Raw genomic sequence first — 288,358 nt, 5'->3', positions numbered from 1 at the left:
GGAAGAAGCTTGCAATATCTTGCTCACTTTTGCTTTTAGTATGGTTATTAAATCCATCTACCTCTGCATCACTTGCTGTGGAACAGGCTTCTAGAACTTACCCCAAGTCAGCTTCCTATTTTTGCTGGGTATGAAAAGACTGAGAATTCTAGGTAGTCCTCAATTCTCAAAGCAACATTAAGAAGCTGTTAGTTTCATCTCCATTTTACACATGAAGAGACTGTGATGTCAACATAAGAACTTGTTTCTGGTCACCAGTTGGTTCGTGGAGCTGACATTCAAACAAAAGCAGTACAGTTTCCAAGCACACATCCTTAAGCACCCATCTACTGTCTATTGATCTTTCTTTAAAAATTAATTTATCAGATTTTTTCAGTCTCCTGTTGTATTCCACAAACTTGTTCATGATTTTAATCCTGCTAAGATTATGTTGGTTAAAAACACTGTAGAGTAATGGTATGGGGTAGGCAGGTTGTGAATGGCAAGGAATCTGTTCTAACAGGAGGGGAATTTAGCTTTTAATGCAGGATATCATTAGGATATCATTGGAAACTCCACCTCCTTAAATATTGCTACTGGACCTATCAAACTCTCAAGTAAAAAACTAATCAGACATCTGATTTAAAGGGAAATAATAACTTTAAGTATATATATATCTGACAAAATGACCATTTAATTGATGATCATCTTTCTTAACTCCCCTTGGATCATTTCTTTACACTTAATCACCTTGTAAAATACACTAAGGAAGGGAGTACAAGTTCAGTTAAGCAGTGGGCTGTTAGAGATGATCTGAGCCTGGCATCTCCTGCTTAATATTATACTATCATTGCCTGTCACATTTTACCTTTGGATTCCTGAATTTATGAACAGATCTTTTTCTGCACCATTTCTATTTTCAGCTCAGATTCCATGCTTATTGAATCATGAGGGATGTTTAAAGGAGATATTTATGTCTAGCTAATCTGACATCTGACTCTTTCAGGAATTCTTACTTGTTTCAAAACCTCCTAACCAGTTTCCCTGATTCTATTCTTGATTCCCTCTATCCATTCTCCTAACAGCATCCAAAGTGATTCAAAAAATGACACACAAGCACATAAGTAAATAAATTAGATCATGTCATTTTCCACTTAAATCCCTTTCATGGCTTTCCTTTGCATTTAAAATAAAATTCTAACTCCTCGTTATAGTTTTCAAAGCTCTGCTTTGTCTGGTTAAGGCTATCTCACAATTGAAGACACACTATAAAGCTACATTAATCAAGATACTATTGTATTGGCAAAAGAATGAACAAATAAATAGATGGAACAGAAAATGGAGCCTATAAATAGACCTGTGGAAATATTTCCAACTGATCTTTGACCAGAAAGCAAATGCAGTTCAATGGAGAAAGGACAGCTTTTTCAATAGATGATGCTTCATATATGTATACACGCAAAATCATAAATGTAAACACAGTCATTACACCTTATGCCAAAAAAGTAGATTATAGACAGAAATGCAAAACACACACACACAAAAACAAACTCTTAGAAGCTATAGGAAAGAACAAAAATGCCCTTAGATTTAGATACAACCAGAAGTACTACGAAAAAAAACAAAAGAAAACTTGAACCTCATTGAAATAAAACACTTTCGCTCTGTGAAAGACACTTTAAAGAGAATTAAAAGAAAAGTGACACACTGGGAGAAAATATCTGAAAAAAACACATCTGATAAAAGGACTGATGAACTATATGAAGGACTCAAAACCTAGCAGGAAGAATATAAACAACTCAATAAATTACAGAAAATACCAAAGTAAGCATCTTGCCAAAGAAGATATATGGATGACAAAGAAGCAAATGAAAATATATTAAACATTTAAAATCATTAAAGAACAGCAAATTAAAACAGTAATGAGATACCACTACACACCTGTTATTAATAGAATATCTAAAATACAAAACTGAAAATACAAAACAAAAATGCTGGTGAAGACATAGAACAGTGGGAACTCATTTTTGCTGGTGAAAATGCAAGATAGATAGTATTCATTTTGCAGGACAGTCTTGTAGCTTCTTAGAAAGTTAAACAGAACCTTAGCATAGAGTCCAGCAATTGTATTTTTACCCAAAGGAGCTAAAAAATTTACATGCATACAAAAAGCTTTACCAAATGTTTATAGCAGCAGTATTCATAACTGTCATAACTTCAAAGCAGCCAAGATATCTTTCAGTAGGTAAACAGATAAACTGTGACCCATCTATGCAATAGAATGTTATTCAGTGTTGAAAAGACAGGGAGAAATCTCCAATGCATATTATTAAGCAAAATAAGTCAGTCTGAAAATCCTACATACTATTATTCCAACTATAATGACATTCTGTTTAAGTCAATGGTTGCTAGGGCTTGGATGGAGAGAGGAAGGGATGAATACTGGGTATCTGAGGGATTTTTAGCTTAGTGAAACTATTCTACATTGTAATGGTAGACATACGACTTTATGCATTTATCAAGACTCATGGATCTACGCAACAGTAAGTGTGAATACTTAATAGAAACTATGGGCTTTAGTTAATAATAATGTATCAATATTAGTACATCAACTATAACAAATGTAATACATAAATGTAAGATATTAATAATGGGGGGAAATTACTCTGAAAATTCAAGGTTATTAATACAAATATGTATATGGCTGATTCATTTTTCTGTAAAGTAGAAACTAATTCAACATTCTAAAACAACCATACTCAATTAAAATTAATTTTTAAAAAAGGTAAAATATATCTATATGACATATAGCTAAATAATAATATACCTGATAACTGCCATTGGAGGTCAGAGAAAGAGGTAACCTTATAGTTACCATAAAGTAACAGAGGTTATGTTACTTTAACTGAAGATATGAAATATCTGTCCAGTGATAAAGGTGCGAACTGAGATTTTGATAACATCTTCAAGTTGCTTAGAATGGAGAGTGGTAAAAGAGAGAAAATAGAACATTCCATATGAGGGGGGCAAATACAGCAGAAGCTAGTGGGAAATTCTTTGAACTGTTATATAAGCTAGCAAAATGACCACTGAGGACAGACTGCTACTATGGTCTGAAGGTTTGTGTCTCCCCAAATTCGTATGCTGAAATCTGGCCTGATGTGATGGTATTAGGAAGGGGGGCTTTTGGACTCTGTACTCATGAATGGAATTAGTGCTTTCATATGAGGCCTGCCACATAGCTTTCTAGCCCTTTTCACCATGTGAAGTTACAAGCAGAAGTCTGCGACCTGGAAAAGAGCCTTCACCTAACCAGGCATTGCAAACTTCCAGCCTCCAGGAATATGAGAAATAAATTTGTCCTTTATAAGCCACTCAGCGGAGAAGGCAATGGCACCCCACTCCAGTACTCTTGCCTGGAAAATCCCATGGGTGGAGGAGCCTGGTGGGTTGCAGTCCATGGGGTCGCTAAGGGTTGGACACGACTGAGCCACTTCCCTTTCACTTTTCACTTTCATGCATTGGAGAAGGACATGGCAACCCACTCCAGTGTTCTTGCCTGGAGAATCCCAGGGATGGCGGAGCCTGGTGGGCTGCCATCTATGGGGTCGCACAGAGTCGGACACGACTGAAGCGCCTTAGCAGCAGCAGCAAGCCACTCAGTCTGTGGTGTTTTGTTATAGCAGCCTGAATGGAATAAAACACCTGCCTTTTCAAAACACAACATTAGTGTTTGTCAAGATCTGTTTTCAGAAACAAGATGAGCTTTTTGTTTCCAAAGTACTTGAACATGGGCTGATGTATTCATTCAGTTAAACACCAAGGGACCAGCCAACTGGTCTAATGGGTGACTGAAACTGGTCCTGAGTTGTATTCTCTCTGGAAACTACAGCCAACCCTGTCACTATGAAGGAACCATTTGACTACCACCAGAAGGAATGAGTACAGTTAAAATAAAAGACTGACAACATTTTCAGCATGACTGCAGATATTTCTGTTCCCTCTCCCACAATGTCCCAGTCACTAAACCATGACTCCCAGGGGCACAGTCTCTTAATTTGTATTCTCTGAAACAACCACACCTAGGAACTCTTCCCAATCAGCTCCCACTTTGACCCCATGGTAACTTATAACCAAGTCACTTAAATCTTCTCCTTATTAAGAAAAGACATTATAATACATAGGTCAATAAAATGACCACAAAATTCTCAAGCTTAAAAGTCAGAAAGCTTCTGGCAACTGGATTATTGGTCTTTTCGAAATAATTCTTGGTCTCCTTGCCCTGCAGTGGATCTAGCCTGGATTCCCTGCCTTCAATTTCCCCGCCCTGGAAATCCACAAACCCGCCCCAACTTCTCTTTGGAGATCACACAGATTTCCTTAGCAGCCCGCCCTCAGACTTTTAACGTTGTTTTCCTGGGCTCCTGGGCCAGACACTAATTTGTTCATTCTTTACAGGGAGGAATATGTGAAAAACAAAACAAAACAAAAACTAGGTGCATTTATTACCATGATATCATTTAAGCACTCATGCTCCAGATCCAGTGACTAAATGGTGATTAGTTTTTTAATTCTCATTAAAAACAAACAAAAGAACAACAAAAAAACTTCGTGAAGTAGGTATTAGTATTACCTTCGCATCCCAGAGATTGAAAGTACAGAAGGGTTAAATCATTTAACCAGTCCTAATTAGCAAGGAAGGTTTCAACGCAGGCCATATGAGCTGACCGCACTTTTACCCCTTTGCGCGGATGGTGATGGCCATTCAGGGGATGAAGGCCCGCTGGGTGGGAGGCTTGCGGAGACACTGGCACCTGGCTGACTGGGGAAGAGCCTTGAGACCAGGAGCCTTGGAGGGTGGGGCCGCACCCGTCCCCACGGCCCGCGGTGGGCACGTGCCTGACTTCGTGCCAGACAATGACCCTGCGTGTCCCACATGCACTTGCTGGGGCCTCCACGTGCCGCCAGCCCCTTTGCGCCCTAGAGTCACGTGTGCCCCAGCCCAACGTGCGCCTGTGCAGGCCCCACGTGTCACCTAGCTCTGGCTCCACGTGCTCCTGTCCCGGCCTCCACGTTTGAACCGCTGGGGGCGGGGCGGGGCCTTGTCTGAGCCCCACCCGGGGAACCGGTTAATTGTCCGCATAGATGGAGCATTAACTTTGCAGGGTTTAGAAGCTGGTGTTGGGCAGCCGCAGCCCTGACAGCTCTGCAGGAGCTGGGGCCCCTCTGAATCTCTCAGTTCTTCCCGGGACTCCGTGACCCAGTGCAGAGGCGTGCGGGTAGGTGCTTGGTGGGGATGGAGAAGCGGGAAAGGGGCACCTGCGCGGGACAGGCGGGAAGCGGAGAGCAGGGCGCGCCCGCAGTGAGTGCTCAGTGAACAGGCGGTTCTGAGACTTCTGGAATCCGGCACAGCCAGGCCCCTTGTTCGGTGTTTACACAGTGTAGGCGGATGGAGTTCCTTTCTGGCTGGTGGGTTGCTCTCAGCACAGCTTATGTTACTTTAACTGATCTTCATGGTGCCTTTGTGTGCAGTGTGCCGGGCACTCGAATAGTTTGCGCATCACTTCTTGTGCCAAGTACGCGGATTTCTGAAATTTGTAGAGCTCTTTACTCCCGTCTCAGCCTTTATCCTTGGCTTCCTCCCCAACGTGACTAGAGACCCGTTGTGGTTCTTACCCACCTTGTTTTCCAGGCTGATAGGACTCTGGTGTCAGGTTTTTCTCCCCAGACTCTTCCTGGGAGAGACCTAAGTTCTCTTCACAGTTGCTTGGCATTAAATGTTACTTGCACTTCCTCTGGATAAGCGATATTTCAATGTACTGTAGAAGTTTTTGACTTTTAATACTAACAATATTCGGAGAGAAGTTGGTAGATTTCATCAACCAACTAAATATTATCTTTGGGGACATTTTATTCGGGAGTTTGGTTTCTTCAAATGTGCAAATTAGTGAATTCAGTCAGATGAACTGTTTTAAAAATCTTAGTTCTGGCATATCCATAACTCAGTAAATGGATGTGATTCATGTGACTGTTAGGATGCCCAGATAACAGTTGACTCTTTTTTTCTTTTAGGTAAATTATGACTCTTTCTCTTTCTGAAGCTACAGTTTGGGGTAATCTAGGAACTGTGTTCTCCATTTGACAAAAGGCTTTATTTTGCAGAATACCTATCAGTAAAACTGTCTTTTTCAAGGCAACAATGATAGTGGCCTAGGTCAGGTAGATGCATCCCAGTCTTGCATTTGAGTTACTAATTTTCCTGTAAATCTTCAAAATGCTAATAATAAATGGAAAGAAAATCACTTTTCATTTGTACTGATTTAAGAAAGACCTTAATATTGGCATTACTCTTCTTACATGTGAAAGCTTCATATAAGTACTTGATGGCAGAATTCTGAATTTTACCTTATTTTGCATTGTGGAATAAGTTTAATTCAATATTTAAGAATTTTCAACTTCTTCAAAAGATAGTTGCAAACAGTTGAGAAATCTTCAGGTTTACTGAGTGAAGAAAATCATCAGACTTCATTTAATGGAGAACATGGCACCTGTTCTCTCTTTAACAGCAGAAGTACTAAATCTGGGTTACAGGTATTTGTGAATAGGATCCTAGATGCTATTCTTAAGGGAATATTTGCTCAGTAGTCAAACTGATGGCTCTACAGGGGAGGAGTAGAAGTGGGAATAAGTGGATTTGAACTCAAAGAAAAGACTACTCTCCCCTTCACACCAAGTAGAGTGGGCAGGGAGGGCTTACTATAATTTCTCACCTGTTCTGCTTGCTACAGTTAGACTCACTACCTGCTGGCATTTGCTTAGCCCTCTGCTATATTTGGCTGCTTGTCACAGTCCTAGTGACACAATAGTGAAAGCCAATATTTCTGAGTTCCTTACTGTGTTAGTTTCCTAGGGCTGATATAATAAGGTGCCATAAACTTGGTATCTTAAAACAACAGATTTGTTGTCTCCCAGTGTTGGCAGCTAGGAATCCATAATGGAGGAGTCAGCAGGCCTCAGCTTCCCTGACGGCTCTAGGGGAGAATCATTCCTTGCTTCTTCTCGCCTTCTGGTTGTTTTCAGCAGTCCTTGGTATTCCTTCCCTTGAAGATGTCATGACAGTCTTTGCCTCTGTCATTTTGTTGCCTTCTCCCTGTGTGTCTTTTCTCTTATGCTGCCGTCTCCGGGGTCGCACAGAGTCGGACACGACTGAAGCGACTTAGCAGCAGCAGCAGCAGTAGCAGTACCCTTAGGTTAGGGATGAGTGTAATGACTTAATTGATTACTTCTGCAAAGATCGTATTAACAGATAACATCACATTCACAGTCACCTAGGTTAGGACTTCACCTAATTTTAGGCAGATGTGATTCAAGTCAAAATTCTTACTGCTCCTTTTCTGTGTGCTGTGTCAAGTGGCTTTGCACTTTCAATTCTCTTGTTTGTAACTCTTCTGTACCCCTAAAGGGGCTGTAAAAACCAGGGGCATGGATTAGGTAAAAACAAAAACAAAAACAAAAAAAGCCCTGTACAGCGCAGGGAACTCAACTCAGTGTTGTGTGGTGACCTAGAGAGTGGGATGAGGGGTGGGGTAGAAGGGACCGCCAAGAGGGAGGGGATGTATGTATACATATAATTAATTCGCTTTGTTGTACAACATTGTAAAACAATGATACCTCAATTTTTTAAAAAGGTTTTTAAAAAAGGTCTTCATTAAACTTCAACCAATGTTTCAAAGTCACTTGATACTTTTTTAAAAAAATGTGGACAGATACAACCAAAAAATGTTATGTTGTTTTGTTATTCCTTTGCACTGTAACTGAATTCTTCTGTTGCCTGGAATCACTTTTTTAGAGAGCTCAAAGTAATCCCATATACTCTCATTAAGTTGTTTGATTTAAACAGGGGCCAGTACTTTTGTTTATTAGCACTTACTTATTTTTGTTAGTAGAGATTTACTTTACTTATTTTAACCATCTGCAGCCTTTACCTGTTTTCAGAGGCGATCTCAGTCTTCAGCATGAAATCTAATACCACCTAGAAGGATAGGTAAACTTTGAATTAACAGAAACAATATTCAGTAAATTTGCTGTAATCTTGATCACAGATAAGAAGGTTTTTCTACTCAGGGCACCCAGTTTTGACACCCATATCACTTTTTACTTTCGTTTTCATGAGTTTCTGCTTACTATTCAATCAATGTATTTCTTTTGTCTTGACAATCCTGTAATATTAAAAGAGTGAAGTCACTCAGTCGTGTCTGACTCTTTTCAACCCCGTAGACTGTAGCCCACCAGACTTCTCACCATGGGATTTTCCAGGCATGAATACTGGAGTGGGTTGCCATTTCCTTCTCTAGGGGATCTTCCTGACCCAGGGATCGAACCCAGGTCTCCTGCATTGTTTAGGCAGACGCTTTACCATCTGTGCTACCAGGGAAGCCTGGTGTAATGTTAAAGCTCTTTTGGAAAAATTCTTAGAACTCTTGTATCCTAAATGTTTTAGGACTAAACATATGTTCTGATAGAGTTAAACCCTATGCCTTGCCACATCTAGCCTCCAGTGTCCTGATAGTCTTTAGCAGACTGAATACTGTTTGGAGGTGGATACCACCATCTATCCAGGTGGTTAGAGCAGGTAAAAGGAAAATCCATTTAGTGAGGACCATGCAGATGAGTTCTAAGGAAGGAAGAAGCATAGAAATACCTCTTTTAATAAATTTATGTTAGAATAGGTTTAAACTTATAAAAGTCATGAAGTTAGTACATTTCTTTATATCTTACATCCAGATTTTCACTAATGTTTTACATCAATATGATGTGTGTGATAAGTAATGAGCAATATTGAAATATGATTATTAACTTAAAGTCCATAACTTATTTAGATTTCCTTAGATTTTACCTGATATTCATTTTCTGTTCCAGGATCCCATCCATTATATGGTATTACATTTAGTTGTCATGTTTCTTTAGGTTTCTCTGTGATGGCACATTCCCAAATTTTTAATTCTACCTCCATTGATTTCTGGTCACTTTTCTGGCCACTTTGCTGATCCATCTCATTTGCTCCTCAGAATAACTGAGAGAAGTATAATTAGTTCTGTATTGGAACAGAACAGTTGGGCAGTTTGTCCAAGGTTGCATTATTAGAAAATGTTGAGTCTGAAGTTTGAACCCAGGCTCCTGGAACTCCAAAATTCATGCTTTTCTTCTTTGAGTTTTAGCAGTTACTACTGTGTCTGCTGTATTAGCACAGATTTCCATCTGAACATAATTTGGTAATTTAAGTCAGCTTAACTTGGTAAGCTAAGTTTTCTTAGCTTTAGCAGTGTTGGCGTTTTTTATTGTGGAGGGGGCTGTTGTCTGCATTGTAAGATGTTTAAAAGCATCCCTTCTCTTCTCTCTTTGCACTAGATGCAGGTAACATACCTGCCTTCTCACGCTCCTCCAGACACATAGTATGACAACCAAAAATGTCTCCACATGTTGCTCTTTTTCCTATGGGGTGTTCAGTCACATACTGAGAATCAGTGGGTTAACACTTCCTTTAAAAATGCTCTGAGTTGATGGCCATGATCTGTAACATGTATTGAATAAACTAGAGCACTCTGCGGAGAAGGCAATAGCACCCCACTCCAGTACTCTTGCCTGGGAAATCCCATGGGCGGAGGAGCCTGGAAGGCTGCAGTCCATGGGGTCGCGAAGAGTCAGACACGACTGAGCGACTTCACTTTCACTTTTTACTTTCATGCACTGGAGAAGGAAATGGCAACCCACTCCAGTGTTCTTCCCTGGAGAATCCCAGGGACGGGGGAGCCTGGTGGGCTACTGTCTATGGGATCGCACAGAGTCGGACACGACTGAAGTGATTTAGCAGCAGCAGCAGAGCACTCTGAGGCAATTTGAGCTTCTAAAAACTGTAAGTACGTTTTAAAGAAATAATGCATGGCTCACACTTAGTGTTGTGGGAAAACGTGGGTTGTATTTTTTTTGTTGTAGTTTAGTCTGAAGTCTGAGAATGAAACTCAAATGGTTACATTTTCATCTAGAGTTTGTTCAGTTACCCTGTATGTTTGCCTTACATTGGGGTCCATTTTTATAATGTGTGTATTGTTCTACATTTAAGGATTTTAATATAATCTCACAATTTGATATGATATGGATTTTTTTTTTTTGCCCTTAAGTAGTTTTCACAGCAGGACCATAATCAGTGCTGACTGTGTGGATCATGGCTGATGCTGATTATCCCCATGTAACTTTTGAGTAAATGTAATTTATAATAGCTTGATGTGTCTGCTTTATGACTAGATTTTTTTAAGGAATTATAATTATTTAATGTGCATTCTTACCAAAGATGAGTCTCAGTAGTATCACAAATGTTATCACTTTTTAATAAAAGGATTAAACTTCTGAAACAATATTCAACTTTTTATTTTTTTTTGTGAGAAAGTGAAGGTGTTATAAAAGTGTTAGTTGCTCAGTAGTGTCTGACTCTTTGCAACCCGTTTGTAGCCCTGCAGGCTTCTCTGTCCACAGAATTCTCCAGACAGGAATACCAGAGTGGGTAGCCCCATTCCTTTCACCAGAGGATCTTCCTGACCCAGGAATGGAACTGGGTCTTCTGCATTGCAGACAGATTCTTTACAATCTGAGCCATAAGGGAAGCCCTAAACTTTTTTGGTTAATCTCAAAGCATAAGAAGAATAAATCCCTCCCTAATAGCTATTTTTTCAAGCAAATAGGAGATTGCTTGAAAATGTTACCTACCTTGGATTTATTTAGTGCCTACGAGCATGTGAGCATGCTAGTTTAAAGCAACTTCTGAGCCTCCTTGTTCAGCCTTCTAAAAGCTTATATCTGACAGGGTCAGATTTGTTCCTGTGCTTCGTTTCATAGTTATAGGTCTGTCCTGGTCTGTTTGGCATTCAGTGTTCATATATAAATGGAGGGTGGTACATTTTTGATCTCTAAACTCCTAGGATTACATATAATCCAAAACTGACCTTAGTGTTCAACCCTTGAATCGGTAGTTGAAGAATCCAACCTACAAAGATTAAATCTCTTCTTCAGTATTATTTAAATGAGTCACTAGACTTCTTGATTTCTTTCATCATGGTGCTTTTAGAAAATCCTTGACCAGATGTGAATAAGGAAGCATCAAGATGTATGATGATGGTGAACTTTAAAGACTTGTCCAAGTCATATTCAAGGCTTCCCATACAGCTCAGTTCATAAAGGATCTGCCTGCAATGTGGGAGACCTAGGTTCAATCCCTGGCTTGGGAAAATCCCTTGGAGGAGGGCATGGCAACCCACTCTGGTATTCCTGCCTGGAGAGGAGGTTGGTAGGCTACCCTATGTGGTTGCAAAGATTGAGTGACTAAGCACACATCTCATATGCAAATAAGGCTTGAGGACAAGCTGAAGCTTAAATTCTGGTTGCTAGACTTCACAAAATGTTCACCGTATCCTTTTCTAGTCTCTTGAATCCTGTTTAAACATAAAAATAGCCCATCCTACTGGGCTGATGGTCTGCTATAGCAATATTCATTTCAACTCTTATTTTAACTTAGATGAAAAATATGTAGGTTTCATTCGGCATGCAGTGAATATTATTTGGTAAAGTCAGCATTAAAAACAGGTCCACCTGATGTAGGTTTGGGGATGTTTACTTGTCAAGACCAGTGCCTATAGTGTGTTAAATTACTTGTCTGAACCTGATCTAGTTTGTGTCTATGAGTGATCAATGCTCGAGGGGAAGGTGATAATGCTGGAGATGCTGTGCTGTATCATGCCTGGAGGAATCAGGAAGCAGTTTGTGGTTCGCAGGTGTATATTCTCCTCTTCTAAGCTGTTTAGTCTCTTATATGGTCTTATCAATCTGCGAAAAATCTTCGATTCCCCATGTTCAAGCAGCAGGCTAATATGGGCAAACTCACTCTTTACCTCTTAATTACCCTAGGAAGATTATCCTTTTGGTGTCATTGAGGCTTATATTTCCTGTCTCTTCACAACTTTTATCCTCTTCAGTTGTCTTATTGATCTCAAATTGATAAATGACTCAGCCCTACATTTTAGAATTTGTAGGCTAACATACTTACAGCCCAACTATTTGGATTTATGTTTTATCTTGAATCTCTAGTCCGGAAGTCTGTTTGGGATTTAAAATACAGTCTGATTTGTGCAAGTTTGACTCTTGATTGAATTACTTTCCTGTATTACCTCTTACATTTCTGCATTATGTATAGCATTTATCATAGAAATTTATTATACCCTACTTTATTTTAGGAAAAGTGACTGGTAAATGTATTATGGTAATTTGGCTCAAGATCTACAATTCTTTTCCGCCCCCCCATCTAATGTCTGTGGCTCTCTTAAAGATATCTCATTTACTCTCAGTCTCTAATGAAATATTAACACTAAAATTATTTGGTAACTGATTTTTAATGTTTAAGTGTTTTGAAAAGGTATAAATTTACTGGCAGTGTAACTGAGGTGTTATGGACTGAATGTTGGTGACCCTACAAAATTCATATGTTGACATCCTAGTCCCCATGTAGCTGTATTCAGTGATGGGATCTCCAAAAAAGAACTGTGGTTTAATAAGGTCATAGGGTAGAACCCTGATTCACCGATTTAGTGTTCTTAGGGAAGGAGACACTGGAGAGCTCTGTCCGTTCACCAACATGAACACGTTCTACCCAAAAGGCCATGTGAAGGCATATTGAGAAGGCAGACTTCTTTAAGCCAAGAAGTGAGTTTTCACCAAGAACCAAACTGATCAGAACCTGGATCCAGCACTTGTAGCCTCCAGAACCAGAACACATTTCTATTATCTTAGTCACCCAATCTTTGGTTGTTTTTGTTAGGAGAGCCTGGCCAGAACAATACATGAAGGCAAGTTGGCTGAACTTGGCTTTGATTTCCTCAAGGTAAGATTTAGTTAGGAGGAGTTAATTAGGAGTTAATTAGGAAGAAAAGAGAAGGAAGAGACTTAACACATTGAAGTACTCAAATAATAATAAAATACCTGAAGATTTTGAAAAAAAAAAATTAGAAAGTAGTTATGGCATTCATTTGACTTCCCTCATAGCTCAGTTGGTAAAGAATCTGCCTACAGTGTGGGAGTCCTGGGTTCAATCCCTGGGTTGGGGAGATCCCCTGGAAAAGAAAAAAGCTACCCGCTACAGTATTCTGGCCTGGAGAATTCCATGGACTGTATAGACCATGATGTCACAAAGCGTCGGACACAACTGAGTGAATTTCTCTTTCATGGTATTCATTTAAATGCCCTTTATAATTTCTAATATTTTAGAAAGTTAAGTGTTGCCAGCACTCATTTTATTTGGACGTGGTGGATGAAGGTAGTACTGCTGCTCGTGGGTTCTAGACAACAGGTGTGACCTGGGCTTATTTTGAGGTTCCATCAAAAGCCTGCTTCTGGTTCTTTCCAGTAGAGATTAAATCTTATTACCAGTGGTAAATCTAGTTCCAGCTTGATTTATCTAGTTAATTCTCCATAATTCAATTCTTGAAACTGCTTGCACGCTATCTGGAAGACTGGCAACATTTACTTTCCTTGTTAATACTTGCTTGTGAAGTCTCTAAGTGTTTTGAAAATTAAAAACAATCTTGTTGATTGTTTTAAACTAAGAACATATTAATGAGCAAGCTGTAAATCACTCCTTTTTGCTATTGGGAATATACAAATATAGTAATGGCTTTATATGTATGTATATTAGAAACTTTTCATGGTAAGTTTTAAAAATAGCTAGTAACTATGTAATGGTTATGCTATGAGTGAACAAGGTGTAGTGGTTCACTGCACTCCTTATATTTATTACAACACAAAAGATGAATTCCGAATGATCCACTTAAAACTTATGACTAGTACATTAAATGGAATTTTAATATCCTTCAGGAACTTATGCTTTCATTTTACACATTTATTTTATCTGAAAAGGTAGGGAGGCAATTTTTAGCAGTTTCTCTAGTAGTTTTAATTCCCCTTAATGCCTTACTATTTTATTGGTGCATATTGCTTTCCTTTTAAGAATATTTAAGGTGAATAGTAGTTCCTCAAATTTTATGACAAAATATCTGCATGCCCCCCCCTCAAAAAATAAGGGATATGCTCAACACAAATGGCAGTCCAAAAATTAGCACCACTAACTTCAGAGGCTTGCTATAAAGTGTAACATAAAGAGCAAGTCTGGTCATGACTGACTCAGTTCCATTGACTTACTAAAACCATGGAGTCCATCTTGGTTCTCCTCTATGATTTTTTCTTGTTGTTCAGTCTCCCAAGTTGTGTCTGACTCTTCGCAACCCTGTGGACTGCAGCTCCCCAGACTTCTCTGTCCCTCACCATCTCCTGGAGTTTGCCCAAGTTCATGTCCAGTGAATCAGCATTGTCATTCAACCATCTCATCCGCTGTCACCCTCTTCTCCTGCCTTCAATCTTTTCCAGCATCAGGGTCTTTTCCAGTGAGTCACCTGTTCGCATCAGGTGGCCAAATTATTGAAGCTTCATCATCAGTCCTTCTGAAGAGTATTCAGGGATGATTTCCTTTAACACTGACTGGTTTGATCTCCTTGCTTTCCAAGGGACTCACAAGAGTTTTCTCCAGCACCACAGTTTGAAAGCATCAATTCATCAGTGCTCCACCTTCTTTATTGTCCAGATCTCTTAGAGTTTTACTAAATATCAATTAATACAGTGGAGAATGTGATAGGAAAACATTGCAACCTTGTTTTCTTTTTTATTTGACTAAAATCTTCATTTCTGGGCCCACCTTATCTTTGCAATAGGTCTTAAATTCCTATTAAGAAACGAAATGACTTATTTTCAGTTTAAAAAGTACTTAAAAGCCAAGATAATTTGTTGTTTTACTTGCTAAGTCATATCTGACTCTTTTGCGACCCCACAGATTATAGCTCTCCAGGCTCCTCTGTCCATGGGATTATCCAGGCAAGAATACTGTAGTGGGTTGCCATTTCCTTCTCCAGGGGATCTACTTAACCCAGGGATTGAACCTGCATCTCCTACGTTGGCAGGCAGATTCTTTACCACTGAGCCACCAGGAAAGCCCTGAAGCCTACGTAAGATGCTTAAAATATTAATATTAGTCCATTCCTGAAAATATTTTTAAATACATATCTAAAATACATAGATCTAGCTGGTTATATAGACCAGTGGTCCCCAATCTTTCGGCGCCAGAAACTGGTTTCTTGAAACACAATTTTTCCATAGACCAGGGCAGATGTGTGTGATACGAGCAGCAGTAAATACGAATGAAGCTTTGCTTGCTTAACCAGGTCCTAACTGGGGTTTGGGGAACCCTGATGCATACCATGAGTACCAATCTCACTACTACCTTTTATACAATTTGTAACTTATGTTTAACCTAAATCTGTTTTCTTTTTCTCAACTTACCCCCTAGGGTTACTGTGAATATGAGAAATTTTGAAAGGAGTGAATATAACTGATAACTGCTCTTAAGTCCTATCTGAACTCTCCCAACACTTACCACAAACCCCAGCTCCACTCCCTGTGATTTCACTCCTCTTCTCTGACTTGCTTGTGCCACTCAGGCCTAGCTGACCCCACTCCTGTTCTAGCGGAGCACACGTCCACTCAGCCCCTGCTGTCTCTGCTCTTTCCCTAGACTTGTTCACTGCTGTATCCTGGTGTACAGAACATAATTTGCTTTGTAGTAGGTAGTATATTTTAAAAATAAATTTATATTAAATCTTTTGAAAAGGCAAACTATCTGCATTTGAAGATAGTAGATTGACGAGAATATCATAGCAAGACAATTAGACCAAGAGAACAAATATATTCTCCTTCCAGGTTATTATATAAGATTATTTTAGAATATATTGGCAAGATCATTTCCTACATTTTATGAAACACTGACTGACTTTGTTATTTTCTAAACAGTAAATTAGGCCAGGCTTTATATTATCATCCTGCTTATTTAACTTATATGTAGAGTATATCATGCAAAATCCCAGGCTTGATGAAGCACAAGGCGGAATCAAGGTTGCCAGGAAAAATATCAATAACCTCAGATATGCAAATGATACAACCGTTATGGCAGAAAGCAAAGACAAACTAAAGAGCCTCTTGATGAAACTAAAAAAGGAGAGTGAAAAAGCTGGATTAAAACTCAACATTCAGAAAACTAAGTTCCAGTAATCTGGCCCCATCACTTCATGGCAAATCAATGGGAAAACAATGGAAACAGTGACAGACTATTTTTTGGGGATCTAAAATCACTGCAGATGGTGACTGTAGCTAGGAAATTAAAAGATCCTTGCTCTTTGGAAGAAAAGCTATGACCAACCTAGATAGCATATTAAAAATTAGAGACATTACTTTACCAACAAAGTCTATCTAGTCAAAACTATGGTTTTTCCAGTAGTCATGTATGGATGTGAGAGTTGGACTATAAAGAAAGCTGAGTGCTGAAGAATTGTTGCTTTGAAGTGTGGTATAGAAGACTCTTGAGAGTCCCTTGCACTGCAAGGAGATCCAATCAGTCAACCCTAAAGGAGATCAGTTCTGAATATTGATGGGAAGAACTGATGCTGAAGCTGAAACTCCAATACTTTGGCCACCTAATGCGAAGAACCCACTCATTGGAAAAGACCGTGATGCTGGGAAAGATTGAAGGCAGGAGGAGAAGATGACAGAGGATGAGATGGTTGGATGGCATCACCGATGCAATGGACATGTGTTTGAGTAGGCTGCTGGAGTTGGTGATGGACAGGGAAGCCTGATATGCTGCAGTCCATGGGGTTGCAGAAAGACAGACATGAATGAGCAACTGAACTGAACTAAAACAGTAAGGCCAAAATCTGAATTCATGGGAAATTTATAAATACAGTTATCTTCTGTTAACTTTACTAGTTATATCCTGTGGCTCTTTTTTATTCATATATTTAACAAAGAATTAACAATCCTTGCTTCAAGTTACATTTCAGTTCAGTTCAGTCACTCAGTCGTGTCCTACTCTTTGCGACCCCATGAATCGCAGCTCGCCATGCCTCCCTGTCCATCACCAACTCCCAGAGTTCACTCAGAGTCACGTCCATTGAGTCAGTGATGCCATCCAGCCATCTCATCCTCTGTCGTCCCCTTCTCCTCCTGCCCCCAACCCCTCCCAGCATCACAGTTGTTTCCAATGACTCAACTCTTCGCATGAGGTAGCCAAAGTATTGGAATTTCAGCTTTAGCATCATTCCTTCCAAAGAAATCCCACGGCTGATCTCCTTCAGAATGGACTGGTTGGATCTCCTTGGAGTCCAAGGGACTCTCAACAGTCTTCTCCAACATCACAGTTCAAAAGCATCAGTTCTTCGGTGCTCAGCCTTCTTCACAGTCCAACCCTCACATCCATACATGACCACAGGAAAAACCATAGCCTTGACTAGATGGACCTTCGTCGGCAAAGTAATGTCTCTGCTTTTGAATATGCTATCTAGGTTGGTCATAACTTTTCTTGCAAGGAGTAAGCGTCTTTTAATTTCATGGCTGCAATCACCATCTGCAGTGATTTTGGAGCCCCCCAAAATAAAGTCTGATACTGTTTCCACTGTTTCCCCATCTATTTCCCATGAAGTGATGGGACCGAATGCCATGATCTTCATTTTCTGAATGTTGAGCTTTAAGCCAACTTTTTCAGTCTCCTCTTTCATCAAGAGGCTTTTTAGTTCCTCTTCACTTTGTGCCATAAGGGTGGTGTCATCTGCATATCTGAGGTTATTGATATTTCTCCCGGCAATCTTGATTCCAGCTTGTGAAGACCATATGAAACGAGCAAGGTAAAGAGAGATGGTAAAGATGGTAAAGGTGGGGGACAGAATGCAATGTACTTCATGCTACATACTAAGGGGGTTTGGACTTGATCCTACAAGTGTTGAGGCCACAGAAAGATTTTAAGCATGACATTTTCTTCAAAAGGTCATCCCAGCCACTTCATGGAAAGACTGTTGGGGAAAGTTAGAGTCTGCTGCATTACTGCAATCTGTAGAAGATGAGGGTTGAACTAATCAACATAATCAAGACTATAATTGGAAGATTATTCCATAATTAATCATGTTTTTACAATGAAATGTAACAAATTATTTAATTACCTAAATATTACTATACAGAATCAATTTTGTGCTGTAAGTTTCCTTAAAAATCATCTAACCACCTGTCATGCACTTGATAAAGCTGATGGCCAGAGACATGCAGTGGCCTAGTCAAGATAACACCTCTGGGTCATGGCAGACTTACTATTCTATGACAGTGGATTTGTAGTCACCAGATAAAGTAACAGTTTAGAAAGTTAACCATTTATTTCTTGAAACCTTCTTCTGAAGCTACCCAGATGGCATTTTACTAGAAATTATGTTTAATATATAATTATCTTGGAACTTGTTTCCTTCTATTCTTTTGTAGCCAAAATGAGATGATAGATCTTACAGACAGCTTTTAAATAAGCAACAATTTTGTTGAAAAGATGATTTATGACTTGAATCTGAACTGTAGCTATGGTTGTGACCTGAGCAAGTAAATTAGTTTGATTCTCCATTCTGAATTTTAAAGAGGAGATTTTGATTTTGATGTCTTTTTCAGAATTTGAATAGCTTTTGTTTATAGCTTAAAACATTAAACTGAACTCATCATTGATAATTAACTCAGTTATACATTATAAAGCTTTACACAGATAAATGTGTAGATATTTTAGTTGGTTGCAGACATGAAAAGCTAGTAAATTAGATAGTGTGTTTTATTTTTTTCTTTGCTTTTTTTTTTTAATAACTGTTCAATAGGGAAGATGAGTACCTTTCTGTAGCAGTGGACTTCTTGGAACACCCCTTCTACCAGATGGTACTGGACACGAGCAGACATTTACAGAGGCAATCAGATAGAACTAACTTAGTGAGAGAACTCCTGTTTGATGCCTTAGCAAATGTTAAAGTATTAGGCAACCTCTGTCGGATCACTTGACTGAAGTTCATAGTGCAATTTGAGAGCTCTTAGGTAAGCTGTTACTGGATAATAGAGCTTGTCTTCTGTGGAAACAGAAAGATGTTGTTTCAACATTAATCAAAAAAATTGGATTACTCTTGTGTATCATCAAACATGCAGTGGTCAAATTCTAATCTCAAATGGTCAACAGTTTTTTTGTGTTTGTGTGTGTGTGTGTGTGTGTGTGTGTGTGTTTTAATGAGGATTCAAATATAGTCCATAAATTGCAGTTGGTAAATTTGCTCCTTGAGTCTTTCTCAGGATCTATAGATCTTTACTCTCCTCTTTATTTTATTGTTGTTTGTGAAACCCATTGGTTGTCCTTGAGTTTACTATGGTATAGATTTTACTGACTGAAAGCCCCTTTATCAAATATTCCTCTGTGTCCTATATCTATTGTAAACTGGTCATTAAAGGCCAAAGTCTTTAACAACTTTTTAATAACATCAACAGTTATTTTGGAACTACTGCATTGTCAAAATGCATTTAGTAAACGCACTTGTACAATTTACCAAATATTACAATTGCAATAGAATTTTACTTCTTTATTATTGTAAAGATGAACTATTTGAAATCAAATGGTTAAAAAGAGACTATGCTTGATCTTTTTTAAACTTTGACTGTAATGAGGTGTGAAAACTTAAGTGATGCATCAGTATGCTAGTATGTCATAATCTTTCTCTATAATCTGATAACTTACACTGGCTGGTCTTTAAATGGAAGGTTGAGGATTTGCATTTACAATATAATCTACAGTGCTAATGAAGCAAGAAATAACTTGTTATAAAAAGTTAGAAGGACTTGTGCAACTTATTGAGTACTATAGATAAGAGAATACAATTCTTAACAACAAGGTGAAGGATTGTTCATAATTTGACAATGAGAAAGTCTTTCAGAAATTAGCTTCTGAAACTCTTGTAAAAGAGCTGGCAGAGCAATTCTGTACTATTGACTTGAAACCTGTTTTGCACATCATTAAATATCATGAGTACTTCACAAAAATAACCTGTGCCTTTAATGGGAAGGCAGAAATAACTGCTTAGTTATATTCATGATCCTGGAAGCACCATTCTCATAAACATGATGCGTTCATGGAACACATTCTGGTAAAGCTAGTTTTACTAGTTAAAGTTGGTCATGTTTACTGTAAGAATTGCTAAAGTTTAGAACTGAACATCCAGTGATACCCTAAATGCCTTGTACTATCTCCCCTGTTTTTATTAGATCTGTCAGTCATGTTGCTGTCTGCATCCTTCTGGATTGCCTTCTAGGGGAACCTCTCCTGCTCATCCAGGTGGAGACTAGGTGACTTGTGAGGGCTTCCACTGCCCTAGCTGAGTTGCCTTAGCTGAGTGGTGCTGAGCACCTGAGCCAAGAGTAGCCTGTCTGTAGGCTAATGAGACTGACCTAGCACAGAATCGACTTCGCCAATCAAAATATATATGGCAATAGCAACTGAGTCACTAGAGAAAGCAGTGTGTAGTATAGAGAGGAGTAGAGAAGGCTTCAGTAAGAAGCAGCTATGATGAGGGAGATCTTGCGTGGTCTGGAGTGGTGACAGTAGAAGCTGCGTTTTAAGGAAGCTGCCACCTCTTTCTTCCAGGCCCTATGTAGTATTTTTTGTTGTTCACTTTTTTTTTTTTTTTCCTCTTGATGCAACTTGAGTCTACAATCCTGGTGGCCATAGATCAAACTGCAATGTGTTAGTGTTTTAAGATCCACCAAATGCAGATACACCATTCCAAATAAAAAGAAATATTGTCACAATGTTCTCTTGACAGATGAAAGCTTTACACTGATCCCTCAGGGAAGGTAGTGGACTTCACAGGAGGTAGAAAGTGGGGGGTTAAAACTCAGATGTGGTTCTAGCCTAGATCACATTAGAATCACATTACTTGGCATCAGATCCAGATATCTCACATGGTAGTGTTAGAACCTAATCCCCCAGTTCAGTCACTCAGTCACATCCATCTCCATGTGACCGCATGGACTGCAGCACACTAAGCTTCCCTGTCCATTGCCAACTCCCGGAGTTTGCTTGAATTCATGTCCATTGAGTTGGTGATGCCATCCAACCATCTCATCCTCTGTCATCCGCTTTTCCTCCTGCCTTGAATCTTTCCCAGCATCAGGGTCTTTTCAAATGAGTCAGCTCTTCTCATCAGGTGGCCAAGGTATCTATCGGAGCTTCAGCTTCAGCATCAGTCCTTCCAGTGAATATTCAGGACTGATTTCCTTTAGGATTGACTGGTTTGATTTCCTTACAGCCTAAGGGACTCTTAACAGTCTTCTCCAACACCACAGTTCAAAAGCATCAATTCTTCGGCTCTCAGATTTCTTTATGGTCCAACTCTCACATCCATACATGACTACTGCAAAAACCATAGGTTTGACTAGACGGACCTTTGTTGGCAAAGTAATATCTCTGCTTTTAAATATGCTGTCTAAGTTCCTCATAGCTTTTCTTCCAAGGAGCAAGGGTCTTTTAATTTCATGACTGTAGTCACAATCTGCAGTGATTTTATAGCCCCCCAAAATAAAATCTGTCACTGTTTTAATCATTTTACCGTCTATTTGTCATGAACTGATGGGGCCTCCAGGAGGCTCCAAAATGTTGGGTTGAAGACTGCTGATCTAGTTTTATGGTACTTAAGTTTGGACACAAAGTGATAACTTGTGAATCTTAATTCTAATTAGTTAATATCTTAAGGATTCTTTTTCTTCTACAGTGGATCACCATCTGGTAACTTATTTTTTTTTATTTTTTAAAATATATAAATACTTGATTTAATGTACTAATTAGTAAATGGTTTGAAGGTACTGAATTGCACTCAGCCTTCAGTGTTTTAAGGATCAGTGCCTAGATGTGATCTATGTAGAAGTAATGTTTGACACTATGTTTTATTCTAGTTAATTTTTAACAAGTTTTCTAGACTGGGTGTTAGAGACGTTATATAATGTGAACTCTATGTTATTAAAGCATTTTATAAGTAAAAAGTTTAGAATTTTAATGCTTCAAGCACAGCAATAACCACCACTTAATTTTACTATAAAATGGTTTTTGTGTATGTATCAAGGTTTGTATGTGTTCTTGGGAAATGGTTGAATGGGAGAAAGAAGCAGATGACCCATGTTGCTTGATGACATGTGTATATCCATGTATACCTGGCTTATGTTCCCTAATAGGTACTGAACATCAAATATCTTAAAATGTTTATAACTGCCTAGTATTTAAATAAAGCATATGCTTGCATTTTTATTAGTATTGAAATTATTGCCAATTTTCTTTATCGTAATCTTTTAGATACTTGTTGTAAATTGTGAACCTCTACTTTCCATAAACTATGGATATTTAAGGCTCTTGATGTATGTTTTCTCTTGTGTTTATTAACAGTTATTTTGGAGAGTCTAATAGAATATATATTTGAATATTTAAAAGGATAGTACATATAGCTCAGAGTAGACTATTCATTTTGTCTATTTATTAAATAACCAGAAAAAAATTCTCACCTAAGAATCAATACACTCAAACTAGAGACTTTACAGAAGTAGTAGTTGATAGACAATGCTTTGATTTCCCAGTTTATTTTTAGATCTAACCAAAGGATTCTAGAACTCTCTAGTAGTTTGTCATTCTTGTATATTTCTCCTTCAAAATATTTTCATCAGTTCTTTAAATAGATTCTGAATATTTTGCAACAAAATGTTTATTACCTAATTTCTATTGACATTAAATTGACTATTTATTGACTATTTATTATAGTTCTTTTGCATTAGGAAAGATATTGCTGCTTGTAATTTTACAAATACATTATTGCCTGTCTTAATCCACTGATTCCTTTATGTTTTATGTATATAAAATATTATCTGCAGATAATTTGCCTTTTCACCCTAATATCTTTTTGCCTAATTATTTTTAATGCTTTGATATTCTTTCTCTGTATCACTGTGTTAAATCAGAAAAATAACGGAACACATCCTATTATCCTTGAAGCTAAGAGATATGCTTCTGGTCTTTAACCTGTTTTTTAAAGGTGAATATTTGTGAATATGTGTACACTTTCAACTATCTGTGTGAATATAATACTTTTCATATTGAACATGAAAACAAAGTGCTTTGAAGTGACGTCAACCAGGTCTGAGACATGAAATGGTTCTAAAACTCAATTTTTCACAAAATTATCTTGGTCTCACTCTTTAAATCAGAGTGTCTGTTGATCATCGGGTCATTCTGATAAGACGAATATATGCCAGAATAGCCCTTTTCCTTTGAGATTTTATATCTGCACTCTGGAAGCTCTCCTTATGAATATTTGCCAGATTGCTATTTTAGACCTTGACATTGATCACCTGTATATACCGGAATTTAAAACTTCTCAAAGTATGTAAAACACTGATTTTTCATCAGTAAAAATACCAAATCAGGCAATAATTCTTAGCTTATGCTAGCATGAATTACAGATATATATTAACACATTGATTTGTAGAAATCAGGCATGCGTAGGAGACTTGCCATTATACCAATGTTGTAGTCTATTCAGCTTTTCATTTCTGAGTGTCATTTTTGTCCTTAATGTGTATCACAGAAAAACCAGTGTTACTGAACACATGATTTTTACTTTTACATGACTTAAATCATATGGTGGGGAGGCTAGATTCTTCTAAAATTAGCTACACCCTAATGAAATCAGTAATTGTAAAGGTGTACATAACTTTATGTATCTACCAAGAAAAACCTGTATAATTATGTATAGAGTATAACTTTTTAAACTTAAAATAATTCAACTGAAACATTACTTTTGTGGTTATTTGATGCTCTTTGGTAAAAAGATCAATAACATATAACTCTTTTCCACTAGTATCTCAATTTTCTGTTGTAGTTTTTGGTGTATATTATTATAAATACCTTCCGGTAGGGTTCCTGCAGCTGAGTTAGAGATAAAATATTTGCATTTGAAGGTCTGTAATAAGTAAAATTTCTTCATTCAAAATCTTTATTTTAGCCTTGCTGTATATTCCACTTATGCTGCTCCTCGTGTATCAAAATCATGGTACTTGGTCTCCAACTTATCAGAGAAATTAGAGTTATTTCTGTAAATTAGAGCTCAATAATGTTCTGGCTGTAGTGTTGTCATGTATCCCTTTTTACAAGTGTACCTGACATTTTATGTAAACAATCTTATATATGCTTTAAAATATATAGACATGTATATCCAGCATTTAATGTTTACCTTTACTGTTAAATATTATATAGAAATACTTTTGTTAGTAATATGTATCTGTGTATACAGTTTCTTAAGAGTCATTGAATAGCAACCCACCTTTGAAGAAGGCTTTTAAGTCAGTTATTTCATTTGATTAAATATTTAATAATATTAACATGGCTTCTAAATTCTAATAGTTGAATATGTTAACTGTCTTAACCCATCACTTCCAATATTTCAAAGCAAAACTGAATTCCACTCTGTTAGTTAATTCCTTTATTTCTGTTCCTTTTTAAAAAAATGTCTTTAATATTACAGTTTCCTTATTCTTGTTAGCACTTTTTCAGATGCTGATACAATGAGAGCATTTATGCTTTGACTTTTCTGAGAGAATGAATTTTAGAGGAAAAAAAGAAATTAGCAAAAGTGATTCTTAACACTTTTGGGAAATTGGTGATGTCATATGGTCAAAGTGATTGAAGAGAGTCTTGCAAAGACTACAGAATTTTCCTTAGCATTCATTATAACTTGCTGTGTTCCCAGAAAGATAATGTATCTAATATAGGATTTTATTAGTAAGATAATGAAAAACATATTAAAAAGTGATGTTTATAATATGTAAAATCATAACTGTCCTGGAAATGTAAGTATTCAGGCATGAGTTCAGAAATTCAAATATTAAACTATAGCCCTTAGGCTCCTCTGTCCATGGAATTCTATAGGCAAGAATACTTGAGTGATTTAGGGTATGTTTGATTTAGAAGGATTTTATTAAATTCTATAATATTTGTCTACCATTCTGTGTATGTTAAATATAAAATCAGTGTAAAATCTTTTAATATACCTTCTGTTCATTACTATAATAGCACCTGTAACAGGTTATCAAGTGGAGGCACTGTTTGTTCTTCGAAGAAAAGAACACTAGATATCAACAGGTTAATTGAAGATTTCAGGATACTAAGAACAAAATATTTATGGTGAAAGGTATTACTGTATTTCTAAACTGGATGCCTCTCAAAGCATAATTCAATCAGGAGAGATTAACACACTTCTCTTTTAGGGAATCTTATAGGACAGCATATAGTAAAATAACATATTTGAATATATATAGTAAATTATTCACTGCTGGAAATGGATTCTTCTGAACTTCCTTAATGTTTAAGGAAACTAGTCTTTTCATTCATTAATAATGTAAATCAGTGCGGACTTAGAATTTCAGGTCATCTCATTTGCACCCAGATAGGTGTATCTAATTTTTTGCATCACCTAACAGATTAACACCACTCACCTGAATGTTCACTCAGTGAGAATGTTAAGCAGTCTTCTACAAATTGGAATACTTTAGAAGTGCTTTTCAGATTTTCTCTGTGCTAACTGGGCACTTGAGAAGCATTTTTAGTGTTTCTCAAATTCCCTTGACTATATGTCAATCAGACCTGGAAAATCGTTTTCTAAGTCACTTTTTGTTCTATCTGATGTTCCTTTTAAAAATGCTATCTTAATCCATAAATATAATAATCAATGTATATGGAAGATGGTTCTTAAAATTTTGGTTTTTGCCTTCTCAATCTTCTTTAAAACCAACACTTAAAACATAATCTTATAAAATTCTTATTTTTTCCTTTGTCTCTTATTGTTAGTTACATTTCATGTTACATATTCTTAAATGATTCATTAAAGATGAAGCACAACAGTGTTCGTTAGCTTTATTAAATAACTGGAATATCTAAAATTCTTCTGAATACTCTATATTCAGTAGTTTAAACTCTTAATTGTGGTTAACTTCAAACCAGTGCTTTTAGTTATCCTCCGTTCCAGTCTCTAAAACATAGATGGAAAACATGACTTAGAAGTTAAATGACTGATCCAAATTCTTTAGCTAAAATTTGAACCAGATCTCTGGTTTACCAGTTTGTGAACACTTTATTGGTTCATGGTTATGAATATAACCTCTCTGAGAATCCATAGCAACAATTAATATAAAAGTTAAACTGCAGAAGAACATACCTACACACTCAAACGTGTGTACCCACACATTTTTTGTTTTCCTAATATTTAAAGTGAAAACTGTCCTTTCTAAAAGTTCATGATGAAGCATAGATAACTGGTGAATTAAAAAAAAAAACATGTTTAATAGTGGCACAGAGGCATATGGCCTTATGAGCTCAGGTTGCAAAAGGGAAGTTACTTATTATCTAAGCACAGTCAACTATAAGCAAAGCAAAGCCAAGTTCACTGCGAGGGCATTTCTGGGTATCTTGAATGTGAGTGTCTAGTTTTTATGGACTGTAGCTATAAAAGAATAAACCCTCATCTATAACTTAGTATGGATGCAGCGATTGCAGTGGTCTTTATATGGACTTTCCTAGTGACTCAGTTCGGAGAAGGCAAAGGCACCCCACTCCAGTACTCTTGCTTGGAAAATCCCATGGACGGAGGAGTCTGGTGGGCTGCAGTCCATGGGGTCGCGACTGAGCAACTTCACTTTCACTTTTCACTTTCATGCATTGGAGAAGGAAATGGCAACCCACTCCAGTGTTCTTGCCTGGAGAATCCCAGGGACGGGGGAGCCTGGTGGGCTGCCGTCTATGGGGTCGCACAGAGTCTGACACGACTGAAGCGACTTAGCAGCAGCAGTGACTCAGTTGGTAAAAAAATCTGCCTTCAATCCAGAAGATGTGGGTTCAGTCCCTGGGTTGGGAAAATCTCCTGGAGGAGGAAATGCCAACCCATTCCAGTACTTTTGCCTAGAGAATCCCATGGACAAAGAAGCCTGAAAGGCAACAGTCCTTGGGGTCGCAAGAGTCAGACACAACTTAGCAACTAAACCACCAAGAAAATATTAACTGCAAGTTCTTAGTCTAAACCTTCACAAAAGTGTTTGGAACATAGCCCAGAATAGATCAAGATTATCATGATTACAGAAGATTAGTAAGGCTATGAGAAGAAATATTAGCCTGAATAAAGAAAGATTAGCTCCTTAGCTAAGGTTTGATTTTTTTCACCAGTTCTTAGTGAGGACATCTAGTTGCCTTACTACCTAGGATTCTTTGTTTCAAAAGCCAGAAAATCACTCTGGCTAACTTGGGCGAAAAATGATTTTTTTTTTTTTTGGTAATATATTAGCTACCCCCAGATGCTATGGGAAGTCTTAGAAACCAAACATGGGAAAAGAAAGCCAAGGCAGCAAGAAATAGCTCAAGTCCTGTCAGTATACCTCTCATGATTAAAGCTGCTGCTGAGTCTTCCCATCACAGGAAACTTAATCTGCATGTAGGAAATTCAGGGAAATCAAAGAATGATCAATTTAGAAAGAGGTGGTAAAATAATACTCAAATTACATGATGCATGAGCACATAGCAATGACATTTACAATTTAATGCTCAGTAGGGAAAATTCATTTCCTCTTTTCTGAGAATATTTTTATTTTCAAGTAACTAAAGATACACTGAAGTTTCTTTCTTCCTCGTCATTGTTCTAGTATAAGGGTGAGTTTTATGCAAAGAACAACCAAACCTTTCACCAAAGAGTGGAGTGAGTGAGTGAGGAGTGACTATGGTGGCATGTGAAGGAATATGTAGTTCTATATTTTGAAAACAAAGGTTTAATTCAGTCACTCAGTCATATCTTTGTGACCCCATGGACTGCGGCACACGAGGCTTCCCTATCAGCAGCTCCAAGACTGTGCTCAAACTCATGTCCATCAGGTCGGTGATGGCATCCAACCATCTCATCCTTTGTTGTCCCCTTCTCCTCTTGTCTTCAATCTTTCCCAGCATCAGAGTCTTTTCCAGCGAGTCAGTTCTTTGCATCAGGTGGCCAAAGTATTGGAGCTTCAGCTTCAGCATCAGTCCTTCCAATGAATATTCAGAACTGATTTCCTTTAGGATGGACTGGTTGGATCTCCTTGCAGTCCAAGGGACTCTCCAAGAGTCTTCCCCAATATCACAGTTCAAAAGCATCTATTTTTCAGCACTTAGCTTTCTTTACAGTCCAACTCTCACATCCATACATGACTACTGGAGAAACCATAGCTCTGATGAGACAGACCTTTGTTGGCAAAGTAATGTCTCTGCTTTTTAATATACTGTCTAGGTTGGTCATAGCTGTTCTTCTAAGGAGCAAGTGTCTTTTAATTTCATGGTTGTAGTCATGAAAACAAAGGTATGTAAATAAATGCAACACTTTTAATTTAAAAGACATAGTCTAGTTTCAGTTTCACATGTGCATATTCAAACCTAAGAAATTTTTAAAAATATACTGTTATTCAAAAGATTTGGGATATTAATTAGGTTGTAAAATTTTCAAATTATAGTATAAATACATACTGCATTTACAATGAAATACCCCACAAGTCAGTGACCTAAACAGTAAGCCGTCATTACTATTCATGATTCTAAATCTCATTGTCTGTGCCAAGGTTACTCATCTGTCTGTCATGTGTCTGCAGCCTGCTGTGTGTTGGGCAGACGGATCCCCAGCTTTGGCTGGATGCCTCTACATGTATGAGTTAGCTGACCAGTAGGCCGATCTAGGATAGCCTTGGTCTGGGGCAGCTGAGCTTTCTGTCATGTGACTTCTTCACTCTTTGTGGGCTCCTTCAAGTTTGTTCATATGACAATAGCAGATTCCAAAAGTACTGCTCAAGAATCTTGAAGCCACACTAGGCTCAAAAGTGCCAAACTGTCTTCCCAATGAGACGCTGAATGTAACTTTCAGACAGAGGCCAGATTATATATAAAAATGGAATTCTGACCCACAGTCTGCAGCACCCAATCCAGGAAGTCAATCCATTATCTGTAGTGACCAGTCCAGCAAACAAAGTGCTTTCTCTGTCAACCAAACCAGGAGGGCAAACAATAGCCCTGTAACCATCATCCCTGAGTGGCTAGGACTTGATTAGTATTATAACTGACAACTTCCCTAATTTTTATCCCTACTTCCAACTTCAAACCTACTGGAGAAAGCCAAATTATGCACCTGTCACCAATCACATAGGATATCTCACTTTTAGTTAGCCTGCCTAAGGCTTCCTTATCTCAGCAGTCACCTATCAGGACATATCTGAAACCATCCCCTTTTTTGCCCACTGTAAAGCTTTTCCTAAAAAGCCTCCTGATGAAAGTGAAAGAGGAGAGTGAAAACGTTGGCTTAAAGCTCAACATTCAGAAAAATAAGATCATGGCATCTGGTCCCATCACTTCATGGCAAATAGATGGGGAAACAGTGGAAACAGTAGCTGACTATATTTTTCTGGGCTCCAAAATCACTGCAGATGGTGATTGCAGCCATGAAATTAAAAGACGCTTACTCCTTGGAAAGAAAGATGACCAACCTAAACAGCATATTAAAAAGCAGAGACATTACTTTGTCAACAAAGGTCCATCTAATCAAAGCTATGGTTTTCCCCGTAGTCATGTATGGATGTGAGAGTTGGACTATAAAGAAAGCTGAGTGCAGAAGAATTGATGCTTTTGAAGTGTGGTGTTGGAGAAGACTCTTGAGACTACCTTGGACTGCAAGGAGATCCAACCAGTCCATTCTAAAGGAGATCAGTCCTGGGTGTTCATTGGAAGGACTGATGTTGAAGCAGAAACTCCAGTACTTTGGCCACCTGATGCGAAGGGCTGACTCATTTAAGAAGACCCTGATGATGAGAAAGATTGAGGGCAGGAGGAGAAGGGGACAACATAGGATGAGATGGTTGGATGGCATCACCAACTCAGTGGACATGAGTTTGGGTAATCTCCGGAAGTTGGTGATGAATAGGGAGGCCTGGTGTTCATGGGGTCGCAGAGTCGGACAAGACTGAGCAACTGAACTGAAACCTTTCCACTGTTGTTCATTGGAAGCATCAGTGCCTGACTCCCTTGCTATAGCAAACTCTGATTAAATAGCTTTTGCTTGTTCTCATTTAGATGGTCTTCATTTATTTTTCACAGCATCTTTTTCTTTTTTTTCTCTTTTGGCCAGAGTCGTAAGATCATCCAGATTCAAGGAGTGGGGAAAGAGGTTCTACCTTTTTATGGAAGGAACTACATTTAAAAAAAAAAAAAAAAACATGGATACAAAGAGCGTGTATTTTTGCAAGAATCTACCATGCCTACCTCTGTGGATAATATATCTTTCAAATAATACTGAACTCCTGATGTTCTGTTTTAATCTACCAATCAAAGGAACACAAAGGAAATAGCTACTTATAATTTTAATATTTTAAGAATTTCACTTTAAAGACTCAGTAAATTTTATAATGGCCCCCTCTTTTTCCTGAGTAGGTCTCTTATGTTGACTGATTTTGATTTTCTGCAAAACTCAATCTGAACTGCACTTAAAGTAGCAAAAGGCATGCATTAAGTAGTGCCGGATATTAACGCTTACTCAAGAGGTTTTTTCCCACTTAAACTTCATTTCAGCACCTTCTATATTCCCCAATAGACTGCCCTTTTCTGTTTGTTAACACAGGTTTTCATACCATTGAATTGACAACATCTTATAATGAACTTTGATTCTGAGTTTTGGAAGAAAAATAACAAGAACTAAAATCTTCACTGAGCAATTTGCTTACTGGGTAACACGCAGCACTTACTGCCAGGACCAGGGAGACAATTTTCTGACTGATTTGAAAAGCTATGAGAAAGAAAAAATCTGAAGAAACAGCACATCTGCACAGATTCTTCCTTAATTGTCTGTGTACAGTTAAACTTCAATAAAATAACTGTGACTCTCTCAAAATTGTATGCCTCAGTGGAGACATTAGTCCATTTCTCTCTGGCAAAGGCTGTTTGTCCAAATTCACCAAAAAATGTTTTATATATAGGACACCATCAGGGTACTCACAGAAGACTCCTACAGTTTCTGACAATTTGGTTAAAATAGTAATAGACAGTAGACACTTCATGCATACGTAAAGTATTTTTTCTCTGGGGGAGGATCAGAGAGTTTAAAACTTAATCATTCTGTAAGCCAAAAGTATATGAAACACATAGTTGTTGAAATTAAAGTCTAGATTCCAAGACTTGAGTTTAGTGTGTTGTAAACTTCACATTTGATTATATTATGAAGAAATGAGGCAATTACCTTAACCTCTTACCTCTTTATTAAGCAGATTTTCCTATGACTTATGATATTTCAGCATATTAAAAACTTAAAATCCTACAAATATTGAAATATTTCTATATCAAAGGTAAAGTGTTATTTTTAAGAAACAGAATATGTGGAAAATAAACTACAAATGCAATTTAAACATCCCCTGAAACTACAGCCGAGATAAGAGAACAGATAAGAAAACTATCTCATTGTGCTTTGATTTCCATTTTCCTGATGAGTAATGTAAATCCTCTTCTTGAGTTTCGTTGACCACCTGTGTATCTTTGGAAAAACATCTACTCAATTCCTCTGCCCATTTTTTCAATCAACTTGTTTTTTCATGTGTTGTACTAGTTCTTTGTGTATTTGGGATATTAACTACTTACTGGCTGTATTATTTATTTCCCATTCAGTAGGCTAACTTTTTGTTTTACTGATCATTTCCTTCACTGCACAAAAGCTTTTTAGTTAGCAGTCTCATTCATTTTTTGATTTTGTTTCCCTTGTTGGAAGAGATAGGTTGAAAAAATTTTACTAAGACTGGGGTCAGTGTTCTGCCTATTTTTTCTAAAAATTCTGTGGTTTTAGGTATTACATTTAATTTTTTACCACATTTTGAGTTTCTTTTTGTACTTGGTATGAGATAGTGGTCTGGTTTGAGTCTTCCGCACATAGCCATCCAGTTATCCTAATACCAATTACTGTAGTGGTTGTCTTTTCTATATCATACATTTTGGTCATCTTTGCTGTGGATTGATTGACCATATAAGTGTGTGTTTACTTCTGGGCTCTCCGCTTCATTGTTCTGTGTGTCTGTTTTTATGCTAGTCAATACTGTTTTGATTATCATAGCCTTTGTAGTCTTGATTGAAATCAGGAAGCGTGATAAATCTAGCTTAAAGATTGCTTTGGCTATTTGGGGTCTTTTGTGGTTCTGTTCAAATTTTAGGATTTTTATGTATTGTCTCTTTATCTTGCAACTTTACTGAGTTTACTTGTTCTAACCATTTTGGGTGAGGTCTTTTAGGGCTTTCTGTGTATAATGTCATTTGTTGCAATGAGCCCTTTATATAAAATACATTTAACATTTTTATCATAATCATTGTGAATATTTTACTTCTTAAATGTACTCATCTACTAAATTGGATAAACATTTTTAAATCTGAAGAAACTACACATATCCAGCTCGTTTTAACTGCTATGATACTTTGGAATACAAATCAGTGAATGGCCCAAACCCGGGTCTTGCAGATAGAAGATTCTTTCATGGTTTTTTTTTTCCTGTTTTTTCCTCATTAGACCACATACCTATTGTAAAAGAAAAGCAATTTCAGGTCTCACTATGCTCAAAGGCTTGTGTTCTGTGGTGTACATGAGCACAATATATTGGAAGGAGGTTGTCAGCCTCCAATAAACTGGTGAACTGCTCCTTATCCATAGATGGGATGTTCTCATGTTTGGACAGTTACATTTGGGACCTACAGAATTTTACATAGTGTATTAAAATTATCGACAGCCTACTGCTTTTTGATTTATACAGAAAAGAAAAATAGTGTCTGGGATTGTCACTTCCACCAACAATGAGTTGTATTCTCCAGCTGAAATGTTTTACATGCTTCAAAATGTGCATGTGTCAAGCCCTGGAATTCCTGGATGCCTGTATCCTGGAAGTGTTTGATGAGGACCGTGGTGTAGCCCTTATCAGTCTTCCATAAAGTACTTGCGATTCACAGAAAGTGAAAGAGTTGTATGCTATGAAACTCCTAGTCTCTTCTCTGTTCACAGCAGTGTTTGATAGTCATTTTCCCAATATCCATAAAATTGGTCTCATTATAGTGTCTAGAATACTTTCTCAGCCCTGAGTATTAAAAAAAAAAAGTCAACTTAAACTTCACTGGGCATTTCATTCAAGAGAGGTAGAGAGCTTTGAGGTAGACCACTGAATTCAAATCCAAATCCCACAGTTGTTGCCTTGGGCAAATCATCTAATTTTTCTCATTGGTGAAATGGTGATTATAATGTTGTAATGACTATTATGTGTCTTGACAGTAGAACAGATGAAAATTCCCTGTACCGTTTAGGGCATTAATAAACAGTAGTTTCTAGGAACCTATTGTATAAGTAGGCAATAATCTAGTAAAGAAAAAAAAAAAAACCAACAAGACAGCTTTAAGGTGAAAGATCCTGAAAGAATTGTAGCAGCGAAAAAGTGGCCATTATCTTGCAATGGCACGCTTCTCTTGGATTTAGCACTTGTAGGTCCCATTACCTGGGAATATTTTCCCTGATATTGTTGCATAGTACTTCCTTTATTTGGGCTTCCCTGGTAGCTTAGTAATAAACAATCTGCCTTTAGTGCAGAAGATGTAGATTCAGTCCCTGGGCTGGGAATATCCCTTGAAAAAAGAAATGGCTACCCACTCCAGTATTCTTGCCTGGTGAATCCTATAGACAGAGGAGCCTGGCAGGCTACAGTCCAAAGAGTTGCAGAAGAGTCAGACACAACTTTGATACTATAAAGTGCAACACTTGTTTTATTCAGGTCTTTGCTCAAATATCACCGCACAGGAGCTCCTCCATCATTCTTATTTCCCTTACTGTGCTCTATTTTTTTTTTCTCACTATAGGATATTATCTTGAATGTTTACGTTACCTATAGAATGTGAATCTCTGAATACAGGCACCATGTTTCTAAATTGAAAATATTGTAATTATCCTCATGACCTTTTTTGACTCATACACTATGCCTCACTATAATCCTAAGTTTTTGCTTTAAACTTATAATTGCAGTTTTCAAATCAGAGCATTTAAAAATCAACTCCTTGCATACATGGTAGTATTCATACCTTTACTAAAAATCATTGCTGCTCATTGATGTATTCTTCTACCACTTTTATTTCCAAATGTTCTTGTTGTTCTAGCAAATAGCATTTTTTAATGTGGTTAACATATCAAGAGTCTAACTGGACTTTGGAGGAAAAAGAATGAAATGGAGGCATGTGTTAACAATAGAGCATTTTACTAGGATGACTTTTCTACCAGTCTCTTCTGATGATCCTTCATTGAAGGTTATCATTCTGTGCAAACCCATCAATTATTTCATATTTTCTCTATTACAAATACTCAGGTGCATGTCTTACCTCTCAGTGAGCCTATAAACTAATTGAAGGCAAAATCAAAGATTATTATTGTTTTTTTCTAATTAGTTTCATACACTGTGCTGTTTATAGAATAACTATTCAAAATGTGCTGAATAAATGAATGAACAAGTAAGCATATTTTAATAAGTAAAGATGGTTATCTGATATGACATTGACTTAAATGCTGCCTGCACAACTTATTACCCCTGTGATTTTAGGTAAGTTACTTTAATTTCCTGTGTCTTAGGTTATTTTTATAAAGGGGCAGAAATATTTTGTTGAGAGAACTTTTTTGAGGCCTAAATAAAGATGCCCCCAATGGATATGTAATAAGTATTGGTTCATTTTTCTCTCTAGGCCCAAGATCTAGTCTCTGGGAAATTGTTTCCTCGCCACTGTCTTCCTAACAGTATTGGAAGTGGGCAAAGGAATTATGCCTTCCCTGGGGACTGTATTTCATTGACTGTTCAAGGATTATTGGAGGCCTAAGAGTCATTTTAAGTCTTTAACCATCAGAGTGGCTTTTTTTCTCTTTTTTATTTTTAATTGAAGGATACTTGCAATATTGTGTTGGTTTCTGCCATATATTAACATGGATCAGTCATAAGCATACATATGTCCCCTCCTTCATGAGATTCCCTTCCATCTCCTACCACATCCCACCCTTCTAGGTTGTCACAGAACCCTGGTTTGAGTTCCCTGAGTCATGCAGCAAATTTCACTGGCTATCTTACATATGTTAGTATATATGTTTCCATGCTATTCTCTCCATTCTAAAAAAGCCAAGTTTATTGTTGCTTTTTGGCTGCTTATGTATCTAAAACCTGCTATATTGTTTATTTTATAGCAATCAGCTCTATGGATGAATAGCCATTAACATTTGTAAGACATATTTGCAAAACAGCTACATGTATATTTGATTTCTCAGCTGGTTTTCTTCTCTTGTTTCTCTAAATGTGTGGTTCTCATGGTTTTTGACCTATAGAATCCTTTTCCCCCTTAATCTTTGGAAATTCTGAAGTTGCTATTTGAGTTATGTCTATCTATATTATTTAGAAACTAAAAATGGTAAATATTACTAGTTATTTAAGTTTAAAAAGATTGTCAATTGCATATTAACATTTTTTAAGAATATAACTATCTTCCAAAATAACGAATAGTTTGTTTTGCAAGAGTCTCTAACACCAGGCATAAGGGAGCACAGCTGGGTTTTCATGTTTGCTTTTGCTGTAGACTCTTGTAACATGCTGTATTTTTAAACTTAAAAAAAAAATTATTTTTTACAGTAGGTCTTTGTTGGTTATGTTTTAAGTATAACAGTGTTCATGTCGGTCCCAAACTCCCAGTCTATCCCTGAGCCCCCATCCTTCCTCCTTGGTAATTGTAAGTTCCTCCTGTCTCAAAGTGTAAAGAAGATTCAGCCTCAAAAAACACATAATTGAAAGAGGGAGGAGTATGTGTGATTGTTGTTATTGTTATTCAGTCACTAAGTTGTGTCCAACCCTTTGCAACTCCATGGACTGCAGCACACCAGGCTTCCCTGTTCTTAACCGTCTCCCAGATTTTGCTCAGACTCATGTCCATTGAGTCAGTGATGCCATCCAACTATCTCATCCTCTCTTGCCCCCTTCTCCTCCTGCCCCAAATATCCCAGAATCAGGGTCTTTTCCAGTGAGTCAGCTCTTCACATCAGGTGGCCAGAGTGATTGTTGAATTATACTGAAAAGGAGTTATTTCTTAACATTTAGATGCGATGTGAAATTTCAACTGCATAAGTAATCTGTTTGAATTATTTTAAAATCCACTGGATTATCTTGCTTTGTGAATGGGTCTTTTTGCCCATAATTTTATAACATCATATATTGGTCATTTGGAAACTATGAGTTCACAGAGTTAAGCAGTTCTTTTCAGTGTCAACATATTTTATCACATAACATCAAAATATTTATCAATCAATCAATAAATATTTATTATCACTGGTATCAGCTGTTATAAGCCTTTAAATGTTACATCCGGCGTATGATAGGAAATACAAGTTTTGAGTAAAAGCTTGAATTATATCATTGGCAACAGGTACTCAGTTATTTCCTGATAATAAGCTGATAGTTTGCCCATCAAATATGTATTTAAGTATAAACTGCAATATAAACCTCAAGATAGAGTGACATCCTTGAGTGTAATATATAAACAAAAACATTACCGGTTGATTGAAGTTCTAATGAGAGCTGTCACTTCCTAAGAAGTAATAAGGTACTCTCTAGGAACTTTGACTAAGGCTCACTCCATACAGGTTAATAATTCTGAAAGTGCTGTGCTTGTATACTGGTATTGATTGAATGGATAATTGAAAGAATAGAAAGATGGTAGGAACCAGGATTCTCATTATGAAGGAGGAAGTTACAGATAAGAAATGGAAGGCTAGAATAAATCAAATGTCAATGAATTAGAGGAATACACATCCATATGAACTCATATTTAACACAGACTAGATACAGATGGATATGGATAAACAATTATGTTTCTGTATATGGGTTAATGTCAGTCAGTCATTCAGTCAGTTTAGTCGCTCAGCTGTGTCCCACTCTTTGCGACCCTATGAATCACAGCATGCCACGCCTCCCTGTCCATTACCAACTCCCGGAGTTCACTCAGACTTACGTCCATTGAGTCAGTATCCAGCCATCTCATCCTCTGTTGTCCCCTTCTCCTCCTGCCCTCAGTCCCTCCCAGCATCAGAGTCTTTTCCAATGAGTCATCTCTTCGCATGAGGTAGCCAAAGTACTGGAGTTTCAGCTTTAGCATAATTCCTTCCAAAGAAATCCCAGGGCTGATCTCCTTCAGAATGGACTGGTTGGATCTCCTTGCAGTCCAAGGGACTCTCAAGAGTCTTCTCCAACACCACACTTCAAAAGCATCAATTCTTCAGCACTTAGCTTTCTTCACAGTCCAACTCTCACATCCATACATGACCACTTGAAAAACCATAGCCTTGACTAGACGGACTTTTGTTGGCAAAGTAATGTCTCTGCTTTTCAACATGCTATCTAGCTTGGTCATAACTTTTCTTCCAAGAAGTAAGAGTCTTTAATTTCATGGCTGCAGTCACCATCTGCAGTGATTTTGGAGCCCCCCAAAATAAAGTCTGCCGCTGTTTCCACTGTTTCCCCATCCATTTCCCATGAAGTGATCGGACCAGATGCCATGATGTTCGTTTTCTGAATGTTGAGCTTTAAGCCAACTTTTTCGCTCTCCTCTTTCACTTTCATCAAGAGGCTTTTTAGCTCCTCTTCACTTTCTGCCATAAGGGTGGTGTCATCTGCATATCTGAGGTTATTGATATTTCTCCCGGCAATCTTGATTCCAGCTTATGCTTCTTCCAGCCCGGCATTTCTCATGATGTACTCTGCATACAAGTTAAATAAGCAGGGTCATAATATACAGCCTTGACATACTCCTTTTCCTATTTGGAACCAGTCTGTTGTTCCATGTCAAGTTCTAACGTTGCTTCCTGACCTGCATATTGGTTTCTCAAGCGGCAGGTCAGGTGGTCTGGTATTCCTGTCTCTTTCAGATTTTTCACTGTCAAATCGAGAAGTAGAATAATTAAACCCACCAAATCAAGGTAGATTTTAGTGCGAATTGATTACATGTGCATATATGCATAAAACAACAGTTGGCAGACTGGGAATTCTAAAACCAACAGTAGAATGAGACTCAGAGGTATATTATAAGACAGCTTAGACAGTAAAAATGCAGAGACTCTACATTATTTCTAATGAGTGATTACAGGATTAGTTTACCTAGTGAACAGTGATTGGTTAAAAGTGGTTGCCTCATGCCAATTTGTGGTAACAGATTAGACTTAATTTATGATTTTCAGAGGTGCTTGCAATAAGTGGCCCAAGTTTATTTTTCCTTGTTTTGCAGAATAGGGTGAATTAAGTTTTATTTATATGGCTTAAATGGTATTTTCTGCTCAGGGAGTTCTCATGGCTAGTCTCCATTTTGTATTTTACTTTGTGCATGTTATATACATATATATACCCCTGTAGGAGGGCATGGCAACCCACTCCAGTATACAATATAGGTATATGTAGTTACAGAATTAACTTTCTAGTTCTGTTCATAGAAAGACTTGGCTGAAAAAATGTTACACTGGCAGTGCACACAATCTGCATCTGGATCTTGGTTTCTAATACCATCCTTGGAGAAATGGATGATACTATATGATGCTAGTATCGTCCATTATATGAAATATATGAGATGAACTTTAAGCATCTTGTTGTCCCAGAAAGTAAAATGCCAGAAACAGCTCCATCAAACAATGATGGAGGTATGTCAAATGGAAATAGGAAACAACTGAAAGAGCCTGCTGGCGTCTAAAACTGGGAAAAAATGAGAGAGAAAATGTACTATTAGATCATGACTTGAAGAATGTAATGGAGACTTATTGAGTTCATATTGATATAAACAACTGAACATAGGAAATAGGGGAGAAGTGAAAAATTTCCTGTATGAAAGAATTTCACAGAGTTTATATAGATACGCCCGCCCCCTTAAAGAATGGGAACCTAACTCTTCATCCCAAAAGAGTAGCCTGTGATTAGTGACTTGCATTCAGGAATTGCAGTAAAGAAAGGAAGGTGGAGACATTATGGTGCAAAAACCTGGGAACACTCTCTCAGCCAGATAGTCATGGCTAACATCAGTGGTAGGTTAAGTTATATTAACAGTTAATCTTATGTAATGATGATGGTTCTTAACTTTGGGGGTCATGCTCCAAAACCCTGTAATTGCCTTCTTACTGTCAGCTTAATATACACCATGGATATATTTTGCAATATATTATGTTATTATTTTACAGTATATCCTGTTGTTATGAAAAAAATCACAAACTCAAATTGAGGTTATATTCTGCAGAATACCTCATCTGTAATCCTTAAACATGTCTACCCTTATGGCAGAAAGTGAAGAACTTTGAGCCTCTTGATGAAAGTGAAAGAGGAGAGTGAAAAAGTTGGATTAAAGCTCAACATTCAGAAAACTAAGATCATGGCATCTGGTCCCATCACTTCCTGGGAAATAGATGGGGAAATAGTGGAAACAGTGTCAGACTTTATTTTTCTGGGCTCCCAAATCACTGCAGATGGTGACTGCAGCCATGAAATTAAAAGACGCTTACTCCTTGGAAGGAAAGCTATGACCAACCTAGATAGCATATTCAAAAGCAGAGACATGACTTTTCCAACAGAGGTCTGTCTAGTCAAGTTTTTCAAGTGGGCATGTATGGATGTGAAAGTTGGACTGTGAAGAAGGCTGAGTGCTGAAGAATTGATGCTTTTGAAGTGTGGTGTTGGAGAAGACTCTAGAGAGTCCCTTGGACTGCAAGGAGATCCAACCGGTCCATTCTAAAGGAGGTCAGTCCTGGGTGTTCATTGGAAGAACTGATGTTGAAGCTGAAATTCCATTACTTTGGCCACCTGATGCAAAGAGCTGACTCATTGGAAAAGACCCAGATGCTGGGAAAGATTGAGGGCAGGAGGAGAAGGGGATGACAGAGGCTGAGATGGTTGAATGGCAACACTGACTCCATGGACATGGGTTTGGGTGGACTCCAGGAGTTGGTGATGGACAGGGAGGATTAGTGTGCTGTGGTTCATGGGGTTGCAGAGTCGGACATGACTGAGCGACTGAACTGAACTGAATCCTTAACATTGTCAAAGTCATCAAAAAAGGGAAACTTTCTGAGAAACAACATAGCTCATGAGAGCCTAAGACAGGGTGTTTTAATGCAGTGTTATGTCCTGAATATGAATTTGAAACAGGAGAAAAGGGATATAACAGAAAAAAATTAACCAATGCCTAATAAATAGTACCCCCACACAGACATCAAAAAATACTAAAAATGGCCATAAGTAGTATGGCTCCCTTAGAGGTGAGAGAAGTTCGCGTATCCTTAGATCTATTTCTTTGATGGGACCATGTAGTTTATATCACTGAAGTCTTAAAACTCTTCAACTGTGATCTTTCCTGAGATAGCCTCACTAGGGTTAATTATTACTTTTTAGTCGTTTCTGTTTTGTAGTTATTCCTATTTATAAAATCACATTAAATTTAAAATTAGATTTTGAAAGTATGCATCTTCATTTCTCTTAATGTGCTTTTATTTTTAAAAAAAGAGGTGATTAGCTGTTTCCACCTAATAAGGCATTTTGACATACCAGGATTGTAGAGCTGCCAAAAAACAGAAGATAGAATTTGAAATTCTAGAGCTTATTGTTAAAAAAATAAGCATGGTAGTGTTTAAAGCACTTTTGTGAATCAACTAAGTTGGCAAAGAGAATTATGTCAAGTTTTATGATCTACTTTTTGGTTATCTTATGGCTTTCCATAGTTATGATTCTCAGGCTCCATTGATATATGTTTCTACTTAGTCATTGAAAAAAAAAAACCTGGTTAACAGTAGCTTTTCAAATGATTTTTAAATTATCAGATTCTTACATTTTATTCTTTGGCAGTTTATCATTCAGGAAAAATGTATTAAAATATGCTGAAACCAAAGGCAATGAAAACTAAAGTTTCTTAATATGAAAAAAAATAAGATTAGTATCGGTTATGTATCTTATTCAGGGCTATATTATCTAGCTGATGAACCATTCTTTGGCTCAAATTTTGCCCAGATATATACCTGATCATAAGGCTGTGCTACCAAAATGAGTTGGGAAATGACATCCTTAAACTCCAGTATATTTTTATTCCTTTTACATTACCTTTTGAATAACTTATCCTTCAAACCACATTACCAAACAAACTATTTACTTTTTCTCTGTATTACAGTGTTAGGGGTGACAGCTTATTTCTTATTTTTATCCCATACTCCTTAGTAATAGAAACATTTTCATTGAGTGTAATGTTTTTGTCATTTCACGAGCACCTCTATAGCCTACATAGAATAAATACGTACAGCTTAGCCAGTATTTTATATAAATGGCAATTTTGATAAATATCATACAATGATGCTTAATTTAGACATCTGTTTATTTTGTCAGATGGAGAGTTCTAATCCATCTTGTTTCCTCCCACTTCCAATAAATAGCTTAGTGCAGAATGTAAACGGAGTTCAAGGACTCGTATTTTTACATAGAATTAAGAGGTTAAAACACAATAGTCAGTGATATAAAAATGCAAAGTATAGTTAAGTTTTTGTGGCTTAAAATTGTACTTTGGGTATGTTTTTGGTGTTAATGAAGGGGCACAATTTCCATAATTTTAAATTGCATTTAAAATCATCTGTGTAAGATTCTGAAATACTGAAATTGAACAAGTCTTGCTGTCTCCTTCCTGTTCTTATGGACTGCTGAAACTTCATTAGGGCCAGGCCCTTTTAGAACATGAGTTGCACAGGTTTAGTTACACAGACTCATGACTACATCCATTCCTAGGTTTCTGGAGGAGGCGTTGATTAGCAGTGATTTTAAGCTGGCTGGAAGAATGCTGTCGGGGGTTGGGGGTGGTGGTGTAGATGTAGATAAATTTAAGCATAAGATCTGGAGCAGGGACCAAGTCTGCAGATATTCCCCATTCCCTGGGTGTATGGGAGAGAAGGGGCATCAGACTGGGAATTTTCTTGTAAGACCAGCTAGCCTTACTGAGTCCCAGAAGCCCCAGGTTAGTGTCTGTCTCCTTCCCCTGCTTAGCACTCATCTCTGTTAGGCTTCATGGCAGAGGGGCTGTCAAGTTAGTGACTGGTGCTCCATCTAACTAATGGACTGCTGAGCTTTTTAGCCACAAGAGGTTGCTTTTGTTCAAGGTGCTTTTAAGCTGGACCTGAACTCTTTTGAGCAAGCAAAAGAAGAAAGTTTCCAAGGTAACTTGGCAAGAGCAAATAGGAAAAGTGTGTCAACCACAGAAATTGGTCCCAATAAATATGAGAATATAATACATATAGTTCAGTTCAATGGTGAAAGGACATAATAGTTTATAAACACTGGAACCTACTGAACATCCATTTGAAAAGAAAGAGACTTAACAACTTAAATAACAGAACATAACAGTTCAGATTTCTTAGAGTTAGATGGTAAAAGTGAAAAATAGAAATCTAGGAAAAAATACATAGGAGAATACCTATATAACAAGGTTGGCAGTGAATTTTTTAAAAAGCTAATGCATTAGATGCTTGAAAAAATAAATAGGTAAACTTATTATGTACCAGTTTAATGTTTTTGGAAGTGAAATCATAAAAATCAATATCTAGATGGCAGAACAAAAATATTTAAAATTTAGATGAGTTTATATCCATAATATAAGTAAAATTTTTATAAATTGATGTTATAAAAAATGACAAATATCTGTGACCAAATTCACATTAACTTGTAAATGAAGTATAAATTAGATATTAAGGTTTCCCCCCAAATTGACATTATATTGTTCCACAGTTAACTGTTTGTTTAAAAAACAAACAAACAAACAACATACACACACCAAAAAAACCCTGTACTTTCCTTACCTTAGTGCCTCTCTAAAATATATGGTTATATATATGAGTCTAATTCTTGACTGCTGTTCTGGTCTTCTTATCTAGGTTTCTTTGTTTATATCATTATCACACTGTTTTGATAAGTAGATTTGGAGTTTTGTTATTATAAGGTAAAAGCCATTAACCTTGATTTATGTTTGAAATTGATTGACTATATTAGCTCACTTAATTTTCAAAACAAATTTTACATTTATTCAGTTTAGAAAGATGTAGTCTTTATTTTGGAGAAGGCAATGGCACCCCACTCCAGTACTCTTGCTTGGAAAATCCCATGGACAGAGGAGCCTGGTAGGCTGCAGTCCATGGGGTCGCTAAGAGTCGGACATGACTGAGCGACTTCACTTTCACTTATCACTTTCATGCATTGGAGAAGGAAATGGCAACCCGCTCCAGTGTTCTTACCTGGAGAATCCCAGGGATGGTGGAGCCTGGTGGGTTGCTGTCTATGGGGTCTCACAGAGTCGGACACGACTGGAGTGACTTAGCAGCAGCAGCAGCAGTCTTTATTTAGATCTTTCATTTCTCTCAGAATTTTTTCTGTTTTTCTTTAATTTAAATTTATTTATTTTAATTGGAGGCTAATTACTTTACAATATTATATTGGTTTTGCCATACATCAACATGAGTCTGCCATGGGTGTACAGGTGTTCCCCATTCTGAACCCCCCTCTTCCACCTTCCTCCCCGTATTGCATCTATTTATCCTTCTATAGTATCTTTAAAGTTTAGACTTTAGTTTGCTTTCTAGGTATTCAGTGCTGTTTGATGGCATGAGCATATGAGAAATGTACACATTTGCATGTAGCCCCTTTGTGTCGCATTGCTCTTCTAAACTCATCAGTATAGTGGCTTTTTCTGTGATTTATGATTCAAGACTTTTTTTAGTAAAAAAAAAATATATATATATATATATTGTTATTACAGCTTTCATTCTTGTTGCCCTGCTGTCCAGGATATGCAAAATAATATTGAATAGGTGTTGAGAGTGGACATCTTTTTCTTGATCTCAGAGTGAAAGCAGATAGAAATATTTAAATTTTCAACAGTGATTATAATATTACACAGGTTTTGTGTATGTTCTTTTCAGATTAAATTCCCTCCTATGCCAAGTTGACTAGTTTTTACATTCTTTTAAATAATGAATGAGTGTTGAAGTTGTCAGTATTTTTCTCCAAATATTGAGACGGTCATGATCTTGTCAATACTGTTGTTTATATTGATTCCTTTGCACAGCTAATTCAGAGTTCCTTTCTGGGGTAAATCCACCCTGGTTTATTTTTATATATCATTGGATTTTATCTAAAATTAAGATTTGTTGTATCAAATTGATAATGAATATGGGCTAGTAGTTGTGATCTTTTGTTTTCTTAATCAGCATGTGCTGGCTTCAAAAAATTATATGGAAAGTGTCCTCCTCCAAGAGTTTTTGAAGAATTAGCATAATTTCTTCCTTAAATCTTAGTTAAATTTTACTAGTGAAGTCAACTGGGCTTTCATTCTTTTATTATGAAGAAGTTTCTAATACTTCAGATGCAGAATATAGATTTTGTCTCAAGTAAGCACTAGTAGTTCTTCTGAAGAATCCATTTCATCAAAATTGTCGAACACAATGAAATAGAGCACTCCATATTATTCCCTTTGTTATTCTTTTAACGTCTGTAGTAGTAGTCAATAGGATTTCCAGTTTTTCATTCTTAATATTGGTATTCTGTGACTTAGTTATCTTGTGTGTGTCTCACCTGTGACCCTGCCCTTTGGCCTCATTAGGAGTTTTTTTTTTTTTTAATTTTTATTTTTTTACTATGTTGTTCCTCTAAAGAAGACATAACTTTGGTTCAATTGAATTTTTAAATCTATTTTTTTTTCCATTTACTATATTTTTTATTAGTTTCATTTAACTTCTTTTTATTCTACTGCTTTCTTTATGTGTTTTTAAACTCACTATATATATATATATATATATATGTATGTATGTGTGTATGTGTGTATGTTCAGTGTTGTTGTCCCTTATTATGAAATCTTCCTCTATTTCTGACAATGATTTTTATCCAGAAGTTTGTGTACTTTCTTGTGTTATTTTTGATAATGTTTGCATGGTATGGTCATTAATCCTCCTCTTTTATAACCCATCTGTATCTTATTCATAATGAAAGTGGGTTCTTATTAAAAAAAAAAAAAAGGGTGTATACTCGAATCTTTTTCATCCAGTCTAAACATTTTTATCTTTGCTTGGAATGTAAACTCATTTACTAGTACTTTCAGATTTAAACCCACCACCTTTTCTATTTTGTCCCATCTGATTTTCAAAAAAAAAAAAAAAAACTTGATTTCTTTTGAAATAAAACTTCTGGGTATTCTGTTTTATCTTTATTATCTTTTATTAACTGTATGTCTTTTATATTCAAAAACATCGTTTCTAAGCCTGGTATGATTTTGCACCATGGTACATTTGTCAATGTCTGGAGATATTTTCTTTTGTTATATTTGGAGGAGATATGTGTGTGTGCACTGACTGAATTTTGGAAAAATAGCTGGTTTCTAACCACTAAACCTTCTATAATACACAAGAGTCTCACACAGCAAAGAATTGTTTAGTCATTAAATCACGTCTGACTCTGTCCATGGGATTGCTCAGGCAAGAATATTGAAGTGGGTTTCCATTTCCTTCTCCAGGGATCTTCCCTTCTCAAGGACTGAACCTGCTCACCTGCATTGACAGGCAGTTTCTTTAGCATTGAGCCACCAGGGAAGCCCCCTGCAAAGAATTATCTAACCCCAATGTCATTAGTGCTGAGATATATATAACATACTGTTAATTTTTGTAGCAGTTCTTTTGGACTGTAAGAGTTTTAAATTAGTGTATTTCTGTTTCTTCCTTCCCATCATGTATACTATTCAATGTATTTTACTTCTGCATGTATTATATTCCTCAAAAAATGCTGGCCATAACTGTTTTAACCAACTGTTCTAGTGTGACCCACTAACTGCCTTTTGTGTAGACATTTCCTTGATATATCATTTCATTTTATCTCTTGCCAGTACATTTTCTCATTCTGAGAGTTTTGTCTTGCCTTTATTTTATATACTTTCATTGTATAGACTTGAGTATTTTTCTTTAATATTTTCAAATCTAGATTTTTCTTAGTCTTGAAACAGTTACCAACCAAGTTGGCTATTACTGTTGTCATTGTTCCTTTCTGTTTTTTTTCTGAGTATTAAGGTTTTCTCTTTATTTTACTCAGCAGTTTTATTATGATGTGCCTTGGTATGATTTTCTTTGTTATGCTTGAGACTCATTAAACTTCTTTGATCTGTAAGCTCAGTTTTCAACAAATTTAGAGAGTTCTGAGATTCTTCAATGGGCTCCCCAGGTGGTGCTAGTGGTAAAGAACCCACCTGTCAATGAGGGAGATTTAGAGATTTGAGTTCAGTCCCTGGGTGGGAAAGATCCCCTGGAGAAGGGTGTGACAGTCCACTCTGGTGTTCTTGCCTGGAGAATCCCGTGGACAGAGGAACCTGGTGGGCTACAGTCCATAGGGTCACAAAGAGTCAGACATGACTGAAGTGACTTAGCATGCATGCAGAAGATTCTTCAATATTTTTTCTCTTCACCCCTGTACTTCTGCCCAGGATTGTAATTCTGATTATATGTTTAAGATTACTAGGTTTTGTCCCCCAGGTTCCTGAGGCTCTGATTTTTTTTTTTTTTTTTTAAGATCTCTGTGTACTTCAGTTTGGATAGTTTATGTTCTGTCTTCAAGTTCACTGATGTTATCTTCAGCAGTACATAATCTACTATAATATCTTCCAATGTAGCAATAATTTAGATATTTTAATATTATTTTATTATCAGTATATAATTATTACTATGACAAACACTAGTTTATTATTAGTAAGTTGTTGTTTATAGTAAGTTATTTAAGATCAGCTTGCTTGTCAGTTCTGATAAAGGCAGTATGCTGCTGCTGCTGCTGCTAAGTCACTTCAGTCATCTCCAATTCTGTGCGACCCCATAGACGGCAGCCCACCAGACTCCCCGGTCCCTGGGACTTTCCAGGCAAAAACACTGGAGGGGTTGCCATTTCCTTCTCCAATGCATGAAAGTGAAAAGTGAAAGTGAAGTCGCTCAGTTGTGTCTGCCTCTTCACGACCCCATGGATTGCAGTCTACAGGCTCCTCCATCCATGGGATTTTCCAGGCAAGAGTACTGGAGTGGGGTGCCATTGCCTTCTCCGAAAGGCAGGTATAGACCTGCCCATTCTCTCATGCTAATAGAGCACCACTACTGAAACATAGGTCATACTATGGATTTTCTCTGGTGCCCTGTGTATTAAGCAGTCTCTAAATTGTGGGTAGTGAGAATGTGGATAGGCCTGGGTTGACTTCATGATTTTTTAGTGGAATGCTTGCCCTTTTTTTTTTTTTTTAAACTTCTTTACTTTTGAAGGTTTGCCCTATACATGTACAGATCAATACTCTGCCAGAGACTCAAGAGGAAGGTATTCTAGCAGTCTTAAAAATACTTTTCTCTGTGTAGCTCCCTTAACTTCAATATTCTGCTATGAGACCTGTAGCCAGCTTAGCCTTTCTGAACTCTAATATCTGTCCCTTCAACTCTGCAAGCATGTTGGATCATGATTTTATACAGCCTTTGCTGAGGCTTGGAGTCTCTTTCACTAATCTGAGGTAACTATAAGATTTACATTTTAACCTTAGTTATCACAGTCTCGTAACACCTTTTGTCTGGTATCAGGAAACAACCTTTTCATATATTTTGTTCAGGTTTTCTGTATGTGGTAGAATTACAGTTTGAGTGAAGCTGTTACAAGCAGCTCTGTTAATTTAAGATCAACTGGAATATTTTCTGAACATTTAAAGAAATAACTATTGTTTACACTTCTGGATATTTTATGAAAATTTGGTTCTCAATGTTTTATTAAAATGGTATTTATTCTCTTTGATTAAATATGAAGTTCATGCCCCTCAATTTGTCTACCCTCTGCCACAAACACATAACTCCCCATACTCACACCCATGCATATGACATGCGCAGTGCAGACACAGGCAATTAAGTGACCTCTGTGGGAAGTCAGCAGTGACATTTCTATTTCTGTATCATTTGAGTTAGAGATAGCATTTGATGGTGGTAATTATTCCTTGACTTTCATTTTGCTTTTAGAATACCAGTGTCTCTTAATTTCTTCTTTTATCGACTAAGTCTACTCAGATTTCATTCCTGTTTCATCATTTTTCCTCATAGTTGTGCTCTGGGGTTTAATATTGGCCCTGTGATTTTCTCTATATACACTTACACCTTGGTGATCTTATCCAATTCCATGTATCATTTATAAGACAACAACTACAAAATTTATCTCCAGTCAAACCTTTTATCTGAATTCACACAGCTAAATATTTGCTAAACATTTCTACTTAAATTTCCACTAAATATATATGTTATAGCATATGAAACTGAACTTTTATTTTAACCAAAACTGGCTCCACTTTCACTCCCTCGTATCTAAGTTGATACCTTCCACCTGCTTTTCCTTAGTTCTTTACACCTTTGATTTGTTTTCAGTCATTAAGTCATGTCCAGCTCTTTGTGACCCCATGCCAGGCTCCTTTATCCTCCACTATCTCCCAGAATTTCTCAGATTCATGTCCATTGAGTTGGTGATGCTATCTAACCACCTCATCCTTTGCCACACCTTCATCAGGCTCTTTTCCAGTGTGTCAGCTCTTTGCATCAGGTGGCCAAAGTATTGAAGCTTCAGCCTTGACATCAGTCCTTCCAATGAATATTCAGGGCTGATTTCCTTTAGGGTTGACTGGTTTGATCTCTGTGTAGCCCAATGGACTCTCAAGAGTCTTCTCTAGCACCACAATTCAAAAGCATCAGTTCTTCAGCGCTCAGCCTTCTTTATGGTCCAATTCTCACATCCAAACATGACTACTGGAAATACTGTGACTTTTACTATATGGACCTTTTGCCAACAAAGTGGTGTCTCTGCTTTTTAATATGCTGTCTAGGTGTGTCATAACTTTCCTTCCAAGGAGCAAGTGGCTTATTTTTTTAACTTTTATTTTTTAATTAATTTATTTTAATTGGAGGCTAATTACTTTATAATATTGTAGTGGTTCATGGCTGCAGTCATTATCTGCTTTGATTTTGAAGCCCAAGAAAATGAAATCTGTCACTGCATTCACTCCCCTCCCCCCTCTATTAGCTATGAAGTGATGGGATCAGATGCCATGATCTTCATTTTGGGAATGTTGAGTTTCAAGCCAGCTTTTTCACTCTCCTCTTTCACCCTCATCAAGAGACTCTTTAGTTCCTCTTCATTTCTGCCATTAGAGTGGTATCATCTGCATATCTGAGCCTGTGAATTTTCTCTTGGCAGTCTTGATTTCAGGTTGTGATTCACCCAGCCCAACACTTTGCATGATGTAATCTGCATATATATCAAAGATGTTATGTATATTTATTTATAAACTTTGATACCAATGTGTAAAGTGTCATGAGTTATGTTTTGAAGATGTTGCCTTCAGACTTTATTCAGAGTCCAGTTACTACTCCCTGCCTCTATTGCTGCTACCACATACTGCAAAACCACCATAATTCATTATACAGTATATAGTTAAATAAATATAGAAATTCCAAGCATCGGCACTTGAGTAATATTTGATGAATGTGTATTATAAGTTGTATACTGATACAATCTATACTTTGGGTGTTATTAGTCACAGTTTCATTGCAAGAGAAAATTAAACTCTTAAATAACCATGATGATAAAAGTGGTGATTATTTTGGAAATATTTTGATGTATTCTAGAAGTAAGTAAACAAGGAAGTGACAAGCCAGGAGATAGACCATCTTTTCCATTGTTATAGGATATTCTGCCTTATTCCTTGTTGACATAATATCCTTTACTGTAACTTGATCCCCTAGCTCCTGCTGTAGATGATCTCTCAGGTTCAGAACACTTACTATCTGTTAAATTCAATACATGATTGCTCAAGACCTGTATGGATTATTTCCAGTTGGCATTTTCATGTTTATTATACTCACTGGCTTAGGTTTCCTTCCGTAACGTCACAGAATATAAAGATGAGTCTTTCAGGCCTATCATGGTATGATGGTTCTAAGAATGTTTTAAAGGTTTATAGAGATTTGAAGGGAATTAATAAGTCATTTTACACAGTGTATTCCTAAGAACTAAAGCAAACTCCTTACACTTTTAACGCTCATGATTGCACATATTATCATTTGTGAACTATCACTTCACATAAAACTGTCTTTAGAAAAATTACTATCATAACCCAGTAGTGACAGGTTATGCTTGCCTCATGGGATGATTAGATTAGTTTTTCAGCTTTTATTTAAGTTATGGAACAGTATGTGTTAGTTTTTTAAAATAAGATTTAGTTAAGTTTTTAACTCACTCAAGCTAACTTAAGTGATTAATTAAATTCATATAATAGATCTATATAGATACACATATAATCTGTCAGTTTTATTGCAGATAATTTTAAACTATCTTATGGATTTACTAATATAAATCCGCAATATTAGTGAGAGACTTCTGACACCCCTTTGTGAAATTGATAGAGTGAGGGTTTACTAAGTAAATGAGCTCACAGAATTAATTGAATGATTATAATGTGCATAAATTCAGAAAAGTATAATATATTCTCAAAATATCAGTTAATAAAATTGACTCAGTGCAGTTTTAGCCCGGTTGTGGTAAAATATTTATAATAGTAAATACAGTTTTGTACCCAAATAAAGCACCTATGTATATTGTAAAAATAAACATCTTGATATCCATATTGAAGAATACCTTAAGTAATACTTTAAAGATCTTTACAAATACATCAGTGAGCTTAGAAAAGGAGAAAATAATCCAAAGAGGTAACAACAGGCTTAAACTGGTAGGTGACTTACAGATATTAATAGAATCTGTATATTTGCATAATATTTATAATATACTATCAATAAAAACAAACAATTATGAGTAAATATATTTTATTTCAATCAAAAAAGTTAAACAGTCACATCCTTTCTGAAAACAAGAATGAGAAACTTTATCAGCTTTTCTACTTCACTCATTCCTGTGCTGTCACCTATAAAATGGTAGTGTTTTGTCCAATGGTTTATGTATTAACTATTTTTTACCTGTCAATTCCCTTTAACATATTCCCCTGTTTTAATTTCTCAAATACTTCCTTGAACAATTGATCAGAGTAACCTTTTTCTCATGGTATCTAGTCCTATCACTTCATGGCAAATAGAAGGGGAAACAATGAGAGACTTTATTCTTTTTTGGGCTCCAAAATCACTGCAAATGGTGACTGCAGCCATGAAATTAAAAGATGCTTGCTCCTTGGAAGAAAAGCTATGACCAGCGTAGAGAGCATATTAAAAAGCAGAGACATTTGGCAACAAAGGCCTGTCTAGTCAAAGCTATGGTTTTCCCAGTAGTCATGTATGAATGTAAGAGTTGGACCATAAAGAATGCTGAGTGCTGAAGAATTAATGCTTTTGAACTGTGGTGTTGGAAAAGACTCTTGAGAGTCCCTTGGACTGCAAGGAGATCCAACCAGTCCATCCTAAAGGAGATCAGTCCTGGATGTTCATTGAAGGACTGATGCTGAAGCTGAAACCAATAATTTGGCCACCTGATGGCAAAGGTAGGAGGAGAAGGGGATGACAGAGGTGAGATGGTTGGATGGCATCACTGAGTCGATGGATGTGAGTTTGGATAAACTCCAGGAGTTGGTGATGGACAAGGAGGCCTGGTGTGTGGCAGTCCGTGGGGTCAACAGAGTCAGACACGACTGAGTGACTGAATTGAACCTTTTCCTATTGATTTGTTGCATATTCTAATGTATATACTGGAGAAGGAAATGGCAACCCACTCCAGTATTCTTGCCTAGAGAATCCTGTGGACAGAGGACCCTGGTGGGCTGCTGTCCATAGGGTTGCACAGAGTCAGACACGACTGAAGCGACTTAGCATGCATGCATGCATTGGAGAAGGAAATGGCAACACACTCCAGTATTCTTGCCTGGAGAATCCCAGGGACAGAGGAGCCTGGTGGGCTGCCATCTATGGAGTCACACAGAGTCGGACACGACTGAAGCAACTTAGCAACAGCAGCAGCAATCTCTATACATCTTATTTGTTTGAAAATTTATATACTCACTTCTTAGGAGAAGGCAATGGCACCCCACTCCAGTACTCTTGCCTGGAAAATCCCATGGATGGAGGAGCCTGGTGGGCTGCAGTCCATGTGGTCGCTAAGAGTTGGATACGACTGAGCGACTTCACTTTCATGCATTGGAGATGGAAATGGCAACCCACTGCAGTGTTCTTGCCTGGAGAATCCCAGGGAAGAGGGGCTGCCGTCTATGGGGTCACACAGAGTCGGACACGACTGAAGTGACTTAGCAGTAGCAGTAGGATACTCACTTCTTTTCCAATACAGGGATTTCAGCCTAGACATTTTTTCCAGTTTGTGTGCTCATTTAATTCGCTACTTGCTTCTTCTTTCCTGGATCATTCATTAGCAACTCAAGACAATTACTTACCTAATGAACTCTATCTGTCTTCCCCTCACCATCAGTGTTTTTAATATGTTTATTTATTTTAATTAAAGGTTAATTACAATATTGTATTGGTTTTGCCATACATCAACATGAATCTGCCACAGGTATACACATGTTCCCCATCCTGAACCCCCCTCCCTTCTCCCTCCCCATCCCTCTGGGTCATCTCAATGCACCAGCCCCAAGCATCCAGTATCATGCATCGAACCTGGACTGGCGATTCATTTCATATCTGATATTATACATGTTTCAATGCCATTCTCCCAAATCATCCCATCCTCGCCCTCTCCCACAGAGTCCAAAAGACTGTTCTATACATCTGTGTCTCTTTTGCTGTCTCGCATACAGGGTGATCATTACCATCTTTCTAAATTCCATATATATGTGTTAGTATACTGTATTGGTGTTTTTCTTTCTGGCTTACTTCACTCTGTATAATAGACTCCAGTTTCATCCACTTCATTGGAACTATTCAGTTGTGTCCCCGTTATAGTTTACAGCACCACATTTTGACCACGTTCACCAGAAATTTGATAATTGTTATTCATAGCTCATTTTCTCTTAGCATCTTCATCTCAGATACCATCAAGCTCTGTTCCTTCAAATATGTACCTTTCATATCTATCTTAATCTTGTGTGCAAGTCCACTACAGTTTGAATCCCAAGGAAAATATTTTAGGTGCTGAAATAGCAACTTAAGTGAATTTTCCATTTCTCATCTTGCTCTTACACTATTCTTCATCAAATAGCCGCAGAGTACCTTTAAAAAGAAAAATCTTATCATAGTTGTATGATTTACCATTTTGTTTAGAGAAAAAAAAGGAAACTTACGGTCTAGGTGTCCTTTTGTGTTCTCTGTCTCTCACTAACTCCTGCAACCTTATCTTGAATCTCTCTCCTTAGGCTTCTTTTGTTTCTGAAACCAATGTCTTTTCTATCTCCAGTACTTTTCAGTTTGTTTTCTCTTTCAAGAAACCTTAACCTTCTTTACACTCTTAAAATTACCAACTTAGTGTCCTTTATCATAGAAAACTTCTCCAATATCTAAAGTGCCTCCAAGTTTTACTTACTGTCACTGTACTCTATCTTTTTTTCCCAGTGGATCTATTTTCATCTGTAATTAGTTCTTACTTTATTTATATAGCTTTTGATCTTATCCACTAAACTAAGACCTAGGAGTCCAGAACTACATATGTTCATCTTCTTCTTTGCTACTTCCTCAGTGCGAATTGTATAATCAGTAATATTTTGAATATATTTCTAAATAGGTATCATCTGATGACTAAATTCTTTAAAATATATTATCTGTGAGTTTTGGTCAATTTCAAGTATTTTTGCCTTCAGGGAAAACATCATGGGAAATAGAACCAGTTTCTAACTACCTATAGAAAATTAAAGTTAGGAACTTATTTCAGCGTTTCCATGTTAAGTAATTTCCTACAAACATTTGGTTGACTAGTTGCCATCTTTCAAATAAATAGTAATCTGTAACCAAAGATACAATGATAAGAGCAACATGAATCTGTACTAGTTGATTTGCTCTTTTTTGTCATCTCTCTGCATAATATTTTAGAGAGACTTAAGCCTCATAGTTCAAAATCAGTTGGAGAGATTCTTATAAAGAATTCTGATTAGCAAGGATTGGTTTGCTTTATTTTTGGAAACCATCCTTCTGCCCATGAAGATGAAGTGAAATAATTGCAAGTCTCATCTAGAGCCAAAAGTTTGGAGTGAAGCAGGAGCAGTTGCCCAAACAGAGGATGTAGATTCTTGGGCAAAAGAGGGAAGAAAGACATTGCTCAGTCAAAAACTTTTCATTATAAAATATTATGCATTATCCCTTCCAAGTGCTGAGGCTATTCAGAATAGGAAATGAAACATATCTACCAAAACAGCAGTGTTGTTATCTACATTTCAACAGAGATTTGCCAAAATCTCTTATTACATTTTTACAGAAAGATGAAGGAATAATAGCTCAAAAATAATTAGATGTATTCATAGCTGACAGGGACTCCTAATTACAAATTGTTAGTAAAGATTTCTAGTGAAGTGTCAGAGGGCTCTACCTTTGGCTCTTAAGCGTTCCTTCAAGTATGAATGATAACCTTACTAGGTATTCTTGGCTGTAGGTTTGTTATTGTTAAATAAATCATGCCACTCCCTTCTGGCCTGCAGAATTTCTTCTGCAAATTTAGCTGATAGTCTCATGGGAGTTCTCTTGAATGTAACTGGTTGTTTTTCTCTTGCTGCTCTTAAAATTCTCAATGTTACCAATTTAATGATTGTCTTTGTTTGGACCTATTTAGGTGATCTTATTTGGGATTCTGCTTCTTGGACCTGGATGTGTTCTCTTTTCCAGGTTAGGGAATTTTTCAGCTATTATTTCTTCAAATAATTTTTTCTGCTGTTTGTTTTGTCTCCTTCTAACATACATATCAGTTCAGTTCAGCTCAGTTGCTCAGTCATGTCTGGTGTTTTGCAACCCCATAGACTGCAGCAAGCCAGGCTTCCCTGTACAACGCAAAGTCCCGGAGCTTGTTCAAACTCATGTCCATTGAGTCAGTGATGGCATCCAAACATCTCATCCTCTGTCGTCCCCTTCTCCTCCTCCCTTCAATCTTTCCCAGCATCAGGGTCTTTTCCAAGGTGTCAATTTTCATATCAGGTGGCCAAAGTATTGGAGTTTCCACTTCAGCATCAGTCTTTCCAATGAATATTCAGGATTGATTTCCTTTAGGATTGACTGGCTTGATCTCCATGTAGTCCAAGGTACTCTCAAGAGTCTTCTCTAACACCACAGTGAAAAAGCATCAGTTCTTCAGCACTTATCATTCTTTATAGTCCAACAGTCACATCCATATGGGACTACAGGAAAAATCACAGTTTTGAAAAGTGGACTTTGTTGGCAAAGTAATGTTTCTGCTTTTTAATATGCTATCTAGGTTGCTCATAGCTTTTCTTTCAAGGAGCAAGTGTCTTTTAATTTCATGGCTGCAGTCACCACCTGCAGTGAGTTTGGAGCCCAAGAAAAGAAAGTCTGTCACTGTTTCCATTGTTTTTTCATCAATTGGCCATGAAGTGATGGGAACAGATGCCATAGTCTTAGTGTTCTGAATGTTGAGTTTTAAGCCAGTTTTTTCACTCTTCATCTTTCACTTTCATCAAGAGGCTCTTTAGTTTCTCTTCACTTTCTGCCGTCAGGGTGGTGTCATCTACGTCTCTGAGGTTATTGATATATCTCTCAGCCATCTTGATTCCAGCTTGTGCTATATCCTGCCCAAAATTTCTCATGATGTACTCTGCATATAAGTTAAACAAGCAGGGTGACAATATAAAATCTTGACGTACTCCTTTCCCGATTTGAAACCAGTCTGCTGTTCTGTGTCTGGTTGTAATTGTTGCTTGTTGACCTGCACACAGATTTCTCAGGAAGTATCTATAATATGAATATCAATATGCTTGATGTTCCAGAAGTCTCAGACTATACCCACTTGTAATTTTTTTTTCCAGCTTGGATTATTTCTACTACTTTGTCTCAGTGGTCTTTAATTAAAATGATTGAATTCTAGTGTTTGATATCAAATTACTAAGAGATACTTTGACAATAGACTCCAGTGTCTTTAAAATATCTTCGTCGTTAATTGATCAAATCACTTTAATGAAAGCCAGAAGTAAACACTTATTCCAAAGTAGGTACTTTTGATTATTTTCTGGTATTTTTAATATAAATTTTTAGTCTAATTTGCATTTTCTGTCTTCAGAGTGAAAATTTGAGACCCATTGTAGAATAAGTAGCAGAGTTTTTTTTGTTTGTTTAAGAAAAACCAGAGATATGCCAGGAATTTTTAAATACATATGCTTATCCATGAAATAGATGAATTTTGTGCAACATATTATATGCAGGCTGCTGATGAACTAAACTTTATTCAAAAGCGGGTAAGGTAACTGTCACGAGTTCCAGAGATTTGCATGTAACAACCCAAGTTCTCATTCTAGAAATGGGAGGTTTTAGGGATATGTGAGAGTCCTGGGCTTCCCAGGTGGCTCAGTGTGTAAAAAATCCTAACCCAGTGTAGGAAACACAGGAGACACATATTTGATCCCTGGGTCAGGAAGATCCCCTGGAGGAGGAAATGGCAGCTCACTCCAGTATTCTTGTCTGGAGAATCCCATGAACATAAGGGCCTGGTAGACTACAGTTCACGGGGTTGTGAAGAGTTGGACATGGCTGAGGTGACTGAGCACATCATATCTGAAAATCTCCTTTGTGGAAGAGGCCATAGTGTTACCAAACCAAGTTCATTTGTGAGACACGCAGTAAAGCCAATTGCTGGAACTCTGAGTGTTGCAGCAAAGAGTTTATTTACAAAGGCAGCCAAGTGAGGAGATGAGGGGGTATCAAGTCTCTGATTCCAACCTGCAAAAGTGGGAAGCTTAGGATTTTTATGGGTGAAGAGTATAAGATGATCATAGGTGAGAAGACAGAAGACAGGAGGTAGGAAAAAGTGAGGTACTCTGTGTTCTGTGCAGGTGTATCTGAGACACATGCTGTTTCTTGGGATGCATGTTCAGAAATGGTGGCATTTCGCTGTGAGGGTGGAGTTTTTGGCCCTCCAGTGTCAGAAGGTCATTCATTTGACACTTGTGCAAGCCTAGTTCTGTGATCCCAACTAGTCCTGTCCAGTGCAAATTGGACAAGAGCAGACTTCAAGCTTCCTGAAAAAGAACTTAAGCCCCGCCCTGCCATTGCCATAGTTATCATACCTCAGATGTTATCTACACTACCTGTGAAGTTTGGAGGACATTAAATTTGCAAAATAATAAACATGAGCTTGCTCAGTGAAGGCAGGCTATAAGCAGAGTGTTTTCTAAGAGGCTGTTCCTTTATCTGCTGGTCTGTAAAAGACACTCAAAAGATGTGTTAGTCACCAATTTCTGTTACCCTTTTGGAGCACTGTTTCAAGTTATTTATTTATTTATTTTTAACCCTATTGAGGATGTTTTCAATGAGTTTTCAGCACCATTTTAACTGTCACTTTAAGTGGGAAAAAATAGTGTACATTTCAGGTGGAGCGAGATGTAACAGCATCACTAAAAGAGTTTTTATATAATAATTAGGACAGTTAAGAGTTGGTGAGTATTCCACAGGGGGACCTTGATAGTCAGCAGCATTTAAGTGCTGATTTTTTGGATATTGTACTATATATTCTTAATACTCAGTTCTCTGCAATTCTATGACTAGTCCTAGTATATGCTGGAAAAAATGTAAATGAAACAAAGAAATGATTAATGTATAGATCATTTCAGCCAGACACGCAGTTCCTCATTGATTAAAGCTTTGTTGTCACCATCTAGAAACAGGTCAACTCATCATTGAAAATTACCTATCCTAAGTTATCTCTTCTTGATTTTCAACCATCCATCTCTAATTGACCTTTTTAAAAATTTATTATTATTATTATTATTTTGCTTTATAATATTGTATTGGTTTTGCCACACATCAACATGAATCCACCACGGGTATACATGTGTTCCCAATCTCGAACTTCTTAGCCCCTTGGTTCTAATAAACTGTGGTACAACTATTGAGAATCCTGGCTCATTCCAGTTACCAGCTGAGTGATCTTGGATAAGTAACTTAATATCAGTAATTTCAATTAGAGAAATTGAGGAAATAGTGGGTTCATAGTCTTAGGATTGTTGTGAAAATGAGTATGATATATCTGTATGTAAAGATTACAGTGCCTGAATTCTTTAAAACATAGTTAATATTCCAAAGAGATTAATCTAGCATCTGTGTAACCTGGTAAACTAATATCTGTTAAGTTAGACTTATCAATGTTATAAGGATACATATGTATAGCATGTTTTTTTAGTAACATATTGTTATCTGATAATTCAGAATTATCACAAAGTGATAACTTCAAGTGTTTGAATGCTGAGTGTCACAGAAGATACCACACATGCCATGTTTTGGAGTGTGTGTGGGGTGCTTTCAGTATTTTCAAAAGCAATACGTTATCTTTGTAGTCTCAACATTGCTTGTGATAATACTAGTTATAAGTACAATTAGCTAGGTTTGTTTTACAGTCCTAAAATCAATTTTGAAATCATTCCAGTTGGTTCATGGTATAAATTCCACAAAATTTTGACTTGAGCTGTCTGAATATACTCGTTATAAATGTTATATAAATCAATATACATATTTATATATATATAAAATTGGAAATGTTTACTACTGCCATATTTCTATAGTGTCTTATTGTATAAATCTAAAACAAGTCAGCAAAAATGAACAAGAAGACAAAAATATAGTGCTGTTCATTACCTCAGTAAAACATCTTTTCCTGGTTTCTTTTTTTTTAATGTAAATTTATTTATTTTAATTGAAGGTTAATTACTTTACAATATTGTATTGGTTTTGCCATACATCAACATGAATCCACCACAGGTATACACGTGTTCCCCATCCTGGACCCCCCCTCCCTCCTCCATCCCCGTACCATCCCTCTGGTTTGTCTCAGTGCACCAGCCCCAAGCATCCAGTATCATGCATAGAACCTGGACTGGCATTTTGTTTCATATGTGATATTATACATGTTTCAATGCCATTCTCCCAAATCATCCCACCCTTTCCCTCTCCCACAGAGTCCAAAAGACTGTTCTATACATCTGTGTCTCTTTTGCTGTCTCACATACAGGGTTATTGTTACCATCTTTCTAAATTCCATATATATGCATTAGTATACTGTATTGGTGTTTTTCTTTCTGGCTCCTGGTTCCTTAAGTCTGCAAAAATAGCTCGATCCTACCATTGATAGCCACTCAACCTGTAACTTATCTTCAGGAATACTGTATCACTCTTTATTACCCAATACGCTGCTGCTTTCATATGGAACTTGTTAGACTGGTAGAGAATGAGTTAATATGCATCGTATTTCTGCTCTAGTCTCTATGCTAATTCCTATGCAAAATTTAAAAATAAAAACTTTAAACATTTTTGAAATTCTGAACAATAGGTGATGTTCCCACTTTGCAGATGGATATAATAATCAGAGAAAAGATAATTGAGATCACCTTAATGAGGGTCAGAGAGGTTTTGGAAAAAGGTCTTTCTGATGTTAATGTCCTCCTTTTCTTACCACTTTCCTATAGCCCGATGATGTTTCAAGTAGTACAGTCATCAGTGCTTCACATTTGGAAATTGCATCCCTAAAAACTTAAATGAATAAAGCCCCATTTAAAGGGAGCCCCTAATGATTGTGAGCTCCCCAATTGGCGCTAGTGTAATGAACCCTCCTGCCGATGCAGGAGACGTAAGAGGCTTGGTTTTGATCCCTGGGTTGGTAAGATCCCCTGGAGGATGGCATGTCTATGCACTCAAGTATTCTTGCTTGAAGAATCTCAGGGACAGAGGAACTTGGCAGGTTATAGTCCATAGGGTTGCAAAGAGTCCAACATGACTGAAGCGACCTAGCATGCATGTACCGTGTTTGTACCGGCACTCCTGTGGAATATTATTCTACCATCCTATAAACTATTACTCTAAAACACTACCAAATAGTATTGATGTTATATACATTTCACTTCATGTTATACATGATCTGCTGCAGTCATGTATGTTCATGACTAACTCTCATTGTAGAAAATGTGTTTACATGTATTAAATCATGAAAGTGAAGTCGCTCAGTTGTGTCCAACTCTTTGCGACCCGTGGGCTGTAGCCTACACCAAACTCCTCCGTCCATGGGATTCTCCAGGCAAGAACACTGGAGTGGGTTGCCATTTCCTTCTCCAGGGGATCTTCCCGACCCAGGGATCGAACCCAGGTCTCCCATATTGCAAGTAGACACTTTAACCTCTGTACCACCAGGGAAGCCCATATTAAATCATGGGGGCAACTAAAATAACCTTGAACATAGCCAATGCATGATTAATTTTTTATTGCATTTTAAAATTTTTGTTCCTTCTGATTTATGGTCGGAACTTTTAGACTTCATACTTTCCCATTCCATATTTGGGCTAGCCATTATTGGATTAAATGAAAAGCAAAATACGATAGCTCTGGAATAACACATTTTTATACAAAATTATATCTTGTGTTCATGAAAACATATTGTGATGAGTAATTATCCTAGAAGTTTCATGAACTCAAAAATCAAGATATTTATTGAAACATTAACTATTCTCTGTGTTTCCAAGGACAACTAGTAAGCATCAGCAGTTATTTGTACATGTTGTCTTTCACAGAAGTTAGAATTGATTCACAGCCATTGCTTGGAAAACTAGAAAATAGATATTCAGCATAAACAGAATGAGTTTCCAGAGGGTTTTTAATCTGTATTTTTTTCTAATTGTATGATTCTACCTTATTGAAAACAAAAGAAAGCCCTCTTAAATGTGTCATATTTTAGTGTTTCAGGGAATAAATAAATCTGTAGCTTATCTTTTGACCCTCTAGTAGCTTTTTTGAGGCATAATGACATACCATCAGTTTCAGGTATAAAACATTGATTTAATATTGGTATATATTGTGAAATGATCACCACAATAAGTCCAGATACATCCATCACTATAGTTACAAAAATTTTCTTCCTATGATGAGAGCTTTTAAGATTTACTCATAACAACTTACAAATATGCAATTTATTATTAGTTATAGTAATCATGCTGTACATTATACCCCCCATGACTTTATTTTATACCTAGAAATAAAGTCTATATCTATTTACCTTCCTCACCCATTTCTCCACCTTCCACCCTTCACCACACCCTCTAGCAACCAACAATCTGTCATCTGTAAACTTGGCTTTGGTTTTTATATTTTGGAATCCACATGTAAGTAAGATAAATATATATATATATATTTTTATGTCTGACTTATTTCTCTTAGCATAGTGCCTTCAGGGTCCATCTGTGTTTTCACAAATAGCAGATTTTCAGTCTTCTTTATGAACATAATTTTCCATTGTATCTATACTACATTTTCTCTATTTACTCATGGGCATTTGGGTTTGTTTCCATATCTTGGCTATTGTAAAGTTGCAGTGAACATGGGGGTGCAGAAATCTTTTTGAGTTACTGTTTTCATTTCCTTTGATTAAATATCTACAAGCGGAATTAGTAAATCATATAGTAGTTATATTTTTGGCTCTTTGAGGAGCCAAAGGTGTTGTTACTCCTAGTGACTTCACCAAGTTACATTCCTTCCAACAGCACACAAGGGTGTTTCCTTTTCTCTACATTCTCACCAACATTTTTTATCCCTTGCTTTTTAATAATAGCCATTCAGAGAAGTGTGACATGATATCTCGTGGTGATTTTTGACTTGTGCTTCCCTGATTAGTGATGCAGAGAATCTTTCATGTGTCTGTTGGCCATCTGTATATCTTTGGGCATATGTATTCAGATCCTCAAAAAATCAATACCAAGATGGCAGAGTAGAAGTATAGGCACTCATCTTTTCTTGTGAGATGCCCACAACTAGCTGCTGAACAGCCATTAACAAGAGAATGTTGGAACCCACCAAAAAAAGATACCCACGTCCACAGAAAAAGGAGAAACTGCAACGAGATCGTAAAAGGGGCACAGTCAGTTGAAATTGAGCCTCATACCCGCCACAGACTCTGGGAAGGTACAAACAAAACGTTATGTGCGCTAGGACCCAGGAAAAGGGACAGTGACCCCCATAAGAAACTGAGCCAGACCTGACTGTGAGTGTTTGAGGGTCTCCTATAAAAGCACGGGTCAGCAGTGGTCTGCCACAGAGACGGGGCACTGGCAGCAGCAGTCCTGGGAGGCCCAGTGTGTGGCATAAGCCCTCTTGGAGGAGGTCTCCATTAGCCCTACCACAGAACTGCCAGGTGGATGATCCACAAACTGGAGAATAATTATACCAAAGAAGTTCTTTCACTGTTGTGAAGGTTCTAATTCCCGCAACAGACCTCTGCCCATTTTTAATCAGATTGCTTGGATTTTTGTGTGTTATTTATTATATTAGTCCTTGATGTATTTTGGATATTAACTCATTATTAGATATCATTTGCAAATATTTTCTTTGATTCAGTTTGTTGCCATTGTATGATTTTCTTTTCTGTGCACAAATCTTTTTATTTGGCATTTATTTATTTATTTATTTTGCTTGTGTTGCCTTTGCATTTGGGGTCAGACCCATCCTTTGCATTTCTAGAAATGGTTCACTGCAAACAATCATCTTCTCCTATGACTTAGATAAGATTCATGGATGCCCTCCTGTATGCTTATGAGATGACCTTCAGTTTGTATTCTCTGCCTCATAACTATTTAGCTGAACTGCTTGTCCTCACTGATCAATAGGAATAGAATGCTTGTCAGCCAAGTTTGGTTAATATTCTCTCCTTCTTCTAGGATCCTGAACTTCAGCTCATTCACTTAGCATGAGCCAAAAAAATAACCTTTCTGAAAATTGGCTGGCCTTAGGGGAAAACATTCTCTGATTTGAGGGACTACCCTTTCATCTCACTTCTCCACACTGAGTTTTTTCTAGCTTTGCTTACTGCTTGCTTTTGATAATTTGGAACCGTGATGCTGGAGAAGACTCTTGAGAGTCCCTTGAACTGGAAGAGATCAAACCAGTCATTTGATCTTCATTTTTGGCCATGAAGTGAGACCATTTTTTTCAGTCATCTAATTCACATTTCCTAATGAAAATCAACCATGAATATGCATTGCAAGGAATGTTGCTGAAGCTGAAGCTATAATACTTTGGCCACCTGATGGGAATAGCCGACTCATGGGAAAAGATTCTGATGCAAGGAAAGATTGAATATAGAGCAGATGGAGGAGAAAGGGTCGACAGAGAATGAGATGGTTGGATGGCATCATCAACACAATGGACAGGAGTTTGAGCAAACTATGAGAGATAGTGAAGGACAGGGAAACCTGTAGAGCTTCTGTCCATATGGGCACAAAGAGCAGGACACGGCTTAGCAACTGAACAATGACAACAACAGAAAACCTAGGAAAATACCACCAGATAATTGGGCATCTCTATGTCAGTTAACTTTACTTAAGGAGACTGATTTCCGCAATAATTGAAGGCTTTGTCTCACCACAAGGTCATAAGGGTTTATTATGAAATTCCCTTCAATTAATGGAATCATACATAATTTTATTTTATCTTAACTTTGGATTTAGAATAGTGATGTAATTGTGCTTTTAGGATCTCTTTAAATACATTTTAGGTAATGTGATACTTTTCTATAAATTTTTTTCAGCTTTTCTAAATATTTTTCTTGGTTTATAGATTTTTGTATGCCCTAAATACCAGTTCTTTATTTCAAGACATAGCAAATGTATTCTTTATTGCCTGGCCTATATCATCTTTTAATATAATTCTTAATTTTGAAGTAATCAAATCTAACAAAGACCCCACATCTTTTGTACATTTTAGGAATTTTAAAAGAATTTCACTGTGATGCAAAGATGATTTTCAGCTTTGCCTATTAGGCCACAATATATCCTTTTTGTATTTAAGTCTATAAACTTCAAGCTCACTTGTATTATGTGGGAAAACACAGGAACTTCATTTTTGACCATGTAGTGAGACCATCCAGTCATCTAATTTTTCCAGTCATCTAATTTACATTTCTTATCATGCTAATTATGTTTCCATGTATATCAGTTCAGTTGAGTTGCTCAGTCGTGTCCGACACTTTGCAACCCCATGAACCGCAGCACGCCAGGCCTACCTGTCCATCACCAGCTTCTGGCCCACATCCATGTCCATCGAGTCAATGATGCCATCCAACCATCTCATCTTCTGTAGTCCCCTTCTTCTCCTGCTCTCAGTCTTTCCCAGCTTCAGGGTCTTTTCCAATGACTCAGCTCTTGGCATCAGATGGCCAAAATATTGGAGTTTCAGCCTCAACATCAGTCCATCCAAAGAACACCAAGGACAGATCTCCTTTAGGATGGACTGGTTGGATTTCCCTGCAGTCTAAGGGACTCTCAAATGTCTTCTCCAACACCACAGTTCAAAAGCATCAATTCTTCAGCACTCAGCTCTCTTTATAGTCCAACTCTCACATCCATACATGACCACTGGAAAAACAATAGCCTTGACTTTAGCGACCTTTGCTGGCAAAGTAATGTCTATGCTTTTTAATATGCTGTCTAGGTTGGTCATAACTTTCCTTCCAAGGAGTAAGTGTCTTTTAATTTCATTGCTGCAGTTGCCATCTGCAGTGATTTTGGAGCCCAGAAAAATAAAGTCAGCCACTGTTTCCACTGTTTCCCCATCTATCTGCCATGAAGTGATGGGACCAATGCCATGATCTTCGTTTTCTGAATGTTGAGCTTTAAGTCAACTTTTTCGCTCTCCTCTTTCACTTTCATTAAGAGGCTCTTTAGTTCTTCACTTTCTGCCATAAGGGTAGGTGTCATCTGCATATCTGAGGTTATTGATATTTCTTCTGACAATCTTGATTCCAGTTAGTGCTTCCTCCAGCCCAGTGTTTCTCATGATGTACTCTGCATATAAGTTAAATAAGCAGGGTGACAATATACAGCCCTGAGGTACTCCTTTTCCTATTTGGAACCAATCTGTTGTTCCATGTCCAGTTCTAACTTGCTTCCTGACCTGCATACAGGTTTCTCAAGAGGCAGGTCAGGTGGTCAGGTATTCCCATCTCTTTCAGAATTTTCCATAGTGTATTGTGATCCACACAGTCAAAGGCTTTGGCATAGTCAAGAAAGCAGATATAGCTGTTTATATATTATGTTTTAAACCTTCTATTTCATTAGAAATATATATATTAGGAATATTTTAGAAAAAATAGTGATTATTTCTATCTAATCCAAAACTATAGTGTTTACATAGCATCATCTTTTAGAATGTCACAATACATGGATGGTCCCAAACTGCTTTCCTTGCCGCCTTTTTGAAAGTACAGTTATTCTTTGACTTTACTGTATAGATTTTTAACATTAAGTTTCTCAGATTACCAAATTATAATGTCATGCAGGTTAATTTATACATTCAGTGAGAATTGACAAAAAGAACATCATACATTAATCAGAACCAAGAAAACCATACTTTTCCTTTTATAATCTGCTTTTTAGCTTATAATAGATTATTTAAAATTTTCCCTTTAATTTCTGTTACATTGTTTTTCTTTCCAAGAAAATATTATTTCATTCTCACAATGGATTAATCATTACAATATTTCCCTGAAACAAACTTTCCTACATCAATATTCATGGATCTCTTGTATAACAATTTAAAAATATTTTTGTGGAATTTGTCATGTTACAGAATAACAGTGCTTATCAAACTAAATATGAAATTAGAGAAAAGGACAAGAATCACTTATACTATCCCTGAAAGCCACTTTTAATATTTAAATTTCATTTCCATCATTTTTTTTTCTTCTGTACATTTTCCAGTGATTTAGAAGGTGCATTTCTTATATTTTTCCTGAGTTTTACATCTTTAAAACTTTCAAATTCTGTAATCTGTATTTGTTTTATTATCAAGACAAAGATAACGTCTTTTCAGGTTTCACATGCTTAAATTATAAAAAGTGCTGTCTCTGAAGTGAATAGATATATGACTATTTATATTCTACATATTTTCTGAAGTAGAGTTCTGATAAACAAGATGAACAGCCTCAGATTATGTTGAAAGGAAATAGTTAATGTATTAAAATATTCAAAGTCTCCTCTCTGGGGCACAGTTTATCATTGTTTTTATTAATTTAATGTGGAAAATGGAAATTGTTAAGAGAAGCTTATTTTTTCTCTTCCTTGTACCCATAAAAGCATTGCATTCAAACCAGTGCAAATCCTCTCATATGGATAAGAGATTATCTGATTATGTTATTTGCAGTGGATCAAATAGCATTAAGAAAAGACAGTTTATCTCTTTGATTTTAGTAGGCAAATTATATTTATTCATGTATGTATATATATATGAAAATTGATAGGGGAGAATTATGAGAGATTTGTTGCCAATCTCAGTCAGTAAAGTTTTCTCTATCTTCCCACAAAATAAATTGATCTGTTTATGTTAGTGTAATGGAATTCTTACAGAGTACTGTTTTCTCACTTTCCTTTATTTTGTAATACGTTTAAAGTTTTTATTCACCTATTTATGCATTGAAAGTGCAATCTGGGGAAATTAGGCCAGTAACCTGAATGGAGTTGTAATTTAATTTAATATGAACATCTTATGTCTGACACACTTTGTGAAACTAACCTGTGGTTTCCAAGAAATCAACAGTACTAAATCAAAATCTTCAAGCACAAAAATTGTTTTATTAATTCTCCTTTACTACTATTGCAAACAATAAAGTTTTCAAGTATTTTCTTCTCCAGCTCTCATTTTCTATTTCTATGCTATAACAAAAGAAAGTCTGAGAGAGACATCATGAAAACATGCATAGGAATTCTAATAATTATGTAGTATTTTATCAGGTTAAGTGTTACTTATCTGAGTCCTATCGTGTTGTGGGTTGAACTGTACCCCCTCGATTAAAAAGGAAAAAGTCACGTTTTGGAAGTTCTCATTCCCACTACCTAGTAATGTGACCTTATTTAGAAATAGAGTCATTACAGATACCATTAAGAAGGGGTCATGCTGGAGTCGAGTGGGGACCTAATCCACTGTGACTGGCGTCTTTATAAAGAAAGAGGACCTTTGGAATGAACACACATGGGGAGAATATCAGATGAAGATTGGAGTTATAATCCACAAGCTAAGGAACTACCAGAAACTAGGAGGGAGGACTAAAACTAATGCCTTCACAGGTGACATGGCTGTGCTGATGCTGTGAGTTTTGAAATTTAAGTCTCTAGAACTATGAGACAATAAATTTCTGTTGTCTTAGCCACCAAGTTTGTCATGCGTTGTTACCTGAGCCCTAGCAAATTAATACAGATTTTGGTATTAGAGATTAGGGAGGTGGTCCCCAACCTTTTTGGCCCCAGGGCCTAGTTTCATGGAAGATGTTCTTTCCACTGACTTCGGCCCTGGGGTGTGGAGGGAGGTGATTCAGGAGGATTCAAGCACTTTACATTTATTGTACACTTTATCTCTACCACCTAAGATCAGAAGGCACTAGATCCCAGAGCGTGGGGACCCCAGAATTAGGGAACTATTCTAACAAATATCTAAATGCTGGCTTTGGATTTGGGTAATGGGTAGAGGCTAGAAGGATTTTAAGGTACACGGCAGAAAAATCTTAAATTTCCTTGAAGAGATGGATGCTACAAAGAGGAATGTCAGAGATGCCTCTGTTAAGGTCTCAGACAAGAATGAGAAATGTTTCTGGAAATGTTCTTTTTTGTAAAGTGGAAGAGAACTTGGCTAAATTGTTTTCTCCCATTTGATGCAAAGTGTATCTGATGGTGAAATGGTTTCTCATTACCGCTCACAGTCAAATAAGTGAGGAGAGAATAAAAATGGAATTGTTAAACAAAGAAACAGAACGTGAAGATCTGGAAAATTCTCAGCCTATACATACTGCAAAAGAAAGAAAGCATGATTTGGAGAGACAGGCAAGGGTATAGTTTGATGAGGTCCTGAAGACAGTAGGCTTTTGACACGTGGATCCATTCAGCCATCTCAGGAGAGACAATATTGGCTTAGAATGAAGGAGATACCTATAGGATGACATGCAAGAGCAGTGTGGGACCTCTGGGAGTTTTGACCCATGAAATGGACCCTTCCTTGTGGCTCAGCTGGTAGAGAGTCCGCCTGCAATGTGGGAGACCTGGGTTAGATCTCTGGGTTGGGAGGATGCCCTGGAGAAGGGAATGGCTCCCCACTCCAGTATTCTGGCCTGGAGAATTCCATGGACTGTAAGAGTTCATGGGGTCGCACAGAGTTGGACATGACTGAGCGACTTTCACTTTAGGGCTCTCCATCTGTGAATTTGTGTTGACCTTTAAGAAAAGGAGGAACAATGCAAAGGAGACTCCTTCTTGGTTACCAAAAGTGGGGCTTCCTGGTTGGCTCCAGTGGACAGAGCCAGGACTGACATGATGTGAACAAACTAATTGCAAAAGTTTATAAACTCTCATTATCTCAGGATACTCCTTTTTAAGAAATACCATTCAGGGTACTTTTTATTCAGAGTACTGGGTGCCTTTGTATTAGATATAGGTTAGGAGGAAATGTTTTGGTCTCTTGCGCAGGTACTTCCTCTATCAGCAGATGGGAAATAGCTTTTCAAAACCTACAGCTAGGATTATTCTAGATAGCAGTAGGAGAAAACAGTTAATAGTTAATCTTGAGATGACTCAAGTTAATATACTGAACAAAAGGATTTTGAGTGTATGAACAATGACAGTGTAGAGCTAGAAATATTCGATATCAAAACTATTTTTAAGGTTGGGGTGAAATGAAGATTTTAAGCATTGAATGCAACAATAAACTTAATTGGGAACAGAAGTTTGGGAACAGAAGTTTTGCTTAAACCTGAGAGAGGAAATGCTTCCCTTGGGAAGTCTGTGTTTGTCACAGTTATTTTTGTCTGAGGTATGCACAAGAAATACACACTATAAATTAAAATGCTGGGGAACTTTCAACTGAGTATTAAACCTCATTTTAAGGTGACATTTAAAGCTCATACAGCACAAATTAGAAAGGAGATAGCACAGATGGCTATTCAAAAAATAAATGTAAAATATAGTTAAAATATCTGACATTACTGTGTGTTGTTATATCACTGAGTAACTTTAAAATAAAAGCTCAAGAGCAATACTTTGATTTGCTGGCTAAACCAAAAAAAAAAAATACCATTTTTCTTCGAGTCTAAAATATAATAATTAACAAAAGTTTGTTCCAATTAAACACGTAGAAAAGACTACACTAAATATATATAGCAATATCCGATGCAGTGTCAGTCTGTGGACTAAATTTTGGATTGAAGATCCATGAGGAGTCAAGGAATGTTCTATGGTATAAAACTTAGAATAAAATTTTGCAGTGTACTGAGGAATTCCTCAGGATTCATCACTAAATTTTCACAGAGCATCATGAATTTATCTAGCTAATAGGGTATGTCTGAATATTTTAACAACTCTTTTGAGGGGCAGTTTCTAAGGATTGTGGATCTGTGTAACTTTAATTCTAGAGTGAAGCTTAATCTTTTCTTCTGAAGGACTTTTATGATATTTAAAGGGACCATCATCTGACAAATACATAGTTTTACAGTACTCTTGTCTATATTACTCACATGCTTATCACTGTAAGTTAACCCTTCAAAGCTGATAGACAGTATCAGATCAGTTCAGTTCAGTTCAGTCGTTCCAGTCATGTCCGATTCTTTGCGACCCCATGAATGGCAGCACGCCAGGCCTCCCTGTCCATCACCAAATTTTGGAGTTCACCAAAACTCACGTCCATCCAGTCGGTGATGACATCCAGCCATCTCATCCTCTGTCATCCCCTTTTCCTCCTTCCCCCAGTCCCTCCCAGCGTCAGAGTCTTTTCCAATGAGTCAACTCTTCTCATGAGGTGGCCAAAGTACTGGAGTTTCAGCTTTAGCATCATTCCTTCCAAAGAAATCCCAGGACTGATCTCCTTCAGAATGGACTGGTTGGATCTCCTTGCAGTCCAAGGGACTCGCAAGAGTCTTCTCCAACACCACAGTTCAAAAGCATCAATTCTTCGGCTCTCAGCTTTCTTCACAGTCCAACTCTTACATCCGTACATGACCACTGGAAAAACCATAGCCTTGACTAGACGAACCTTTGTTGGTAAAGTAATATCTCTGCTTTTGAATATGCTATCTAGGTTGGTCATGACTTTTCTTCCAAGGAGTAAGCGTCTTTCAATTTCATAGCTGCAGTCACCATCTGCAGTGATTTTGGAGCCCAGAAAAATAAAGTCTGACACAGTTTCCACTGTTTCCCCATCTATTTCTCAGGAAGTGATGGGACCAGATGCCATGATGTTCATTTTCTGAATGTTGAGCTTTAAGCCAAGTTTTTCACTCTCCTCTTTCACTTTCATCAAGAGGTTTTTTAGTTCCTCTTCACTTTCTGCCATAAGGGTGGTGTCATTTGCATATCTGAGGTTATTGATATTTCTCCTGGCAATCTTGATTCCAGCTTGTGCTTCTTCCAACCCAGAGTTTCTCATGATGTACTCTGCATATAAGTCAAATAAGCAGGGTGACAATATACAGCCGTGACGTACTCCTTTTCCTATTTGGAACCAATCTGTTGTTCCATGTCCAGTTCTAACTGTTGCTTCCTGACCTACATACAGATTTCTCAAGAGGCAGGTCAGGTGGTCTGGTATTCCCTTCTCTTTCAGAATTTTCCACAGATTCTTGTGATCCACACAGTCAAAGGCTTTGGCATAGTCAAAGACTTTGGATAGACAGTATGACTCATGCCAAATGTTTTTTAGGCAAAAATTTTGTAAAATGCTAACGTGATTTAGCTAATTTACCAAAGGCCTTGGGAGCTTTTATTCATTCTGCCTCTGTTGTGAGGATACTAATTAAATGTGTCTTATTTCAGTAGGTTTAATTGCGATAAATTCCTACTTCAAAATTAATCTTTTGTCTTGGTTTCATCCTTGTTTTCTTTTTAAATTGTACCATTACTTTCCAGTTTTAAAAATGTCATTCTAATTAAGACACTAGCCTAAATAGAATACATACTATTTGTTCAATAAGTAAGATATATATACGTATGTTAAAAAGTTGAACAAGGAAATTATTGTCCTATATATTTGGATAATTGCTTGCATAAATAATCTTTGACAGCTTACTGGTGGAAAATAATCATGATATAGCTGGGTATTAACTTGTTGATTTTAATACTTTTAATTTGAGTCATTAACAGTAAAATACTAAAAGTATATATCCTAATATTTTTAAAGGTTTTCAAACTTTTTGGAGATGATAAAAATATTTCAACAAAATTCTATTTTCCTCTTAATGTGTAAACATTATCTATCACTATACATATCTCACATAGTCCTGCATTTTAAAGATACCCTATACTTCATGATTGTTGCTGACATAAAGACTTAACTATGATGTTCTGTGTTGCAATTGAACCAATTAACTTCTTGCTAAAGAAAATTTGAGATATCATTTGTATCTATTAAAAATTATTCTGGTTTTGTGGGTCTCTTAAGGACATTAGAAGTTTTCATTAGTAATACAGTCAGATTTCCAAAGTTACTTAAAGACTTAAAATTTTCAATTCATGAATGTTTCACAACTAAACTAAATATTCATTGACATACTCTATCTTTCAGTATCAAATGTAGCCTTTTATTTAAAATATTGACACTGTTTTCAAATAGTTTTGAAATTTTAAGCTAAAATGAAAATCTCCAGGATTTCTAGGTATGAATTGAACTATTTGACCACTGGAAAAAAATCAAATTAATCAATTTTATCATGTGTATTATAGTTTTTAGTGATTAATAGCATTTTTGTTAAATTATTAACTACATTAGCTGTCTCATTTTGCTATTAATTATCTTCCTGACAGAGTTTAATTTGGCTAAACTTTTCTGCAAAGAACCAGATAGTAAATATTTAATTTTTTGGACACATGTTCTGTCATATCATTAACTCTGCTGCTGTGTAAAAGAAGCCACAGAGAGTACACAGATAACTGAATGTAGCTGAGATGCAGCAACCTTTATTTACCAAACATCAACCTGGTTTGACCATGTGGGGCCATTTGCTGATACCTGATTGATAGTGTTTTAAGTGTGTAATATATATTTTCAGCTTCCTAATACCTATATTACTTCTTTTCAATATGTCTAAAACTGAGATTCTTTTTTTTTTGTCCTTTTTTTTCTACTTTAACCATCATCATTGTCCGAGTACAATAAAAAACATTCTAAGTCAATTTATCTTTTTTTCTCAAGCATACTCATTCAATAAAGCATATTGAATATTACTGTAACTCCAATTCATAGCTTCATTTTTCTCTTGAACCCTCTCTAATCAGGGTTCTGTCTACCCATTCTACAAATTGCTTTCATTCTGGTCAACAGTACTCACTGAATTCATAAATCCTGTGGTCATTTTCAGGTCTCCATAAACTTGATCATTTGGTATTTGATGGAGTACCCTGCTCATTCATTCATTCTTTCTTGAAACACTGTCTTCCTTTGACTTTCAGCATCTTGAACTTCTTTGGTTTTATCCCAATATCACTGCTGCTCTTCTTGACCTCTTTTCCCTGACTTATTAATGTTGGAATTTCCCCAGAGCCAAGACATTCTGTATTCAATGAAAGTCTGTATTTTTTTTTTTCTTTCATAGTATGGAATGCTTAACTGCTGTCTTTCCCTTTTTGTGTAATATCTGACCCACTTAAATGTTTTAAATGATACTGAAAGTTAATTTTTTGTGGAAAATAGGGAATTTTGATAAAAGCAAATAATTTATTATATATTTAATAAGAGATTTCAATATTATACACTAGAAAAGTTGCTTTCACAATAGGTAGCAGTAAAACTTTAAGTTGAGCTTTTGAAGCTATTCTGCTAGTTGCCAATTTTAAGATTTTTAATGTTAATCATATTGTTGGTAAAAATATGCAATCTTCCTTAAATCTAATAAATTACTTTGACAATTATTATTTCCAGAAAAATTAAAAGATATGATTATATCAGTGTTATGATTTTTTAGAAACCATGGCAAGGTCTATAGGTGAAATTTTGAAAATTACATATTTAATGGTATGGCACATAATTTATAAAAAACGACTATCAAGTTATTTCCATATATGTTAAATCTGTTCCCTACCCTTATATCTGGGAAGAGCCTACTTTGAGACCAATAGAATGGGGCAGAAGTGAAACTCTCAGATACGGACTTCAACCTTAAAATTAACACCTGGTAGCATCCACTTACTCTCTTGGAATCCTGAGGCACCATGGTGAAGAGGTCCAGCAACATCCTGCTGGAGAAACCACTTGGAAAGAGAGTTGTCTGGGCCTCAACTGGCACCTCAACGCTGGATACTTGATGGGAGACTTTTCAGATTCTTTGATCCTGTTAGAGCCTCTGGAGGACTGCAGACCAATGAGACACCATAGTGAACCAGAACAACTAGCTAGCTGAGACCAGACTGCAGAATAATATGTAAATATTGTATAGACTATGACATTTTTGACAGGCTGTGATGGAGCAATAGATAAGATGATAGAATTGATATCTGATACAAATGAGTGACCTTTACTAGAATACTTCTGAGTCTTTAATCTGTCAAATAGCATGTTGATTTCTTAGAATGAGATGTTCACAGCAAATGCTCTCGTCAGTGTGAAACAAGCTCTCTAGTGTGTTAAAAACATTAAGTATTTTCTGAATATTTCTAAAGTTTAAAAGCTGTACCGGTAGAAATATGAGTCAGATACATTTAAACAATTACTAATAGTCATATTTTAAAAGCTAAGAGTGGGTAAAATTGATCTTAGAATATAACTTAACCAAATAGATTAAAATTTTAAGAAGTAATCAAGAAACTCAGAGATATTTTGCATATTTGTCTCATTTTAACTTAGGACCTTTAAAGAGGTGATTATATCCTGGTTATGTAATGTGCCATCCCATTCTGAGGTACTGGGAATTATAGCTTCAGTGGAAGAATTTCAGAGACACAGCTCAGCCCATAATATTACTTTAAAGATGATTCATCCTGATGTATCCCACCTTAATCCATCACCTCATAGATCATTCTTTCTTTGCTTTTAATTAACCTCCCACTGCAAAAGCAATAAATGTAGCCCTCTGTGATTCACTCAGTTGTTCGATTCCTATACATGTATAAGAATATTAGAATTGTTAACCTATATCTCTGTGTGAAACACTTTATCAATTAAGTATGCTTATGTACAATATCTTTTGCTTTAAGCCTCACAAACTGTACATTCTGAAGTTACTTAGACCAGCGTCTTTTCCCCATCCTCTTCAGAGAGGCTATTTCATCACTTGTACCCTTAGATTCTTACAGTTTGAATTTCACTGTCACTTCCCCTGATTTCCTGAATATCCTTTACAATTTGCATGCATTAAAAATTACTCTCTATGCTGTGAAGTTCTGAGCTTTGACTTAAGCAGTAGTGTCATGTTTCCATCATGGTAGCATATGGAATTTTTTTCACTATCCTAAAAATTACCTTGTGTTTCACATATTAGACCTTTCCTAAACCTCTGGAAATCACTTTTTCTCATTGCTGTTGCTATAATTTTACATTTTCCAGAAAGCCAGATAAATGGAATAATACCATGTAATATTTCCAAGATGGTTTATTTCACTTAGTAATATGCATTTAAGAACCATCCTTGATTTTGCATAGCTTGATAGCTCATTTGCTTTTATCAATAAATAGTTTTCCACTGGGTTGGTTTTAGGGCTCTAGTACAGTTATTCTGTGTGATTCTTGTTTGGTGCTTTTAATCCTTTTTTGTATGCTTAACTCAGTTGAACTAGAGGAGAGTTATGAATCAGGATATTCTTATTGACTCCAACTCTGAGTTTTATAAGTGATATATAGTACAGAAGAAATATGGCATCTTTATACAGAAAATGCTTTTGGTAAACACAGACTATATTGAATAGCTAATTGACCAACATTATGCTAGAAAAATAATAGTTAATAAAATCTTGGCCCTCATTGCCTTACACTTAGGTTTAGTATTTTAGCTCACTTTATCATAATCCTATACAATATTCATGGCACCCTACTCCAATACTCCTGCGTGGAAAATCTCATGGACGGAGGAGCCTGGTGCGCTGCAGTCCATAGGGTCGCTAAGAGTTGGACACGAATGAGCGACTTCACTTTCACTTTTCACTTTCATGTATTGGAGAAGGAAATGGCAACCCACTCCAGTGTTCTTGCCTGGAGAATCCCAGGGACAGGGGAGCCTGGTGGACTGCATAGTCCAGTCTATGGGATTGCATAGAGTCGGACACAACTGAAGCAACTTAGCAGCAGCAGCAGCAGCATACAGTATTCAAGAACATTGTGATCTAGTGTAATATTTTACTTCCTTTTCATCTCCTCCTTTCTAAAAGCAGGTGCCAGGCCCTCTCAGTCTATGTTGTCCTTCAGTCCCTTTGTTGCTCCTAAACATACCCAGAGCTCTATCATTTTCACCTCTATTATATCTCTCATCACAGTCTTATTTTTTAAAATGTCACTAAGATTGCAAAGAACTGACACATTGAAAACGACCCTGATGCTGGGAAAGATTGAAGGCAGGAGGAGAAGGGGATGGCACAAGATGAGATGGTTGAATGGCATCACTGACTCGATGGACATGAGTATGAGCAGGCTCTGTGAGTTGCTGATGGATAGGGAGGCCTGGTGTGCTGCAGTCCATGGGGTCGCAAAGAGTCAGACACGACTGAGCGACTGAACTGAAGATTGTTAATATCAGAAACTGGAGAAGAGAGATACCATGAAGTGTAGTTTTTTGGAAAATTCCTTAGAGATGGCAATATCATTTGGGCCTTTAAGAGTGATTAATTTTGTGGTAAACAAACTGGATAGGAGGTGGGTATTGTCAATAACATTCCAAATTAGGATAGATATACACATAGTACTAATTATATGCTCATGTTGAGAGTAAATAAATCAACTTTCATGTATAGGAACTTCATGTCGGAAATGAAAAGGTTTATGAGTTAAATGATGCTGATATCAGTTGCAATAGCCAAGTTCCAATATCAGTCACTACTAAACCTGAGAGAGAGTGGGGCCTCCCTCAGATCCTCAAATAGTAAATCCAGTCTCAATAATCAGCTAAACAGAAAATTATCTCAGTCTATTTTTAAAGGGATACTGTTTCTAGCACTTATAGCTTGTTATATACGAAAGTTCCTTATTCACCTCTTGTTAGCTTTTCTGCTGCTGCTGCTAAGTCACTTCAGTTGTGTCCGACTCTATGCGACCCCATAGACGGAAGCCCACCAGGCTCCCCCGTCCCTGGGATTCTCCAGGCAAGAACACTGGAGTGGGTTGCCATTTCCTTCTCCAATGCATGAAAGTGAAAAGTGAAAGTGAAGTCACTCAGTCGTGTCCCTCTCTTCATGACCCCATGGATTGCCGCCTACCAGTCTCCTCCGCCCATGGGATTTTCCAGGCAAGAGTACTGGAGTGGGTTGCTATTGCCTTCTCAGGTTAGCCTTTCTAAATTTTGACAGTTTAAGACTTAATTTTCTTATCAAAGAGGAAGAGCACAGGGTGAGCTTGGAAAGGCGGCAGCCCGCTCGCCCATTAAGCACCGAACATTAGTAGACGACCTGCTTCTGGGTCAAGGTTTCATACATAGCAGAGCAGCTCCCTCACTGCGATCTATTGAAAGTCAGCCCTCAACACAAGGGTTTGTAGAGAAATAAAAATGTAAAAAGGAGGGATAAATCTGAAATAAACAAATACATTATATAAGAAAAAAAGAACCAAAAAAATTTAAAAAGATAAAAAAGAGGAAGAGCGAAACTGAGATCAGAGCCAATGAGTGTTTTACAGTTGACTTTCTATTTGATTGTGTGTTGCTTCCAGTGTTTATAAGTCCTCTTCCATTCCGAATTGGTGGCAGACAGCTGGGTCTACTTTGGGGCACGAGCATTATGCTGAACAACCACATATAATTCTATGTTGTGTTAGGTATCCAGAGTATTTGAGACATAAGAATGATGATGATAATAATGATTATTTTTATGTAAATGCTTTAGCATTAAATTTGCATATAATAATCTCTCTTTTATTCTCATCTAATTATAGACCTTTGATCAACTGGTCTCTGGCAGTGGAAATTATCTTCTCTAATTGGCTCCAAATTCACACTGCCTACATATGTTGCCTTTTTGTCTCCTCTCACAGTCTACTTTATATATTTTGTCAGGGTTCTTTGTCAGGGAAAAACAAATATTTTAAAATATGTAAAGAATCATTTGAATATATCAGCAGAGTGGCCAAATTTTACATATCTGCATTTATGAAGATTCACTCAGAATGAAATATTACTAGCTATAAGTTGTTGTTAAAGGTTATACTATATGTATTAGAGTTCTCCAGAGAAAAGGAACCCATAGGTGGAGGCCTGTGTGAATATATAGATATATCAAAACATTTATACGAACATGCATTTATGAATATAAATACATATGGAGATTTAGTATAAAAAATTAGCTCATTTTTGAAGGTTGACAAGTCCCAAGATCTTGCAGGCTAAGTCTGCAAGTTGGAGACTATACACTGTAAACTTATACAGTGTTATATGTAAGTCATATTTATAAAACTGGAAGGAAAAGGAGAAGAGAAGAGAGGTATTGAGAGGATTAGAGTTCCCACATATCTTTACAAAAGAAACCCCTGGATTAAATACACAATAAAATTAATTACAGCAAGGGGGAAATTAGTTTATCATTCTCTTTGGCTTTGCAGGAATATCTCTTACACTTTATTTTCTGTGGGACCTTATCCTATTTATTTTTCAGACAGTAACTTGAAATAAGACTCAGATCTTTTTAAACTATTCTTATGTTTAAGAAAAGCTATTTTTTCCCATTGTAATCAGAAAGAAGAACATACATCAGGGTGACTCCAAAATTACCTCATAATTACTGAAATCTGCCTGCTGTCTTCACTTTATTTTAGTTCAAACTTCTTTCCAGTTCTCTCATTTTTTAGGCCTTCTTTATGTGAATTTCCATCCAGAAGTTTGTCCTCAGACTCAAGCTTTGTCAAAGAGAGAAGATTTCATTAGCTGTTTCCATTAGTTTGTATATCTCAGATAACACCTGTACTGCCAGATCATTTAAAGGTTCTTTTGTAGCTGTAACTTAATTGGAGCTCACACATGCATCACACTCCCATTTTTCTGCAGAATTCAGACTGGCCACTTGTTTTCCAGTTGACAGTTAGGATGTTTTACAACTCTCAGGAAGTTTCTTCCAATTCTGTGGAAGTTTCTTTGTGTTTTCTGTTTCTTCTCTTACTGTTGCTACTACCGTACAGGTTTTGTGTGTGCTTGGATTTCTTCCTCATCTATTACAGTCTTGACTCTAATATAAAGTGGAAATCTTATGCTTTAAGTTTGTTTTATATGTTGTATTTAAGTTTTTTTTTTTTTAACCTGTTATCCCAGTTGCTCTGTTTGTTCTGTGGAAGTGTATGTGAAGACTCAAAATCTACAGAATTTCTCATCATAGAATCTTAAGATTTTTAAATTTGTATGAAATAGATTAATGTTTACTGACTGAATATTTCATGGCCGGGATTATGGCATATAATAAGCATAGAAACTTGTTGTCCTCTTATGATGATAGACAATAGCGATTATGGTGTTTGGTTATGGTAGGAAACAATGCACATAAGACAGACACCGATTCAGACTGGGGTCTTTGTGTGCAAACTTATAAGCGGCATTACTCAGGGAGGAAGTATCTTAACCAGATTCTAAAGGAAGGAAATATGTAAATTAATGGTATAGAAAGGTAGTTGTGCAAAAGCCTTAAGAGTAAAATTACATCTTGTAGTAATTATAGTTCAATGTGATGGATGTATGCCAACTGAAGTGTTTATATTTATCTGAAGAGAAATGAAAGGCTACTTAAAAATGTTTAGCAGAAGTGTAATAATATTTTAAAACTATTATCTTGAAGTATGGCAGTCTGAATATAAAGCTTTTATTGAATCTCTTGTGGGGATAATAGGTAAGCGGTTTGTGTATGTGCATGGTAAGTTACGTCAGTCGTGTCTGACTCTGCAACACTGTGGACTCTAGCCTGCCATGCTCCTCTGACCTTGGGATTCTGTAGGCAAGAATACTGGAGTGGGTTGCCATGCCCTCTTCCAGGGAATCTTCCCAATCCAGGAATGGAACCAGCTTCTCTTATGTCTCCTGAACTGGCAGGCAGGTTCATTCCTAGTGCCATCTGGGAAGCCGAGGCCTGTGGTTTACTCAAATGTGTTTAATAATCTAAAATAAGCATGACCCTAAACAAGATGCTTTCGCATTAAAAGAAAAATACTCCAAGGAAATTCCCCTGTATGATCTATCCATCAGGCAAACGTAATGTAAATAGCATGAGCAAAGTTAAAACAGAAATAAAGTTCATTAATTGTAATGAGCAAACAGTCCTTTATGCAGTAGCTGACACAAAAATTAAACACATACTAAATGCTTACATTTTAATTCCTATCTTAGAAATTTTGCTGATGGATGCATTACAGAAAATATCTCTCAGAATTTTGATGCTTTTTCTAAAATATTAAGGCATTTTTTAATGTACCTACATGTCACTTGCATATTTTGACTTCTTTATTTACCATTTTATTCATAAAGATTGTTTTGAATCTATAAGCAACTTTTGTTTCTACAAACTAGATTCATAGAAAATTATTTTTATTTCTCAGTTTATCTACTAAGCTTAACGTGAAACTAAGTCCTATAAATCTTGTTTACTATAAATTCTTGTTATCACTTGGTTAATTTCACCCTTGCCATACTGACTGTCACCTTAGTTTAGATCTTAGCATCCTTTTATGTTAGGGCCCCTACCCATATTTTCAGTTCTCTTCTGCTAATAATACCTTTCATCCAATGCCTATCTTCCAACTTCTAGTCCAAGAAGATGACTTTCCATAGTCATTATAAAATGAGCCTTTTTTTTACTTCCCTGGTGGTCCGCTGGCTAAGACTCCATACTCAATACACGGACCCAGGTTCGTTTTCTAGTTAGAGAACTAGATTCCACATGCTGCAACTAAGACCCAGAAGAGCCAAATAAATACTTTTTTAAAAAATGGGTTTTTTCCTCTTAAGTGTTTTGCTTCCAAGGGGAAAAGATAGCAGATATTACAAAACGGTATTATACTCATTTCTGTTTAAGCAACTGAAAAAGAGTAAAGAGTGATGTACTGAACATCAAATCCTGTTGAATTTTAACTTCCAGTGTAACCAGTTGTGTTTAATTTCACTGAGCTTCTGATTTTATTTGAAAAGTAAATAGCATTTTCAAGGTCACTTGGTATAAAATAGTGAATGTAAGACTAAAAACTTGATTACAGAACCCAGACACAAACTCAAAATGTATTCTAAGTCAACTGCACTGAACCCAACAAGATTTAGTTTTCCTACCATGGATAAGCTGACCATATATAGCTGCAAGAATGCTTTATTTCTGGCTTTCATCATATTAGGAATTTTAGGATACAGCAAATAGAGGTTAATTCTGGCTTTTCAGTTGTAAAACTATAATCTTGACAAAACTGTTAATGTCTCTAACCTGGTTTCCTAGTATACAGTAATTGTGACACTAAGATTTATCATGAAAGAAGAAATATAAATTGTTTAACAATTGCCTAGCATACTGCTTGGCTCATATATTTGAAGATAATTAAGTTTTGTCTTTGCAGTTCCCTTAAAATTTCAAACAAGAACTCAGATTATTCCAGTTCTAAAATAAGAGCATATAGTCAGTCAATCAGTTCCCTGTTTTAACACACATAAAAATGTATGCTATGAAAAATTGTGGATAGGCAGTTTTGGGTTTTGAGTTGAGGAAATGTGGCATGAGTGCCCGTTAACTGAGGAAGAAAGTGGCCAGATTCCCTCCTCCTCTTCTTTCTCTTATCTTAGTTTATAGTAACTTTATTGTCAATATTTTATGCTGTTGGTTTCTGTGTTCTCAGACAGCATGTGTGTATCTTCAAAATATAAAATGTCTTTGATCTCCCTACAAAACACACTCACAAACATACACATATTTCTCCTGGGAGAAGTTGACATTTGATAGCACATCCTGAAAGTAGAGGTGGTAACTTGAATGAAAAACACATTTGGAAAGAGGCTGTGTATGGAAGATATCTCATTTATATTTGAATCTGACTATTGTTGAAATAAAGTCTTTTAAATTTTGGAAATAGTATTAGAAACAGGAAAAATATTGTGGTTTAAACATTTGCAATCAATGTAGAGGTATAAAATACGTCAAAAATGGGCTGACAAGGAAATAGCAGCTGGTTGTTAAAAAGACAATTTATTCTTTGATCTAAACAATTACCTACATGAAAATATGCCAAACCTTATCAACACACCCCTTTTTTACTTCCTATGACAGCTGCTTATGCCAGTTGGGTCAGTGTCAGAAGAAAAATCAGTCTCCATGAAATAATTAATTCCTCACAAATCCAGTCTTGTTGCCCGTTTGACTGATTGTTGAAGAGTATCTTTCATATACTTAGAATCCAGAAAAAGGAAAACAAACAACCCACCACTAGAATCTCTGAAATCAATGGGCAAGTCAAAAATTCACAAAACGAATGTTATATACACCGAGAAACTACTGTATGCCTTCTTCCATGAGTTTTTGAATGCCCCCGGTTTAGAGTCAATCTAGTAAGATGCTTTTGCCTTGGCACGAGCTCAATTTCTAAATTATAAGAAGGCTCTGAACTTGACCAAGTATCTCAAAGAAGAAAAGGAATATTTACCATGGCAGAAAGTCATTTCAGCTGTAACTTACATTATTAGCATGTTTGAAGATGATAAAGAGCTATATCCTGTGATTGAGGTAACGCTAATGCTGTATCTCATGAAAGTAGATGTTTAGTGCCATTGGATGGAGAAGGCAATGGCAACCCACTCCAGTATTCCTGACTTGAGAATCCCATGGACTGAGGAGACTGTTGGGCTTCCATCCATGGGGTCCCTAAGAGTCGGATACGATTGAGCGACTTAACTTTGACTTTTCACTTTCATGCATTGGAGAAGGAAATGGCAACCTATAACAGAATTCTTGCCTGGAGAATCCCAGGGACAGAGGAGCCTGTTGGGCTGCCGTCTATGAGGTCGCACAGAGTCGGACACGGCTCTCACGACTTAGCAGTAGCACTAAGATTCTCTTTCCCCTGGGTTAGACTATTAAAATTAGGCCATTGTATAGGAAGTCTGGGAAAGAGCAGAAGGAGTGATTTCTGCAAGTCTGGAAAGATCCTTGTCACAAACATTCTCACAAGGAATGTTCACATTCCAGTTCCAGTTCAGTCACTCAGTCGTGTCCGACTCTTTGCAACTCCACAAACCACAGCACGCCAGGCCTCCCTGTCCACCACCAACTCCTGGAGTTCACCCAAACCCATGTCCATTGAGTCAGTGATGCCATCCAACCATCTCATCCTCTGTCATCCCCTTCTCCTGCCCTCAATCTTTCTCAGCATTAGGGTCTGTTCAACTGAATCAGCTCTTTGCATCAGGTGGCCAAAGTATTGGAGTTTCAGCTTCAGCATCAGTCCTTCCAATGAATATTCAGGAATGATTTTCTTTAGGATGGACTGGTTGGATCTCCTTGCAGTCCAAGGGACTCTCAAGAGTCTTCTCCAACACCACAGTTCGAAAGCATCAATTCTTTGGCACTCAGCTTTCTTTATAGTCCAATTCTCACATCCATACATAACCACTGGAAAAACCAAAACCTTGACTAGACAGACATTTGTTGACAAAGTAATGTCTCTGCTTTTCAATATGCTGTCTAGGTTCATCATAGCTTTTCTTCAAAGGAGTAAGCATCTTTTAATTTCATGGCTGCAGTCACCATCTGCAGTGATTTTGGAGCCCAGAAAAATAAAGTCAGCTACTGTTTCCATTGTTTCCCCACCTATTTCCCATAAAGTGATGGAACTAGATGCCATGATCTTCGTTTCCTGAATGTTGTGCTTTAAGCCAACTTTTTCACTCTCCACTTTCACTTTCATCGAGGCTCTTTAGTTTTTCTTAACTTTCTGCCATAAAGGTATTGTCATCTGCATATCTGAGGTTATCAATATTTCTCCTGGCAATCTTGATTCCAGCCTGTACTTCTTCCAGCCTGGCGTTTCTCATGATGTAATCTGCATATAAGTTAAATAAGCCGGGTGACAATATACAGCCTTGATGAACTCCTTTTCCTATTTGGGATCAGTCTGTTCCATGTCCAGTTCTAACTGTTGCTTCCTGACCTGCATACAGGTTTCTCAAGAGGCAGGTCAGGTGGTCTGATATTCCCATCTCTTTCAGAATTTTCCACAGTTTATTGTGATCCACACAGTCAAAGGCTTTGGCATAGTCAATAAAGCAGAAATAGATGTTTTTCTGGAACTCTCTTGCTTTTTTGATGATCCAGCAAATGTTGGCCATTTTATCTCTGGTTCCTCTGCTGTTTCTAAAACCAACTTGAATATCTAGAAGTTCACAATTCATATATTGCTGAAGCCTGGCTTGGAGAATTTTGAGTATTACTTTACTAGTGTGTGAGATGAGTGCAGTTGTGTGGTAGTTTGAACATTCTTTGGCATTGCACTTCTTTGGGATTGGAATGAAAACTGACCTTTTCCAGTCCTGTGGCCACTGCTGTATTTTCCAAATTTGTTGGCATATGGAGTGCAGCACTTTCATAGCATCATCTTTTAGGATTTGAAATAACTCAGCTGGAATTCCATCACCTCCACTAGCTTTATTCATAGTGATGGTTCCTAAGGCCCGTTGACTTCACATTCCAGAATGGGACCACCCAAGATGGACGGGTCATGTTGGAGAGGTCGGACAGAATGTGGTCCACTGGAAAAGGGAAAGGCAAATCACTTCAGTATTCTTGCCTTGAGAATCCCATGAACAGTATGAAAAGGCAAAAATATAGAACACTGAAAGATGAACTCCTCCAGTCTGTAGGTGCCAAATATGCTACTGGAGATCAGTGGAGAAATAACTCCAAAAAGAATGAAGGGATGGACCAAAGCAAAAACAAATGGAGGTTCGTGACTTTGTACAGGAGACAGGAATCAAGACCATCCCCAAGAAAAAGAAATGTAAAAAAGCAAAATGGCTGTCTGAGGAGGACTTAACAAATAGCTGTGAAAAGAAGGGAAGGGAAAAGCAAAAGAGAAAAGGAAAGATCTACCCATTTGAATGCAGAGTTCCAACGAATAGCAAGGAGAGATAAGAAAGCCTTCCTCAGTGATCAATGCAAGGAAATAGAGGAAAACAATAGAATGGGAAATGTTAACATTAGGTGGTTTGTATTCAATTTATAGTTTGACAAATTTACAGAAAATTTTGAAGCAGTATTTCAGCCTTCCAAAACCAAACTATATGCAGCTTAAGACTTTTAGTGGGTGGAATCTTTGATATATTTGGGTGGCAGTACACACTAAGATATGATATCAATTGCTAAATATGTGTTCATGGTTAGGTTAGAAAATACGTTTGGAATGCATAATGTATGCTAGTACTTTTTTCCTCTATTTTTCCTATTAGTCAAGACCTCAAAAAATACCTTAATACCTTTTCTCAATCATAGCTGAGAAGATAATGGCTTTGAGAACTGTCATGCTGAGATAACATCAGCTGTGAGATTAAGACTTTATTAGAGCACATATCAGAGCTTCCTTAGGTCAGGGAACTTGTATATTGTGGGAAAATAATAATTTTAAGGAAGAGCAAGAATGAAATGAAGGTGTATATTAATTTGAGAACTGGAAGGAATAGTGGATCAGCAAAAACAAAGTAATTTGATTAAAGTTAATAAAGTTGTTGTGTGTCATCTTTCTACACATTTATTATATCTCCATGGTAGAGTAGAAGGGCAAAACTACTCATAATGCTTTCTATATGGTTACCTTTATTACAGGAACTCCTAGCAGAATTTGTTTGCTTTTTTATGTCGTGATAGGTAAATCTCAGTGCTAAAATATATGTATTATATAATATGTAAATATATTAATTCGGAGAAGGTGATGGCACCCCACTCCAGTACTCTTGCCTAGAAAATCCCATGGATGGAGGAGCCTGGTGGGCTGCAGTCCCTGGGGTCGCGAAGAGTCAGACACGATTGAAGCGATGTAGCAGCAAATATGTTAATTAATAATAAATGTTATATCTCATGTTTTTAATATATATTTTAGCACTGAGATATATATATATATACAAGTAAATATGTAATATATATATATATATATATTTTCCACTAGAGGCAATATACCTAAAAAATTGACTATAGGTAGCTGAGTATCTTTTTTATATAATCTTCTAGTTAACAGTGATATATTCATGGAGCAGTTAAGATTTTTAAATTTTCTAAACTGCAAAAATAGAATAGTAATATAGGCTCGATGCAGGATACAGGATGCTTGGGGCTGGTGCACTGGGATGACCCAGAGAGATGGTATGAGGAGGGAGATGAGAGGGGGGCTCAGGATTGGGAACATATGTACACCCATGGTGGATTCATGTTGATGTATGGCAAAACCATTGCAGTATTGTAAAGTAAAATAAAGTAAAAAAAAAGAAAAAAAGAATAGTAATATAGGTACCCTCTGTCTTATATCGATCATTTGGAAATCAGATATAATAACAAATTATGTGGGAATTTTTCTAGATCTTGTAGTTTAAATTCTCATTTTCAATTTTTGCTTTTGTTTCGTGTGTTATTGTTGTCCTATCTGAAAAGGTGTTGCCAAGATGATGTCATGGAGTGTTTTCAGTTTTCTTCTATGAGTTTTATGATTTAGGACTTATATTTAGCCTTTAATTCATTCTGATTTAATTTTGAGTCGTGTAGGATAGGAGTTAAATTTCATTCTTTTGTGTATTAATATTCAGTTTTCCGAGAACCATTTATTAAAAAGACAATCTTTCTTTTTTTTCCTTTTGACTTTCACATCATTGCTGGATTCTAAATTTTCTCTTGACCAGGTCATTAAAGGTATTTTATTTAATGATTTAGTCAACTTTTGGCAGTAATAAAATGCACTCAATTAAGTGTGTACTTGAAAAAGTTTTGACAATTTTATGTACTCCTATAATCATCACCACAATTGAGATTTCTAACACTAAAATATTTCTGTGTACGTCACTAAAAATGATCCCCTGGGTATATTTTGATGTTGTTCTCTTCCTAGAGGTAATTGTTCTCTGATTAATTTTTTTTTCTGAGTGCCATCTACTCTGATTCCACAACTTTGTATATTTCCATTCTAAGTTTGAATTTCTGACTTTCAGTATCCTGTCATATCTTTCATTTATTTAATTAATTAAAATTAATTAATGTTGAAGCCATGAAATTAAAAGACTCTTACTCCTTGGAAGAAAAGTTGTGACCAACCTAGATAGTATATTCAAAAGCAGAGACATTACTTTGCCGACTAAGGTCCCTCTAGTCAAGGCTATGGTTTTTCCAGTGGTCATGTATGGATGGGAGCTGGACTGTGAAGAAGGCTGAGCGCCAAAGAATTGATGCTTTTGAACTGCGGTGTTGGAGAAGACTCTTGAGAGTCCCTTGGACTGCAAGGAGATCCAACCAGTCCATTCTGAAGGAGATCAGTCCTGGGATTTCTTTGGAAGGAATGGTGCTAAAGCTGAAACTCCAGTACTTTGGCCACCTCATGAGAAGAGTTGACTCATTGGAAAAATCTTTGATGCTGGGAGGGCTTGGGGGCAGGAGAAGAAGGGGACGACAGAAGATGAGATGGCTGGATGGCATCACTGACTCGATGGATGTGAGTCTGAGTGAACTCCGGGAGTTGGTGATGGACCGGGAGGCTTGGCGTGCTGCGATTCATGGGGTCGCAAAGAGTCGGACATGACTGAGCAACTGAACTGATTGTCTTAATAGTGTTCTCACCTTTGTGGTTGGATTTTGGGAAGTGTTTTTTATTCACTAATTAGTATTGATTAGCTCCTTCTGTTTCACTCTTATTGTGTCTTTTTATGAATGATGCCTGCCATTTTGAAAAGACTATCTTTGCCCTATTGTATATTCTTGTCTCCCGTGTCAGGTATTAACTAGCTGTATATCTGGTGGGTTAATTTCTGGGTTTTCTATTCTGTTTCATTGGTCAGTGTCTTTTTATGTTGCTACTATACAAGCTTCCCTGGTGGCTCAGATGATAAAGCGTCTGCCTGCAATGCGGGAGACCCGGGTTTGATTCCTGGGTTGGGAAGATCCCCTGGAGAAGGAAATGGCAATCCACTCCAGCACTGTTGCCTGGAAAATCCCATGGATGGAGAAGCTTGATAGGCTACAGTCCATGGGATCTCAAAGAGTCGGACACGACTGAGTGACTTCATTTTCAATTTCATACTGCTTTGCTATGTGCCTTATAGCTTGGAAGCAGGTTTTATATACTTGACAGTTACCTAAAGAATGTGTTTTAAATGTTCTCACCACACACAAATAATGTTAAAAATTGTCTCTAGCATTACTATGACTCTCTGTGTCTTCTGTGGTTCCATATAAATTTTAGGATAGTGTTTCTATTCCTATAAAACTTCCATTGGAATTTTGATAGGGATGGCATTGAATCTATTAGTGGCTTTGGATAGCATGTACATTTTTAACAATAACCTTCCAATCTGTGAACATGGAGAGTGTTTCCATTTATTTGTATCTTCTATTGTTTCTTTCATCAGTGTCTGGTAGCTTTCAGTGTACAGATCTTTCTTATCCATGATTACATTTATTCCTAGGTATTTTTTCTTTTATGCTACTATACAGCAAATGAAAAAAGACTCTGAATGTCAAAGGAAATGATAAAATGAACAGGCAGCCTATAGAATGGAAGAAAATGTTTGCAAACCATATTTCACAGGAGTTAATATCTAAAAATATATAAGCAAATCATGTAGCTCAATATCAATGAAAAGATAATTAAAAATAGGCCAATAGTCTGAATGGGCATTTTTCCAAATCAGGCATGTAAATGGAAAACAGCTACATGAAATATTACCTCATGTCCATTAGAATGGATATTATATATATATATATATATATATAACTATATATAAAAATATATATAACTATATATAGTTATATATATAATATGAGATATAGCAAGTGTTGGTGAAGATGTGGAGAAAACGGAACTCTGTTACACTCTTGCTGAGAGGGTAAATTGGTGTGGCCACTGTGGACTATAGTATGGAGGTTCCTCAAAACATTAAAAATAAAATATCATGTGGTCCAGCAATTTCTCTTCTGGATATATGTTCTAAATGAATAAAATCAGTTCTTTGAGGGAATATCTGCACCTTCAGGTTCACTGTGACATTATCCACTATATCCAACTATGTGGGAACAGTCTGAGTGTCCACTGACAGGCAAATGTTCAAAGGAAGTATATACTATCACACATATGGTGGGATATCTGTCATTCAGCCATAAAAGAATGAAATCCTGCTATTTGCATGGGTTGACCTGGAGAGTGAAAAAAGTCAGAAAGGCATACAGTATATGATATTTCTTAGATGTTAAAACAAAACAAAACAAAAACTCCTGGAAAAACACAATATAGTTGCGGTTACCAGGACCTAAGTGTTGAAGGAAATAGATATTGGTCAGAGGATACAAATTTTTAGTTATAGGATGAGTAATGTTTTGGGGCTCCAACATGTAGCATGGTGGCCATAGGTACTGATACTGTATTATATACCAGAAAGCTACCTAAAAAGTAGATCTTACATGTTCTTAGCACATTAAAAAAAATTGTAATATGAGTTGAAGGGTGTGTTAACATTATTGTGATGATCACTTCACAGTAGATACATGTATCAAATCATCATGTTGTACACCTTAAACCTGTGATGGTGGTGGGTTAGTCACTAAGTCATGTCCAACTCTTGTGAGCCCATGAACAGTAGCCTGCCAGGCTCTTCTCTTCATGAGATTCTCTAGGCAAGAGTACTGGAGTGGGTTGCCATTTCCTTCTCTAGGGGATCTTCCCAACCCAGGAATCAAACCTGGGTCTCCTACATTGCAGACAGATTCTTTACCAACTGAGCTGTGAGGGAAGCCCTCCCTCCTTAAACCTGTACAACATTATATATCAATATGTCTTAATAAAATTGGAATATCTATACAACATGGCATCAGTGACTCGATGGACATGAATCTGAGTGAACTCAGGGAGTTGGTGACGGACAGGGAGGCCTGGCAGCTGCGATTCATGGGTCGCAAAGAGTCGGACACGACTGAGCGACTGAACTGAAATAAACATGTCATTTATATATAATATTTTAGAAGTAAAATTTCTGAAATTTGTACCTTAGCCTCTGTTTCTTGAAGTCTCTTCTTAAAAACTTCAATGTGTAATTTTAAGAGCTTTACTGATCAAGAAGTCTTCTCTCTCTTCTTCTTCACTCTTTTGTAAGGAAAACAATATTCAGTTCAATTCAGTTGCTCAGTTGTGTCCGACTCTTTGGGACCCCATTAACTGCAGCAAGCCAGGCCTCCCTTCCATCACCAACTCCCGGAATTTATCCAAATCCATGTCCATTGAGTCGGTGATGCCATCCAACCATCTCATTCTCTGTCGTCCCCTTCTCCTCCGGCCCTCAATCTTTCCCAGCATCAGGTACTTTTCAAATGAGTCAGCTCTTCGGATGAGGAGGACAAAGTATTAGAGTTTCAGCTTCAACATCAGTCCTTCCAATGAACACCCAGGACTGATCTCCTTTAGGATGGACTCGTTGGATCTCCTTGCAGTCCAAGGGACTCTCAAGAGTCCATTCCAGAACTACAGTTCAAAAGCATCAATTCTTAGGCACTCAGCTTTCTTCACAGTCCAACTCTCACATCCATACATGACCACTGGAAAAACCATATCCTTGACTAGATGGACCTTTGTTGGCAAAGTAATGTCTCTACTTTTAAATATGCTATCTAGGTTGATCATAACTTTCCTTCCAAGGAGTAAACATCTTTTAATTTCATTACTGTTACTTAATGATAGGGATTGGCAGTTTTCTGCCAGGCAATTTGGCACAGTACCTGGTTTTGTATAGTAGTGAGCTGATGCTGAGAGGGGTTGGGGGCACGAGGAAAAGGGGATGACAAAGTATGAGATGGCTGGATGGCATCACCGACTCAATGGACATTAGTTTGAGTGAACTCTGAGAGTTGATGATGGACAGTGAGGCCTGGCTTGCTGCGATTCATGGGGTTGCAAAGAGTCGGACACGACTGAGCGACTAAACAGAACTGAACTGAATAGTTTAATATTAGTAGTGGTTTAAAAATTAAAGCAATAAGGCAGCTCTCTTTGCAGTTTTTTAAGGACTCTCCACACTGTTCTCCACAGTGGCTGTACTAGTTTGCATTCCCACCAACAGTGTAAGAGGGTTCCCTTTTCTCCACACCCTCTCCAGCATTTATTGCTTGTAGACTTTTGGATCACAGCCATTCTGACTGGTGTGAAATGGTACCTCATTGTGGTCTTGATTTGCATTTCTCTGATAATGAGTGATGTTGAGCATCTTTTCATGTGTTTGTTAGCCATCCGTATGTCTTCTTTGGAGAAATGTCTATTTAGTTCTTTGGCCCATTTTTTGATTGGGTCATTTATTTTTCTGGAATTGAGCTACATAAGTTGCTTGTATATTTTTGAGATTAGTTGTTTGTCAGTTGCTTCATTTGCTATTATTTTCTCCCATTCCGAAGGCTGTCTTTTCACCTTGCTTATAGGTTCCTTTGTTGTGCAGAAGCTTTTAATTTTAATTACATCCCATTTGTTTATTTTTGTTTTTATTTCCAGTATTCTGGGAGGTGGATCATGTAATCCCACTGCTGGGCATACACACCGAGGAAACCAGAATTGAAAGAGACACATGTGCCCCATTGTTCATTGCAGCACTGTTTATAATAGCCAGGACATGGAAACAACCTAGATGTCCATCAGCAGATGAATGGATAGGAAATCTGTGGTACATATACACAATGGAGTATTACTCAGCCATTAAAAGTGATACATTTGAATCAGTTCTAATGAGATGGATGAAACTGGAGCCAATTATACAGAGTGAAGTAAGCCAGAAAGAAAAACACCAATACAGTTCAGTTCAGTTCAGTCGCTCAGTCGTGTCTGACTCTTTGCGACCCCATGAATTGCAGCACGCCAGGCCTCCCTGTCCATCACCAATTCCTGGAGTTCACTCAGATTCATGTCTATCAAGTCAGTGATGCCATCCAGCCATCTCATCCACTGTCGTCCCCTTTTCCTCCTGCCCCCAATCCCTCCCAGCATCAGAGTCTTTTCCAATGAGTCAACTCTTCTCATGCGGTGGCCAAAGTACTGGAGTTTCAGCTTTGGCATCATTCCTTCCAAAGAAATCCCAGGGTTGATCTCCTTCAGAATGGACTGGTTGGATCTCCTTGCAGTCCAAGGGACTCTCAAGAGTATTCGCCAACACCACAGTTCAAAAGCATCAATTCTTTGGTGCTCTGCCTTCTTCACAGTCCAACTTTCACATCCATACATTACCACAGGAAAAACCATAGCCTTGGCTAGATGGACCTTAGTTGGCAAAGTAATGTCTCTGCTTTTGAATATACTATCTAGATTGGTCACAACTTTTCTTCCAAGGAGTAAGCGTCTTTTAATTTCATGGCTGCAGTCACCAACTGCAGTGATTTTGGAGCCCCCAAAAATAAAGTCTGACACTGTTTCCCCACCTATTTCCCATGAAGTGATGGGACCAGATACCATGATCTTCGTTTTCTGAATGTTGAGCTTTAAGATACTAACACATATATATGGAATTTAGAAAGATGGTAATGATAACCCTGTATGCAAGACAGCAAAAGAGACACAGATATATAGAATAGACTTTTGGACTCTGAGGGAGAGGGAGAGGGAGGGATGATTTGGAAGAATGGCATTGAAACATGTATACTATCATGTAAGAAATGAATCACCAGTCTATGTTCAATACAGGATACAGGATGCTTAGGGCTGGTGCACAGAGATGATCCAGAGAGATGATGTGGAGTGGGAGGTGCGAGGGGGGTTCCGGATTGGGAACTCATGTACAACAGTGGTGGATTCATGTCAACGTATGACAAAACCAATACAGTATTGTAAAGTAAAATAAAGTAAAAATAAAAATTTAAATTAAAAAATTAAAGCAATAATATTTCATGTGCTATGAAAAGTATATGGAACTCAAATTTTGTCCATAAATAAAATTTATTTGGAACACAACCATGTTCTTTCACTGATGTTCATCTGTGACTGCTTTCCTATTACAGCAGTAGAGTTTAATGTTTATAACAGAGACTCCATTGTCAGTTTTCCTTGCTAGCAAACTATATTGCAGTGAAGCAGTTATAACCGCACCGCATTTTGAGTGTCATTTTTATCACTCTACTCTGGTTTTTCTGTATTACTTATACATACTTATCGTGTGATAACAAGAAAAATGTGTACTTTAAATGTTCTGCTTTCAAAGTACAGTTGAATGACAGTTATACTGTTCTATCAGAGAGCACACAACTCAGTATATTTTGCAATGATGCTGTAGTAGTCTTAAAAAAATAAAATGTGCATCTGAATTATCAAAGATTCAACACAGTATTCCCAGCTCACAAAAAGAAAAAGAAAAATTAAGACATTTAAAGTGAAGTATCTCATTATGGAAGAATTTCTTTACATTAAAAAAAAAATGTTGCTGGTAGCTTGATAGGGATTGCATTGAATTTGTAAATTGCTTTGGGTAGTATACTCATTTTCACTATATTGATTCTTCCGATCCATGAACATGGTATATTTCTCCATCTATTAGTGTCCTCTTTGATTTCTTTCATCAGTGTTTTATAGTTTTCTATATATAGGTCTTTAGTTTCTTTAGGTAGATATATTCCTAAGTATTTTATTCTTTTCGTTGCAATGGTGAATGGAATTGTTTCCTTAATTTCTTTTTCTACTTTCTCATTATTCGTGTATAGGAATGCAAGGGATTTCTGTGTGTTGATTTTATATCCTGCAACTTTACTATATTCATTGATTAGCTCTAGTAATTTTCTGGTGGAGTCTTTAGGGTTTTCCATGTAGAGGATCATGTCATCTGCAAACAGTGAGAGTTTTACTGCTTCTTTTCCAATTTGGATTCCTTTTATTTCTTTTTCTGCTCTAATTGCTGTGGCCAAAACTTCCAGAACTATGTTGAATAGTAGTGGTGAAAGTGGACACCCTTGTCTTGTTCCTGACTTTAGCGGAAATGCTTTCAATTTTTCACCATTGAGGATAATGTTTGCTGTGGGTTTGTAAGATCTAAATGTAAGACCAGAAACTATAAAACTCCTAGAGGAGAACATAGGCAAAACACTCTCAGACATAAATCACAGCAGGATCCTCTATGATCCACCTCCCAGAATTCTGGAAATAAAAGCAAAAATAAACAAGTGGGATCTAATTAAAATTAAAAGCTTCTGCACAACAAAGGAAAATATAAGCAAGGTGAAAAGACAGCCTTCCGAATGGGAGAAAATAATAGCAAATGAAGCAACTGACAAACAACTAATCTCAAAAATATACAAACAACTTCTGCAGCTCAATTCCAGAAAAATAAACTACCCAATCAAAAAATGGGCCAAAGAACTAAATAGACATTTCTCCAAAGAAGACATACGGATGGCTAACAAACACATGAAAAGATGCTCAACATCACTCATTATTAGAGAAATGCAAATCAAAACCACAATGAGGTACCACTTCACACCAGTCAGAATGGCTGCGATCCAAAAATCTGCAAGCAATAAATGCTGGAGAGGGTGTGGAGAAAAGGGAACCCTCCTACACTGTTGGTGGGAATGCAAACTAGTACAGCCACTATGGAGAACAGTGTGGAGATTCCTTAAAAATTGCAAATAGAACTACCTTATGACCCAGCAATCCCACTGCTGGGCATACACACCGAGGAAACCAGAATTGAAAGAGACACATGTACCCCAATGTTCATCGCAGCACTGTTTATAATAGCTAGGACATGGAAACAACCTAGATGTCCATCAGCAGATGAATGGATAAGAAAGCGGTGGTACATATACACAATGGAGTATTACTCAGCCGTTAAAAAGAATTCATTTGAATCAGTTCTGATGAGATGGATGAAACTGGAGCTGATTATGCAGAGTGAAGTAAGCCAGAAAGAAAAACACCAATACAGTATACTAACACATATATATGGAATTTAGGAAGATGGCAATGACGACCCTGTATGCAAGACAGGGAAAGAGACACAGATGTGTATAATGGACTTTTGGACTCAGAGGGAGAGGGAGAGGGTGGGATGATTTGGGAGAATGACATTCTAACATGTATACTATCATGTAAAAATTGAATCACCAGTCTATGTCTGATGCAGGATACAGCATGCTTGGAGCTGGTGCATGGGGAAGACCCAGAGAGATGTTATGGGGAGGGAGGTGGGAGGGGGGTTCATGTTTGGGAATGCATATAAGAATTAAAGATTTTAAAATTAAAAAAAAAATAAAAAATAAAAATAAATTAAAAAAAATTTAAAAAAAATAAAAAAATAAAAAAAAATGAATCTGTAACCAGTTTTCTGAATAGGCAAATAATAAAAGCCATTTACTGCTAGTGAATTATAACTGAATTATATTATTACAGCAACTGGAGAAATGTATCCAAACAAATAAGACTGTGAGCTTTGTGGAGAGAATAGTTGCAATGAGAACTGAGGATGTTAAAACCAATATTCATAGTCAGTTTAGAAGGGCGAATATCTTTATTGGTTTTTCTGGGGTTATCAAGTTGATGCTAAGTTGAAAGCAAAGAAACTTTTTAAACAGTCTATGTGGAGCAACTCAAAATAAATAATTTCCAAGTACATGAGAATGTACTGGAATCTGCTGTGTTAGGACTGATGGTGGTAAAAATGTATTTATGAAGCAGGAAAATGATTAACATTATATTATAATTATAGTAGTAGGATCACTGGAGAAATAAAGTCTGAGTGAGAAATAAAAAAGCAAAGTCTCCTCTCATGTTGCAGGGAGCAGTAGGTCAAATTCTAGAATTCTATGTGCATGTGAGATTTTTAGAGAGGGCTCATACTTGAAGCTCTTACTTCTGCTTACTTTTTCCATAAGGTAAGAAGAACATGGACATAAACAGAACCAGAGTGTTTTCTTTCTAAAGCTTTCCTCAAAGCAGAAATGGTAATAAGTTGTTATGAGGCTAGCTCTCAGGACTTTTATTTATTATTTATTTATTATTTATCAAGGTCAACTTCCTATTGACACTTGGAACTCAGAAAGTCTTATTTTGCTCTGTGCTTGGTGATGGGAGGTTTGAACTTGACAGAAGAAAAACCTTCCAGAAGTTATTCAAACAGTAAATGTAATTTTATTGTGTCTTTGGAACTCAACATAACATTTTGAGAGTTGAAAAAATATGGATTGAAAAATTGAAAAGATATGATTCAGATATTCTTAAGTATTGACTTATTCTGTTCATAACATCAGTGTTTTTTCAACCAAGCTGTATTAAAACTAATTTTTATAGGTGACTTTCTGTGAGGTTTAGGAGATGAACTTTTGACAAATGGTAAGGATCCTGTTACTTTGCCACTGATATTTTCAAAGTTGTTGTAATTCTTAAGGCTATTCAATTTTGAAATCATTTAAAACTTACCAAGAAAGTGAGGGAGCTCATTGTATTATGAATTTATCTGGGAATTGTAGTTGCCAGTATGAAAAAATGAAATTATCTACTCCCTATTCCATCAGTTAACTCTGAAGTAGAGAAATGGTGCAAATTTCTCAACTTCATCAGATAGTTTCACGGATTTTAAGTCGTATAGTTGATATGCCCAAAATTACCTTCATATATTTTTAGCAGCTCCAATCTAGGTTGCCAAACACTAAGGTCTTTTTTGTTTTTGGAAATTGTGGTTTGCCAAAATACATTTATATTGCCGCTTTAAATTCAGAAACCAGAAGATGTATTAATGGTTTATAAAGCATATTGTAATTCTACCAAGTAACAGATCAGACACCAGTGTTTAATGTAAACAAAAGCCTCTATGACAAGTTTCAGGCTACTATTCTGCAGGATCTTTGAGTTTTGCATAATATATCTTTTCCAGCTTACTTGTATATTTAAATTTTGAATACAAAACAAGACAGATGTTCAAGGGCATTTAGCTATTTCTTTTTAGAGACTGCCATGTTATAGAAACTATTGTATGTGAAAAAAAATGAATTTTACCATAAAATTACTTTAGTTGTCAGTATTAGCAAAGATATAATACTGAAGATAAAGATCAGCTGAGTGAATTAAAACTGGATTAATTAAAGAACACAAAGCTGAATAAGGCCCTAATGATATTTATAAATATCCATTTTTTAACATAGGGGCAGTGCATTAATGAAACATTTCTATATGCTGGGAAATCTATGTCAAAACATGCATGAGGGACCTGCTTTCTGACAAGTTTTATATAGGATTCAGTTCTAGAGTTTTATTCTTGAAGATAAAAATTCTTTAAAATATCTTAATAACCAAAGCTTTCAATTTTTAGAACAGATGTTTACATGCATGCTTCACTGCATAGTGAATAATATGACAAATGCAATTACCTTTCAAAATGCTGAAATGCTTGCTATGCAGAAATATGAGCATATAAGAATTATCCACCATTACAAATTATTGTCTGATCTGCGTGTAATGCATATGTATTTTTTCACATCACCTGCAGTAGTGTCCTTCTCATAAATTCAGTTGTATTAGTAGCATCTACTTTTATACCACTGACTACCTAGGAGCCTTATATTCAGCTTATTACTAATCTCTGAGAATGTTAATGCTGTTAAGAACAGAACAGCTGTGAAAGATTTAAAAACTTCAGTTTCCTAACTTCAGAGGAGGGAGAAATTCTATAAACTTTAGTAGAGCAATTTATCAATGTGACATAAAGTTTAGATATTTTGAACAATTTTTGTGATTGGTGTATAAAATAATGCCAATGTATTGATAATTGGTTTCTTTATTAATAACATGAATAAGTTTTTTATACTCTATAATTCCTTGAAATATTTGTATGTTATAGCCTAGGAATGGAGAAGGTGACGGCACCCCACTCCAAGTACTCTTGCCTAGAAAATCCCGTGGATGGAGGAGTCTGGTGGGCTGCAGTCCATGGGGTCGCGAAGAGTCGTACATGACTGTGAGACTTCACTTTCACTTTTCACTTTCATGCATTGGGGAAGGAAATGGCAACCCACTCCAGTGTTCTTGCCTGGAGAATCCCATGGATGGGGGAGCCTGGTAGGCTGCCGTCTATGGGGTCGCACTGATTCCGACACAACTGAAGTGACGTAGCAGCATAGCCTAGGAAAGGTAACCAAGAGTAGAATTGTATACTTTGATCGATTTTCCTGTGATACAAATTGTTCAGCCTGTATCACATCTTTCATTGATACTAATAATTATAAATGAGTTCTGATTGGTGAGTGGTAAGGTCTTCACTGAATGAATCTTCTTCTTTGGATTATTTTTATATTTAAGTTCATCTCTAATTAATTGATTTCTAAATATTATGGTTTTCTGAGCTAAAATTTTGTTCTAATATTGGAGTAGAATCAAACCAGTACCATAGTGTCTTGATTACTGCAGGTTTTTGAATTGTAATTTTGCATTGTAAATTTTACATTTTGCATTATAAATCCCATATTAGCTTTGATAATTCTTTTTTCCTGTTTTTTTTTTTTTTTTTTCTCAAACCGGATAATTTCTATTGACCTGTCTTTGGGTTCACTGATTCTTTCTTTGGTTGTTCACATTTGTTGCTGAGCCTCATTAGTGAATTTTTTTCAATTATCATAATTTTCAAATCTGTGATTTGTTTGGATGGCTTTTGCATCATATTTTGTTTTTTTTTTTATAGAGATTATATCCTTAAGCTCTTTAAACATATTTAAATAAGCCAATCCCTTAGTATTTTGAATACTTTAAAAATGTGGTTTAAAGCCTTTGATTTATAAGTCTTTCTTTTGGGCTTCCTCCTGGACCTTTTGTATTTAGTACATTTTTCTCTTATGTATGGGTTATACTTCCTTGTTTATTTTCATGATTTATATATTGAGTGACAAATGGACATTTCAAATAATGTCCAGTAAATGTAAACTCTTTAACTTAGATATCCTCCTTTCTCCAGGGCTCTCCAGGGTTGCTGTTTTTGTTGTAACTGTTTTAGTTTGTTTGGTGGGTAATTTCTCTTAAATAATTGAGTAAAATCTGTATCTTTGATATGTGTGGCCACTAACAACTATGCTTGGTTAGTTTCATGATGAGTTAATGATTGAACAGATGTTTCCTTGACACCTGGAACAGTAAAATCTCCCTGTCTCTGTTTGTGGGACTGAGTTGAAGGCATGCTTTTAATAATCAGCTTGCCACTTTAACTCTCTGCTGTTGTCTTTACTTCCTGATTTCACAGAAACTAAAAGTCAGAGGTGTAAGCTTAAGATGTTTCCAGGTCTTTTGTGAACATGTATACAGCCCAAAGCGTGTGTTTGTCCATAGTGATTTCTAGGAATGTGTTAGTTTCCAAGGCCTTTTATGGGCATCTCAGTGCTTAGCTTCTTTTGGTTACTCTTCCTTTTGCCCCAGCTTTCACCTTCTCATCAGGAATTTGTGATGTCATAATATGTGTTGAGTGTTTTTTGTGGAGAAGCTTTCAACACTGGGCAATTTCTATCAGGTATAAAAATGATAAACCTTAAGAAAAAATGTTTTTTTGAGTGGATTCTTCCAGGAAACCATCATGCGGGTCAAAAAGAACTCTCTTTGTCAATATATCTTTGAGAGAGCTCAAGTTCCTGTCTTCTCTCTCTAGTGCTAGGAAAGCAAATTGTTACTTTTTAAGGCTGACACAGAGCTAGAGAATGAGGGACAGAACTACAGTAGGTGAAACTGTGACAAAACAATATTTTCCCAAGATTCAACCCTATTTTTATTGAACAAATTGATTTCTGCTAGCTTTCGATTAATTTTCAATTATGAAAAATGGATGATGCAAACTTTTCCCAGGTCTCTCATTGCTTTTCTGGATGGCCAAAAGTTTTGAAGTTCTTATTCCAAATTTCCAGACTTACTGAAGCAGAACATCTGTAGAAAAAGTATCTTAGTTGATTAAGATGCAAAATCTGCTTTTGAATTAAAGATCAGATTTCATGAGGATAGCTTTTGAGTAAGGACTTCCAATAATTATTCTCAGATTATGAGTGGCAAATATGAGAATAGAGAACTGAAAGCACACTTGATAACGTTTTCTTCCCAAAGATAAATTTTGATATGTAGCAAAGCATACAGAAATATTTTAATATAATCTTTTATGTTCACATTGAGCTTAAGTATGTAGCTATTCTATTTTGTGTTTTGGAGGTAGAAGAAATAGACATCTGCCAGCTTCAAAGGATGACTTTTTAATGACATTTTGTAGTCATGAAGAATTCATATAGGCTAGCATTGAAGAAGTCACCTTCAGAAAAGAAATCAAAGCTTTGAAAACTTTATTAGCTTTGAAAGAGACATTAAAGGACAGTGGGGCAGTAGAAGCTGTGGCACATTGGGAGCAGATTGGAAGCATAACTTCAGTCTGAGTAAAAGAGCAATTGTGTGAAGTCAGCTTTGTGAAAAGCCTACAATGAAGTCAACAGGAGCTCTTTTGTGAGCTAACAGCACAAAGCAAAATCAAATATTTTTAATTGATTTTTATTTTTGTTAATGTCATCTGGGTATCACTTGCAAAACTTGTCAATTCTAGATTTCCATTAAATTACCAGAAACACTTAGGTACAGTGGGACAACCCACAGCAAAATGGAAATGAGAATAAAATTAAGCTAAATAACATATGTAACTGGTGTTATACAATGAAAATTCATCTCAATGGTTTTAAAGCCAATGGAAACTCTCTTAGAAAAATCCAACTCAGTCATGTTGATGTTTAACTTGCCAGGCCAAAAAAAAAAAAAAAAAAAAACAAAAAAAAAAACAAAAAACAAAAAAAACAAAAAAAACATGCAATGTAAAGTATGTAGTATCTGTTTTTCCCTCAAAGTTGCTATGATTTACAGACCCCAGGTTTACTTTTCAGGGCAATCTGAATATCATATTCCCGCAGTTCTCGTAAATCACTGCTGCTGCTGCTGCTAAGTCGCTTCAGTCATGTCTGACTCTGTGTGACCCCAGAGATGGCAGCCCACCAGGCTCCCCCATCCCTGGGATTCTCCAGGCAAGAACACTGGAATGGGTTGTCATTTCCTTCTCCAGTGCATGAAAGTGAAAAATGAAAGTGAAGTTGCTCAGTTGTGTCTGACTCCTAGCGACCCCATGGACTGCAGCCTACCAGGATCCTCTGTCCATAGGATTTTCCAGGCAAGAGTACTGGAGTGGGTTGCCATTGCCTTCTCCTCGTAAATCACTGGACACATCTTTATCTAGTCTATTGATAAAATTAGTTACAGAATGAGTATACTTGCAGCTTTAGACCTTCCCTGTGTGTCTGCCCCTCACAAAGGGTCTCATGCCATCCTACCCCCTCTCCCCCAAAGGCACACAGCTGTGTCTTACTAGTTGATGCTTGCTTGCCTGCTTGTTGTCCCAGCTGGGCCTTTTTCCATGCTCCTACTCCTCAGTTAGGGTAGGAGATCTCTTATGGGCTTAGGCCCAGGACAGTTTTACGAAGTACTTTTCTTCCTTTTAACCTTCCCTCAGCTACAGCATGCCTTATCTTTGCCCAGAGAAGTGAAAAGGTGTGTTGCCTATAATGTTTGAAAAAATAAATGAAGATTATACTTCATTGGTTAAGTGTTAAATAACTTTTGGTTCTTCTGTACATAACATGAAGAGAGAACAAGCCATTCTTTATTATCTAAAGCTCTTCTTGCTTTTTGAAGTACAGTTGCTGCATGCATGTGTGGTAAGTTGCTTCAGTTGTGTCCAACTCTGTGTGACCCTGTGGACTGTAGCCCACCATGTTCCTCTGTCCATGAGATTCTCCTGGCAAGAATGCTGGAGTGGGCTGCCACTCTCTCCTCCAGGGGATCTTCCCAACTCAGGGATCAAACCTATGTCTCTTACCTCTGCATCAGCAGGCAGTTTCATTACCAATAGTGCCACCTGGGAAGCCTACAGTTGTTGACTATAGATGAATTTATAAATGTTAAGTTATGGGTTTTCTTTAAATAATTATTTAGAATGTAGATATTTTCATTTACTATCTAGTTACCAAAGACACAAAACTTACTTCACTAATTCAAGTGGATGAAGCACAAGCTGGAATCAAGATTGCTGGGAGAAATATCAATAACCTCAAATAGACGGATGACACCACCCTTATGGCAGAAAAGCGAAGAAGATTTAAAGAGCCTCTTGATGAAAGTAAAAGAGGAGAGTGAAAAAGTTGACTTAAAGCTCAACAGTCAAAAAAACTAAGATCATTGCATCTAGTCTCATCACTTCATGGCGAAGAGATAGGGAAACGGTGGAAACAGTGACAGACTATTTTCTTGGGCTGCAAAGTCACTGTAGATGGTCACTGCAGCCATGAAATGAAAAGACACTTGCTCCTTGGAATAAAAGCTATGACCAACTGCTACTGCTGCTGCTAAGTCACTTCAGTCGTGTCCGACTCTGTGTGACCCCATAGACGGCAGCCCACCAGGCTCCCCTGTCCCTAGGATTCTCCAGGCAAGAACACTGGAGTGGGTTGCTATTTCCTTCTCCGATGCATGAAAGTGAAAAGTGAAAATGAAGTCGCTCAGTCGTGTCTGACTATCAGTGACCCCATGGACTGCAGCCTACCAGGCTCCTCCACCCATGGGATTTTCCAAGCAAGAGTACTGGAGTGGGGTGCCATTGCCTTCTCCTAGACATCATATTAAAAAGCAGAGACATTACTTTGCCAACAGAGGTCTGTCTAGTGAAAGCTATGGTTTTTGCAGTAGTTATGTATGGATGTGAGAGTTGGACTATAAAGAAGCTGAGTGCTGAAGAACTGATGCTTTCTGAACTGTGATGTTGGAGAAGACTCTTGAGAGTCCCTCAGTCTGCAAGGAGATCCAATAAGTCCATCCTAAAGGAAATCAGTCCTGAATATTCATTGGAAGGACTGATGCTGAAGCTGAAACTCCAGTATTTTGGCCACCTGCTGTAAAGAATTGACTCATTGGAAAATACTCTGATTCTGAGAAAGATTGAAGGGAGGAGAAGGGAATGACAGAGGATGAGATAGTTGGTGGCATCACCGACTCGTTGGACAGGAGTTTGAGCAAACTCTGGGAGTTGGTGATGGATAGGGCAGCATGGCATACTTCATTCCATAGGGTCTTAAAGAGTCAGACATGACTGAGCAAGTGAACTGAGTTCTAGAATTAACCATCTAACATTTCATTTTAAATTGACTTTCTTAATCTTTTTGTTCTCATCTATTTATGTGTCTATCTTCATTTATTACTACATGTCAAACATGTTGCTGTAATTAGAAACTTAAATAAACTAGTATCTGGTGGCTAAGAAAGAAAAAAACAAAACTGCCTGAAATGCAGATGTGGGTTTAATCCATGGATCGGGAAGATCTCTGGAGGAGGAAATGGCAACCCACTTCAGTCTTCTTGCCCAGGAAATCCCATGGACAGAGAAGCCTGGTGGGCTACAGTCTATGAAGTCACAAGAGTCAGACATGAGTGATTATCTGCATTTGAGATCCATATGTTCTGTCATCTGTATCTATTCTAGTAATAGTTTTTATGTCTTTTCTGGAGGTATATATTTATAAGATCTTCAACACAACCAATTGTATTTTTTAAGTGTTGGTCCTATAATTTTTCTAATGCAAATTTTATCACTGTTTCACTTTTAAGCTCCACAAATGATTTCACTCTCTTATTTTGGTCTGATAATGAATTATATTTTATCTTCCAATATTTTCACCTCAGATTTCATGTATCTTAAAATATAATTGATATCTTTTATTGTGATTGTATAGGAATGCAACAGATTTCTCTGTATTTATTTTGTATCCTGAAACTTTACTGAACTCGTTGATGAGCCTTATGAATTTTCTGGTAGCATCTTTAAGATTTTCTATGTATAATATCATGTCATCTGTTAAGAGTGCCAGTTTTACTTCTTTTCCAATTTGGGTAGTTTTTTTTTTTTTTCTTCTCTGATTGCTGTGGCTAAGATAAGCAGCCAGTAGCTCATATATATTTTGGTGCTCTCTTATATATTTTAAAGAAAGTTTTGCTTCTTAAATTCCTATTATTTTATTCTTATAAGAATTTATATTAAAAAAGAATAAGAATATAAGAATATAAGAATTCTTATAATAATTATATTCTTATATTTTATAGGCAAGATAATTTTCTTTCCATTGAGGGAGAGAAAGAAAAAGATCAAACTGAGCCTAGTTTTTGCTAGAAAGTCATATATTTTTCTAAAACACTCTCCAATTGGTTTCCATTAGCATCATTCTCCAAAATCCTGAGGAGAAAGTATGGTTGATGTAAACTTTGAGAGCCAGTTCAATTATCTAACAGTCAGAGCAAATTGGCGGGCAGCCAGAGCCCTAGGAAGTCATTTAGATGAATTTCCTGCTCATATAATGTATTCTCACTGTTTGGTGAAGATACTGTGCTGGAGGCCATGTTTTCTGTGAACCAGTTTTAGTTTGGACCAAGTACTCTCTTCTGTCTTGGTCCTTTAAAGCATCATGCTTTGTCTGGAAGAAGCCATGCCTCATCAGCAAGCAGTTGTCCAGTGGCATGCTTTTTGCTTGAAGGTGCTAATATGAAAAATTAGGAGCTTCATAACATTATGAAAATCATTGAGTCACAGCTATGAAAGATATAACATTGAGAATTCTTCTAATTCTTTATATATCAGATTTTCAGATATATATTTGGGGTTCAGTATTCTTCTGATGCTACACAGCTCTCTTGAGGTGGGGGAGGTTTGTAAGTACGTGCACACTTATCTCCCTACAACTAGTTCTTTCTGAACTGCATGAACTTTCTGTAGAGATGCAGGCATTAACATCCTTCTGACACTGTACTGGTCATTTCAGTATCAAATACCTGCCTTTAATTTACATTTTGCTCATGAAAATGACTTTCTCGGCTTAAAGATTTCATACCTTTTGGTCTTTTTGACACATCTTCTATCAAACTCTGTCATCTCTTCCAGAATTTCTGGATATTTCTTCCCATCTTGCATCAATCTTTTCTGACTTCTTTCATTGCAATACAGTGTCCCTGAATACACTTTTTTTAAATCCCTGTTTTTAGTCTCTCCACATTCTTTCTGGGAACATATTATGTAAGCATGATTGAAATACTGTACACAGAACATAAAAACACACTTATGTATACAAACACACACTCGCAAATGATGCCTTTAGACTATCTATCTCTTCTAAGCTCCATTGCTTTACACTTATTCCTCCCTGCAAAATCATTGTTTGAATCTTCAGTTGATACCTTGAATGTCATGTCTGCCAAGCTTTTCCCAATAATTCAGCATTTCTTTATTTTTGCCTTGAGCAGCATCACTTTCATAAATGAAACTGAACCATTAAGTCATAGAACAATAATTCTATGCCCTTTCTATTTATGTGATGACCAAATAAAACCAATTTCCTGATCGTCTATCACTCTGTGTGTGTGTGTGTGTGTGTGTGTGTGTGTGTGTGTGTATGTGTATGAGTTTCATTAATGCTGTGACTAGTATCTTAGAAATTTGGGCTTACAATTTTTTAAACCATGCTGCAGAAACTGTAACCTGTGTGACTTCCTTCTTTATCATACATTTCAGCCCCTATAAACATTTTATGAGTTTCAATTTTGTTAAATACAAAATAAATGCAAATACATTTTAAAAAATACAGATGCCTCCACTGAAAGAAGTATTTCAAGCAGGAATGCATATTTAGTGCAGATATACAGATACCATTATAGCAAATATGTTGATAAATTTCTCTCCCATTTATTTCCAGATTTCCTAATTGAAAGCTTATTGTGTAACACTTTTACAACTTAATTTTCTCATTATGTATTTTGTAATATTTGTTTTCCAAAAATAAAATTTTGGTTGAAAAAAGGTCCTTGTCCTTTAAAACACTTTTGCTTGAAGCTAATTATAGCTGTCAAGTTTCTTAGTATTATCTGTGTGCTTATGTTTTCTTCATTGGTTTCTGAGATCCCTAAAACCAAAAAATTATATTTTAGACATAATTTCACACTCAGCATATATTTTAGTGGCTGGTAAGTGGAATGTATTCAAGAAGCCTTTGTGGAAAGAACCGAGTGGTACATCAGCAGCATGAATCTAAAAAATGTCATTAAGCATTATGAAGCGGACTGATCACTTAGTATTTTTCTTAACTATCACAATATTTATTAATCTTAGTATCTTAGTAAGACTAATACTCATAGTAAATAGAAAGATTTATTGGCATATATCTTAATAATAGGAGAAGCAAAGATACTCTGCTTTAGGGGAGTGGCCCTTGATTTTTTTATTTTGTTTTTAAGATGGTGATTGCAGCCATGAAATTAAAAGATGCTTACTCCTTGGAAGGAAAGTTATGACCAACCTAGAGAGCATATTCAAAAGCAGAGGCATTATTTTGCCAACAAAGGTCCATCTAGTCAAGGCTACGGTTTTTCCTGTGGTCATGTATGGATGTGAGAGTTGGACTGTGAAGAAGGCTGAGTACCCAAGAATTGATGCTTTTGAACAGTGGTGTTGGAGAAGACTCTTGAGAGTCCCTTGAACTTTAAGGAGATCCAAAGAGTCCATCCTAAATGAGATCAGTCCTGGGATTTCTTTGGAAGGACTGATGCTAAAGCTGAAACTCCAATACTTTGGCCACCTTATGTGAAGAGTTGACTCATTGGAAAAGACTCTGATGCTGGGAGGGTTTGGGAGCAGGCGGAGAAGGGGATGACAGAGGATGAGATGGCTGGATGGCATCGCCAACTCAACGGACATGAGTTTGGGTGAACTCCAGGAGTTGGTGATGGACAAGGAGGCCTGGCGTGCTGCAGTTCATGGAGTCGCAAAAAGTCGGACATGACTGAGTGACTGAACTGAACTGAATAAGATTTCAGAGGGAAGAAAAAATTACATTTGATGTGCCACTGGCTTGTTAATCGGCTTGCAAAAATTTGAAGTTTCTGAACACTGCTGTAATAGTTACCCTATACCCTTTATGTTAAAACAATACATAGCGTTGATTCTGTGAACAAGCAACCTGTCGAATAACTTTAGAAGATAATTTTAGAATCTAGTACTTGTGATTCTGAAATGTAAAGGTTGACTTTTAGTAATTATAAATCACTGCTAGATAAGATTACGTATAGTTACTTGAATCTACTGTAAAGTCTATTGTCTTCTGACCCCACTTACTCTAATTTTTCAATTTATGATTAAAAGTTGAATTAAAGTTCAATGGGAAAGGTAAAATTTAATGTTCAACATTTCAAGTATGTTACATTTACTTTACTTTTAAATTGAAGCAAAGAAATAGGGAAATAAAACAGTTACTGTGAGTGCTCACTAGGTTCATTTTAAAACAGGAAAGCTGAGAGGTTAAGTGAAAGTAAAATATCAGTGACCCTTCCACAGGAAAAAAAAATAATAAGATTAACTTAGTTAAAATCATTGAAAAACAGGTGGGGAACTGAGTGAGGAAAATGCTGATCTTCATGAGATAAACACATAGGATCGTTAGATTTACTTAGATAGAGCTAATTGCTGTCAAAAGTAAACATTATAGTCACATGGCCATTTGTCTGTCTACTACCCTATAGAATCTAAATAATCTTGTAATGTCATGGCATAGATACGTGATGGAATAGAGAAATTACCTGTCTCCTTGAATTGAAAATAATTCTAAAGTACATTTAATATCACCTTGGCTTCCCTGGTGGCTCAGATAGTAAAGCGTCTGCCTGCAACACGGGAAACCCGGGTTGGATCCCTGGGTCAGGAAGATCCCCTGGAGAAGGAAATGGCAACCCACTCCGGTAGTCTTGCCTGGAAAATTCCATGGACAGAGGAGCTTGGTGGGCTACAGTCCATGGGGTTGCAAAGAGTTGGACATGACTGAGTGACTTCACTTTCACTTTGAGACTTCCCTGGTGACTCAGACAGTATAGAATCTGCCTGCCAAGCAGCAGACACATGTTCCATCCATGTGTTGGAAAGAACCCCTGGAGAAGGAAATGACTACTCACTCCAATATTGTTGCCCAGAGAATTCCATGGATAGCAAAGCCTGCGACTACAATCCTTAGGGTTGCAAAGAGTCGGACATGACTAATATCACCTTAGGTTTCTCATATCAAAAAGAATGCAGTCCCTATATTTTAGAAAAGTTTCACATTACATGTTAAGTACTTTGAGAATTCTCTAGAGTCTATAATTTGAAAAGGGGAAAAATCACAGAATGAAATCTGGGTACCACTTTAAGGTAGGGATGAAGAGACAAATAAGTTAAATATTAACAAGAGGCAGAAGTAATATACTATGAGATGACATAGGTAGATTAAATTAGCAGCAATATTTCAAGTCAGCTTGGGTTAATTTAGGCAGATGTTTGATTCCTGACTTTAGACACAAAGCAATATGAAACAAAAATAGAATTCTTGCTCAGTTCAGTTCAGTTGCTCAGTCGTGTCTGACTCTTTGTGACCCCATGAATCACTGCACGCCAGGCCTCCCTGTCCATCATCAACTCCCGGAGTTCACCCAGACTCGCGTCCATTGAGTCAGTGATGCCATCCAGCCATCTCATCCTCTGTCGTCCCCTTCTTCTCCTGCCCCAAATCCCTCCCAGCATCAGAGTCTTTTCCAATGAGTCAACTCTTCGCATGAAGTGGCCAAAGTACTGGAGTTTCAACTTTTGCATCATTCCTTCCAAAGAATTCTTGTTAGTCACAGCTAAACTTGGCCAATCACAAAAATATGAGAACATAAGGGTTTCAGGACCTTAAAGTTGTTTAATGGACTGCTAATTAATAATATCTTATATTTTCAGATATGGAAAACTCAAGTGCTTTTGTACTTCTTAATGAGAGAGCCAGTGTGTTTTAAAATCAGCATAGAGACAAATGCAAAGTCTATATTAATAGATATAAGTAATAAGGGAAATGATATCAGATACAGGCCTTCAGCAAATGGCCTTCAGTGAACTGTGTTGTGTGTAGTCAGGAAATAAGGAATTTAAGCTTTTCAGTTCGCTTTAGCATGAGGTACATTGATCATAGAAACTAGGTATTTTATTTAACCATGTCAATGAGTAAAATGTATTTCTGTGTAATCAAATAGAAAAAACTTAAACCTCTATGGAATGTATGCTTGCTTTGGTCAATAGAGTCCTGCAGTTTTTGCCAACAAAGCCATTGTTTAAAGTATGGTGAAACTGAGTAATAAGTTGTTCTATGCGTGACAGAGGGACAGTTTACATATGGATTCTTTTATGGACTATTCCCTTTTAAAATGAGAGAAACCAGGAAGAGACAGCAATTAATTAAGATATGCATTTAAGAAATATGTATGTTTATTCTTATTCAGTTATGATTACGATTACTCATACCTGAATGATGAAGAGACCAGGTTTAAATGATGCTGATTAGAACTGTGAACTTAAAATGCTATTATAAAGTGATGCTGTATTTAAATGAAGGAAGTTTGCATTCACATATAATAAATGTAAATCAGCTCTTTGACTATATAGGATTTTATGAAGTCTCTCATTTTCTCTGAGTCTTTCGCATACTAGTGTATGATTATAATTTTTCTTTATTGTCAAGAAAACCTTGACACTCATTAAAGGTCCTTATACCTAAAATTTACTGAGAATCAGTACTCTTAGATTAGGTTATGTTTTTTGTAGTGTAGAAATGAATGACAAGAGTTAATATCATACTAGATTAAAAAAACTTATGAAGAGAATTTTCAGTTATAGACATATCTGAGTCCACATTACTTTTCGTTTAATTCTGGTTAATCGCATCAGGAATTACCCTCACATGTTAAACTTTCTTTTTAAAAAATTGTTCACAGAAAAGTACATATATATAAAGAGAAATCAATAATGCTATCAGTGCCCATGTATCCATCACTAATTTCGACAGTCTTTAATTCATGTTCGACGTTCTTTCATCTGTGTAGCCGCTACCACATCCTTACCTTATGTATTGCTGCATGGCTTTGAGGCTTGATACCAAATATCATATGACTTACTATGTTTATGTTTCATAATACATTTTAACTGGTTAAATTGCAATCCAAATCATAGTTGATGTCTTAAGTAGTATAATCTGTTAATAAGTCTAAATTATTTTTTTAATTGAGGATTCAATTTTTATCTTTCCTCATTGTCTTTGTAGTTTATTTGTTGAAGAAACTTGAGTCCTTCTTCCTTGTAGAGTTCCTCACAGGCTACATTTTGCTGATTGCCTTTATGTTAATGTAGTTTTATACTCTATTTTCTATAAATTGTTAGTAATTCTAAGAATTTCCTTTAAATATATTGCAAGAATATTTCACAGGTGAATCTGTGTATTCTCATGAAGAAAGTGCTAGCCTCTATCTCCATTTTCTTGATGTTTCTAGTTTCTAATATTAATCGCCTGATCAGTTTATTCACAGTATGTAATTTATGATATTCTAATTCCCTTCTCTAATATTTGAGTTCCTTTATAAAAAAGTTTCCTTCATTGTGTATAATTTAGTTACTTTGTGAAAAAAATGCAAGTTAAATACTTAATTTTTCCCTATAAGATGGTTAGTTTTCAAAATGAGTTGATATCATTTTAATAGATTCTTTAAAAATTGATCAATGTGTTGTTGTCTCTCTGTATCATTATTGAATTCATTGATTTTAACACATGTGTTGCAGTCTTTTGCGGCTGTTGTTGTCGATTACCCATTGATCATTAGGAGTGGAATTGCTGCCTAAGTCCTGCTGACAAAAGTGCACATAGTGTCAGCTCCTTTTTCTAGGATTAAGAGGTCCAGTAGACTCATTTGATGTGTGTGCTGCTCTCAAAAAGGATTCCAACATAATTTCCAGTAGTATTGATTGCTTTGAGGAGAAAACAGTAATTAGAGAACCAGATTTATGACTATTGACAGAAGAAAGTACAGAACTTCCTAGTTAGTACCTCGTGACAGTTTTGGGGGTTTCTACCTCTCAGAGCGTCAGAAGTCATTTTGTCTTTCTGAATTTTCCTCTTGTACATAAGTGATAACATACAGCTCTTCTGCTATTTATAATTTGGCCAAATTTCCAATTGTGAGGGTGGTTGGAGTACATTTTCATCTAATTTTGATACAGATATTATCTTTGGGATTTTTGTTTTACTAACATAGTTGCCATGATGTTCAGAGGAAGGGAACTTGGAAATGTGAAACTGATATCTGCGTTATTTCCTTGCACTCCCTTTATTCTTAGTGAGAACTAAAAAGGTTAAAAAAAAGACAAGAGAATTTGAGCTAGAATATATTACTATCTACTCTTTTTCTTAAAAATCACATAATGAATATAAGTTCAGTGAGTATATTTGAGAAAAATAAAGCAGATTTCAAGTTCTGGTTATAATGAGATAACCATACTTTACCTTGCTCCGTCACTGAACACGACTAAAAGTCCTGAAGAAATACATGCAGCAGCTATCTGGGAACTCTGAGAACTAAATTGCAGTAGGCAGGATGGGAAGAAAGCTGAAACTCAGACAATGAATGGCCCATGGTGAATTACAGGAGCCTTTTTTTCCTTTCCTATATCTTCTAGCCTAGATACAACGGCAATACAGATCCTTAAGCTGCACACTGAGCGCGGACAGAGGTCTTCAAATGAAATACTTTTTTTTTTTTTTTGGTTCAAGAAGTATAAAAGAAGGCTGCCATGAAACTTTAAAAGTGGACAAAAATCCCTTAGCTTTTTTTTTTTTTTTTCAAGTCTCAATCTTATTCCTTCAAGCTCCATTTTTGAACTTGAAATCCAGTGGCAGGAAGAGTGAAACAGTATATGTTCTAGCATCTAAAACGATAAGAGGAAGGAATCTTTTTTTTTATCTCTCCAAAGGCATTGAACCACAAAGAGGATAGGGCTATTTCCTATTGCTATTTCTTTATTTTTTTGTCATTTAGTCCTAAAGATAAATAGTCATGGGGAATGTGCAGCACATAGGGATATTAAACTTCAGCTTTCTATCGAGAACTATGAAGAGCTGCTGTTAGGAAAGCATTGAGGAGAGAACAGAGGAAGGGATTGTTGAGAATGGGATGGCATAAAGATCTGTGTAAATGCATGGGTTCACTTCTAATTTGCACATTTTAGAACCTAAATTTTTAACCACCATATCCAACTATTTGAGGAATGAACTGACATTTAGACTGGCTCCTGGGTGGAGCACACGCAGGACAGGTTGGAATAGCACCGAAAGGTCATTCAGTTGAACTGACACTAGAACCAAAGTGCACAGAAAGTGGGTTATAACATATAGTGTAAAATTTAAAAGGATTGATTTTCTGCTAAAACAATAAAATAAAATTAAATTAAATTAAAAACAAAAAGCCATACTCATACTCTTTTCTCCAGAATTTAATTAAGAACCATGTTCTGATAATAATTGAAAATGTCCAATTTACGATCTGACATTACAGAACAGACAGAAACAAAGCCTAACAAATTCTCTAGGGAAAGATAATCAACAGATGCTAAAACCAAATGAACAAGATGTTGGAATTATAAAAGAATATTAAGATGAATTATAATATGCAAAGAGGTAAAGCAAAACACTCCTAGAATAATGCAGAGATAGAAATTCTCAGGAGGAAAATAGAATATGTGATATATTGCCAAATGGAAATTTTAGAAATGAAAAATACAACAACTAAGATAAAAATTTCTGTTGATGGGCTTAATAGCAAAGTAGAGATTACTAAGTAAGCATGAGATAAGATGACAGAAAATACCCAGTTTGGAAAATAGGTAAAAGCATAGAAATGGAATGGATGAAGACTTAAGGGTTCTTGCAGCAAAATAAATGACAAAATATCTGACATTCTTGTTTTTAGAATTCAAGAACCTGAGAATGGATATTATGCAGACAAAAGAAACTTCTGAAGACTGAATATATGAAATCTGTGGGAACATAGAGAATATATTTTTTTGTTTGTTTCTGCATGGTTAAAGTTTCTGATCAAATAAAATTGAAACGTGGGTTAAAGAAAAGTTCTTGAAAGTCCCGGATCTGTATCTTTAATTTCAAAGGAGGATACAACCTAGAATAAAGATGTATACAGTCTTAGGCTTTCAGTCTTGTCGGACTGTTTGCGACCCCATGGACTGTAGCCCATCAGGCTCGTCTGTCCATGGAATTCTCCAGGCAAGAATACTGGAGTGGGTAGCCATTGTCTTCTCCAGGGGGATCTTCCAGATCCAGGGATCAAACCTGGATCTCCTGCTTTGCAGGCAGATTCTTTACAGTCTGAGCCACCAGGGAAGCCCCAATCCTTTATATTCCAAAGAATTTTATTACATTAGAGAGATAAGGTTTCTTTTTCTCAGGGGGATAGGAGAGAAACTTAATACCAGTTTTTATAGAAGCACCTATATTCATAAATTTGGGGTTCCTTTAGTGTAATGTTAGTTGCTCAGTAGCATCTGACCCTTTGCAACCCCACGGACTGGAGCCTGCCAGGCTCCTCTGTCCTTGGGATTTTCCAGGCAAGAATACTGGAGTGGATTGCCATTCCCTTCTCCAGAGGATCTTTTGGACCCAGGGATCAAACTAGGGTCTCCTGCATTGCAGAAAGATTCTTTACTGTCTGAATTACAGGGAAGTTGGTTGCTGTAGTACAAAATATCAAACTCAAGAAAAAGTAACTCAAATAAACTTATTAAAACTATGTAGGCAAAATGAGCTCATTAAAACTTTCATAATAAACTCCAGTTCAGGTAGTTTCACCGACAAATTCTATTAACTGGTTAAACAATAAATATTGACAATTATTTAAATTTTCTCCCCCAAATTAGGGAAACTTACTTCTTAACTTATTTTTGAGACAACGTTACCTTGAAGCTAAAACCATCATTTTAGTTTTTTATATTTTAAAACAAATATATTCTATTATATACATAATTATGAAAAACATGTCAACTGATGAACAAAAAAAAATTGAAAAATTATACTTCCATCCTTAATTTTATAACCGAGCCAGCTTTCAGAGAAGTGAACTTTGTTAACATAATGAGATCATCCAAAACAGTCCTGTAGCTATCATTTAGAAATCCCTCATTGCTTTATAGAAACTCAAATAAGTAAACCTTAACAGATGGAGGCTATATCTTAAGGTAAAGTGGAGTCATTATGGTGACCAAAAGTGCATGTATCTCCTACTTTATTATTTCAGTATTGACTTTGTTATGGTATTGTTGAAAAAAGTATGTACTCAGATTTTGAAATTTTTTGTCTTGCATTTTGAATCATAAGTTGAAAAGCCATTCCCAGAGTCAATTAAGCTTAAAATTTCCCCTCCATGGTTTTATGTTTTTGTATTTATGTCTCTTATAAATAGACTTCCCTGGTGGCTCAGATGGTAAAGCGTCTGCCTACAATACGGGAGACGTAGGTTTGATCCCTGGGCCGGGAAGATCCTCTGGAGAAGGAAATGGCAACCCACTCCAGTACTCTTGCCTGGAAAATCCCATGGATGGAAGAGCCTGGTAGTCTACAGTCTGTGGGGTCACAAAGAGTCGGACACGACCGAGCGGCTTCACCTTACCTTCAGTTCAGTTCAGTTCAGTAGCTGAGTCGTGTCTGACTCTATGCGACCTCATGAATTGCAGCACTCTAGGCCTCCCTGTCCATCACCAACTGCTGGAGTTCACCCAAACTCACGTTCATTCAGTTGGTGATGCCATCCAGCCATCTTATCCTCTGTCGTCCCCTTTTCCTCCTGCCCCATATCCCTCCCAGCATCAGAGTCGACTCTTCTCATGAGGTGGCCTAAGTATTGGAGTTTCACCTTTAACATCAGTCCTTCCAAAGAACACCCAGGACTGATCTCTTTTAGGATGGACTGGTTGGATCTTCTTGTAATCCAAGGGACTCCCAAGAGTCTTCTCCAACACCACGGTTCAAAAGCATCATTGCTTCGGGGCTCAGATTTTTTCACGTTCCAACTCTCACATCCATACATGACCACTGGAAAAACCATAGCCTTGACTAGACTGAACTTTGTTGGTGAAGTAATGTCTCTGCTTTTGAATATGCTATCTAGGTTGGTCATAACTTTCCTTCCAAGGAGTAAATGTCTTTTAATTTCATGGCCGCAGTCACCATCTGCAGTGATTTTGGAGCCCATAAAAATAAAGTCTGACGTTTCCACTATTCCATCTATTTGCCATGAAGTGATGGGACCAGATGCCATGATCTTCATTTTCTGAATGTTGAGCTTTAAGCCAACTTTTTCACTCTCCTCTTTCACTTTCATCAACAGGCTTTTTAGTTCGTCTTCACTTTCTGCCATAAGGGTGGTGTCATCTGTATATCTGAGGTTATTGATATTTCTCCCAGCAATCTTGATTCCAGCTTGTGCTTCTTCCAGCCCAGTGTTTCTTATGATGTACTTTGCATATAAGTTAAATAAGCAGGGTGACAATATATACTAAATTTACACATGCACTTGAAATTATTTCTGCTTACCTATCCCATTTCTCTAAAACCAGAATCATGATGTTATAGAGCTTTTTATAGCATATTTTAACTTTCAAATGTCAACAGTACATGAACCATGAATTTCTAGATGTTCAAACTAGTTTTTGAAAAGACAGAGGAACCAGAGATCAAATTTCCAACATCTGATGGATCATCGAAGAAGCAAGAGAGTTCCAGAAGAACATCTATTTCTGCTTTATTGACTATGCCAAAGACTTTGACTGTGTGGATCACAACAAACTGTGGAAAATTTTTGAAGAGATGAGAATATCAGACCACCAGAACAGCCTCTTGAGAAATCTGTATGCAGGTCAGGAAGCAACAGTTAGAACTGGACATGGAACAACAGACTGGTTCCAAATAGGAAAAGGAGTAAGTCAAGGCTGTATATTGTCACCCTGCTTATTTAACTTATATGCAGAGTACATAATGAGAAATGCTGGGCTGGATGAGGCACAAGCTGGAATCAAGATTGCTGGGAGAAATGTCAATAACCTCAGATATGCAGAGGATACTACCCTTATGGCAAAAAGTGAAGAAGAACTAAAGAGCCTCTTGATGGAAGTAAAAAAGGAGAGTGAAAAATCGGCTTAAAGCTCAACATTCAGAAAACTAAGATCATGGCATCTGGTCCCACCACTTCATGGCAAATAGATGCAGAAACAGTGGAAACAGTGAGACACTTAATTTTCCTGGGCTCAAAAATCAGTGCAAAGGTGACTGCAGACATGAAATTAAAAGATGCTTGCTCACTTGCTCCTTGCAAGGAAATTTATGACCAACCTAGACAGCGTAATAAAAAGCAGAGATGTTAGTTTGCCAACAAAGGTCCATCTAGTCAAAGCTATGGTTTTTCCAGTAGTCTTATGTGGATGTGAGAGTTGGATCATAAAGAAAGCTGAGTGCTCAAGAACTGATGCTTTTGAACTCCTTTGGACTGCAAGGAGATCAAACCAATCCATCCTAAAGGAGATCAGTCCTGGGTGTTCATTGGAAGGACTGATGCTGAAGCTGAAACTCCAATACTTTTTCCACCTGATTCAAAGAACTGACTCATTTGAAAATACCCTGATGTTGGGAAAGACTGAAGGCAGAAGGAGAAGGGGACAACAGAGGATGAGATGGTTGGATGACCTCACCAGTTTGATGGACATGAGGTTGAGCAAATTCTGGGAGTTGGTGTTGGACAGGGAAGCATAACGTGCTACAGTTCATGGAGTCACAGAGTTGGACATGACTGAATGACTAAACTGATACTGACACATACAGGGTTGTTTTTTTTTTTTCACATAGAGGTTTTACACAGTTTCTTAATAACTCTACATTATTTGTTTGCTACCATTGTATATATTATTTTTACATTAATCTTTCTAAATATATATATTAGATATATGAGGTGTTTTGTTTAATTTATATTCTATTAAACTTTTTTCAATGTTTTTATTAGTTTTATCATTGATACCTTTGGAATTTTTAGGTTACCAGTCTGATCATTTGGAAGTAGATAAAATTTGACATTCACCATTTCATGTGATTCAGATTAGCTTCTTTTTATTGCATTGTCCAGTGTCTTCTGTGCAATGTTGAGAGGTAGTAGAGATGGCTGATCCTTACCTTGTTTCTGATCTGGAAGATCTTCTAGTCTTTTACTGTTTCTTCATTTAGTGAAAAGATGATTTCAGTTCTAAAAATCATCTTTATGTGCAAGTGCACGTGTATAATAGTTTTAAGAAAATATTTGTAAATTTCTATTTTCCAGTGTGCATGTATTAGAAATTAATGCTGAATATTTTCAAAGCTTTTCAGCATCTGTGGAAATAAATGTATGGCTTTTATCTGTAGATTTATTCATGTGGCGTAAGATTTTAATAGATTTTTAAAATTGAAATAATCTCAAATTCTTAGAGTAAATCATACTGATAGTGTACTATTTTCTTTATGTGTTGTATATAGCTTTTGACATTTATTATTTTTGTTTTAGATATTAAGTGATTTTGGTATGTTTTTCATTTATACTATGTATATCATCTTTTGACATCGATGTTATGCTTGTTTTATAAAAAGTGGGGAGTTTGCTTTAACTTTTACTGCTCTGGAGTAATTAATAATGCAGTTGAAGTATCTGACATTAAACATTTGGTCGAAATTAGCTGAAAAACTTTCTCTGCCTTGTGCTTTCTTTGAGTGTAATTCTTTAATAACCTGTGTTCAAAGGAAAGTTGTCTATTTAGACTCTCCATCTCTGTTTCTTTTTTTAGCTTTTTAAATAAGGTCTTTTTATGCTTAGTGATGATGGAATATTTGGTACACTGTGTAATTAGGTGGCTTGTCTCTGATAGGGATGAATAAAGTCTTGACTTTTTTTTCACCATAACTGAGAGATTGTCAGTTCCCATACTTGTCCACAGTTAAACTGGTGAAATGTTTCTTTCTATTCTTCCAAAAATATTGATTCAGACTGGAATGTGTGATGAAAGGAGATACCAATAATATTGGTATGTGATCTTTTGAAATATAGGTTTGTTATCTTTTGATATTCTTTGTACTTGCCTTATTGAAGATGAAAAATATATTTCATTTTCATACAGGATCATTTATAGCTACTGATTCTATATATGATCTGTGCAGCCCCTTCCCTGCCACATAATATCTGGCACATGGGTCTTCCCCTTGTCTACCTGCTGCTTGTCTGCATATTTGCCTGTCTCAGGAGTGAGCACAACTTTCCAGATCTGCAGGTGTACTAGTTACCTATTTCTCTGTAACAAATTATCTTCCAACTTAGCAATTTAAAGCAGGAAATATTTTTATCTCAGTTTTCTATGGGTCAGGAATCCAGGTGCAACTTAACTGAGTGTTTTTTTCCTCCATGTTTCTCATCAGGTTATAGTCAAAATAAATCAGCCAAGTAGTAGTCATTTAAAGACTTAGGCCAATGTTTCACTTTTAAACTTATTCACCCGGGCTTCCCTGGTGGCTCAGTGGTAAAGAATCCACCTATAATGCAGGAGACCCCAATTTGATCCCTGGGATGGGAAGATCCTCTGGAGAAGGAAATGCCAACCCACTCTGGTATTTTTGTGCCTGGGAAGTCACATGGACAGAGGAGCTGAAGGGGCTACAGTCCATGGGATCATGGGCATGACTTAGTGACTGAGCATGCATGCCTACCTTAAAAAAAACATAAAGACTTAGGCTAAAGTTTCACTTCTAAGCTCACTCACATAGTTGCTGGTGGTTTTCAATTCGTGTTCTGTTGGGCTGAGAGCCTCAGTTCCTCACTATGTCATTCGGGCCTCTCCATAGAGCTGTTCGTTAAGTAGCATCTTTCTTACTCTATGAGAAAGACACACACACATATAGGGCCCAGGATGAAAGCCAAAGCCTATTTATAACCTACTATCAAGATACCTCATAATCTTTAGCATATTTTATTTTTAGAAACAATCCAGTAAATACATCCCATACTCAAGGAACTTTACTGAATACCAGGGGGTGGTAATCATTTAAGGCTCTCTTAGAGCCCACATTTGCCTAGAGGTCAATCTTCTGAGTCTTTGTATCATTACCTCCTAGCTCTCCTCATAGTAATAGTGTATTTTGTTTTTTGGTTGCCAGGTTAAAAATTAATTTCTTTAGATTATGCTTTCTTTCTTCTTTTTCCCCCATGAGTGTATTAATCATTGGTTTTCTTTGTATGATTTGCCATTGTGAAAGAAAAAATATTTGCTAGTATATCCGATCTGCCAAAATAGCTTAGAAATATCTCAAAATATCATTGATATAAAGCAGTCTCCAACTATTATAATATGCTTGGCAACATAGTGAGATCTACAGGTCTGGGTCTGTTTTATCAGCACTGAACCATTAGACAGGTATATCATGAAAAAAAAGTGATATATTGGGTTAAACTAATCACTGTCAGTTCTCAAGTTACTCCTAACTTTAAGTCCCTATGATTCCACTCCTGAAAGTTTGCACTATCATCTTGTATAAAATCCCTATGAGTCAAGAAAGTCATTGTTGACACCCACTTTAATATTTAGGTGTCAAACATCTGGCAACTGTTATATAGCTTTGTCTGTCAAGACCATTTTCTAGCTGATCTGAGACAGCTGCCTGATTGAGTGTCTGCCCTCTATTTTATTAACTTCACTCTTTTGGAACCACTTCCAATGACAAACCATGTCCTGTCATTTTCAACCTTCTCTGTGTCATTGTAGCTGAAATCTCCTGAATATCTACATGAAGATTTGTTTCTGCCAACCTAGACATATTTTCCAGATAAGACAGGAGTCTTGAACTGAAGTCTCTCAAGCGGTCATCCCAGATTTACTAAATGCAGATCAATACCTGTGGTGTCACAGAAAAGAGGATTGTGAAATAACAAAACAGTTGGCACAAACATGCAGTATAAAACAAGATAAATATCTAATTTCTAAGTTTTTAAAGCACTCATGCATTAAAAAATTTTGTTTGCAAAACACAATGCTACTATTCAATTAGGTAGGCTTCTTGTTTATACAAATAAAGGAAAACAAAGATGAGAAGGAAAATGACTGATCCAGTTTTCCTTCTGATTCAGTAAGCCGTTGTTTTTTGTTGTTGTTGTTCATTTTGCTGGTTTACATCTCATCTCGCTGATCCCTAAGCTTTAAAGTGGTTAATTTCACTGTTTACCTTTCCTCTGCACATACTTGCTTTGTGATTTCATTTGTTCTATGATTCAAACACCATAGGTAGATTCCTGAAACCTAAAATAGCGTCTCAGACTAGACCTTTATGCTGATCTGCAGATTTACAAAATAAACTTGATATTCACTGTCTCTATTGGAATATTTGATAGAGAATTAAAAATTCTCCATCTGACTTAAAACCATGTTATCATGTGTTTTAACCCCCTTTTCTTGCAGCTCATAACCAATCTGTCAGCATATCTATTTAAACTAACTCTATGATATATGGGGCTTGCCTTGTGGCTCAGTGGGTAAAGCATCCGCCTGCAATGCAGAAGACTGGGGTTTGATCCCTGGATCAGGAAGATCCCCTGGAGAAGGAAATGGCCACCCACTTCAATAATCTTGTCTGGAAAATTCCAGGGATGGAGGAGCATGGTAGGTTAGTCCATAGGTTTGCAAAGAGTCAGATATGCAAAATTCAGTCATCTTATCACCTCCTCTTCTGCCAACTCACTTAAAAATGTTTTCTGCTTCTGTAAGACAATATCACTGGAAACTTGATAGGGATTGCACTGTACCAGTATATTGCTTTGTGTAGTATAGACAGTTAAATTATATTAATTTTTCTAGTTGGTTAACATGAAATTTCTTCCTGTTCATATCATTTTCAATTTCTTTCATCATTTTTTTCTCTTACCAAGACAGTTGTCCCCATGTGGGGATCAGACTCCTGCTTCACTTTCTCCACCCTTGAGGTCAGGTCCAGCCCTACTAACACTCCTGTTTTCCCCCCTATTTCCTTCATCCTACCAAGTTTTGCATGCTTTTATATATCCTTTTCTAGTGGTCAGGCACTCCGGTCTGCCTTCAGCTGGTGGTCTGCAAGCGCTTCTGTGTCTGAAGGTGTATTTCTGATGTATCCATGGAGAGAAATGTTCTCTATGTCCACCTACTCCTCCACCATCTTATGCCTCCCCCTTTCATCATTTTATTTTAGTTTTTGGTATATAGATACTTCATCATCTTGGTTAACTTCATTCTGAATATTTTAATGCTATTGCAAATAAGATTGCTTTCTTTGATAGTTTATCGTTAGTGAATAGAAAAGCAGTTGATATTTATGTGTTGATTTTTGTAACCTGTAGTTTTAATGAGTCTTTTATTAGTACCAATTTTTTTTTTTCGTGGAGTCTTAGGGTTTTCTATAGATGCCATCTGCAAACAGAGTCTACTTTACTTCTTTTTTATTCCAGATGCCTTTTTCTTATTTAATTGCTCAAGCTAGGACTTCAGAACTTTGTTGCATACAAGTGGTGAGACTGGGCATCCTTGATTTATCCCTCATCTCACAGGAAAAGCTTTCACCTTTTCACTGTTGAGTATGATGTTAGCTGAAGGATTTTCATATATGGCCTTTATTATGTTGAGATGTATTGCTTCAGTGTTTTATTTGTTGAAAGTTGTTTTCATTGCATTGGTTTTCAAGTATGTAACATAGTGATTCGATAATTTATATTATGAAATTATCAAACCATTAAAACCAGTGATTATTTGTCACCAAATAAAGTTGTTGCAATGTCATTAACTATCTTTGCTACTTTTACATTACATCCTTATGACTTACTTTACAGCTGGAAGATTTTTAAAAGACTTTACTTTTTAGAGTAATGTTAGGTTTAAACAAAGTTGAGAGGAAGGTCCAGAGATTTCACATAAATCCCCTGTCCTCACATATGCATAGATCCCCCCATTATCAGCATCACAAACTTGAGTAAAAATTGTGTCAAAATTGATGACTCTGCATTGAAACATCACCTTCACCCAAAGCTCATAGTTTATATTAGGGTTCAATCTGTGTTACACGTTTTATGAGATTGGTCATATGTATATCAGGAGTACCTCATTATCTCATACAGAGTATGTTCAAAGCCCTGAAACTCACTCAGATCTACCTATTCCTCCTTCTTACCCCTACTGCCCATATTGAGGGGTTTTTGTCATGTATAGATGTCAAATTTTGTTCAATGCATTTTTGCATATATTCAGATTGAGATTTTTATCTTTCTTTGTGTTAACATTATATATCATATTTATTGTTTCTAAGAACATCTCTATTTCTTCTAGATGGTGAATTTGGCATTTAATTATTTTGTTTTCACTTTTGCAAGGACCTTTGTTACATTTGATTTCAAACAATTCTCTATACTCATTACAGATTGGCTATAACACCCACTCCCTGAAATTATCTTGTCGACATGATGACCAAGTGGGTAGCACTCTTGCAAACATTTTTTAAGCTATAATTGACATATATCATCATATGAGTTTTAGGTGTACAATGTTTTGATTTAATACACTTATATATTGCATGGTGATTGGCACCTTAGAGTAAGCTAGCACCTCCACCGCATCATATAATTACTCTTCCATTCTGAGACTTTAAAAAAAAAAAAAAAAAACACATAGCCATTTGAAGAAGGCAGTGTCACACCACTCCAGTACTCTTGCCTGGAAAATCCCATGGACAGAGGAGCCTGGTAGGCTGCAGTCTATGTGGTCACTAGGAGTCAGACACGACTAAGTGACTTCACTTTCACTTTTCACTTTCATGCGTTGGAGAAGGAAATGGCAACCCACTCCAAGGTTCTTGCCTGGAGAATCCTAGGGACAGGGGAGCCTAGTGGGCTGCCATCTATGCGGCTGCACAAAGTTGGAGACGATTGAATTGACTTAGCAGTAGCAGCAGCCATTATATTACTGTAAACTTCCTTTTTCAGATTGCGTTAGGCACTAGTGGTGAAGAACCTGCCTGCTGTTGCAGGAGCCACAAGACATGTGGGTTTGGTCCCTGGATCAGGAAGATCCCCTGGAGGAGGGCATGGCAACCCACTCCAGTATTCTTGCCTGGAGAATCCCATGAACAGAGGAGCCTAGTGGGATACAGTCCATAGGGTCGCAAAGAATCAGACATGAGTAAAGTGGCTTAGTTTGCATTAGCTACATCTCAAATTTTGATATGTTACATTTCAATTGTCTCAAGGGATTTTTTATTTCCCTTATTTCTTCTTTAACTCATTGATCATTCAGGATTGTGTTGTAATTACTCACATATGTAATTTCTACATATGTAAGTTTTTCATTTTTTGTTATTGGTTTCTAGTTTCACTCCATTATGCTCATAAAAGATACTCGATGTGATTCATTTGCCTTAAATTTCCCAAAACTTATTTTGTTGCTCTCCAAAATGATCTATTCCAGAGAATATTTTATATGCTCTTAAATATGTGTGTTCAGCTGCTGTTTGATGGAATGTTCTATATAAATCTTTTAGGTCCATTGATATATAATGCTGTTAAAATGTACTGTTGTTTTTTTTTCTGTCTGAACAGTATCTCCATTTCTTAAAGTGGGGTATTGTGGTTTCATACTATCATTTTGTTTCTATCTATTTCTTCCTTTACTCTTGTTGCTATTTACTTTCTATATTTGGGTGCTGTGATGTTGGTTGTTTGTATATATGCTGCTACTGCTGCTAAGTCGCTTCAGTCCTGTCCGACTCTGTGCGACCCCGTAGACGGCAGCCCACCAGGCTCCTCTGTCTCTGGGATTCTCCAATCAAGAATACTGGAGTGGGTTGCCATTTCCTTCTCCCATGCATGCATGCTAAGTCGCTTCAGTTGTGTCCAACTCTAACCCTATGGACGGCAGCCCACCAGGCTCCTCTGTACACGGGATTCTCTAGGCAAGAGTACTGGAGTGGTTTGCCATTTCCTTCTGCAATTTATATATAAATTGCTCCTCTTGATTTGTCCCCTTTATCGTTATTTCATGACTTTCTTTGTTGTGACAGTTTTTGAAAGAACATCTGTTTTGTCTAATAAAAGTATAACCACTCCTACTCTTTTGGTTACCATTTACTTGGAATATCTTTTTCCATCACTTTACTTCCAGATGATATATGTCCTTAATACCTCCAGTTTGTATATGTCCTTAAAACTAAATTGACACTCTCCTGGGGAGCATATAGTTGAATCCATTCAAACACCCAGTTGTAGAATGTAATCCAAGTTGCTTTTAAAGTAATTACTAATAAGTAAGGATGCACTATCACCATTTTGTTCACTGTTTCTGACTATTCTGTAGTTTCTTTTTTTCCCCATCCTCTCTAGTGCTCTGTCTTTAAAATTTGAGGAGTTTTTGGAATACTGTGTTGTGATTCCTCTTTATCTTTTGTTGTATGAATACCATGAGGTTTATATATAACATCTTATTCATACAACAGCCTGCTTTAAGCTGATACAATTTCACTTTAACCATGTACAGAAACCCCATTATTTTACTTTTTCTGATCATTTTTTCATAAGTTGTGTCTTTCTATAGTTTGTATCCATTAACAAGTTATAGCAGGTATAATTAATTTTAATATCTTTTAACTTTTATGGCTAGTGGTAATTTATACACCACCATAACAGTATTAGAGTATTCTGGATATTTTCTTTTGCCCATTATTTTTTTTTTTTTTAATTTTCATGCACTTAATTAACATCCTTTGTTTTCCCTGGAAGAACTCATTTTAGTTTCTTGTCTCAAGTGGTGATGTACTCCCTTTTTTGTTGTGTTTTCTTTTTTTTTGAAAAAGTCTTATAGCTCATCCATTTCTGAAGGACAGATTTTCTGGCTATGGTATTCTTGATTGGCAGTTTTTTTGTTTAGCACTTTAAATATATTATATCACTCTCTCATAGCCTGCAAAGTTTCTGCTGAAAAATCCACTTATAGTCTTACAGACGATTTTTTTGTATGTGATGCTCTTTTGTCTCTTACTACAGTCAGTTCCCTCTTCAACTTAACTTTTGATAAATGATTAAAAAGCAGTTTTGTGAAGACTTCTTTACATTCAATTTACTTGTATTTCTTTGTGTTTCACAGAATTCTTGATGCTCATTTTTCTCCCCAGATTTAGGAAGTTTGGCCATTATTTCTTTATGTTTTCCATCCATTTCTGTTCTCTTCTCCTCTGGAACTCACAATGTGTTTATTGGTTTGACTATTATGTTATCATCAGTCCCATAGACTTTTTTCATGCTTTCACTTTTGTTGTTGTTCTTCTTACTGGGTAATTTCAAATGATCTGTCTTTGAGCTCACTGATCCTTTCCCCTTGTTGATTCTTATATTGAAGCTCTTTATTTAAGTAGCTTTATTCAGCCATTGTATTTCCAATACAATTTAATTCCTTTCCTTCAAAATTTGATAGAATTTGTTTCATTCCTTTTTGTAGTTTCTGTCTCTTCTTTGAGAAATCCCTGGTGGCTCAGCTGGTAAAGAATCTGCCTGCAATGTGGGAGACCTGGGTTTGATCCCTGGGTTGGGAAGATCCCCTGGAGAAGGTTTTGAACTTCACATCTTATTTATTTTTCTGCTATTTCCAAGTAGTTACGTCCTTAAACTGACTATTTTGATTTCTTTGTTGGGCAGTAGATCTCTACTTCTTTAGTCAGCTAGTGGTGCTTTTCCTTCCTTTGGTTGTATTGTGTGTTTCAAGCTTTCATGATCCATATAGCATTTTGGTGGTGTGTGTACTTTTGAAATAATAGTCACTTCTTCCATCTTTGCGACAGGCCTTCGCAAGAGAATGCTTCTTTAATCAGTGCAGCCAGAGATCCTGTGAGGTAGGCACTGTGAGTAGTCTTGATGTTGTGGTCTATTGGTGGTCAGCCCTGGTCACTTGGTCCATGAATGTGGGACTGAAGCCTGCATTTGCAGAAGCTGGTAAAGAACCGGGATCTACCTGAGCTGGTGTGGCACTGGAGTCCAGCAAGAACTTTCTAGAGCCAGATCCTGAAGGAGTGTGCCTTCAGCCAGGGTCCAGTGTAGCTGAGCTGAGACTGGGGCAGTCCTAAACCCCTGGATCTGCCCCTGGTGGCAGGCCTGACACTGGGACAGATAAGCTGTGAGGGTCTCTGGGGGCTGGCCTTGTTCTGTAGTGGGCCTGGAACATTGGTCCGCAGGTGCCATCCAAGTTTTCGAATAGGCCTGAAGTCTGGGTCTACATAGGTTTACCTGGCTGGGACAAGACTGCAGCCTGTATTTGTGACAGCTAGCCTGATACTAGAGAAGGCAATGGTAACCCACTTCAATACTCTTGCCTGGAAAATCCCATGGACAGAGGAGTCTGGTGAGCTTCAATCCGTGAGGTCGCAAAGAGTCGGACACGACTGAGCAACTTCATTTTCCCTTTTCACTTTCATGCATTGGAGAAGGAAATGGAAACCCACTCCAGTGGTCTTGTCTAGAGAATCCCAGGGACAAGGGAGCCTGGTGGGCTGCCGTCTATGGGGTAACACAGAGTCGGACACGACTGAAGCGACTTAGCAGCAGCAGCAGCCTGATACTGGTGACCTCTGGAATGGGACTAGAGTCTGGGTCCATGAGAGGATTGGGTTTTCCTTTCGCTTTTTTTCTCACAGAGAGCTCCATGATGAGAAAGTTCTTTCTTAGACCCCTGCTGCATGGTTTTAGAGGAGAAGTGACTCAGGTCGAGTGAGACTCTCCTGCCTAGGCTTCTCAGTATACCTTTTCTTGTTCCGTATGGGTACTTTAGTCTCTCACCTGGAATCCAAAAGTATTATGAAGGTATTTTCTTGTGTGGGTGGATCTTTATATCATTTTTTCTGTGAGCAGACACAAGCTGGAATCACCTGTTTTTCTATGTTGTTGATGTTCTATCACAGAGTGTCCTCTTTTGAGGATCAAAAGAAACTAACACTGAAGACTCACCGTGTGTGTGTGCGCAGTCACTTCAGTTGTGTCTGCCTCTTTGCGAACACATGGACTTAGCCTGCCAGGCACCTCTGTCCATGGGAATTCTCCAGGCAAGAATACTGGAATGGGTTGCAGGGATCGAACCCACCTTTCCTGCACTGCAGGCAGATTCTTTACCTGCTGAGCCATCAGGGAAGCCTGAAGACTTATTAATACCATTTAAAAGATGATATCTCACATCGTATTGCTTTTCAAGGATTATATATATAATCGTTTGGAATGAGAATAAAAACTAAGGTTCTTACACTCCACGTTTTCATTCCATTCCGTCATGTTAATTCCGAGAAACAAGAATGACAGAGTTTTACAGTAAAACAAATTAGGAAAAAACAAATGACCAATAATAGCTTTAAAAAAATTCCTTCACTACTGAAAACAATAATACTTTCAATAGAACTCCATTTATACGAAAATGCTTTCATCTTAGTAAATTGTGATGTGATAGCAATAGCTATAATAGGATATGTGGTAATTTCAGTAACAGATGATTGTGTATTTTATAATCTTTAAAATTGCCATGTTATTACTCTGAAATATGAAATGAGAACTAAATATACACACTTTGAATCTATAATCTCTGCAGTAATACTAATCATGAAAATGCATTATTTACTGTACTAATTCACCATACCTATTTGGACAATAAAATTGGGAAATATATTAAAAATCATTTGTAAAATAAGCTATAGTAATAAACATGTAACTATCCTTCTATAAACAAGGAACATCTTGAAACGTTTTCATGTCCATTAATTTACCAGTACACAGAATATTGAATTCAAAATTCAATTAAAGTATATCAAAACATTGTTACTGATTTGCTAAAAAAAAAATCTTTGTGTTTTACTATTTCAAGTAAAATAGTTTTATGTATTAACACAAAAGTATGAACATATACACAAAACAACAGTTACATAATTTCTATGCCTTAAAAATATAATTGCTTGAATAAGTACACCAAATAAATTTAGAAACTGAAATGGATGAGAGGTATTCTGAGCATTCAAGTACTAGCACAAGATTTCCCTGTATGTTTTCAAAACATCTTTAGGACAAGGTAAAAAAATTTTTCTCAGATACGACACTTCAGTTGCATTGACAAATGATGGATAATCCTATTTCCAGTCAGTCAGAAATAGCACTCTAACTTGCACCATTATTAAATTTTAGAAAAGTTAAACACTGAAATAGATTTCCTTCCCTTTCCCTTTAATACCAGGAATATTATAGTCACTTCTATTTAAAGAATTGAAAATTATTGTAGGCCAGTTTAATAGGTAACAACAACAATTTTTTTTTAATATTTTCTTTTGGCAGTGTAAAATACCACTGCATTGTAAAATGCGAACTGAAGTAATTCTTGCATTTAAAACAGTGATAGTTATACCCTCCAACCTTTACTCTGAAGCAATCACTATTATAGTCTTTGCTTTTATGAGTTTTACTATTTTTAGACATCAATATAGATGGAATCATGCTATGTTTGTCCTTCTATATCTGGCTTATTTCACTTAGCAATGTACTCCAAGTTCATCTGTATTGCATAAATGCCAATATTTCCTCATTTTTAAGGTTGTATAAAATTCTGGTTTAGTGCATGTACCACATTTTCTTTATTCATCCATCTGTCATTGGACACTTGGATTGTTCTAATATTGTGGCTGTTGTGAGTAGTGCTTCAGTGAACATGAGATATCTGCTTGAGATTCTGTTTTCAATCCTTTTGGACATACAGCCAGAATAGGATTGTTGGACTGCATATCAGCACTGGTTTTTATTTATTTATTTTTGGAATCTCAATACTGTTTTGCACAATGTTGTAACATTTTAGATTCCTACCAGCTCTGTGCAAGGGATTCAATTTCTCCTTAAGCTCATCAACATCTATTATCCTTTTTAATGATGGCCATTCTAATAGGCATGTGGTCACATCTGCATTGTAGTTTTGATTTACAGTTCCCTGATTAATGATGTTGAGCATCTTTTCATATAGCTACCAGCCATTTGTGGGTCATGTTTGGAGAAATATTTGAGTTATTTGCCCATTTTTTAACCAGTTGTTTGCTGGTTTTACTATTGATTTGTAGGAGTTCTTCAAATATTTTGTGTATTAAATACTTATTAGATATATGGTTTACAGATATCTTCTTTCATTCTGTGGGTTGTTTTTGATTCTGTTTTTTTCCAAAATTATCATTCAGAAAAGAAAGCATTGCCACCACCATTGTCAAGAGGCTTTTTCCCATTTGTTTTCTTCTAGGAGTTTTATTGTTTCAGGCCTTATGTTTAAGTCTTTAATCCATTTTGTGTTTTTGCATGTGAATATCCAGTTTTCCCAACACCATTTATTGAAGACAGTATTCTTTTCCATTTTGATATTCTTCACACTCTGATAAATTTTTAGTTGCCATGTGTATGGGTTTATATTTTGGTTCTCCATTCTTTTGCTCCCCATATGTTCTTTTGCCAGGATCATACTGTTTTAATTATTGTAGTATTGTTCTGTTTCTCAAGGTCATTTGGCTATTCTTTTGTGGGTCCTTATGTATCATATGATTGTGATTCTGTTGGCAACAAAATAAGATATCTAAATCCATTCCTTATTTCCTAGCAGGTTTGCCCAGTATTCTATGCTTTTATATTGTTTTTGTTGTTCAGTTGTTTATTTGTGTCCGACTCTGCAATGCCATGGACTGTAGCACACCAGGCGTGCCTGTTCTTCATCATCTCCCAGAGCTTGCTCAAACTCATGTTCGTTGAGTTGGTGATGCCATCCAACCATCTTGTCATCTGTTGTCCCCTTCTCATATTGGCTTCAGTCTTTCCTAGCATCGGGGTCTTTTCCATTGTGTCAGCTCTTTGTATCAGATGGACAAAAGTACTGGAGCTTCAGCTTCAGCATTAGTCCTTCCAATATATACTTAGGATTGACTGGTTTAATCTCCTTGCTGTCCAAGGGAGTATCAGGAGTCTTCTGCCACACTGCAGTTGGAAAGCATCAGTTGGTGCTCAGTTTTCTTTATGGTTTAACTTTCACATCCATACATGACTACTGGAAAAACCATAGCTTTGACTAGACTGACCTTTGTCAGCCAAGTAATGGCTCTGCTTTTTAATATGCTATCCTAGATCTCTCATAGCTATTCTTCCAAGGAGCAAGCATCTTAATTTCATGGCTGCAGTCACCATCTGCAGTGATTTTGGAGCCCAGGAAAATAGTCTCTCACTGTTTCCATTGTTTTCCTGTGTATTTGCCATGAAGTGATGGGACCAGATGTAATGATCTTCATTTTCTTAATGTAGAGTTTTAAGTCAACATTTTTCACTCTCCTTTTTCCTTTCATCAAGGGCCTCTTTAGTTCCTCTTCACTTTCTGCCATAAGGGTGATATTATCTGCGTATCTTGAGGTTATTGATATTTCTCCTGGCAGTCTGGGTTCCAGCTTGTGCTTCATGCACCCTGGCACTTTGCATGGTGTACTCTGCATATGAGTTAAATAAGGAGGGTGACAATATACAGCCTTGACATACTGCTTTCGCAGTATGGAACCAGTTTGTTGTTCCATGTGTGGTTCTAACCGTTGCTTCTTGACCTGCGTACAGGTTTCTCTGGTAAGATGGTCTGGTAGTCCCATCTCTTGAATTTTCCACAGTTTGTTGTGAGCCACATCATCAAAAGCTTTAGCATAGTCAATGAAGCAGAAGTAGATGTTTTTCTGGAATCTTCATGCTTTTTCTGTGATCCAGCAGATGTTGTCAGTTTGATATCTGATTCCTCTGCCTTTTCTAAATTCAGCTTGTACATCTGGAAGTTCATGATTCACATACTATTGAAGCCCTGCTTGGAGGATTTTGAGCATTACCTTGCTAGCATGTGAAATGAGTGCAATTTTGCGATAATTTGAACATTTTTTGACATTGTCCTTCTTTGAGATTGAAATGAAAACTGATGTTTTCCAGTCCTGTGGACACTGCTGGGTTTTCCAAATTTGCAGGCATATTGAGTGCAGTACTTTCACAGCATCATCTTTTAGGATTTGAAATATCTAAGCTGAAGTTTTATTTATATTGTATCATTTCAAATATGAATGTGATATAACATAAAATTGCTATTCCTATTAATCATTCTATATTATTTATGTTTACCAGTTAAAGACCACTATGAACATACTCGTAGTAAAATAAGTTAGATTTGTTATTCTTTATGAAGCTGGAAAGACAACAAACCAGTGGGAGCCTTAGGGAGTCTCAGTAAGAGGATGCTGGATGAACATCTTTTAAAATTCAGGCTTGTTTTTAGGTGATTTAGGGAAAGTAGGTGATTTTACATGATTCAGAGAAGTAGATATTTCCCTTAGAGTGAGTGCTATCATAAATTGAGGGTGATTCTACAATTTACCTAGGAGGAAAGAGAAATAGAATGAGTGTAATGTGGTCCACAGTGAAATAACAACAGTTTTAAGTAGGATGTTTGGTCATTTTTATGTTTAGGTGGGTTTTTTCCTGTTTTCTTTTTGTCTGTGCTCAGATATGATTAGAGAGTGGTGCTATATTTTTATCTCATACTGTTATAGTACCAGGGTAACTATATCTGATGTTCGAGTTCTCTGAAATTGTGTTCTGCACAGTAACAGCAGGCCTGGCTGGCAGCAATAAGCCAGCTACTAGCTGACAGCTGTTAGAAATTTCTTGATATTCTATAATAAACACAGTATTCTTTTTTTAAGTCTTATATTCTTTATAAGAATTTTGATCATTCTAATATTTTTCAAGTACCAATTACTTATTTAATTTTTAAAAATAATTTATTTTAAATTCTTTTTGGTGTCTTATGCAAGTTAATTCCCTTTTGACTCTTCTTCCTTCATCGCATGTTGATTTCCATGTATTATATCTTTTTTAAATGTCTCCTCATCCCCTCAATGGAGAAGGCAATGGCAACCCACTCCAATACTCTTGCCTGGAGAATCCCATGGACAGAGGAGCCTGGTAGCCTGAAGTCCAGGGGGTCGCTAAGAGTCGGACACGAGTGACCGACATCGCTTTCCCTTTTAAGTTCATGTATTGGAGGAGGAAATGGCAGCCTACTCCAGTGTTTTTGCCTGGAGAATCCCAGGGACCAGGGAGCCTGGTGGGCTGCTGTCTATGGGGTTACACAAGTCAGACATGACTGAAGCGCCTTAGCAGCAGCAGCAGCAGCATCCCCCCAAACTCAGAAACTTTGGGTAATTTATTTCAAATATGAATTATAAGACACCATCTATTTTAAACTAAAGCTTTGGTCAAAGGTTTGGTATGTAATATAATTTCATCAGTGGCCTTTAGACATGTCAACGCAGTAGTATGAACAATAAGATAATAGATCAGTTCAAATTGGAGGATAAGGCAGAGCTTAAGTTCACACAGAAAAGTTCATGCACATTCCTGTTTGAAGACTATAAAGACAGGTTGTTAGCTTGTATCAAGTAACCTGAGGTTTGTAATATATATTTTTAAACTTCTATGTTTTAGATTACTTTTTTAATCAATGAATAACAAATACAAAAACATATAGGCAGGTGAGGCAAAACTAAATATGTAACCACTGGATTGAGGTTCCTGAAATTATTAAAATATTTTCTCAGTCAAAACAATAAATGTACATCCCTAGAAAAATCCAAGAAACTGTAGTACTAAGATGAGACATATGTAAGTTCTGTAGTTCTTCAAAATGACCCTGACTGAAACAATCAAAGTCAAGATTTTACTCTTTCCTTGAATTATTGTGATCATTGAGAAATCTCTTTTATGGCTATAGAGGTGATCAACTCTTTTCAAAACAACCAAACAAAACTATGCCTCAGATGCTGGTGGTGGTTTTCGTAAGAAACATTTTTAATAGGTTCTAAAGTAGATACAATTGAATATACATAAGCAGTTTTGAAATTCATGCTATTCTTCTTATACCTATCTAAATTTCACCAAAATCTGTTTATGCAATTATAACTGTTTGTAAATGATTGTACACTAGTTGATGAATTTGATATTTACTTGTGAATTACTTTGGTATCTCTTTTGCTTTGTGTGGGGAAGCCTGGTGTGCTGTTGTCTGTGGGGACATAAAGAGTTATACACAACAAAGTGACTGAACTGACTGACTTGTTTTGTGTTTAGTAGTAATTGAATACAAAGCATGTTGTTTGGCACCCTGAAGCATGAATTATATTAGTAAACTGATTAAGGACTAACTGATTTTTATTTTGACTCTTAGGAAATTATTTCATGAGTAAGTGTAGTATAGGGATTACAACGTGGAGAAGAACTTCACGAAGCATGTGGCTGTTTTAAGGAGCCGATATAAAACTAGTGTTAGAAATAAAGATAAATGTCATGGATTGCCTTAATGAAGGCTTCCCAGTTGGCGCTAGCGGTAAAGAACCTGCCTGTCAATGCAAGAGACAAAAGAGACACAGGTTTGATCCCTGGGTCAGGAAGATCCCCTGGAGAAAGAAATAGCTACTCATTCAGGTATTCTTGCCTGGGAAATCCCATGGACCGAGGACCCTGGCTGGAAAATAATTGGACATGACTGAAGCGACTTAGCACCTTAATGAAACATTCTGTTGAGATTCAAGAAACTATTTCTAATATAAGAATATATATGTAGCAATGCTATACTTTCATCCATCTTTCTATCCTCCATTCCACTGTCATATTTTACTAAAATATATTACTCATATCAAAATATTATTGTTGTTAATTTAAAATAAACTTTTTTTTCAAATTAAGGTGTAAAAATAATAGTTTAAATAGCTGAGATAGCTGAGAAGAACAAACTTTCACAGGGTAGATTGGGCTTACCTGATGGCTCAGATGGTAAGTAAACTGTATATAGTGCAGGAGACCTGGGTTCTATCCCTGGGTCAGAATGGAGGAGGAAATGTAAACCCACTCTAGTATTCTTGCCTGGAAAATTCCATGGAGAGAAGACCTTTGCAGGCTACAGTCCATGGGATCAGAAAGAGTTGGGCACGACTAAGTGACTAACACACACACATTTAATTTTTTTCAAATTAAGGGATTAAAAAATAAAGTATAAAATAACTGAGATAGCTCAGGAGAAGAAAAAATTCACTGGGTGTATTTAACAGCAGAATGGAGAAAAAAGAAAAACTAGTTATTGACTTGGATAGTAGATGAATAGAATTTACTTTATCTGAAGAATACGCAGATGAACTATACAAAAAAAAAAAAAAATATCTTCACGACCCAGATAATCATTATGGTATGATCACTCACCTAGAGCCAGACATCCTGGAGTGTGAAGTTAAGTGGGCCTTCGGAAGCATCTCTACAAACAAAACTAGTGAAGGTGATGGAATTTTAGCAGAGCTATTTCAAGTCCTAGAAGATGATGCTGTGAAACTGCTGAACTCAATATGCCAGCAAATTTTGAAAACTCAGCAGTGGCCACAAAAAGAAAAAGGTCAGTTTTCATTACAATCCCAAAGAAAGGGAATGTGAAAGAATGTTCAAAGTACTGTACTATTGCACTCATTTCACATGCTAGCAAGGTAATGCTCAAAATTCTCCAAGCTAGTCTTCAATAGCACATGAACCAAGAACTTCAAGCTGGATTTACAAAAGGCAGAGGAACCAGAGATCAAATTGCCAACATCTGTTGGATCATAAATAAAGCAAGAGAATTCAGGAAAAAAAAAAAAAAAACAAACATCTACTTCTGCTTCATTGACTATGCTAAAGGCTTTCACTATGTGGATTACAACAAACTGTGGAAAATTCTTCAAGAGATGAGTATGCCAGACCACTTTACCTGCCTCCTGAGAAACCTGTATGCTGGTCAAGAAGCAACAGTTAGAATCAGACATGAAACATCGATTGGTTCCCAATTGGGAAGGAGTACATCAAGGCTGTATATTGTCATCTCCTTACATACCTTATATTCTGAGTACATCATGAGAAATGCTGGGCTGGATGAAGCATGAGCTGGAGTCAAGATTGCTGGGAGAAATATCAATAACCTCAGATATACAGGTGACACCACCCTTGTGGCAGAAAGTGAAGATGTACTAAAGAGTCTCTTAATATTGTAAAGTAATTAACCTCCAATTAAATAAATTTATATTTTTTTAAAAAAAGAGTCTCTTGATGAAGGTAAAAGAGGAGAGTGAAAAAAAAATGACTTAAAACTCAACATTCAGAAAACTAAGATCATGGCATCTGGTCTCACCAAGTCACAGCAAATGGATGGGTAAACAGTGGAAACACTGACAGCCTTTATTTTCTGAGGCTCCAAAATCACTGCAGATGGTGAACTGCAGCTATGAAATTAAAAGTTACTTGCTCCTTGGAAGAAAAGTTATGACCAGCCTAGACAGCATATTAAAAACAGAGACATTACTTTACCAACAAAGGTCCACATAGTCAAAGCTATGGTTTTTCCAGTAGTCATGTATGGATGTGAGAGTTGGGCCATAAAGAAAGCTGAACACTGATAAATTGATGCTTTTGAACTGTGGTGTTGGAGAAGACTCTTGAGAGTCCCTTGGACTGCAAAGAGATCCAGCCAGTCCATTCTGAAGGAGATCAACCCTGGGATTTCTCTGGAAGGAATGATGCTGAAACTCCAATACTTTGGCCATCTAATGCAAAGAGCCAACTCATTGGAAAAGACCTTGATGCTGAGGAGGTTTGAAAAGCAGGAAGAAAAGGGGTGATAGAGGATGAGATGGTTGGATGGCATCACCAGCTTGATGGATATGAGTTTGATAAGGCTCCAGGAGTTGGGGAAGGACTGCGAAGCCTGGTGTGCTGCAGTCCATGGGGTCGCAGAGTTGGACACAACTGAGTGACTGAACTGAACTAACTGAATCTGAGGAATGGAAAGAAAAATGTTTAAAAAAAACACAGAAAACAACTATCTTATAGACCTGTGGGACAGTATTATAGACTCTAACATACATACAATTAAAGAGCTAGAAGAAAAAGAGAGAAAATAGGTAGAATAAAGTACAATATTTTTAGAAAACCAAAAATAGGAATTAAGTTTCCAAATATCATAAAATAAATTTTAAAATTCAAAAGATAGACCAGAGACCAAGCAGGATAAATTGAAAGAAAACTCCCTAGGCTCATCACATTCAAACTGAGGGCTGGAAACCAAAGATTAAGAAAGAATCTTGAATATAGCCAGTGTGTGGGTGGGGTGGGGGAGGCACAATGTATATAACACCAAGAATTGCATTGACTGCTCACTCAAAAACTGTGGAGGTCAGAAGACAGTGAAATGTTTTTAAAGTGATGAAAGAAAGTCTGCATAGAATTTTATGTCCAGTAAAAATAGCCTTCATGAGCTCTGTACCTATTTCTATATATATATATACACATATATTTGCTATATATTTAAATAAATATTAAATAATAAATACTATTAAATATTAATTAAAATATATTTAATATATTCACTATACAAATAATGAATGATACATATTAAATAAACATAATATTCAATATATATTTACTATATATATAATATACATATATATTTAAATCCAATAAACTACCTTTCAAGAATGAAGGTGAAATAAAACTATTAGCAGAAAAGATACTAAGAGACTTCATCACCTACAGACCTCAATTATAGGACATGCAAAGGAAACCTTTTCATACCAGATAAAAACCCAAATCTTCAGGAAGGAGTAAAGAGCACTAGAACTGTTCTAGAATCTGGGAAAGTCAAGGTCAATATGCAGACAGATTCACTTCTTTTTTTTTTTTTTTTTTTTTTTTTAGCTTTTTATTTTTTAAATTTTACATTCTTTAATTCTTACATGCGTTCCCAAACATGAACCCCCCTCCCACCTCCCTCCCCATAACATCTCTCTGGGTCATCCCCATGCACCAGCCCCAAGCATGCTGTATCCTGTGTCAGACATAGACTGGCGATTCAATTCTTACATGATAGTATACATGTTAGAATGCCATTCTCCCAAATCATCCCACCCTCTCCCTCTCCCTCTGAGTCCAAAAGTCCGTTATACACATCTGTGTCTTTTTTCCCAGACAGATTCACTTCTGTCCTAAGGTTCTTCCTGGGAATCCCTAGTAGGTTTCTCTCAGGGGCTCTGTATTTGAAGAGTAATTTCTTTCCAGGAAATCCTGTATCCTTCCTGTAAATAGATACTCAACCTTCCCCTCCAGTCCTCTAGGCTTGCGCTGTCGGTCCTAAATCCTTGAGTAAAATCAGCATAGACAATAACAGCTAACATTCTTTTATTCAACATTTGTTGGGTCCCTACATTGTACCAGTGTTCTAAATGCTAGAGATGTAGCAGTGTACATATAAAGCAGCAGATAGAATCCTTGCCTTCATAAAACAAAGTTTAATATTAATTTAGTATAAATTATAATAATTTAAAAATCATCATTACAACCTAGCCCAACCTCCAAAGAATAACACAATTATAGACAGCATTTCAGATGAGAATAGAGTTAGATAAATTATTCCGTTCCAAATATGTCAAGAGTATCAAAAATAAAGAGAAGTGAGGAAGCAAATAGAAAAAAAAATGTGATTAACTTAAGGTCAGTCATTACTAATGACTGCACAGTTGTAGGTATGCTAATAACTCCAACTAGAAAGTTAGAGATTATCAGCATCAATAAATGAAGACACAATTATATGCTGTTTATGAGAGAGAAACTATAAATATGAAGTAACAAATATTGATAGATTGGAGTTAAAATGCAAGAAAAAAATATAATGAAAGTCATAAGAAACCTAACATGGTATCTTACTATGAGATAAACTTGGCTTCAAGACAAAGAACATGATCAGACATAGACAGCCTCACAATTAAATTATGTTTATGTCCCTAATAGAGCTTCACACATCCACCACAAAATAATAATTCTGACCATACATATTCTTCCTAACAGTAGAAACATAACTGACAGATTAAAAAGGAAAAAAAAATACGTAGACATAAATGTAATCTGAGGATAGTATTCCTCTCTCCATAATTGTAAGAAATAGATTAAAAATTTCAAGCAGTAGGGATATATACTTTTAAGGATATATATAGCAAGGCAAATCAGAAAATATTTTAAACTGAACACAAATGAAAACACAGTATATAGAATTTTATGTCTTGTGGTTAAAGCAGTGCTATGAGAAAAGTTCATAGTATGAAATTATAAAGTTTATATTATAAAAAGTAATATCTAAATCTAAACATCCTAAACTGTCATGCTTAGACTTTTTTTGTTGTTTGTTTTTTTTAATTTTTTAATTTTTTTTATTTTTTAAATTTTAAAATCTTTAATTCTTACATGCGTTCCCAAACATGAACCCCCCTCCCACCTCCCTCCCCACAACATCTCTCTGGGTCATCCCCATGCACCAGCCCCAAGCATGCTGCACCCTACGTCAGACATGGACTGGCGATTCAATTCTTACATGACAGTATACATGTTAGAATTCCCATTCTCCCAAATCATCCCACCCTCTCCCTCTCCCTCTGAGTCCAAAAGTCTGTTATACACATCTGTGTCTTTTTTCCTGTCTTGCATACAGGGTCGTCATTGCCATCTTTCTAAATTCCATATATATGTGTTAGTATACTGTATTGGTGTTTTTCTTTCTGGCTTACTTCACTCTGTATAATTGGCTCCAGTTTCATCCATCTCATCAGAACTGATTCAAATGAATTCTTTTTAACGGCTGAGTAATACTCCATTGTGTATATGTACCACAGCTTTCTTATCCATTCATCTGCTGATGGACATCTAGGTTGTTTCCATGTCCTGGCTATTATAAACAGTGCTGCGATGAACATTGGGGTACATGTGTCTCTTTCAATTCTGGTTTCCTCAGTGTGTATGCCCAGCAATGGGATTGCTGGGTCATAAGGTAGTTCTATTTGCAATTTTTTAAGGAATCTCCACACTGTTCTCCATAGTGGCTGTACTAGTTTGCATTCCCACCAACAGTGTAGGAGGGTTCCCTTTTCTCCACACCCTCTCCAGCATTTATTGCTTGCAGATTTTTGGATCGCAGCCATTCTGACTGGTGTGAAGTGGTACCTCATTGTGGTTTTGATTTGCATTTCTCTAATAATGAGTGATGTTGAGCATCTTTTCATGTGTTTGTTAGCCATCCGTATGTCTTCTTTGGAGAAATGTCTATTTAGTTCTTTGGCCCATTTTTTGATTGGGTCGTTTAGTTTTCTGGAATTGAGCTGCAGAAGTTGCTTGTATATTTTTGAGATTAGTTGTTTGTCAGTTGCTTCATTTGCTATTATTTTCTCCCATTCAGAAGGCTGTCTTTTCACCTTGCTTATATTTTCCTTTGTTGTGCAGAACATGCTTAGACTTTTAAAATAGTGAAACCAATGCAACATACACAGAAGGAAAAAAGGGAACATATCCTATATCACCCTACTTATATGAAGTTGTAGAATTTGCAAAACAATTCAACTGAAATTGGAATAGTGCTTGCCTTTCTGGTAGAGGCAGATAGCTGAAAAGGGCATTAGGGAAGGTTCTAGGCTGATGACACTGCTTTGTATTTTTGTGTTGATTTCCTAGATGTATAAATTAGTCAAAATTCAGTGAAATGTACAATTAAGATCAGTGTATTTTTTATATCTACTTGTAACTTAGAAAACAACTCAGAAATGCATTGTATAAAAATATTTATTTACATATCCAAAGGAAAATATCAAAGACTATACTTATCCTTACAGTAGGCATGCATTCTGATCAGTTATATTCTATTTTTAAAATCTATTCTACTTTTTAATTAATACAGCCAGTTCCACATCTTTTTATTGGTTTCATCAAGTTGAGATCACTGCTTACTTCAAAGGGAACCATGCCTTAGAATTCATAATGTATTTACCCTTTATAGGGACAATGTGATCACTGAGTGTATGGAATATAAGATTTGAAACTAATTTGTTTCTATATTTGAAATATGAACTGCATGCTAAAACCATTTTAATGTCTGCATTACTAATTCATTCAGTCTTTATAACCTTCCCCCTTGGAAAAAAAAATTGAAGAAATCTAAATTCATTCTTGACTCAGCAGCTGTAATATGATTTTGAACTAGAATGGGACCAATGTTGTTTATCTGAAATATAATTCTCACAGCTGGCAAATGTCAGAATATTTTCTTTCAGAATTGCTATAAAATCTGTAGCAAATTCTCTTTTAAACTGCAAAAAATCAGTATCCATTTAATTGTTTTATTTATTTTGATTTGGTTTAATTGGTTAAGGGTCACACATTTACGATACATGCATACACATACATACATGCTTTACCAAATAGGCTTGATAGAAATGTAGGAGAAGAAACAAAGTGGAATTATCAGAAATGAAGAGTTATCAAGTTCTGATGGTGGTGATAGTTGAGTTGCTAAGTGGCATCTAACTCTTGGAACCCCTGACTGTAGCCCGTGAGGCCCCTCTGTATGTGGGATTTCTCAGGCAAGAATACTGGAAAGCATAAAGCCATTTCCCTCTCCAGGAGATCTTCCTGACCCAGGGATGGAACCCAGGTCTCCTGCATTTGCAGACAAATTCTTTACTGCTGAGCCATCAGTTTCCTTCAGACAGAGCAGGTAAGATCTGTGGGAATGGGATGGAAAGTTAAAACTGCTACATTCAGATAAATTATTTTTAAGACATAGTTTCTACTTCAAACGTAGATATTTATGGGAGGCTAATATGAACTGTGGTGTTGGAGAAGACCCTTGAGAGTCCCCTCGACTGTGAGGAGATCCAACCAGTCTATTCTAAAGGAGATCAGTCCTGGGTGTTCATTGGAAGGACTGATGTTGAAGCTGAAACTCCAGTACTTTGGCCACCTGATGCGAAGAATGGACTCATTTGAAAACATCCTGATGTTGAGAAATATTGAAGGCAGGAGGAGAAGGGGACCACAGAGGATGAGATGGTTGGATGGCATCACTGACGTGATGGACGTGAGTTTGAGTAGACTCCAGGAGTTGGTGATGGACAGGGAGGCCTGGCGTGCTGCTGTCCATGGGGTCGCAAAGAGTTGGACACGGCTAAGCGACTGAACTGAATTGATGTGGCTCTCAGTGCAATTGTGTGTATAAAGTATGAGATGGATAGTGAGTAATTTGTTTTTAAAAGACACATCCTCTGCTTATAAAGACAATAAAGAGTATGTGGTTACTATTCCTTTTTGTTCAGATCATTATAAGTGTTGAGAGAATTGAAAGTAACTCAAACTGAATTGTCTCTTTTGCATTTGAGAATTCAAAGTATCTGAGGGGAGGACAGACTATGGTCAAAAGGCGAAAGGAAGTGCCCTTTCAAAAAGCACAGAATTGGGCTAAATTTGAGGAAATCTGAGACATACTGCACTGGCTGAGGAAGGGAGGGAGGAAGGCAGGGAGGGAGGGAGACATGCAATATCAGAGCTTGAGGCTTTTGAAAGATAATTGGGTGACAATTACTTTATGAAGTTTTCCCCAGGGGTTACTGCAGCACCTTTGGCATTTTTCAAAGACTGTTGTAAAGGATTAGATTGCTTTGTCATTGCTTTTGGGTGTTCATCTGAATTTAACATCATCCTGAAATAAATATAAAGAGATTCACTTTTATTGAATTATACTAATAAGTATGTTCAGAGCTTATATCCTTTTAAAGCACATATCCCAGCTATTTTATATTTTCAGAATTAACATGGCTCCTTATCAAAGACTGTATGTGTCACATTTTCTTTTTTTTATTAGAATATATAGTCCATGAGGAAATTATGCCTAAGTAGTCTGCTTTTGGGCTTCCCAAGTGGCTCAGATGGTAAAATATCTGCTTGCAAAGCAGGAGACCTGGGTTCAGTCCCTGAGGTGGGAAGATCCCCTGGAGGAGGGCACGGCAGCCCACTCCAGTATTCTTGCCTGGATAAATCCCCATGGACAGAGGAGCCTGTTGAACTATAGTCGGGGTTACAAAGAGTTGGACATGACTGAGCAACTAAGCAGAAGCACAGCACAGTTTGCCTTTAGGTCTTATATCTTAAAGTTTCTTATTTCCTGTTTTTTTTTTTTTTTTCAATTTAACACTTTGTTTACTGTTTTGGCAAAGTGTGTGCAGAAGCATCCAGTCTTTCTTTTTACCTGTTAATCCTCCCTTCTCCACATCATTGTCAACTCTGCTGAAATTGATGATTATTTTATGGTGCTAATAAGTTATTTTTTCTTTAGCTAATTGTGGGTTAAATATACTCCCAGAGTTGTGACGCCTTCCGTATTTCTTGATAACTTTAGTCATTTTTAGGTAAGCTCTGTTTCACCTGTTTTTGCCTTTCCTTTATCCCATAGGAAGGGTCTTTTTGTGCCATCTATTGGTACCAGTCTGTTTCTAAGGTAGTCAAATCAGGTACTGTGAATATGTCAGCAGACTCCTCCTCCTTCAACAAGAATTCATCCAGAAGTGCAGAAACTAAGGTGATTCACATTAGATCAAGAAACCAGAGCCAGTCTCCTGCATATCCTTTTTGCTAATGAGAACCATTAATCAGATTGTTTAATTTGATGAAATCAGATGGAAGAACAGAGAAACTCATGTCATGCCCCATAGTAGCACTTCATGAGCTGCCCCTCCCGAAACTGAATCTTTTAATAGCACAGGGCTTCTGCCTTGGCATGATCTCCTAATTTTGAAAATCGAACTGCTGTTGAGGATGCCTTGTCTCTATTTTATACTTATCAGTCGCACCTCTGGAGGCCAACTATTACCTGAATAGTATCCAGACTAACATTTTAGACAATTTTCATTTGGCCATTTGGTTACTTCTGTTGGGACCAAACTTTGTAGTTTTGGTAATTTTCAGTAACTCTGTCAGTTTGCTGCCTAATCCTGGCTATCTGAAGCACCAGTGGTACATAGGCTTGTGAATGGCTTGTACATGAACCCATCAATAAACATTTTCCCAGCAACATATATGTACCCTTAGATTATATTAATGCTCTTAATTCTATATCTGATGAAATTAGGATATATAATGACTCCAGAGTACTACTATCTGAATAATCAAGATCAAGGCCATAAATAATTTTCAATGTGTTACACATTGCTATACTTGAATAGAAACATAATGGAAGAATACTTTACTTTAGATCTGAATATATTTATTAGGGTATAAATTACTATGAAGTTATGAAAGTAATTATTAAACCTGCTTTATTGGCTGTATAATTGAATAAACTATTTTATTTTCAGTGAAACTATTATGGTGAAATAATGGCATCTCTAACTTGGAATTATATTTTTTAATTCTCAAATTCATTTGGTAGTTAAAATATCCTTTGAACAACAGCGAATAATGTTTGTAGTTGAACATTGTGTGTTTAAATAGAAGCAATGAATGTCTTAATGATTTAAAATTAGAAGTAATGAAATATACCCTGTATTCAATAACTTCTTTCTTATATAGTTTGGCATATTTAAAAAATTTCCATAGGAAAATAGTTTCAGAGGTTAGAGCTAGTCTTTCCTTTGTGTTACCTAATCAGTAGGAAGACAAATGGAGTTTAATGTCCTCGGTTGCTATTCCAACTAAGCTTTTCCTCCGACACACCGCCACTGCATAATTGAGGCTCTCAAAAATTATCACCTAAGTTACTGCAACAGTCTTTTGAATGTTTCCTTTACCATTATTTCCATCTTGTTTCCTATGTACCCTGATCACTAACGCCAAGTGCTTTTTCTAAAGTTATATTTGATTAGCTCTTCCCTATCAAGCATTTCATGCCTGTTCAGTTGCTCTCAGTATAAAATTTAAACACTTATGCAAGATGGATAAGTTATAAATTCTGGTTACTTATTACTAATTCCAAATCTGTCTTTTATATGAATTTTTTTCCCCCAGGCTTTTACTTTGCAAATGATATTTCCCAATTTCTCTGACCAGCTGGCTTTCTTTTAGGACTTCCCTGGTGGGTCAGTTGATAAATAATCCACCTTCAATGCAGAAGATCTGGAATTGATCCCTGAGTCAAGAAGATCCTCTAGAGAAGAAAATGGCAACCTGCTCCAGGATTCTTACCTGGGAAATCTCATGGACAGGTGGCGGGCTCCAGTCCATGGGTTCACAAGAGTCAGACGTGACTTAATGACTAAACCACCACCACCAATAGACATTAGGGGGACGTCAGATGATAAGAAAAGAGAATAAGATCGTTTTATATATCAAAGTCTCTTTTGGTATTTCTTCAGTGGTCGATTGCTATCAACTTCCAGTGGCATTCCCAACACCACCGTTGCTGGGCTCACAGAGATAACTAAGAAGAAACAAGTCAGGTCCTTTTGTCAGGTGACAGCCACATCACTCTTTTAATCCGCTGGCAGACGAATTCTTCCCTGAAGCCATAAGAGATTATCTCCCATGTAGCAGCGTGTGCCCCTCTGAGACATGTTACTCTCTGTGGTCTGAACAGCATAGAGATCAAGAGGAGTGCAACTTTCTTCAAAGAATGCACTTCATTGTACTGCTTTTTTGAGCCCCTAGGTTGTCATAATAGCATCTCTTTCTTTAAAGGTTGGAACTTATTCCTATAATTATTGATTTATAAATAAAAGCAAGGACATCATTTTTCTCTTAGCTATACACGATGTGTTTAATCGATTTCCTGAATTAAACATGCATAAGTGCATAAATACAGTGGTATGATAAACATTTAACTGCTGGTTGGCATGAGGTAAGGGGATCCATGATTTGTATAATATGTTCATTTCTTAGGTGTGAATACTCCCAACACAGCAGATTTCAAATGGATATGGACTTAGGAAGACAAGTACACGTCTGCCTCACCTTTATGGGCCCAGTTCAGCACACCATGTGTTTTCTGTGTTCTGACTGGACCACAGGTGAAACAATAACAGATACCAAAGCATTTTCAGGAATATACCTTTCTGAATGAAATTCTGAGGTTTCCAGAAACTGAGTTTCTTTGCCTTGGAAAAGAAATATACTAAGGATATGGTGTGCCCTGGCATCTGGGTTAGTTAAATTACCACCCCTGGCTGTTGAAGATGAAGTATCCAGGAAAGCCCAGGCTTTGGTAAGACATGTGACTGCTGCTCATGATTGCTGGAGTGACAACCACTAGTGGCTGGGGTAGTTATAGATAATTAAATTTCAGAGTTTATAAAATGAAAAATATGAGGAAATAAAGCTTTCATGTTTTAGTAGACATTGGTGTTGCATTAATATTATTCCTTGGGCAAGCAATATGACCCTCCTCCACCAGTAAAAGGTTAGTTCTGGACCTCCAGTAATTATTAATAAGTTTGGGCACAGATCTTGTACATGACTCCATTGGGTCCAAGGAGCTGGTCTGTCTTAATTCTCTAGTTCCTGTGTATGTGATTAGAGTAAACTTGTTGCCAACCAGCAGATTTCCCATAGTAGTTCTACAGTAACAGGCTGAGGGCTTTAGTATAGGTAGTACTATGTGAAAGCCATTTGCTAGCCTCCTTTTTTAGCCAGTCTGGGAAATTAAAAACAAAACAAAACAAAACACTGCATAGCCAGGAGAAATTCAATAAGTTAATGCCACTAGAAAACAAAAAAAACTTAGAAAAAGGAGGTCAGTGATTTCTGTCGCATTCTTGTTATATTATGAGAAAAAAGAAGGTGAAAGTGTTAGTCGCCCTGTGGTCTGACTCATTGTGACACCATGTACAGTCCATGTATACAGCCTGCCGTGGCGCTTGTCCATGAGATTCTCAAGGAGGAATACTGGAAGTGGGTGGCCATTCCCTTCTCTAGTTGATCTCTCCGACCCAAGGATTGAACCTGGGTCTTCTGCATTGTGGGCTGATTCTTTTCCATCTGAATCAGTGGGGAAGTCCCTAATTTAGTCTATTCAGAAGTTTTATCAGTCTCCAAGAATGGCTGTAGAATTTAGTGAAATTTTACTTCGTCCTTATTTAAATTGCACTGCAGTTTCAAGTGTGATACCCTTCCTGGAGCAAGGCCTGGAATGTACTATTAAGCCCCTGATATGGCAATTGTTCTTTTTGCTGTTTTAAGGACTACTACATGCAGAATAGTAGAAGAGTGCAAAGATCTCAATTTCCTTGGCATAACATAGAATGTAACACAGTTGGTAATAGCATGCTGCTTAGACTTGAGAATGAGAAAAGAACAAAGTTATGACACATATCTGCTAAAAAGATGAAAAATAAAGCAGGGAAATTCAAGGTCCTTGTACTTCAGTGAAATTTTCAGGGATCCAGTGATCTAAATGGGCATAGTATCCTCTTCAAATTGGAACACATGTTACTATGATTTATACAGGCTATAACTAAAACAGCCTGTAACTAACACAAAGCTTGTTTGGGCCCCTTAGATTTTAGAAGCAAAATACATTGCATTCAGGTAGTTTCAAAGGCTGCAGGATTTGAGTGTAACCCTGAACCAGAAAAGATTCTGCAACATTTCCAGGGTGGTATGTAAGATTTTCTTCTCAACTGGTCTTTTTAGCCCAGCAGATCCAACTGTACTTTAATAAATGGGTATGTCATATTAAATTTGTTTAAAAGTCCTAATAGAAGATACACAGAGACCATCCCTAGAGATTTGGGTTCCTTAGCTATGTGAGATACTTTTCATAGCTTGCTCCCATGTTAGAAACTTAGTACTTGTCCTTGGGACATATGGTACCCATGTAACCTGAGGTGCCAGTATAAATAGTGAGTTGTCACATTTTAGCTTTTGTTGTAGCAACAGTGTATCTTTCCTTTGAAAATAATATACATTCTCCTGACTTAGCAAGAGCAATTACCCAGGCACAAGTGAGTTTACAGTATGTTTCTTACCCTCCTACCATATTCACTCCTAGCTGCCTACCATTTTGCCCCCAGTTTACATTTATTTTTTTCATAGGAAATACTTTGAATGTTTGTTAAAATGTTTTAAAAATCTAGATTATACACAGATCTATTATTCCAACTAGGTATGGGCTGTGACAGCATGAGATGTTATAAGATGCCATAACATGTTATAGATGCTATAAGATGCTTGCAAAGTCAGTAGTATGTTTGTCTTTGTTGTCTGAATCGAGAGATGGTCAAATGTTACACTTGTGATCAGGAAATAATAGTTTAACTGAATAGTCAGGAATTGGGGAATAAGAGGTTGGTAATTTCTCTGACAAGGATGCCTGAGGTTTTTGAACTGATGTGTGGAATAGGAATGGAATTCATTTATATTCATACTGTTTATGCATACCATACACACACACGTAATATATGTGTATATGCATATATACTTACATGATGTATATGGCATACTAGGTATCACACACGTACACAGTATGTCCTAATACATACTCATTTATTGAAAATATATTTAGTCACTAAAACAAGTTATTTCCACCATGTCTACTATGGGTGTGATTACATACCGGATGAGAAGTAGAAATGAGGGCTGGAATAATTATACATTTATCTTGATTCTGAAATGCTTAGAAGTTTATTCCTTGAACAAATTTTTAATTTGGTTGAGAGACTTTTAAATCTAGAAAAAATTATATGTATATCAGTCAGGTCAGTTCAGTCACTCAATCGTGTCTAACTCTTTGAGACCCCATAGAGTGAAGCATGCCAGGCCTCCCTGTCCATCACCAACTCCCGGAGTTTACTCAGACTCATGTCCATCGAGTTGGTGATATCCAACCATCTCATCCTCTGTCGTCCCCTTCCCTTCCCATCTTCTATCTTTCCCAGCATCAGAATCTTTTCCAATGAGTCAGTTCTTTGCATTGCTGCTGCTGCTACTGCTAAGTCGCTTCAGTCGTATCCGACTCTGTGCGACCCCAGAGATGGCAGCCTACCAGGCTCCCCCGTCCCTGGGATACTCCAGGCAAGAACACTGGAGTGGGTTGCCATTTCCTTCTCCGGTGCATGAAACTGAAAAGTGAAAGTGAAGTCTCTCAGTCGTGTCTGACTCTTCGTGACCCCATGGACTGCAGCCTACCAGGCTCCACCATCCATGGGACTTTCCAGGCAAGAGTACTGGAGTGGGGTGCCATTGCATTATGTGGCCAAAATATTGGAGTTTCAGCTTCAGCATCAGCCCTTCCAAATAATATTAGGATTGATTTCCTTTAGGATGGACTGGTTGGATCTCCTTGCAGTCCAAGGGACTCTAAAGATTCTTCTCCAACATCACAGTTCAAAAACATCAATTCTTCGATGCTCAGCTTTCTTTTATAGTCCAACTCTCACATCCATACATGACTACTGGAAAAACCATAGCCTTGATGAGATGGACCTTTGTTGACAAAGTAATGTTTCTGCTTTTTAATGTGCTGTCTAGGTTGCTCGTAACTTTTCTTCCAAAAGGTAAGCATCTCTTAATTTCATGGCTGCAGTCACCATCTGCAGTGGTTTTGGAGACCCAAAAAATTAAGTCAGCCACTTTTTCCACTGTTTCCCCATCTATTTCCCATGAAGTGATGGGACCAGATGCCATGATATTCTTTTCTGAATGTTGAGCTTTAAGCCAACTTTTTCAGTCTCCTTTTTCACTTTTATCAAGAGGCTCTTTAGTTCTTCTTTGCTTTCTGCCATAAGGGTGGTGTCATCTGCATATCAGAGGTTGTTGATATTTTTCCTGGCAATTTTGATTCCAGCTTGTGCTTCCTCCAGCCCAGTGTTTCTCATGATGTACTCTGCATATAAGTTAAATAATCAGGGTGACAATATACAGCGTGACTAATATATATATATATATATATATATACACACACACACACACATATATATATGTATATATATTCAAGCATATGTATACATAAGTTTTCATGTGTTTATATGTATACAAAAGTCTGTGTATATATAAAGGTAGTATTCCCAGATGGAGTTAGTGCTAAAGAACCCATCTGCGAATGCAGGAGATGTTAGAGATGCAGATTCTATCCCAGGGTCAAAAGAGATCCCCTGAAGAAGGGCACAGCATCCTGCTCCAGTATTCTTGCCTGGAGAATCCCATGGACAGAGGAGTTTTGTGAGCTACAGTCCATAGGATCACAAGCAGTCAGACATTACTAAAGCAACTTAGCACACATATATAAAGCATATATAAAATAATATGATGGGGAATATATGTGTAAGGAAGTATGTAGGACATAAATGTGTGTGCACAGTTGCTCAGTCATGTCCAACTCTTCAACTCCATAGACTGTAGCTCACCAGGCTCCTCTGTCCATGGAATTTTCCAGGCAAGGTTATTGAAGTTGATTGTCATTTCCCCCTCTAGAGGATCTTCCTGACCCAGGGATCTAACCCGTGGGAGACATCTCCTGTGTCTCCTGCATTGGCAGGCTGATACTTTACCACTGAGTCACCTGGGAAGCCCTAGTATATAAATACTCTAATGGTATCTTGTGATTCATTCACTAACTTTATTAACTTTATTCCAGTTTGACTTTTTAAAGAGTTTGCTACTTGACTCTGTCAGAAACATCAATGTCCTCTCCCCCAACTACTCTTTTTACTTATCCTAATTAGTTTATTCATATAAATCATATTGCATAGTTACTTCTGTAATTATTTATTTCCTATTTCAGTCTCAGTTCAGTTCAGTTCCCCAGTCATGTCTGACACTTTGCAACCCCATGGACTGCAGAGCGCCAGGCTTCCCTGTCCATCAGCAACTCCCTGAGCTTACTCATACTCATGTCCTTCGAGTCGGTGATGCCATCCAACCATCTCATCCTCTTTTGTCCCCTTCTCCTCCTGCCTTCAATCTTTCCCAGCATCAGGGTCTTTTCCAATGAGTCTCAGTTTACCATATACAGTTTTTTTTTTTTTTTTTTTTTTAGCTACAGTTCATGACTTCATTCCTAGCGCATTAGATACTGCCTGTTTCAAAAACACTGGGTGAATTTAGAGAGGAAGATCATTAAATTGAATAGTCCCAGAGATGGTACCTGACTTTATCACTTTATCAGTTATTACATTATAGGCATGGTTAGTAATTTTATCACGTTTTAGTTTTGTCACTTGCAGAATGGCAGTAATGAAAATACCTTCCTAGAAAGAAAATTTGTTTCTATAAAAGTGACATACTATATTGAAAATTTTTATACAAATGCCCATTTAGATATTGACTCTTACAAAATACTTTTCCCCAGTAACTGTGCTGTTGCTAATTTGAATGTTTGCTGAAAATGATGAACATTCATTTAAAAATAAATCTTTGTTTTTAGTAATGAATTGTACACATTGTATATTTGGAGATACTTGAATATCATAAAATAACTATAATTCAGAATTCTCTCTATCAAATAATTTGTCAATTCAAATGTTACTTTAGCACAGTTTATTTATTAATATTTTTCTATGCATTGAGTTTCTGTATTTAAACTACAGGGGAACATCAAGCTGTGTTTTCAATTAACTCAAAAAAATCTCCTTCCATTTGCAACAGCAAGGAGTCCCATCACAGAGGGTAATATCAGTAATCTGTTTTTCATCTTATAATTACACAAGAAATCTTCTAACAATGGAATGTTCATAAGAGACACAATCCATTACAATCACACATAGATGCAGATCAGTTAAAATGCCTTACTTTGTGTCACTTTCATTTTCAAAAAGATCTAATTTTTGTAGATTTGATTCAAAGACAAATAAGCATTTAAAAAACATTTAAGAAACATGTACTGTTTCTTTACATTGTAGAGATGTGCTTTTGTTTTCGTTAATTGGTGATGATTTCTTTCCCATTAGGTATTGTTCTTTAAATAATGATGTAATTATATGTAACAGCTCATTGAGGCTGAATTTGTATCCTGTATGTATTGATTATGGCTATTATGCCCTTAAAGAAGTAACTTAATATCTGGAGCCTATAATTTCATCTTTAAAATTGAATAATAATAGCAATACCTCATTAGAGTAGCATAATTTTTAAAGAAACTGAAATATCAGGTATAACATTTCTGAAAACATATACTAGTTTTTAATATTTTGTAATATAATCTCTTTGTTCAAGTAGATGAACTTTCAGCTGCTTTCTGAATTTGGAAACATAGGTATTCAACATGCCACTGCAAATTTGACTTCATAAGTAGTTTAATATTTCATTGTTCTTGTACAGAATAGTATAAATCTGATCAGTTCACTTAAAGACTTTTGGTAGTTTAAAGGAAACTTTTAAACTTGATCAAAGGTCTTTCTTCATTTGTATAGTGTTGGCCAAAATGTCTCTGTAATACGTTATAGAAAAACCTGAAGGAACATCTTGGCCAACCCAATATATTACCTTTCTGTTCACCTTCCTTGCAGAGCCTTCACTGCGTTGGTAATTTTTGTTGCTTGCTATCAAGATTGTTTCCCCAAAACACAGGTTTTAGTCTTTTGTGATGTATATTAGTGTATTAGACAAAGTCAAATATATTAGAAAAATAAAGTCCTTTAACTTTGCACTTGGAATATAAAGGAAGCGCAGAAGTTAATCCAATAGTAAGTGTTTTGCACAAGAATATATAGGGAAAAGTACATCATGCACAAAACTATAGAGTTTGAAGAAAACAGGGAAAGCTTTTAAATGTAAAAGATTGTATGGCTGGGTCAAAGACAAAGAAAGGAATAGAAATGAGAGAAGAGCTAAAACCAAAATTGCATAGTCGTTTGTAGAATTTTGTTGTTTCTATACTATCTGAAGTAGGATGGCTAACAACCAAAGGGTTTTAATTATATGTCCATTTTCAAATAGAAGTCTTGGGGAAAAACTAATGCTTCCTACCGGAATGCAGGGAAATAATTAGAGGCTGGGAAAGTGGTTATGGTGTTATTGCAAAAGTGCTGAGCGAAGGTAATAATTATCTGATAAGAGAGAACTAGACTGATGCAACCTTTATTTCTATGATTTTGTGATGAAAAATGGATCAGACAGAAATTTAAAGATGATGTCATAGATGCTAAGCATTGGCAAGTGGATGGTTGTTGCTGCATTTTGTTAAACTGGAGTACATAGGGTTTACATAAGCATATTTGAGAGAAAAGATAAATCTAATTTTAGACACATTGAGATAAAATCCTATAAACTTATTAATACAAGTAGACTTGCATATATGTGTGTTAAATTGCTTCAGTCTTGTCTGACTCTTTGGGACCTCATGGACTGTAGCCTGCCAGGCTCCCCTGTCCATAGGATTCCCCAGGCAAGAGTACTGGAGTGAATTATCATTTCTTACTCCAATAAGTGGACATATGCAGCAATTATTGAGACATAGTGGACATATTGAACAATTATATGATTTGAGAGATTTGGGTTGAAGTTATAAATTTAAAAAAATGTGACAGTTATTTGAATTCTATAGTGTGAAGATTAAAAAGACAGTGAGTAGATGACAGACTTAAATAAAGGAGCATGGGAAATTGATGGGAGAAGAAAAGGTTGAAAATTTGGGGATGGAAATAGAAATAAAAACAACAACAACAACAAAAGAAACTAGGTCAATATTTAGAGACATTTGGAGTGCTCAGCAATGCTAAAAGTCACCGACTGGCAAGAAAGTTTTTTTAAAAAAAAAAACACAAAAGAGTTAGTGTTTCTTAAGAGCACATTTACTGGACTGGTAAGAAGACAGACTGTAGATTACTAAAGAGCCAAGAACATGGTGGAAAAGGAGAGAAGAGTCAACAGCTGCAAATATCTATTTCATCAAACAAAATGTGAGTGGAGAGGAAGGATTTTAGAAGAGGTTAATGAGGATTGCTATTAGCTTATTTAAGTATGAGGATCCTCAATCATATTAAAATATTCATAAGGAGTAACTGGTAGTTGGGGAGAATGAAAATATAAGATTGAAAAGAAATACAATTGGATCCCAGATAAATCAGTTTTATTAGTCAAAATAATTGAACTTACAATCCTGTAACCAGCTACCTCAAAAATCACAGTGACTAAACATATGTAAATTTATTTCTTGATCCTAAGACTTTTGATTAATTTATTTAAGCCAATTACAATTGTGCAGAGTCATTTCCCTTACTTAAATTTAACTTGAATGTGGGCCTTGAATACATCTATAAATTATCTTCACTGGCACACCTGGGTTAATATTTAAATAACTGGAGACTGTAAGATAGCCAGGTTAACACATCAGAAGATCAATAGTGTTATTAAGAACAATAAATAAAGTAATAATGTGCTAAACTATCAATTGTTTCTTAAGCTGGAATAAGCACATTCTGTCATATCTTCCAATCTGATTCTAAAAACCACTGGTTTTAAATGCAGCTGTCTGAGGATTCTGTGAATTAAAAGATCGTGGAGTTATTGGTCAGGAAAATAGAAAATGACAGAATGTCGACTATGACCATGAAGTTCTTTTCTTTCTTTCTTTCTTTCTTTTTTTTTTTGAGTTATCTTCTAATATCCTTGTAAGTCAATATTCCAGAACCTTGAAGCAGGTATGTACAGTAAATACTCCAAGAGAAAACCCTCATTTTCTGTCCAAAACAAGCAAGAGAACAAGCCCTCTACACCATTGGACAGAAACTTCAGGAAAACCTCTTCTTCTTCTTCTTCTTCTTCTTTTTTTTTATTGTTCCAGTCCTACTCATAAAAGGCCTAGACCTGTGGCAGCAGTGGGAGTGGTGTCCATGCTGATATATAAAATTTTGAGAATAACTTCTGACTAAAGGAACAAGAGAAGGCAGACTTTGTGATACTTAGATGTGAAGATAATCCTCCTTTTTCTTTCTCTTTTTTCTCTTGATGCTTTGCTTCAGGGCAGTGGCACTAGTATGAAATGTATACTCGAATGTGGGATTTCAAACTTCAGAGTGTTAGAGAATGGGCTCCCTGTCTGCCAGAGACTTTGAGGAAAACCATGGAGAGTAGAGCTGGAGAGAGAAAGCTATGAAATCTGTGTATAAAATCCTGAGTGGTTTGCCTTTGAAACTGACCAAATGCTGGTATGTTTTAAAAGCCATTCCTTTAAGAGCTAAACTACAGTGACATGTCTCAGGGTTCCATAAGAGCTAAACTATGGTAACATGTCTCAGGATTCCATAAACAAATATAGAAAATGCCAACAATATAGTCCAAAATTTCCTGAAAACATGGGACTCAGAAGACCATAACCCTCAAGGGAAAAGTTAATAAATATAAGAAGTTTTGATATTATCAGAGACTTTAAAGAAGCTACTGTAATAATGTTCTTAAATATAGGAAATATATATGAAACGAAAGACACTGTCAAGAGCTGAAAAATACATTAGCTAATACAAAACTTCCCTGGATAGTCTCAACTGAAGAATGAAAATGGCAGCAAAAAACAAAACAAAACAGTAAATTTGAAAAATAATACACATTAATCTATCTGAGAGACTGAGAAAAGAAAAAGACAAACTCAGGGACACATAGGATAATAGCAATAGGTCTTTAACATACAAGTTGGAATCGGAAAAATACAGGGGAAATATTGGTAAATATAAAAACTGAAGTAATTATGGCTGAATACTTTCTAAACTTTAGGAAAAAGTTAATTTGCAGATTGAAGAATATTGGGGAATGAAAACAATAAATTCAAAGATTGCTACACTCAGATAATGTTGTAACAAAATGGATAAAAACTAAAGGTATAAAACAAAGCATACTTGAAAGCAAATCAGGAGAAGGGGTCAACAGAGGATTAGATGGTTGGATGGTATCACCAACTCAATGGACATGAGTTTGAGCAAACTCGGGGAGATAGTGAAGGACAGGGAAGCTTGGTGAGCTGTGGTCCAGGGGGTCACAATGAGTTGGACATAACTTAGTGACTGAACAACAAGAATCAGGAACTCAAAACTTTATAAGGAACACTGATACAAATTGCTTCATATTTCTCACCAGAGAAGTAAAGGTCAGAATACAGTGTGAAAATATTTTTTAAATACTGAAAATAAATGATTGTCAACCTCAGCATCCCATCCAGCAAAACTACATTTGTGGGAAAAAAAAAGTGATAGGAAAGACATTTTAAAATTTAAAGAAATGAAAAGCAAAGAATTAGAAAAACAGGTGAATTTATCAGCAGCAAAGTTGCTCTAATAGAAATGCTAAATGATGTTGGAAATATTTTCTCCCATTCCATAGGTTCTTTTTGTTTTGCTCATGGTTTCCCAAAGCTTTCACATTTGATTCTGTTCTATTTGTTTATTTTTGATGCTATGTTTCTTTTTCTTGGAAGATTAAAAAAAAGGACTGCTACGACTTTGGTCAGCATGTCTTCCCTATCTTCACTTCTAGGAGTTCTGTGGTGTCTTGTCTTATACTTAGGTCTCCACACTATTTTGAGTTGATTTTTGTATATGGCATGAGGGAATGTTCTAATTTCATTGATTTACACATATGATATCACTTACATGTGGAACCTGAAAAGTACTAAAAGTGAATCCATGTATGAAACAGACTCACAGACATAGAAAACAAACTTATGGTTACCAAAGTGGAGAGCGAGGCAGGGAGGGACAAATTAGGAGTGTGAGATTAACAGATTCAAGCTAATATTCATGGAATAGATAAGCAACAAGGACTTACTGTAGAGCATAGGTAATTATATTCAGTATCGTATAGTAATCTACTGGAATATAATCTGAGAAAAATAACTGAATCACTGTGCTGTACACCTAAAACTAACATTATTGTAAATCAACTTTACTTCAATTTAAAAATTTAAAAGAGGCAGAAAAATGAAATGGAAGAATGAACAAAGAGTTGACACTCAGAAAACAAATGAAATTACAGAGTGAAATCCAAACCCAGCAATAATTGCATTAAATGTAGAGGACCTAAATAAGCACACAAATGGATAATGGACATTGTCAGGGTGGGGATTATACCTTGTCTACAAGACCCCACGTTGAATATAACCATAAATAGTTAAAGAGTAAAAGACTGGAAAATGAAATGAGTAATCTAAGGAAAACTTGAATGTAACTGTATTAAAGAGAATTCCTGGGATAAAGAGGTACATAAAATAATGACAACAGGGTTAATTCATTAAGAAGATATAACAGTCCTAAATGTTTATATACCTAAGAAGAGCTTCAAAATTCATTAAAGAAAACACTGGCAGGATTGAATAAATGCATAAATATATTCACTCTTGCAGACTTCAACACCCCTGTCTTGTTTAATTAATAGAGCAAGTAGAGAGAAAAATAACAATAAATGAGAAATCAGGACTAACTCTATAAACAAATGTTACCCAATCGGTTTTCAGATAATACATAACCTCAAAACAGCAAAATATATGTTATTTTCAAGTGCATGTGGAACAACACAGAATAGACCATATCTTGCATAATCCCCACCCTTAAAATACAGGGGCTTCCCTCATAGCTCAGTTGGTAAAGAATCAGCCTGCAATGCAGGAGACCCCAATTCGATTCCTGAGTTGGGAAGATCCTCTGGAGAAGGGATAGACTACCCACTCCAGTATTCTTGGGCTTCCCTTGTAGCTCAGCTGGTAAAGAATCCACCTGCAATGTGGGAGACCTGGGTTCGATCCCTGGGTTGGGATGATCCCCTGGAGAAGGGAAAGGCTACTCACTCCAGTATTCTGGCCTGGAGAATTTCATGGACTGTGTAGTCCATAGGATTGCAAAGAGACATAACTGAGGGACTTTCACTTTCACTTTCACTTTTCACTACATTTAATGCAATTATTGCTATCTTTGGATTTCACTCTATAAATTCATTTGTTCCACAAGTGCATATTGAACAACACAGAATTGACAATATCTTGGGTTAAAACAAAATCTTAACAAATTTAAGAGTTGAAATTATACCAATATGTTCCTTGATCCTAATGGAAGTAAATCAGGAGTCAGCAACACTGTGTATATTGAAAACCCACAAATATCTGGGCATTAAATGTTGCTCTTCTAAGTAAATGATGTATTGAAAAAATGTCTTAAAGTAGAACATATTTTAAAGTGAATTAAAATGAGAATAACAGCATAACAAAAATTATGAGATGAATTTATATCATTACTCGGAGGAAACACAGTAGTATTAAAAGGTGTATTATAAAAGAAGGTCTTACATTGATGGTCTAAGCTTCTGCCTTAACAAACAAATAAAAAGGTAAACATAAGCCAGAAGAAAGGATATAAAATCATTGTGGAAATAATGAAAAAGAGAACAGAGTATCAGTTCAGTTCAGTCACTCAGTCGTGTCTGACGCTTTGCGACCCCAAGAATCACAGCACTCCAGGTCTCCCTGTCCATCACCAACTCCCGGAGGTCACTCAGATTCACATCCATCGAGTCAGTGATGCCATCCAGCCATCTCATCCTCAGTCGTCCCCTTCTTCTCCTGCTCCCAATCCCTCCCAGCATCAAAGTCTTTTCCAATGAGTCAAATCTTTGCATGAGGTGGCCAAAGTACTGGAGTTTCAGCTTTAGCACCATTCCTTCCAAAGAAATCCCAGGGCTGATCTCCTTCAGAATGGACTGGTTGGATCTCCTTGCAGTCCAGGGGACTCTCAAGAGTCTTCTCCAACACCACACTTCAAAAGCATCAATTCTTCGGTGCTCAGCTTTCTTCACAGTCCAACTCTCACATCCATACATGACTACTGGAAAAACCATAGCCTTGACTAGACGGACCTTAGTTGGCAAAGTAATGTCTTTGCTTTTCAATATGCTATCTAGGTTGGTCATAACTTTTCTTCCAAGGAGTAAGCATCTTTTAATTTCATGGTTGCAGTCACCATCTGCAGTGATTTTGGAACCCCCAAAAATAAAGTCTGCCACTGTTTCCACTGTTTCCCAGATGCCATGATCTTCGTTTTCTGGATGTTGAGCTTTAAGCCAACGTTTTCACTCTCCTCTTTCACTTTCATCAAGAGGCTTTTGAGTTCCTCTTCACTTTCTGCCATAAACGTGGTGTCATCTGCATATCTGAGGTGATTGAGATTTCTTCCAGCAATCTTGATTCCAGCTTGTATTTCTTCCAGTCCAGCGTTTTCTCATGATGTACTCTGCAAAGAAGTTAAATAAGCAGGGTGACAATATACAGCCTTGACGTACTCCTTTTCCTATTTGAAACCAGTCTGTTGTTCCATGTCCAGTTCTAACTGTTGCTTCCTGGCCTGCATACAGATTTCTCAAGAGGCAGGTCAGGTGGTCTGGTATACCTATCTCTCTCAGAATTTTCCAGAGTTTATTGTGATCCACACAGTCAAAGGCTTTGGCATAGTCAAGAAAGCAGAAATAGATGTTTTTCTGGAACTCTCTTGCTTTTTCCGTGATCCAGCAGATGTTGGCAATTTGATCTCTGGTTCCTCTGCCTTTTCTAAAACCAGCTTGAACATCAGGAATTTCACATTTCGTGTATTGTTGAAGTCTGGCTTGGAGAATTTTGAGCATTACTTTGCTAGTGTGTGAGATGAGTGCAATTGTGCGGTAGTTTGAGCATTCTTTGGCATTGCCTTTCTTTGGGATTGGAATGAAAACAGAGTATAAATACAGTAAAATACATATGTATAAATTAAAGCTATTATTTTGAAGAAATCAATAAAAATAAAAAATAATTCCTGAAATACTGGTATCAGAAACTAAAAGGGAACCCTCTCCAAAGATATTGAAACAACAGTAAGATGTTACTAAAAACAACACCCTACCTATTAATTTGATAACCTAGATTAAATAGACCAGCTTCTTAAAAAGAAAAAGGTGCCATAACTCAGAAACTTTTCAGATCATCTACTGCTATCTAGTAAATAAATTAAATTTGTAATTTAAACTTGCAAAGTTTAAATTTACAGTAAATAAGTTTTGCGTATTGTTTAATACATTTTCCAAATACATCAAAATAGCAAGAACTATGTTCAAATGACACCATACAGCCAATATATTCACCCGAATATACTCAGATGCAGAGGTCTCTACTCCCAGATGGTTTACTAAAATGTTGATGTTGTTGCTGTTCATTCGCCCAGTCATGGCCGACTCTTTGTAACCCTGTGGACTACAGCATGCCAGGCCTCTCTGTCCCTCACCATCTCCCAAAGTTTGCCCAAGTTCATGTCCATTGCATCGGTGATGCCAACCAGCCAGCTCATCCTCTGACATCCTCTTCACCTTTTGCCCTCAAATCTTTCCCAGCATCAGAGATCTTTCCAATGATCAGCAGTTGATAGAATTGGTATATTTCATTTTGAAAAATCACTCAGAATGTGTATATATTGTATGTAGTAGTAATAATACTATCAGTAAATATGAAAATGGTGCTCCTGGGAAATATTTTAAGAACAGAATGTTTCTAATTTCCAGATCTACTCAGTAGTTCAAAAACTAGAGTTCATATAATGATATGATTAAGAAACTTTAAGGTACAATTATTAATAAAATATGTATATTCTTTCTTTACTGGCAAAAAATTTAAAATAATTCTTGAAATTATAAGTTTGCCTTTGAAGTGGTTAAATGGAGTAGCGTCCTGGTACCATAAGTTTGTTCATTCTGTCCTCAAAGCACTTTCTGTTGAGCAGACAGTACTACTTCACAAGTGACTCTTTTACTATGTGTAGGAAGATTCCAGAAGTTATGGTGTTAAATGTCACAGAATTTGGATGTTTTATTCCTTTTGTCCAGATTATACTTTCATTCTTATATAATAAAATAGAAATTGCAAGGCACCAAACCAGTGACAGTGCGAAGCTTATTATGTTTGCGTGTTTATTTTAGACTTATTGGGGTATAGTTGATTCAGAATATTGTGTTTCAGCTGTTCAGCAAAGTGAATCTGTCATACATATACATAGAGTTGTGAAGGTTTTGATATGTATACCTTTTAAATTAATGCATTTAAACTAAATCAAAGATGTCTGTATTCCTTTTGGGCTGCTGATTGAAGGTAAATGACATCAATTGCCTAAATTGCCCCAAGTCCAATATCTGAATTTTAGATTGGAGCAAGTTTAGGAAATGGGTGATAGAGTGGCCTTATCTTTTAATACATCCCCATGGTAGAGCCACTCAGCTAAAGTTATACAACTGTTTATTAATTTCCTGGCTAAAACAGTCACATTATGGTAAAATGTAATTATAATCTAAAGCTTTTTGAAATTCTAACATTTTCTCTTGGATACATAGGGTCATCTTTCTTCTTATTCTTTTTAATGAGAGATATGCATATCAAACCATAAAATAAGGATTCAGAGTAGGGTTTGCATTGTATCTTCTTTAAATCTGGTTTGAAGAGAGTCATTTGAGATACTAACTTCAAACATCCTGCAAGTAGCAACTGGTGAAATTCATTAAAAAATACTTTGAACTTTTGTCTCAAATCTTCAAATGTGTGAAGTCATCGGTGTTACAGGTCTAGAAAGCATAAAATAGTGTTTCTGAGAGCTCTAATATTATATAGACATGATTTGGGCTTAAAAGTTATAAGTGGAAAAAATAGGCAAGACAAAACAATATTCCTTTTGCATAGTTATTTTTGTAATTTAAACAGATTTCAGATTCTTGATAAAAAATGATTAATTACTGATTTTCTATACTGGAAAATGTGGCTAGTTATGTAACATTCTTTAAATAGACTGGGTCATATTCTAATATAGTTATATGCTTTTCGCATCTTCTGCCTTCATCTTGGGATCCTCTGACTTCTAGGTTGACCCTAATTTCAATAAAGTGAGGTCTACTCTTTTCTATATAGTTCTATGGTCTATGAAAATTGCATAGTATTACATATCTATCATCATAGTATCACCTCGATCAGTTCCAGCACCCTAAAAACAATCCCCTAATATTCCTCTGGTACTATGTTCCCACACTCTATACCCTTGACAAATATGGATTTGTTGCCTACATCTGTAATTTCACTCTTCTCAGATATATAAATAGGGCTTCTTATTATATAGTTTTTTGATCTAACTCTTTTCACTTAGGACAGTACCTTTAGAATTTATCCATAGCTCTTTCATTTTTGATCACTGACTAGTATTCCAGTGTGTGGCTGTATTACCATTTCTTACACCATTTGCTTTCTGAAGGCTATATTGATTGCTCCCACTTTGTAGCTATTGTGACTAAAGCTGCTATAAATATTCGTATTTTGTGTTGACTTAAGTTTTCACAACAGTTGGGCAAAACAGAATACGATTGCTCGATTGTGTATTAAGTGTTTTTAAAACAATTTCATACAAAGTGCTGCATTTTTGCATCCCTATCAGTAACTAATGAGAGTTCTATTCCTCTGAACCTTCACTGGCATCTGGAATTGCCTCCACTGGAATTAGAGCTGTTTTAGTAAGTGTTTTAATTTGGGTTTCACTAATGATGAACTTTTTGAGCGTATCTGCATATGCTTATCCATGTATCTTCTTTGGTTCTTGTTTAGTCCAGTATTTTAAGAAAACTTTTATTTTCTGAGAGTATTGAATTGTCACTTAAGTTCTACCTCTATTTTAAATCACTGGGCTTTTTAAACTCGACACTCCTCCTAAAATAATTTCTAGTCAAAACTTATGAAGAGGATATGACCAAAAACGTGTCATTCTAATTTTCCTAAGACAGATGTTTACTTCACTGAAATTAACTGATAGATATTTCTGTTTGAAAATGTTTGCCAAAACATGATCATTTTATTTTGACCATTAAACTGTGACTGTAACCAAATAAAGGCTCATTGTGAGAGAAAACGTTCACTTTCAGAACAGGAAGACAACCTCCATGAAGGGTATTATTCTCCTATGCAGATCATGGTCAGTCACTCACTCATGTCTGACTCTTTGTGACCCCATGGACTGTAGTCCTCCAGGGTCCTCTGTCCGTGGGATTTCCCAGGCAAGAATGCTGGAGTGGGTTGTCATTCCCTTCGGCAGAGGATCTTCTCAACCCAGAGTTTGAACCTGCAACTCTTAGGTCTCCTGCATTGGCAGACAGTCTTTACTGCTAACACCACCCGGGAATCCCATTACATTGATAACCAGCAGTGAAAATATATGAACTTATTGGTATATTTTAATATATATGTTAATGATAATTTGTAATTTCATTTTATTGACCAAATCTGTACTTTTATTTATTAGAAAGTATTACATATAAAACGTGTTTTTATATTTAGTAGAGTAATACAATTATTCTTAATTAATTTTCTAAATTATTTGTTCTTTGTGTACTCCATTTTGATTGCAAAATTATAAATATTATTGATTACATATAATAATACCTCCTGGTTTTAAGTTACAAGTAATCAAATATTACTGCAAAATATTATCCATATTTTTTTCAGAATTTTCTATATATGTGATATTTTGTAATCTGTTTACTATAGTCTAAGACGTGTTATTTTCTGACCCGATCATATTTTATCTCTCTCACATAATGACCACTAAATGTAAAGTATCTTGTTTTATTGTGTGCATAAAAGATGCTACTTTCAGAAATAACCCTAAATGTATGTCATTTAATCTCCATAAAGATTAATGTTTGCTTCACTACACTTTCCATTTTAATTTTGAAACCCTGAAAAGATATATTTTAAAACTGGTGCTCAAACATACATGAAGTAGATAAAACAATATGGTTGTCCTGGATAAGTGAGAATATTCAATGTATATAATTAACACAAATTTAGAGGGTTTTTTAAGCTTGTTTTATTTTCTGTGTGTCCATAGGTCAGAAGTCTAGGCATAGTGTAGCACAGCTGGCTCCTCTGTTCCAGCCTCACAGGATCAAATAAAAATGTCAGCAAGGCTGGATATCTTGTTCTAGGCTCTGGGGAAGAGTACACTTCCAAGCTTTATTTTAGGTTATGTGCAGAATTCGATTCCTTGTGGTAAGACTGAGGTACTTGGTTCCCATCTGAGTATCAATTAGGAAACACTCTTGTCTCCTAGAGGACTCTGTTTAATACATGCATGTAATGCACTTACATCTCAGAACCTTTAGTGTTTATGTCAAACTTCTCTCGCTCTTGAAATTGTCCTGATTTCCCCTTCTGTATCTCTCTTGCCTTCTGCACTGCATCTGTCTGACTCCTGCTAGAGGAAGTAATCTGTTTTTAAGATCTTATTCGGTTGGACCCTCCTAGGTAATCCATAATCTCCTTAATTTAAGATATCTTTAAAGTTAGTATAATTTTTGAGGTCCCTTTTTTGGAGAAGGACATGGCAACCCACTCCAGTTCTCTTGCCTAGAAAATCCTATGGATGAAGGAGCCTGGTAGGCTACTGTCCATGGGGTCACAAAGAGTCGGACATGACTGAGCGACTTCACTTTACTTCATTGTTATGAAATATAACATGTTCAAAAGTTCCGGGGATTAGGATGTAAACTATTTTGGTTGACCATTCTACCTACCACACTTAAGCAGTAGACTGAGGTCACTGAAATGTCATAGATGACAGATGTTAATGATTTTTAATACTTCAATCTAAAATTGGACTCTAATCAACTAAGAAAGCCTAATTGAATTCACTAACCATCTAATTCAAATTGGCAAAATAGCATAAATTAAAAGCATTGTATATTGTGAGCTATGCAATTAACTTGTCATAAACTTATTTTTAAATGGCATAAAGATAAGCAACAAAATAGGACACAATCTACAAATCTGAACAAATACAGTTTGAAGATACCCTGCAGTTGGGTACATTTTAATAAAATGTATAAGCTTAATAATATATAACTTTTTCCTTGAACACCTGTTGAGAGTAAAGGGAAGAATTCTAGTCTCTTATTCAGAAAAAACTACAATGAATGTTCCATCTGCAATCATTCATTGAGATAGTACAATCATGTTCATGTTGATAATCATGGAAACTCTGCCATCCATAGTGGGAACAATTTGATTACAGTCAAGCTTCTGACCAAAGGTATTGAAATTAAGTATATTTGATATTATACATAATAGGTGTTATTTCCATCTATCCTAAATCACACCCACTAAGCTAACTTTAACGAAAGTCTTTCAAGAATCAAGGAAAGAATGGCACTGTGATTTTAAAGTTTATCTGAAAATCTCCTTCTGTGAGGTTAGTTCATGCTACTTTATAATTAAGTTCTCTCTGTCATCCTGGCAATTTGACAATAAGACCAGTGTTCTTTTCTTGGGTTTGTATGACTTGACAATATGATGGTCATCACTGTTGGGAAGAGAGGAAAATGGGAATAGCTTTCTTTATTATTTGATGCAGTGTTTGGGGAGCTATAAGAAGAATTCACCTTCTCCCAAGTAGGATAAATAGCCTTTTATTCTCAGAATTTGTGTTGGTTTCATGGACATTGCATTCACTGGAGTTAAGGTACCAAACATAGGTTAGAATAAGGTCTAGGTCATTAGAAATTTCAAAGAAAGAAATGAGGAAAATAGCCATCCAAAGAAAAAAAGTTAATTTAGAAGTTGTGTATTTAAACATTACAGTTGTTAATGATGGCTTGTCTAACAATTCAATTATCTCAATGTTCAACATTAAAATGGAGAAGGCAATGGCAACCCACTCCAGTACTCTTGCCTGGAAAATCCCATGGTTGGAGGAGCCTGGTAGGCTGCAATCCACAGGGTCACTAAGAGTCAAGCACAGCTGGCAACTTCACTTTTACTTTTCACTTTCATGCATTGGAGAAGGAAATGCCATTCTCTTGCCTGGAGAATACCAAGGACAGAAGAGCCTAGTAAGTGGCCACCTATGGGGTCGCACAGGGTTGGACAAGACTGAAATGACTTAGCAGCAGCAGCAGCAACATTAAAAAGGGTTATTTCTCACCCACAGTATCCCTGGAAGCTCAGGAGTCCAGACATTTTTGTTGTTGTTGTTTTGTGATAGTGACAATTTTAAATGTGATGGAGGCCATTTTTGCTCACATTCCATTGTTCAGAACTCGGTCATGTGGATGCACAGGAAGTGTCCAGGAAGAGAATATTGAAATACTTGATGTACAGTCAACATAATTCTGTCACAGAAAGTTAGAGACATTGGAACAAATGAAATGACTAAGCCATAAAAAAGAATAAACAAACAGGGAATTAATAGAATATCTAAGATGATACATATAGTTAAGATGAGGTCCAGAAGGATATGAGAATCAGTGCAAGATTTATGGGGGGGAAAAAAAGGCTCCTCTCAAAACTTTTGTGGTTGTGTGTGGACTGAGGGCAGGAAACACTGCTTATTGTGAACTTGTTCCACACAAAGTCATTATTTGACATTTCTTGCCATACCCTGTGCCCCAGACCTCATTTTCTTCTATGTTCACATTGAATACTACTTGAAAGTTGTTGTTTTGTTCCATTGGGTTCAAAAGGACAGTCATTGGGATATACATTTGTATGTATGCTTGTGCTTAGTCATGTCCTAGTCTTTGCATTCCCATGGACTGTAGCCTGCCAGACTCCTCTGTCCATGGAATTTTCCAGGTGAGAATACTGGAGTGGGTTGTCATTTCCTACTCCAGGGAATCTTCCTGACCCAGAGATTGAAACCTGCATCTCTTGTGCCTCCTATATTGTCAGGTAGATTGTTTACCACTGCACCACCCTGTTCCAAAGTGCACATGGAACTCTTTTTTTTTTTTTTTTCACTTTTAGTTTTGAAACAATTCTAGACCTACAGGAAGCTACCAAAACAGAAGGCTGCATGGGAGTCTACTATTTTGGCAACTTCCTGCAAGTCTAAAATTACTTCAGAAGAAAAAAAAAGCTGATAATAATGTACATAATTTATCACGGTGAACTAAAATTTGACATTTCAAAGATACAACTTGCTTCAGTTCACTCAGTCATGTCCAACTCTTTGCAACCCCATGGACTGCAGGCCTTCCTGTCTATCACCAACTTCCGGAGTGTTGGGGTCCTTTAATGGACCAGGACCTGGTGGTCCACAGGTGATGATAAGAAAGTGAAAGAGAGAGAGAAGCTGATACTCCCTGGTTTACACAGAAAACCAATAAAGTCATTGACACAGGACTTGCATTTCTCACGAAGGCACTGGGCGCCCTCTTGAGGAGGGGTGAAGGCACAGGGTGCCTTCTCGAGAGAGTCTTAGAAGCCGGGGCAGGAGAGTGAGCAAGGCGGGTCTCTGCTCTCCAAGGGATCAGCCGGGGGGAGAGAGAGAGAGAGAGAAAGGAAGAAAGAAAAAGAAAGACACGGGGACCCAAGCTCTGATGGAGCAAAGGTGCTTTAATGATTTTTCTGTGAGTATATATAGACGGTAGTACAAGAAGTTTCTTTCGTCAATGATAGAGATCAGAAAACCAAATATGCAGTAACCGTTACCAAGGGATCAAGGGATGATGATGGTCACAAGGTCAGGAGACAATCCATATCTCAAGAAAGGGGAATGAGACTAAGCAGTTTTGTCATAAGAGAATGTTTACTAAAGGAGATTCAAGCCTGTCTTATACAATGACCCCCAGTTCCTGGGAGCAGCATGCTGTTCTGCTTAAAAATAAACAAAGGACTTGTGAGAAACAGCACATAGGAATCCTCCTGTTAAACATTCCCTGACACCAGTCTACTCAAACTCATGTCCATTGAGTCAGTGATGCCATCCAACCATCTTATCCTCTGTTGTCCCCTTTTCTTCCCGCCTTTAATCTTTCCCAACTTGGTAGGAATAGGCTAAAGTTTACTACCTCCTTCTACCTCCTCCACCCCATGGAATGTCCTTACAGTTATATGCCAGTAAAATTACTTTGTATATCCTCAAATTAGATTTATGAGGGGAAGAGAAGGTCTTCCATCTATGTGAAAGACTAGAAAAATATTGCTTAGAGCTTACTGAAGAAAAATCTAGGCTTTCTTACTCAAGTATAAACTACAACTCTCTTTCTTTCTCTCTGTCTCTCCTTCCTGCCTGCTCTTCCTGTCTTATCTGCATTAGTCAGGGTTCTTCAGAGACACAGAATCAGTACAGTAGGATGCATCTCTGTATACATACATATACATACATATGTGTGTATATATACATGTGTATATACAGATTTTTAAGAAATTAGTTCACGTGAATGTCAACCTGGAAATCTGAAATCTACAGGACAGAAAGGGAAGTTGGAGATCAGGAGACGAGTTGATATTGTTGTCATGAGCCCAAATACAGTATGAAGACACAATATCTATTTTCAAGATACCTCGATTTTTGGTTTTTTGTTTTTTTTAAATTGTTTTATAGCCTTCAAGTGATTGGTGAGGCCAACTCACATTATGGAGGGCAGTGTGCTTTATTCAGAGCTACTAAGGTAGATCTCAGTCACATCTAAAAAATACAGCAACACATTGGCTGTTGTGTGACCAAACATTTGGAGATCCCAGCTTAGTCAAGTTGATGCATAAAATCAACCATTTACTTATCAGTCACCTGTCTGCCATATATTTATTTGCCTATCTTTGTACTTTAGTTTTCTATTACTGGTAATAAATGATCACAAACTTCGCTTGAAAAACAGCCATTTATTATCATATTTCTGAAGTTCAGAAATCTGAAATAGGTCTCACTGGACAAAATCCAAGTTACTAACTGTATTCAGTAGATAAAATGAATGTATTCCTTTGGAATGCTCTAAGGAGAATCAGGTTCTTCGCCTTTTCTAGCTTCTAGAGGCCACCTGTATTCTTTGGGTCTTGGCTCTATTACTTCATCTTCAAAGTCAGCAACACTGGACTGGGGCTTTCTCATATCACCCTTTCCCTGGTCGGATCATCACATCTTTTTCTCTAATCCTGACTCTCCTTTTGCCTCCTTATTTGTAAAGGCTGTCTTGGTTATATCAGCCCATCTGAATAATCTGGGATCATATCCCTATCTAAGGTCAATTTATTAGCAACCTTAGTACTATTAGCAGCCTCAATTCTTTTTTTCACACAGCATATTTATAGGTTCTGGACATGGACATATTGGCGGGCCACTATTCTTCTTACTAACTCTCTTTGACCAGCATAATCTTTTAACCTCTATAACTTTTTATAATATTGGTATAAAGTTATCAAACATACATTGCCCGGAGTTCTTATAAGGTTTAGGAATATTTAATATTCCACAAAAATCCAACAGAACTGAATAAACAGGAAAAACATGTTTTTGTTCATTCTTCACTGAGGGGAGAATACTACCAATCAAGAAAAATGATATTAAATGAATTTTTTTCCTGTGAGTTAAACATGGTATGTGCCTATCTGAGCAGAAACAGAACATACAAGCCCTGGACTGTGCTCATTCTTGTTAAAGAAACTCTCATGTTCACCATGAAGCAGAAGATATTTTGTAGTGCTCATTGGAAGGAAGCAAACATTCCATAGATAATAATTGTTAAATACTGAGTATTTGGGGCTTCCCTGGTGCCTCAGACGGTAAAGTGTCTGCCTGCAATGTGGGAGACCTGGGTTCGCTTCCTGGGTCGGGAAGATCCCCTTGAGAAGGAAATGGCAATCCACTCCAGCACTCTTGACTGGAAAATCCCATGGACGGAGGAGCTTGATAGGCTACAGTCCATGGGGTCACAAAGAGTAGGACACAACTGAACAACTTCACTTTCACTCACTGAGTACTTAAAGGCATTCTCAATGTAAGATCCTGGTGGTGGTTTAATTGCTAAGTCTTGTGCATCTCTTGCGACCCTGTGGACGATGGCCTACCAGACTCCTCTGTCCATGGCATTTCCCAGGCCAGAATACTTGAGAGAGTTGCCCTTTTCTCCTCCAAGGGATCCTGACTTGGGAATTGAATTCATAACCCCTGCATTGCAGGTTTACTGTTGGGCCACCAGGGAAGCCCTTGTAGGACCCTGCTCCTGCTGCTGCTGCTAAGTCACTTCAGTCGTGTCCGACTTTGTGCGACCCCGTAGATGGCAGCCCACAGTCTATGGGATTCTCCAGACAAGAACAGTGGAGTGGGTTGCCATTTCCTTCTCCAATGCATGTAAGTGAAAAGTGAAAGTTGCTCAGTCGTGTTGGACTCTTTGTGACCCCATGGACTGCAGCCTACCAGGCTCTTCAGTCCATGGGATTTTCCAATTAAGAGTACTGGAGTGGGTTGCGAATTAGTTATTATTGAGCATCCTGAAACACAAAATTTATCAATGTGAAAATAGTGGCATATCACTGTGTAGTTGGCAAGCTGGGTTTTGAGATAATCCAACCTGGACTATAATATAAATTCTGATTCTTTCTAGTTACAAATTATATCTTCATGTTCACAGACTTTTGAGAACTTAAAATGAGATCTAAAATGACAAAAACCTGTACACAAAGGTTTATAGGAGCCTTATTTGTAACAGCCTAAAACTGAAAACAACCCAAACATCTTCAATGGGTGAACAGTTGAACACACTGATACATTCATACAATGGAAAAGAACTGAACAATAAAGACAAAATATGGAAGCATACTCCTTGGAAGGTAAGTTATGACCAATCTAGATAGCAATTCAAAAGCAGAGGCATTACTTTTCAAACAAAGGTCCGACTAGTCAAGGCTATGGTTTTTCTAGTGGTCATGTATGGATGTGAAAGTTGGACTGTGAAGAAAACTGAGGGCCGAAGAATTGACACTTCTGAACTGTGGTGTTTGAGAAGACTCTTGAGAGTCCCTTGGACTGCAAGGAGATCCAACCAGTTCATTCTAAAAGAGATCAGTCCTAGGTGTTCATTGGAAGGACTGATGCTAACGCTGAAACTCCAATACTCTGGCCACCTCATGCAAAGAGTTGACTCATTGGAAAAGACTCTGATGCTGGGAGGGATTGGGGGCAGGAGGAGAAGGGGACGACAGAGGATAAGATGGCTGGATGGCACCATGGACTTGATGGACATGAGTTTGGGTGAACTCTGGGAGTTGGTGATGGACAGGGAGGCCTGGTGTGCTGCAATTCATGGAGTCACAAAGATTTGGACACAACTGAGCGACTGAACTGAACTGAACTGATGGATGCATACTACAATGCTGATGGACATCAGAGTGTTATGTTAGAGAAAAATAGTCTCTAAATATTAAATACCATATGATGTCATTTGCACAATATTCCCAAAATAACAAACTGTGGAAAAGGAGAACTGACTAATGATTACTAGTAGTTATGGACAGAGTAAATTGTAAATGTAAATGGTATCATGAGAGAGAGTTCCTTAGTAGTGATGGAAGAGTTCTAGTCCATCTTAATGGAGATCATGGTCACACAAATGTGTACATACAGTAAAATTGCCTAAGAGTACACATAGATATACAGATGCATATGATTAACAGTATTTCACCAATGTCAGTTTGCGGAGTTTGATGTTGTGTTAGTTACATAAGATACCATTTGGGGGGAAGGTGTTTAAAAGACTCCTGGGACTGGTATACTTTTGTATATTTTTGTAAGTCTGTAATCATTTGAATTAAAAGGAAAAAAGAAATGAGATCTAGTTTGAGCCACTTAACACAAAATATGCTACATAATGAATGCATCTGTTCGACTAGTTGAAGAAAGAGTTGTCACATCAAGTTGGGGACATATATGCGCAGAGAGTTGGCAAGAGTGAACGTCAACATTCTAGGAATCAGCGAACTAAAATGGACTGGAATGGGTGAATTTAACTCAGATGACCATTATATCTACTACTGTGGGCAGGAATCCCTTAGAAGAAATGGAGTAGCCATCATTATCAACAAGAGAGTCCGAAATGCAGTACTTGGATGCAGTCTCAAAAATGACTGAATGATCTCTGTTCATTTCAAGGCAAACCATTCAATACCACAGTAATCCAAGCCTATGCCCCAGCCTGTAATGCTGAAGAAGCTGAAGTTGTATGATTCTATGAAGAGCTACAAGACCTTTTAGAACTAACAACCCCCCAAAATGTCCTTTTCATTAAAGGGGACTGGAATGCAAAAGTAGAAAGTCAAGAAACACCTGGAGTAACAGGCAAATTTGGCCTTGGAATACGGAATGAAACAGGGCAAAGACTAATAGAGTTTTGCCAAGAGAACACACTGGTCATAGCAAACACCCTCTTCCAACAACACAAGAGAAGACTCTACACATGGACATCACCAGATGGTCAATACCGAAATCAGATTGATTATATTCTTTGCAGCCAAAGATGGAGAAGCTCTATACAGTCACCGAAGACTGTGGCTCAGATCATGAACTCCTTATTGCCAAATTCAGACTCAAATTGAAGAAAGTAGGGAAAACCACTAGACCATTCAAGTATGACCTAAATCGAATCCCTTATGATTATACAGTGGAAGTGAGAAATAGATTTAAGGGACTAGATCTGATAGAGTGCCTGATGAATTATGGATGGAGGTTCATGACATTGTCCAGGAGACAGGTATCAAGACTATCTTCATGGAAAAGAAATGCAAAAAAGCAAAATGGCTGTCTGGGTAGGCCTTACAAATAGCTGTGAAAAGAAGAGAAGCAAAAAGCAAAGGAGAAAAGGGAAGATATAAGCATTTGAATGTAGAGTTCCAAAGAATACCAAGAAGAGATAAAGATATGCAAGCAACTCCTGTAGCTCAATTCCAGAAAAATAAATGACCCAATCAAAAAATGGGCCAAAGAACTAAATAGACATTTCTTCAAAGAAGACATACAGATGGCTACCAAACACAGGAAAAGATGCTCAACATCACTCATTATCAGAGAAATGCAAATCAAAACCACAATGAGGTACCATTTTACATCAGTCTGAATGGCTGTGATCCAAAAGTCTACAAGCAATAAATGCTGGAGAGGGTGTGGAGAAAAGGGAATCCTCTTACACTGTTGATGGGAATGCAAACTAGTACTGCCATTATGGAGAACAGTGTGGAGATTCCTTAAAAAACTGGAAATAGAACTGCCTTATGACCCAGCAATTCCACTGCTGGGCATACACACTGAGGAAACCAGAATTGAAAGACACGTTTACCCTTCATCGCAGCACTGTTTATAATAGCCAGGACATGCAAGCAACCTAGATGTCCATCAGCAGATGAATGGATAAGAAAGCTGTGGTACATATACACAATGGAGTATTACTCAGCCATTGAAAAGAATACATTTGAATCATTTCTAATGGGGTGGATGAAACTGGAGCCGATTATACAGAGTGAAGTAAGCCAGAAAGAAAAACACCAATACAGTATACTAACACATATATACGGAATTTAGAAAGATGGTACGATAACCCTGTATAGAACAGTCTTTTGGACTCTGTGGGAGAGGGCGAGGGTGAGATGATTTGGGAGAATGGCATTGAAACATGTATAATATCATATAAGAAACGAATCACCAGTCTAGGTTCGATGCAGGGTACAGGATGCTTGGGGCTGGTGCACTGGGATGACCCAGAGGGATGGTATAGGCAGGGAGGTGGGAGGGGGTGTTCAGGATTGGGAACACTCCCATGGTTCCCACTCCACTCCTCACCCATGGTGGAGTCATGATGATGTATGGCAAAAACAATACAACATTGTAAAGTGAAATAATAATAATAATAATAATAATAATAATAATAATAAAAGAAAGCCTTCCTCAGCAATCAATGCAAAGAAATAAAGGAAAACATCAGAATGGGAAAGACTAGAGATCTCTTCAAGAAAATTAGAGATACCATGGGACTATTTCATGCAAAGATGGGCTCGATAAAGGACAGAAATGGTATGGACCTAACAGAAGCAGAAGGTATTAAGAAGAGGTGGCAAGAATACACAGAAGAACTGTACAAAAAAGATCTTCATGACCAAGATAATCACGATGGTGTGATCACTCACCTAGAGCCAGACATCCTGGAATGTGAAGCCATGTGGGCCTTAGAAAGCATCACTATGAACAAAGCCAGTGGAGGTGATGGAATTCCAATTGAGCTATTTCAAATCCTGAAAGAAGATGCTGCGAGAGGGCTGCACTCAAAATGCCAGGACATTTGGAAAACTCAGCAGTGGCCACAGGACTGGAAAAGGTGAATGTTCATTCCAATCCCAAAGAAAAATAATGCCAAAGTATGCTCAAACTACTGCACAAATGCACTCATCTCACACGCTAGTAAAGTAATGCTCAAAATTCTCCAAGCCAGGCTCCAGCAATATGTGAACCGTGAACTTCCAGATATTCAAGCTGGTTTTCGAAAAGGCAGAGGAACCAGAGATCAAATTGCCAACATCTGCTGGATCATGGAAAAAGCAAGAGAGTTCCAGAAAAACATCTATTTCTGCTTTCTTGACTATGCCAAAGCCTTTGACTGTGTGCATAACAATAAACTCTGGAAAATTCTGAAAGACATGGGAATACCAGACCACCTGACCTGCCTCTTGAGAAATCTGTATGCAGGTCAGGAAGCAACAGTTAGAACTGGACATGGAAAAACAGACTGGTTCCACATAGGAAAAGGAGTACGTCAAGGCTGTATATTGTTATCCTGCTTATTTAACTTCTATGCAGAGTATATCATGAGAAACCCTGGGCTGGAAGAAGCACAAGCTGGAATAAAGATTGCCAGGAGAAATACCAATAACCTCAGGTATGCAGATGACACCACCCTTATGGCAGAAAGTGAAGAGGCACTAAAAAGCCTCTTGATGAAAGTGAAAGAGGAGAGTGAAAAAGTTGGCTTTAAAGCTCAACTTTCAGAAAATTAAGGTCATGGCATATGGTCCCATCACTTCATGGGAAATAGATGGGGAAACAGTGGCAGACTTTATTTTTTGGGCTCCAAAATCATTGCAGATGGTGATTGCAGCCTTGAAATTAAAAGACTCTTACTCCTTGGAAGGAAAGTTATGGCCAACCTAGAGAGCATATTCAAAAGCAAAGATATTACTTTGCCAACAATAATCCATCTAGTCAAGGCTATGGTTTTTCCTGTGGTCATGTATGGATGTGAGAGTTGGGACTGTGAAGAAGGCTGAGTGCTGGAGAGTTGATGCTTTTGAACTGTGATGTTGGAGAAGACTCTTGAGAGTCCCTTGGACTACAAGGAGATCCAACCAGTCCATTCTAAAGAGATCAGTCCTGGGTGTTCTTTGAAAGGACTGATGCTAAAGCTGAAACTCTGATACTTTGCCCACCTCATGCAAAGCGCTAACTCATTGGAAAAGACCCTGAATCTGGGAGGGATTGGGGGCAGGAAGAGAAGGGGACGACAGAGGATGAGATGGCTGGATGACACCACCGACTCGATAGACATGAGTTTGGATGAACTCCTGGAGTTGGTGATGGACAGAGAGGCCTGGCATGCTGCGATACATGGGGTGGCAAAGAGTCGGACACGACTGAGCGACTGAACTGACTGAACTGATGCACAGAGAGAGGTAATTGGAGAATGGGAACTGATTAATCAGCAACTGACTGACTTGTGCTCAGGTAAAACTGTGATGTTAAAATAACTTTGATGTTCATACATACATTTTCAGAGAATTTTATTTTTATTTTGATTTACCAAACTCTTTCATTATATTCTCTATAAAAATGTTAACCTGATAGATTGTCTAGTGTTTTTTATCAAGCTTTAACTACCGATTTTATTTAATGAACAAGGTAATGAATCAGCCTTAATACAAAAAAAAAAAGTTTCATCAGCAATGTGATCTTTTCTTTCTTCTTTCCTTTGTATTTATTTATTTGTTTCCTTCATCTTCTGTGATTTACTGAGCAGGATTTAGCAGTGTATCAAATACATCTTCTCAGATATCTCTGAGGATGATAAAAATTGTGGACTTTACTGTCTGATATTTCTACTTTGTTTTTAAACTCTATTGTAACATAATTGAAAAATAAGTATAAAATATCTCACTAAAGTTATTTACACACGTAGGTGATAAATACTCCATACTTCCACGAAATTATCAATAGTTTTTCTTTACTTCTGTATGTCTTTGTCATTTTTCTAAATTGATGATCTGTTTTAAATACTTTCGAATATATAGGCAGACATTTAAAAAATACATTCATATTTTGATTTCTTAATTGTTAAATCATTCACCAGTCTGGAAATGTTTTGAATTCTAATATCCAGGGAATATTATCAATGCACCAAACTCTCTAAAACCAATTCATTTAATAACATAAAATTACAAACAGTATAAATCTTCAATATTGCAATTATATTGAATAAAGCTATTAGTCAGTCACTTGTAATATAACCAGATAAATGTTCGATCTTAGAGTTGATTTGAATTGAAACTAAATAATTTTAGACAGATGGTATCTAGAATTAAGATTCCTAAATTGTTCTCCCCACATAGAATTAGAATGATACCTTCTGTATCTATAACATGAGGTGTATATTTCCAATACAAGTAATTATCATATTTTATTGTAATTAACATTTTATCATTAGCTTTTTCTTTCTTTTTTTAATCTAGATTGTAGTCTCATTGAGGGTCAATTTTGTAAAACCAATAGCTAGTTCAGTGCTTCCTCATTATTCTCCAATAGCTCAATATATGATACGTATAAGCTAATTTATCATTTTATACCATAATTACTATTGGAGGTAATGAACATTTCAATCTCAGAAGATCCACTGGAGTACCTTTATTAAATTTTCTACCATTGGCCTTTTTTGAGTCCCATTTCACTCACTTAATAGCTGTATCAGATTGCACTCATAGTCTAAACAGCCTCATAAGTTAGACAAATTTTAAAGGAGAGGCTCAACTTCCTCACTCTGTTCAGCACCTAGACAGAAGAGATCCCTGAAAAGGTATCTTCCTATTTATTTCACAAGGACTTAATTCCTCAATCCCCCAAGTATTTGCTAACTTCTCGCTTAGTGCTTAATAGCATATCATGACACATTGAAAAATAAAGGAAAAGGGAAATATGAAAAGCATGTTTCTGATCTCTAAAAGATTGTAATGTTATTGAGGTGACAGAATATACCAGTACACATGGGGAAGAGAAAAAAGTTGAGATGCAAAAGTTACCATAACATTGCTAAAATGTTTGAAAGGACAATCAGTCTGTATTAAAATTCAGAGAAAAAGGGGTTTGTGAATACTCCAAGGAAAAAATAGATCAACAAGGTATCTTGAAGAAAAGGCTGAGTATGTTGAGAACATGGTTTATCTTTGATACCCTGGAAGCAAAAGTATACCAGTGACTTACTCAAAAGAGGATTTCCCGGAGTATGAGGGGGAGAAGGACAAAAGAGTATGGACTCGAACAAAGGAGTAGGGACCTTAAATCTCTTAACCATTAGTGTGTAGGTAAAAGGTGTATGCTTATATGTAATGGGAACAAGTGAAAGTCTCTCTGTCATGTCTGACTCTTTGTGAACCCATGGTCTATACACTCCATGAAATCCTACAGGCCAGAATACTGGAGTAGGTAGCCTTTCCCTTCTCCAGAGGATCTTCCCAGCCCGGGGATCAAACCTAGTATTCCACATTGCTGGCAGATTCTTTACCTGTTGAGCTACAAGGGAAGTCCAAGAATACTGGAGTGGGTAGCCTGTCCCTTCTCCAGGGGATCTTCCTGACCCAGGAATCAAACCAGGGTCTCCTGCATTGCAGGTGGATTCCTTACCAACTGAGCTATCAGGGCAACCTGGGAAAAAGAGGAGGTGCCAAAAATTCCAAGGTGCTTCCTGCTCTGTGTACATGAGGAGGATGTAGGCTTCTCTAGTCTTGGGACCATTTTCGCTAAAGAAAACCACTGCTACTGTATGTTTGAAGACAAAGTGCACTGAAGTCCAGGCACTGAAATATGGAAAAGGAGGCACTGAATCATCCTCATGGGGTGCAGTCATTATGTATTATGTGCATGCGTCAGGTAGGAGGGGGGCTGCTGATAACTTACAAGAGAGGCAGAAATGATAGCCCTCTAGGGGGGAAAGAAGACTCCTTGAAGTATGACACCACTGACCTTCAGTCCTTTTCATCCAACTACTCTTCCAAGGCAGAACTGAGATTCTATTTACAACGTTTTTGGAAAGTTATTCTTCAGCTTTGCCTTTAACATTTCCAGAAAGAAAGAGCTCAGTGTTTCCTGGGTTAGCCACTGGTAGCAAGAATCCCAGTCTCCCTTTGGTTTGTTCAAATTATAGGGCTCTTATTCATTCCCTTGTTCACAGGTCATAAGGGATTCCAATTACCAACTAGGATGCCTTCTCTTCAGTTTTTTTTTTTTCCCCCTTTTTCTATTCAAGAGAGAAACTCCTATAGTTGTTCTTCTTTATGCTCCCCTGAAGTCAAGCCGCAGGCTTTTACAACCTCACTAGCTTGCATTTTATCACAGATAACCTAGTCTGCCAGTTAGATACTTGAAATAGCACAGTGTGCTTATTTTTAAGTGTCTTTCAGCTCATGAATTTCACATATAAACAAGACCATGACCTCAGGTCATTTCAGGTCGAACAATTTCATGACCTCAGGATTATCTAGCCAGTTCTCCCCTCACTCCCAGGTAAACAGAAACATGTTTCATCATATCTAGAATCTTGCTGTCATGAACCTAACAAAATTGGGGAAATTAAATAAATTTCCCTATACTTTCAGAATCCACCTGCCAATGCAGGAGATGCAGGAGACATGAGTTTGATTCCTGGGTCGGGAAGATCCCCTAGTGTAGGCAATGACAATGGCTACCTGCTCCAATATACTTGCCTGGAAAATTCCATGGGCAGAGGAGTTGGGCTACAGTCCAAGGGGCTACAAAGAGTCAGACATGGCTAAAGGACTGAACACCCACGCTTTTCAGTGACCTTCTCCTGCCATGAGAGTTTCGCTTTGTTGTTTTTATAGGCAGGGCAGAAGATGAGGAAATTAAAAGGAAATTTGAGAAATGTTGACTTCTTCAGGAAAAGAAATAGCATCTGACACATTTTAGTTATATGTTAATTCATATATAAAGTTTCAAATGCTGAGTAATGTCATGAATTTTTATATATACCAATGAAATTAGGTTTAATAATATTTAGATAAACTATCCTCAGAAAATATTTAATATTCTATGAGTTTTCAAAAGTATATCATATTTCCACTGAGGTTGCTTTTAGTTTCAGAGAAGGCAATGGCACCCCATTCCAGTACTCTTGCACTCCTAACTAAAAACATACTTAATGTACATGTGAGTTATGTATACTCTTGTTTTTGATACTGAATTTCTGAGTTTTAAACTGAGAATTCACTGAGAGAGTGAATACAAGCTTTACCTCCTCCAAATTTTGACAGCCTTAGCCCTTGTCACAAACCCAGTGTCTGGATCCTGAACTCTTGTTTTAATTTTCCAGCGGGTACCTAACAGTATAGGAAGCTGATGGTTGTCCCTGGAAATGGAACTACTCATAACCATGAGAAAACAAAATCTATGTAGGGGGCTCCTCAAAGTTTTCCCATAGAATGATGAATATTTACTAATCTAATAGCATAGTTTACTTATTAAAAATGACTCATTTCCTTTTTTTCCTCTCACACAGACCATAATTCTAAGCTGACAGATCAAAGTTGTATTTACTATTATATATCATGCCTAGTGCCTGTCATATATTAAATGCTCAGTAGTTATACAGTAAGTGAAAGAATTTTGTTCAAGGTAGTAATGAGTTTTCTTATACATTTATGTATTTACAGTGCCCTCTTCTATCCTTGTTAAATTAGCTCATCCTCTAACATCTACTCAATTGTATATATATGTTTGACAGTATCTGAACATTGTTGAATCAGTTTTACATTAGAGTTGCATGAAGTATTCTAATTCATGTGCAGTCGTTCCCTAAATTCTGCTACAAATGGTGTTGCTTGAATGAGTTTGTTTATATTTCTGTTCCCATAATTAGTAGTAATAGTAACCTGGGACTCTTTCTACCTAAAAAGTATCCATATTTTTTATTACTATATTCAAAGTAATCTCTTGGAAATAATTTGTAATGGCATGTTATATATGACTGAAGTCTGATTAGGCCCAAAAGCACATGAGTGGAATTTGGAATTTACTCAAAGAAGAAAGAGAATCAGCTAGTAAAACCCAATGAGCTTCCTTATTTTATTTTTGTTTCAGTGTTTAAAGATAATGTGAATGTTAAAAGAATAATAATTTTTGTTTGAAGAATAATTTATGGGCTTGCAGTAAAGATTCTTAGAAGGAAGGTAGCAAGGCTGCTAAGAGATTGATATATGTTCCAGAATTTGTCAAATCTGATTAAAAGTGACAGGTTGGCTCAGATGGAGAATGGGGTCTATTCACATAAACTAAGGCATATATTTTGTTACTCTATTTAATTTCTATTTTTATGGAATATTTTGACCATACTGTATTTTAACTAAAGAGGGAAGTTATGGCATCTGCATAATCTCTAGGAGTTGGAAAAAGTTATGGGTATTACATTTAAAATTTAAAATATTTCAGTAGTTTCCAGAATCTGTGATGGTTTTGTGTCTGTGTTTTCATTTTTATAGGCTAATGAAATAGGAACTTATAGTGCTTTGTCCTGTGCTATTTTCCAGCCCTAAAATATTTCTATGGAAATATGGATTCATATGTACTGAATGAATAAATATGTCAGCAAACTCTTTGAAGATGTAACACAATATGTTATATTAATTTTTGTGAAGAACTTGTGTTGAAATTGTGTATCTAGCTCTGAATAGCTCAAGTATGTAAAGTTTTTATTTGTTGCAAGGAAGTTTCAGGTAGAAATAATAGGAATGTTGATAATCTTCATCATAGAATTATTAGAAGTATTCCCTGATGATCAGACTTTTCCTATTTTAATGAAGTCCAGTGTACCATGCTTAACTCAGAACAATTGTTCAATAGATATGCATTTGATGAACGAATATATATACCCTGTTGAGCTTTTCTTTAGATTTCATGAATGAGGTCAGCATCCACACATTATAAACAGTAATAGTCAATCTAAGGAGAGAGCCTTATGATTGCAATAATTGTAACATTGCAGTTCTTTTATATTTTACTTTTGTGTTAAGTTATAAGCCATTAAGTGGTGAAGTGCATTTGTATTTTTTAGACATTTCAAAAGCTGAATATTTCAAAAAATAGTAGGTAGTCAGGAAGGAACAAAAAGCTTGAAGGAAAAAATAAGCAGGGTTATCAAAAGAAAAGAGCAGACTGACTATCTGAAGACAGTAGAAAAGTGTTATATGTTGCCAGTCTAGAACCTCACTTGTGGAGTAAAAGTCTTTGGGCTGATAAGTGAATCTAAATTTTATATTGATTTTCATTTGCATCCTTTTAATTCTGCAAATGTTATCTCTGAGCATATGTGTGCCGGATCCTTTGCTGGGCATAGTGGAGAATATATTGTAACAGATTAAAAAGAGGATTGAGGGAGATAATACTCCTGTTAAATTTTTTTGAGAAATGTGGTATTATTCTGTGAATATTTTAGCTTCTACATCATACATTATCTCATAAAAAAAAAACCCTAATAACTGTCTCAATACTTTATTTGAAGCTTTCCCAAACACCATGAGGGGCAGCAACAATATTAATAGCAGAGTTGCTTGAAGGAATTTTCTTGGCTATTTATTAAAATATAGTTTGTGTCATTATGATATTGAAGATGTTTGACAGACTTGATGTACCAGATACAGTTCTAAAAATAGGATAGTGTACTAGAAACATGAGACCCTTAAATTCAGTGATGGTAACAGGTGCAGCTTTAATGAAATACATTAGCATGTTAAAATAAACAAGGCTAAACATAGTCAGATGAATAATGATCAACATCTTTATTTACTGAATTCCGTAGCAGAGACTAAAGATATCAGAGAAATGTACCTTAAAAGTGAGATGCGTAATCTCAGAAAAGCTATTTTAGCTTTTGCAGATTTTAAAAGTTAGTTGCTGTTTTTTTTTTTTTTTTTTTCTGTTTGCACAGTTAAAGCATAAAGAGCTGGTAAAATTGTTTCTGTACTTCAACTAAATAGAATTTCGGAGTTACTAAATACTTAATTATGCAAAGCCCCAATTTATCAGTATTAACCTGGAGAACACAAAAATTCACAGATACAAAGTTCTCCTGTGGAGTTTCAATAAATAACCAGATGAAACTCTTTCCTCCAAGTCCAATTTTATGTCTTCCAACCAGTTTTCATATGGGGAACAGTAGAAAAATTTCCCTCAGAAGACTATGTTTTGAATATAGAATATATCTCTGTTTGGAAAGCACTGAGTGTATCATGGAGTGAGTGAGTGCTCTATTTTTCTTCTTGAAAGCTTCAGGAGAGAAGTGGAATGTTCCAGAAGATTATCATAGCTGACAGTGATGTAGAATGAAATCCCTTGAGATAGGTACATTTTACAATGTGAGGCTGATAGCGCCAGTGGATTACCAAAGGCCCTGTATGTGGAGTTTATAGAGCCTGGAGAAAAAACACGGGGACAGGAAAGCTTGATAAGGAGGCAAAAATGGAAAGTTTTCTTTACCAAATTATTTGCTTGGGTTAGGCAACAGGAAATTGCACTTTGCAATGACAAAAAGGAATAACCTGCGCTTTATAGTCTCAGAAGACATTATCCTTACAGTTCATTCATTTAGTACCTTGGTAGGGATGAATTCCTACCAAAAATTTTGTGATTTAGGGAGTAAAGAAAGCGTGTACTCTGAGATGAACAGTGTGTCATGGGCTTATGACACCACCATCTCCAAAGCAGAAACTGAGCACATGTTATGTAATTCTCAGTGGTCAAAGTGTTTTGCTTATATAAGAGCCAACTTATCATTTACATAATAGAATAAAATGAACAGAGGATGTGCTGAGACCTGTAAGTTCCCTTCACCCTTGTTGATACTTAGCAATAACTCAATATGCAGTAACTTAATATGTTATGAATCACAGAAGTATCTTCAGTTCCTTTTATTGTTATGACATGGATGATTTTTTTGAATGGATGATTTTTTTCTTGAACTGTATAAACCCACAATCACAGACACAAGGGATACCATTAAGCTCATATTATTTGGATTTGGTGCAGATACCATTAGGCAATTGAAAAGAATAGATAATTCTAGGAAAGTAGAAATATTTATCTGTTTTTAACATAATATTTACAACCTTACAGTTGCTACATTAAATTTTTTTTTCAGTAATATTTTTGAACAAGTAAATGGAGAGATATATATTCAGAGTGAAATATTGGACAAGAACAAAATAACAAAATATATCACAGTTAATATGAATAAGTCAAACATTTTATGGCCTAGAGAAATAATGAGATAAAAAAGAAAAAAAAGAAACACAAAACCCACATTAATGCTTGAAAGTAATTTTGGGTAATATATCACTTGTATGTAGAATGAAAGAAAACAAATAAACATTTTTGCTCCTATTAATTTGGCCTCATTAACTTCCATATGATTTTGCTTCTGTATCTCTCATATAGATATGATGAATAGAAAATACCATAATAACCACTATACATTTGAATTACTAAATTCAGAATTTGAATTTCAATGGCAACTATCAGTAGCATATCTTCTGGAATGAATGTTTGCCAGTGTTAATGATGAGGTAAAAACATTTTTTTAAACCATGTATTTTTATTGGGGAAAATACATGTATATCTCACTTGATACCAATGGTATATATATGTCACTAACAATGCAATCTGTGAGCAACATTTAAGAATAATCAGTGTGATTAGCTATTTGTACCAAACTGTAATATTTATATGAGTGTACAATTTTCAGTAAATTTTCAAGTATTAATGTGAACTTCCAGATGTTCAAGCCGGTTTTAGAAAAGGCAGAGGAACAAGAGATCAAATTGCCAATATCTGCTGGATCATCAAAAAAGAAAGAGAGTTCAAGAAAAACACCTATTTCTGCATTACTGACTATGCCAAAGCCTTTGACTGTGTGGATAACAATAAACTCTGGAAAATTCTGAAAGAGAATGGAATATCAGACCAATTGACCTGCCTCTTGAGAAACCTGTATGCAGGTCAGGAAGCACAGTTAGAACTGGACATGGAACAGACTGGTTCCAAATAGGAAAAGGAGTACATCGAGGCTGTATATTGTCACCCTGCTTATTTAACTTCTATGCAGAGTACATCATGAGAAACGCTGGACTGGAAGAAGCACAAGCTGGGCTCAAGATTGCCGGGAGAAATATCAATAACCTCAGATATGCAAATGACACCACCCTTATGGCAGAAAGTGAAGAGGAGCTAAAAAGCCTCTTGATGAAAGTGAAAGAGGAGAGTGAAAAAAGTTGGCTTAAAGCTCAACATCCAGAAAACGAAGATCGTGGCATCTGGTCCCAACACTTCATGGCAAATAGATGGGGAAACAGTGGAAACAGTGTCAGACTTTATTTTTCTGGGCTCCAAAATCACTGCAGAGGGTGATTGCAGCCATGAATTTAAAAGATGCTTACTCCTTGGAAAGAAAGTTATGACCAACCTAGATAGCATATTCAAAAGCAGAGACATTACTTTGTCAACAAAGGTCTGTCTAGTCAAGGCTACGATTTTTCCATTGGTCATGTATGGATGTGAGAGTTGGACTATAAAGAAAGCTGAGTACAGACGAATTGATGCTTTTGAAATGTGGTGTTGGAGAAGACTTGAGAGTCCCCTGGACTGCAAGGATATCAAACCAGTCCATCCTAAAGGAGACCAATCCTGAGTTCATTGGAAGGCCTGATGCTGAAGCTGATATTTTTATACTTTGGCCACCTAATGTGAAGAGCTGACTCATTTGTAAAGACCCTGATACTGGGACAGATTGAGGGCAGGAGAAAAAGGGGGTAACAGAGGATGAGATGGTTGGATGGTATCACTGACTCAATGGATATGGGTTTGGGTGGATTCCAGGAGTTTTTGATGGACAGGGAGGCCTGGGGTGCTGTGGTTCATGGGGTCACAGAGTCAGACACGACTGAGTGACTGAACTGAACAGAACTGAATATTGCAAATCATTCTTTAGTGGGAAAATACGGAAAGATAAATGATAACGTAAGAACTACTCAGTTCTGTTATAGAAATGAGTATTGAAAGAGCTTTGGAAGTTTAGAAATGGATACGTGGAATCATAGTAATTATGACTGGCGTATTTCATGTAGGGGCCTTCCTGGTGGTTCAGACAGTAAAGAATCTGTTTACAATGCAGGAAACCAGGCTTCAGTCTCTGGGTCAGGAAGATCCCCTGTAGAAGGAAATGGCAACCCACTCCAGTATTCTTGCCTGGAGAATCCCATGGACAGAGGAACCTGGCGGGCTACTGTCCATAGGATCACGAAGATTCTTACACAACTGAGTAACTGTCATCTTCACCTTTACCTTATGTCACTGAGCATAATGTTCTGCAGGTCCATCCATGCTTTGCAAATGGATGGATTTCTTACTGTTTTAAGGCCAAGTAATATTCCATTTATGTATATATCACATTTTCTTTATGTGTTCATCAATCAATGGGCACTTTGTTAATTTCAATTACTTGACTGTTGTGAATAATACTGTCCTGAACATGCTCACATGAACTTCTGCAGATGCATCTTCGAGATGTGATTTTCTTTCCTTAAGGTATGTAACCAGAAGAGATATTGTTGGACTATATGGTAGTTCTGTTTTAATTTTGGGGGGAATCTCCCTAAGGTTTTCCATGATGGATGTACGAGCTTGCATTCCCACCAACAATGTATGAGGGTCCCCTTTTCTTTACATCTTCATCAACACTTCCTATTATCTTTTGGATTATAGCCGTTCTAACAGATGTGAGCTGATGGCACTGATTTTCACCTGCATTTATCCAATGATTAGTGATGTTGGTAAACTTTTCATGCAGCTGTTGGTCTTTTTACATCCTCTTTGGAAAAATGTCTATTGAGGTCCTTGGCCCACTTTTAAACTGGATTATGTGTGGGGTTTGGCTATTGATTGTATATTCCTTATATATTTTAGAAATTAACCCTTTATCAGATATATTGTTTGTAAATATTTTCTCCAATTCATGCATTGCTTTTCATTCCATGTGTTGTCTCATTTACCATACATGATAGATTTTTAGTGTTTTTGGTCCCATTTGCCTGTTTTTGCTACTATTAGTTATGGTCATATCCAACAAAATCATTGTCAAAATAAACATCGAGAAGCTTTTTCCCTGTTTTTTTTTTTTCTTTTTTCTTTTAGAAATTATATAGTTGCTGGTCTTATGTTTAATCTACTTTGATTGAGCTTTGGTATATAGTCCAACTTTTTACATGTGGATACAATTTTCCCAAATACATTTGTTAAAGAAATGATCTTTCCTTCTTGTGTTCATGAAACCCTTGTTAAGATCAGTTGACTGTATATTTGTATGTTTGTATCTGGCCTTTCTATTCTGTTCCATTGGTTTATATGTCTGTCTTCATGCCAGTTTTATACTGTATTTTGCATTTTAATAACTGCAGTTTTGTATTATATTTTGAAATCAGGAAGTGTAGTATCTCCAGATTAGTCTTTTTTTTTTTTTTCTTCAGGATTATATTGGCTATTTTGAGTCGTCTGTGGCTTTACACAAATTTTAGGATTGTATTTTCTATTTTAGTTTATAAAGTAAAAGTTTTTGGGGTCTTCATAGGGATTGCATAAATCTGATGACTGCTTTGGGTAATACAGATGTTACATTAATATTAGTGTTTCCAATCCATAAATATGAGATGTCTTTGAGTGTACTTTATAATTTTATGCATCAGTGTTTTGTGGCTTTCTGTGTATGAATCTTTTGCCTCTTTCATTAAGCTTATTCATACATTTTAAAATTCTTTTTTATATTATTATAAATGGAGTTTTCTTAATTTTTCTTTTGAGATGTTTGTTTATGGAAATAAACTGATTTTTGTATAGTGATGTTGTATCCTGTAACTTTACTGAAATTGTTTGTTCTAATAGTATTGTGTATGTGTGTACATATGTGTTTGTCTGCATGGAGTCTTTAGGGATATCTATACAAGGGACATGGAGAAGGCAATGGCAACCCACTTCGGTATTCTTGCTGGAGAGTCCCAGGGATGGAGGAGCCTGGTGGGCTGCCGTCTCTGGGTTGTACAGAGTCAGACACGACTGAAGCAACTTAGCAGCAGCAGCAGCAGCATACATAGGATTATGTTCTCTGCAAACAGAGATAATTTTACTTCTTCCACTCCAATTTGCCTGATTTTTTTTTTCCTTACCCAATTGCTCTAGCAAGGATTTCCATTACTATGATGAATAAAAGTAACAAGAGTGTGGGCATAGTTATTGTATTCCTAATCTTAGAGGAAAAGCCTTTTGTTTTTCAGCAGTTCAGTACGATGTTATCTGTGGCCTATATTAAGTTAACATGAATTCCTTTTATACCTGGTTTGGTGAGTGTTTTATCAAGAAAGAGTGCTGAATTTTTTCAATTTGTTTCTGCATGTGGAGATTGATTATTTGATTTTTATCCTTAGTTCTTTTTATAAAGTGTATCACATTTCGATTTGTATAAGTTGAACCATTCTTGCATCTCAGGGATAAATTCCCACTTGGTCATGGCATGTGAAAGTAAAAATGTTAATCCCTCAGTCATATCTGAATATTTACAACCGCATGTACTGTAGCCCACAAGGCTCCACTCTTCATGGGAATTCTTAGGCAAGAATACTTCACCAGGGGATCTTCTCCCATTCCCTTCTCCAGGGGATCTTCCCAACCCAGCGATCAAACCTGGGTCTCCTGAATTGCGGGCAGGTTCTTTACCATCTGAGCCACCAGGGAAGCCATTTCATTCCTTTAATTTACTGTTAAATTTCGCTAATTTTTTTGAGGATTTTGACATTGCTGCTCAGTTTGTGTTATAAATACAGTAGTTAAAATATATATTTTCAATTGTCTCTAATAAAATACATGCTGGAAATAACATCAGCCAAAATCACTTCATTATAAATTGTTAACCATTTTCTGAAGTCAGTTTGACAGGGTATAATAATTATACACTTGATCCAATACCTAGTTCTGGATGTTACTTAACAAAGAATACTTCATAAATGACCAGGACCCATGTTTCTAAAATTTTCAATTTTTAAGCAGTTTAACACAAAAGAGCCTAGATACTCAGAAATAGGGCTTAAGATAATTATTTTTAATATCCATTTGAGTATTATGATTAATAATGGAAGGTAAACAATAGGGAATATGAATACTGCATATAAATAGTGTTAAGTGATAATGAGTGATGCATTATAGAACTCTGTTCAAATTATGTCTAAATACTAAAATATAGATGTCAAAGGATTTGACAATTGAAAGTTCTATGGCATATTATTAATTGTTTAAAATTACAGAGATGTAACTTTAAGGTTTAAATTTGAACTGTGTAATTTAATGTGTTATAAAGTAAAATAATGAGAAAATTGTTAAGGATTCAATTAATAGTTCAAAATAAGCAAACAGGGAGTAACTGAAGGAAGTATTTTTAACTACCTGTGGTAATAAAACCAATGATAAATAGTAATAATTACCTACACACTTTCATGTAAGTTGTATTTATTGGTGACCCCACTGTTTTCATTAATATAAATCAACATCTCCAAATAATACTTCAGTAGCATCTTGAAGGAAAAAAGTGCCAAAACTGGGGAAAGGTAGCCAAAAGAGATCGATCATACTTTCCTTAAGAAAAGTTGTAATACTGATTGAGAGTTTCTGGAAACATGGAAAATATACTTTGTAAATATATATATATATATATGGATTTTTTATTTTACTTTAAACACTTTTATTCTATTAATCTAGCATTTACTACTACCTGAAATTATAATACATAATGGGTAAAGCTTGACAATGTCTTGCATTTTATAAAAACAGAAAAATAGCAAGATAATAGAGTTCATCTAAATTTTTAATTGGTAATATGATATGTGTTATATACCTATAAATCTAAGGGAAAAATTTAGATTTATAGCTATGTAACACAAATCACATCCCCAATTAAAAATTTAGATGAACTCTATTATCTTGCTAAGAGAATGGTTCCAAATAGGAAAAGGAGTACATCAAGGCTATATATTGTCATCCTGCTTATTTAACTTATATGCAGAGTACATCATGAGAAATGCTGGACTAGAAGAAACACAAGCTGGAATCAAGATTGCCGGGAGAAACATCAATAACCTCAGATATGCAGATGATACCACCCTTGTGGCGGAAAGTGAAGAGGAGCTAAAAAGCCTCCTGATGAAAGTGAAAGAGGAGAGTGAAAAAGTTGACTTAAAACTCAACATTCAGAAAAGGAAGATCATGGCATCTGGTCCCATCACTTCATGGGAAATAGATGGGGAAACAGTGGAAACAGTGTCAGACTTTATTTTTTGGGGCTCCAAAATCACTGCAGATGGTGATTGCAGCCATGAAATTAAAAGACGCTTACTCCTTGGAAGAAAAGTTATGACCAACCTAGATAGTATATTCAAAAGCAGAGACATTACTTTACCGACTAAGGTCCGTATAGTCAAGGCTATAGTTTTTCCTGTGGTCATGTATGGATGTGAGAGTTGGACTGTGAAGAAGGCTGAGTGCCGAAGAATTGATGCTTTTGAACTGTGATGTTGGAGAAGACTCTTGAGAGTCCCTTTGACTGCCAGGAGATCCAAACAGTCCATTCTGAAGGATATCAGCCCTGCGATTTCTTTGGAAGGAATGATGCTAAAGCTGAAACTCCAGTACTTTGGCCACCTCATGTGAAGAGTTGACTCATTAGAAAAGACTCTGATGCTGGGAGGGATTTGGGGCAGGAGGAGAAGGGGACGACTGAGGATGAGATGGCTGGATGGCATCACTGACTCAATGGACATGAGTCTTAGTGAACTCCGGGAGCTGGTGATGGACAGGAGGCCTGGTGGTGCTGCGATGCATGGGGTCACAAAGAGTCGGACACGACTGAGCGACTGAACTGAATTGAAGGGAAAAATGAAAATCTTGAATAAATCCTCTAAGTTTAGTAAACGATAAAGAAAAACACATATAATATATTTCTCAGACTATTTCAGGTCAGTTCAGTCACTCAGTCGTGTCCGACTCTTTGGGACCCCATGAATCGCAGCTCGCCAGGCCTCCCTGTCCATCACCAACTCTCGGAGTTCACTCAGACTCACATCCGTCAAGTCGGTGATGCCATCCAGCCATCTCATCCTCTGTCGTCCCCTTTTCCTCCTGCCCCAATCCCGCCCAGCATCAGAGTCTTTTCCAATGAGTCAACTCTTTGCATGAGGTGGCCAAAGTACTGGAGTTTCAGCTTTAGCATCATTCCTTCCAAAGAACACTCAGGACTGATCGCCTTTATTTTTTTTTTATTTTTTTTTTCAATCTGTATACATTTTATTTCTTTTTCTTGTATTAGCAAGGACTTCCAGCAAGATGTTTTTTTTTTTTTTAATTTTTTATTTTTTTTTAAATTTTAAAATCTTTAATTCTTGCATGCGTCCCAAACATGAACCCCCCTCCCACCTCCCTCCTTTAGAATGGACTGGTTGGATCTCCTTGCAGTCCAAGGAACTCTCAAGAGTCTTCTCCAACACCACAGTTCAAAAGCATCAATTCTTCGGCACTCAGCTTTCTTCAGAGTCCCAACTTTCACATCCATAAATGGCTACTGGAAAAACCATAGCTTTGACTAGATGGACCTTTGTTGGCAAAGTTATGTCTCTGTTTTTGAATATGCTATCTAGGTTGGTCATAACTTTCTTTCCAAGGAGTAAGGGTCTTTTAATTTCATGGCTGCAATCACCCTCTGCAGTGATTTTGGAGCCCCCCAAAAAAAGTCTGACACTGTTCCCACTGTTTCTCCATCTATTTCCCATGCAGTGAATGGACCAGATGCCATGATCTTCATTTTCTGAATGTTGAGATTTAAGCCAACTTTTTCACTCTCCTCTTTCACTTTCATCAAGAGGCTTTTTAGTTCCTCTTCACTTTCTGCCATAAGGGTGGTGTCATTTGCGTATTTGAGGTTATTGATATTTCTCCTGGCAGTCTTGATTCCAGCTTGTGCTTCTTCCAGCCCAGCATTTCTCATGATGTACTCTGTGTATAGGTTAAATAAGCAGGATGACAATATACAGCCTTGATGTACTACTTTTCCTATTTGGAACCATTCTGTTGTTCCATGTTCAGTTCTAACTGTTGCTTCCTGACCTGCATATAGGTTTCTCAAGAGACAGGTCGAGTGGTCTGGTATTCCCATGTCTTTCAGAATTTTCAACAGAGTTTATTGTGATCCACACAGTCCAAGGCTTTGACATAGTCAATAAAGCAGAAATAGATGTTTTTCTGGAACTCTCTTGCTTTTTCCATAATACAGTGAATGTTGTATGAAAGCCAAAGTATAAATGAAGGACAGACCCATTTGAATGCAGAGTTCCAAAGAATAGCAAGAAGAAATAAGAAAGACTTCCTCAATGATCCATGCAAAGAAATAGAGGAAAACAATACAATGGGAAAGACTAGAGATCTCTTCAAGAACATTAGAGATACCAAGGGAACGTTTATGCAAAGCTAGGCACAATAAAGGACAGAAATTGTTTGGACCAAACAGAAGCAGAAGATACTCTGAAGAGATGGCAGAAATACACAGAAGAACTATAAAAAAAGATCTTCACGACCCAGATAATCATGATGGTGTGATCACTCACCTAGAGCCAGATATCCTGGAATGTGAAGTCAGGTGGGCCTTAGGAAGCATTACTATGAACAAAACTAGTGGAGGTGATGAAATTCCAGTTGAGCTATTTCAAGTCCTAAAAGATGATGCTGTGAAAGTGCTGCACTCAATATGCCAGCAAATTTGTAAAACTCAGCAGTGACCAGGACTGGAAAAGGTCAGTTGTCATTCCAATCCCAAAGAAAGGCAATGCCGAAGAATATTCAAACTACCTCACAATTGCACTCATCTCACAAGCTAGCAAGTAATGCTCAAAATTCTCCAAATCAGGCTTCAACAGTATGTGAAAAGTGAAATTCCAAATGTTCAAGCTGGATTTAGAAAAGCCAGAGGAAACAGAGATCACATTGCCAACCTCTACAAGATCATCAACAAAGCAAGAGAGTTCCAGAAAAACATCTACTTCTGCTTTATTGACTATGCCAAAGCCTTTGACTGTGTGGATTACAACAAACTGAAAAATTCTTAAAGAGATAGGAATACCAGACCACCTGACCAGCCTCCTGAGAAATCTGTATGCAGGTCATGAAGTGAGAGTTAGAACTGGACATGGAACAACAGACTGGTTCCAAATAGGAACAAGAGTACATCAAGACTGGAATCAAGATTGCCAGGAGAAATATCTATAACCTCAGATAGGCAGAGGCACCACCCTTGTCACAGAAAGTGAAGAAGAACTAAATAGCCTCTTGATGAACATCAAAGAGGAGAGTGAAAATGTTGGCTTAAAACTCAAAATTCAGAAAACCAAGATCATGATATCTGGTCCCATCACTTCATGGCAAATAGACAGGGAAACAGTGGAAATAGTGAGAAACTTCATTTTGGGGGGGGTGGCTCCAAAATCACTGTTGATGGTGACAGCAGCCATGAAATTAAATGACACTTGCTCCTTGGAAAAATAGCTATGACAGACCTAGACAGCTTATTAAGAAGCAGAAACATTACTTTCCTAACAGAGTTCCGTCTCGTCAAGGGTATGATTTTTCCAGTAGTCATGTATGGATGTGAGAGTTGGACTATAAAGAAAGCTGAATGCCAAAAAATTGATGCTTTTGAATTATGGTGTTGGAGAAGACTCTTGAGAGTCCCTTGAACAGCAAGAAAATCCAACCTGTCCAAGCTAAAGGAAATCAGTCGTGAACATTCATTGGAAGGACCGATGTTGAAACTGAAACTCCAGTACTTTGGCCACCTGGTGAGAAGTACTGACTCATTTGAAAAGACCCTGATGCTTGGAAGGATTGAAGGCTGGAGAAGGGGATGACAGAGGATGAGGTGGTTGGATGGTATCACTGACTCAAATGACATGAATTTGAATAGGCTCCAGGAGTTTGTGATGGACTGGGAGGCCTGGTGTGCTGCACTGCATGGGGTCGCAAAGAGATGGGCATGGCTGAGCGACTGAGCTGAACTGAACTGAACAGAATTTTTGTTGAAGAAGCTCTTATTTAGAAGAACCATCTCCCTATTTTGAGAATAGAGAAGGATATTTTAAAAGTACAATATATAAAGTATTCCATTACTTAAGAGAGAGTTTCAGAAGAGATATTTTCTTCAGTACTCCAAGATTCTTTTTTTTTTTCTTGCCCTCAACTCAGAAGAAATATACCACACAGAAATTTGGAACACTTAATGAAGCCATATATCTTTAATCACATATAATAGCTAATCCTACTTTGGACTATGTTCAATTGTTTTCACTTTGTGCTCCCAATACTTTAACCACTTTGATTATATACCTCTTTTACCTGCCTTTCTCATTGTTAAAACATACCGCATAAATAATAAACTTATTTTCTAGTTCTGTGCTGTTATTCATTAAACTTCTATTGGCCTGGATAGTACAAATATAATAGGCAGAATTTATTATGCTTTAGTTAAAACAGCAATTACAAGAAAATAGGAAGTTATATAAAATTACTTAGAGTTACACCGAACAGTTCCTCTCAATTTGTGTAACTGTCACTCTGGTTTTATAAAAATTGTCTCTGTTTGTTTCATTTTAATTAGTTATATTATTCTATCAAGTGATGCTTTCTCGTGGGCTGACAAATATGTGCATGTGAAGTGGTTTCAAGAACATTAAATTATTTCTTCAGTTAGCATTCTCAAGCGCTCTACCTGTCATGAAATTAAGCTTCCCTGTAATTTAACCCATATGAAGCCTATATAGATTAGACAGGTTTTTAAATTTTATGAGCCAGTTTATGTATAATTCTATCATTAAGACAGCACTCTCCCTAGGAAATCAGTATACCCCAGTTCATTATTTAGAACACTATCTTTCTTTGAATATTTTCGTGAAGTGTAATTTAAAAGCTCTTTGTTAAGAAATATATTTAATTACAGCAAGTCATCATATTTTTCTTCATTAATGTCTGACCTGATATATTTTTAAAATAACTCAGAGATGTAATTAAGAAGTGAGTGGAAACATCAACTCAGTGGAAGCTGGTTTAACTTAAATATAATCTGGTACACCAGGGAGATGTATTTTCTGAAATTAATAAAACAAATTCCAAATACTATAGAATGCTTCAAAATTTTCTTGTATTAGCTAGTTGTAATACAGAAAAATGATGGCATTGCTGTAATGAAGTAAAATAAGAAAACAACAATAAGCCATATTTGAATTGGTGATTCTAAAATTTCAGTTATAAGTATTATGTATTTTATTAAAGATACATGTGCCAGGATATTAGGATTTCTAATGCATGGGGTATGGCTTGGCCTTCTGAATCTTATTATATTATGTAATAACCAAAAGGTACAAAATTTAATAGTTACAAGAAGTGTATTGAGGTTGGCCAAAAAGTGTTTCTTGGTTTTTCTCTAACATCCTATGAAAAAACCTGAACAACCTTTTTTGGCCAGCCCAATATGTATCATCCCAATGTAATGAAGAAAACTTCATATATATGGAAATCGTGTGTATAACATCCTCGTGTGCCATTTCCAGTTTATTCCTCTGGAGTAAACCAGCTCTTCAATCCATGAAGGTAAGAATAGGGGAAAAATATTAAATGTCTTATGGAGATAAACTATATTCAGTTTAGTTCAGTCACTCAGTCGTGTCCGACTCTGTGACCCTATTGTTTGCAGCATGCCAGGCCTCCCTGTCCATCACCAACTCCCGGAGTTCACTCAAACTCATGTCCATTGAGTCAGTGATGCCATCCAGCCATCTCATCCTCTGTCATCCCCTTCTCCTCCTGCCCCCAATCCCTCCCAGCGTCAGGGTCTTTGCAAATGAGTCAGCTCTTTACATCAGCTGGCTAAAGTACTGGAGTTTCAGCTTCAATATCAGACCTTCCAGTGAACACCCAGAACTGAACACCCACCCTTTAGAATGGAGTGGTTGGATCTCCTTGCAGTCCAAGGGACTCTCAAGAGTCTTCTCCAACACCACAGTTCAAAAGCATCAATTCTTCGGCGCTCAGCTTTCTTCACAGTCCAACTCTCACATCCACACATAACCACAGGAAAAACCATAGCCTTGACTAGACGGACCTTTGTTGGCAAAGTAATGTCTCTGCTTTTGAATATGCCATCTAGGTTGGTCATAACTTTCCTTCTAAAGAGTAAGCATCTTTTTTATTTTTTATTTTATTTATTTTTTCCTGATGCATGCTTCCTGCTTTTTTTTTTAAATTTTTTATTTTTTTTTAAATTTTAAAATCTTTAATTCTTACATGCGTTCCCAAACATGAACCCCCCTCCCACCTCCCTCCCCACAACATCTCTCTGGGTCATCCCCATGCACCAGCCCCAAGCAAGCTGCACCCTACGTCAGACATGGACTGGCGATTCAATTCTTACATGACAGTATACATGTTAGAATTCCCATTCTCCCAAATCATCCCACCCTCTCCCTCTCCCTCTGAGTCCAAAAGTCCAGTATACACATCTGTGTCTTTTTTCCTGTCTTGCATACAGGGTCGTCATTGCCATCTTCCTAAATTCCATATATATGTGTTAGTATACTGTATTGGTGTTTTTCTTTCTGGCTTACTTCACTCTGTATAATTGACTCCAGTTTCATCCATCTCATCAGAACTGATTCAAATGAATTCTTTTTAACGGCTGAGTAATACACCATTGTGTATATGTACCACAGCTTTCTTATCCATTCATCTGCTGATGGACATCTAGGTTGTTTCCATGTCCTGGCTATTATAAACAGTGCTGCGAATGAACATTGGGGTACATGTGTCTCTTTCAATTCTGGTTTCCTCGGTGTGTATGCCCAGAAGTGGGATTGCTGGGTCATAAGGTAGTTCTATTTGCAATTTTTTAAGGAATCTCCACACTGTTCTCCATAGCGGCTGTACTAGTTTGCATTCCCACCAACAGTGTAGGAGGGTTCCCTTTTCTCCACACCCTCTCCAGCATTTATTGCTTGTAGATTTTTGGATCGCAGCCATTCTGACTGGTGTGAAGTGGTACCTCATTGTGGTTTTGATTTGCATTTCTCTAATAATGAGTGATGTTGAGCATCTTTTCATGTGTTTGTTAGCCATCCGTATGTCTTCTTTGGAGAAATGTCTATTTAGTTCTTTGGCCCATTTTTTGATTGGGTCGTTTATTTTTCTGGAATTGAGCTGCAGAAGTTGCTTGTATATTTTTGAGATTAGTTGTTTGTCAGTTGTTTCATTTGCTATTATTTTCTCCCATTCAGAAGGCTGTCTTTTCATCTTGCTTATATTTTCCTTTGTTGTGCAGAAGCTTTTAATTTTAGTTAGATCCCATTTGTTTATTTTTGCTTTTATTTCCAGAATTCTGGGAGGTGGATCATAGAGGATCCTGCTGTGATTTATGTCGGAGAGTGTTTTGCCTATGTTCTCCTCTAGGAGTTTTATAGTTTCTGATCTTACATTTAGATCTTTAATCCATTTTGAGTTTATTTTTGTGTACGGTGTTAGAAAGTGATCTAGTTTCATTCTTTTACAAGTGGTTGACCAGTTTTCCCAGCACCACTTGTTAAAGAGATTGTCTTTACTCCATTGTATATTCTTGCCTCCTTTGTCAAAGATAAGGTGTCCATATGTGTGTGGATTTATCTCTGGGCTTTCTATTTTGATTCCATTGATCTATATGTCTGTCTTTGTGCCAGTACCATACTGTCTTGATGACTGTGGCTTTGTAGTAGAGCCTGAAGTCAGGCAAGTTGATTCCTCCAGTTCCATTCTTCTTTCTCAAGATTGCTTTGGCTATTCGAGGTTTTTTGTATTTCCATACAAATCTTGAAATTATTTGTTCTAGTTCTGTGAAAAATGTGGCTGGTAGCTTGACAGAGATTGCATTGAATTTGTAAATTGCTTTGGGTAGTATACTCGTTTTCACTATATTGATTCTTCCGATCCATGAACATGGTATATTTCTCCATCTATTAGTGTCCTCTTTGATTTCTTTCATCAGTGTTTTATAGTTTTCTATATATAGGTCTTTAGTTTCTTTGGGTAGATATATTCCTAAGTATTTTATTCTTTTCATTGCAATGGTGAATGAAATTGTTTCCTTAATTTCTTTTTCTACTTTCTCATTATTCGTGTATAGGAATGCAAGGGATTTCTGTGTGTTGATTTTATATCCTGCAACTTTACTATATTCATTGATTAGCTCTAGTAATTTTCTGGTGGAGTCTTTAGGGTTTTCCATGTAGAGGATCATGTCATCTGCAAACAGTGAGAGTTTTGCTTCTTCTTTTCCAATTTGGATTCCTTTTATTTCTTTTTCTGCTCTGATTGCTGTGGCCAAAACTTCCAGAACTATGTTGAATAGTAGCGGTGAAAGTGGACACCCTTGTCTTGTTCCTGACTTTAGGGGAAATGCTTTCAATTTTTCACCATTGAGGATAATGTTTGCTGTGGGTTTGTCATATATAGCTTTTATTATGTTGAGGTATGTTCCTTCTATTCATGGCTGCAATCACCATCTGCAGTGATTTTGGCACCCAGAAAAATAAAGTCTGATACTGTTTCCACTGTTTCTCCATCTATTTGCCATGAAGTGTTGGGACCAGATGCCATGATCTTCGTTTTCTGAATGTTGAGCTTTAAGCCAACTTTTTCACTCTCCTCTTTCACTTTCATCAAGAGGCCCTTTAGTTCTTCTTCACTTTCTGCCATAAGGGTGGTGTCATCTGCATATCTGAAGTTATTAATATTTCTCCTAGCTTGTGCTTCTTCCAGCCCAGTGTTTCTCATGAGGTACTCTGCATATAAGTTAAATAAACAGGGTGACAATATACAGCCTTGATGTACTCCTTTTCCTATTTGTAACCAGTCTGTTGTTCCATGTCCAGTTCTAAATGTTGCTTCCTGACCTGCATACAGGCTTCTCAAGAGGCAGGTCAGGTGGTATCGTATTCCCATCTCTTTCAGAATTTTTCAGAGTTTATTGTTATCCACACAGTCAAAGGCTTTGGCATCGTCAAGCAGAAATAAATGTTTTTCTGGAACTCTCTTACTTTTTCCATGATCCAGTGGATATTGGTGATTTGATCTCTGTTTCCTCTGCCTTTTCTAAAAACAGCTTGAACACCTGGAATTTCATGTTTCACATATTGCTGAAGCCTGGCTTGGAGAATTTTGAGCATTACTTTACTAGCATGTGAGATGAGTGCAATTGTGCGGTAGTTTGAGCATTCTTTGGCATTGCCTTTCTTTGGGATTTAGACCAAAAGGAAATAGAACAAAGTTATAACTTTAAAATGGCAAAATCTGCAGCAGTTTGACCATAAGCAGAGAAATAAAAAACCTACATATGTACAGTTTGATCTCTCCACTCTGATCCAGGCAATACTTGTTCTTTTGAATTAAAAATGTAAATAACTCTCAGAAGGCAAGTATCTTAAGAAAAGATTGAGTCATTTACAATTTTTTTTTTTACTGAATTTACCTTGCTATATTTTAAAATTGAAATAAAGTTACTTTTTTGATGGAACTAACTAAAATTAAAGAACTAACTAAAGAGAAAGTTCTGAGTTCGATAAAAGTGAGGGAACTTCAGTTATCCATAGGATGGTAACAAAATCTATGTCCAGAAGAGCCTGGCAGGCTACAGTCCATAAAGTTGAGTAGAATCAGACATGACTGAAGCAAACTAGCACAAAACAGCACGGCATAGAGAGAGGAAGAAAGAGGAATATTGAGAGAATAGGGGAGAAACACTGGGTTAATGTTAAGCATACTGACATTTTATGTGAAAATGATTATTTTGGTCTGTATAGACAGGGCAGGATAGTTTACATACAAGCCATTACAAAGATATCCCACAGCTGGGTGAATGTCCTTCGATAATGTCTTGGGAGAGTTGGACAATAAAGAAGGCTGAGTGCTAAAAAATTGATGCTTTCAAACTGTAGTGCTGAAGAAGACTCTTGAGAGTCCCTCGGATATTAAGGAGATCAAACCAGTCAATCCTAAAGGAAATCAACTCTGAATATTCATTGGAAGGACTGATGCTTAAGCTGAAGCTCCAATACTTTGGCCACCTGATGAGAAGAGCTGACTTACTGGAAAAGACCCTGATGTTGGGAAATATTGAGGGTGGGAGGAAAAAGGGACAACAGAGGATGAGATGGTTGGATGGCATCACTGATTCACTGGGCATAAGTTTGAGCAAACTCTGATAGTGAAGAACAGGGAAGCCTGTTGAGCTGTGGTCCATGGGGTTGGAAACAATCAGATATGACTGAGCGACTGAACAACAATGGCTTGAGAGACCAAATCAAATGCTTTGAAAGCATTAACTTTCTATTTATTTTAAGACATAACAAATTTTTAGGTGAATCCTATGCAAATGGACACAGACATTCATGAATGTAATGGTTTGTAAATATTTACGAATTTGAGTCCTCATTTCCAGACTGTCCATAATTGCTGTCATTATTTTAATACCAAAATAAAGGTAATTGATTAAAGGTCCATTAATATTGAGTTACTACTACATGAACGGATAATCAATAATAACAGATAAGACACATCTCCTACCCACAGTACAGTGATAAGATCAAATGGTTATTTTTTTGTTTTGTAATGAGGGAAACAAAGAAAACTCTCAAACATTATATATTCCCAAGAATAACCTATGAATGTTAAAACAGACAAAAAACTTGACTGTGTTTAGATATTAATCATAATCATAATCAGTGACATTTTCCAAGAAAAGGACAAAGAAACCAACATATTCCAGTCCAATGTTAATTTATTTGATTCGGATCCTTTGACTCTGAGAACTAGAATGTAAGGAAATACTTAAAATTTCATAGGAAAAAGGTGACAGGCAATAATATTTTATGTCAGTAGCTGTATAATTCCAGGAAAGTAACTCAAGGATTTTTGAAAAATATCTGTGGTTTATGTTTTTTTCAATCTCTGAAATAAGATCAAAGTAGGCATTAGGCAGAAAAAACTCCTTTCCCAGATTTCTCCAACATAATTTTAAACTTATTTCAAAAATAACATTGATTTTACTACATACAGGGAATACCTATATTTTAAAGAGTCATAGTGTTGACACACTGCAATTGCTGATATCTCAAAATTATGTCATATTTCTCATCTCTAAATATCTTGCCTATATCAAATGTAGGAAATGTGTCAGTTTGACTTTAGATTCTGAAAACAGTCTAGAAAATGACAAACTATTGTGATCAGCAGAGTATTGGAATTTCACTTAAGAAATATACGGTTTTGAAAGATTAATCATGTTACATAAGTGGAGATTAATAATATAGTATGTAGCCTTAATATTAAATCAAAGACATTTTTATGAACTATATTTTCCATGTTTTACTGCAGATATACCCATATATGCATAGATGTAAATATAGTGTAAATATAGACACATTTGTCTGAATCATGTTACTTAGAATAGTCAGTATCCAAGCCAGTAATGCTAACAAAGGAGAGGGGTTGTCATTTAGGAGCTTCCTATTGTGGTACCTAAGACTCAGTGAAGTTTTAGAATTTCTAACACTGAAATTAGATGAAATTTCCAGAAGGAAAGTAGTTTGCACAATTCTTTATTCAAAAAAATACTTGATATTTAAGACTGAAAGAATCATCTGAATGTTAGCACCATGAGGTTTTTTTTTTCTTTAATTCACTAAAACATTCTCAGCCTTCATCACATTTCGTGACACATAGAATGTGCCCATTAAATACTTACAGAATGAATCATTCATTGACAATTTTGACAAAATCTTATTTTTATATTAGTAGAGGCAGAAGATTACAAAAAAAAAAAATTCCCAGTATGTTTGAGCTGTTGCTTTAAATTACTCCCCAAATAACAAAAGTTCCTTTATGATGTCAAACCTCATTAATCCAACAAAAAATGTATATTAAATGCCTATTATGTGCCAGTCACTGTATCAGGTCATTATGCATGTTTTGTATGCTGTGTATTGTTCCCATACAATAAGCAAAGTAAGCTTCTTGTATATAGAGTGAAGAAGACATACACGTATATAGGAATATCAGTAAATTATAGCTTATATATTAATAAGTCCTCATAATTGAAGGCTCATCCTTCATAAATGTTCTTATAGACATGTAGAAATTTTCAAATTCCTTTCATTCTTTTTTCATGCCCTTTTCTTTGCATCTAAAGATGAATACACTTCAGTTTGCTGGTAAACTGTTATAACTTGTTATTCACATGCAATGCAAGCATTAGTGTTTTGTTGTCTTGGACTGAGGAAGTCATATCTGTTTTCATAGATCAGTCAGACATGATGGTGTCTTCTAAGAGCATCCCTTTAAAGTCTCTGCATCATGTCATCACTGCCTAGTTCATGCTGTAGTGAGTTATGGGCTGTCTTTTCATCACAAAAGACTTCCATCTACTTCTTTAGCAGGAGAGGTTTTACAGTTTTATATTTACTACTCTTAAATTATTAGGAGCACAAAAGTGTTATATAATAGTCTATAATAAAGCAGATATGGAGCTTTCTAAAAGTAAAATCATATCCATTCTGAGAATATAGGTTATTGTCTCTGCTACTGAACTTGTAAGAGTAATGCAGAAAAATTAATAAACCACCTGTTATTTGTACCAAGTATACTTACCACTTATGAGTGCACCTCAAAATCCATGGCAGCCCAGATTTCCAGAAAAGCCCTAGGTGACAGAAGGATTTATTGGCAAGCTGTACAGCTTGCACAGCTGGAATTTTCAAATAACCTCAAGGCTGTAGAATCATCAGCTCCCTAGTTTGCAAATTCAAACAATTCAGGTCAACAAGGCTGCTATACATGAGCAAAATGAGCCTGTGTGTGTAGATTGTAATCTTGCAACATTAAGGGGTTTATATGATAAATCGTCTCTTGGCAGAGATTAGTTTACAGCTAGATTAAAAAAAAAACTCAGATATTTGAAAATAATATCTCATACACAAATAATGTCTAAAAGCAGAAAACATACTCTGTGAATTAGAGGTGGTCATACCAAAATAACTAGAAAACATTACTTATGCTTGCATAAGCAAATAAGTAGTATTACAACTACTAGTATCTACAATAGAATGTTTAAGCCAAGAAACCTAAGTTTGGTTGTCTGGAAGGGGATCTTTCAGTCCCTAAAACAAACAAAAACAAAGGTTTACTTTGTAATTTTTCTTTTGTGATTTGAATTTATTTTTTCTGCTGTTTATCATGATTACAGGATTCAGCAAAATATTTACAGTAGCTAGGACATGGAAGCAACCTAAATGTCCATTGACAGATGATAAATAAATTGTAGTACTTATACACAATGGCTTATTACTTACCAATAAAAAGAAATATATTTGAATCAGTTCTAATGAGGTGGATGAACCTAAAACCTATTGTACAAAGTGAAGTGATTCAGAAAGAGAAAGACAAATATTATATATTAGCACACATATATGGAATCTAGAAAGATGGAACTGATGAACCTATCTACAGGGCAACAGTGGAGATGCAGGCATAGAGAACAGAATTGTGGATACAGTGATGGAGAGAGAAGTGGGATGACTTGAGAGAGTAGCATTGAAACATATACATTAACATATATCAAGTAGATAGCCAGTGGGAATTTGCTGTGTGACACAGGGAACTCAAAGCCAGTGCTCTGTGACAGCCTAGAGGGGTGGCATGGGGAAGAAGGCGGGAGGAAGATTTGAGAGGGAGGGGACAGATGTATGCCTATGGCTGAATCACATTGACTTTTAGCAGAAACCATCACAATATTGTAATTTTCCTCTAATTAAGATAAAAATTAAAAATCCTTTAATACTAACTATTCAACATTTTATAATAGTGCTTTAGGAAATTTTTACTCCTTTGAAAGTATTCAAAAGTAAGTACTTTAAGAAATTTTTTCCTAAAGCAAAAAAAAAAAGTGTTTTAGGAAATTTTTACTCCTTTGAAAGTATTCAAAATTAAGGAGTAAATTTTTCAAAAGCCACTTCCCTGTGGCTCAGATGGTAAAGCATCTCCCTACCATGCAGGAGACCTGGGTTCAATCCCTGGGTTGGGACGATCTGGAGAAGGAAATGGCAACCCACTCCAGTATTCTTGCCTGGAAAATCCCATGGACAGAGGAGCATGGTAGGGCTACAGTCCACAGGGTAACAAAGAGTTGGACACAACTGAGCTACTTCACTTTCCTGTTAAGTGTGGAAACTTGAAATTGGCCAGATGGGAGGAAGGCACTTTGGAAGTACATGGAAAGGTCTATACACATGGAAATTTTGCAGTTCGGTTGATCAGACATGTGTTGAGCATGTACTGTGGGGAAACTGCTGTGTTTGGTACATTCTGTAAAGATACAGGAATGGATCAAATATCCTTGCTCTCCAGAAACTCCAAGCACAGTTGGAGAGTTTGGCTAGTAAATATACTTAAAAATATGTATATGCATATATGTGTGTGTATGTGTACAAAATACAAAAGTCTGATTCTTTAAGGAGATGAGAAAGTTTAAGCTTAGAAAACTATATTTGAGTGAATGAGTTTGAATTATAATTCAAGTGATAATAAAGCATTTCAGTTCAGTTCAGTTCAGTAACTCAGTTGTGTCCGACTCTTTGTGACCGCATGAATCGCAGCACGCCAGGCCTCCCTGTCCATCACCATCTCCCGGAGTTCACCCAGACTCACGTCCATCGAGTCCGTGATGCCATCCAGCCATCTCATCCTTGGTCGTCCCCTTCTCCTGCCCCCAATCCCTCCCAGCATCAGAGTCTTTTCCAATGAGTCAGCTCTTCGCATGAGGTGGCCAAAGTACTGGAGCTTCAGCCTTAGCATCATTCCCTCCAAAGAATACCCAGGACTGATCTCCTTCAGAATGGACTGGTTGGATCTCCTTGCAGTCCAAGGGACTCTCAAGAGTCTTCTCCAACACCACAGTTCAAAAGCATCAATTCTTCGGTGCTCAGCCTTCTTCACAGTCCAACTCTCACATCCATACATGACCACAGGAAAAACCATAGCCTTGACTAGACGGACCTTAGTCAGCAAAGTTATGTCTCTGCTTTTGAATATGCTATCTAGGTTGATCATAACTTTTCTTCCAAGAAGTAAGCGTCTTTTAATTTCATGACTGTAGTCACCATCTGCAGTGATTCTGGAGCCCAAAAAAATAAAGTCTGACACTATTTCCACTGTTTCCCCATCTATTTCCCATGAGGTGATGGGACCGTATGCCATGATCTTTGTTTTCTGAATGTTGAGCTTTAGGCCAACTTTTTCGCTCTCCTCTTTCACTTTCATCAAGAGGCTTTTTAGCTCCTCTTCACTTTCTGCCATAAGGGTGGTATCATCTGCATGTCTGAGGTTATTGATATTTCTCACGGCATTCTTGATTCCAGCTTGTGTTTCTTCCAGCCCAACGTTTCTCATGATGTACTCTGCATATAAGTTAAATAAGCAGGGTGACAATATACAGCCTTGACGCACTCCTTTTCCTATTTCCTAGGTTTTAGAATTGTAAATGAAATATGGAGCAGGAAGATTAAAAGGGAGCTGTAAGAGTAGTAAGTTGGTCAGTGTGCCTATGAGGTGAGAGGGGGCAGGGTAGTGTGACATAATCTCAGAATGATAGTTTCTTCTGGAATATTGTGATATTTGCATAACTACCACTGGCTACAAGAATACTACAGGGAGTCATAGAAACATACAAATCAGATGTGGTAGGTATTAATATATGAAAATAGTCTACTCACATAATCACTCTCTGTTTATCTCTTGGGGTTTCTAGCTTTTGTAGACACCCTGACATTTCAAATGGGAATTGTGAGGAAATTGTCCCTCTGGGTGGTCTTAAAGATTGAGATAAGAGAGTTCTTCTGTTTGTTCCTTAAGCTCACAAAGAAACCCAATTCAAGGGTTTAACATGGTTTGTCCTTTCACAGCTAGAGATTATGACCTTCTGTCTTACGAAATATATGGTAAAAAAAAAAAAAATTGAAGAGTGTAGATCCTTTTCTGTTTATAAGACATGAATTATATTTCTGTAATATGAAATACATTCAGAAGAAGGTTAGTTTTGTTTTTATTGTCTGTAGAGAAAATATATAATAAAAATAACATACAAAAAGTTTAAGAAAATATGTCCATGTTAATGAGAAAAGTGAAAGTGGAGAGTGAAAAAGTTGGCTTAAAGCTCAACATTTAGAAAACGAAGATCATGGCATTCGGTCCCATCACTTCATGGCAAATAGATGGAGAAACAGCGGAAACAGCAGCTGACTTTATTTTTCTGGGTTTCAAAATCACTGCAGAAGGTGAATGAAGCTGTGAAATTAAAAGACATTTACTCCTTGGAAAGAAAGTTATGACCAACAGCTTATTAAAAAGCAAAGACAATACTTTGTCAACAAAGGTCCATCTAGTCAAGGTTATGGTTTTTCCAGTGGTCATTTACAGATGTGAGAGTTGGACTATAAAGAAAGCTGAGCACTGAAGAATTGATGCTTTTGAACTGTGGTGTTGGAGAAGACTCTTGAGAGTCCCTTGGACTACAAGGAGATCCAACCAGTCCATTCTAAAGGAGATACGTCCTGGGTGTTTGTTGGAAGGACTGATTTTGAAGCTGAAACTCCAATACTTTGGCCACCTGATGCGGAGAGCTGACTCATTTGAAAAGACCCTGATGTTGGGAAAGATTGAAGGCAGGTGAGAAGGGGATGACAGAGGATGAGATGGTTGGATGGTGTCACTATCTCAATGGGCATGGGTTTGGGTGAACTCTGGGAGTTGGTGATGGACAGGGAGGCCTGGCGTGCTGCAGTTCATGGGGTTGCAAAGAGTCGGACACAACTGAGCAACTGAACTGAACTGAATTAGATGAGAAAATTATGTTAAAGTTTTTCATAAATTATATGAATCATATTATAATATGAATGGCTGCTACATCTCTCTGTTGTCTTTTTGTTGTTTTTTCTCTTTTACTTTGCTGATTCTCTCAAAATTAGCTTTTACATGTAACTTTAGTTAGACAAATCTTTACTTATTTATTTATGTTTTATTTTACTTACAATACTGTATTGGTTTTGCCATACATCAGCATGAATCCGCCACGGGTGTACATGTGTTCCCAATACTGAACCCCCCTCCCACCTCCCTCCCCATACCATCCCTCTGGGTCATCCCAGTGCACCAGCCCCAAGTATCCTGTATCCTGCATCGAACCTAGACTGGCGATTCATTTCCTATATGATATTATATATGTTTCAATGCCATTCTCCCAAATCACCCCACTCTCTCCCTCTCCCACAGAGTCCAAAAGACTGTTCTATACATCTGTGTCTCTTGCTGTCTCTCATACAGGGTGATCATTACCATCTTTCTAAATTCCATATATATGTTAGTATACTATATTGGCGTTTTTCTTTCTGGCTTACTTCACTCTGTATAATTGGCTCCAGTGTCATCCACCTCATTAGAGATGATTCAAATGTATTCTTTTTAATGACTGAGTAATACTCCATTGTGTATATGTACCACAGCTTATCCATTCATCTGCTGATGGACATCTAAGTTGTTTCCATGTCCTGACTATTATAAACAGTGCTGCAGTGAACATTGCGGTATGGATAACAGTGTGGAGATTCCTTAAAAAACTGGAAATAGAACTACCTTATGACCCAGCAATCCCACTGCTTTGCATACACATCGAGGAAACCAGAATTGAAAGAGACACAGGTACCCCAATGTTCATCTTTACTTATTTTAATAAATTTAGTTAAATGAAGGATTTTGGATTGAAGACAATGAAATAGAAAATATTTACATAATTCTTGAAGTTGAGTGAACCAATCTTCTAAAAACTGCTCTTTTTATACTAAGATACTGTGTCTCCATCTGGATACCATTCATGCTGTATTACTTTCATATCAAAGAATACACATCCAATTTGATACGGGATTCAGCTTAATATGTGTAACCATGACTATTTCCTTTCTAAAATTGTTATTGTCATTTGATTTTTATGGATATTCAATTTAAGAACCATTGACATTATTTTTTTTCACACTTATACCCATATGTTTAAACATTACCTTTTTATTTTTTGCCACCCTCACTGAGTTACTCATATTTTGTAAAGTACATATCAAATACTAACTTAAAATACCCTGTAAAATAAGGTTCCTAAGCAAAGTTCTAGTAGTTTATGATATAAAATTCCCACCACAGTATCTCAAAACATGACCACGGGCAAAAAATCAGTACAAGAAAGGGTGGCATTTATATATATAGGTTAGGATTACAAGTGAGTTTTAGAGATGAGAGGAAAGGTTGAAACATGTTTATGGTGAGAATTATCAGTGTTTTTCTCTCTTAAAAAGCCTGGGAAATTCTGCTAGAAGAAAATTACCAGTAGATGAAGATACTATGGACATGAGGTAATTTTTTTATTTTTCTTTAGACACAAAAAGCATATACATGCATGTGTATATGTGTATGTGTGTGTATAATTCCAACTCATCTAAATATATCATTAAAATACTTTTAGTATAATCTAAAGAATGAAGGGAGTAGTTAGTTGCTGGCTTGAACTTGGTAATGTTCAGAAGTATAAAGCAGTGATATGCTTAGCAGGTGCCTGCATGCTTAGTCGGTCATGGACTGTGGCCTGCCAGACTCCTCTGTCCATGTGATTCTCCAACCAAAAATGCTGGAATGGTTTGCCGTTTCGTCCTCCAGGGGATCTTCCCAACCCAGGAATCGAACCCACATCTCCTGTGTCTCCTGCATTTGCAGGCAGATTCATTACCACTGTGCCACCTGGGAACCCCCCAAAGTAGTTAGACTTCTTACAAACAAGCTAATCTGACCTCCTGATGTTTTTGGCTAGTGGAAGCATAATGGAACATTTTTATCTATTAAATATTTTCAACAGAATATACCTTGTTTGTCTAAATGGTTTATAAAAAACCTTGACATAAGAATTTGTAAGGCTGCTAGAAATGTCAGTGGTGACTTGTAATTATCAGAGTGTAAATGAAGATATTCTATGACTAAAATAATGCCACTTTTGTGTAGGTTATGCCCTGATACATCTCTTAGGGACATGTATGAATTTAAATAAAAGTCTGTCCTAATGTGCAAAGAGAATCTGAGAGGTTAAAATGCTCATCTCAAGTTGGTTGACCTGTGGTTTGTGATAGTTTGTGTCCTTTGAACTATTTGTAAAACTTCATTGATGATATTGCATTCTGTGAGTTGACCTTTTTGTTATTCAAGTTAGCATATCAAGTCAGTTTTTAATTTGCACTTGACAGTTACCAAAAGATGCTAATAATCCCAAGTCCAAGTATTTCTGCCATTCAGGAAAAACCTGCCTTAAGAATGATGGTGAAAGTTTAGGGAGAAGTTTTTTTTTAAAAATATTAATCCTTTGTAATTATACAATCCAGCAATTATAGTTTTTTATATTTATCCAAGAACACTATAAACATTGATTCACATAAAAACTCATATGAGTGTTCATAGAAGTGTTATTCATTAAAATTCTTAATGAGAATAGTCCAAATTCAAGGAGTGAATGCTAAACAAGCTATAGTATATATACACACCAATAGAAATGAATGAACTGTTGATTTTTGCAGCCTGACTTCATGGAATTATGAGTTTAAAAAGCTGTTCAAAAATTAATATACTGAGTGATATCATTTATATAATGCTTTTGAAATGACAAAAATTTAGAAATGGAGAAAAGATAGTAGAGTTGGAGTTTAGTGGCGAAGGTTCGAGGAGACTCTTAGGACATGAGTGTATCTGTCAAGAACACAAGGATAGTTGTCATGTTGAGTTGTTCTCAAACTTGATAGTGGTAGTGAATACAGGAATCTACAGATTTGATAAAAATGTGTAGAATTAAATACATACACATTACAGATTAATGAAAGGAAAACAACATATCAAAATATGAACCCTGGTTTTTAATCAGTGTTAATATCCTCATTGTGGTTTTATTGTTTCTTAAAATTTTGCCATTGGGGGGAACTGTATATAGATAGTGTACATGTGATTGCTCTATATTATCTCTTAGATAACTCTACAATCATATAAAATAAAAATTTAAGTAAACATTTAGATTTTATCTTAAAATTTTTGCTCATCGTAAATGTTATTAGAAACACAGGACTCATGTTTTAGAGTAAATGTTTGTGTGCTCCCTAAAGTCATATTTTGAAAGCTAATCCCTAATGTGATAATGGCTTCCCTAGTAGCTCAACTGGTAAAGAATCCTCCTGCAACACAGGAGACCCCACTTCGATTCCTGGGTTGGGAAGATCCCCTGGAGAAGGAAATGGCTACCCACTCCAGTATTCTTAGGCTTCCCTAGTGGCTCAAATGGTAAAGAATCTGCCTACAGTGCGGGAGACCTGGTTCCAATCCCTGGGATGGGAAGATCTCCTGGAGAAGGGTATGGCAACACACTTCCATATTCTTACCTAAAGAATTCCCTAAACAGAGAAGTCTGGCGGGCTACAGTCCATGGGTTTACAAAGAGTGAGATACGGCTAAGTCACTAAGCACAGTACGATGTGGTAATACTATGACGTGGCACTTATGGTAACTGGATAGGTCATAGGGGCAAAGCTCTTAATAATAGGATTAGTGCACTTACAGAGAAGACAATGGAGAACTCCCTCACCCTTTCTGCCATGGGAGGATACAGAAGGTGCTTGTCTGTGAATGAGGAAGCAGGTCATTGCTAGGCAGTGTCTTGATCTTGGAAATCCCAGCCTGTAGAATTGTCAGAAATAAATATTTCTATTGTTTAAAAACTACTCAATTTGTTATTTTGTAATAGCAGCTCAGACTGAGATACCTTATGTAGAAAATAAAAAGCTGTTTATCTTATTTATTATAGAAAAGGGGAATTACATATATAATGTATTATGTAACCTGCATATATAAAAACATATGTAGAGTAGATTCTACCTTGTTCATACAAAGCCACAGAAGTTGAATGGTAGTTCAGAAAGATAAAGATTTAACAAAACAAAGATTGTTTCACTAAATTTGAGCAGCTCAACCATAGGATGCATTGCTTTTTTACAACAGTGTACTTCGTTATCATGTGAAATGCACTAGGGTATATAGTGGGAGACAAGAGTTGAAAGTTGAAATTTGTTAAGTTTGGACATGATAATGTCACAGTTCTCTCAACATTAGAATTGTTTTGATTTTATTCATCACCTTATTTGTGGGATAATTTGGTGAGTAAATGCTTCATTTCTTACTGAGTTGCAAGGATGTACTGGGCATTGACGATAAAATGGAGAGCAAAATTAGCCAAAGGTCTTATTTTCATTGAGTTCACAGTCTAATGAATTAGACATTAATTGACTTGTGAATAATGAACACATTAAGAACAAAAGCAAATCTAAGAAGTGCTATAGAAGAAAAGCAAAAGGTACTAATGGGGGGAAAAACTAATTATCTCAATTTTCCTTGATAAAGTATTATTGGAGCTGAGTTCTGCTTCAGTTCAGTTCTGTCACTCAGTTGTGTCCAACTCTTTGCTACCCCATGGACTACAATACGCCAGGCTTCCCTGTCCATTACCAACTCCCAGAACTTTCTCAAACTTATGTCAATTGAGTTGACGATGACATCCAATATCTCATCCTCTGTTATCCCCTTCTCCTCCTGCCTTCGATCTTCCCCAGTATCAGGGTACTTTCCAATGAGTCATTTCTTCACATCAGATGGCCAGTGTATTAGAGCTTCAGCTTCAGCATCAGTCCTTCCAATGGATATTCAGGACTGATTTCCTTTAGAATTGACTGGTTGGACCTCCTTGCAGTCCAAAGGGCTCTTAAGAGTCTTTTCCAACACCACAGTTCCAAAGCATCAGTTCTTCAGCACTCGCCTTTCTTTAAGTCCAATTCTCACATCCATAATGACTACTGGAAAAACCATAGCTTTGACTAGATGGACCTTCACTGGCAAAGTAATGTATCTGCTTTTTAATATGCTGTCTAGGTTGGTCATACCTTTTCTTCCAAGGAGTAAGTGTCTTTTAAATTTCATGACTGCATCCACCATCTGCAGTGATTTTGGAGCCCAAGAAAATAAATTTCTCACCATTTCCATTGTTTCCCCATTATTTGCCATGAAGTGATGTGACAAGGTGCTATGATCTTTCTTTTCTGAGTGCTGAGTTTTCAGCAAGATTTTTCACTCTCCTTTTTCACCTAAATCAAGAGGCTCTTTATTTCCTCTTCGTTTTCTACCGTAAGGGTGGTGTCATCTGCCTATCTGAAGTTATTGATTTCCTCCTGGCAATCTTGTTTCCAGCTTGTGCTTAATCTAGCCTGACATTTCACGTGATGTACTTCTGCATATAAATTAAATAAGAAGGGTGACATTATACAGCCTTGATGTACTCCTTTCTCTATTTAGAACCAGTCCATTGTTCCATGTCCAGTTCTAGCTGTTGCTTCTTGACCTGCATCAGATATCTCAAGAGGCAGGTCAGGTGGTCTGGTATTTCCACCTCTTAAAGAATTTTCCACAGTTTGTTGTTATCCACATACTCAAAGGCTCTGATATAGTCAATAAAGCAGAAGATGTTTTTCTGAAATTCTCTTGCTTTTTCTATGGTCCAACAGATGTTGACAATTTAATCTCTGGTTCCTCTGCCTTTTGTAAATCCAGCTTGAACATCTGGACGTTCTTGGTTCACATTCTGTTGAAGTCTGGCTTGGAGAATTTGGGGCATTACTTTGCTAGCATGTGAGATGATTACAATTGTGTGGTAGTTTGAACATTCTTTAGCATTGCCTTTCTTTGGGATTGGAGTGAAAATTGTCCTTTTCCAGTCCTGTGACCAAAGCTGAGTTTTCCAAATTTGCTGGCATATTGAGTGCAGCACTTTTATAGCATCATCTTTTAGGATTTGAAATAGCTCAACTGGAATTCCATCACCTCCACTAGGTTTGTTCGTAGTGATGCCTCCTAAGCCCACATCATTCTGCATTCCAAGATGACTGGCTCTAGACATCATGAGTGAGTTTTGGTATCTGAACAGATTTTGTATCCTCAGAGAAGAGACACTCAGCAGTAAAGTGCAAGAAGGGCACAACTGAAGGAAGAAACAGAAAGGACAAAGGTGTGGGGAATGAACATGGAGGACCTCCAAGTGCTGAGTTTGAAGGCAAGAGGTAGCTTGACAGTTCAGGGTTTAAACATTTTTTTCCCATTATAACAGGAATTATGTGGTCTTCAACACACTGTTGAAATGAGGACTCTTGTTTCCATTATTTGGGAAAGGGATATAATGGAAGGAGAAATAACTATATTTCTTTTCAAAGAAATAATCATCTTTATAAGGTCATTTTATTGCTCTGCCTCCATTGTGCACACTAGAATTTGAAATAATAGTTGTTGGTAGATACAATCAGATAAGGTTACTATATTATTTCAAGTAAATGACAATAATTTGGCTTGGAAAAAGGAGTGACTTGTAGAAAATTTGAGATATTTTGATGTATATTTTCTGTATTTGCACAGTTGAAAAGTTGTGACAGAGCCCTAATAGTCTGAAAAGCCTATATTGTTTACTATATGGCCTTTTTCAAAAACCAGTGTTACCTACCATTGTCAAACAGAAAATGCTTAATAAATGTATCTGTGTTCAATAAAACTTTCTTTACTAAAAACAGGCCATGGGCCAAATGACAGAGTGCTCTGGTATTAGTATTAAATATTTGTTACCTCAAACCAACCTGCCCATACATGTGTTATGAAGACAGCAAAAGGAGATTCAATATATTTTAAAGCATACTTTCACAAAACAGCATAGAAATGAATCTAAATAAGGAAAGAAATGAAGAAAGGGGATAATGATGTAGTAAGTATAACTAGCAGAGTCAAAAATAGCATATCAAAATAAAATTGAAGAATGTACTGGAAGGATTGATTTATGGGACAAAATGAAAGTAGTTTTGAATTAGACACAAAAGAGTTGATAACAAGTTCTATAATGACTTATTGGAAGTAAATGAGAAAGTTAATCCAAATGAGTTGTGTATATTTATGGTAATATAGTCTAGTATATCAATGCGAAAAGTCAAGCATCAATTAAGATGGAATGCTTATGTAATGATAATATTTTGAGTATCAGGGTACAAAGAATTGGACATGACTTAGCCTCTAAACACACATACACCCTCTAAAACTATATCATATGTAATAAATAATATTATAGACATATTTATAGATAGATATAGGTATAGATAATCCTATTGATATGATTTAGACACAGATATATATACACACATATATTCTATTATGTATGTGTAAACACGTGTATGCACAGAAATGCACATTTGTAGATATTTACATAGATATAGATGAGCTTCCCTTGTAGCTCAGCTGGTAAAGAATCTGCTGCAATGCAGGAGACTAGGTTCGATTTCTGGGTCAGGAAGATCCCCTAGAGAAGGAAATGGCAACCCATTCCATCATTCTTGCCTGGAGAATGCCATGGACAGAGGAGCCTGGCAGGCTACAGTACAGTCCATGGGTTTACAAGAGTTGCACACGACTTAGCAACTAAACCACCACATGCAGATATAGATACATGGCCATGCAATCTTTGTTACTAAGATAAAAAACAAATCACTCATTTCAGATCTGAATAATGTCATAGTTTCTCAAGTAATAAAAGTAAAAATGCATTATCTGCAATCATATTGTAAAGTAAAGTTTGAGCACACCTAAATGATCTCTGCATGAAGAAATACCATCTTCATGATACAGTTGAATTCTCTGAAAGTGAAAGTGAAGAGTCGCTCATTTGTGTCCAACCTTGCAAACCCATGGGCTATACAGGCCAGAATACTGGAGTGGGTAGCCTTTCCCTTCTCCAGGGGATCTTCCGAACCCAACCCACGGATCGAATCCAGGTCTCCTCCATTGCAGGCGGACTCTTTACCAGCTGAGCCACAAGGGAAGCCCAAGAATACTGGAGTGAGTAGCCTATTCCTTCTCCAGTGGATCTTCCCGACCCAGGAATTCTCTGAATTAAATAGTGTAAGGAATACAGGAGAAGATCTATTTTATTATCACTCTAAATGACTAGAAAAATAGCTTTTAAATAAAGTGCTACAGGAAAATATGTTTTATATAATTACAGTTATTAAACATAATTTAGGTATAAACTCTTATTCTAGGTTTTCTGACATATAAGCTGATTTATGGCAGGTTAAGACCCATCAGATAACAATACACTTGCTGACACTGTGCATACCATGGCTGTCATTTAAACTATAAATGTAATTTATATTACCAGAAAGGTGGTAAAACATTTCTCTCTAATTCTTACATGCGTTCCCAAACATGAACCCCCCTCCCACCTCCCTCCCCACAACATCTCTCTGGGTCATCCCCATGCACCTGCCCCAAGCAAGCTGCACCCTACGTCAGACATGGACTGGCGATTCAATTCTTACATGACAGTATACAAGTTAGAATTCCCATTATTTTAAAATTTAAAAAAAAAATTAAAAAATTAAAAAAAATTAAAAAAAAATAAAAAAAATTAATATTTGAAGTAAAAGTAATAAAAAAAAAAACATTTCTTTCTTCTGCATGAAATAATCCCTCAATTAGTAAGTAGTTTTATTTATTATACACAACCTCATTTTAGCTGAGTTCATTAACTGGTGTTACATTTGCTGAGGCACCAAAACTGTGATTACCCAAAGTACTTAGAACATTTTGCCCAAACAGATTAGACTAATAGTAGACTAATCACAGTATTATCTTCTTAATTACTCAGCAACTTAGTTGTGGTATTTGCTGAGATTTGAGATGTCATGAAAATCTGATTAGCATTTATGGTATAAACTAAATGTTTGCTTTACAATATGATTTAAGGTAAAGTGATAGTTTCTGTAGTGGAACTTCTCACAGCTTTGGTCTAAAGGTTCTCAGCAAAAACTAGCCATCATCTGTAACATGGTGATTATAGAAACAGATTCTATTCTTAGATTTTCTGTTAAAACTTTTTTTTTTAAATTACGAGACAATGAGGTGTTCTATTAAACCTGTTTGTTCCTAGAGATGTCACATGAATGCCACCTGATGCATCCTTACTTGAAATCTCATTTACACATAGTTTATAATTGAAATCAATTTATGCCTATTACACATCGTATGACTTTTTACTAAAAAGGGTGAAGAAGGATAATTGAGATTTAAGTCACCGTTTCCCATTCTACTCTGGATAAATAACTAGCACCTTTTTGTCTAGAAGAAAATAAAGATTTGGAAATTTTTACCTTTGGGGGATCTAGATTTTGTAGTTACTTGATGATATTGGATTGGGGAGAAAATTGAACCTGAGTTAGATGTTGCTTTCCAAAGAGGAGCAGAGAAGGAGACAAGGGGGAAGAAGGAAGTACGGAGAGGAATAAGTGAGTGGTATTTGTACCACCACCTGGCAACCAACTTTGATTTTCCATTTCCATAAGGGTGTACATACCAGGGTTTGTCCTACCTGCACATTGCTAAATGGCTTTTTTTTTTCATATATATATATATATATATATTTCCTATCCAGATTTGTACCTCTTGTTAAATACTGAATTGCAGTAGGGCACTATAGAGCCCTTTGTAGTTAGTCTGAAAATAGATTAATGTGTCAATGCTTACGTGCACTTCAAATGTCTCACCTCGTATTCCAATGACCTTCCTTTCTTAGTACTTGCATTCTAACTCTCTCATCATTCACTACATGGTAGGGAGTTGGTTTTCACTCTGTCTCCTTGCATTGGGTTGACCAAAAAGAGTCTGTTTGATTAGTAGACACTTTCAGTAATGTTCTTGGTGAATATGAAAAATATGTCTTTTGCTTTTGTATAAAGTTAAACAATCTTTTCAGCCAATCCTGTATTTTATTAACTGAATTGTTTAATGTTTTTGTGCCCATTATGCATTAGAATTAAAAAAGGACAGGCATTGATTGAATATTGTTTTTCATTGTTATTATTTTTTATTTTAAGTGATTCAAATATAGTCTTGGAGTGAACTGGCTACAGAACTTTGCCAGAAAAAGTGATCATTAAAATTTGCTTCCCAGACTTGGGCTCACTTTCACTAACTGGGAAGGGAAAAGGTAGCATTGTCTCACTCTACTCTTTCTTTACACAATCTGAGTGTCAAGAGGAGGTTGCCCACAAAGCATTAGCCTAAACATTTGGGGCTTCCCAGGTGGCTCAGTGGTAAAGAATACATCTGCCAATGCGTGAGATGCAGAATATGGCAGGGTCGATCCCTGGGTCAGGAAGACCCCCTGGAGTAGGAAATGGCAACCCACTCCAATATTCTTGTCTGGAAAATCCCATGAACAAGGGAGGCTGGCTGTCTACAGTCCATGGGGTCATAAAGAATCAGACAGGACTAAACACAGTACAGTAGGAAGGTACTTGATCTTACTTCTGCAGGGTCCATCTTGCTCAATTTGTGACAAAATAAAAATCTCAGTTATGATGAATCTTATCATACAATACCAGCAGCACCCAAAGACAGTTTATCTACACTAACATAATGACACTTAGGGTAAAAAAATCCAAACTATCCATTAACAATTGTCAGTATTACATACAGCTAAGATAAATTCTTTCATAATTAATAACTGCAATGACCAAGAAAGAAAAGAGTAATCTCTGTGCCTATGTTCCTTATCTTTTTTTTTCTTCTAGTTTTATTGAGATATACTTAACATAGAGCGCTATATAAGTTTAGGGTATACAGCACAATGTTATATACATCATGAAGTGATTGTTGCAATAAGTTCACTGGACATCCATCATCTCCTGTAGGTACAGATTTTTTTTTAAATTTATTTCTAACTGGAGGACAATTGCTTTATAGTTTTGTTTCTGTTGTACAGAAACAAACATTGTTGTACAACAATGTGCTTCAGCTATAAGTATACATATATCCCTTCCCTTTTGAGTCTCCCTACCAGCCCCCATCCTACCCCTCTAGGTTGTCACAGAGCACCAATCTGAGCTCCCTGAGTTATACAGCATCTTCCCACATAGAGAGCAGACTTGTGCACACAGAGGGGAAGGAGAAGGTGGGATAAATTGAGAAAGTGGTATTGACATATATACAGCACCATATATAAAATAGATAGCTAGTGGGTAACTGTTCCTTATCTTTTAATAAAATAGGAATTATTTTTGCTGGGTTGAATTTTGTCCATAGTAAATAACATGCTGCAGTCCATGGGGTCACAAAGGGTCGGACTCAATTGAGCAACTGAACTAAACTGAAATAGCGAATTAAAATATATGTCACACTGCCTAAATGTAAGGCCGCATGTAATACTTGATTAAAGAAGAAATAAAACAACACATAGGGATTTAGACTGCCTTTCGGCCGTCCTTACTACTCTCCAGATGGATTGGTAGAGTGCAGATTTTTGTACTTTTCTAGTTTATTAAGCTGTTTTAAGGCATAGAACATTATCTTACTAGACTAAGAGAATTTGCAACAGCTTCCAAAATTCCCTCTTCATCATTAGTTTGTGTATTAGGTGTGTATGGTTTAATCTGTATATTAACATGGTGAGTTAGAATGGAATCATGGCTTATACCAGCACAGTGACTGTATTGACAGACATACTCTGTTTACACTCTCTCCATCTGTTTACATGGCATTGTGCCCACTCATAAGTTAATCAAACCTTTCCTGAGAGGGGCTGCCAGAAAGACATTACTTTGGAAGGGCAACCTAGAAATTTTGGGAATGCATAGGCAATATAGGAAAGCTCATTTAAATTAATATGTTGAATAATTGCAAAAACCCTGAACATTATGTGATAATTAGTGAAGAAATGGGAAGTTTTGGGAGATTTTTTTTAATAAAAAAATCTCTTAGATAAATTACATAACTTACTAAAGAATACACATTTAACAACTGAAAAAATCAGTATAATGTAATTAAAAATAAGTCAGTGTAAATTGTGTATTAAGTAGCCATTTCTAGAGGAGAATAATGTTATTCAATGATGCATTTAAATACTTCTAATTTTCTTTTTTTAAGAAAATGGATGAATCTAAAAAGAAAAGAATATTGGTAAGGTAGTCCTTCTTTTTCCTTTGACATGGAAATGTTTCCATGGTATTATGACAACGTTTTCCTTGTGTAATAGAGAAACATATTTGTAAGTGACATTTTTCTCAACTTGGTAATAAGAGGTTGCATTTTGTAAATTTTTTTTTTAGAGGACAGTGATTTGTATGTTTTCCTTATTTACTATAACCATAGTACTCTGTTTAGCCAGGATACAGTTTACTTTTATATAATTCTGATATTGTCTAATCTCTAATTTTTTCTGATTAATTTTATTCATATTCTATACTGAAGAGTCTATTTCTTGGCCCAAAGAAGTCTAAAAGCTGCTAATGCTGAAGGAGTTTCATTTCAGTTAGCAATGGGCATTTTTCAAATCAAGACCCCTTATAATAAAAAAGGTTCTACCATGTAAATATAGAAATTTATCCATAAAATAATACCATAAGTTATGCATTAAATGTATATTTATGCTATTTTCAAGTACAGGTGTGAATATCACATTATATGTTTAACATCTCAGGTTTCACTAATAACTAAATTTGTCTGGTAATGGTAGCTTTTGGAAAAGCTTCAGGAAAGCAGTAACATTTGCACTAGACCTTCAAAAATGAGTAGGCATTAAGCCAGTTTGTGTTGTATAGCATTGGTGTGCTAAATAGAAAGCACTTGGCACCTTCTATTGCCAGCAAGAAAAATGTTTTATATGGTAGAGCTCAGGAATTGAGAATAAGGAAGATGTATGATGTGGTGACATATATGGAAGGGAAATTACCTGAAGCCTTAATATCCCATGTTTCAATTTTAAACATTTTTTGGAAATAAATGTTTCAGTTTAAATATGCACATTGTTATAATGTTTAGAATTAAGGAAGTCTAGTCTCCTTTTGATTCTCATGCATAAATTACATTAATGCTAATAAGCCTACTAATCTTGATGTTAATGTGATAATGTGAAAGTCATTCAGTCATGTCTGACTCTTAATGACCCCGTGGACTATACAGTCCATGGAATTCTCCAGGCCAAAATACTAGAGTGCACAGCCTTTCCCTTCTCCAGGGGATCTTCCCAACCCAGGGATTGAACCCAAGTCTTCTGCATTGCAGGTGGATTCTTTACCAGCTGAACCTCTGGGAAACCCCAAGAATACTGGAATAGGTAGCCTATCCCTTTTCCAGCGGATCTTCCCAACCCAGGCATGGAACCAGGGTCTCCTGCATTGCACGTGGATTCTTTACCAGCTGAGCTACCAGGGAAGCCCATATGATGTTATATATCTCATATTCATACTAATGGGAGAGCCAATAAAATTTCCAGCAGTGATCTCATAATATCCATATATTTCCATGCAAGTCACTTTCTGGTCAACTTAGCATATATCAGAATATGTCTGGTGCTAAGATCACAAATACCCTTTTACAAACATAGAATAAATGAAAAAATATAAATTTATTATAGTAAAATTCTAATTATAATAAATCTCTAAAATAGCATGAGTTAAGTTGAAAAGCAGCAGAAGTGTGCATTTGTAAGAGTGTCATTATTCTTGAATCACCAGATCTCATTATGACGAAAAGGTTCTCTGGATTTTCCAGGAAAATTTGATAAATGTGAATAATTATTAGGCACAAAGAATAAAATAGAAACAAATTTAAGCATATCTAATTTAAAGGAGAAAACAACTGCTAAAAAATTGCAAATAAAAACACTGCTGTTAACATTATTTTTAACGACATAGTGAAAATTTCACTCATTCCTATTCTAGGAGGTAAACATGAACTTTAATTATCTGCAGTATAACAATATTTGTTTTACTTCCCACTTTTCTATAACTCCAGCTTTAAAAGGAAATAATATTGCCACTTAAGCAAACTTTCAGAAAACTAAGATCATGGCATCCGGTCCCATCAGTTCATGGCAAATAGACGGGGAAACAGTGAAAACAGTGGCTGACTTTACTTTTGGGGGCTCCAAAATCACTGCAGATGGTGAATGCAGCCATGAAATTAAAAGACGCTTACTCCTTGGAAGGGAAGTTATGACCAACCTAGACAGCTTATTAAAAAGCAGAGACATTACTTGGTCAACAAAGGTCCGTCTAGTCAAGGCTATGGTTTTTCCAGTAGTCATGTATGGATGTGAGAGTTGGATTATAAAGAAAGCTGAGTACAGAAGTATTGATGCTTTTGAAATGTGGTGTTGGAGAAGAATCTTGAGAGTCCCCTGGACTGCAAGGAGATCCAACCAGTCCATTCTGAAGGAGATCAGCCCTGGGTGTTCATTGAAAGAACTGATGTTGAAGCTGAAATTCCAGTACTTTGGCCACCTGATGCGAAGAGCTGACTCATTTGAAAAGACCCTGATGCTGGGAAAGAGTAAGGGCAGGAGGAGAAGGGGACAACCAGAGGATTAGATGGTTGGATGGCATCACCGACATGATGGACATGGGTTTGGGTGGACTCTGGGAGGTTTTGATGGACAGAGAGGCTGTGATGGACAGGGAGGCCTGATGTACTGCGGTTCATGGGGTTACAAAGAGTTGGACATGACTGAGCCACTGAACTGAACTGAAGTTCTACTTTATTCTTCCAAATGACAGTTGTGCCTAGCACTTCCTTGAAGTGAATATAATATTGACTATTGTGAGAGTAGTTTTATTCTGTGTTTTTTTAAATTAATAGACAATTTTAAGCAGTGTTAGGTTTATAGAAAAATTGAGCAGAAAGTACAAAGAGTTATCATAAACCTGTTCCTCCCCAGTGTCCCTATAAGTAATATTTTGCATTAGTGTATTATTATTTTTTATGGTTAATGAACCAATATGGATACATTTTTAAATTAAAGTCCCATAGTTTAAATTATGCTCACCTTGTGTTGTATGTTATGTGGGTTTTAACAGATATATAGTTACAGGTTTTTTCCATTACAGCAATTTACAGAATAATTTCAGTGTCTTAAAAAAAACCTCCCATGCTCCATTTATTCATCACACTCTCCCTTCTTTCAGTATGTGTCCACCATGAACAATTCTACTATTTTTATAAATTCAACTTTTTCAGAATGCTATATAGTTGGAATCATTCACATTTTACCTCTTCAGATTGGCTTCTTTCACCTAGCAAGTGCATTTAAGTTTGTGTGTGTTGGGGCAAGGGAGGTTGTTGAGAGTTCATTTCTTTTAATCATTGAGAAGAATCCCATCATATGGATATACCACATAGTTTTTAATCCATCCGTGTACTGAAAACCATCTTGGTATTTCCAAGTTTTGGCAATTATCAGTTAAGCTTATAAGAGCACTTGTGTGTAGGTTTTGTGTCAATGTCTGTTTCCCACTTCTTTGGATCAATACCAAGGAGTATGATAACTGTACTACACGATAAGAGTGTACGGAGTTTTATAAGATAGAGCCAACTGTCTTCCACAGTAGCTGTACCACTTTGCGTTTCCACTAGTAGCAAATTAGAGTTACTTTTGCTCCATATCATTGCCTGCATTTGATATTTTGGATTTAGTCATTGCATTAGGTACATAGAAGTATCACAATATTGTTCCAATTTGCAGTTCTCTAATGACAAACAAGCTTATTCTTAAAATTTTGATCCTGCTTTTTTTTTTCTTTCAGTAAGAATTAAAGATTTTAAAATTTAAAAAATAAATTAAAAAATAAAAAATAAAATAAAATCTATAGCAAAAAAAAAAAAAAGAATTGTTCTGCTATAAGGTGTCTTATTACAGCTAGATGTGGAAATCTGTCTATAATAGTTTAAGAGCATTTTTGCCATTTTGAACTGCTCTTAGGTTATCCATTATTTATAAAACATCCATTCTGGTTCTCATTGTACCAGATAATTATGCAATAGGATTAACCTTTCAAATTATCTAGACTCAGTCAGATTAACTGGAGGATCTTCCAAGACTTTCTGGTAAATTTTCATCGAAAATGAATCTTGCAAAAAATAAGCTTCCCTTAATTTATTACCCTCTTTGTTATATTTGTTTTAAGTTGCAGTAACATTTTAAGCTTTCTTAATTTATAACTTAAGACAGTTACTTTCTGTTCTAATTGAATATGCAATCTCTTTTAAAGTGCATGCTTGTCAAGGGTGAGATTTTCATGAGCTTAAAAGTTCAAATTTTTGTCCTATACAGTTTTTAGTGTGAAAAGTTAAAGCCATACAACACTAGATTTTTTTTCCTCTGTGCTGAAACTGAGAATATATTTTGGATCAAGTCTCTAAGGAAAATAGCAGTATATTATTTTTATAACTGGATTAGAAAAAGAAAGTCTATTTTGGGGAAAAAAAAAAAAACTTCTGGGGGAACATCAAACTGTGAAAAATAAAATTTGCCCACACACGGGGCTATCACTGGCTCTTAGAAGATATTGAAGTCCAAAGATATTCTTTCAAGAAAAAATCATACACATTAAATTTTTCCTTAGGGAAAATTTATATTTTTATACTTTAAATTGAGTATAAATATAAACAAGGGAATCTTATGGGCTTCCCTTGTGTCTCAGAGGTAAAGAATCCATCTGCCATTGCTGGTGACACAGGTTCAATCCCTGGGTCAGGCAGATCCCCTGGAGAAGGAAATGGCAGTGTACTCCAGGATGCTTGCCTTGGAAATCCCATGAACAGAGGAGCTTGGTGGGCTACAGTCCATGGCTCTACAAAAGAGCTGGACTCAACAGTGACTAAACAACGAGGGAACCTTATACTGTATGTGAAAACCGTTTTCACCACCAGCACTTAAATTGGCTGTTAATGTTATTGTCATTGGTAACTAAAGTCTGATACATAGCAGATCCTAACCACATCAGATACTGGGTTGACCATGATATCTTTGGACCATTTTTAAATAATCCAAACATAAAGATAATACACAGATATGTGAAATATATGCTATTAGATATGGCTGAGTTTATGCATTTTTGTTCTTAAAGGTTTTTTTTTTTTTTTTTTTTTTTTTTTTTTTACCACTTCTCTGGACTCTAATTTTTAAACATTAAGTGGCAAAACAAGTTAAGGTATATGCTTATTGTAAATAAATAAATTGAAATTTTATTAAAGAATGCTTTTTATTTCTATAAGAAAATTATTTCCTCCTTTTCATATTTCTCTTATATATAATACCATATATTTTAAACACATGTATTAATATATTACTATAACTAATAAGAATAGAAATAATGTTCCTACTTTTAACTGTCTGCTTTTGCTACAGTGTCTTTTTTATAATTACCTAAATTATTAGGATATGGAAATATGTATTACTATAAATCAATTTTAAGTGTTTGAATTTACAGACAAAGGAAATAACTATAAAATTAAGGGAATGTTAACAAAAAGAGAAAATTCCAAACCTAAAGATGTATGTTCTAATCCATTTTTGTGGAATATCATTTTAGGTGCCAAGTCCACAGTCTGATCCCCCTCCTCTGCTTCATCTTCATTAATTATCCATTCAGTGAAAATAACAGTGTTTTCCAGCCTCGTTTGCTGTTGGATATGTGCTGAAACTAAACCCTGTCCAGTGATGTAAGTGTAAATATGGATACATAATTTCCTTTCTCCAATGGAACCCTAGCTGCTACATTGGACCATAATGGCTTGTGTCTGTAGAGTGGTAGTAAGTAAGAGTCTGGGAACTGAAAACATCATCTGTCACCAAATCAAACCTCACTGTCAGTATCTGAATTGTATATATGAAACAAACTGTTTTCTTATGCAAATTCCAGCCATTTTGATTTTTTCTATAATGTGAAACTGGACAACCTGAAAAATGTAGAGTTTAAAAAAATGAATATGAATATTCCAAAGATTTACCTTTTTACACCTGTTGATTGAGGTTAAGTGTATCTATTCTACCTGACCTATGATACTGCTGTGAAAACACCTGAATAAATAAAGAAGGACTGCATAGTTAACAGAATAGAAAACTGTACAACTTCCTAGGGGATCCTTGTGTAATTGGCATTTGCCCGAGTTACCCTAGATTAGTCATATGGTACAAAAGACTCAAGTAACTCATGTAGGATTTATGCTAATGATGAATCAGCTTTCTAACAAAAAGATATACATCTTTCCAATTACATATATATTAATATATTTTTTCTATTAAAGTGCCCTTTTAAATAAATGAATTTAAGAAAATATATACAATGAAAGCTTAGAGGAAAATTTATTAACATGTGCATGCATTTATTCATTGACATGATACACATATATAAAATTGTTATAACCATGCGCACAATCTTTACTTGTAGTGGCATTTTAGAAAGAGAAAATAGTCAACAAAGTATGCTTCATAAGTAGAGACAAGGTTTTTATTAGTATAATCTGATTCTCCTTAAGGGAAATGTTTGGAGCAATATGACTGTGGAAATGGTGGTTTTCTACCTTGTTAGAGGATTGTCTTTGTTCTTGGACCTTCAAAAGAGAAACATCATCTTAAATGTGGATAACAATTTAAACTCTGAATAAAAACTGAGAACTAATGTATGGGTCTCTCAGGCTAGAAGTATTAGGTTTGAACTGAGACTAAAATACCACCTATAATAAAAAATACTGTCTGAAACTACACAGTTTTTTAGAGACACATAAATTAAAAAGATTTTTCAATGTGTTTTGAAAGTTCTGGTTCATGGAAACATTTTATGGGTGTGTATTGTTATATATATGAAACATATCCCTTAACTCTTTTCACAAGGACTTACAGGTACATATATATTCACTGTCTCTAAGAAGCATTGGGGTAATTTTAAGTGACTTGACATTAGGACTTTAATATGATTTCTTTTAAGTAAATATCTGAACCAAATATGCTTTCTGGAGAGAATGCAAAAGATAAAGCTCAAATGTAGGGATCACACCTTGATTAAAAAAAAAATAACAAAGATACAGTCATAGAATAGTCAATGAAAACAAGCTCTCTGCCTCTGTGCATGTGTACCTCCAGGTAGACCAGTTGCACAGAAGGAATTGGTGCCTGTGAGTTTTCAAGAAACATGCTTACTTGGCAAGAAAGGCTTGGAAGCACCATTTTATTTCTCTACTTTCAGCCAATACACCTACTGAAATGTGGCTTATAAAGGGCAAAGAGACTTAAACTGTTTTATGAGCAGTGTTTTGAATTTTAATACTATCATTAGCCCATGGTGTGTGACTTATTGTCACTTTAAAATTTGCATTATTAAAAAAAATCAAAAGCTAATAAAAGTGTTAGTAGGTGATAACTCCATCCATGGAAGGTCAGATGTAAGAGTATAGCAAATTGTCTGGTTAATTGTTCTCATTAAGCATACAGGTTATCTTAAATTTGTATTATTCCTGTGACCTTCAGAGGAAAAAAATGTCCTGAGCATCTTAAGAGCATCTTGTTTTTAATTGTTGTTTTAATCCTTTATATGATCATGTTGAAGAAACCAGGAAGAAACTGTGTTTGATGTTTCAATCAAGTGTTCTGTAGATTAAAACAGTTGTAAGTGCTCTGTTTAAAACACATGCCAGCGTAATGTTCACCTAATCAAGGATTATTGTAAAACATAAAACTCTTAGGAATTGTAGGATTAAGAAACAGAGATAAACAGAAAATCATGGTTTACTGCAGTAAGAAAATAACATCAGAATATTTCTTTTCTTTATTCCAAAACAAGAATCATAAGAACATGGATACCAAATTCGCAGTATATGTTTAATGATGTCAAAGTACTGAGCTTTGATGCACAGTGCTAATGAGATATATTTTGTACACACTGCAGCAAAACAGATTTTTTTTTGGAATGTGTATCAAAGGATGCAAGGATTTTTTTTAATGGCTATTTGAATGATGGACACTAGATCTAAATTAAATCTTTCTCTTTGTACAAGGAATTGCTCTCTTTTTATGTTGGTGCAGGAAAAACAGGGACCAGTGCTGGGATTAAAATGTTCTTGTGGAATATTTTTGCGGAAAAACTATTCCCTTCTACAATCACAACCCAGATGAGCTGTTAGTTGATCTTGTTGAAAATACCTCTGGGTTCAGATTAAATCAGCTCATCTGAACTTGCGTTAACATATCTTTGGCTAACCTACTGTGCCTGGGTTAATTGTTTACAGAGGCTTGGAAATACCTTAGTTACAGGAAGGATAAAAATGCTTTCTCTAAACTTTCTGTAGAAACTGGATATTGAATTATATCCTTCTTTTAAGTCCTTTTGTTGTTTCATGTTATAAAGTCGGAGATATTTAAATAAATATATACAGGAGAATGAATGGGATCCTACTAGCAGGAAAAACATTTCAGGCATGTAGATAGAGTTGTCTCATATAAGCAACATGAAGCAATAAAAAATAGATGTCTCAGAGAGGATAAATGAAATCTTAAGCCTGAGTTGTAAAACTGGAGCAGTTTACTGTAAGTAATCAGATTTAATGAACATAATAAATAGGAAAAATATACAAAATATAAAAATATATTTTAGAATTTCTAATTTATCAGCTTTTCAGATGTCTTACTTGAAACTCTTAAGAATGATGTTTAATGTGAAATTAAATATGTTTAGATATTTTACTTAAAATATACCAATGCTTTAGTAGTCAGAGTAAGTAGGAGAGTTTTTCTCCTTGGTCATATTGCATACAATGAAGTTGAAATAACAGTTTTTAGATGATACCAGAAAGTGAATTAGGGTCCTATTTTTAGCCCCAGGCCATCTATTAAATATTTTTGATAATATAGATTTAGTCAACTTATATCTCGGACTTCTCAGGTGGCATTTTCAGTAAAAACAAAAAGAAACAAACAAACAAAAAAAAACTGCCTACCTGCCAATGCAGGAGACATACAAGATGCAGGTTCCATCCCTGGGTCTGGAAGATCCCCTGGAGAAGGAAATGGCAACCCACTCCAGTATTCTTGCCTGGAGAATCCCATGGACAGAGGAACCTGACGGGCTACAGTCCATAGGGTGGCAAAGAGTTGGACAAGACTGAAGCAGTTTAGCAGCAGCAGAACTTAAATTTCTGGTCTTGTTTCTACCTTTGTAAAATACAGAGGTGAAGAATCTTGGATGTACTGATGGTATGTAATGTGCAAAGATCCTAGGCATTCCATTATTTAATATAATTTTCAATCAACATCATCAAGTAAATCATGTTAGTATTATCTTAAATGAGAAAAAAATAGTTTCAAAGAAGTTAAATAATTTGCCTTAATTCTTCAGGTATAACTCAGTATGGCTAACTTCAACTATTAGTATTTTTATGTTTACAGAAGAGTTATGTCAGACCAGTCACAGGATCTTTCCTATTTCAAAATGCCCACGTATTAGCATTTAACTGTGTTCAACTTTGGTGACTAAATGTGATTTACATTTATTACTGAGTCTGGAATCTTTTCAATTTACCTGATATAACATGTTAAATCCAAGAGACATTTTCTGGTAATGGGAATATCTAAATTGGATAAAATATCTAAAACCAAAATGGCCACAAAATGACTGTCAAGACCAAAGTGGAGGTAGGATGGAGTGTAACTGACACTCTAAAACACTGATACGTTGTTTGCTAAAGTTGAGTTTATGTACAGTCTGTTACCCAGCAATTCCATGTGCACCAAGGGACATGCACGAGAATTTCAAAGCAATGTTACCTGTAATTCATTCCAGATGGAATATAGATCTACATATAATGCATTGCAAAAGTGCAGTTCTAATCACAAAAGGAGTAGGATGTTTTCAACACAAAATCAATAAAATTCAAACAGCCATCAGAAGTAGACGTAGAATGGATTTATAAATTATATTATCTTCACCCTGTAAAAATATTGAGGTTCAATTAAATGTAAAGAACTACAGCTACATATAATAGTATGGATTAGTCTCACAAACTTACCATTGGGCACAAGACATCATATATAAAGATATCTATACTATATGGTTCTACTTAAAGTACAAAATCAGGCAATTCTGAGTTATATTGTTAGAAGTCAAGATAGTAGATAGCTTTGGGGAATGGAGAGTATATGTTAATGAGATGGTGAAAAATTGTTGTTTCTGGGTTCCTGGAAACACGCTGATTCTTGAGTGGTGGTTAGACACATGTTCACTTTATGACAATGCATTGAAATCAGTATTGATGAATCACCCATTTTTGTACACAGGTCATAATTTACAATTTTAAAATAAAGTCAATAAATAACAATAATGTCAGATATGCAGATGACATCACCCTTATGGCAGAAAGTCAAGAAGAACTAAAGAGCCTTTTGATGAAAGTGAAAGAGGAGAGTGGAAAAGTTGGCTTAAAGCTCAACATTCAGAAAACCAAGATCATGGCATCCGGTCCCCACACTTCATGGCAAATAGATGGAGAAAGAGTGGAAACAATGGCTGACTTTATTTTTCTGGGCTCCAAAATCACTGCAGATGGTGATTGCAGCCATGAAATTAAATGATGCTTACTCCTTGGAAGGAAATTTATGACCCACATAAATAGCATATTCAAAAGCAGAGACATTATGTTGCCAGAAAGGTCTGTCTTGTCAAGGCTATGGTTTTTCCAGTGATCATGTATGGATGTGAGAGTTGAACTGTGAAGAAAGCTGAGTGCCGAAGAATTGATGCTTTTGAACTGTGATGTTTGAGAAGACTCTTGAGAGTCCCTTGGACTGCAAGGAGATCCAACCAGTCCATTCTGAAGGAGATCAGCCCTGGGTGTTCATTGGAAGGACTGATGTTGAAGCTGAAACTACAATACTTTGGCCATCTCATGCGAAGAGCTGACTCATTTGGAAAGACCATGATGCTGGGAAAGATTGAGGGCAGGAGGAGAAGGGGAAAACAGAGGGTGAGATGGACATGGGTTTGGGTGGACACCAGGAGTTGGTGATGGACAGGGAGGCCTGGCATGCTGCAGTTCATGAGGTCCAAAGAGTCGGACATGACTAAGCGACTGAACCGAACTAAACAGTAAGTAAAAAGTGAAAAATAAAAGTAAATGAAACAATAACAGTTACACAGTAAACTTAAGATATAGATTGTCAAATAGTATTACTTATTACCAAAATCCTACAAGAATTACCTGACTCTTCTATGCCTGACCTATTTAGAGAAGTTTTGGCAAATACCAATTAATCATGAATTCCCCTCAGGCAATGACTCATCAAGCTTTAATTAAGTGGAACATTTTTATTTATATCATGAATCTAGGCTACTTTGATAGTAAATACCTGAAATTCAGATTTTAAAAATGTATCTTCAGATTTTAAAAATGTATTTTTAAGTACGCATATTTCTCTAAGTCTTGTATTTAAGGAGGAACCTTATATTTTGTCTATTTATTGCACCTTGAAGGGAGTTTAAGTTTAGATTTCTGTGATTGCAGGTCACAAAAATATTGCTTCCACTTGAAAATTTCATCTTTAAAGGGGAAAAAAAAGTATTTCCTAACCTTTGCTTTTTTAGTTTAATTTCAAGTATTACATTCTCCTCTCCAAACTCTTCTCCTTTTCTATTTCTTACTTTGTCACACTTCACCCTCAGTCAAGATTCTTTGACCTGATACTCCTGGTGCCCCTCTGTATTTTTTCATTCATTAGTTTCCTGTCTTCATGATTTACATCTCTTTAAGATTTCACTTTTCTTTAAGCCCTTTATCAAATTTTATTCTTTCCCATTGCCCTTCTCTGTCACCCCCAAAATTAACCTCTTCTGTCTTCTTCCTGTTAACCTCTTATATGAGAAGGAATCTGACCCCTGCCCCCACATGCCACAGATATTATCAATATGCTTAAATGAATGAACAAAATTTAGTTAATAAAATAGTGAACATTTCTGAAATTGTTGGCACTGTGGACATTTATTGTCTTTTAGCTTGTTGATAGCAAATTCTCACAATTTTTCTCCTGTTTTTTCTTATAACCATTGTAGCATTTTCTTGTCTTCCTCAAACTGTGCTGTTTCTTATTGTGAATCTCTTTGTCCTGCTACAATTTATCAAGTCCCCAATAAGCACTTTTTTCCCAAATTCACAAATCCCATGTAAGTATATACTGATAGCACTCATCTTAGTTTGAAGTCACCTGAGACAATGATTTGTAAGCTAGTGATATTTTTGCTTGGAGAATCCCATGGATAGAGGAGCCTGGTGGGATACAGTTCATGGGGTCACAAAAAGTTAGACATGACTGAGCAACTGTGCATGAAGCATGAGTTTACAGGTTTGATAATCTTAGAAACAGTGGTAGGTGAGTGTAGAAATGAGAAGAGGGGGCAAAGGTCCCAGAGGAGTTTGTTATTAGATAAGCTACTACAGTGAATACCTGGACATAAGTTCTATGGGCGATGTCTTAGTGTCAGGATAGAATATATGATTCGATTATATAAACAGAACTGCAGTAGAGTAGGTATATTCATCTATTGCTTTGTAGGGAACTTCTGATGGTAATTCCCCAGTACTTTTGGCAGAAGAATTAACTGTGTTGAGAAAATCTTCAGGCAAAGATATGTTAAGTGCTAATGTGGGCTGGCATATTTGGAAATGGAAAAGGTGGAGGGAATTTGGATGTGTCAGATTCAAGAGCTGCTAAGAGTCTGACTGAAACGCAGGAGACCTGGGTTCAATCCCTAGGTCAGGAAGCTCTCATGGAGAATAAATGGCCACCCACTCCAATATTCTTGCCTGGGAAATCCCATGAACAGAGGAGTCTGGTCGGCTACAGTCCATGGGGTCACAATGAGTTGGACATGACTTAGCAACTAGACCACCACCGTATGACCCAGATCTAGTCATACATATCATATAACATTTACATTGTACCATCCCTGGTTCTCTAAAGTAGTGAGTATTTGTAACTTTTAAGGAAAAGTCACTCAGCATTCCCTGTTGATGGATGCAGTGGATCCCAATTCCATTGTCTGTATCCATTACCTTTCTCTGCCACTCATTCTAGTTTCTTACTCTTGGTACACCTATTGGAGGCTGCTTGCTCAGTGGGTAATCTTTATCCCTGGGGAATCAAAGTCCTTGATTATAATATTTTGTCAGGACATCATTGCTGAAATTACACATTTAAGCACACCCTCATGAAAACCACTAAATTAAAAAGATAACTTGCACTGATTATACTTTGTGGTAGAAACTTGCTTTTTTTTTAATAATAAAGCCAATTTCTCTTAAGTAACTCCTTCTTTACCTACATGCCTACTCATTGCAAGAGCCCAGTGGTAGCTTTAATTTTAGTGGGCTACACACTATGTCCTATACTATAAGTGTTCAAAACCATCCTAGAAACCAGGATCTCTAGATCTGTAGACTATAAAGTTGCAGATGGGAAACATGAATCCCTCAAATGATTAAAGACTTGGAGAGGATCTATCCATAATTTTATCCTTAAAGTCAAAGTGAAAGTGAAGTCGCTCAGTCATGTCCGACTCTTTGCGACCTTGTGGACTGTGTAGCCCACCAGGCTCCTCTGTCCATAGGATTCTCCAGGCAAGAATACTGGAGTGGGTTGCCATTTCCTTCTCCAGGGGATCTTCCCAACCCAGGGATCGAACCCAGGTCTCCCACATAGCAGGCAGACACTTTAACCTCTGAGCCACCAGGGAAGCCCAATTTTATCCTTAGTTCACAGTTATTACTAGATGAGTTGTCATGTGAAAATTTTTATTCCCATTCAGTAGTTTTAGGGTAGGACTTAACAACCCTAAAACCATAATAAAACTCTAGGCAAAGACCAGTGCTGCTGTTCTAAGAACCACACTCCCGAGTAACAAAGCTATGAAGCATTTATAGGTGTTACCTTTCGTTTCCAGCAGTATGACCCCTGCTGTTTGTCTGGCAGTTGATCTAAATAATTTCAGATGCCATACTAAATATATGCTTTTGGGACCATCATAGAATTCTTTATTCTGTCCAACTTTCCATTCTCATTTACTCACCGGGACTGTTATCCATACCCTTTATCTGTCTCCAGTTTTTAGCTTTGAACAATGTCATTCTTTGCAGAATTTTGCCACATCCCCTAAACTTGCATCTTCCCTCAGAATTTTTCATAGTATCATCTATTTCCTATGTTGCATGTAGAGAAGTCATCAATTGTAATTTTTGTATTTCTGAGTAATACACATTTAAAAGGACCACTTTCTTTCAGGAGAATATTCAAACTGTTCTTCATAGCTGACAAAATTCTGCATATCTACTCAATTCTCCAGTATCCTCTAAAGCTATAGTTGCTACTCATGATTTTTATTTGCTAACTATTAATTGCTGGGAAGAGGTGTATTTGTGACTGATAATACAGAATCTCTCGAAAGGTATAAAATGAATACATTCCATGAACTGTATCTTGTTAAATTTAATAGAAAAACTTTGTTTAACTCATAATTTATATGAAATACAAAGGTAAAATCTAAATGTTATTCTATTTTATAGGAAATATATTTTCCTATAATATTTAATGAACTTTAATATTATACTTACTTTTATAATCTATAAATTACAATTAAAGAAGTGAAATTATTTGTTAAAATTATATGTCCAGTGAGTGAAGAGATTATTTTTTAAAAAATTCTGTCAGATTCCAAATTTACTCATTTTTTTAAACAACTTTATGCTTCAGGTATCAAGCAGTATATTTAAAAGAGTTTTTCTTTTTTTCATTTGCCTTCTATACTCCTGTAATGGTAGACAGTGTCTGAGCCAATACAAAGATCAAATATTTGAATTTTGAGTAATCTTTTTACTGTAAATTTCAGCCTCAGATTCTTTTTTTTTTAATTTTTTTATTTTTTTTTATTTTTTAAATTTTAAAATATTTAATTCTTACATGCATTCCCAAACATGAACCCCCCTCCCACCTCCCTCCCCACAACATCTCTCTGGGTCATCCCCATGCACCAGCCCCAAGCATGCTGCACCCTACGTCAGACATGGACTGGCGATTCAACTCCTACATGACAGTATACATGTTAGAATTCCCATTCTCCCAAATCATCCCACCCTCTCCCCCTCCCTCTGAGTCCAAAAGTCCGTTATACACATCTGTGTCTTTTTTCCTGTCTTGCATACAGGGTCGTCATTGCCATTTTCCTAAATTCCATATATATGTGTTAGTATACTGTATTGGTGTTTTTCTTTCTGGCTTACTTCACTCTGTATAATTGGCTCCAGTTTCATCCATCTCATCAGAACTGATTCAAATGAATTCTTTTTAACGGCTGAGTAATACTCCATTGTGTATATGTACCACAGCTTTCTTATCCATTCATCTGCTGATGGACATCTAGGTTGTTTCCATGTCCTGGCTATTATAAACAGTGCTGCGATGAACATTGGGGTACATGTGTCTCTTTCAATTCTGGTTTCCTCAGTGTGTATGCCCAGCAGTGGGACTGCTGGGTCATAAGGTAGTTCTATTTGCAATTTTTTAAGGAATCTCCACACTGTTCTCCATAGCGGCTGTACTAGTTTGCATTCCCACCAACAGTGTAGGAGGGTTCCCTTTTCTCCACACCCTCTCCAACATTTATTGCTTGCAGATTTTTGGATCGCAGCCATTCTGACTGGTGTGAAGTGGTTCAGATTCTTATATGATTTAGTTTATTATACCTTTGATCTATTTAGTATATGTACTGAATTACTAATTTTTAGGAAAAAAATGCATTAGCTCTGTGTTACATTTTCTTAATTTCTCATATTTTCAACAACATGAGTTCAATACTAGTGTACATCCGTAGCACTTTATTCAAGATCAGTGTTTCAAAACATTTTATCTCTGAATACAAATCTTCTGAAGGAGACTAGTATTTTATTTTATCATGAAATGTATGTGCAGTATCTTATGTCTAGGTAAAATTAATTCCCTTAAATAAGCCCCTATTTGCTTATTGGTTTCTTCTATGGCTTTCTTTTTTACATTGCTTTTAATGCAATCCATGGGGTCGCAAAGAGTCAGACATGACCGAGTGCACACACACACATGCAACTAATGCTTTTTACCTCCTGAAGCTTTGTTGACTACTGATGCTGTCTTAGTTTCTGAACCTCTTTATGGATGTTTTTCCTAATATTTGTTTCCTATTTTCCTATTTTCTGTTTATCCTGATATTGCAGATTTAATATTATTGATGGTAAATGACAGGAAAGCTTATATAAAAGATCAAGAAAGGTTTGGACATAATTCAGAGGGCAGGTGGTTGCTTTTAAAAGGTTCTCTAAAGTACTGAGTATTTGTAACTTTTAAGGAAAAGTCACTCAGCATTGATAAGGAAGTAAGAGAATCAGAATTATAACCTAGAAAGCATTCTATGCACTGTGTAAATGGATTGGAAGGTGGCAATAGTGGAAGAGTTAAGTTTGGTGTGGGAATTTGCTGAGCCAAATATTGGAACACAGAACATTGTTCATTTCAAGTAAGTCTAGTTGAGCCATGTGACTTTGGGGCTCATTCTGAAACAATCACAAATGTGTTTATACACTAACTTCTGTGTTCTTAGTCTGACTATAACTCTTTCACTGCTAACTGAGTGTCATCTGTGAAATATGCTGCCATCAGCATTCTGCCAAAGAAAACAGCCTCTTCAAATTAGACAGAAACCAACCAAACACAGAATCTCTTAGCATACAAGAAATGGAGGAGAGGTGCAGTTGTCCATTATCTGATACAGGGTTTATGGTAGATACAGCCAATTTCTTCAATCAGTGTTTATTTTTCAGGCTTCTCAGTTGCTTTCTTTATTAAAGAACACTGGAAACTAAAATGTAGGCAACTCCCACTTAACATCAATGATCTATTCAGGAAGTCAGGTATTCTGCTTGAAGACAATGACTAAAAGACTATATTACTTTAAAAGTACACAATTATAACATATTACATTCTACATTTCAGCTAAAAATCCCTAGTCAACCTCTCAAATGCTATGTGAGAATAACAATGTCAAATGTGTTAAAAGTCACAGAAAATCAAGGGTTCTTATGCTTTATGGAAAAGGGATTTCTAAGTGATATAGACTATTTAGTAGATAGCTACCAGCTCTTACTATTCAAACTAAGACATATGAAAAATACAATCCATTAAAACCCAGGCATAGAACAAGAAAGCCTATTCCCTTTCCAATAACTGTATAACTCAAAACTAAATCTAACATAATCAAAAATAATTTATTGGGAAGGAATTTGACAGGTTACAGATGAGAAGGTGTCTTGAAGGCTAAATTATATGAGAGCTACCCTATAGTGTTATAGTTGTCAGGGTAGTAGGAGCTTGTGGAGGTTGCTTTCACGTGTTTCTTTGGCTAATGTAACTCAAAGTTTGAGCTCAGTGTTCAAATTCCTGGATAAGTAAACCTCTTCTGTGTTATGCTATCCTTCCAGATAACAGGAGTAGTTCCCTAAATGTACTGATACTGAAGAGATAAAAATCACAATTTAGAAGGTGTTTTTTTTTTTTTTTTTTTAACCTTTCATAGATTAGTTGATCTTAAGTGAGTGGGATTATTTCTGTCTGTCTGCTGCTTCACTTATCTTTTTTTTTTTTTTTGTGTGCCAGTACAACACTGTTTCAATTACTGTAGCTTTGTAGTATAGTCTAACACCAGAGAGTATGATTTCTCCAACTCTATTCTTTCTCAGGGCTTCCCTTGTGGCTCAGCTTGGTAAAGAATCTGCCTGCAATGCAGGAGACCTGGGTTCAATCCCTGGGTTGGGAAGATCCCCTGGAGAAGAGAAAGGCTTCCCACTCCAGTATTCTGGCCTGGAGAATTCCATGGACTATATGGGGATGCAAAGAGTTGGACGCAAGATTGTTTTGGCCATTGAAGGCCTTTTGTGTTTCTACACAAATTTTGATTATGCATTCTAGTTCTGTGAAAAATGCCATTGGTATTTTCTCAGGTATAGACTTGAATCTGTAGATTTCTTTGAGCATTACATCAATTTTAACCAATATTTTAACAATATCCTTCCAATCAAAGAACATAGTATCTGCATCTGCATCTCTTTGTGTTGTCTTCAATTTCTTTCAGTAATGTCTTATAGATTTCTGAGTACAGATCTTTCACCTAGTTAGGAAGGTTATCCCTAGGTAGTTTATTCCTTTTATTATAGTGGTAAATGGGAATGTTTCCTTTGTTTTTCTTCCTGAGAGTTAGTTGGTAATGTACAAAAATACAACAGTATTATTTTTGTACCCTGTAACTTTACTGAATATATTGATGGGCTCTAGTGGTTTTCTGGTGGCCATCTTTACATCTTTTATGTATAGCAGGGGTACCCTGATGCCTGCTTCCCAGTCTATGGAAAAATTATCTTGCAAAAAACAGGTCCCTGGTGCCAAAGATATTGGGGATCACTTATGTATAGTATCATGTCATCTGCAGACACTGATAATTTAACTTTCCTTTCCCATTTAGAGACAAGAATATACAATGGAGGAAAGACAGTCTCTTCAGTAAGTGCTGCTGGGAAAACTGGACAGCTATACGTAGAAGAATAAAATTAGAACATTCTCTAATGCTATAGACAAAAGTAAACTCAAAATGCATTAAAGAACTAAGTGTAATACCAGAAGACATAAAACTCTTAGAGGAAGATGTAGGCGGAATACTCTAAATTGTAGCAATGTTTTTTGGACCTGTCTCCTAAAACAGAGGAAATAAAAGCAAAAATAAACAAATGGAACCTAATTAAATTTAAAAGCTTTTGCACAGCAAAGGAAATCATCAACAAAATGAAAAAGACAGCCTACAGAGCAGAGAAAATATTTGCAAATTATATGACCGATAAAGGTTTAATATCCAAATATATAAACAACTCTTATAACTCAACATCCAAAAATGTATTAAGAAAATAAGCAGAATATACAAATAGACATTTTTCTAAAGAGGTTATGCAAATAGACAAAAGGCTCATGAAAAGATGCTGAACATTGCTAGTCATCCGGGAAATGCAAATCAAAGCCATGATGACATATCACTTCACACCTGTCTCAGTGACTATCATCAAAAAGGGCACATAATGTGTTAGGGAGGATTTGGGGAAAAAAGAACCCATGTTCACTACTGGTGGGACTGTAAATTGCCACAGCCACTGTGAAAACAACATGTAACATTTTCAAAAAATTGAAAGTGGAACTGCCATATAACTCAGCAATCTAAGTCCTTGGTATATATTCAAAAGAAACAAAAACATTTACTTGAAAAGACACACACACCCCAGTCTTCATAGCAGCATTATTTATTATTTCCAAGATACAGAAGCAACCTAAGTATCCATCAACGGATGATAAAAAAGATGTGTGTGTGTGTGTGTGTGTGTGTGTGTTTAGAATACTGTTCACCCAGAAAAAGATAATATTTTGCCATTTGCAACAGCATGGACCTTATAACTCAGAAATAAAGCAGTAGTGTGATATCTCCCATCTTTGTTATTTCTTGCCTTCTACTTGTTTCTGTTTAATTTGCTCTTATTTGTGGTTTAAGGAAAAATGTTAGATTGTTGATTCAAATGATTTTAATAATACTCATTTACAATTGTAAATTTTCTTATAAGTACTGCTTTCACTGAATCTCATAAATATTAGTATGTCATCTCAAAGTTCAAAATAGCTATTGTTTTTGTTAATTGAGTATCATTCATCACTGGAAAACTCAGGCGTAGTTGTAAATCTCCTGAGCAGGGAGAATGTGGGTCTAAGAAACAGTCTCTTGAAGACAGCAAAATCAACTGAACTCTGTTGAGTTGTGATAGGAAATATCTGTTGGTTTAGAGCTCTGGGGATCAGGCCTCTGAAGAGGGGGATACCTGAAAGGAAAATGGGGAATATTTATCTTTAAGTTAAAAGAGCCAGAAGTCAAATCTTGAAACCATTCATTCCAGCAGATTACAAGAGGTTAATGGATTAAAATATTTATAGTCTGACATACTGCTCATTTTTTAAAATAAGGTGTCGTTTCTGTTGCTGATGATGTCCACATTATTGATTATTGTATAGAGGCAGGCATGACCCAAGATTTTCACTAGACATATGTAGTCCAGAGGGTCTGATAAGCATCCAGCACCATCCATTTTCAGGGCTAGTTGATTTGGTAGGTGAGTCGTTATACACTCTTAGTAGATTCCAGCTTCCATGGCTACCATTCTGCTATCTATATCAACCAACACCTTTTCTGGGGATGTTGTGGATGGCATGAGGATAAGAGGATGATACCACTCTAATGTCAGAAAGTGAAGAAGAACTAAAGAACCTCTTGATGAGGATGAAAGAGGAGAGTGAAAAACCTAGATGTCCATCAGCAGATGAATGGATAAGAAAGCTGTGGTACATATACACAATGGAGTATTACTCAGCCATAAAAAAGAATTCATTTGAATCAGTTCTGATGAGATGGATGAAACTGGAGCCAATTATACAAAGTGAAGTAAGCCAGAAAGAAAAACACCAATACAGTATACTAACACATATATATGGAATTTAGGAAGATGGCAATGACGACCCTGTAAGCAAGACAGGGAAAGAGACACAGATGTGTATAATGGACTTTTGGACTCAGAGGGAGGGAGAGGGTGGGATGATTTGGGAGAATGACATTCTAACATGTATACTATCATGTAAGAATTGAATCGCCAGGCTATGTCTGATGCAGGATGCAGCATGCTTGGAGCTGGTGCATGGGGATGACCCAGAGAGATGTTATGGGGAGGGAGGTGGGAGGGGGGTTCATGTTTGGGAACGCATGTAAGAATTAAAGATTTTAAAATTTAAAAAATTAAAAAAATAAATAAAATTAAAAAACAAATTTAAAAAAAAGTAAATATTAAAAAAAAAACTAAGATCATGGTATCTTGTCCCATCACTTCATGCCAAATAGAAGGGAAGAAAGGTGGAGGTGGCAACAGATTTCCTTTTCTTGAGCTCTGAAATCATTGTGGATGGTGACTACAGCCAATAAATTAGAAGATGATGGCTTCCTATCAGGAAAACTGTGACAAACCTAGATAGTGTGTTAAAAAACAGGGACATTACTTTGCTGACAGTGGTCCATATAGTCAAGGTTATGGTCTTTCCAGTAATCATGTACAGTTGTGAGAGCTGGACCGTAAAGAAGGCTGAGTGCTGAAGAATCGAAGCCTTCAAACTATGGTGCTGGAAAAGAATCTTGAATCTTGAGAGTTTTTTGGACAGCAAGGAGATCAAATCAGTCAATCTTAAAGGAAATTACCCCTGAATACTCATTGGAAGGACTGACACTGAAGCTCCAATACTTTGGCTACCTGATGTGAACAGCTGACTCATTAAAACAACTTGATGCTGGGAAAGATTGAAGGCAGAAGAGGGCGACAGAAGATGACGTGGTTGGATGGCATCACCAATGCAATGGCTATGAACTTGGGCAAATTCCAGGAGATACTGAGGGAAAGGAAAGCCTTGCATGCTGAGGTCCATGGAGTTGCAAAGAGTTGGCCACAACTGAGCAACTGAACACAACAGCTTAGTCCAGACTTTGAGTTAGTCAGGGAGAAATCAGCCCATGCGTGCTCTGCAGTATTGATAAGGACCCCAAAAAGATGTACTTTTCAATATAGCAGATTGGAATGCAAAAGTAGGAAGTCAAGAGATACCTGGAGTAACAAGCAAAATGGACCTAGGAGTACAAAATGAAACAGTTCAAAGTTTAACAGTGTTTTGCCAGGAGAACACACTGGTCATAGCAAACACCCTCTTCCAACAACACAAGAGAAGACTCTACACATGGACATCACCAGATGGTCAATACTGAAATCAGATTGATTGTATTCTTTACAGCAAAAGATGGAGAAGCTCTATACAGTCAGCAAAAACAAGACTTGAAGTTGACTATGGCTCAGATCATGAACTCCTTATTTCCCAATTCAGTCTTAAGTTGAAGAAAGTAGGGAAAACCACTGGACCATTCAGGTATGACCTAAATCAAATTCCTTATGATTATGCAGTGGAAATGACAAATAGATTCAAGGGATTAGATCTGATAGAGTGCCTGAAGAACTATGGACAGAGGTTTGTGACATTGTACAGGAGGCAAGGATCAAGACCATCCCCAAGAAAAAGAAATGCAAAAAGGCAAAAATGGTCTGAGGAGGCCTTACAAATAGCTGAGAAAAGAATAGAAGCTAAAGGCAAAGGAAAAAAAAGGAAAGATATATCCATTTGAATGTAGAGTCCCAAAAAATAGCAAGGAGAGATAAGAAAGACTTCTTCAGCCATCAATGCAAAGAAGTAGAGGAAAACAATAGAATGGGAAAGACTAGAGATTTCTTCAAGAAAATTAGAGATACCAAGGGAATATTTCATGCAGAAATGGGCACAATAAAGGACAGAAGAGGTGTGGACCTAACAAATGCAGATGATATTAAGAAGAGGTTGCAAGAATGCACAGAAGAACTATACAGAAAAGATCTTCAGACCCAGATCATACCTGATGGTGTGATCACTCACTTAGGGCCAGATATCCTGGAATGCAAAGTCAAATGGGCCTTAGGAGGCATCACCACGAACAAAGCTAGTGGAGGTGATGGAGTTCCAGTTGAGCTATTTCAAATCCTGATAGATGATGCTGTGAAAGTGCTGCACTGAATATGGCAGCAATTTGAAAATCTCAGCAGTGGCCACATGACTGGAAAAGGTCAGTTTTCACTCCAATCCCAAAGAAAGGCAAAGCCAAAGAATGCTCAAACTACTGCACAATTGACACATCTGTCATACTAGCAAAGTAATGCTCAATATTCTCCAGCCATACTTCACCAGTATGTGAACCATGAACTTCCAGATGTTCAAGCTGGATTTAGAAAGGGCCAAGCAACCAGAGATCAAATTGCCAACATCTGCTGGATCATCAAAAAAACAAGAGTTCCGGGAAAACAACTGCTTTTGCTTTATGAACTACGCCAAAGCCTTTTATTTTGTAGATCACAAAAAACTGTGGAAAATTCTTAAAGTGATGGGACTACCAGACCATCTGACCTGCCTCCTGCGATATCTGTATGCAGGTCAGGAAACAACATTTAGAACTGGACATGGAACCATGGAGTATTTCCAAATAGGAAAAGGAGTACGTCAAGGCTGTATATTGTCATCCTGCTTATTTAACTTATATGCAGAGCAAATTATGCAAAATGCCAGGCTGGATGAATCACAAGCTTCAATCACATTTGCCAGGAGAAATATCAATAACCTCAGATATACAGATGACACCACCCTTATGGCAGAAAGTGAAGAAGAACTAAAGAGCCACTTGATGAAGATGAAAGAGGAGAGTGAAGCAGTTGGCTTAAAACTCAACATTCATGTTTCAATGCCATTCTCCCAAATCATCCCACCCTCTCGACTATTCTATACATCTGTGTCTCTTTTGCTGTCATGTTGATGTATGGCAAAACCAATACAGTATTGTACAGTAAGATAAAGTAAAATTTAAAAAATAGAATAAAACTCAGCATTCAGAAAACTAAGATCATGGCATCCGGTCCCATCACTCCATGGCAAATAGATGGGGAAAAAGTGGAAACAGTGACAGACTATTTTCTTGGGCTCCAAAATCACTGCAGATGGTGACTGTAGCCATGAAATTAAAAGATGCTTGCTCCTTGAAACTAAAGCTATGACCAAGCTTGCAGTGTATTAAAAAGCAGAGTCATTACTTTGCCAACAAATGTCTATCTAGTCTAAGCTATGTTTTTTCCAGTAGTCATGTATGGATGTGAGAGCTGAACTGTAAAGAAAGCCAAATGCGGAAGAATTGATGCTTTTGAACTGTGGTGTTGGAGGACTATTGAGAGTCCCTTGGATTGCAGGGAGATCCAACCAATGCATCATAAAGGAAATCAGTCCTGAATATTCATTGGAAGGACTGATGCTGAAGCTGAAACTCCAATACTTTGGGCACCTGATACAAAGAACAGCTCATTGGAAAAGACCCTGATGCTAGGAAAGATGGAATGCAGGAGGAAAAGGGGATGACAGAAGATGAGATGGTTGGATGGCATCACTGACTCTATGGACGTGAGTTTGAGCAAGCTCCAGGAATTGGTAGTGTACAGGGAAGCCTTGCGTGCTGCAGTCCATAGGATCGCAAAGAGTCAGACACGACTGAGTGACTGAAATGAACTGCTCAAGTGTATGAATTTGTTGGATTTACTGGCATCGTTTGTTTAGATCTTAGCGATGGGAAAGCAAATCTGAGTCAACCTGGAATTTTGATATGGATTTAGGCATTCAGATTTTATTGCTCAGGATTAAATTGGGAAATTTTAGTTTGTAGAATTAGAGCTGATATTGAAAATATTGAAACAAAGTTGTTTTTCTTTTTAAACAAATGTTTCCAATTCAGTTCAGTTCAGTCACTCAGTTGTATCCAACTCTTTGCGACCCCATGACTTGCAGCACACCAGGCCTCCCTGTCCATCACCAACTCCCGGAGTTCACCCAAACTCAGGTCCATTGAGTTGGCGATGCCATCCAAACATCTCATTCTCTGTCATCCCCTTCTCCTCCTGCCCCCAATCCCTCCTAGCATCAGAGTCGTACGTCCTCTTAAAATTCAGACAAACACTTATTGAACCTATAAAAATAATTACATTGCCACGAAGATAATAATACTCAGTAAAAGTTTCCCAATTCTGGGAGTTTTTAAAGAGAGAGAAAAATAAATATTTTATGTCTGTTTATAAAAGCATAATTTGCTCAATGTTTCATTAGCTTAAACTATAGGCAGCTTAAGAGAAAAGAAAAAGTATTTTCATATGTCTAAAAAATCAAATATTACAACATCAGCAGTATTCCAAACAATACTTCTAGCCATCCTTTATGAGTCCTTTTAGTACTACATATTTAATTCTTGTTCTGTTTGATCTTGGTTTATCAATGTTATGAACCATCTGCTTTTCCACTAGAATAGTGTAAATCTTGGTTTAATCTACAGGTGATCTCAAACTTATTTATGAAATGCCATCAGCAGTTCTATGTCCAAATGTTCCTGATTGGCATAGTCATTTTCTAACAGAATGTGAGATAGTCAGTTTTGTTAAAGACAAAATTCTCTACTTTAGTCCATTTGAAATACTTTAAAGAAAGTATCAAAATAAAATTAACAACAGTCTATAACTGACAGAAAGATCTAAAATCACTATGGTTGGCTTACTAATGATCACTTTAAAAAGTGACAGATCTGATGATAATTCATTACAGATCTAATGTAATTGCTAAGAGATTTTTCTTGTTTCTGTGACATACAAAGGAAACTGAAGTCAATAAAAATGATTTGCACAAAATATCTGTAAACTTAATAAATATCTGTTTTTGAAGAACAGAAATCTAATTTATGGAAATAGTTAAACATAATATCATTACAGGGGAAATTATGATGTATAATAATTGAGAGGAATAATGTATCATGACTATACCAAGCATATGCTGAGAATATATCAAGGTTTTCAAGGAAAAAGATGCACTAAATCTGGAAATGGTGCTAAACATCTGTATACTAACAAAACCTCATAAGTAAGTGATGTAAATCCCTAGCAGACACCACTAGAATATGCTGGTTCAGTTCAGTTCAGTTGCTCAGTAGTGTCTGACTCTTTGTGACCCCACAGACTGCAGCATGCCAGGCCTCCCTGTCCATCACCAACTCACAGAGTTTACTCAAACTCATGTCCATTGAGCTGGTAATGCCATCCAGCCATCTCATCCTCCGTCATCCCCTTCTCCTCCTGCCTTCAATCTTTCCCAGTATCACGTTCTTTTCAAATGAATTAGTCCTTCATATCAGGTGGCCAAAGTACTGGAGTTTCAGCTTCAGCATCAGTCCTCAGAATATATTGGATTCAGTTGAATAAGCAAAATTGGGTCAAAATTAATATTTTATTGTTTAAGATCTTTCTCAAATGTTGAATTAGATTATTTTTAAACTAATTTGTATTGGATATAGTTGATTTACACTGCTGTGTTAGTTTCAGTCATATAGCAAAGTAAATCAGTTACACATATCCATATATAAACTCTTTTTCAGATATTTGCCTGATGTACGTCATTATAGAGTACTGAGTAAAATACTGAGCTGTTGTTTTTGTTGCTGTTGTTCAGTTACTAAGTCATGTCTGACTCTTTGCAACCCCATGGACTGCAGTATGCCAGGCTTCCTGTCCTTCACTTATCTACCTGAGTTTGCTCAAACTCATGTCCATTGACTTGGTAATTCCATCCAACCATCTCATCCTCTGTAATCCCCTTCTCCTCTTGCCCTCCATCTTTCCCAGCATCAAGGCCTTTTTCCAGTATTTTGGCTCTTTGCATCAGGTGGCCAAAGTATTGGAGCTTCAGCTTTACCACCAGTTCTTCCAATGAATATTCAGGACTGATTCCCTTTAAGATTGACTGGTTGGATCTCCTTGCTGTCCAAGGGACTCTCAAGAGTCTTCTCCAACACCACAGTTTGAAAGCATCAGTTCTTTGGCACTCAGCCTTCTTTATGGTCCAACTCTCACATCTATATGTGACTACTGGAAAAATCATAGCTTTGACTATTTGGACTTTTTCTGCAAAATGTTGTCTCTGCTTTTTAATACACAGGCTTGGTTTGTCATAGCTTTTCCTCTATGGAAAAAAAGAAGGAAAAAGGATTTTAATTTTGTGACTGCAGTCACTATCCACATCGGTTTTGAAGCCCAAGAATATTAAATCTGATGCTGTTTCCACTTTTTCCCCATCTATTTGCCGGGAAGTCAGACTTTATTTTTTGGGACTCCAAAATCACTCCAGATGGTGACTGCAGCCATGAAATTAAAAGGGTCTTACTTCTTGGAAGGAAAGTTATGACCAACCTAGATAGCATATTCAAAAGCAGGGACATTATGTTGCTAACAAATGTCCATCTACTCAAGGCTATGGTTTTTCCAGTGGTCATGTATGGATGTGAGAGTTGGACTGTGAAGAAAGCTGAGCAACAAAGAATTGATGCTTTTGAACTGTGGTGTTGGAGAAGACTCTTGAGAGTCCCTTGGACTGCAAGGAGATCGAACCAGTCCATTCTAAAGGAAATCAGCCCTGGGTGTTCTTTGGAAGGAATGATGCTAAAGCTGAAACTCCAATACTTTGGCCACCTCATGCGAAGAGTTGACTCATTGGAAAAGACTCTGATGCTGGGAGGGATTGCGGGCAGGAGGAACAGGGGACGACAGAGGATGAGATGGCTAGATGGCATCACTGACTCGATGGACGTAAGTCTGAGTGAACTCCGGGATTTGGTGATGGACAGGGAGGCCTGGCGTGCTGCAGTTCATGGCGTCGCAAAGAGTCAGACACGATGGAGCTACTGAACTGAACTGAACTGAAAGGGACCGAATGCTATGATCTTAGTTTATTGAATGTTGAGTTTTAAGCCAGCTTTTTCACTTTCCGCTTTCACCTTCATCAGGAAGCCCTTTAGTTCTTCACTTTCTGCCATTAAAGTGGTATCATCTGCATATTGAGTAGATTTTTATTTGTTATCTATTATATATATATTAGTGTGTATGTGTCAATCCTGATCTCCAAATTTATCCCTCCTTCTTTCCTCCTTGGTAACTGTAAGTTTGCTTTTCTCCATCTCAAATTAATATTTTTTGAAAGCCACTGAAATTATGAGTGATCACACTTAGCTCTTGTCTGATATCAAGCATAGTAGTATAAAGACTTTGATTAATAGAAGCATGTCACAGAGAGCCAGTGCAGTGATATATATCTAGAAACCTCATATGATTTCTAATGTGTTTATATTAATAACATTTTATTCATTCACATTTAACTCAGGGAAGGATAATATCCTCCTGTGATTTAATGATACTTTCCCTACAACTCATATGAAATAAACCTAATCATTTCTAATATAGCTGTTTTTATAGGGTGAAAAAACACCTCCTGTGTCATATACCCAGGAGCCCATGGAAACTCAAAATGTGCAAAAGATATCATTTAGGGTTTAATTTGGAAAAGTGAAGTGATCTCACCCAGTCATGTCCAAGTCTTTGAAACTCCATGGACTATATGTAGCCTACCAGGGTCCTCGGTCCTTGGGATTTTCCAGGCAAGAATAGTGGAGTGGGTTGCCATTTCCTTCTCCAGGGAATCTTCCCAACCCAGGGATTCAAGCCTGGTCTCCCGCATTGTAGGCAGACACTTTACCATCTGAGCTACCAGGGAAGCATTTCAGAATTTGATTAAATAGGCTCATGAGTTAGTGAGAAACACCACTTTGGCTACCTATTTGAATGAATGCCAATAAAATAATTTAAAAGCAAACACAGGAGATAACATGATTTAAAATGAGACTTTTTTTTTTTTAAGTAACTAATAGCAAGGGAAAAGTCAATATACAACCCAGAAAATTTATTTTTATTGAAACAGAATCTTTGCTTCCTAAAATTAGTCAACGGTAGAAAAAACCCTTTTACAACCTCTTATTAAGAGCATGCTAATAAGAGAAACAATTTAACAGAATATGAAATTTTAGTTTTACACTAACACTGTATTCAAAATTGAAGATTTTTTTAAGAACCTTTATAAATAAATTTTTTGCTTGCTATGACCATGACAAATAAAATTCCCTTTCCATGAACTTCCTACAACTTTCTGTATCTGTTCAGGCTTTGTCCTACTCTTTTTTCTTCCTCAATCTGAAAACACAGACTCAGTTTCCATCACAAATAACTATTCTCTTTTCCTTTAACAGAACATACCCTGCATATCTTGCATAAACAATTTTCTGTTGTTCCTAGTAGATTTTTATTCACATGCTAATTATGATTTTAATCACAGTAACATATGGCATAGAGAAAACCAGGATGTGAATAATATCAACTGACTATCATGCACCAGTGTTTTACACAGATGTGCAGAGCTGATGAACATACACATCACAACTTTTATAGCCATATACTTCCTTAAGGTACAACTTTGAGAAATTGAGAAATGTGGCAAAAACGAATATACTAACAGACCAAAACATATGAATATAGAATCTCTCTGTCCCCTATAAAAATAAGAGGGTAATATTATGTTACTTATTATTATGTTAATAAGTAACATAATATTATTAACATTATAATATTATGTTACTTAATATTTCAGTAGTTTATCTCAGAAATTATATATTTAATGAATAATTTAAATAATGATTTTATGGTTTTAATAATGAACCATAAGTTAAAATTTTATATAAAGTTCTTTGAAAGTATACTTTCTGACATACTAAACACTTATTTCCTGTTTAATTGGTCATAATGATTTCATTTAGTATGTACATTTTAAATTTTTTCATAATCTTTCACATATATATAATGCAGCTGTATAAGTTTAGGTATAACATACTCAAGTAGAATAAAAGCATATACTTATATCATACTTCACACTGATAACTCAGAAAATATTGTTGTTGTTGAGTTGCTAAGTAGTGTCTGACTCTGTGCAAACCCATGGACTGTAGCCTCCTAGGTTCCTCATTCCATGGAATTTCCCAGATAAGAATACTGAAGTGGGTCGCCATTTTCTTCTCCAAGGTATCTTCCCCATGCAGAGATTGGTCATATCGGCGTGCCCCACTTCTCCTGCCCTGCAGGTGGATTCTTTACCACTGAGACACTGGGGAAGTCCTCAGAAAACAAAGCTGTTTCATTTAAACCAATACTTGAAACTATTTTTGTTTGCAAAACTGAAAGTCGCTCAGTCTTGTGCAACTCTTTGCCACTCTATGGGATTCTCTAGGCCAGAATACTGGAGTGGGTAGCCTTTGCCTTCTCCAGGGAATCTTCCCAACCCAGGGATAGAACCCAGGTCTCCTGCATTGTGGGCAGGTTCTTTACCAGCTGAACCACCAGGGAAGCCCTCTGTTTGCCAAAGATTTGTCTAAATTTTGTGCAATCAAATTGTTAAACTTCTCAGGTTAACTTTTATAAGAAGTACTTTTTGGCATGTTGAGAGCATGGAGAGGTTAATTTCCTTAATTATCTGGAAATTTTAGGGGTGTTCAATTTATATGATGACTGCTATATTCATTCATCTGCCAGATCAAATCTGCTGAGCCTTGCTAGTAAATTCTTACTTCAGTTGTAGTTTCTAACTCTGAAATCTCCATTTGGCTGTTTTTTTTTTGTTGTTGTTGTTTGTTTGTTTATAATTTCTACCTCTCAATTTAGTTTCTTTATTTGATGAGACATCATCATCATATTTTCCTTTAGCTATACCCATGCTTTCCTTTAGTTCTTTGAACTGATTGATAATGACTGCTTTGATGTCCTTGCCTGTTAAATCAATTGATTGATTGTGATCCCTGTCACAAGAAGTTTCACAAGTCCTGACTTGTTTACTGTGTTGGTAACACACCTAGCCATGAAGGATACTGATTCTCACCCATCTCTTCAGTCCATTTTGTTAATGTTTGCCTGTTTATTTGTTTAGTTCCTTGCCTGGACTATTCCAGTGGAGTCCTTTTCCCCCTCAATGTTAAGTCTCTGGTATCACTCACAGAGGCTGCTTGCTTGCAGTTCTATAGTCATTCTTAGATAACAGTGGTTTTAGCAGGACTGTCTTTGTCTCTTTTCCTCATCTTTCTGTTGAACCATCTTTCTGTGTTAGTATCACACCTAATTTTTAGTCTCTTCTAATTAGCTGCTGATTGCTATATTCACAAAAGATTCCCTGTGACACAAAGCCATCTGATCCAAGTAAACTTTGGCTTCCTTTGCACAGGTAATAGGGCCCACGTGGGTTTCATTGGTAAGATGGTTTGTTATGTTGACCTTGCAAACAATGAATAAATCACAGTGATCTGTGAGACTGACCAAATTGCCCAAATGGCATCCTGTTATCTCACTGGTGCCTATCTTTTCAAAGCTAAGAGACCACTGGATTCCAGGCCTCCAGCTACGTGACCATCCCTTAAGAGAACTTTTCAATGTGGGGTATGAGAAGGACTCAGTCAGAAAGGAACGCTGGTTCTCCTTAAGAACCAGTCACCCTCTCTTTTCCCTCTAATAAATTTCCTTTTCTTGCCTGACTGCCTGGCTTGCTCTCTTTTTCTCTGCACTCACCTAAACAGTAGATACTTTGCGAAAGTCTTGAGTGTTTTTGTTTTTTCCTGTTTTAGGAGACCGCTTCTCAGTTCCTTCTTTCCTTTGTTGTCTCTAGTATACTAAATAATAGATAGCCTATGGCTTAGGTATCACTTTTAATTGTTTATCATCAAAAACACCATCATTCTCAGTGCTCGAAGGTTTGCATTTCCCACCAGTGTTTCAAATAGTCGCTTGGTGACAATTTCAGAGTTTTCTGCTTTAATGGATTGGCACTCTTCCTTGGAAAAATCTCTGAGCCATTGCTCTGGAGCTAAGAGTTGGGGCAGTGACCTGCTTTTCTTGGAGGTGACACTGGCTTTATAAGCAAGGCATTGAGTGAGGATAATAACCTCTAGTTTTCTCAGCTACTCTCTCTTAGCATGGACCTTGTACTGTATGAGTAGCTGGGTCTGGATATCCTCAACCTGCCATGGCAGTCAGCCTTCTGCCCTATTAACATGGGTGGAGTAGAGGCAAGAAGTCTCCAGTCTCTCAACAGCAGTCCCCAGGTATTTATTGTCTACAGCTTGGAGCTGTGGGCATAAGAAGTGCTGCCACCTGCCTCTTCTGGTGAGACACCATGATTTTTGACTGGGAGCTGAGGGAGAAGAGAGCTCCGTTCATTTGGCCACACTTACCCAGAATGGATTGTCTGTCATTGTGCTGAGATGGAAGCGGGGAGTGGGTCTGGGGGTCATGGCTTAAGTACTGAAGAATTTCGTTGTTTGCAAATGTTTCTTCCTATGTGGTACACTCTTAAAACACTTCCAGAGATTTTTTAAAAATGATTGATTTTTATTCATGTTCATCAGATTTTATTGTTTCCTGGGGGCAGATCTGTGCAAATCTTCACATTACCATTCTGAAAGTGAAGTCTAACAAAGTTTCCTATATTTTCTCTAATGATCATTCAGATGTGAATATATTTCTTTTTAAGAGTTATTTTTTTTTAATGTAAGAATTCCCTTTTCATATATTATGGAATCCAGACATCTAAATTTGACCACTCATGTCAACATGTCTCTCTTATACAGTGTATCTATGATAGCACCTCATAGTTAATAATCTCAAACAATCTGCTGACTCTGTATTGTGTCATTCTAGCTAAATTAGAGCTATGTTCCCCATAATTTCTTTACCTGCTTTGTTCCCAGTCATCCTGGACCATAAGTAACAAAGATTTGAGAGGATGAATAAATCAACAGGCACATTAAGTTTACACTGACATGATAAGTGCAGTAGGCACTGTTTCAGTTCACACATGAATTTTCTTATCTTCTAGCTCACTCAGTTGTGAGGGGAAGCAGCAGAGCTTACAGCTTATCCGACTTCCTCCAGAGCTGCCTCTGGTTTGTCTGACTGCTGGACCAGGTGCACACTTAGATCTGTGATGAGAGGTGCAGACTTCACCTGAAGGGTGCCACCATCATTCAAGTTGGAGGTTTGAAGATAATGAGATGCTGATATCGGTTGCATTCTGTCCTGTATGAGTTACAGCTTGAACTTCTGGGTTCTGTTTTTGTCCTTGTTTTCTCTACTTCAAAACATTTTCCTTTCTTGAGTGCCTGCCTGTAGACTTCAGACTCTGAACTCCCCAGATACAAAGACAATAATAATAGCCTTATCTATGTAACAGAAACTGTTCAATAAGCTCTAACAATAATTTAAAGAGAACCCTTATTTTACTTATATAATATGGTGATATAGGAATAGAAGGAACATACCTCAACATAATAAAAGCAATATATGACAAACCCACAGCAAACATTATCCTCAATGGTGAAAAATTGAAAGCATTTCCCCTAAAGTCAGGAACAAGACAAGGGTGTCCTCTTTCACCGCTACTATTCAACATAGTTCTGGAAGTTTTGGCCACAGCAATCAGAGCAGAAAAAGAAATAAAAGGAATCCAAATTGGAAAAGAAGAAGTAAAACTCTCACTGTTTGCAGATGACATGATCCTCTACATAGAAAACCCTAAAGACTCCACCAGAAAATTACTAGAGCTAATCAATGAATATAGTAAAGTTGCAGGATATAAAATCAACACACAGAAATCCCTTGCATTCCTATACACGAATAATGAGAAAGTAGAAAAAGAAATTAAGGAAACAATTCCATTCACCATTGCAACGAAAAGGGATAATTTTAAAATATGCATGGAAAATATCGTTTTTGGTTTTTACACTCAGTGTCTCTTATTTTTCTCATCGAACCCTGCTGCAACATATACATAAATTTGAAGGAAAAGATCATAGAATGGTTGCAACAAGTTTCACTGTGAAAAAACTTCTTGATCTCTCCTTAAAGTTTAAATTTTTTTAGCCTTCTGAGAATACAGGGATTAGTAGTAAACATAACAGATTATTCCTAAGATTTGGCTAAATGAGTTGGTCACTTTAATTTTGGGGTTCTCAGTTCAATTCTGTCGCTCAGACTTTGTCTGACGCTTTGCGACCCTATGGGCTGCAGCATGCCAGGCCTCCCTGTCCATCACCAACTCCCAGAGTTTACTCAAACTCATGTCCATTGAGTCGTTGATGCCATCCAACCATCTCATCCTCTGTTGTTGTCCTCTTCTCCTTTTGCCTTCAGTCTTTCCCAGCATCAGGATCTTTGCAAATGAGTCAGCCCTTCGCATCAGGTGGCCAAAGTATTGGTGTTTCAGTTTCAACATCATTCCTTCCAATGAACACTCAGGACATATCTCCCTTAAGAAATACTGGTTGTATCTCCTTGCTGTCAAAGGGACTCTGAAGAATCTTCTCCAACACCACAGTTCAAAAGCATCAGTTCTTCGCCTCTCAGCTTTCTTTCTTTATAGTCCAAATCTCATATCCATACATGACTACTGGAAAAACCAAAGCTTTGACCAGACGGACCTTTGTTGGCAAAGTAATGTCTCTGCTTTTTAATATGCTCTCTAGGTTGGTCATAACTTTCCTTCCAAGGTGTAAGCGTCTTTTAATTTCATGGCTGCTGTCACCATACGCAGTGATTTTGGAGGCTCCCCCCCCCCGAAAAAAAAGTCTGTCACTTTTTCCACTTTTTCCCCATCTATCTGCCAAGAAGTAATGGGACCAGATGCCATGATCTTAGTTTCCTGAATGTTGAGCTTTAAGCCAACTTTTTCACTCTCCCCTTTCACTTTCATCAAGAGGCTTTTTAGTTCTTTGCTTTCTGCCATACGGGTGGTATCATCTGCTTATCTGAGGTTATTGATATTTCTCCCGGCAATTGTGATTCCAGCTTGTGCTTCATCCTGCCCAAAGTTTCTCATGATATATTCTGCATATAAGTTAAATAAGCATGGTGACCATATACAGCCCTGATGTACTCCTCTTCCTATTTAGAAGCAGTCTATTGTTCCATGTCCAGTTCTAACTGTTGCTTCCTGACCTGCATACAGGTTTCTCAGTAGGCAGGTCAGGTGGTCTGGTATTCCCATCTCTTTCAGAATTTTCCACAGTTTGTTGTGATCCACACAGTCAAAGGCTTTGACATAGTCAATAAAGCAGAAGTACATGTTTTTGTGGAATTCACTTGCTTTTTTGATGCTCTAACGGATGTTGGCAATTTGACCTCTGGTTCCTCTGACTTTTCTAAATCCAGCTCGAACATCTGGAAGTTCACAGTTCATGTACTATTGAAGCCTGGTTTGGAGAATTTTGAGCATTACTTTACTAGCATGTGAGATGAGTCAAATTGTGCAGTAGTTTGAGCATTCTTTGGCATTGCCTTTCTTTGGGATTGGAATGAAAACACATTTTCCAGTCCTGTGGCCACTGCTGAGTTTTCCAAATTTGTTGGCATATTGAGCACAGCACTTTCACAGTATCATCTTTCAGGTATAACTAAAACATAATTCTACACTATGGGGCACATTCTACCCACCAAAGACTATCGTCATGTATTTGTGTGTGGTTTTATGTTTACTTTGGTAAACAGAGATAAGCTCCTTTCACTGTGAGAGAGAATGCCTCCTGAAACTATGAAGTTGCCTCTGTGGCAGATTCACAGTGGTCCAGTTGAATTTATATTTGTTCATGCCTAGTTTCCTTCTTTCTGTGTTTTTCCAAAATGCAACAGTGATATCAAGTTAAAGAGTATTCTGAGCATACTTAGGCACTGATGACAATAGCAGTATACTTTAAAAAAAATTATTTCAGTTGGAGACTAATTATCTTACAATATTTTGGTTGTTTTTGTCATCAGTTCAGTTCAGTCATTCATTTGTGTCCAACTCTTTGCAACCCCATGGACCACAGCACGCCAGGCCTCCCTGTGCATCACAAACTTCCAGAGTTCACCCAAACTCATGTCCATTGAGTCGGTGATGCCATCCAACCATCTCATCTTCTGTCGTCCCCTTCTCCTTTTGCCTTCAATCTTTCCCAGCATCAGGGTCTTTTTAAATGAGTCAGTTCTTCATATCAAGTGGCCAAAGTATTGGAGTTTCAGCTTCAATATCAGTCCTTCCAATGAACACCCAGGACTGATTTCCTTTAGGATGGACTGGTTGGATCTCCTTCCAGTCAAAGGGATTCTCAAGAGTCTTCTCTAACACCACAGTTCAAAAGCATCAGTTCTTCGGCACTCAGCTTTCTTTATAGTCCAACACTCACATCCATACGACTACTGGAAAAATGATAGCCTTGACTAGATGGACCTTTGTTGGCAAAGTAATGTCTCTGCTTTTTAATATGCTGTCTGGTTTGGTCATAACTTTCCTTCCAAGGAGTAAGGTTTTTGCCATACAACAACAGGAATCAGCCACAGGTGCACATGGGTCCCCCCATCCTGAAACCCCCTCCTACCTCCATCCTCACCCCATCCCTCTGGGTTGTCCCAGAGATTCGCCTTTGAGTGCCCTGTTTCATCATTGAACTTGCACTGGTCATCTATTTTACATATGGTAATTAATTTACATGTTTCAATGCCATGCTCTCAAATCATCCCACCCTCGCCTTCTCCCGCATAATCCAATAGTCTGTTCTTTATATCTTTTGTAAAGAGGTGTGTCTCTTTTGCTAAAATAAGGAACAAGACAAGGGTGCCCACTCTCACCACTACTATTCAACATAGTTTTAGAAGTCTTAGCCACAGTAATCCGGGAGTTGGTGATAGACAGGGAGGCCTGGTGTGCTGCCGTTCATGGGGTTACAAAGAGTCAGACACAACTGAGCGACTGAACTGAACTGAAGCCACAGTAATCAGAGAAGAAGAAGCAATAAAAGGAATCCGGATTGGAAAAGAAGAAGTAAAACTCTCACTGTTTGCAGATGATATGATCCTCTACATAGAAAACCTTAAAGATACAGCAGTATACTTTTTAATTTTTGATTACCACTCAGATAATCTCACGGACAGACGAGCCTGGTTCCCTTTGGTTCATAACATCATGAAGAGTTGGATATGACTGAAACTTAGCTCACACACGCACCATTCAGAGATCTTGAAATTCTGTCTCTCTACCTATTCTTGCCTCATAGATACAGACAGAGAGTAAACCATAACATGTAGTTGATGGACCAGAATAAGTAAGAAATCTTCTATAAAACGTATCCATTGTCTGATCATCCTTCTCAAGGTTCTATTGTTTTTTCTTGCATAAAACATTGCTTGTGAAACTTGTCTTCAGTTCTTAATGATACAATTTTGTGGTTGTGGACATCTCTCCCTTTCTTTGAGAAAAATCTCATAGTGTTTCTCATAACTCCATCTTGATGTTTTACCTTTATCTTCTCTTTTCCAAATATATCCCAACTTATGTGTATATGACATGTCATATATACAAGGTAAAGTGAGTTGGTTCTCAAACATTTAGTTTTTAATTATCAATTCTGTTTTAATTTTTCTCCAAAGTCATGGATAATATTGTCACTAGCAGCTTTGGAAATCACAAAAATCTAAAACAAAGCAATTGTTCATTAACAGGAGAATGCATATGTGTATGGTTAGTATGAATATATTGGGCTGTAATTAATCGTGAAAAGGATTAATCCACAGCTAAGACATGAATTAGTAAATTTCACAAAGCTAATTTTCCAAGTATAATGTTGTATTAAAGACAATTTGCAGAAAACATATACATGGTATGGTTCTATTTGTATAAATAAATATCTGTATCTTTGGTTTAAAAATACAGATATTCAAACATGCAAAAATTTAGGATAAGAGGTACATCTTATGAAAAATGAGGAGTGAAATTAAACATACACACAGATATTACATAGGTTTCATATAGTTCTGTTTCTTAACCTAATTTAACAGGCATATGCATTTTCATCTTAATTGTAAAGCACACATAAATATTACATGTATCATTTTCTATATTTGATTCATTCCTTAATAATATGATATAATATGCTATATCATGTCTCAATAAAAATTTAATGGTTTGGTAATAATAGAAGCTGATAGAAATTTCAAGAAACATGTAGGAGGGGATAGGTGTATACATGCAGCTGCTTCACTGTACAGCAGAAACTAACACAACTTTGTAAAGCAATTGTACTCCAGAAAACAAGAAATCATTTGTTCATTTTGGAGCATGATTTGGAATTTTCAAAAAGGTGAACATATGCAGTCACATCTCTCACTTTTCTTTCAAGTCTATCTATTCATAGAGATTATTCCAAACACTATTAGGTTATGTTTATCTCCCAAATGACTTTTTCTAAAAGCAGATATTTTTAACATATTGAAAGTCATAGCTAGGATTCTATAGATGATCTAACACTTTCTGGATGGCATAAATTGCTGTTTAGATGAGATTTGATCAAGATTTCTGTGTGGCCTTTTCTTTTTGCTTTGATCAACTTCTGTTTCCTGCTTAAGCCTCATGCCCTGTATGAACAAGCTCTTGTTATTTATCTGATACTGCTAATCTTTCAGTGGCTGGTAACATTGAGTCAAATATAATACCATCAGATGCCTATATGGCTTCCTGACATTCCTACCATTTTTGGTTTTTCTTTTAGTCAATGATAGTAGAGATACTGAGTTTTCATCTTTGAGATTTTGTTTGGAAATGTTAGAAACATGTTCCATAAATATTTCCCTTTTCTATTTGCAGATCTTACTAAAGTAGTATATTATATGTCAAAGTCAAATTATATTGTAAACAGACATATATGAAATCATATTAAAATATAAATCATAAAGATCTGTTTGTTAGGGCAGCAAACACAGACATCTATCAAGACAACAGACAGTTCTAACTTCCAGAAATTGTGCTTCTTGGAAGTTCACTCCCGACTCCCACCGCTCAAATCATATGATGGGAAAAGTGATCTAGCCGTTTCAAATTGTATGATTCTTATTTTAGCACATTTTTAAAATGTGAATAACTGAAAAAATTGCATAAATCAGGCCAAGCAATTGGGTTCTGAAAATAAATGTAATATGCATAATAATTTAGATATTTTCCAAAGAGTGGAGTAGAGTAGAACATCAAACTACTGGGAACAAATCAGTCTCTACGAAAATGTTTGGGGAGTCAAAATTTAGAGAATGGGAACTATTCTAGATAATTAATGGAAAGCAAATTGTTTCTCTTAAAGACAGAATTTATAAAGAATCTATCTACATTGATTAAAATCACTAGATAAAGGCTCAAGTGTCCATTTCACTTTGCTTGTGTAGACAGAACCTATGAAACAGATCATGCCATCTGAGTGAGGCAAATTGAGTTTGACAGAAGATGGGGAATGGGGTCACTATATAGTAAATTGCCTCCTCAAATGCAATTATCTATTCATGACATAAATCCAATACAGTCCGTCTCTTCTTCGATTTTACTCACTGTACCTCTTCTTTTCTTCATTGTCCTGTTGACAAGTATTTTGTCTCTACGAAAAGCATGTTGTATTCAGTCCTAGTAGATGTTTTCATTGAGTACTGACTTATTTTCTCTGGATGCTGAGTGACTAGAAAACCACTGTTTTCCTGTGTATTATCAACACTTACACCACAAAACTTTTTGGCAAAAGTGAAGACTATATTGTAATAAATATATACATCATAGAAAATTGATATTTTAAAGCTACTTTAGAATTTACTTTTAGTAGCTACTTGAAGAAACTCCTAGGGAGGAAAACAATAGTCCTACATTTCCAACTTCTTTCAGCTTAAAGTCCACCCCATACATTAGCCCAGTGACAAACACGAAAATGAACCAAGATGATACAGCCTTTATTGTACTTGTAAGGAGGTTGTGTTTCAATATAACCATATAGGCTGGGTTACACTTTCTCTTAGGAATTGTTTTTAATTGCAAAAATATCTCTATGTAATAAAACTAGAGTTTTAATCCATCAAATATATTATTATCTTATTTTGGTTATACATACAAATATAGGACCTCTTGAAAGGGAAAAAAATGTATGTACTACTGAACATCATTTTGGAGAGAAAATAATAGTTTGAGTGATTTATTGCTGCTACTGCTGCTAAGTCGCCTCAGTCGTGTCTGACTGCTTGTGACCCCATAGACGGAAGCCCACCAGGCTCCCCCATCCCCGGGATTATCCAGGCAAGAACACTGGAGTGGGTTACCTTTTCCTTCTCCAATGCATGAAAGTTAAAAGTGAAAGTGAAGTTGCTCAGTCGTGTCCAACTCTTAGCGACCCCATGGACTGCAGCCCACCAGGCTCCTCCATCCATGGGACTTTCCAGGCAAGAGTACTGGAGTGGGGTGCCATTGCCTTCTCTGAGTGATTTATTAGGGTTACTCAAAGTGCACAACTCTTGTACCCATTGACACAAGGGCAACAATTAAAGCAAGTGAAAAATAATATTAGAATATTTTGTTTTATGGATTATGAGTACATAAGCTATTCTGTTCCAGCCTTATAAAAATAAATTTATTCTGAAGCATTAAAAGCAATCATTAATTAGATGCTGCTGCTGCTGCTAAGTCGCTTCAGTCATATCCTACTCTGTGCGACCCCATAGATGGCAGCCCACCAGGCTCCACTGTCCCTGGAATTCTCCAGGCAAGAACACTGGAGTGGTTTGCCATTTCCTTCTCCAATGCTTGAAAGTGAAGTGATTCAGTTGTGTCCGACCCTCAGCAACCCCATGGACTGCAGCCTTCCAGGCATCTCCGTCCATGGATTTTCCAGGCAAGAGTACTGGAGTGAGTTGCCATTTCCTTCTCCACATTAATTAGTTGGAGCTGCTAAAAATGTTGTTATATTTTACTGAAATACTGGAGTTTTGAAAAATCCAGAAATTTCCAAAGAACTTAAATATCATGGTATCAGAGGACAGTAATGCTCTATCTGTGATTACTTCTGACACTTTTACCATTTTCATGCACTTGGACTTCTAGTGAGCTTTCAAAAGCTGTGTAGCTCCTCCGTCTTTCTCTCATAGTCCTATACCTACACTACTCCTGAATATTTCTTATGCAGTGCCAAGTTAAATCCTTAGTTCAGCTTTTGTTTCTAGGGAGCTTAAGCTGAAACAGCTGGTTCCAGAAGTGCCTCTAGGTAAACTGTCAAGGTGGGATTCTGGAGCTGAGTCCTTCTCTGGCTATAATACATTATGAGGATTACTATTCATAGTAAGTAGTCTTGTTTACCACTGCTGTGCTGTAGTGTTATATGCTGTGTGCTAAGACTGCCTGTAGGTAATTTGGATGGGATTCATGTTGAAGGAGATCTGCTGGTTTGAAAAAAAAAAAAAAAGTCTCTAGCATTGTAGATATATGAGAAAATAGTAATTAAATTTTATGAAGTTGGTTTTTGCTATGTTCCATTGTTGCCCCATATAAGGACAACTAAACAATTGAGTCAGGGAAGGGAGGGTATTGATTAATGGCTGATTCATATAGGACACGGAGAAGGCAATGGCACCCCACTCCAGTACTCTTGCCTGGAAAATCCCATGGATGGAGGAGCCTGGTAGGCTGCAGTCCATGGGGTCACTAAGAGTCAGATACTACTGAGGGACTTCACTTTCACTTTTCACTTTCAAGCATTGGAGAAGGAAATGGCAGCCCACTCCAGTGTTCTTGCCTGGAGAATCCCAGGGGCGGGGGATCCTGGTGGGCTGCTGTTTATGGGGTCACACAGAGTTGGACACGACTGAAGTGACTTAGCAGCAGCAGCAGCAACAGCAGCAGCAGCATATGGGACAACTGCTTGGGACTTTACTGAAGTATATCCTCCACTCCTTAAGAGCTCAGTGAGACATAATATCACAAACTCACTTGCCCTTTTTTCTTTCTCATTATCTTCACCCTTTCTGCTTCTTTCCTGATAATGCTTCCTTTTAGTCAACCACTTTCATAAAATTCCTCATCTCCAAGTCTACTTCTGGGGAATCCAATCTATGAAAAACAAAAAATGATATAGTCTAGTTAAATCAGCTAATTGTAAATATAATATTCCAAATTTTTTTTTAAGAGTTTAACCACAAGTTAGAGTAAGATACACTTAAAGATAGTAAAAGAGACTAAGGTAATAGTATGCCACAAATGCATGAGTATGCTTTCACATAATTATTTACTGGGTTATATTTCCCCACCTCTCACCTGTGATGCTTACAGAAGTGGTAAAATTTTTTGAATTTCTGAATTTTTTGAATTTTTACTGTATTATCCAGTGAAAAATTGACTTCTCTTAATAGTGTCCTTTGACCTGACTATAGTATTCATAAACATAAATCATCCATTTTACAAAACTGCAAATGAAGTTTGCTGAGTACAAATTGAAGTAAGTGACTTTGACATGTTTTCCACAAAGCTTTGAAGTATGCTCATGCAGAAATTAAATGTCTTGCATTTCTTTATCTATTTAAAATTGTATTGTAATTTTTAATATGCAAACAAAGTTAACAGAAAACATTCGAACTATGAACCTCAGCGAGAAGGTAACTGAAACACTCCCAAAGCACCTTTCCTTCCTCCTATATTTTACCTTTTGTGTTTTATTGAGGAATAATTTGCATACAGTAAACTGAGTCCATGTAAAATGTACAGTTTGGTGAGTTTTGAGAGTTGTATAAATCTGTGAAACTACCACCATGATGAAGATACAGAATATTTTGATCACCCCAAGAATTCTGTTGTATTGCTTTGCAGTCCATATGTCTCTGCCTTTGAGTCATTCAACCCATTCATTTGTTTTCTGTCACAAAATTAGTTCACCTTTTTTTATGATGGGCTTCATCCCATGGACATGATGTTGACATTTATCTATGTTGTTTGGTGTAACAATGGTCATCCCTGCTTATCACCTAGAGTCATATGAAGGTTTTACTCAGGTTCTCCTATGTGTGGGAGACCTATCTGGCTTATAGCAGGATGTCAAAATCATGACATGGTACTTTTAACTAGAAGACATACCTTACTCGGTGCTCATCATTTTTTACGTGCATATATAAATGTGTGCATTATTCTGTGAAGTTCTGCATCAATTTGTGTAACCATCAACAAATAAAGATACAGAATTATTCTATCATCATAAAGAAATCTGTCATGATATACTCCTTTATCTTCTCTGATGTTCCTCATCACCATCCACTATTTTGTGCTCCTCTATAACTTTCTTATTTCAGTAATGTTATGCAAATGAAATCACAGGACATGTATTCTTTTGAAATTGTGTCTTTTTCACTGAACCTGACGCCTTTGGGAAAGATCCTGGTGCTTGCATATATCAAGAGTCTTTTCCTTTTACTATGGACTAGTGTCCCATCTTAGTGTAACTACACTGTGTTTTATTTACCTGTTCATTTGTTAAGGGACATTTGTGTTATTTGTAGATTTGGCCATTATGGTATTTGTACCTTGTATTTTCCCTCTCTCCCCTTATCTTTCCTTCTTTATATTCAGTACATATAAATATTGTTAAACTTTCAAAGACCCAGTTTGGACTTGTTGATTTTTTCCCTCTAATTTTCTGTTCCATTAATTTTTAACTCTATTTTTATTTTTACTTCCTTATAATTAACTATTTTTCCCAACTTTTTCTTGATAGTGAAAAATTATGGCTCTGAATCTCTGAAAAAATTGAAAGTGAAATTTGCTCAGTCGTGTCTGACTCTTGTGAACCCATAGACTATACAGTCCATGGAATTCTCCAGACCGGAACACTGGAGTGGCTAACCTTTCCCTTCTCCATCCGGTTTTCCCAGCCTAGGAAGTGAACCCAAGTCTCCTGCATTACAGGTGAATTCTACTGGAGTGGGTAACCTATTCCTTCTTTAGAAGATCTTCTGACCCAGGATCTCTATCATATATAATTATAAGATAATAAGTTACTATTTTTAATATAAATATTTAAAGATATAAATTTTCCTCTAAATGTTTCTTTAGCTATGTTCCTAAATTGTTCTCTGTATTTTAATATCATTTTGTTTGAAATTTTTTCTAAAGCTATCTTTGGAGTTAGAAATAAATGGTATTTAGAATTAGAGATAATTAGGGATGATCACATGGACTTCCCTGGTGGTGCTAGTTATAGAGAACCCACCTGACAATGCAGGAGATGAGACACAGGATTGGGAAGATCACCTGGAGGAGGGCACAGCAACCCACTCCAGTATTCTCGCCTGGAGAATCCCGTGGACAGAGGAGCCTGGCAGGCTACAGTCCATGGGGTCACAGAGAGTTGGACACGACTGAAGCAACTTAGTACTGCACAGCAGGGATGCTCACATAAAGGTGAAAGAGTATACCGAAGTTTACATTTTTCTGCCACAAAGGAAGAAAACACATTTTTATAACGAGTGGGCATACTGATAGATAAATTACTACCTTGTGATTGCTTACAAGACCTGTGCATTATTTCAATGTATGAGGAATAATTTCCACATATTTGAAATTTTTCTGGATTCTTCTTATTATTGATTTACTACTTCTATATTTGGCTTCCCAGGTGGCTAGGTGGTAAATGTAAGAGATTCAGGGGATGAAGCTTCAATCCCTGTGTTGGAAAGATCCCTTTGAAAAGGAAGTGGCAACCCATTCCAGCATTCTTGCCTGTAGAATCCCATAGACAGAGGAGTCTATGTAGACTGGCTACAGTCCATGGGGTCACAAGCCATTGAACGTGTCTAAGCAACTGAGCATCCACTACTACTTATTAGATATTAACTATGTATAATAGCAAATATTTCACATCTTACAAATCATTTTTTATGGCCCAGCTTGTTGTTTATCTTGGTGTGTGTACATGTGTACCTTATAAGAATGTTCTACCATTGTTGTTTTTAGTGTCCCATATATATCAATTTGGCTAAAATGGTAGTGTTGCTCACATCCATTCTACTTTTCTCATGCTTTGAAAAGTTGTACTTTTAATTGCTGAGAGATGAACTTTAAAGTCTTTATAATTGTACACATGTCCATGTTAGTTCTTTAATATTAATATGTTGATTTTTCCTTTTAATAAGTATAAAATATGTATAATTTCCTTTGTTTAATTTTTATGTGACCTCTGAGCTATTTAAATGTTATATAGTTCCCATAAAATTTTATCTTTCTGTTACTGAATTTTATTATTTCCATTGTGACCAAAGAAACACATTGTATGACATAAATCATTTAATTATGTTGAAACTTGTACCATAGCACCAAACCATATCTAATCTTCAGAAGTATATTGTATGCACTTGAAAACTATGCATATTCATTTACTTTTGTTTGAAATTTTCTGTACTTGTCTACTCGGTTAATTTGGTTGATAGAGTTGTTCAAATCTTCTATGTAGTTACTGGTTTTCTAAATCTGTCAATTATTAATATTGAAAATAATCTCAAAAGAAATATATTTATTTTTTCTAGTCAGTATAACATTTCCTTAAAGATAATTTTGTAAGTATATTTTATGTCTTTATGTGAGATATATATATATATGTATGTATGCTGCTGCTGCTAAGTTGCTTCAGTCATGTCCGACTCTGTGCGACCCTATAGATGGCAGCCCACCAGGCTCCCCCGTCCCTGGCATTCTCCAGGCAAGAACACTGGAGTGGGAAGCCATTTCCTTCTCCAGTGCATGAAAGGGAAAAGTGAAAGTGAAGACGCTCAGTCGTGTCTGACTCTTCACGACCCCATGGACTGTAGCCTACTAGGCTCCTCTGTCCATTGGATTTCCCAGGCAAGAGTACTGGAGTGGGTTGGCATTGCCTTCTCCCTATAATATGTATACATATTGAATATTTACAAAAAATAAGATGAAAAATTTATTAAGTGCTCTGCCACTTATTAGCTGTGCAATGCAGAGATATTTGTTCACTTTTTTCTTAGTTTCATTTCAGTCGCTCAGTGGTGTCTAACTCTTTGTGACCCCATGGACTGCAGCAGGCCAGGCTTCTCTGTCCACCACCAACTGCCTGAGTTTACTCAGACTCATATCCATTGAGTCAGTGATGCCATCCAACCATCTCATCCTCTGCCGTCCCCTTCTCCTCCCATATTCATTCTTTCCCAGCATCTGAGTATTTTCAGATGAGTCAGTTCTTCACATCAGGTGGCTAAAGTATTGGAGTTCCAGCATCAGCATCAATCTTTCTAATGAATATTCAAGAGTGAATTCCTTTAGGATGGACTGCTTGGATCTCCTTGCTGTCCAAAGGACTCTTAAGAGTCTTCTCCAATACCACAGTTCAAAAGTATCAGTTCTTTGGCACTCATCTTTCTTTATAGTCCAGCACTCATATCCATACATAACTACTGGAAAAATCATAGCTTTGACCAGACGGACCTTTGTTGGCAAAGCAATGTCTCTGCTTTTTAATATGCTGTCTATGTTGGTCATAACTTTTCTTCTAAGGAGTAAGCGTCTTTTTATTTCATGGCTGCAGTTACCATCTGCAGTGATTTTGGAGCCCCCCGCAAAATAAATTCAGCCACTGTTTACACTATTTCCCCATCTGTTTGCCATGAAGTGACGGGACCAGATGCCATGATCTTAGTTTTCTGAATGTTGAGCTTTAAGCCAACTTTTTCAGTCTCCTCTTTCACTTTCATCAAGAGGCTCTTTAATTCTTAACTTTCTGCCATAAGGGTGGTGTCATCTGCATATCTGAGGTTATTGATATTTCTCCTGGAAATCTTGATTCCAGCTTGTGCTTCATCCAGCCCAGCGTTTCTCATAATGTACTCTGCATATAAGTTAAATATACAGCCTTGATGTACTTCTTCTATTTGGGGACCAGTCTGTTCCATGTCCAGTTCTAACTGTGGCTTCCTGGCCTGCATACAGATTTCTCAGGAGGCAGGTCAGGTGGTCTGGTATGGCCATCTCTTTAACAATTTCCCCACAGCTTGTTGTGATCTACACAGTCAAAGGCTTTGGCATAGTCAATAAGGCAGAAGCATATGTTTTTCTGGAACTCTCTTGCTTTTTTGATGATCCAATGTATATTGGCAATTTGATCTCTGGTTCCTCTGCCTTTTCTAAATCCAGCTTGAACATTTGGAAGTTCATGGTTCATGTACTGTTAAAGCCTCACTTGGAGAATTTTGAGCATTACTTTCCTAGCATGTGTGATGAATGCAATTGTGCGATAGTTTGAGCATTCTTTGGCATTGCCTTTTTTTGGGATTGGAATGAAACCTGACATTTTCCAATCCTGTGGCCACTGGTGACTTTTCCAAATTTTATGGCATATTGAATGCAGCACTTTTACAACATCATCTTTTAGGATTTGAAATAGCTCAACTGGAATTCCATCACCTCCACCAGCTTTGTTTGCAGTGATGCTTCCTAAGGCCCACTTGTCTTAGCATTCCAGGATGTCTGGCTCTAGGTGAGTGATCACACCATCATGGTTATCTGGGTCATGAAGGTCTTTTTAGTAGCATTCTTCAGTGTGTTCTTGCCACCTCTTTTAGTATCTTTTGCTTTTGCTGCTTTTCTTTGTTTATTAAATGACAGTTCACTAAGAATTGAGTAGTGTTATTTCAAAGAGTTTGGTATAGAGGTGATTAGTATCTCATATTAATATGCACTGAATAAATTTTAGCTTAAAAATGACCATTTTGCTTTACAATACAATGTAAAGTTTTATTATGTAATCATATTTTATAAAATCATAATGTCATTTCAGCCTCATAATATATAGGAGATATTATTTTATACCTGTAGTTCATATTTTAAAATTAAAATACAATAAGATTAAATGGCTTGCTTAAGGTGAGGTAGTTACTAATATAATAGATGATTAATACAACTCAAGTTCTGACTACAAAGTATAATTTAGCTGAAGTTTTTGTAGATATATATATTGTACTCTTTAGTTAAGAAAGATAAAATTACTGTACTTGTGTTTTAAAAGTTCACTAAATCTAGATTTAGTTATAGAAAAAGATATAAATACCATGACTTTCTACAGCAGTCAATTTACTGTGCTTTCACACAATGTGATAATACTGATAATAAAAGAAAAAAAAATGTTTAAACTTGTTTTAGAGCCATGTAGGGAAAATAGTTATTTATCCAGGTTTTGTCAATATTATAAAGCTATAGAAGGACTCTTTCCCTACTAATATTTTTTTTCTAGGCACCTACATATGTGATCATAAATATAGCTACACTTAAGGGGTGGGATGAGATAGGAGGAAGGACAGTATCAGTGTACCATTTCTGCTCCACCTGATATTCCTCCTACCCATCATCTCTCACAGACGTGAGGTGAATCTGGATGTAGAAAATGACTTTAGCTAACTGGAAGTTATATAGTGTATAGGGAAGAGACGTCTTTATTTGTCTTATCTTTAGCCACACAATTATTTGTGGGTTGAATAGAGTCTATTAGACTTAAATATTTATGTGTATCACTAGTGTCTAGAGTAGAAGCCCTTAAAAGAAAGATGAGTTGAACACTTGGAAGTCAGGAAAGAAAAGTTTATACATTCTCTTCCCTCAATCGCTTTTTTCTCCCTCACTCATTAAATACAGGCCTTTATTTCTAGAAATTATGAACTGTCAATATAAGTCTTCGTTGGTAACTTTACAGATAGCTTTAGTACTTAATAGCTTTAGTCCTTAATCCTAGAAATAAAGCAATATATAATTATAAATAGTTTGAAAATTCTGTCAGTTCTCTTAACAAAGAGAACAATATGAATTTTTGTGAGACCATTACATGTCCACATGTCCAGAGGAGTATCCACAGGCAGAACTGCATCTTGGGTAGCAGCACGTGACAGTATAATACGTGCCTTTTGGATAATTCAAACTCATACTTTACCTTTAGTTTTGTTTATTTTATCATCTACTTCTGTTTCCATATGAACTTTGTATACTGTTTCGCTCTAGTTTCTCTACATTTTATTAATTATGAACCCAAGTTTTACAATATTTCATTTGCAATATATTCTACTTTGAGTGTTTTAAAATTATGTTCTTTCTATTGGATTTTCCTTCCCAACAAATGTATTCTGAATTAATTTCATCAACCCTTATTTTACTAATGAAAACTATCACTACTTATCAGGTGCCTTAGACTTGAGATACATAGAATTTATTTATAAAATAAGCTAATGTCTATCTTTTAGCTAGCCAACAAGAAGTACATTTTATTAAAGATTTAAATTAGTTAAATCAATGTATATTTTATACAGATAAATTGGAATCTCAAAGTTGGAAAAGGAAAGTAAGAATGAGGGAATTAAGTACAGAATAGCCAATTGCACTGATACTCTTTCCAAAATGTTTTTTGTTATTCTTACAAATAATTGTTTTAAGAATTATAAGTAATACTTACTTATAATTTTTGGAGAAGAGGTTCATTAAAATTATTAATTAAAACTGATATTAAAAAAAAAGAAACTGATATTTAAAGCTACCTGGAGGCTAAATATTCAATGTATGTGTAAAACATTTCATAGTTTAGTTGTAGACTTGCCTGAGTAGTGAACTCATTTCAGCCATTTCATGTAGGATTCTGTGCACATCGTGATCTCAAAATTGCTCTATTAAAAGTGTATAACAGCTTCTTGACTACTGTTGACAGAGGTTGTCTTTCATTACTACTTTGTGAGGACCTTTTGACAGGATGTGATCTGGGTGACTATGACACCATATTGATCCACTTACAGTCTACACCTGGTTATTCTGTAAGAGCTATGAATTGGTTTCCTTCTCATGACTTCTTATAAGAAGTCTAAAGATTCTCTGAGAAAGTTCTGCACCTAAAATCACAGCATTAATTTTGAGAATATTGTAAATGACATAGGAAATCTATCAATAATAATTTACATAGTCAATCTCTGTTGTTTAATTGTGTATATTGGAAACAAAGTTAATAGAGGTTATTAAAATTTTAAAGGAAATTAACATTTCCCTTAAGACACAATTTATTGCTTGTTTATACACAGCATTAAATTTTTAAATGATGATTTCACTTCTTAATTTTTATTTTGCAAAACAGGAATAGAAGCATCACTATTTTTCTTGTGATGTGTTGCTGGAAAACATTTATTGAATTATTGTTAAATATTAGTCAGAATAAGCATGATAGTATGAGTAGTCAGACTGATAGTGATAGAAATACACTGTTTATTCTCTAAACAGGAGTATTTATTATTATTAAGCCTGAATGCTATGCATGTCACTTTAATTATTCCTTGCAGCTGAAATTTTGTCATCAGATGAATTCTAATTTTGCTACATAGATTTAAAAACTATTCAGTATTTAATAGTGTATACAACAAACTATGAAACAAACCCTATTTTAATACAATAAGTTTTCACCATTATAAATTTTCTTGTGAAGAGATTTCCCCCCAAACTTTATTATTTTTGTTGCTATGGCCATTTACAGAAAACAAATGTTGAAGAACTTCCTTCTAATTATAAGAAGCATTGGGCTTTGTGTTATACAGGAAATGAAACATTCTTGAAATGGAGACAGTATAGATAGAAGTGCTTTAGTTTTATAATGAATATATTCTTATTTATCATCACATTGGCAGAAATCTCACTAATTTGTGATGTTTTCCAAAGGTACAATTGAATGGACTGACCTTCCAGAACTGAAGGGTTTATTCCCTGGGGGGCTTTTATAATTTGATATTGACACATTGTATAGTTCATATAACCAACAATTCTCTTGAAAACAAAGGAAATAAACATGATTTGACTGCTTGACCATGCAAATTCAAAGAACTAAGTAATAGCACTGGAATAATTACTTTGGCCTAGTGTATCCATCCAGTCTGTGACTTGAATCATTCTGTTACTGGCTGAGGTTCATTTCTGAGTGTCTGTATTCAAAACAAAGCTGATTAATTTCATGTCAGACATATAACTATCAGAGTTTTCTTTTCTATTTAGCAGAAATTTCCAGGTTAGCACAAAACTTCACTGTTTCAGGGCACTAATCAAATAGTAAATACAAAGTCAAATATGGTACATTCTCAAATGAATTAAATCATCCATGGGAGGCCTTGTTAAGTAATGCCCAGTCAGACTTTGCAAAGCTTTTCTGTGGACATCATTTTCATGTTGCTGCTGCTAAGTTGCTTCAGTTGTGTCCAACTCTGTGTGACCCCATAGACAGCAGCCCACCAGGCTCCCCCGTCCCTGGGATTTTCCAGGCAAGAGTACTGGAGTGGGGTGCCATCGCCTTCTCCACATTTTCATGTTAGATAAACTTTAATACATAGACCACATTTATAAAATCTGTGCTCTTTGCCAAGCATCAAATATTGTGTCAAACAAGGATTATATCTCTGATTTCCAAGTTATCACAGAAAAGATGCAGAGAAAGTCTCATATACAATTGCATATGTGTTATTTTCTATTTTAGATTATGCTCTCTACTTATAAGAGACCATATAATAGAACTGCAAGCACTGCCTCTTCCATTTAGGAAAGATTCACAGGGTCAGAGCCCTTCAATCAGAGTTTTTAAAGAGAAACAGGCATTGAGAAAAAAAAAAAGAGATCATTACAGGCTATAAGAAAACCCTGAGTAAAGAATAGAAAATGTGATGAGAATGTCTCACTTGGTATAACTCACACAGTTTAGAATGCCTGGAGCACTTTTTTGTTGTTGTTACTGGTATGAGACAAAGCATGTAGACATGCACTAAATCATGGAACGCTTTTAGACTTTTCTGAAAATTAATTTTTAGCCTGTAGGGAATGGGGTAAGAAGCAAATTAAGTAGGACAGTGACAGAATCAGATTTGTGTTTCATAAAAAGACCCTGACAAAATTGTGGGGAATTGACAGGACAGTTACAGACTGGGGCACTGAAGACCAGCAGCATGTCATTATCATAATTTGCACTAGACACAATATGGACATATGAAAGCCTCAGCTGAACTGGAGAGAATCAGACATAGGAGAATTAGGTCTGAGAAGGAGAGAGAAAAATATAGAGTGATTCCCAAGAAATTGCCTTGAGCAACAGGATGAGTGACAGTGTTATTAGATAAGATGGGAAACATTAGGTTCCGGAGAAAAAAAGTGATGATTTATATTTTGGACAAAATGAGTTTAAGATGCCTATGTAGTATTCAAGGGAAAATAACCTAGTAGTCAGTGGAATTTGAGGGGTCGAACCTAAGAAATGAGTCTAAACTATATGGATTAATGAACACATTAGTGATCCTTCTAGAGACTAGGGACTTCCCTGGTGGCTCAGACAGTAAAGCGTCTGTCTACAATGTGGAAGACCCGGGTTTGATCCCTGGGTTGGGAAGATCCCCTGGAGAAGGAAATGGCAATCCACTCTAGTACTATTGCCTGGAAAATCCCATGGACAGGGAGCCTGGTAGGCTACAGTCCATGGGGTCGCAAAGAGTCGGACATGACTGAGCGACTTTGCCTTTGCCTAGAGACTAGTAGACATACAGTGTGAATGAGACAGATTTTTTGAACTTACAGCTTGAAGCCATGACTGTGATTAAGAAAGTCATCCACATATATAGAGAAAACAGAGATTGTGGACTGAATTTTGAGAAACTCAGATCAAAGGAGAAGGGTAAAGCTTCTTCTTGGATTCAGATTGCAGTCAGTGCAGAACAATACACCATAACCATAATTAATGTCCAGTATCTCACTCTACTACCTGAGCTTTAGCCACAGTTGATATTTGTTAGACAGCTAATATACTACATGCACTGCATATGCTCCAAGACTTACATTATTGAGTTGTAACATTGAAAACATGTTAGCTAATATATAAGCTTACATAGGAAGAGGCAACTCTGATCTCATAACCACCTATTTAATAAACTATGCACATAACAATGCTGGCTGGAAAAGTCAAAAGGGTTTCAGAGGCTCAAAGAAGAGGCAAGTTATTAATAGATCAGATTAGCTGGCTTAGTGCCTGTTTTCAAAGATGCTATTTTATTAATTTTACTTACATTTTCTGAAAAAAAAAAAAAAAGCCTTGATCTGGGATTTAAAATAAAACTTCTCTCCTTATTCAAACCATCCAGAGTTTACTATATGTGAGGCATTGCTCTGTGTGCTTCATTCCATCCTCAGAGATCCTATGAAACAGCTGCTATCTCAGTAAAGGAGGCAACGTCTGCAGTGATGTAGAAATTGTATTTATATTACTTTACTTTCCTGCATAAGACTTACTCATAGTCTCAGTGATCTCTCAGTTTAGGCTTAGAACCAAATTTTCTATTAAAATATAATCATATCCTTGCTTGCTTGCTAAGTCAGTTCAGTCGTGTCCAAAGCTGTGCGACCCCATAGACGGCAGCCCACCAGGCTCCCCTGTCCCTGGGATGCTTCAGGCAAGAACACTGGAGTGGGTTGCCATTTCCTTCTCCAGTGCATGAAAGTGAAAAGTGAAAGTGAAGTCACTGAGTTGTGTCCCACTCTTCGCGACCCCATGGACTGCAGCCTACCAGGCTCCTCCATCCTGGGATTTTCCAGGCAAGAGTGCTAGAGTGGGGTGCCATTACCTTCTCTGATAAACATATCCTAGGCATAACTTTTCCTATGTGAATCTAGCACATAGTTATCTAACACGGTAGATGCAACCAGATGCTATGGCTGCTAAAGATACATATATGTGTAAGTATTCTGAGCAGGGTCCATGTATTCACACTGAAGCAGGTGACCAGAAGCATGGCTCAGCCAGAGACAGAACAGGTAGGTCCAGTTTGATAGACTGTGGTGTCTAGATACCTGGAAGAAAATCAACAGTTTCAGAGCAATTATGTTGTCCTAAATATTCAAATAGGAAAGTTAGAGAAAACTTTCAACTAAACTTGAGAAGGGAAAGTACAACAAACCATAAGGAATGAATGAGGAAATAATGGATTAAATTTATTATATAACTTATTCAATGTTAGAGATATCTGTATGGATCCAAAGCTCATTCTCTTTCTGCTTGCTGCATTTTGCCACACTGCCAGATTGAACACATTCTGTTAGTAGCATGTGTCCAGTAGGAGTTAAAGTCTTTTGATAACAGAAGATAATTAATTTGACTTTCCTGATTAAGAAGGAGTTGTCTTACTAATTATCACAGCACACACTATCAGCATGACACCTCGTTTTTCTTTCTAGTGGAAAGATTAATTATGTGTTTACAGTTTACTTCAGTTACTGCTGAATGGTGACTGTAACTTAGGATGGATGGACAGATTAGTTGATATATAAAATAGATACATAGAAAAGCAAAATGGCTTCTCATTCATAATGCATATGTATACATGCATATACTATGTATACTATTATACACACACACACACACACACATATATATATATATATATACATATACACATGGGAGGGTATGCTCAGGTATGCACACACATACATGCACATTAAGACCGAAAGAGAAGAGAAAAGCAGAGGTAGAAATTTGCTTACCTTGTCTTCCACTGAAAGGAAATTTGAGTTTATTTCTAATTTAGCAATAGTGCAAAATAATGATTCAGTCATGTGTGAATACTGCAAACATATTGCTAAGGTCAGTCAGCCCTGAGGTGATTTTCTAAGAAAGTGCTGATTGTGTAAGTTAATACTGCTTGTGAAAAGCTTTAATTTTATATTCAATTTATTTTCAAATTAAAAGTGCCTGCCCAAATGATTTAGATGTCAAAACCCACTGTGTAGGGTATATACCATTTTAGTGATTCTGAGGGTAGCATCAGTTTTGACCTCCTTATCTGCACCATAATATTTTAATAGCTGTGTCGTCAGTTCAGGACTGGAGGAAAACAAGCTTCTACTCTAGTTAGGGTCAATTCTCGAATAACCCAAGGGTGTGTTCAGAGTCACAAATACTCAGCAACATTTCTGTAGGATTCCATTCTAGTTGTCAACGTGAAAGATAACAGTAAGCTCAGGGAAAGGAATTTTCAGGTAGCTTTAATTCATAAACCTTATCCATCTGTAAATTGCATTGAATTTTTCTATGTATACATTAATTAACTCATCACAACATGACTCACAACACACCTTGAGAGGCATAGTATCAGATGAACAAAAATTGTGAGCTATGAGTTGATTATAAAGAAAGATGATTGAGCACAGAAATTCAGTCTGTTTATTTCACTCATGAGATGGTAAGAATAAGCCTTAAGAAAAGACAGTCCCTTGTGAAGAATTCTAAAAATTGACTAGGTGACCTAGTAGATATTTTATCTCCAACTTCTTAGATTTTATGGCAAATGTATAATTAAAATTATGTATAATTACATAATGTACAGTATAATTCAAATTATGTATAATTACAATTTCATGTGTATAATTACAATTATGTATAATTACTTAATTAAAATAGCACTCATTTCTGAAACACAAATCAATGCAACTCTATGAAATAGTATTTTCTTCTGTGGGAAAAGGAAAATGTATCTTAAAATTTTCAAGATTACTTTCCAAGAATTATGTTCATTGTTAGTAACAGAACGTGATAATTTAGATGTGTATTTGGGAGGCAGGTTTTGATGTGCCCCTAAATTAAGCGAACTCCTTCCATCTTTGAATTAAAATGAAATATTTTCCTTAATATATCCAAATCCTAAATATTTCCTGAATGTTTATCTGTTTCTATACTTACATGGTATAATTTTAGAGAAATATTAAAAAATGCTCACCATACATGCCTTTATTAAATTGCATAAAACTCCAATACTTTGGCTACCTGTTGCAAAGAGCTGAATCATTGGAAAAGACCCTAATGTTGGGAAAGATTGAGGGCGGAGGAGAAGGGGGCAACAAAAGATGAGATGTTTGGATGGCATCACTGTCTCAATAGACATGAGTTTGAGCAAGCTCCAGGAGACAGTGAAGAACAGTGAAGCCTGGTGTGTTGTACTCTATGGGGAAGCAAAGAGCTAGACATGATTTAGCACCTGAACAACAATAGCGGTAGAATCATTGTCGCTTTCCATCTGTCACTTCCTGTGTCTGACTTCCCTCCTTGCACAAACCTGATTCACATTATGTCTATGTCTTTTGGTTCAGGTCTGTTACAGGGGTTTGAATCAAAAGTAAAAATATCTAATAAGAAATATTGCCTTTTAAGATCTTGAGCAAAATGGGCTGCCTCATTGCCTATACTGTGCTACCCAGTCCCACACAGCTAGCTCAATGTACCTTATTCTCAAGGATGTAAATCTTCAAAGTTGAGTATGTGACTTTTAAATTCTAGAAGGTAAAAATGGTTAAAAAAAAAAAGTGCCACCTGTGTCTTGGAAACGTTTTCACCCCTCAGAAATGAGTTCATGGGTGCAACAAGGGATATGTACAAGTATGTTTATAGTTAATGGTCTTTAATAGACCAAATGGTATATAATTTCAAGTATAGAGTAAAATATGTAAATAAATGATTCATAAAATGGGTATTATTGTGTGAATAATAAATTTATTACAGTTATAGCATGTTATAATTGCAGAACAAATGTTAAGAGGAAGACCCCATGGACTGCAACCTACCAGGCTCCTCCATCCATAGGACAAAGTTAAATCTCTAGTGATTTACCAGTCATATCTAGAAAAAGAAAGTTCAATTCCTTTTTATTCTTATTGATGTATATATATGATTTACACTTTTGTGTTTGTTTAAAGTGTACAGCATAGTGATTGAGTTTTTGTATATTATATTCCATTATAGATTTTTATAAGATATTGGTATAATTTTCCATGCTGTACAATAAGTCTTGTTGCTTATCCATTTTATGTATTGTAGTTTGTTAATCTTATAATCCTTATTTGTTTCTTCCCTACTCCTTCTACTCTTTGATAATCACCAGTTTCTTTTCTATGTCTGTGAGTCAGTTTCTGTTTTGTATATACAATCATGTGTATTATTTTTTAGATTTCATATAAAAGTGATACAGAGTGTGTCTTTCTCTAACTTATTTCACTAAGCACAACATTCTCAAGATCCATCAATGTTGCTTCAAATGGCAGTAATTTATTTATTTATTTATTTTTTGGAGGGCTTAGAAATTTTCCATTCTATATATGTACCATATCTTCTTAAACCAGTTGTCTTTTCATGGGCATTTGGGTTGTTTCCATGTCTTGGATCTTACAAATAGTGCAGCTATGAACCCTGAAATGCATATGTCTTTTTGAATTAGACTTTTCATTTTATAGGGCTTCCCTGGTGGCTCAGACGGTGAAGAGTCTGCCTGCAGTGCAGGAGACCAGGGTTCAATCCCTGAGTTGGAAAGATCCCCTGGAGAAGGAAATGGCATCCCACTCCAATATTCTTGCCTGGAAAATCCCATGGGTGGAGGAGCCTGGCAGGCTACAGTCCATGTGGTCGCAGAGTCGGACACAACCGAATGACTTCACTTTCACTTTTCATTTTATCCGGATATATATCCTGGAGTGGGATTGCTGAATCATGCAGAAGCTCTATTTTTAGTATTTTAGGAACCTCTGTACTATTTTCCATAGTGGCTGCACCAGTTTGTATTCCCACCAGCAGTATAGGAGAGTTCCCTTTTTACCACACCCTCTCCAACATTTATTAATTGTAGACTTAATTGATAGCCATTCTGACTGTGGAAAATTCTTCAAGAGATGGGAATACCAGACCACCTGACCTGCCTCCTGAGAAATCTGTATGCAGGTCAGGAAGCAACAGTTAGAACTGGACATGGAACAACAGACTGGTTTCAAATAGGAAAAGGAGTACGTCAAGGCTGTATATTGACACCTTGCTTATTTAATTATATGCAGAGTACATCATGAGAAATGCTGGACCAGAAGAAACACAAGCTAGAATCAAGATTGCCGGGAGAAATATCAATAACCTCAGATATGCAGATGACACCACCCTTATGGCAGAAAGTGAAGAAGAACTACAAAGCCTCTTGATGAAAGTGAAAGAGGAGAATGAAGAAGTTGGCTTAAAGCTCAACATTCAGAAAACGAAGATCATGGCATCCGGTCCCATCACTTCATGGAAAATAGATGAGGAAACAGTGGAAACTGTGTCAGACTTTATTTTTTTGGGCTCCAAAATCACTGCAGATGGTGACTGCAGCCATGAAATTAAAAGACAGTTACTCCTTGGAAGGAAAGTTATGACCAACCTAGATAGCATATTCAAAATATGAATTACTTTGCCGACTAAGGTCCGTCTAGTCAAGGCTATGGTTTTTTCAGTAGTCATGTATGGATGTGAGAGTTGGACTGTGAAGAAGGCTGAGTGCCGAAGAATTTATGCTTTTGAACTGTGGTGTTGGAGAAGACTCTTGAGAGTCCCTTGGACTGCAAGGAGATCCAACCAGTCCATTCTGAAGATCAGCCCTGGGATTTCTTTGGAAGGAATGATGCTAAAGCTGAAACTCCAGTACTTTGGCCACCTCATGCGAAGAGTTGACTCATTGGAAAAGACTCTGATGCTGGGAGGGATTGGGGGCAGGAGAAGGGGACGACTGAGGTTGAGATGGCTGGATGGCATCACGGACTTGATGGGCGTGAGTCTGAGTGAACTCCGGGAGATGGTGATGGACAGGGAGGCCTGGCGTGCTGTGATTCATGGGGTCGCAAAGAGTCAGACACAACTGAGTGACTGAACTGAACTGAACTGATTCTGACTGGTGTGAGATGATATCTCATTGTGATTTTCAACTGTATTTCTCTAATAATTAGTGATGTTGAGCATCTTTTCATGTGCCTGTTGGCCATCTGTATGTCTTCTTTGGAAAAATCTCTGTAGATCAACAGATCCATATTTTTAGATAATACATTAGCATAAAAATCTAATAGTGTAATACAAACTAAGTCATATGTGGGACTTGTTCTAAGAGTGGTAGCATAGTTTAACACTAAATTTGCTAATCAAGTATATTACTGTAATAATAGAAAAAATGCTAAAACACTGAGTATGGAAGATATTAATTGAATATATCTTCTGAGCTGTTCCCAATCTTTAGGGGCTTCCCTGGTGGCACAGATGGTAAAGAATCTGTGCAATGCAGGAAATGCAGGTTTAATCCCTGGGTTGGGAAGATCTCCTGGAGAAGGGAATGACTACCCCCTCTAGTATTCTTGCCTAGAGAATTCCATAGCCAGAGGAACCTGGCAGAGTAAAGTCCATGAGATTATAAAGAGTCATATACGACTGGGGAAAACCAGTAACCATAATAAACAAAATCTGTGTTCTTAACGCTTTTGTTTTACTGGAGGAGACATATAATAATAAGCAAATGAGTAAAGTGCAGCATTATATTAAATAGGGGAAATATGAAAACAAATAATGGTAAACATGAAATCTATATTTGCAGAAGTGGATAGATGCTATTCTCTAATAATTAGTGATGTTGAACATCTTTTCATGTGTCTGTTAGCCATCTATATATCTTCTTTGGAAAAATATTAAAATCTTCTGCACATTTCTTTATTTTTTTTGTATTGAGCTCACAGTTGTGTGAGAAGTTTATATATTTTGGAAAGTAACACCTCTCTGTTGCATTGTTTGTAAATATTTTCTCCCATTCTATAAGTTGTCCTTTTATTTTATTCACAGTTTCCTTTATTGTGCAAAAACTTTTGAGCTTGATGGGATCCCACCTTTTATTTTTTAATTTTATTTATTTAGGTTTTATTTAGGTTATCCAGGGAAATATTGCTTCCATTTATGTCAAGGAATGTTTTGCCTATGGAGTTTATGGTTTCATGTCTTTTCATTATTTTACATAAGATGGTCCAGCTTTATTTGTACCACTTGCTGAAGAGACTGTCTTTTATATGTTGTATATTCTTGACTTCTTTGCCATATATTAATTGACCATAGGTACATGGCTTTATTTTTGGGCTCAGTATCCTGTTCCATTGATTTATGTTTTTGTGTCAATACCACCTTGTTTGGATTACTATGGCTTTGATATATAGCCTGAAGTCTGGAATGGTTATACTTCTAAATGTTCTTTTTCTGAATATTTCCATTCTGGGTCATTTGTAGTTCCAAATATATGTGGATTATTTTAGTTCTGTGGAAAGATGTCATAGATATTCTGATAGGGCTTGTGTTAAATCTGTAGATTGCTAACAAACTGGAATGATTTTTGAAGTTGACTTTCCTCTAGAGCCTCTCAAAACCCAGCCCAGTCAACAGCTTAATTGAACTTTGAAATATCCTGAGCAGGGCATCCACCTTAGAGAGGCATAGATCCTTGATCAAAGAAATTATGAGAAATTAATGTGGGTTGTTCTAAGTCACTGGATTTGTTTGTTACACAGCAGTGGAAATCTAACGTACTTATATATGCTTGAGGCTGGTGCACGGTGATGACCCAGAGAGATGTTATGGGGAGGGAGGTGGGAGCGGGGTTCATGTTTGGGAACGCATATACACCCGTGCTGGATTCATGTCAATGTATGGCAAAACCTATACAGTACTGTAAAGTAAAATAAAGTAAAAAAAAAAATAAATAAAGATTAGATAAGAGAAAAAAAATACGTTTGTTTGCTTATTTAGTAGGAATTTCCAATGCATGTTGTCTGTGATCATTAATTTTATGTATAAACCTGACTAAACCATGGGGTTCCCAGATATTTGATCAAATATTATTCTGAATATTTCTCTGAGAGTGTTTTTGGATAAGATAAACATTTACTCCAATCAGTTAAAGACCTGAATAGAAGAAAAAGACTGACTTTCCCCTGAGTAATACAGTTTCTACAATTAACCCTCTAATCTGGATATATTTAAAAATACTAATAACTGTTTCCAGTAGGAAAGAGACAACCAATGATAGTATATTGTGTGGAAATAAGAGATAGGCAACCTGCAACTGTTGGACATTCTTAATCAAATACTTATAAGAAGTGATGGATGACTGTGTAATACTTTGGAGTATTTTGGTAAACACACAAGTAATGAGACTATCAGGTTGCTTCTAATGTCACTGAACAAGAAAAGATTGAGCTCAGGGATTCAAATTTCTCAGACTGCTGTATGAAAAGTCCTAAAGACTTTAGTGTATTCCCTGAAGGAGACTCATTTCTTGCAGCTGCAGCATTAAATGCAAATCATACTCATCCTGCAGCTGACTGATATGCAATGCAGGTTGAACTTCCAGCTTCTCAGGATCTACTGTAAGAAATGGGTTCTTGATAGAATGTGTATGTATGGCAAAACTTTTGATGAGGTTGGTGACATTGAGGCCCTAATTCTAATAAGTCTTTTATGACATTACAAGCAGCTTTCACTTCCATTAGAAGTGGCCTCGCCCTGCATTGACTAAGGAAACTGTAATGGCCCCTCCTTTTGGGGCAGTTGCCAAAAAAAGACAGTGCTGATCTCCTTAGCACCCACCTCACCATCCTTTTTTGCTTCTAGGCCTATAACTAGACTCAAGTTCAGCGAGCCCTTAATGGTGAGGCACAGATTGTGACCCAGAATGTGTTTTGTAATGTAAAAGAACTACTTGAGCTTTCTAATTTATTCAGGAAACATTCCGGGGAGCATGTGTAGAGATGACTTTTAAGGAAGTGGGATAATGATGAAAGGAATATAAAATTGAGTCAGGCCAGATTTATTGATGGACTCACAAAGCAGAAATTCTGTGTTACTGTTGCAGCTCAGCAAAGTAAAATGGCTCCATTTTGGGCTGGTTGGCTGAAATGTGGACCAGAAGATGGCTCAGAGTTAGTGAGTTGGAAATACCAGACTTGCCTTGCTGTAATGTAGAGGGAGGGATTCAGAAGCTCAGGGAGGTGGGAATGTTAGAATAGACTTGTCATTTAAGATTTACCCACACTTCGAGAGTCCCATAGATAAAACTTCCTCCAATACTGTGAGAATTAAATTTGCCAGGGGATCCCTGTCATCCTTGAAGAGCTCAGGCATCTCTGTTTTCCATAGTCCAGGCTTTACATTGGTAACTAGAGTGACACCACTCGTCTGCTGAAGACAAGGAGGGCGTAGTTAGTTACTCTAGTGACAAGAGTCAAAGCAAAGAGCAGACCTATTGCATAGACCTATTAACTAGTTGATCATGGTGTTCCTAGAAGTGAACTATATGCAAGCCTACTAAAACCCTTACTTGATCTTTGTATGGGAAATTTCTAGGTCAAGTAAACAAAAGTCTCATCCTAAATCACAAGAAGAGTCAAGATTCCTCCATTGATTCTCAGATTTGAGCCAGTTGACTGACCTAGAGGTCTCTTTGAGGAAGGATGATTCTCTGCCAAAAATGTATACTGTTAATCTTTCCCCTGAGTGAAAGTTGCTCAGTCATGTCTGATTCTTTGTGATCTCATGGACTGTAGCCTGACTGCAGCCCACGAGGTTCCTCTGTTCATGGAATTCTTCAGCAAGAGTACTGGAGTGGGTTGACTTTTCCTTCTCCAGGGCATCTTCCTGATCTAGGGATCGAAGCTTGGTCTCCTGCTTTGTAGGCAGGTTCTTTACCATCTGGGCCAGTCTGTCTCCTAGCCTTCCTCAAACCTATGACCTTTCACCAAGGTGCATTGGAGAAAAGGAAAAACTCGAGACTTTTGAGGACTAGTGGACATTGGTGTCTTAATCTTTTACATAGTGGCTATGGTTTATTGGGCACAGCTTTTCATACCATGCCACAGTTTTTACCTAGGCTTCAGGATGGCATATCATGATAAATGTTTTCCTTTGCAACTGAAATAGGCCTATATTTTACACAGCTTTTACCCTAATATTATTGAGGAGTTTTAAAGTATATTTATCCCTTTGTGCTTATGGTAGAATTACTTCCACCTTGCAAAATATATTGATATAGTTCTCTACCTAATGACTTGAGGCAAAAGATTCTTCACAGAAGATTTTAAAATATAATGCTATGTATATGGCCCTTGAATGTATTTCATATCGGTTGCAGTTACAAACAGTGCACTCTTTCCACTGTTCTGTTTTCTGATTTTGCCCATAGACCCAGAATGGTTCTTGACTTTACTGTTTATACAGTGGTCTATTTAAAGTAATACTTCACACTGAGGTTTTTAAAATTAACCGCCTCATTTTTTTTAATCACCATTTCCATAGAATGACTGAATAAAATTAGTAATTGCTAAAAGTAGCACTAGTATCTGGAATACTTCAGTATACTTCAAAATAAAAGTTTATGAAGTATTTATCAGACTCAGATTGTTAGATTTCTATTGATTATTCACAAGATATGGAAGAAAAATAATAGCTAAAAATGCTTCTTTCATATTTCAGTCCATACATGCATACCTACAACTGCCTCTTGCTCCATAATATGGAAATAATAATCAATTTGATGTTATGTTGCACTTGAATGGGATAAACTCATTTATAAATGAACTTTTTCAGTTTTAATATATTTAAAGTAATTTGTCTTACTTTAAACAAAGTAAATATTTATCCACATTCATGCATTTACCATTTATGCACCTTCAACAAGTGAACACCAGTAAAACAATATAGATATTTTAAAGGGTATATTTAGTCATTGACTATCATTATAATCTTACTTGCTATCTTAATGCTATTTAATTTATTAAATCAATTTTTTCTCACTGTTTTATACATAATTCACATGACTCATTTCATACCACATTTATTTCAAATACATGCCATTTTCTGCACATCTTCTTTCAACTTTTGCTTACTGTCTACATTTTTAGTCCAACTTAAATATTCAGTACTTTTACAAAATATTTGGAATATTAAAGCATGGAATTAAGTGCTACATATAGTATTGCTTTGCTGGAGCAGCCGTGAAGAGATAACCCACGTCCAAGGAAAGAGAAACCCAAGAAACATGGTAGATGCTGAGAGAGGCCATCAGAGGGCAGAGAGACTGAAAACACAATCACAGAAAAATGACCACAGCCTTGTCTAACTCAATGAAACAAAGCCACACCCTGTGGGACCACCCAAGACTGATGGGTCATGGTGGAGAGGTCTGACAGAATGAGGTGCACTGGAGAAGGGAATGGCAAGCCACTTCAGTATTCCTGCCTTGAGAATCCCATGAACAGTGTGAAAAGGCAAAAAGATAGGACACTGAAAGAGGAACTCCCCAGGACACTGAAAGATAAACTCCCCAGGTCGGTAGGTGCCAAATGTACTACTGGAGATCAGTGGAGAAATTAATCCAAAAAGAATGAAGGGATGGAGCCAAAGCAAAAACAACACCCAGTTGTGTATGTGACTGGTGATAGAAGCAAGGTCTGCTGCTGTAAATAACAATATTGCATAGGAACCTGGAATGTTAGGTCCCTGAATCAAGGCAAATGGGAAGTGGTCAAACAGGAGATAACAAGAATGAATGTCGACATTCTAGAAATCAGCAAATAAAATGGACTGGAATGGGTGAATTAAACTCAGATGACCATTATATCTACTATTGTGGGCAGGAATCCCTTAGAAGAAACGGAGTAGCAATCGTAGTCAATAAATGAAGCCGAAATGTAGTACTTGGAAGCAGTCTCAACAATGACAGAAAGATCTCCGTTCGTTTCCAAAGCAAACCATTCAATATCATGGTAATCCAAGTTTCTGCCCTGACTGGTAACTCTGAAGAAGCTGAAGTTGAACAGTTCTATGAAGACTACAGGACCTGCTAGAACTAACACCCCAAAAAGATGTCCTTTTCATTATAGGGGACTGGAATGCAAAAGTAGGAAGTCAGTAAGCACCTGGAGTAACAGGCAAATTTGGCCTTGGAGTACAGAATGAAACGGGCAAAGGCTCATAGAGTTTTGCCAAAAGAGCACACTGATCATGGGAAACACCCTCTTCCAACAATACAAGAGAAGACTCTACATATGGATTTCACCAGATGCCCAACACCTAAATCAGATTGATTATGCCCTTTGCAGCCAAAGATGGAGAAACACTATACAGTCAGCAAAAACAAGACCGGAGTTTACTGTGGCTCAGATCATGAACTCCTTACTGGCAAACTCAGACCTAAATTGAAGAAAGTGGGGAAAACCACTAGACCATTCAGGTATGACCTAAATCAAATCCCTTATGACTATACAGGGGAAGTGAGAAATAGATTTAAGGGACTAGCTCTGATAGAGTGCCTGATGAACTATGGATGGAGGTTTGTGACATTTTACAGGAGACAGGGATCAAGACCATCCCCAAGAAAAAGGAATTCAAAAAAGCAAAATGGCTTTCTGAGGAGGCCTTACAAATAGCTATGAAAAGAAGAGAAGTGAAAAACAAAGGAGAAAAGAAAAGATATACCCATTTGAATGCAGAGTTCTAAAGAATAGCAAGGAGAAATGAGAAAGCCTTCCCCAGCTGCAGTCCGTGGGGTCACGAAGAGTTGAACACGACTGAACGACTTCACTTTCACTTTTCACTTTCATGCATTGGAGAAGGAAATGGCAACCCACTCCAGCGTTCTTGCCTGGAGAATCCCAGGGACGGGGAAGCCTGGCGGGCTGACGTCTATGGGGTCGCACAGAGTCGGACGTGACTGAAGTGACTTAGCAGCAGCAGCAGCGACCAATACAAAGAAATAGAGTAAAACAATAGAATGGGAAAGACTAGAGATCTCCTCAAGAAAATTAGAGATACAAAGGGAACATTTCATGCAAAGATGGGCTCAATAAAGGACAGAAATGGTATGGACCTAACAGAAGCAGAAGGTATTAAGAAGAGTGGCAAGAATACACAGAAGAACTGTACAAAAAAAAATCTTCATGACCCAGATAATCACAATGGCGTGATCACTCACCTAGAGCCAGACATCCTGGAATGTGAAGTCAAGTAGGCCTTGGGAAACATCACTACAAAGAAAGCTAGTGGAGGTGATGGAATTCCAGTTGAGCTATTTCAAATCCTAAAAGATGATACTGTAAAAGTGTTGCCCTCAATATGTCAGCAAATTTGGAAAACTTAGCAGTGGCCACAGGACTGGAAAAGCTCAGTTTTCATTCCAATCCCAAAAAGGGCAATGCCAAAGAATGCTCAATTTACCACACAATTGCACTCATCTAACATGCTAATAAAGTAACGCTCAAAATTCTCCAAGCTAAGCTTCAGCAGTATGCGAACCTTGAACTTCCTGATGTTCAAGCTGATTTTAGAAAAGGCAGAGGACCCAAAGATCAAATTGCCAACATCTGATGGATCATCAAAAAAGCGAGAGAGTTCCATAAATACATCTATTTCTGCTTTCTTGACTATGCCAAAGCCTTTGACTGTGTGAATCACAATAAACTGTGGAAAATTCTGAAAGAGATGGATATACCAGACCACCTGACCTGCCTCTTGAGAAACCTGTATGCAGGTTAGAAAGCAACAGTTAAAACTGGACATGGAACAACAGACTGGTTCCAAATAGGAAAAGAAAAAAAAAAAATCATTGTAGATGGTGATTTCAGCCATGAAATTGAAAGATGCTTACTCTTTGGAAGGTAAGTTATGACCAACCTAGACAGCATATTAGAAAGCAGAGACATTGCTTTGCCAACAAAGGTCTGTCTAGTAAAGGCTACGGTTTTTCCAGTAGCCATGTACGGATGTGAGAGTTGGACTATAGAGAAAGCTGAGTGCAGAAGAATTGATGCTTTTGAACTGTGGTTTTGGAGAAGACTCTTGAGAGTCCCTTGGACTACAAAGAGATCCAGTCAGTCCATCCTAAAGGAGATCAGTTCTGGGTGTTCATTGGAAGGGCTGATGCTAAAGCTGAAACTCCAACCCTTTGGCCCCTGTTGAGAAGAGCTGACTCATTTGAAAAGACCCTAATGCTGGGAAAGATTGAGGGCAGAAGGAGTAGGGGACGACAGAGGATGAGGTGGTTGGATGGCATCACCGACTCAATGAACATGAATTTGGGTGAACTCCAGGAGTTAGTGATTGACAGGGAGGCCTGGTTTGCTGCAGTTCATGGGGCCTCAAAGAGTTGGACACAGCTCAGCGACTGAACTGACAGTATTGCTCAGTTACTCAGTCATGCCTGACTCTTTATGACCTCATGGAGTGTAGCCCATGAGACTCCTCTCTCCCTTGAATTTTCTATGCAAAAATCCTGAAGTCGGTTGCCATTTCCTTTTCCAGGGGAACTTCCTAACCCAGGGATTGCACCCACTTCTCTCCATCTCCTCCATTAGCCACCAGAAAGCCCACATATAGTATTAAAAACTTAGTTTTCTAACAGTGAAAATTATTTTACTTGATTGTAATGAATTACACATAAGAATCAGTTACCTTCTAGAATGATGTAAAATAGTGTTTATTATTGCAGAAGAACATATTAAATGCCTTGTCCTTCAAAAATGTGTCTATAAGCATTCAAAAAGATGTATTATGTTCATTGGGAAGCAAAATAAGTGTCCTTGAAATCCTGCAGCCTTCAGTATAGTTCAACTCACTTGACACATTGCTAACATATCAGATAATTAAACGGAAACTTAAGTACCAAATATTACAAGCAGCTTTGTATAATAGATTCATTGAATATATATAAAATACCAAGCCCATGAAATAGAAAATAAACATGCTCTTCAAGGAGAGGAAGGAGAATATGTGAAACATAAGGTGCTATCTGCCAAGTAATCTGCATTTTGTAGGCAGTTGTCAAATGTGATTAATTGTGAGTTCAGGGGACAGCCAGTACACAGTGGCTGTTGTTAGATCCAGAAATGTGCTGTGCCCTTCACTAATAGTTAGGATGAGCCTGCTTACATATTTGGCTTGTTCTGCATTGCATATATATTAGGAACCTCATATAGAGATACCATGAGTTAAGTTATCTTTCCTGTAAGAAAGCAGAAACAATAGGACCAGGAGCAGAGGTTTGGAAACAGCTATTCACATCTTCGGTGATTATTTTCGAAGGGAGATAATTCCACATTGATTCAGTAGTTTAAAAGGATAGGCACCATGAAGCAGTTTTTTTGTTTTGTTTTGTTATTTCTTTTCTGAACAGACTTCAGGAAAACAAGTTGCAATGAGATATAATTCAAGTGCTCAAAGAATCAGAAAACTTATGTTGGAGGGAAACCTCAGTCAGTTAAATAGAAAACATAAGGTATGCCCTTGATGTAAACTGTCTCAGCTTCACTGGGGGTCAGTGTGTATTCCTGGGTATTCTCTTAAGAATTCAGGCACAGTTCACAGGCATCTGCTTTAATACTCTCCTATGATATTTGAAAACTCTTCTCACTTGTTAACTCTTTTTAAAATTACATCTATGAAACACTACAGGGACGTCTATGGAGATATGTGTCCATACTTAATTTTAAACCTTAATTAAAAAAGGAGAGAAATTGTTGCTGTGCAGAGATGGAAACCATGTTGCTGATAGGCAAAGTGACTTTGTGTTCCAACTGTTCCATGTGCTCTCTGTGATTTGGGACAACATGCTTAAATATTTGAATCTCTTTTGAAAACCCTATAAGATGAGGCAGTATCTAAACTGCAGGTTAATTTAGAGGCATAATTATAGGCTGTACACAGTAGCCAGCACGATTCCTAGGAGATATAAACTCACAATAAATGTTATTGACTTCATTTGTAATATTTTATTGCTATTGTTTTTATTGCTATTATTTATTGCCATTATTTCAGTTTCTGCACTCTAAACAATTTCGAAGAATTCATTTTCTTACTTTCAGTAGCTTCCCCCCTCCTTTCTAATAAAAATAATTTAAAAAATGTTCAAGAACAGGGTCAGAAAATATGTTTGGGGTAATACATACTTGAGTAATTAGAAGTGATGAATTCTTTACTTGCAGACGATTACTAGCAACTCCATGTGGCGAGGGTTATGTGGAAGTGCCAGCAGAGATGGGTCAGGCATTTCTCTGTTCTCTAGAAGGTTATTCAGTCCCAGGAGTTCATGCCAGTCAGTCAGCAGGTTCCCTTACCCTCTTGGAGCCAGTCTGAGTCATCCTGTGGGGAGCCCTTGTGGGAGATCAAATAGAGGAGTGGGACGTTTGTAGTAGATGCATTCCCCAGCTCCCAGCCTGGACATTCTCCTTTAGATGGCTTGACCCTCCAGAGAATTTCACTACTTTTACAAGGTGACTGACGCCATGCAACTCAGTCCCTCTGGGTTCTGGTCATTTCTCTCTTTTCTTGTCCTTTAAACTCTGGGTTGTTGCCTCCTTAACCTTTGGAGTTCTCCTACACAAAGCTTTCATAGAATCTTTTAATCATTTTCAATCACTGCTGTACAAAATATCACAAACTTAGTGGTTTAAACAATACAAATTCATACTTTAAAGTCCTGGAGGTCTGAACTCCTAAAATCCAGGTTCAGCAGGTCACTTTCCTAGCAGATGTTTTAGGGGAACGTCTGTTTTCTTGTCTTCTCCAGCTTCTAGAAGCTGCCTGCATTCCTTGGCTCCTGACTCTCTGTGACTTTGACATTTGCTCTCTCATCACATCTCCATCTCTGACTCTCCTGTATGCTTTAAGCTCATTTTATTCTGAGTATTATATCCTCCAGTCATCATGAGCTCCCCCCGGCCAGTCATACTGCATATATCTCTAAGAAGAATATCCCTAAAGTAAAACTTTTTTTTTTTCCAAGTGCTAAAAATAAACCTAGCATCCCATATCCTTAGATTGGTATTCTAAGCTAACTCATTTTACACAGCTGTGTCAACATTACATTTACTTTAGCAAATACTTTTAATACAGAATTCTATTATCCAGAAATTTGGATTTTATTGAGAATATAAGGCCTCCCTATCTCCATAATCTTGTTTATTTTTGCTAATTTTTGTATTGTTTTTAAGATTCAATTTTAGCACCATCTCAGATCAATTCAGATAGAAGGGAATCCTCTATCTTCTAAGTTTCTGTAGGAATTAGGCATAATTTGAGGTTTTTATCACAATTCAAAATATAGTTATTTCTATTTTTATCTGTATAACTAGATTTCAAATTACAGAATGTTTGTACAGTTAAGTTTTATATATATCTTACTATAGAACATAGAGGATACATGCAGTTCTTACATAGTTTTATATTTCTCCAAGGTTCTTTACTATTTTATGAGTACCAAAGTGGGAATTCCCTAGGTGGCTCAGTGGTAAAGAACCCGCCTGCCCATGCAAGAGACACAGGTTCAATTTCTGGATTAGGAAGATCCCCTGGAGAAGGAAGTGACAACCCACTCCAGTATTCTTGCCCAGAAAATCCCATGGACAGAGGAGCCTGGTAGGTTATTGTCCATGGGGTTGCAAAAGAGTGAGGCATGACTGAGGTGACTAATCAGCAGCAAAGTAGGAATTCTGAGAATGGCGCTGCATATCATAGTGAATATAATATTGTACTGTATTGTGTTGAATTTTCTTATATAATGATTTTTTTCAATACAAACTTTAAACTTGGAGTTTTTTTCTATTAATGTTTAATTGCTTGAAGTTCGTCAACTGAATCATGGTTATCTGGCCTAACTGATAGGAGAAGAAATCATGCAAAAACTACTAAGACCTCAGTTGATAAAGGAGAAATTAATATTGTGCCTCCGTATGGGTGACTCTTAACTTACACATGGAACATGCTTAGCAGAAAAAGTTTAAGGTATTTTGAGTAGTTATAAAGTCTTAAATTAGCCAGTTTGGTGTTGATTCTGGTTTTGCTACTTAAACAGTATATTACCTTGTTATATGATATAATATCTGTAAGTGCTAATTTATTATTTATACCTAAGATTTTTGAAGACTGAATTACACATTGGTTTGTTGAGAAAATAGAATATGCAAAGTGACTATTTCAATATTCAGTAAACTTATGTTCTAATAATATCTTAACAGCAGGTAGTAATTGTTTAGTCATTAACTCGTGTCTGATTCTTGCAACCCCATGGACTATGGTCTGCCAGGCTCCTCTGTCCATGGTATTCTCCAAGCAAGAATACTGGAGTGGTTTGCTGTTTCCTTCTCCAGGGGGTCTTCCCAACCCAGGAATTGAACCCAGATTTCCTGCATTGCAGGCAGATTCTTTCCTGACTGAACTATAAGGGAATTATGCAAAACTACAAATCTGATTTTCAGGACTATATACAAAATCTGTCACCAGAGCCTAAGAAACTTGAGCCTAAGAAATATGTGATCTAACTTGGAATCGGAGGAAAAGGCATCGTGTAAATATTTTTATGAAACCAAATTTGTTGCAGTTACTGTGGTGGTTTTGTGTCTAAATGAAGGACTGAAGTCCAATTTTGTCTACTTGGAATCAACAGTAAAAATCACATGTTGATCATACTGGGGAGAGATTTCCTTCCCGATCAAGATAACCTGTTTTGATATTAAAGTTATGGCATCAGATCCGAACCACTTTCTCTCTTTCATGTATCTCCTCCTCTGTTCAGAAAAATCCTCCTGTCATAAATCTCAAAGAAATCATGTTTCATCTGAAGCAGAATAAATTGTATAAGAAACTTCATTGTTTTAGCAGAAAATTGGTTTCGTATAGTAAATGATATTCAATTCAGTTCAGTCACTCAGTCGTGTCCGACTCTTTGCGACCCCATGAATCGCTGCACGCCAGGCCTCCCTGTCCATCACCAAATCCCGGAGTTCACTCAGACTCACATCCATCGAGTCGGTGATGCCATCCAGCCATCTCATCCTCTGTTGTCCCCTTTTTCCCCTGCCCCCAATCCCTCCCAGCTTCAGAGTCTTTTCCAATGAGTCAACTCTTTGCATGAGGTGGCCAAAGTATTGGAGTTTCAGCTTTAGCATCATTCTTTCCAAAGAACACCCGGGACTGATCTCCTTTAGAATGGACTGGTTGGATCTCCTTGCAGTCCAAGGGACTCTCAAGAGTCTTCTCCAACACCACAGTTCAAAAACATCAATTCTTTGGCGCTCAGCTTTCTTCACAGTCCAACTCCTACCTCCATACATGACTACTGGAAAAACCATAGCCTTGACTAGACGGATCTTTGTTGGCAAAGTAATGTCTCTGCTTTTGAATATGCTATCTAGGTTGGTCATAACTTTCCTTCCAAGGAGTAGGCATCTTTTAATTTCATGGCTGCAGTCACCATCTGCAGTGATTTTGGAGCCCCCCAAAAATAAAGTCTGACACTGTTTCCACTGTTTCCTGA

The sequence above is a fragment of the Capra hircus genome, chromosome 12 (genome assembly GCF_001704415.2).
Source record: "Capra hircus breed San Clemente chromosome 12, ASM170441v1, whole genome shotgun sequence".
Classification (NCBI taxonomy): Eukaryota; Metazoa; Chordata; class Mammalia; order Artiodactyla; family Bovidae; genus Capra; species Capra hircus.
The sequence above is the reverse complement of the archived record's forward strand: the minus strand, read 5'-3'. Positions refer to the sequence as shown.